This window comes from Mytilus californianus, unplaced genomic scaffold, assembly GCF_021869535.1.
Source record: "Mytilus californianus isolate M0D057914Y unplaced genomic scaffold, xbMytCali1.0.p SCAF_19, whole genome shotgun sequence".
In the NCBI taxonomy this organism is placed as follows: domain Eukaryota; kingdom Metazoa; phylum Mollusca; class Bivalvia; order Mytilida; family Mytilidae; genus Mytilus; species Mytilus californianus.
The window spans coordinates 2,852,737-3,133,077 of NW_026262667.1; the positions used below are offsets into that span (position 1 = coordinate 2,852,737).

General features: G+C 32.0%; 4 protein-coding genes and 2 long non-coding RNA genes across 10 annotated transcripts; 5 read left to right on the plus strand and 1 right to left on the minus strand.

The window, feature by feature from the left end:
- The first annotated feature begins 9,869 nt into the window (after positions 1 to 9,869).
- Positions 9,870 to 49,282, plus strand: LOC127727072 (neurocan core protein-like). Its single transcript, XM_052234488.1, has 7 exons — positions 9,870 to 10,261; positions 25,627 to 25,717; positions 27,096 to 27,200; positions 31,322 to 31,407; positions 37,591 to 37,684; positions 42,942 to 43,149; positions 48,763 to 49,282. Exons 1-7 carry the CDS (start codon positions 9,944 to 9,946, stop codon positions 48,779 to 48,781), a joined length of 921 nt encoding a protein of 306 aa, XP_052090448.1. The 5' UTR covers positions 9,870 to 9,943; the 3' UTR covers positions 48,782 to 49,282.
- Positions 49,283 to 57,563: 8,281 nt separating this feature from the next.
- Positions 57,564 to 206,564, minus strand: LOC127727074 (uncharacterized). Of its 4 annotated transcripts, none has more exons than XM_052234492.1 (7): positions 206,359 to 206,564; positions 199,534 to 199,575; positions 199,083 to 199,152; positions 196,395 to 196,529; positions 195,285 to 195,335; positions 59,066 to 59,201; positions 57,564 to 58,161 (listed from the first exon to the last, which is right to left on the minus strand). In XM_052234492.1, the coding sequence occupies exons 1-7, from the start codon at positions 206,481 to 206,483 to the stop codon at positions 58,040 to 58,042; spliced, it is 681 nt and encodes a 226-aa protein (XP_052090452.1). In that variant the 5' UTR covers positions 206,484 to 206,564; the 3' UTR covers positions 57,564 to 58,039. The 4 variants fall into 4 exon arrangements, with proteins under 4 accessions (XP_052090452.1, XP_052090451.1, XP_052090450.1 ...); XM_052234491.1 differs by lacking the exon at positions 59,066 to 59,201 and adding an exon at positions 194,148 to 194,283; XM_052234490.1 differs by lacking the exons at positions 57,564 to 58,161; positions 59,066 to 59,201 and adding exons at positions 143,116 to 143,724; positions 144,792 to 144,927 and having other exon boundaries at positions 206,359 to 206,498.
- On the plus strand, positions 70,639 to 100,075 carry LOC127727078 (uncharacterized). The gene is made up of 6 exons (XM_052234498.1): positions 70,639 to 70,699; positions 71,111 to 71,180; positions 71,640 to 71,774; positions 72,322 to 72,372; positions 98,107 to 98,242; positions 99,449 to 100,075. Exons 2-6 carry the CDS (start codon positions 71,118 to 71,120, stop codon positions 99,565 to 99,567), a joined length of 504 nt encoding a protein of 167 aa, XP_052090458.1. The 5' UTR covers positions 70,639 to 70,699; positions 71,111 to 71,117; the 3' UTR covers positions 99,568 to 100,075.
- On the plus strand, positions 172,602 to 178,137 carry LOC127727076 (uncharacterized). 2 transcript variants are annotated; one of them, XM_052234496.1, is made up of 5 exons: positions 172,603 to 172,755; positions 174,013 to 174,147; positions 174,706 to 174,756; positions 176,069 to 176,204; positions 177,531 to 178,137. In XM_052234496.1, exons 1-5 carry the CDS (start codon positions 172,693 to 172,695, stop codon positions 177,647 to 177,649), a joined length of 504 nt encoding a protein of 167 aa, XP_052090456.1. In that variant the 5' UTR covers positions 172,603 to 172,692; the 3' UTR covers positions 177,650 to 178,137. The 2 variants fall into 2 exon arrangements, with proteins under 2 accessions (XP_052090455.1, XP_052090456.1); XM_052234495.1 differs by lacking the exon at positions 176,069 to 176,204 and having other exon boundaries at positions 172,602 to 172,755.
- A 29,342-nt stretch (positions 206,565 to 235,906) lies between the features above and the next one.
- LOC127727089 (uncharacterized) lies at positions 235,907 to 239,916 on the plus strand. The gene is made up of 2 exons (XR_007993774.1): positions 235,907 to 238,044; positions 239,580 to 239,916. It is a non-coding gene; the product is annotated as an uncharacterized LOC127727089 (long non-coding RNA).
- A 1,104-nt stretch (positions 239,917 to 241,020) lies between these two features.
- On the plus strand, positions 241,021 to 251,831 carry LOC127727084 (uncharacterized). Its single transcript, XR_007993769.1, has 6 exons — positions 241,021 to 241,248; positions 241,832 to 241,915; positions 242,541 to 242,883; positions 247,414 to 247,508; positions 249,619 to 249,779; positions 251,716 to 251,831. It is a non-coding gene; the product is annotated as an uncharacterized LOC127727084 (long non-coding RNA).
- The last annotated feature ends 28,510 nt before the right edge of the window (positions 251,832 to 280,341 follow it).

Sequence of the window (280,341 nt, forward strand, 5' to 3'; positions counted from 1 at the left end):
TCGTATATTTGTAACACTCAGAAACGTGTCCATCCCCCCAAACGTGTCCGATTCCCCCAAACGTGTCCATATGACGTCACTGAACTCCAAAATATGTCTTGTTGTAAATGGGCGCAAAAGCGTGTCAATTTTATAAACGCCCAAACGTGTCCATATGAAGACTAAATGTTTCCTTTCTCTGAAAGCTAAATCGTGTCTATATTATAAAAAGTAAAATAACAAAATTACCGAACTCCAAAAGATGTCCCCCGTTATTTGGTTATTGCTCTTTCATTGACGTATACTCCTTTCACTATGTCATTTCAAATTGAAATATAGTCCTTTGGGTCTTTATCAAACTAACAGTATAACCCGTGGCGAAGTGGGCCTCCGTTCGGCTGAGCGGGATGTAAAAGTACGCAGCCATGTCATGTTATAATGTGGATATTAAATTAGATACCTCGTGTAGGGAGAATGCCTATTCTCTGCACATTAAAATCCTTGTAACAACACTTTCAGGATGCCGTCGGTGGTATGCTGCAAGGCAACATTTTTGTCCCTATCCATATACCCTTATTATCTAGTGGCAGTTAGAATTTCCCCAACTTTTATTCAAACGGCCTCTATTATATTGTTTGTGTGTCTTTAAGCATTGTTAAGTGATGCTCGAAACCCAAAATTTATAAAAAAAAAAAACCCGAATACCAGTTTATAATTTCAAGAGCTTTTAAAGAAACAGAACTGTTGAAAAAAATGGAAAACACCTCTGCAGGAAGCCGGCCGTGCAATATCCTCATACATGATTAATATAGTAAGGCATTACCGCAGTTCATTAGTACAAAATAATTTACTTCTTTCAACTGTGTTCCTTTTTTATTTCCGGTAATTGTGCCAAAATAACTTCAGGATTTATGTCTTTTGAATGCGGCTTTTATCTTATATCTTGTATCATGAAATTGCCGTAAACGTTATTGACGTCACTGAGAACATAATAGCGCTAAAAGTTGAGACGTTCAGGCGTTTTAAAGTGGACACGTTTTGGCGAATAACAATTATCGCACACGTTTGGGGGTTATGAAATCGGACACGTTTGGGCGATATCAACTTTTAAGGACACGTTTGGGGGTAATAGACACGTTTGGGGGAATCGGACACGTTTGGGGGGATAGACACGTTTTGGAGTGTTACATAAATAAGACAAAACTCTATTATAGGTTTGGTTGCTCGCAGTAACTTCGACAAAACAAAGGAGTAGATACGATAAGAATCAAGGCCAAGATATAGCTTAGTTAAAATTCTTGATACCCTAAAAAATATAAAAATAATCTTTCAAATAAAATTTAAGATTCTAAATTTGACACTATTTCCCGTTAAGTCCACCAATAAAAAAGCGAAACAATACTGAAAACCATTTGAAACACACCACACTCGAAATTTCTCATATTGCGGTCTTCCTATTAGTGCTGGCTTTGGTGATTCGATATTACACCGTCAACCATCAATCACATGAACTGGCAAATATTAGCTTTCCGTAGAGACTATAAAGGGAAAAATAAAAGAAATTAAAATCACAAACATTCATGTTCACATATTTATATATATATATATATATTAAACTATTAAATAACATTTCATGTAAGACTGGCCGACCAAATACATCGCACCCAGCGCTCATGTAAAATAATGTCTATATATAGAACATAACTTTTCGGTTCAAACTAACAAATTCAAGTCACCCTAAAGTTCACATGCACTAACTGTAACTCAAGTCACACTGCATGACATACATAACTACAGTTCACATGCACTAACTGTAACTCAGGTCACACTGCGTAACATACATAACTACAGTTCAAATGCACTAATTATAACTCAAGTCACCCTGCGTGACATACATAACTACTGTTCATATGCACTAACTGTAACTCAAGTTACACTGCGTGACATACATAACTACAGTTCAAATGCACTAATTATAACTCAAGTCACCCTGCGTGACATACATAACTACAGTTCATATGCACTCACTGTAACTCAAGTCACACTGCGTGACATACATAACTACAGTTCAAATGCACTAATTATAACTCAAGTCACCCTGCGTGACATACACAACTACAGTTCATATGCACTAACTGTAACTCAAGTTACACTGCGTGACATACATAACTACAGTTCACATGTAACTCAAGTCACACTGCGTGACATACATAACTACAGTTCACATGCACTTCCTATAACTCAAGTCATCCTGCGTGACATACATAACTACAGCCGTTGGATGGTGTAAACTTCCCACAAAAACGTGTATGGTGTAATGGTGTATGGCATATGGTGCAATGGTAGAAGGTGTATGGTGCTATGGTGTATGGTGTAAGGGGAATGGTGTAATGGTATAACGTCCGATCGGGAATGGTATGAATGAATGGTGTACGACATTTAAAACTATGCAAAATATTGATAAGAACTGATTTTTAATTTTATACATTAATTTACAATATTGTGATCGCACGCTTTCTTTGAAATTAAATTGCATTATGGTGTAATATGTAAGGTGTATGGTGCAAAGGTTTAACGTGTATAATGTAATGGCACAGGGTGTATGGTGGAATGGTGTATGGTGAATGGTGTAATGGTGTATGGTGTTAGTGGGAAGTTTACACCATCAAAGGACTGTACAATTCACATGCACTAACTGTTACTCAAGTCACACTGCGTGACATACATAACTATAGTTCACATGCACTAACTGTAACTCAAGTCACCCTGCGTGACTATAATCATCGCACTGCGCGAAGATTACTACATTATAACATTAAGTAAAGTTAACAACTGTACAAACACATATTTTGCACAATACTGTTATATGATCAATTTTAATTATCTTTTAAATATTAAGTGTAACAGATATGTTACTGAAGGAAGTTTTCTAATTGTCATCAGTTGTAATACTTATGATTTTATAATATTGAAAAATTACAATCTAATTGTATCTCAAGTCACCTTGCGTGACATACATAACTACAGTTCAAACTTACTGTATCCCAAGTTCAAACTAAATGGAAGTCGAACTCAAGTTAGCCTGCGTGACATACATAACTACAATTCACATGCACTAACTGTTACTCAAGTCATCCTGCTTGACAATAATCATAGCACTGTGCAAAGATTACTAAATTCATAATTTCACATAAATATTTTTAAAATGTACGAACACATATTTTGCAAAATATCGTCACTTAATTAAATATATTTCTCTAATTCTTCGTCAATTTAACCCTTTCTGCACCCATTGTATAAAAAAAATTTAATCAACGTGTGGTTCGTTTGATCTCAGTTCGTCATTGGTTAAAATCCGATTATGACGTCGAATTTTCTTGCTTTCCTCTGAATTTCCTATTGTGACGGCATGAAAAAAGGCGACCATGCCTGATGACGTCACATAGAAAGAACACATCATTTTGCAGATCATTCGAAAAGAAGGAATAAATTTGCCTGCGTATTGTTTTAAAATCATTAGAGAAACAGATTCCACCACCAAATCTCGTGTAATACGATATTTATCCACTCTCGACAGTTAAATTTTAAATATTTAAAACGCTCGGCGAGCCTCGCGTTTTAAATTTGAAAATTTAACTGTCTCGAGTGGATAAATATCGTATCACACTCGATGCAGTGGTAGAATCTATATGTATATATTATATATTCTCCAGAATTTTTAACAGAACTTTGATAATTATCTGTAAAACGATCAACAATTTTATGCCAAATATAAGATTAAAGATTGTATTAAAAAACTTTCTTAGACATTATTAAATGCAACAAGGTGCACGGAATCATAATAAATACATAACAATGGTGTACGAGATGGAGCGTAGCATAATACAGTCACATAATACATACATTTGGTTTTCTTATGTATGATAAATTAAGAGTACAATTGACCTTGCCTGGCCTTTAACGGACTTTAAATTGTAACGAATTAAATATAACAACGTGTGTTAACTGGAGCAATCCGTGAATAAAATATCTAAATGATATCAGAGATATTTAGCAATTTCTTAAGACAAATAGACAAACTATTCAGGATTCTCTGTAACAAATCTGGTTTTATATTTCTCTCAGAATTTGATATCATGTGTTAACACATATATAAATAGAGGAATTCATAGCCGACTGAACTGTTATTACATAACGTGGCCCATGTCTCTTCCCTTAGAGTTTTATCCATTTGCACGTTTTAATCGGAAATTCGATATTCGGACATCAGAATTTAATCAGAGACATATATACACATATCTGGTTTAGTAATATAAATTCTATTCTTTTTTAAAGAAGTCTTATATTTTTAAAACACAAATTTTCTTAGAAGAAGAAATAACACTGACTTTGAAAAAGAAGTGTCTATCACGCAAGGCACTGGTTGTTCCGTACTTATAAAACCTATATTATCCAAAATTGACTTTTAAAATACAACCATTTAGATTCAAATAAATTAGAATATGCATATTATACATATACATGCGTGACTTCCATGTTGATACTATTAAATAACTTTGGCCTAAAACATCTGTATCTGATTGATTATCAACAAGAATTACAAACATTAATATAAATTTTTCGATCATCAAAATCAATAATTTTACTAATATAGGAGATATGGTATGATTGTCAATGAAACAACTATCCACCAGAGTTTGAATGAAGTAAATGTAAGCTTGTCTGCACAAGTATAATCATTCATGGTTATTCATTTTTGGAAACATTATAATACTGCATCTTGCAAATATAAGAACATTTTTTATAATAGTATAATGGTGACATAATTATTTCTCCATTTTCCTTATTCTGTTTCCTAATTCTCAATAAAATCAAAATTATACTTAACTTCATTTTACTGAATAATGAACATAATGTTGTCCTTGGACTCTAGAAATTTCTTTGGCAGTAAGTAAATGAGCAGCATCATCTGTATTGTCGGCTTTAGGACTAGCCATGAACTCCTGCGATGTATCCAACTCGTGCTATAGTTAAATGCTTCCTTCCCGTCGGTAATCAAATACGAGACGGCCTCCAACGAAATTAACTTGCTGTCTTTGTCAATTTTTGTCAGCTTTTGGAACGTTGTAGATTACTATGTCGAATACGGTTGCCTTCGTGCTTGAAAGTGAATTCTGTAATATCAGCATCAGAAGCTTCCTCCGGCTTTCTGCAAACCGACTGACAAAATGGGAATAATATTATTTTTCTGTAAGTCTATTTTGTTGTTCAAAAGATCTGTAAAACATCGTATTCAGCGCCATCAGTTTCTTCCCCTGCCCTAACACCGTGGTCTTGATCTGCGTTGGACATTATGTACAAAGATAATAAACGGTAAACTGTACGTTATAGTTACTGTGAGCTCCTTCGATGAACTGACAAATCAACAATTTATTTATATAAAATAACGGAACCCCACCCTTTGAACCGCAAAAGGATTTCACGTGCATATATAACCAATATATCTAAATCCAAAATAACAATAACCCGTTTTACAACTACTCTAACCAGTTTAAATATATATAACTATATTTAATACAGGAAAATCCCTATAGTCAAACGAAAAGAAATATATAAAAGGTTTGTTATAAATCATGTCAATACTGCAGTACTGACTACTGAGCTGATGATACCTACGGAAACTGATAGTCCACCAGCAGTGGTTTGGAAAAAATTAAAATAGCAAAAAAAAATATCGAACTCCAAGGAAAATTCAAAACGGAAAGTTCTTTATCAAATGGCAAAATCAAAAGCTCAAACACATCAAACGAATGGAAAACAACTGTCATATTCCTGACTTGGTACAGGCATTTCGTAGTGATTAAGATTATAACACAATGATGACTGCTGCCCCCCTTTTTTGGACATTTTATCCTATTATGTCTGTTTGTTTTGTTCACACATTGTTGTCAATATAACAAGTGAGAGTTTAGCTAGCTATAAAACCAGGTTTTATCCACCATTTTCTACATAAGGAAATGCCTGTACCAAGTCAGGAATATGACAGTTGTTTTCCATTCGTTTGATGTGTTTGAGCTTTTGATTTTTCCATTTGATAAGAGACTTTCCATTTTGAATTTTCTTTGGATTTCGGTTTTTTTGTTGTTTTACTTTTTCCTTATTTAGAACATAACGGATTAAACCTGGTTTTACAGCTAGCTGAATATCTTACTTGTATGAAAGTCGCATAGAATTCCATTATATTGACAACAACGTGTGAGCAAAACAAACAGACATTATGGTGAAAATGCCAAAGATTGGGATACAGCAGTCAACATTGTTTTATAATCTCATAATCACTATAAAACAAACAAATATATCAACAAAGAAAACCAAAATGGCATATTGACACTCAATAGACAAAGCACATAGCAAAAATGAAAGATAAGAATACAAAAAATGACCAAGCACAATAACACAATGGCGGGATGTATAAATACCGAGCCACGCCAAAAGGGTATTACAAAAAATGGACTAAACAGTGAATGTTAAAAATATACAAAGACAAATAAAAAGAACACATAAACACGTAATTAAGAATACACAACGTCAATACCTAGAATCTATACTTCAAGACCATGATATATTTTTGTAAAGTTGATACGGAATATTTATCGAGAAGGTCTTGGTATCTTCCGATGAACTTTTTTTAGAAAAAAGGACGAGATGTTCTTTGACATTACCCTGTTTATCACTTTTTTGCTCAGACACTGGTGACGTTGTTTAAAGTCTGAGTAGCAGCTGCAAGCTTTTGCATACCGAATGAGTTTGGAAATGTATATCCGATATGCAGGTAAAGTTGGTGTATTGCTGCTAAGGTTGGGGAAATTCACAATTTCAAAATTAAAATTATCACGTTTGTCATAGATTCTGTATTATAGATACAATGAATAAGCGTTGATTCTTGAAAAAGAAACCATGAGCCCGGAGGGCAAATGTTTTCTTTTTCATGAATCGACCTTTATCATTGTATGTGTTGATGTCTTCTCAAAATTTAAGCCTTTTCTTAATTAGAAGGTATTGTAAGTGAGTTTAAATTATCAAGTTCAACGATGCATTAATAAATCTAAGTTCACAATTAATTGGTTAGAGAAATACAAATATAACATAACACGTCTGTTTTTAAATTATCAGTCATCTGAATATCATCCGTAATTCGCAAAATAAGACATATTCGAACTTATTTCTAAGTACATATAATAAGTATGCTACCGAAAATTCTATCAAGAAGCCTAATTCTAGACACATCAAGATTTACACGCTAGGGATTTGCGAATAAACATTTGTTAAGATATGTAGTAAAACAGATGAAAGCATATTATATTTATAAAACAAAAAATGGACAAATTGAATGTAATCATTTTCTTTTCAATTTTGTGAAATAGCCAATAGTAATCAATAAATAAACGGGAAACCCCGCTATTATTACAAAAATATCCACAGTTACATACAAAATAAGAAAAACGAAAAAAAAACCTAAAGAATATGGACAACAAAGGGAATACAGGGATTCGAACATAAACCAACAAATCTCTACCTTTAACTTGACTCTTTAATTCATTGATATTAACCATGATAACCTCGCGGCTACCAACTTATTCTATACGATTGTCTATTATGTATACATAAAGGTGTAAGCCCTGTGTGTCCGTTGTAAAGATGCGTATCATATGTTCATTTATATATATAAACTAGACATTCAAATTGCAACCTATTGGTAGCCGAGTGGTTTCGTCGATGTGTTGATGTCAGTCCCACATAACAGATTTCAAGGAGGGGTTCGATTCCCAGTGAAGGCATATAAAAATTACAAAAGTTATAGGTAAGTTTTTAAATTAATTACATTAGTGGACAGAAATCAGTAAATTGGCCAATTCAAACTTATTAAAATAAGGCACACAAAGGAAACAAGTGAATATAATTTGGTGAGTTCATTTAAGCGAAAGATTTAGGAATAGAAAAGTCCCGCGGCACGCAGTAAAACTGGAATTTGTTGTCTTCTCGGTAAGGTATTTCCGAGGTGTATGAATTTGTGGCGCCAAAAATTATAGTGGTAAATAGGTACATGTAGTTATACGAGCATTACTTCTAGCCTTGTTTACATCAAATCTTTCATCAGCATAAAGAATGTTTAATTTGGCAATTTTTTTATGTTTTTTTTATATACATATTTTGTATAAAAGGTATGGTTATATAACCGTAACCGGATTTGAATTATATAATTTGTGTCTTCAAATTTTTGTTTTATAGTCGTAGTCTTAGGACTTAAACTCTCTGTGTTCAAATTGTTAGTAAGATTGATTAATTCTTGTACATGCACATTTTTTAAGTGAGTTCCTACACTTAAGTTTCGCTTGACATTGACAAGGACGCAGGTTTCAAAATTTGGTTTTTCCTGATCGGCCACGAAACAGTATTTTGTGTGGTTTGGATATTGATATTTTGAGACAAGATAAGCAAATAGTAATTTGTATATATGTTATGTTGTTATTGCTGTATATTGTAATAAAAGCGGCAGGTCAGAAAAGATATAAGCAGCGAGATAGTCAACAAACTTAAGTTTGTAGTTTAATTATTTGTTTATATATTAAACTATAGAATAGTCTTAGGTGTAAAGGTACATAAGTGTAGAAAAGACGCGTTGATTGTAGAAAAAGAATCCACGGTAAATGAATAGGCTGACAATGGTTTAAGGTATTGAAATGACCGCTTATGCCAAATTCGAGGTATAAGTCTAAAAATTAGGCGGAGGGAGCCGTGTCTGTTGTCTCTTTAATGTCTAGTTCCGTCAGGAGTATATATTAATTAAACCCAGTGAGAATTGTTTGGATTGTTAATGGAAGGAACATCGTCAATATATATGAATGTGCAATTCAATGATCTGGCTTCTTTGATCTTCTTGTTTTGACAAGTGTCTAAAGGAACTCCGACTCATATGAAAATAAGAAGAGGTCGGCAAGAAGAGGCGCACAGTTCGTTGCCATATGAATCCCTACAATTTGTTGAAATAGTCTACCTCCAAATTCAACAAATATGTTGTCAATAAGAAACTCCAGCATACTGATCACTTGCTCTTAGGTGAAGCATGTGTTATCTTTTTGTTTACTATTAACAAAATATGCCGTATGGTATCCGAAAGCAATAAATTTATGCGTATGCTACCGTTTCTTTTGGACGATTTTTCAGTATCACACCGGGAATGGTGGTATGAATGGTTGAAAAATCAAAGGTTTTTATAGTATTAATTTCAGAGAAAGATAGAGATTTAGAATTATCAAGCAGTTTTTTTCGAATTTTTTAGAATCCACATATGGTTAATACCACTGCGCGAGTAAACAGTTTCACGTTTTTTCTGAAGATCTTCTTTCAGAGTTTTGTCTTTCTAATGGAAAATTCCTTTGTACAACATACAAATGAGCCGGCAATGTACCGTTGTTTGCACGGAATTTTGTTAAGCTTAGGTAACCAATACAAACAAGGTAATTCCTCAGATTTGCTGTTCAATGGACCAATTGATAATAAGACTGTTTTAAAATCAATTTTTGTAACGTGTTATGAAATTCGCTATTGTTGACTAGTTTTATAATTGACAACAGTCGTCAAATGCATTCAAATTTAAACTTAATCACTTAGTAAGACTTAACGCAAATTAATTTGCAAATTTCCCATATTTTGGTCTAGATCTTACTTTTAAAAGGAAAAATTAATAAAATTTTACGTATAATGTATTACTTATTCATTTTGATCCATTATAGAAATTTGTCATGCGTTTCTTTTTTATAATATGATTTTAAAAGATACCATGCAAATCTATTTGATAATTTATGAATGTTATTCCAGTAATATGCGACATTAGTATCAAGAATTCCGATTATGGTTACCGTACTGATTTAAATTGCTACGTGTTTATACATAAGCTAAAATAATGTTTAAAAAAGTGATAAACATAAGTACATTTGATTGGCTTATATTGCTTGGTTTCCAAATTCTACAATGTACATCAGAACTTATTTCTGGGGGAACGTTCCATATAAAAAAGAGAATGAATGGACATATCATTCAAATTCTCAGTAATATGGGGGCTAAAATGTGTTTACGTCATTGTCACCGCTACAAAGACTGTAACGCTGTGAACTATTTACCAGAATTACTTAAATGTCAGTTGCTGGCTCTTACTGCTGAAGATGACCATTTAATCTTGGATTCAGAGTATATGTTCTCTAATATGACGAATTGGGATATGGTAAGTAAACCGAAATTCTTTGGCCGTAATAAATCTGAACTATAATTTATACATATAGCTTGCTGCTCGGTGTGAGCCAAGGCTCCGTGTTGAAAGCCGTACTTTGATCTATAATTGTTTACTTTTTTCACATTGTGACTTGGATGGAGAGTTGTCTCATTGGCACTCATACCACATCTTCTTATTTCTAATTTACGTTTGACATTTGGTCTAGCTTTAATGTTAGATAAAAATGCAAAGTTATAACGGCAAACCTTTATCATTTTCTATTAATATTAGCATTAATGTTATTATTATTTTGATCATTATATATATTATCAATTGTTTATTTATTTTTGTTATCGGTGTATTTTTTTATTTATTTATTATAATTATTACTACTATCAAAAGCATTTGCTATTTTTGGCATCGTGTAAACGCCATTTTGTTGACCGATTGATAACCTATTATTGTAAAATAGAGTGCACATGTTTTAATGTTCATTGCTTTTTATTCTTAAGTTGTTTCAAAAAAGAATAAACGTATGGTTTTGCTTGATTTCATAATGAAAATAATTCTAATTCGATACAACTTTCCTCGATTACAATTTTGAAAGGCCTTTGTTAGTCTTGTATGTTTTTAAATTTTGGTTCATTAACATCTTAAGGAATTTAGTGTGACGTCCATTTTCGCTGAGCTAGTAAACATTTTTGTATTGGGGCCACTGAAGCCCGCCTCCGGGTGCTAGATTTTCTCGTCGTGTTGAAGACCCATTGGCGGCCTTGGGCTGTTTTCTCCTCTTTTAAAGGGTTGTTGTCTCTCTGACACATTCCCCGTGTACATTCTCAATTTTGTGTAATTGAAAATCAATTCCCTCCAAAATGACCGACCAACAACTATACAACAGTCTTTGTTTTCGGGCACAGTGATACAGTAAATTGTTTGTGCCATAAGCAGTATATTGCCTTTCTCTGATTATCAGCCAAATATCACCTTATTTTTAATATAAAATAGGTAGATTTAAAAAATAAGTCAATTTTCCCATTGATGATACGCTCAAAAACTATCAGATACAGTCTACCACATTGTATGTACAGCATGGGAAATTTTGTAGCTTTCCGGCATAAACGACTTTAGTAATGTTATTAATTAACCTGTTCTTGAATTGCTTCTGTTCATTGGAAGCAAATGTAAGATAATTGGTTTTTATTTTAGATCTAAGCCAGTATAAACATGACTAAGTAATGGTAAATACATATTTTACGAAATCATGCAGTTCCATTGTTTTGACATTTCGTGGCATAAGTGCAACTTTATATTACATAAATGAATAAAATATTAAAGGTTACAAATTCTCATTATTATTCGTACAACGAAAAAACATCACAACGGTCAGTAGACTTTGCCGAGGCGTGCCAGTGAGAGTAAACCCTAATTTCAAGACATGGGAGATACGAAACCTGAAGGCAGTATGATTTTCTATTTATTCGGTTCAACTATCCCCTGTGAAAGTAAAGAAGTAGTAACAGCTATTGAAGACGAGATTTTATTTGAAATTTGACTCTTAAAGTCCGAGTTTGATGACTACAATCACCCCCTCCATCCACAAGACATTCTGGCTAAGAGCATGGAACACTCTTTACAGAAAATCTTAAGACTAAAGTTATACTGAAATATCAATGACTTATGAGTGATTTTACTAGTAAGATTTTTTTGTGAAATGAGTCGCTGGACACTTATACTTTTTACCCGTGCAGGTGATTTCTGCGTTGTAAATAAAAGTTCGGTTTTCGTAAAAGCATTAACGACCGCTTTGATATTTAGCTCGTAAACGAAATATGCCTCTGTCCAGGTAATTTACAACCCAATTCGTAAAAAAAAATTTCGTTTCGTCCAGTTGAATTACAACAATTCATATATTAATAAGTGCAGAAGTTACGTTGATAAGTGAATCTGAAACCTTAAAATCAGTCCCATTGTCTGGCTAATTGCTTACCAGAATTTGAATACGTTTCTTCTCCTGCATCAGCAACAGATGTTTATATAACTGTTCAAAAAAATTAATTTATTTGCAATGAGGGGCAAGGCTTACTGACTGATTACATTACACAATCATCACAAAAGAGGAAGGACACGTAAATACAGGTTTTTTTTTAATACTTTGCCAACATCGACAATGACAGGACCAAATGAAAATGCTAATAACTTTTTTTTTATTTTTCAAAGGATTTATCTCAAATTTGAAATATTATAAGATTTCATCATTTAATACATAAATATAAAAAAAATATATTCAAAGCTTGCAAAAACGTGACTTGATCTACGTTGACAATGACCTAACCAACATCGACAATGACCTGGCCGATGAAAAGTCCTTATTTCTTTCTTATTTAATTTTTTAAAATAAATCAAATTGTTAAAATTTGATCCATAATTAATATGATTTTACTATAAAAATCTGATGAGTTAAGCCTTGTTCAACTGATTTTTATAGTTCGTTCTTATGTTGTACTGTTACACCACTGTCCCAGGTTAGTGGGAGGGTTGGGATCCCGCCAACATGTTTTACCCCGCCACATTCTGTTTGTATGTGCCTGTCCCAAGTCAGGAGCCTGTAATTCAGTGGTTTTTGTTTGTTGCTGTGTTACATGTACATATTTGTTTTTCGTTCATTTTTTGTACATAAATTAGGCCGTTAGTTTTCTCGTTTGAATTGTTTTACAATTGTCATTTCGGGACCTTTTATAGCTGACTATGCGGTATGGGCTTTGCTCGTTGTTGAAGGCCGTACGATGACCTATAGTTGTTAGTTTTTGTGTCATTTGGTCTTTTGTGAAGAGTTGTTTCATTGGCAATCATACCACATCTTCTTTTTTATGTAAAGTCATTGTTCCTGGTCACGATAACGGCCAGGAAACAGTTAACGTTGGTCAGGTTAAATATTTAGGTAAACGGGCAGAAAGTCACAGGACAAAAAGTCAGTGAACAGAGAGTCAAAAATTTGATAGGACAAAAAAAAACAGGACAAAGAGTCACAAATAATTTGTTGACAATTGTTTGAATATTTAAAGGAAGATATTGAAACTTATTACATTGGTAGCAATGAATTACATTGATTTCCCAGTCAAATAAAAACCGATAATTTCACATGTGAAATAAACGTGGTTATTTCACTCTCTGACGTCATACAACAATAGGCGTTGTCAAGACGTCGATAATGTCGGATCAAAACAAATTGTGAATGCGTAGAAAAAAGATATAGTTCCTTACATTTTCTACATTATTTCATTAAAAAAGCCATTTGCCAATGTAATAAAAAGAATAACTAATCAAAGAATTCAAATATCGAAAAATATTCAACTCGTAACCGAACAACACTGATAATTAACTCATGCGCTACGCGCATTCGTGAATTAATGTGTTGTTCGGTCACTCGTTGAATATTTTTCTCTATTTGAATTCTTCGATTAGTTATTCTATAAATATTCTTTTTGTTTCGTATATTCATTTTACAGTTAAATAAAATTGTTCATTAGCCTTGATAAATGAAACATTATTAAATTTTAGCGATCTTTAATCTTGCAAAGTATATATTTCTTGGCACAATGCAGCCATTTAAGTACCAACCCACTTTAGCATTTTGTTTACTTAACAATTATATGATCATTATTGAAATTTATTAAATTAACTTTAATTACAAAGTTGCTTTATATAACATAGTTCACGAAAAATACAAAACTGTTTTTTTGAAAATAAGATCGCCCAACTGAATTGTGACTTTTTGTCCTATGACTTTTTGTCCGTGACTTTTTGTCTGTAACATTTCGTTCTGTGACTTTCTGTCCTACACTTACCCATAAATATATTTTTCCCGATTTTTTTAGTAATATCTTATTGATAATGGATAAAAATTTAACAAGTTATTACTTTTCATCGGTCAGGTTATTCGATAATAGTCAGGTCATTGTCAACGTTGGTCAGGTCACGTTTTCGCAAGCTTTGAATTTTTATTTTTTTTTATTTTTTCTTCTTCCTATATTTATGTATTAAATGATGAAATCTTATTAATTTCAAATTTGAGATAAATCCTTTGAGAAATAAAATTTTCAGCATTTTCATTTGGTCCTGTCATTGTCGATGTCGGTCAGGTCATTGTCAACTTTGGTCAGGTCACGTTTTCGCAAGCTTTTAATATTTTTACGTGTTTTTTGGTTTTTTGTTTGTTTTGTTTTTCTCAAATGATGAAAGTTAATTCATTTCAAATTTGAGATAATTCCTTTGAGAAATAAAAACGTTTTATCATTTTCATTTGGTCCTGTCGGTCAGGTCATTGTTAACGTTGGACAGGTCACGTTTTCTCAAGCTCTTAATATTTTATACGTGTTTTTTTTCTTATATTTGTGTTTTAAATGATGAAATGTTATTTTATTTCAAATTTGAGATAATTCCTTTGAGAAATAAAAGAGTAATTAGCATTTTCATTTGGTCCTGTCATTGTCCTGACATCGGCTTAGTCATTCGTGTAACCCGTACAAATGATTGAGTAGATTGGAATAGTTGCAAGGCTGAAATCATGACCATATTTTATACAACGACCTTTTTTCCATATATTCAAAAGAAAGAAACCAACAAGCTTTAGAATTAGAGAATACTGATGTCCCGTTTTTAATCATAATTTAACAACGCACTTTGTATGTCAACAGTAAATTTAAACTTAGTGAATTGATAAATCATACATATTCCTGCTAATTTGCTCCATGTTTCAATTTCATTACACAATGTAATCTTAATTGGATAATTTTGTTACGCTTAATTTGGAATTGAAAAGGTTAGTCTTTGTGTATTACATAATTTGAGATCTTAATTATTCATAGAATTTATATATGGAGATCAATATCTTCAATTTCACTTTACGTAATCGTTTGAAAAATGGAATTAGACTTTCAAAAAACATGTTTTTTTATTAAACTTTACCTATTATTTAATTGAATTGATATAGTGATCAAACCGTATTATTTTCCTTAAGAGTTGTGTAATCTCTTGCACGTTCCCCACCCTTTTTGATTTAGAGATTGCAGATTTACGGGTATTTTCCTGTTTTATACATTAGAACTATCTCCTGAGTATAGACTTATCATTTGATCTATATATGTTTGAAATAAGATACAGGAGAGAAAAGTTCCTTTATTGAGCATGTTAAAGGTCTATTGTTTAGTATGTAAAGAACTGATGTTTACTTTGTAAATGTTACAAGTTTCTCAAAACACACTGTTTTGGGTAAAAATATAATGAGAATCTAACAAAAGAGAATGGCAATAGGAAAATAACAAAGTGTTATTCAAAACATATTTCATTGTATCATCAGGAAAAAATCGGGTTGTTAAAACAGTTCTCTTAAAAATTTCCAAAAAAAAAATTCCAGATATGAGAGACGATTTTTACACTGAAGTATGACCAGAGAACTGTAAAACATTTAAAAGGACGCATACATGTAGTGATTATATCCCGTGAACAAAAAATGATATGGAAAATAACGCATCTTGTCATAAAATCACAAATAAACTAATGTTGATGAAAAGAATACTAAGTATATCATAATCGGTCATTGATACCACTAAAACCTTTGTATTAATCAAAACTATGTTATCTCATGATAAACAGTGACCATACCAGTCTATACATCAAGAGAATATATATCAATAGACCACTTTCGAGTTATGTCCTTCACCGGAAAAGTTCGTCAATTTTGTGCGCCTTTGTGACGCCATTAACCAGTTAGAGGTCTTTGTGATCGTCATTATGCAGGATAAACTAGGAATAATATTTGTTCCGCAAGTACTTAATCACAATTCCCTAATGACAGCAGTGCTGAATATCAACTATAAAAATTTAATTTGCCGAATAATCCGTGTAATATAGCATTATCATTTTTTCAACCAATCGCTTAACATAGGAACGGAAGTGATGACGCCCCTAAAAGCACGAATAATGTTTACTAAAACCAAAGTTTTTGACGGAAATGCAACGAACTCGAAAGCTGTCTATTGCAAAGAACACTCTGATAGCTTCAAAATCACGTCAGTTAAAATTCTATAACGTTTCGTCTTTTCCAATAATGCTTAATTTGTTTTTTCATTCACTAAAATCACTAAAGCTACATTTGATTTTTTATAACATGACACACGCATATACAGTATAGCGATAAAAAACGGACATACTTTGGATTGATCTGATATATCAAGACTTTTCAACTGATTTGTAAGTTTTCTCTTATTTTGTGCACTCAAAACATGTTTAACACCTCTACATTATGTACGTAACCGTTCCAAGTTACAAGCCTGCTATTCAGTGGTTGTCGTTGGTTGCTGTATATCATATTTATTCTCGTTGCTTTTGGTATATAAATCAGGCCTTTTGTTTCATCGTATGATTTATTTTCCATTTTGTCATGTAGCGGCCTTTAATAGCTTGCTATGCTGTATAGGTTTTGCCTATTGATGAAGGTCGTATGGTGACCTAAATTTGTCTACATGGTATACTTGTACGTCATTTCGTTCTTGGTTGATAATTATCTCATTGGCAATCATACCACATCTCATAATTTTATACTTTCATATTTTATCATGTTTCATCAGAGACGATTTTTTAAAAAGAAAAGAACTTGTGTTTTTAATTTATCGTTGCTATTTCGGTTCTTTTACAACGTTGAATTCCAAATCATCAGCTCTGAGCGTTCCAGTTGAAGGTAAATCCAGAAAACGCTTCGGACGCATCAAATTTATAAAGTTTGGATTTTTAAATATTCTTTTATAGTTTAGCATGTCAGTTAAATGCTAGTAGTCTGTTGTTATTTATGTATTATTGTCATTTTATTTATTTTCTTTGGTTACATCTTCTGACATCAGACTCGGACTTCTCTTGAACTGAATTTTAATGTGCGTATTGTTATGCGTTTACTTTTCTACATTGGCTAGAGGTATAGGGGGAGGGTTGAGATCTCATAAACATGTTTAATCCCGCCGCATTTTTGCGCCTGTCCCAAGTCAGGAGCCTCTAGCCTTTGTTAGTCTTGTATCATTTTTAATTTTAGTTTCTTGTGTTCAATTTGGAGTTTAGTATGGCGTTCATTATCACTGAACTAGTATATATATTGGTTTAGGGGCCAGCTGAAGGACGCCTCCGGGTGCGGAAATTTCTCGCTGCATTGAAGACCTGTTGGTGACCTTCTGCTGTTGTCTATTCTATGGTCGGGTTGTTGTCTCTTTGACACATTCCCCATTTCCATTCTCAATTTTAGAATGCAAAATCAGCTTGCAGTTCTTAGAACAAAGTTATTCATTTCCATATTTTGTTAAAGAACAGTGATTGTACAATATTCTCTGTAAATGGCCTTGCTGATGTTTAATAAATATCACAACAAAATGTCATAGTTGTAGCGTATACATTTAAGTAGAAAGTAATCCTTTGGTCGGATCGAACCCAAGTTATGGACACACGGTTACTGAAAATCATTAGGTATATGATTATAAAAGAGAGGCGAGAGATACAAAAGGGATATTCATTTGTCGAAAACAAACTGAGAATGCCATGGCATGAAAAAAAAGACAAATAATAGTACACAAAACACAACGTAGAAAACTAAAGACTGGGCAACACAAAACCAACCAAACATCGGGCTGATCTCAGTCGATCTGGTAGGGTGAGCAGATCCTGTTCCACATATAAGTTATCTGTACTGTTTTGATCCTACAATTCTGTAACAAATGAATAATTTCACTATATTAAATTTACATTTAAATACAAAAATTAAGAATGTATCACATATACAAGACGTAAATCATTTGGTTTACATCGCTTGTATCTCATGTGATGTTGTAAAGCTTGTCCAGTTAGCAATATGATTTACAGAAGGTATAACAAAACAAATCGTTAAGGTGAAATCTTTTCAATATTGTTTTTCTACGACCTACAAGAAGTGTGATATATGTGTCAGCTTTCTCGGTCGTTTTTTTTTTAAATTTTATTTTCATTTATTTATTTGCAATATCAATTTCAATGTTAGGTCCAACATCACAAAATTGAAATACAGCTTAATATTGTTTCCATACGACCGTTTGGATAAGACATTTTTATTAGAACAACTAGTCCTGTTCCATTCGTTTAATGTGCTTGAGCTTTTGATTTTGCCATTTGATAAAGGACTTTCCGTTTTGAATTTTCAATGGAGTTCGGTATTATTGTTATTTTACTTTGTACTGTTTAATACTTTCCAGTTATTCATTTTTATAGCTATTTGACTGATACATTTGTCGTAACGAATAATTGTCTAATGTCCTGGGATGTCAGTCTTACTGTATTACTGTATCACACTTATACGAGCTGAGGATAGCAAATTTATTTGTTTTCAGTTTTGCTTTGTTTGGATGAAAAGTAAAATAACAAAAATACCGAACTCCGAGGAAAATTATAAACGGAAAGTCCCTAAGCAAATGGCAAAATCAAAATGAAAAATATCCTTCAAAAAGAATGGTTAAATATTTTAGCACTCCAAAAATCAATATCCTAAGAACTAATCGAAACTAATATTGAAAATCTTTGCAATGTTAGCTACACTTCGGCATGAGTGGTTTTATTAGTATGGTATTAAGTTGAATTCCTTTCGAACTTTACAAAGAATATTTTATTTTATAGTATCGATTTAATTGTATTTTGCTGTTTCTTTTTAATTTTTAATGTGCGCATTAAGGTAACAGGTACGTAAATGGTTTGTACAGTAATTAATTTTTGAGAAATTTTCCAACTTACCACTTTTGAAAATACAATGAAAAAGCGTAAAAGAATAAGTGGGTAAACTGATCTACTTTCGGAGGTACAGCTATCTGAAAATGTAAGGAAAACACTAAAATTCGCAGAAATATCGCTTAACTTTCCCAAAAAATTTGAAATTCTTCGGTGAATTGTTTTCTACCGTCAAACCAATCCTTCAATTTTTCAATTAAAATCATATGTTTCTATGATGAAAATTTCCTATTTTATATATAATTTTTATGGAGTTACAAATTTCTTTTTTTTATATCAGCCGTTGAAAAAGTGTTGCTGGCAAAATAAACATTGCCAACGTGTCAACATTGACTTTGCAAAGTCAAGTCTCCATAGTCAGAATAATCGTCAACCAAATTAGAAATAATGTCAAATAAAGACAATCAGTACAAATAAACGACTACTTCATAAAGGTGTATCTTTGATTATAATTTAAATTCAAATGTACGATAGAACAATATGAAGACATTATCCTGTCTAAAAAAGAGTATCACATCAATAAACGTAAATGTATAAATGAATTTATAATAATTGACCTATGACACTACATTTTGTGTTCACGTCGGATAACAACGATCTTATAAAACAAGCTACGCAAACATTTAATTGCCTCTGTTCAAAGGAAACTCGTCAGTGGTTTTCCATATTTCTTTACTGACTTTGGTGTCGATGTCGGACAGTTGGTCATCGCTGTTGCATTTAATCACTTGTCAGTATGAAGTCTTAACATACATCATGTGTTGTTGTATTGTTGTGTTGTTGATTACAACTTATTTGAAGTTTACACCGACTGAAATCGACTTTTCGTGAGTTTTATGGACACGATCACGGATTAATTGGTCAATACGATGTGTCGGTGTCTCAACTTACTAACGACATGTTTTCGCGGTTTGAAATCTTTAGGTACCAGTGAAGTCTTCATTTTCCCGATTGTGACATTTGACTGAGTTTGGGTTGGCATGGTGGGTGATGTATGTATAGGAGACGCTTACCCTGTTGACGCACCCGGTCTGGCTTCTTTTTGGAGTTCATGCGATTTCTCTAGTTTCTGTTTGTTACTTTTTTTATTTCCTTATATATTCAGTGATATATTGTTGTTAAGAAAACATTGCACATTTTGCATAGAAGGAAGACCTAATTAATTGATGGTGTATCTGACAGAAATTTATGTTATAACTTCCAATAAATTGTAGGTTTTGGTTAAGAAAGTCCTTCTTGCCAGTTTTGGATAACTTTCACGCGAAGTATTCGGAAATATGCAAAGATGTTAATCATACCGTACAGTAAACATATGATTCAAATAATGTTTGATTTAGTAAAACATTATAGGACTTTGAAAAATGTCCAGTTTTGATATGAATTCATGGAAAATGATCATATCACCTTTTTTAAGCTCACCTGACCCGATGGTCGAAATGAGCTTTTCACATCACTTGGCGTCCGTCGTCCGTCGTCGTCGTCGTCGTCGAAAATCTGAAACTACTGGACTAAATTTAACCAAACTTTGCTACAATCATCATTGGGGCATCTAGTTAAAAAATCTGTGTTCGGTGACCCTGCCAGCCAACCAAGATGGCGGACATGGCTAAAAATAGAACATAGGGGTAAAATGCAATTTTCGTCTATTATTTTGAAAACCGTTATAGATAGAGGAAATCTACAAAGGCAGAAATGTTCAAAATGTTGAGCTCTGCCAATTGTTCATATAGGTCAAAACTGTCAGACAACTTCTTTTAGGAGTCATCACCCTTAACTGACAAAGTGTACCATTGTTTTTAACTTTTACCTATTATCTTGAAAACTATAATAGAAAGAGAGATACTTAGTCGGCATGGTCGAAATCGTCAGTCGACTCCTTATTAGAGTAATTGCCCTTTGATGAAGATTTTTACCATTTTTTGCGTTTCTGCCTTATATTATAAATTATAATAGATAGATAGAAATTTAAATAATCAAAAATGATTAGCAAGACATGATCTACAATTACTACAAACGCAGGAACTCGCCCGACGACTCCTTATTGGAGTTATTACCATTGCTAATGTAGTAAGTAGACAATCACTCTTTATAATAGTGATTGCCCTTAAATGAGGATTTGTTTTACCCTCTTTTGTGTTTTGAGCAAAAACTAAAGAAGATACATCTTCAAAAATCCATCTCATTGTGAGTGCCGTACGGTTGCCTTTAATTGCTTACATCCACTTCATTTGACTTTTGGTGGATAGGTGTCTCATTGGCAATCATCCCATATCTCTTCATTCTTATAGAGAAAAGCTAAACAGACGATATGATTAGCAATACAAGATCAACAAAACAGAGATTTTTGTCATGAATTCTATTCTCGTTCTACAATGTTGGAGAGTGTCCTTTGTTTAATATGCACATTGACCAAGGTGAGCTACACGGGCTCTTTAGAACCTCGAGTTTTTGTTGTAAAAGGGAAGTGATAAAAAAGTTTATTTTAAATCGAAATGATAAAAAATCTTTATCTTGTATTGTCAGAGTTAAAAAATGTATTGTTATCTCTCGAACATAAACATATTGCCCTTCTATTCAGCATCACCCATGATCGATGAATGGTTGGTGCCTTATAGATGGAATAATCTGTTTTATAAGTATGATGACGTGGATTTATTTTTAAATTAAGATTCTACTAGCATATACCATTATTAAGGTGGATAGTTTGCTACAAGATAATGTTGAGATTTCTTTCAGAGACTCCTCGTGTGATTTAAGTTTTGTCTGCTATAAAGAATAAATTGCTAGTGCATAATTGGAATCTTTTGATATTTTACATTTATCACGCCATGCATAAGTTGTCCCTCTTCTTTTGGATCTCTCAAGAATATCTCCTCAAGGTATTTTTTCTACTTATGATATTGATATATATATATATATGTATTTTGTTCCACCCCCATAGAGCGAGTGGCGACAAGAAATACGGTAATATTGGTCTCTTTCCGACCGGCAGTAAAACCCTTGCCAAAGTCGGACGTTCGTTTGGCTGTGCGGGATGTATTAGTACACAACCACCACGACCGATCAGAATGTGGACGTTAAATCTGATTCCTCGTGTAGAGAGAGTTCCACACACTATGTACGTTAAGAACACCTGCAATAACTATTTGGGATCCATAGGTGAGCTGTTGCAAGGACGAATGTCTGTTCCTATACAATATACCTTCATTTTTCAGTGATAGTCCAAATTTTCATGACCTTTCTCCCGGAAAGCGTCTATTACAAGATCCACCAATTTCATCTATTGTTCATGTTGTTGCTTTGATCTCGTCCTGAACATGCATGACATAATTGCCACTGCACTTTAAGCAAACATCGATAAATCAATCTTTTTTCCTTTCAATCCCTTTCATTTCTCTTTTAGTAACAGTTGGGGGGAATTTTTGCATTTAAAATAATTTTTCCCCATGCTCGCCCATTAAAACAACATTTTCTCTTATGCGCCAGTTTGTTTGGTTATTTTAGTTGGTTACGTATTTGTTAATTGTTTTACACACCAACATCAATTAAACCCATGGGCTGCTACTTACGTAAAGATTTGTTCCGAACGGACTGATTTTTCTACATGTCCTACGATAAAGTAGTACTACGATTGAATATCTTAACGTAAGTGGTTTTATGCATATCAGCACTTTCTCACGGGTAGTAACGTCGTCATATCGATGAGCATTTAGTACAGTGATTTTGTCATAGTTTGGTTAAGTTGGTCATGGATAAGTTATATTACTTCCCAGAACCATTGCCTCAGTTCTTTTCAAATGAGCAAATAAAAAGCAAATAACATGTTTGAATCTTTATTGTGGGTCAAACGATTTAATTTGAAATTATTATCTTTTTAGAAATCAACGCAGGATAACAAAAATACCGAAATTGGTATGGTTTGGTTAAGCAACATGGATAGCAGTTTATAAACTTATTTTTTTAATAAACTTTAAGTGAAATTACTATGAAAATTACTCTTCCATCATACACGACAGGAATCACAAAACTGAACAATGTCGAACATGAACTAAACATGACACTACTGAACCAAACCATGACACCGAATTTTCGTAAATCTTAAATTGTGTGCAAATGTAGCTATGTTTCGGAATAATTGACGGCAGGTTTATATCATAACGAAATATGTGATGTAACAAACAGTAAACAAATCACTTTTCTTTATGCATAACAAACGAATAACATCTTTTAAATTTTGACATACGCAAGCATTATTATGGGTCAAATTATTAACTATATGATACAAATTTTAATGTACTAACATACTAGCTAAAAACAAAGATACTTACCAGCTTGGATTGATGTGCAGATGTTTTTTTTTAGCAAACAATCCGAATGTTTATATTCTCTCATTGTTTGTCTTTAAAAACACTGATCACAATCATGTCCAACTTAACCAAACTATGACAAAATCACTGTACTAAACGCTCATCGATATTGTGACCTTACTACCGTGTTTATACAATTATATATATTGTTCAATCAATGTTAATAATCAAATCAAACTTTTGCACCAATGAGTACCTGCGTTGATCTAACATATATCGTATGACAATTAGAGATAGTTTCCAATTTAAGTATTCCTCAGTAAAGTGATGACTTATTTAATTTTATGCATACGCCTATTGAATTTTACTTGACTAAGGGAATTCTAAATAAATTAAATTTAAGTTTCAGGAACACTTAAGTTAAGATGTTTTATGCATACGGCCCCTGATATATTGATGACATTTTGTCACTCAATATTCCACATTTAAGCAAGTTTTTATATCTCTTATACATAAACCAGTGTTTTTAACCGTTTATTTCCTTTTTCCTATCATGGCTTTGTCAGAATTCGCATAAAGAATTATGTATGCATAAAATGAGAGGTTTACCATGTCAACGACTCCAGTGTTTTTTTGTTTGGACCCATATTTCCTTATTTGCAGAATTCATATGCATTTACAAGATTTAAACATTGGTTTACTACTAATACTCAATGTTAAAGTTCATAGTCATTCGGAAAATAAATGTTATTAGTTTCGACAGTGAATCTAATTAAAATACGAAATCCAGTTTTCGTCAAATCAACGAATTTAACCCAAATTAACTGATTCTGATGTCAGGCGGCTATTGTTTTCCAAGAATCTATTGTGATCCGAAATTAACTTATATTATAACTGTTTAACTACAAAGTGTTTACTCCTCAAAAATCCGCCATAAATTCGGGATTCGAACTTATGAGTGTTTTAACCAATAATCATAAAAGTCTTCTGTCCGTGCATGATACCACTTGATTGCTATTGCTGATATATAATAACTAATGAAATATATTGGTAAAGTACTTCATTGATAACTCTTGTCGATATATATGCACACAAAGTATGTAGCTGTCTCATTGACAATGAAATTCTTCAATTATATCTAATATGTATAATGGCTATTTTATATAAATATATATGTATATTTTTGGAATGGGATTTATAGGGGAAGGTTTGTTAATCCGTGGAATAAAACGTTTATCATTCGACATTTCTAAATCAATTATCTATACAACATAATTCAATTTTAAAAATAAAGCGGTATAGTTATTAAGCAATACAAAATATAGAACGACAAAACTGTTTCGACGAGAAGAAAAAATGAAAAAAAAAAATCATTCGGGTACGAGGTTCCAACTCCGTATCATTGATAATTAGTAACCAACGAATATACGATCACGGCTCACGACTACACATTAATACATGAAATTGGCTTTTAGTGAAAAATATCATATACAATCAATTTTCCTGGAAAGGTTTAAACTAGAAAATGTATAAGAAGTTGTAGATTCGGAAACGGACGCACGTTGATAATCGTTTACAAATCCACTACTTGTAATAAATGCTGCTACACAGATGCGTCAACGTCATTGAAATAATCAATTTTCGGGTTTATGGAATAAATTTATGTTTGCAAGAACCATTGAAAAAATTTGATTTACTCGATCTTGTTTCCTCTATATCGCATATCAAAATTGTAATATGATACAATTTTATCAGGCCTTTCAGTCATGAAACTTTATTCGGTACCTGAAGTACAATATGTGTGCTCGAAACACCAAATCAAGTATTTTGATGGGTTGATTTCTAAATCTGAGTACTATAATCGTACTAAAAATATAACTGAAAGGCCAGATTACATAGAATATCAGTTGACATTATAACTCTTATTAATAGTTATTTTAAAGTTTGGTTCGGTTACAATATTTTCAGTCAAAAAATGAATAAAAAATCTGTTATATAATTCATAAAATTCTGAACAATTCACGATTTCAAGGATAATCTCATTAACAATCATATAACATCTTTTTGTTTTTAGATTAGTATGTCCGTCAAACACTAAACTTTTTTGAATAAACTGGACCCTTCGCATACACTGTATAATTTAAAGAGAATACATAGACATATATATGGGCTTGACATATTTGTATGTTTTTGTTTTTCCATGATGGTAAACACTTATTAAAATAACTAATACAATAAAAATAGAAGTAAAACATAATGATATCCTTGTTGTACATTCAGGATAAAGACAGCTGCTGGCCTACTAATCCGTGCCAAGAAGATACAAGATGCCTACCAACTCATTTAAACTGTCATGTCTGTCTAACATTTGGTATGTTTTATGAATTTTCAAGATGTTAAATGCACAAAACCACTTCCTGGTAAAATACGTATTCGTAATGAATAAACTCATGATAGATACCAAGTTTAAAATTTTGTATGCCAGACGCGTGTTTCGTCTACAAAAGACTAATCAGTCCTATGTTTGGTAGCATCCTTTATATAATGTTACCTAGGGAATATGACATGATATATTGAAAAAAGTAAAATCACAAAAATACCGAACTCCGAGGAAAATTCAAAACGGAAAGTCCGTAATCAAAAGGCAAAATCAAAAGCTCAAACACATCAAACGAATGAATGGATAGCAACTGTCATATTCCTGACTTGGTACAGGCATTGTCTTATGTTGAAAATTGTTGACCGCGCTTGTTGAATATACCTTACCACAATATTTCTGATGGACATCTTTTACGTGTGTAAAACGGTGGTAAAAAATTACTTAAGAAAGAGTCAAACATCTTGACAACTCGGCTATATATCGTTCTTTAAAACGATTTTTGTAATGTTCATGTATGGTATTGACACAGAAGAAGAAATGGACGGATTATAGATTTCCTTAAATCTCCTCTTTCGTGAATGATGTAAGGGTATGTGTGGGTTTCCAAGTAGTGTTGTGAATTGCGAGTTCTTTGTGAGGACTTTCCAAATAATGATTTTTGCTTATACATAATCACTGTTTGAGGCTTTGTCTGCTGACACTACATCATATTTAGCGCAAACAGAGGATGAGGCATCCACAGCCTCGGGATTCTTGAACGGGTCAGAAACCCAGGTGCTCATCGTAAATTGACTACGTTTTCTTCATCTTAAAGACAGTATCTTTCAATTTCTCAGCAGTTTGGATATAGTCATATTTATAAATTAACTGGTTACAAAACTTTGAATTTGTTGAAATACTCAGGATTTTCCTCCCAAGAAATAGATAATCTTAGCTGTATTTGACGAAACCTCTAGGTGTTGGGTCCTCAATGCTCTTCAACCTCGTACCCTATTTGTTCATTGTTGAAGATCGTAATGTGACTAGTAATTGCATTTTTGTCTTTGGTCTTTATTGGTGGTTGTCGCATTGGTATTCATATCACATCTCTTTATTTCTTTATAATTAATGTATATATTCAAAATCTGCAATGATATTTGTACATAGTCTGTCGATAGAAATTATGGTGATTTTGATCATTGATTCAAAAATGACATATGCATGGTTTTACTTTTCATTGAAAGCTGTTGTTATAAAAACAATTACATTCTTAATGTATCGGCCAATACCCTTGTATGGGCATTAGGAACTACTGCATAGTTATATATGATTTCCAAAGCCCATTTAAATTGAAAGAAAAAAAATCACAATTTGTATGTTTTACTTTCAGTCACACCATGTACAGCTAGTCCTTGTATACATGGATATTGTAATATAACTAATGCTGGTTATAAATGTACATGTGATGCGGGATACTTCGGTGTTAATTGTAAAGGTAAGTGAATATCTTTGTCTTTATCAAATATATTATCTTCCCTTTCATTATGATGTTGTTTTAACTCATCTCCCTAAATGGATCGAAAATGTATTCTAATTTTTGGCATCCTGCGTCTTTGGAAAACTTTTCTTCTTCAAAACAATTTTGCATAATAGAATAATCGTCTTTAGTATGTGTTGTTTTACAAAATTACCTAACGTGACGGGCATGCATTCAACCCTAAAATTAAACTTTTTGCCACGATAATTCAAAACAAAACAAGGAATTATATAACATCGTTCCTTGAAACGGATAATTAGTTATTAATTGTAGGTGGATCTAAACCGATTAGCAAATTACGCACATAGGAAATTTAATTTTTCCTGTTTGTTATTATCAACATCAAATAAATATATGGTTTGGACACACGAACATCTTACCAAATTTATCTTCAGAACCATATTCACACGATTTTAGCCTGCTTTCCATGGAAATACCTTACTAACTATGCTTACTTAGACAATATTTTAATTGAAATTATTAATTATCTCTTCTGCATTTTATACATTTTAGATATGCATTGTACATAAGGTAAACAGAATTCCTCCTATCAGTATTACATACTGTTTATATTGACTTACTTTATCAATAAGATCAACGAAAGAAAAAAGAATCAAGATAAATTTTCAATTATCAATGGTAAAAATATATTTAACAAATATACCGAACACCAAGGTACATTAACATAGATGGACGTCATAAAACCTGACAAAACCAAACTTTAGGCTATATCCAGAAACGAAAGGAATAGAAAACAACTGTCATACTCCTGACTTGGCTTTAGACATTTTCCGAAGAAAATTGTGATTTAAACCCGGTTTTGTAGCTAACTAAACCCCCAACTTGTTTCTTAATTGTTTATAGTTCTGTTTTATTCACAACATTTGGTTAGTAACCCAAACAGACATGACTAGTTATCCAGCAGCCGTATATGTCATCCCTTATCACTTTAAACCAGTAAAAGTCTGAAATGGCCTATATCTGTACTCGACTGTACTGATTTTTACTCGACAAGTCTGAATTGGTCTGAATTTTACTCGACATTACTCCACCCCAATCTTAACCATACTCGACTGTACTGATTTGTACTTGACCCTTATCTTTGCCATTTAAAATAGTCTGAACTGTTACTCGACTAGTCTGAAACAGTCTTAACCCATTCTTAACCTGAACTCGACCAATACTTGACCTATTTTTTCAGTCCGAACCATACTAGACCAAAGGTCTGAACAATACTCGACCAGTCTGAACCACACTGCACCAAATAACTTCTACTTTTTCTAATTTTAACTGTTTAAATAACTTTCTTTTTAACTGACATGACAACAGCCACAATAAAATAAAGATATATAAAAACAAATTTTTACATACTTACATGATTTTCAGAATTACCAAATCGAGATAGTCATATTATTTTATTTTAATGACTGATCGCGAGTCTTGTTAAAAAAAAAATCTTTTTTTCTGAAAAACACACCTGTACTGTTGGTAATAAAACCTAATTAAGATGCTTCTTGTTTGGCATGTGTTTTTTTTTTAACAAAACAAATTCACCTAAATTCGTAAATAAAAACAACATAGGTTTCATGGTTATATAACTATATTTTTAACTGAGGTAACAACAGCCAACAAAATCACTGAAATTGTTTACCCTGATATCAGAAATATATCTATTCTTATTATAATTTGGAATATATAAAAGGGATACAAAATTAAAGAAATGAATAAAATTTTTCGTTTAATTATGGGTAAACTATAAAGCAAGACCTCCTGCTTTAGACACACTCATTAAAAATATCACACCTGGTCAGATAGCTATATTTTAAAATAACATCCATTTAAAAAAAACAACACTCTATAAAACTTAAATCACAAGGCCTTTTGAATTCACTAGATAAGTAATACACGAGAATAAAAAAAATAGAGTTTCTTTTAACCAGTAAAACACACCTGTACTGAGGTAATTATACGTTATGAAAGTGCTTCTTGTATGCCATGTCTTTTAATTTTGACAAAACTTAATGAATCAACCTAAATTTTTACTGCAACTTTGGAACAAAATTCCTTTTTAAAAAGGTTATCAATGATTGCTATGAAAGTTCTATAATATTAAATTCTTGGTTTTACAAAATACAGGTGTCATTTTTGAAAGTTTATTAAGCTGATTTACGTACAATAAAAAAAAAGTTCACTGCGTGTTATTAAAAATGTAAAAAGTCATGGATAAAAAGTCACAATGTAAAAAAAAAATAAGTAAATGCAGTATATTAAATTTTTGAATTTACATTTTAATAGATTTTTATTTAGATGTAGGCAGAAACATATATGTATATGCATTTTATGTCTCTATTATAGGGAAAAAGTCAGAGCAAAAATTATTTGTAATTGCAAATCATATTAACTGAATAGTGTTTAATATTATTTCAGCATCTTTAAATGTTAGAATACAGGAGTATATGGTATTTAAATGTTTGTGTTTATTGCAATTGAATAAAATGTTGTCCATTAAAATGTCAAGTTAAAACAATTCAACAGCCGCACGGTTATTAACTAATTAACTGGCTTCAGTTTTATACTTACATTTCCTGTCAATCGTCTACTGTCTGAACAGATTAACACTTAAAACCTTAAATTTATCTAGTTTTTTAATAATTTGTCATTTATCTACTTCTGAATGTTTTGTATAACTTTAAAACAAGAGAAAAATTAGAAAAGCAATGAAATACAATTAAATATTACTACAAACATGGACATTATTCTTTATCAGATTTGTGACTTTTTTCCCTCCCAAATTTGTGACTTTTTTCCTGTGACCTTTATTCCTGTGCTTTTTTTTCCGCTTATCTTTATTAACTCAACTCGCCTGACACCATGAATTTATACCAGGCTTAAGTCAGTGTTGAAAATTTTACAGTAACACTAAAATATATCTGAAACATTCAAAAATATTTGAATACCATTCAAGATAATTGAATAATGGTCGAAAGTTCTAGTATTTTTCATGTACATAAATCAATGTGGACATGATATCATGTATATATAAAAATTCATTTAACCAAAAACTTAATTTATCACATGATAGTTTTTCAATCAGACCAGAAATACTTCCTTTGATCATCTTGTTTTATTTATATTTTAAAGGTGATATACATTGTCTATATATTTATATATTTAAGTATAAGTGTTGCTGAATATGATGTTGATGATTTTATGACTTTGAACACCGGTATACTACTGCTGCCTTTATTTATTATGTTTATTGTGAAATTTTGGTTTCAATGCTATATTAAATACATTTTGGATTTCAAACAGTTATTCAAATTTGTAGCCAAGGGCAAAATCTGTTGCCAAAAAAAATTCCTAAATTGATGAAATACAATAGGTATAGAAATAGTTCTAGGTTGGTTAAGACTTGATCGCGTATGGTTCATACTAGGTCGAGTATGGTTCAGACTTGGTCGAGTATGGTTCAGACTTGGACGAGAATGGTTAAGACTACGTCGAGTATGGTTCAGACATATATAAAATGGTTAAGTACTGGTCGGGTAAAGGTCAAATACAAGTTCAGACTGTTGAGTATGGTTCAGACTACAGTCGAGTAATATCAAGTAAATTTCAGACCAATTCAAACTGGTCGAGTAAAATTCAGTACAGTCGAGTACAGATATAGGCCATTTCAGACTTTTACTGGTTTGTAGTGTATGGTCTCAAAAACAATAAAGTTTGTATTTGATCGAATATGATTTATTATTTGAATGTCAATACAGGAATGAAACAAAACCACGATAAGTTGTAAAAAATAGGGTTCGTGTTGCTCAGTCTTTGGTTTTCTATGTTATGTTTTGTGTACTGTTGTTTGTCTGTTTATCTTTTTCTTATAAAAAATGCTGACTCTTTAAATTTGTTATTACTTTTATTTTTTCCGTCAATCCATGTATCCCTTATCCGTGTTAAAACGGTGGGTCCTGTTCCAATGTTTTTATGGTATTATTAATGTTCAGTATTGATCTACGGCCAAACTTGCTGAATGCATTTTATCAAACGATGCCATAATCTGACACTTTTTTTCCTATTTTTAGATTCTTGTACTGGATCGGGATGGATATTCTATGAAACAACGTGTTACTACTTCAGCAGCGGCACAGCTTCTTGGCAAAATGCACGGGTAATATCTATTCGAACAATAGTTTGCATTTACTTTTTCTGCTAGTTCTACAGTGCGCTTTCTATCCCCAAAGTTAAACATGGTCAGTAACAAGCAGTTAAAAGCAACAATATGTTACTCAGCATATTGTTTTGTTTTGTTTTGTTTTGGGTTGTTTCGGAGGGGTGGAGGATAGGGGTGGGGCAGTAAGTAAGTAAAATCAACGATTGACTTCGATAAATATAAAAATACTATACGGTTATAAGTAATTTGACAAATGTATGTCATTGAAACGTCTGACCCAAGGGGAAACAATCGAAACTTTAATACCATCTCTTCTTTTATCTTCATGTTACTGATCATAAATTTTTGTAAAGTAATTTATTCTAAAGAATTTTCATATTTGATTTATAACAATGTAAAACATTTATCCAAACTATTAAAAGTCTAAAATAAACAGTTAACAGGACGTGGACATGATAACACGTAGCTTCGTTTCGTGTGTATTTTAGTCTAGACGCCATCTAATTAACTATCGAGTAAAGTCATCCGATGACCATGTAAGCGATGTAAACACAAAAACAGATATAAATAGATTAAGCGAACTCGTGCTAATGGATTTTTCTAGGTCTGTTTAATTTCATATTATAGGTTAAAAATATATGTTTATCATCGTTTTTACCTGTATAAGAATGATTTTTTGTGGATCGGATCAGTCAATCAACTGATTTACCTTTGTTTCACTTTCAATGTTGACATTCTTTTCCTTTAAATAGCTTTACACATACAATTCACGTGCTATCCATCTCTAGCTTAGGGGTTAAATTGAAGTTCACATGAATACGGATTCAATGAGGTCGAATTATTCACTTGCAAGTGAATAATTCATCATCAATGTTTCTTAGCTTATTTTGACAAAATTGAACCATACTGGCGGCTAAAAGCGAATAATTATTTCACTGTTTCACTTTCATTTATGATGGAACAAAAACAAATCATATATTAGATTTTTTATATATCTCATAGCTAGTGTCCCTTTAAAGAACCTTTTAAAAACTCTCTGAAGGTCTAAATGATAAATTTGTATCCGTTTCTTGCATATTCAGATTTTTTCATTTTTTTATTCTCGACCCAGCCACCTTTTTTTTTTATGTTTTCTTGTGCTGACTATGCATGAAAAAGTAAAATCACAAAAAATGTGAAATGTCTATTATAGTCCGTCAGATCGATGAAAAAATTGTGGGTTTGATGATAAAAGCACCAAAAAGTAGTTCTTGGTGTTTCAAATACTATGACCTATGGACCCACCTTGAAATATCAAAATGGCGGCCTTTTCCAAGATGGCCACCATAAAATATCAAAATCAACATATACCACTTATACAAGGTCAAATTTATGGTCAAATTTGGCATGGCAGTAGTGGTGGTTGTTGTAAAGAATATTAGCTATGAACCCACCATGAGAATTCAATATGGCGGCTTTTTCCAAGATTGCCGCCATATAATATCAAAATCAACAAATACCTCTTATATAAGTTCAAAGTCATGTTATATTAATCGTTACTGGATGCTTCGAACAATATAAGCTATGGACCTAACTTGAAATTTAAATATGGCGGCTTTTTCCAAGATGGCCGCCAAAGGATATTAAAATCGACAAAGTTCTCTTAAAGCTAAGTTCTTTATAACACCAAGTGTATGACACATTCATTTACTAAAGCCAAACATAAAAAGATTTGTGAGGAAAATATCAAGAAAATCGTAACTACGGTTCCAATTTTTGCAGAGCAGAAGTCTAGAAAGAGTGATCAAGTATAGACACTGGTGTTATTCAAATATGCAAGCTCAACTTAACTAGAATGTATACTACTCGCGTTTTCTCTGTTATCAAGCGGCAGAGGACATAGTAATTAGTTACTGATCTAAAAAGTGCAGTAATATCAGGCTTGCCAGGCCATTAACAAGGCATGTGCTTGCTTCTCCTGTGTAGTGATTACTTCGGTTTTGCAATTAAACAAGCAGGCACAACAATATGTTTGTATGACAACGATACTTGAAAACGCTGAACATGCATGTAGTTCAAGAACACATAATGTAGGCAAAAGTCTTTTTAACAGTCACTAAAAACATTAGTTGATAATCGAATGGCCAAATATTCAGATTCAGTCGAGTTATTCCATTGTTGCAAATCTGACATTATCCATTTCAAAGTTACTTCTGTTTTACTTCTCTATTATTCTTTAACATTACATGCAACTGAATTAAAACCATCTCATTATGTATATAGGCCTTCTACCGAATGCTAGGACCAGGAAAAGATGAGGTACTAAATGAAAAAAATGTACAGTTTACGTTTGTCGTTTATGAATGATCCAATTGTCTGTTTATTTACAGTACTAGAAGATTCCAATTATGAAAAATTCAACATTAAATATGTGGTTCCTCCCGCGAAACCTATTGGTTTTAAAATAGCAGCCGTAGACAATATTGACAACAACAAGAGTTCAACTAGCTTATGAATCGTTCCGTAGTACGACAATTTAAAAATTTCAGCATTTTCTTTGTTTAATTTGGCAAATTCGTCATAACCTTTGCTTTTGCTTTGAAGTATATGCATGCGTTTCAGACTTACATCTAATAATAACCATAATATGGACATGCACTCTATCAATTGTCGTACCAGAAATACATGTATGTCAACCTGGTATAATTACCCAATTGTGCAACACTATCCTTGCATGGTATTAACGAGTTTACAAAATGATAACAAATGGCTTGAAGCAGATGATATTGAAAACATTAAATATGTCTGGACAGCATTCCACGCATGTAGAGCCAAGACAAATGGTCATCCACATTTATATATCAGTCTGCATTGACCAATGTTACAGGAAGGGATCAAACCTGTCACAACGATTCGACATTCTATGAATATAATCCAGCAATGTGTTAATTTTTTCTTAGACAAGTATCAATCGGCTTTTGCAAAATCGGAACAGTGGAACTGGCCAAACATATTTCGAGCAGAATAAAGAATAGTTTTGTTTATGGTCTTCATGTAGAAATGGCATCGTTCAGAACCTTGTGTGATTGGTTAGAAAATAGTGGTTGAAAAAGTGTTCGATTAAGGAAACCTAGTCCTTAATGAATAGCAGAGTCTTTTTAGAGGCTCTCATGCATCATGAACAAGACATTTCTATGAGGTTACGGTAGATATACATCTCATTCTTATGCAAAGATCATGAATTTTTACTGAGAAACGAGACCCTGGTGAGAACTTTGTAACACTCAAACAATGGAGTAATGATAGGGAAATTTAAAGCCCCCTTTACCACAACTGGTCTGTAACATTAAAGATTGAACTGGGCATTTTAATGTGAGATCATTAAGAGAACGTTCCTTCTAGGTGTACAAAGATTCCATTATACTGCTTATTCATTGTTTCTTTGCATTTTTCCATCAAACTTACGGCTTCCGGTACCCCTGCGCGATATTATGCCATTTAACTATTCAGTTTAAGTGTTGCAAACGTAATTTGAAAATTGTAAATGTAGATCAAGCCCAAAAGTACAATTGCACACTTTTAAAAGATGGGGCAATCAGATGGCTACCAATATCGCACAACTACAGCATTTAATGGTGTTTTGTCTAGAAATGGCCATAGTAATAAACAAGATTAAACCCACCTTTGAAATAATATAACGTGATCAGGTAATCCACATGATGTTCTAAACCAGAAACGTATAAAAGCAAAAACACAACATTCTCAAAGCATATGAAATCTTAAGACGGGATAATGTTTCGGCCTTTTTCCCCAGAGTGCTACTTCGAGTGAATGCAGATGGCATATGCCCTATTGGACATTTATGACAGAGGTATCAGCATTTTGTAATGATGTAATAAAATGTGGATGACAAATATAAAACATGAGTCACGTAAGATGAAAATGCTGAGGACAATGAGTTATGTACGGTTCTGTTCAAAATGTGGTGGTGAGTGAGGCCAACACTAAATGGGCGGTCCTTTAGAAACATTTGAAAACTGCTTTCAAAATATATGCTGTTATATGATAAAACGATAGAGAAGATACTTATGCATTCAAAAATCAATAGTAAAACAAAACCAGATAAGGACATGGATAAAAAAACACCAAAAAAAATGCTAACACAAATCACTACACAAAAATCTAAAAAATTGAGCAAAACCAAGCCAACTGAAAACCGGGGATGATCTCAGGTGCTTAGGAAGGGTACGCAGTTCTTGTTCTACAAGTGACACCTACCTATGTACTCTTGTTTAAATAGATTGATGAGTCTGTTATGATATTGTAACTATCATATTTATTTAGTTGGCCTAATTTGTTTTTTATGTGACCTAATAATATGTTTACATAATTTGTACTTGTTTACAAAATGATATTGTAACTGTGCAGTTAGATATCACTGGAACAATCATAGAGACTGATGGAATGATTAGAACTTTCTATTTTTCTTACATAACGTTTCCAGAATGATCATAACAAAAGATGCGTAATTTAAACATCAAAGTGTTCTAGAAGTTTCCGTTATAAAGTTTTCTAGTAGTTTCCTTTCTACAGTGTTCTTGAGATTTCCGTGACAACTATATATATACAGACACTAAAGTTAAACTTTCAGATATAGACATAGACTTAGACATAGACATAGACATAGACAAAGACATCGATAGACATTAATATTCTCAGCAGTTGGATTGACAATTTTATTTATAAACTACATCATACTAGATTGTGACCTATTGGACATAATAGTCTGCGTGGATTCCCGAGACGATTTCCGGATAAAGAAAAGACAAAAGATCAGACATATATTTTGACAGTCAAGTTGACATTTCTTTTTGTGTAATACTTCTTGTAAACTTGTGTATAATAAATCTTGTTAAATTTTGTTATTGATTTGTGTCTTTTGGTGGCTACAATTAAAAGGCGATTTTCTGGCCGTAAAAAGTCATATCCAGTAATTAGGCATATATCATATAATGGTGGATTTATAAATGTCTCTCTTCTAAGCCTTAGAATCACAAAATTTAAAACATGTGAAAACCATTGGTCCATGTAAATTATCTGAAGCTTGACCGAATTGTGAACGTTTGAACTGAAGTAAGGTTTTCCATTCCTTGAACGTTGAATAAACAAGAATTTCACTGGTTGACAACACAGACATTTTACTTTTTGGCGGCCATTTTTATATTTTCTGCCATTTCAAACAAAAATGAAAAGTGAAATGTAACGTCATGACTTACTAGAAACGTTGGATTACATTTTATATGTTTTTTAAAGATTTGGTTTGAATATTATTTGCTTTAATTTATACATGGTTGTGAAATTTGGACTGATTGGCAGACATCTTGAAAATGGCCGCCATATTGGATTTTTCAGAGTAAGTCTATAGTTTAAATTGACTACCATATATATTTACATTTGTGCAAAGTTTCATGCTTTTGTCATCAAACCCACTATTCTTCTAAAAATATGCACGAATCAGCTGGACTATAACCTAACATTTAACAAATACCGATCAATCATTAATGTTTTTGTAGATGTCATCTTACATCATGCATGGAGCTGGCATACCAGTAACTGCTAGTAGTCCTTTGTTAATTTATGTATCATTTTCATTTTGCTTAGTCTATTTTGTTACCTATTCTGACATCGGACTCGGACTTCTTTTAAACTGAGTTTTACTGTACGTATTGTTGTGTGTTTTTTTTTTATTCTACATTGGTTAAAGGTATAGGTGGAGGGTTGAGATTCCACAAAACATGTTTAACCCCGCCGCATTTTTGTGCCTGTCCCAAGTCAGGAGTCTCTGGCCTTTGTTAATCTTGTATGTTTTTTAATTTTAGTTCATTTATATGTTTTAGAGTTTAGTGTGACGTCTATTTTCACTGAACTAGTACACATTTTTGTTAAGGGGCCAGCTGGAGCCCGCCTCCGATGGTGCGGGATTTTCTTGCTGTGCTGAAGACCCATTAGTGGCCTTCTGCTATTTTCTGCTTTGGTCAGGTTGTTGTCTCTTTGACACATTCCCCATTTCCATTCTCAATGTAATTGTAAATGACCATGCACGAGAAAGAGTATTAAAAGAGTCAAACGGAGATTCGTTTTCTACAAAACGTATACAATTATATATTATGCAACCTATTTGACTGATGGTTTACTTTTTAGACGGACTGTAACAATAGAAATGGTAAGCTGGCTGAACCTGACACTAGTGTTGAGATATCATTTTTGAGAAACAAAGCAAATGAGTTCGGAGGTAGTAAGTACTTTTTTCTCCTTGTTCTATTGAGTTATTGTACAGAAAATGTATGCTATAACAATTGCCGTTTACTTCTCGGAACCAGAAAAAAATGACGTTTTAGGATTCTTATTGTTATATCATAATAATTTCCTATTGTCAAAATAATTGTGTGAATTTCTGCATTTTAGTCCTATGTCTATTTATATAGACTTGCAATAGCAGTAAAACATAGTCTGAAAGATAACTTTCACTCTGTTCAGTAGAAATATTAAAAAAAATAAGATAAGGGGCTTTAAGATCGATGTAAAAAGTACAATAACAAAACTACCGAACCCAAAGGAAAATTCAAATCGGAAAGTCCCTTATCAAATTGCAAAAATAAAAGCTCAAACCAATCAAGCGAATGGAAAACAACTGTCATATTCCTGACTTGGTACAGGCACTTATGTGGAAAATGGTTGATTAAACCTGGTTGTATAGCGATCTAAACCTCTCACTTGTATGCCAGTCGCATAAAATTTCATTATTTTGACAACAATGTGTGAACAGAACAAACTGGGGGTAGAATAAATCGCAATCAAAGAAAATTTCGTAATAACAATACAAATATTTCGGACCTAATTTCTATTTCAAAAAACAACGGTAGACATTATCTATTAACCAAGCTCTGTTCTTTACCTGTTAATAAACTACCTCAAATTTTGGAAGAATGCAACACAATTCCATATTGAAGTCCTAAGTTTGAAATCGTCCAAATTATAATTGCATATTGTTATCCTAAATTGTTTTCAAAAATTGATCGCCCTGAAGATCACAAAAAACATTTTATTAAAATTAAATATGTCAATAAAGGTTTTGATTTTGTAAATATTGCCGGTATTTTTAATGATCATTCTGTTATAGAACAAATTCCTGGCTATTTTGATAATACTGAACTCCCTCTTATTTGTTATGTTTACAAAAAAATCTACCCGGAAATATGTGTTTGATTAAAGCGACGTGTGTAAAGATGTTAATATCAGTGACAATACACCTACGTCATGAAATTGCAGTAATTCCGAATATATTTATGGCCCCAGTTTCCATATTATAACAGGAGACCTTATCATCGTTCGTGACCGAGAGTAGAAATCATTCCTCAGTAAAGGACCTAAATATCGTCCACCGTCAATTATTAATTGGAATGAGTGTCGTAACATCATCCACGAATCACTCCGTACTTACTGCTCTAAATGAATTAAACGAGAAAAAGCTGACAAGAAATCATTAGATTCTTTTTTTAATTCGATAATGAACATAGTTGATATACGTATTCAACATTTTAAAGAACATTTTACTCCTAACAACAACCATAATAGCCCAATTTCTCGTATCAAACATAAGCTAAAAGAACTCGCCAAGGAATATGTTTTTGTCCCGGCTAATAAGGCTGCTAACAATATCATTATTGTTTTACGTTAATTTTACATTGAGGGTTTTAAAAGGAAATCACGAATTCACCAACATTCCAACTGACTCCATTTTCGGAAAATGACATCTGTAACAAAAAAAAACTTTTGGCTTCATCTTTACAAGCAGAACCAAATACAATGAAAGTTCCAACTATGTACTGGCTTCCGAAGTTGCACAAAACTCCTTACAAATATAGATTTATTTCGTCTTCAAGCCATTGTTCCACTACTAAATTATCTATTCTACTTACTAGTACACTTGGTACAATCAAAAACCTGGAAATAAATTGTTCAAATAAGGCCTTTGAAAATAATGGAATTAATTACTTTTGGAGTGTCAACAATTTATTGGAAGTACTTGATAAAATGCATGCTTATATTGGTGATTTTGAATCTGTTCAAAGTGTTGATTTTTCTACCCTATATACCACTTTGCCTCGTTATCTTTTTAAGAAAAAATTCATACACCTGATTAAATGGGCATTTAAAAAGTCGGAATGCGAATATATATGTTCAAACTCTTTTCGGTCATTTTTAGTAACAACAAACAAAAGAACTATGTCAATTGGACCTGCTTTGATACTATAACTGCCCTTGAATTTTTACTATATAACATTTTTGTTCGCTATGGAGATTCCGTATATCGTCAGGTTATCGGAATTCCCATGGTAACTAACTGTGCACCACTTATTGCTGACCTGTTTCTGTATTGTTATGAGTTACAATTTATGACTAAAATCATCAAAGACCCATCGAAACAACATCTGATTCAAAAATTTAATAACACTTTTAGATATTTAGATGATATATTCATGATATTGGCTCTCAATAATGACGACTTCAGTATGTACACTAAAGAGATTTATCCTGCCGAACTGACTTTAAATAAAGTTAATACTAACAATGAACACTGCTCTTTCCTGGATCTTGATATCTATATCTTTAACGGGAAGCTTAATACCAAAATTTATGATAAAAGAGATGATTTATCATTTCCTATTGTTAACTATCCATTTTTAGATGGTGACGTTCCTTTGTCACCATCTTATGGTGTTTATATATCTCAACTTGTTCGATTCGCTCGTGTATGTAACAACGTATTTTATTTCAACGGAAGAAATATCTGTATTACTGAAAAATTATTACACCAGGGTATTCGATATCACAAACTAGTCAAAACATTTACTAAATTTTATCATCGGTACAAGGACATCATTTGTAAATATAAATCAACATGCAGACATCTTATACGTTCAGGTATTTCACATCTAATATTTTATGATAATATTCTTCACAGAGCACAAAAATGTCGGCATTGACATCAAAAGCTAACCAAACCTTTAAACAGACTTATTCGGAAGGGATATAGTTACGATACTGTTGTCAGGTCATTAAGGATTGCATATTTTGGTATTAATATTGATTCACTCATAGGGTCTATGCATCGGAAATAAACACATTTATTCTAAAACCAGTTGTTGGCATGATACGGGTTATGTTCTTCTCATACATTTTATGATGGTATGATACTAAACCCCTAACGGGAGGGATTGTACCTGATTTTCATATGATGAAGACATAATCTTTCAATCAGTTTAATTGAGGTCTGAAGCTGGCATGTCAGTAACTGCAAGTAGTCCTTTGTTAATTTATGTATCATTGTGATTTTGCTTAGTTTCTTTTGTTACCTATTCTGACATCGGACTCGGACTTCTTTTAAACTGAGTTTTACTGTGCGTATTGCTATGTGTTTCTTTATTCTACATTGGCTAGAGGTATAGGGGAGGGTTGAGATCTCCCAAAACATGTTTAACCCCGCCGCATTTGTGCGCCTGTCCCATGTCAGGAGCCTCTGGCCTTTGTTAGTCTTGTATGTTTTTTTAATTTTAGTTACTTTTTATATTTAAGAGTTTAGTGTGACGTCCATTTTCACTGAACCAGTACACACTTTTATTTAGGGGCCAGCTGAGGACCACCTCCGCGTGCGGGATTTTTCCGCTGTGTTGAAGACCCATTGGTGGCCTTCGGCTGTTATCTGCTCTTTGGTCGGGTTGTTGTCTCTTTGACATATTCCCCTTTTGCATTCTCAATTTTATGACATAATAGATCAAAATATCAAAAAAGGGGTATAGAAGTTAAAATTATGTTATAATCTTAATCACTATAAAAACAAACAAATATGTCAACAAAGAAAAACAAAAAGGCATATAGACAAAGCACATAAGCAAAAATGAAAGACGAGAATACAAAAAATTACCACAGCACAACAACATATTGGAAAGCCACGCCAAAAGCATATTACCAAAAATAGACTAAGCAGAAAAGTTAATAGTTTACAAAGACAAATAAAAAAAACCACTATAACCCGTAATTAAGATGATAACAACGTCAGTACCTAGAACCTATATTTCGAGATCATCATGTATTATGTGTGAAACTGATACGGAATATTAATCTACGTATCTTCCAATAAACTTTTTCAGAAAAAGGACGAGACGTTCTTTGACATAATCCTTGTTCATCAACTTTCTGCTCAGACACTGGTGACGTTTTATAAAGTCTGAGTAGCAGCTGCAAGCTCTTGAATACCAAATGAGTTGTGAAATGTATATCCCATATGCAGGTGGAGTTGGTATATTGCTACTAAGGTGGGAGGAATTGAAAATTTCAAAATTAAAATCGTCTCATTTGTCAAAGATTCTGGTACTGAGATGACAACTTATCTCAAATTCGAGGTATAAATCTAAAAATTAGCCGGAGGTAGCCATGTCTGTTGTTTCTATAATTTCTTATTTTGGATGATATCTTAATGGAACCCAATCAGAAAATTAGGAATTGTTAATGGAAAGAAAAATCATCATTATGAATGTAAAATTAAATAATCTGGCTTCTTTGATCTTTCGTTTTTGACAAGTGTCTGAAGGAACCCCGAATCATATGAAAATAAGAAGAGGTCGGCAAGGAGAGGCGCACATTACGTTCCCATAGGAATGCCGTCAATTTGTTGAAAAAGTCTACCTCCAAATTCAACAAATATGTTGTCAATAAGAGACTCCGTCATAATAATCACTTGTTCCACTGTGTAGCATATTTTACCTTTTTGTTCACTATTAACAAAATATGCCGTATGATATCCCAAAGTAATAAATTTATAGCGTATGTTACCATTTTTATATTGAAAAGCATTGTGGATTATTCCTTTTAGACGATTTTTCAATTTCACTTGGAGAATGGTGGCATACAGGGTTGAAAAATCAAAATGTTGAATGTTTACAAAGGCGTAAGGATTAGAAGTTTATCTATTCACCGAGGGTCACCAGAGAATGAAACAAATCTATTTTATCTGGAAACATTTTCTTGTCAACTACTAATGGGGACAGTCGGTTTTGCAACTTTGTAAATTACAGTCTTGCAGACGAAAATATTTGCTCTGACGGTACCGATGTGACGGAATGGCTAAGATATGTTTAGTTTAAAGTATTAGCGTAGGTATAGCCCACGTATTTTCGGAGGCATTTTAAATGTCAATCTAGCTCAAGCATTCGAAACAAATATCTTATTTACAAGTATGATAAATCAATGATGCCTATTTAATTTTCCAAAAGAGGTTCTCAAGAAGATCAATTTCATATTAAGAAGACAGCAGTATTCTAACAGGAAACCGATTAGTCGAGTATCATTTTTGTATTCGATACTCGGTACTACCGAGCGATACTCGAGTACTCGTTGCCATCACTACTATATATATTATTTTATTTTGATATAACATTATTTTTGCTTCTGTAATCAAATATTTATGTAATCCTTCAATTTGTTATTTATAGCGTTTTTTATTGGAGGCACAGATAGCCTTAGTGAAGGTTCATTTAAATGGGTCAGTAGCCAGACATCAATTACTATTACTGACTGGTATACGGGAGAACCTAACAATGGTGGAGGCGAACAGGATTGTGTGTGTATTGCATATTACCATAGCTATAGATGGGACGACATTGATTGTTCAAAAACTGAACGATATATTTGTGAAAAGCCGTACGTATAGTGATAAGATGTAGGATTGGGGACTATGTCACATGTATTGTACTACCTGTGACATTCTCTGATTAATGGTGGCCATACAAACTATGTCCACCATGATGGTCCCATATATCCATTATTATACCCCCTGTTGTTCAATTAATACACAAGGTATTACTCAAAAACTGGTCAAGGGTAAAGGGAAATCATGATTGCATTTAAATGGTAAAATTAAATAGCTTACAGGTAAAGTGTCTCATGTACATTGTAAATGTTTATGAATCTAAAGGATATGTCTCAGGTAAAATATATGTGTTTGTCAAATTTAATTACTGTGATAATGACAAGAAAATTAAAAAAATAAAATAAAATAATAAAACTAGCTGAACATATAGCTTAATATTACTTTTGCTGTTATGACCTTTTAAATAATTCTCTCAATTTAAGTTATTTCTTACATGTGTTTTTTGGCAAATGAAGAATAAATGAATCTCATCTTCTAATATATTGCAGACTTGCACAGTCAACCATTTCTATGGATCTTATAATGTCTGCCTTTTTCTATTGAAAAGGTATTTCTCAGTTTTTTTTCTAAAATCAAAATTGTAAAGATTTAGAGGTACTGATCTCCATTCAACATTGATTAACAAATCTTTAGGACTTTATTTAAATAAAATTCAGATAATTCATTCTTTTTCTTTTGACATTTTAAAATATTCATTAAAGCAACATGTAATAATATCTTTATTGTCATATAAACATTATTAGTATGTGACAAATACACAAAAAAAAACGGAAACAAACATGATAACTCGAAAAAATTGCAATTCTATAAAAAATGAACACATGATTATAATAGCGACCTTTTCCTATTTCTAAATTATAGTCAGTTATTCTGAACTTAGTAAATCATTTTCTTATAGAAAAGGCATTGGACGCTAAATAAAACTCTCTATCCAAGTTAAGTGTCAAATTTTTATAAAGTAACAGTTTACTATTTCATCATAACTTTTTATTCTATTTTCAAACATATTCTTATGTTTTCCTTTAAATTCATTTTTAATCAAGGGCTTTAAAGAGTTTACTTTATTCAAGTCCCTACAATAATTAACTCTATCTCAAAGGTCTGTTTTTTTTTTGTTTTTTTTTTAATATTCTTGGCATATGTATACCTAGAAAATGCACCATGCGAGTCCAGCAGTTTTGACAATATAGATGCTTCTTTAAATAAAGGAATTTTTTTTCAGAATTCAGAGTTCGGGTTCAAGATTTTTGTATTTTATAACTTGCACATGTACAAATGATGTATGTAGTATCAGAAAATATATCTATATATATAATATTTTATTTTTTTTTTGGAAATTGAAATTACTTGTTCAGGATAATCAAATAAATAATCTAATAATCCTTAATTGTATATTATCAATAGGACAAAAATCAGGAAATTATTGGGCAAGGGGGGAAAAAGCTGATGTTTAGTTTAGAATCGGAACACCATTTATAACAAATGAGGATAATTTATAGTCAATAAAATGTCAATAGATGTGTACTTTATTTTTCCCTGGAGAAAACTTTGCCTGTTATCCGACAGAATTTAGCCAAATTGAAGATGTTGTATTTGACTAGTTTAGAATTGTTTCAATAAACATGACAATTGTTTCTGATATAGTTTCTTTTCTATCTAAATTAAGACTGTAATAAATATACATACACTAAAATTTTCGTAAATACCATATAATTTCTAGATGGTGAAAAATGACAGAAATCATGTATTTTAATTATCACGTGTTTCTCAAGATTCCAGCTAAAATTTTCATTATCTTAAGATCACGTCTGCAGCCGTATCTCTTAAGAGTTATATTTTATGGTCTTGCTTATGACAACATATTTTTCAATGTACTTTACAGATGAATATTCTATTAAAATGGTCATTGAAAGAAACGTGAAAGAATATTAACAAAAAACAAATGTGTAAACCATTAAATAAAACACATAATGATTTTTTTTTATAGATGCAGACCTTGTTCTTCTCCAAGTTCAAAAGTATTATAGCTCGCCGTCAAGTTAGCCGACCTTTTTTGTAAATAATCGAAATTAAATAATTTATAATAAAAATGATTAAATAAATCGCATAGGCACCCCCTTTTACGCAGATCCGCGACACCAAAGCTAGTGCTAACAACAATATAAGATAACCGGAGATAACTATACGGCCTCAACGGATGACCAAGTGAGCACGCTTTATAGCAAGCTCTAAATTATACGACAGGTTATTTATAAATTCAACAAAAATGCATATCACTTAGTTCTTAATTGAGAATCGGGTCCTATAACACGAGCTTATAGTAGACATCTATATTATCTGAATAAAAATAGTATGTGTGTACGCAACAAAGCATCGTTACTGCGAGAACGAATACTCTTTTGTTTTTCTATTATTATAATCAAAGACATGAAATAAAGGATTTTTTAAAAACTTATTAAACAAATAAAAATGAGGAAATTAACTTGATTTAGATTTCATTATTTGTATTTTGTCATGCTAATTTTTGATTATGTAGTTTTAAAAATCCATCTTTTGAAAAAAAAAGAAAAAAAAATGGGTCAAGTCAAATGATCAAGTAATGATCAGTGAATATGATTACAAGCTACTGGATTTATTAATCCTTTAAAAGGATGTTATTATTGATATCATTCAACAGAGAACAACACTAGATGCAAAGATTTGAAATGCATCTGTCATGTTTCAATGCATTAAGTCAAGATACGTTCAGATAGATTGGGTAGGTTGTGTAAAGTCATTGAGTTCGAAATTTCTATTTATTTGTCAAATAGTAATATCTCATGCCAGTAGAACACTTTAAAAATTGAAATAACTTGATAAATTTGGTGCAGTCTAAATGCTTTTCTGGATTATCTTGACTAGGAACGCCCAAAACCAAACATTTAAAATTCACTGATGTAAATACTGGAAGAAATATATAACCTAGGAGACACAACAAGAATAGCCAAAACAAAGTTAGATGAACTTTACCTAGGGGAGTTGGACTGCAGAGCGGATGTTAAGAATACAAAGTACTAAATGTTTGCCCTATTGAGGACAATGCTATTTTTGTCAATTATGTTCTTAAATGGCGTTTTTAATAAACTATTTATGAAAAAACTGCTGTTGTCTTATATGAGCGCGATATCTATTTGTGATTTTACCGCACTTAAATTACATGGTCCCATGGCTTTTCTTGGTGAATTTTGGAGTTTTGTTTACCATACCTAACGATTTCGCAGAAAATGTCCCATAATTTTGATCAAAATAAAAAAAAATCTCCGGCCCTTAATGGTATACTTTTGAGGACAAGTTTGTGCTTGCATTAAACTTTATTCCTAATGCTTTCCAGGAGAAACATATATAACTGATATAACAACCAATCACAGATAGCCAGCTATTTTTATATCTATGTCATGTTTCTTTCACGAATGCCTGCGCCCATGTAAATTTATTTAGTACACTATAACCTTTACGGTAATAAACCAGTTCTGAAATCTGATATGTTATGCTGCATTAGATGCATGAACATTACTTGAATTCATACCACTAAGCTAAAGACCTCATTGAAAGCTCTAGAAAATACAGGAATTAATTTCTGGACCCTAACCCTGTTAAAAAATTACACTTTTTTTAATAGACAATACGGTACTGTTTCTTACAAGTGTAATATTTTGTCTCTTTATTAGTATTGCCTTTTCGAAGTTATCATGTGCTCCTGATATTGATCAACAAAGAATTTAATTTGAATGACGCTGTGCCGAAAACCAAATTAAAAATTCGGACGAGTTCAATATAACATGAAAACACTAATTTGAAACGGACTATAGTCTTAAAAACTCGGATACATACGCACATTTTAGTATCTTTGAATCAAATACAGCTTCTGATGTTCTATATTAGCCATATAAGAGTTCCGTTCATGTTTTGAATGAGCTGAAAATATTTCATTTATGAAAAGTACCATTTGGGCAATTTTTACAGAAAAGGGGAAGGGTAAAGTCCAAAGAAATCTGCAACACGTGATATGTCAAGATCTAACGAATACCACCAAAAGTTAGGCCAACATCTGTCGGACAAGCATTTAAAACAAACTTTGATAAAAACCGATAAGACACATCATGGCGAGTTTAATTCCGTACCTACCAGTGTTTTGAAAGCAAATAAGAAACATACTATAGCATGAAAAAGGAGCTATTTACAAATACCACAACACTTGTAAAATGTTTTTGAAGTCGAATTCTCTCTTTGAATACCATTTTTGACATATTCTAATACTACTTTAGAATACAAAGTACTAAATGGTTGCCCCATTGCGGACAATGCTATTTTTGTCAATTATGTCCTTAAATGGCGTTTTTAATAAGCTATTTATGAAAAAACTGCTGTTGTCTTTTATGAGCGCGATATCTATTTGTGATTTTACCGCACATAAATTTATACGGTCCCATGGCTTTTCTTGGTGAACTTTTGGATTTTTTACCATGCCTAACGATTTCATAATTTTGATAAAAAAAAAGAAATCTCCGGCCCATAATGGTATACTTTGAGGACAAGTTTGTGCTTGCATTAAACTTTACTTATAATGCTTTTAAGGAGAAAAATATATAACTGATATAACAACCAATCACAGATAGCCAGCTATTTTTATCTCTATGTCATGTTCCCTTCACGAATGGCTGCTCTCATGTAACTTTATTTAGTACATTGTAACCTTAAAGTCGTGGGCAAACAATCCCCCCCCCCCCCCCCCAACGTTGTTTTACAAAATGATGGTAAATAATAAAGAAAGTTTTATAAAATTGATGCGTTCGATGCGCTTTAATGGATTTATCTTTATTAGAATCTCACAGAACCAAACGTTAGTCAAAATTACAAGAACAATTATTTGACCAAAGGAAACGTCTTAACTGCATTATAAAGTTAATAAAGAGTTGAATCATACACTGTATTTGTATATTTTACTTTAATATTCAGGTATAATTTCTATATTTCTAATACGTCCCCTTTTTAGTTAGTGTCGTTTCTTTAATTCAAAGGTTAAAATGATGAATACTTGACTGTTATAATATTATAATGATTATAGTGAACAGCGGTATAATACAGTTGCCTTCATTTATAATATTAATCACGTAAAGTTTAGTCTTTGTGAGGACTGGTGCATTTAATTATCTCTAGTTCTCAATATCAAATTATCCTTCAAATATCTGATGACTGTCTTATTGAATATGTTTATGGTGTCTAAAAGGAGAGAGTAGTAAATACCAAGGGGGAGAGGGTAGGGTGAGAAAAAATCATATCTCGAAGAATAACTTGCAATTTCATGCGAAAAAGAAAGAAGACGAACAGACAAAAAACAATTCCACTAAAACACTGAAAACTAAAAACTTAGCAACATGCAAATATATGTAAGGGAGTTGGAATAAGATCTTCAACTAAGTACGACCCGATTTTTTAATCAGTTTTCACTGTTACAATTTTTGTGGAAGTTTTTCTTTATTTGGTCATGGTTTTGTTTGTTTTTCAGCAAGGTATGGCTTTTAATTGCCCCATTGACGTACCTAATCTTTTAATGATTTTTGCAGAGCAAATGTATCACCTTGACGACGGTAACAGATCAAGTTAAAGACGATCCTAGATTTTCAGTCGAATGAACTTTTCCTGTCATCGATCAAACTAAATAATAGTATACCAGTTAACATTTTATGGATGTCGTTTGATCTTAATTATAAATGGGACTTATTGGTTTCAAAAGGAGTGGCAATTGGACATCATCTTTGGTTATCTAAATTCAATAATATGATAATCGAGCCTTCGGCGAGTTTATTTTAACTATTCAAATTATATAACTAGAGCTGATATCAAGCGATATCCAATTCTCACGAGTTGTTAAACCTATTTCTCTTAGAGTAAAATTGTCTTTGTGTTAAATTAAAAGTCGATCTGGTCTCTTGTAAATATCAGTATCACGTCTAGTGTCCAGCTCCGGTGTCAAACTTGAATACCAGACATGTTAAAACTTTTGAATGTGATCAAATTCTACAAAAAATAAGATTTTCAGGAGAAAATTATGAGCGTTTTGTTTATTAAGAAAGAAATAACAGATTTCCGTTGCCATGAATAAAATGTATGTCAATTAGACAAATATTAAACTATTATGATGTTATTAGAATTAAACAAAATATTCTTCAATATATATATATTTTTAAAGAATTAACTGTGCTACATTTTTTTAAATTTGTAGACAAACTGTTCAATAAAATACTGACAGATAACAACGAGGAGCGTTCATTGTTGTTTGTTAGCTTGTTCTTCATGTAAGTTCTAGAACAACCAGACAAAGATATATGCCTTTTGTTCCAAAAACTAAAACTAAATACTTTAAAAGAGAGCCGAAAGATACCAAAGGGACATTCAAACTCATCAGTCGAAAAAAAACTGACAACGCCTTGGCTACAAAAGAAAAAGACCAACAGACAAACAGTAAATACAATGAGATAAACCGGAGTGACTTGGTCAGATACTTTAGAACTAAATTTGCCTTTCTATACACAGGAAAATATTGAAATGTCAATTGATCACAGCTCTCCAAAAAAAATGTTTGACGATATCATGTTATTACGCTTATTTAGATTAATTTTGTACTTCCCTTTTTGAAGCTTACAAATTTATTATAGGAATAACCATGTTACATGCTTTTTTACCTGACCAAATTGTACAACAATTATTGAAATGTGGAAAATATTTTAATTTCGGTTTCAGAATAATTTGGACCTCTTTTTTTACAAAGACTGATTCAATACATGCAATAAAATTGAGTGGACCTAAGGACAAAATTATAAAGCTTAAATTGCAATTCGATGGTAACCTCTAACAAAGTCTTGTTACAATTTAGTTTAGTAGTTGTATGAAATTTATTTATCAATTTTAATAGTATTTACTATTCGTATATATCTATTCGTATAACGTTAAAATATTATTTTTCGTTAATTTGTTTTCAATAAAAAATGCAACCGTCTGCCCTTTTTATTCTTCCTGAAATACATTTTAGTATATTTCATTTAATTCTCTACATATTTAAATATATGTGTTAGGATGTTCCTAGGACAATAATAGTTAGGACTGTCCAAATATAGCTTTGTTTAAAATCCTACGACATGTCTCAGATACGTTTTAAGACCATCCATTATGTCCTAAGACATATCTTTGGGCATATCCTAGAATACTTTTATTGACATGGCCCCTGGTTTAATGGAAAATGTCCTTTACATGTAGCAACTGTAATAGTGGTCAATTAATGAATGGTAGTATGAACGTTGTCTAATTCTTTATAATTATTTATTTGAAAAAGGTAACAATTAATGTTTGAATTAAAAATTCGTCGTGAGTATGATTTTAATTGGCTATAACATTTGATATATTTTTTTTTAAACAAACGCAATCAGATCCGCAATCTATCTTTTCGTTATAAAACCCAAACCAATAGACACACACTTACAAACACATTTTCAAATATATAACATAGTCAGCCATACATAAGTATCCTAAGAATCTTGAAATAAAAAGAAAAAGTTGAGATAAGGCAACAGTACTTAATGTCTGAAGCAGCACTCCTGTTTTCTAAACCAAAAGCATCTAAAGACAGTGTACCAACATATATAATATTGTACCTCCACCATCCCTTCTTTCTGCAACATCGACCAACGTATGAATAATAATAACAAGCCCTCTTTTGGATGCCGTGTTCTGCAAGTTCAAGCAAAATGGCTAAAAATAGATCATGAACTAGGTAGGCAATCGAAGTACCAAAGTCAGTCATAACGCACGAATACATTTTTTTAACTGTACAAAACTCCAGATTAAATAAGGTTGAGCGGTTTCTGATGTGAATATACGCAATTTATTTATAAATTTCATGCTGCGAAATAAACAACAAACAGATGCATGAATAATTTATCAAAATGTGTGCATATCTTATATATTTCAGTCTCTAAAAATTGGTCGTGGTATTAAAGCAGCTTAAATATTGATATTTGCATAAAGTAAATACAAATTAGATGCATGTAGATATTTTAATTATCATTTGCTTTACAGAATATTTTATAAAGTGTGTATGTTTTATACAAGTAGAAAAAATAACTGAAACTGCATTTTTAAACACTTGTTGAACCGAAAAAACTTTGGTTGCAAGGCAATTACATAAATGTCACAACTGTAAAATTAAAACAATTGTTCCTCACAGTTACTTAACCAACCAAAACAATAAGGAATTTAATCCTGTGATTAAAAAAAAAATCATATAACATGCCTCAATATTAATTATATTCATAGATATCTTTTTTTATCGTTGTCTTTTAATGTTGAATGCAGACAATGGTGTTTTGTCTTTTTTTTTCTGTTGTTTTGTCAGTTTCTTTTCCCCTTCAAAACTTTTGTTGACATTCACTTACATTTACATCATAAAACCGAACATTACAGGTTGCAATATACTTGATGATCGAACACTCCTAAAAGAAAGGAAAATGAATAAGAATGTTTGATATGAGTGGCCCTTTTTATCATAATTTTAAAAGATATAAAAGAAGGAAGATGTATGGCCTTTTAATAGCTATGCCGCCAGACAGACTCAGTTTCGTTGACAAATAAACAAAAATTGTACGTATATGTTACTACAAAGTTCACATATGTTAATTCATAAAATTGGAATGACGACTGATTATTGAGCATATGATAATTTGCAAATGTATCCTTAGTTTTAATATTACATTGCATGATGGTCAAGTAGTAGTGAACTATTAATCACTTTGATACATTAAGGTTAAGGTATGATAAGAGCTATAATTCTGAAATTTAAAAAAAAAAGTGAAATTATGCCAGACTTCTAAATTAGATTTATCTAATTTATAAAAGAACAGGATAACATAATCTGGACACGTAAGTGTACAATGTTTGCCTGTGATGTCACTATGGTGTGATAAGCATGTTACAATTGACATATTTGACACAAATTGCCATTTTACGAACAGCTTTTGCACAAAGGAGATATGAGCAACAACCTTACCAAAACAGATGTTTAACAAACAAATACATTTATGTAAAATACATATTGTAGCAAATTATCTTTTTGGGTAATTTAAAACACTTGCTTATATTAAAAAAGATAAATGACAATATTAATGACAAGATCTCAAAATGAAACTTTTTTTTGCGGTTTTGTTTGTTTGCACTTAATGTAAAAAATTTAAACCCTTATGTGCACGACAGAATTTAAAAAATATAAATACTTGTCCGACAGACCAGATCGTACATTTCGTACATTTATAATCGAACAATTCAAAACTAGATATGTTTTAAATTATGTTGGTACCAAATCACGACTTCCAACTTATAGTCCATTAGCAGCGATATCGATTCAGTGCTATCAAACAAGGAAACTTTAACACTTTATGAATTTAATGTGTCCAAAGTTGTGTCATAAATCTAAAGTGCTTAACAACATCAACAATATTTGAAAAAGATACCATCAATCAATAAATAATATAAACGTTAAAATGTGTGTGCAATAAAATAACATGAATGAGTTTTTGACATGCAAGTCTTATCAAAATCTGAATCAATATGATGACAGTGTATGTTCTCGAATAAAAAAAAGTAATAATAAAATATGGCCATGTATAATTTTATTCTCACAAATAAGTGTGTACACACAAGATAATATTTGTAAATGTATATGCTATTACTTTAAAATTACATTTAACTACAATACCCAAAATTCAATACATTGGTTGCTTTAAACATACTGGCACAATGTACGATAAAACTATTCATTGATACATGTTTTCACTACAAAAGACATTTGATCTTAAAATGGAAAAATCTGGTTTGCTAATTAAATTTTAAAAATTTAATTTGCTTAAAGAATGACACAATAGCTAGATTAATTTTTTCTTGTAGTATACGATCATTGCGTCTATTCAACCAACTATTCCTGACCCTTATTGTGCTGTAACTAAAAACAATATTTTGATCTGATTTAAGAATGCACATATTCCATTGAATTTAAGCCAATTTGTACGTCTGTTTAGCTATAAAAATGATCAACACATTATTTCTTAATCTTCTTTGCTCTACTGATGAAATTACCATTTAAAGAAAATGCTGTCAATTCTTTTCTTTCAAATCAAAATAATTAAGGTGTAATGGGAGTAAAAAAAAATTGTAAAAATATAGTATACATTGTAATAAGTTCAAAAATGAAATAAGTGTGCTAGGTCACCGAGCTTTTTTTCAAGCTACAAATTAAAAACTGAAAGTCCACTGCAGCTTTGTTTGCTTTTATAACTAATACAGCTGCGTCATTTACGAATACCATTGCTGCTACCAACACTTAATAAACGTTTTTTCAAGAAAAATGAAAGACTTGTTTGATTGAGAAAAAGGGAAACACTTGACAAATTACGGATGAATTAATCGAATAACATTTCTGACTTGGTAAAGATACTTCAGTCTGACTATAGCCAGTTTCACTGTCGAAGAAACGCACGTGTATAGTGAATGACAACTTTAGTCAGAGTGCAAATACTTTTCATTAAAACCAGTAAATAAATATAGCAAGAACCTGTAACTTGTACATATATGGAGTTGTTTAAAGACTGAAAGTTAAATAATTCTGCTACATTTTTTTAAGACTATGTGGCAGTTACGAAAAAGGTTCTTTAATAGATAATATCTACTAAACATAAGCTCACTAAAATTTCGATTAAAAAATAACTATCAATAGATTAAGCATGGAGCATACATTTAAATAGCCTAATCAATTTAAACATAATTCAAAAAACGAACTCAATTTTTAACAATCTCTTTAGTACTAAAAGTAAATATTTTAAAAGCTATAACATATCTTTTCTTGCTTTTGCTGGATTTCTGAAAATTTCTAAGCCTTATATTTTCATCTTCATATGTTCCTTGTTGTAGTACCAGCTAATTAGATCTTTCAAACTTTCAAACTTTAAAGACAAATCGGAATTAAGTTGTGTCCCAGATTCCATACTGAGAAAGGAACCTAGAACATGTCATATGTTTTCATTACTACATAAACGCATTTAATTTAAAAAAAAAACAACAGCAACATGGTTTAGGAAAATAAGTGTAATTTAAAACGTTATAAATGTCAACCTTTTATGCAATATTTGGCAATAAAAGTAAAATTACTTTTTCTTTATAATGAGACTAATCCTGGACAACTGACAGTGTAAGTATATCGCATACTACGAAGTTAGTGCCTCTCGTCTCTAACAAAATCTATAAATAAATAAAAAAAAAATCTGATATAACTCTTTATTTAATAGTAAAATTGTGTTCGAAAACAGATTTCTATAAAAAATTGTAGGTATTCATGAATTTTTTTTTTTTCTTATTACGTTGCCTGCTCTCGATCAGTGGGTCTTATGGTTTCTGGATACTTCCTAATTTTTTAAAATGACGTTCTATATATGAAAAGTAAAATAAAAAAACCGACCTCCAAGGAAAATTCAAATCGGAAATTTCCTTATCAAATGACATTATTTCTCCTATTCTTTCTGAATGGAAACGACAAAGTGTAATAAAACATATGCAGGAACGACTGATTGCTTTTTTTTTCTTTAATCTTTGTATGTACTGTTGCATGAAGGCGAATAAATGAATTCGATGATTGTAGACTGTCCATATATTTTGTTTTTATTATTTCATTATTTAGTTAGAGTATAACAAGACTGCAATACTATAACTTCAAACCAAATGTGTAATGTTATTGATGTTTCTACACCAAATACGCAGTATTGAGAAAAGGGGGCAACACCTGGCGACTCATAGTCAGAATCATTTGTCCAAGGGTGATATGGTTTTCTACACACTGTGACCTTGGGAACTCACACGTTCAATCCCATTCAACGTGGTGGTATTGTTATAGTTCAAAGCATACAAAGCATATTCTTATCTCATCAACATGTTATCGTCCGTAATATGTATGTACATATACTATCTATGACTAGGCGTTCAGCAACTAATAATCAATCAATCAGTTTATCAATCAATGAATCGAATCGCAGAAGACGTTGCTATATACGTCAATGAAAAAACTACCAAACTATTGCTGGCGTCAATCAATCATATATGAATAACATGAGATGTGGGGTATATGGCAATGAAACAGCAACCAGAATATGTAAGATCATATGCTTTGCACATTTGTTTTTTAACATTTTAAGTAGCCATTTGGGAAATCCTGGATTAATTATTTTCCTACACGTACACGACTTCGAAAATTTAGATCTTTACAATATGATACTTTTAATGACAATGCTATTATTGTAAAAACGAAAGCAAACTCATATATATCAGCAGGCGTAGTTCATCATATAATAACGTTGTTATCTTGTTGAACTGATAATATTAGGTATGTTATATAACTTGGTTTTACTAATTAAATTAATTTTTGCAAAGTAGATTCTCATTAAACATCAATCAGGTAAAATGAAATTATATTGTCACTTGGGTTCAGATACCCATTTGATTGCCTACAAATATTCAATGCAGTGGTAAGTAACAAAGTTTGTGAACAAGACAATATCAAGACAACTATGCATGAATCAACAGTTACAAAATTAATATTAAGCGTTATCGACCCGGATCAAATATGTTGTGAATTTCAGGTACATTTGTATTTGAAGAAAAAAAAGGTTTCGATAAAATTTTGTTAATAAACTGTTCTTGGTGATCGTGTGAATTGTACTTGTTTAGTAAATATTTAAGTGAAAAGGCCGTTTCATTCATTCGCACTGGGTGGAAAAGAAATCATATTACACCAAATTTGTATATATGCGTTTTAGAAATGATCACTATGTTACACAAACAACTTATATGTAGGGTGAGACTGGTGGGTGATGTCTTAACTCGAACTACTGAACAGAGTTACATGGAATGAACATGTCTTACTTGACTGCGATCAATCTGTCTGAACAGTACTGAATTTACCGCATTAGACGAATCTTTCAAATCAGTTTCGGATCAAAATTGGTTTACTAGTAGGGGACATTTACCTAGTCACGGATTATAAGCAAGAGATTTAATTGTGTGCTAGAATTTCATTTGTTTTTCATCATTTATCAAAACATCGGGTTTATTTGGCATTTTGTTGTACATACAGAACGTTGTATCCAGTGTGTGTGTTAAAAAAGAGGGACGAAAGATACCAGAGGGACAGTCAAACTCATAGATCGAAAAGAAACTGACAACGCCATGGCCAAAAATAAAAAGACAAACAGACAAATAATAGTACAGATGACACAACATAGAAAACTAAAGACTAAGCAACACGAACCCCACCAAAAACTAGGGGTGATCTCAGGTGCTCCGGAAGGGTAAGCAGATCCTGCTCCACATTAATTAAATTAGCCTTCATTTTGATTTTACAAAACGGGGGTCCAAATGTCCATGTTATATGTAATTGAATGGCTAATATACAACTTAAAAGAAATACAAACGTTAGATAATCTATATTTTGTTGTGGGAAACAAAAGGTGAACAAAAAACAATATATTGCAGTGATGTGTTTTAAATGTTTATTTAAGGAATACAAAGAAGATGTGTATTTCATTTGAAACGGGTTCACAAGGAGTATAGCATATTTTTTCGTAATACTATGTATATTCTATGCTATTAAGGATATTTTTGTGAAGTCAGGGCAGTTATGGAAATCTGCTTTTAAAATTTTTACTGTTGTGTTTCCTCCTTTGACTGTTTCACATTTTGTCATGTCAGGATCAATTAACGTTGAACATACGAAATGAGTTTTGATCATGATTGAAGGCCGTACGGTGACCTATGGTGTTTATACATCAACGTCATTTTTCCTGTAGTGGATAGTTGTTTCAGTGGCAATCATACCACTTGTTTCTTTTTCGTTGTTATTAAATGTCTATTGTCAACTGGTTGGCTATTCTCTTATATTTTGGGAGTTTGTGTATGAAAGGTGCAATGTGTATACCGGTGTAAGTAATAACAGATGCAATTATGAGATAATATGTTTGTTTCCTTCAAATGAATTGCTATCAGTTACATCATTGATGAATTCAATTCGTTGTGATTACCATGAAAATCCACTAAAAAAAAAACTAATATCTGCTTTATAGCTAGCTCAAAAATGTCATGTTTTATTTGTTTTTGGGGTGGGATGTTCTCTGTTCTGACCTTTTCGTGCTATATACAGTTTTAAAATTTTTTCAAAGTTTTCTTTTCGTTAATTTGCAAAAAGTACGTTCATAGAGATTTTCCATTTTCCGCACGTTCGAGTACACCTTCTACATGTTCTAACCAGTTGTATTTTGTAAATAAAATGAAGATAAGATTATGATTGTTTCATTTTTATTTGTAAAAGGTAACAATTATAGTTTGAATTAAACATTCGTCTTACAAATGAGAGGTAAAGCTATCTATGAAAGCAGGTTTAATGCGTCATTCAAGTGAGAGGTTTCGACAGATATAAAACCAGATTTAATCCTTTATTTTCTACATCATTTGATAAGATACTTTTTGTTTTGAAGTTTCCTCGGAGTTCGGTATTCTAGTTATTTTACTTTTCCCAAGTATGATTTAAACATTTGAGAAAAAAAACCTTATTTATTTTAAACAAACACAATCAGATCTGAAATTTGTCTTTTAGATATAACACAGAATCCGTGAGAGACGCACTGACAAACACATTTTCAAATATATAGCGTAGTAAGCCATACAGAAGTGTCTTAGGAATCTTGATATAGTAATAAAAAAGTTGCGAAAAGTCAAAAGTACTGAATCTATGAAGAAGCACTCACATTTTCCAAATCAATAGCATCTAAAGACTGTGTACCAGCAGATATAATATCTGTACACCCACCATCCTATCATTCTGTAACATCGACCAAGGTAGTTATAATAACAACATGACCTTTTTTGGATGCCGTGTTCTGCAAGTAAAAAGTGAAATGGCTAAAATAGATCCTGAATTAGGTAGTCATTTCGAAGTACCAAAGTCAGTCATTACGCACGGAGAAAACATCTTTTTACTGTAGAATATCCCGGACTAAATAAGGTTCGGATGAAATTAAGAAAAATAAAGTGAGGGCCAACTTTGTATGAATTATGGAATATGATTGGTTTACTAGTAGGGGCCATTCACCTTGTCACGGGTATCACCAGCCCAGTAGTCAGCACTTCTGTGTTGACATGAATTATCATTGATATGGTCATAATCATAAATTAACTGTTAACAAAACTTTACATTTTTGAAATACTAAGGCTTTTCTACCTCAGGAATAGATTACCTTTAGCTGTATCTTGGCAAAACTTTTAAGAAATTTTGGTCCTCAATGCTCTTCTGCTTCGTTTTTTGATTGGCCTTTTTTTACTTTTTTTCTATTCGAGCGTCACTGATTAGTCTTTTGTAGGCGAAACGTCCGTCAGGCGCAAATACAAAATTTCAATCCCGGTATCTATGATGAGTTTATTTGCAAAGTTTCAGATGGTGGGTCCCAAGAATTGTCACATTAACCTTAATTATATCTGTTTGGCTTGCTCACTAAATTTTATCAATATAACCGAACTATGAACAACCGTTTTACAAGTGGGAAGTTAGCTAGCTTTACAAACAGGTTAACTTATGAAAATGTGTGCTTGGTATTTTTTTTTTTTTTTCATATTTTTATTTTTTTTTGTTGTTTTGCAGGACTGCTAGATTAATTGGTAGTTTGTTGTTTGCAACACGTTTGTTGCAACTATTTTGAATACATTTAAGAGGAGCATCCAAGAACTTCATTTCTTCGGAAACTCTATCATAAAGTGGTCGATTGAATTGAAACAAAAAAAGCATACGTGTGTTACAATGAACAGCCTTAACATAAGCAATATCCAATTCTCCACATTCTTCTTTGATTTCTGTTTTGGTGTCATTCGGGATGCTTACGTCATCTTCAAAAGCTTCATAGCATGTTTTAGAATCTGAAGTGTCCTGTGAAGACAATGAACGAGTAACATAATATATATTTAGTATCGTCTCGCATGATATGAAATTGGCATTTCAATTTTCATTTCAGTTAACTAAAATAATTTTGAGTTTAGAGAGTGTTTAAATATGCATATCTATATTTGCATAAGAATGTATGTTCTCCATTCGTAGTCGATGATAATCGTTCAGGATATAGGTGCCAAAAACATGAAAAAGCGAAGTATTTTTACAAACTCTGAATAGTGATATCTTAAAAATCTTGTCTCCTTTAGCATTTATTGAAGCAATATTAAAATAACTTACATTTTTAACCTTTAAAATAAGTAAAATCACAAAAATACTGAACTCCAATGAATATTCAAAACGTAGAGTCCCTAATCAAAATACTTAAGAATGTCCTTTGAATAATCACAATGTATACATACATTGAATAATCACAATGTATACATACATTGAATAATCACAATGTATACATACATTGAATAATCACAATGTATACATACATTGAATAATCACAATGTATACTTTGGTGGCCTTCGGCTGTTGTCTACTCTTTGGTCGGGTTGTTGTCTCTTTGACATATTCCCCATTTCTATTCTCAATTTTATTTGATCAATAATGGTTTACTTTTATAAATTTTGGCTTAGATCGAGAGTTGTCTAATTGGCACTCATATCACATCTTCTTATTTCTTTAAAATAGTTACTTTAATACAATTTGACAAGCCTTTTTCAAATGCTTGTTATAGTTTTTCTTAAGTTGTATTGTTTCGCCTTTTTCCAAGGTTTGTAGAGGGCTGGTCGCTTCCTATCATGTTTTACCTCTCCATATTCTATAAATGCACTCCGTAGGCCAGAAGCAGTAAATCAGTGGTTATCAAAGGTTGATGTCTTTTCTATTTCTTTTTTCATTTGCAATCATACAACTTCTTCTTATATTATGTTATTATGTTTAATATCATTTTGAATTAACCGTCATTTAAAAAGTTCCCTTATCAAAGCATGAAAATCTTTATTATCACAAATTTAAACTACAAGAATTAACCTTTCGTACTTTTCTGCTTAAAATGTTTACAAACGTGTTTGTGAGTTAAAGGTATCATACAGTTACATTGAGTTGCCAAGTACTCAAAGACATAATGAATATGCTTATGAAATTTCGAAATATTAACAAACCTTGAAATCAATTTCAAAAAAAAAAATATGTATAATTGATTTGATTTTTGGTGTTTTAACGCCACTTTTAAGCACCGCTTTTGGACTATTTCGTGGTGGTCAGTTTTTATTGGTGGAGGAAGCTGGAGTGCCCGGAGAAAACCACCGACTTTCGATAGGAAAACTGACAATCCTAGTCAGTTATGATTGACACGCACGAGCGGGGTTCGAACTCACAACCTCAGTGTTGACTGGCTAGTGATTACAGTAGTAACTACTTAGACCACTCGGCCACCGAGGCCCTAAAAAAATATGTATAAAGAATACATTTAAATTTGCATATATATTGGTGATCACCGCCGTATACTTAATTCAACCGTTACTGTTTTAATATTACCCACTGTGAGCAGTCTTTAAAGATCGCGGTTAACCGTCAAATGTAAAAATGATATTCGCAAAATCTTTAACTTGGGCAGTTTCATATGTGAAGCTATACGTTATTCATTTATAAATGCCAAGCTGTCAAAGGAACAAAACACAGTCCTATGAATAATTAATCGAGATGTGTGCATGTGTTTCAGTCTATAAAAATTGACCATAGTATTAAAGAAGCTCAAATATTGATATTTGCATAGCATAAAGTAAATACAAATTAAATGCATGTAGATATTTTCAAAGATTTTTAAAAAGTTTGTTATGTTTTGTGTTAGTGGAAAAAGTAACTGAAAATGTAGTTTTTAACATTTGTTAGACCGACTTATATACCCATATGGAGTTATTTTCTTTCAGAACAAGGCATAACATAATTCTCTATTTTAGGTCTTTTTTTCGCTAATTAAAATGCAAACTATAATACACGTGAAAAATAAGTTGAGCTGCTAAAGTGATGTATAATTATTTTCATTTATATTGATCATGCCATCCAATTTGCTAATCCAATTTTTTAACATTTGTCAGACCGACTTTTATACCTATATGGAGTTATTTTCTTTCAAACAAGGCATAACGTAATTCTCTATTTTAGGTCTTTTTTTTCGCTGTTTAAAATGCAAACTATAATATACTTTAACATGTAATTCGGTTTATAGTTATTGTGTGTTGTAGTTTATTGTGGTTTATTTTTTATTTTCTGCGTTTGTTAGATTAAAGGCGGAAAAAATCTTTTATTTTTTCTGAGTTTATTTGACTGAAATAACAAAAATTGTCGTTGACGCACATTCTAACTTTCGAAGTAAATAATGTGATGTCTTCTTTACATTTTTGCTACAATAAAGGGACATTATGCGAGATGAATTAGATAATGCAAAGTTTTCATAGCACTTTAAAAAAAAACAGATTTGACACATTCGGGTGAAGGATTTTTAAAATCTTATTTATTCACGTTTAGTGGAAACCATACTTAAATTTCGTCTTCTTCTTCATCTTCCAGTTGAACAGCTGTAATCAACTGTCTGATTATTCTGCCGCTGTGTTACATGTACATGTATCTCAATTTTGTGCTCTTTTCGAGCCGTTCTTTACTTGTTACTTCTATCTATAATACCTTTTATTCCATCAAATGAATAAATGACAAAATAATCTTATATTCTATAGAAATGCAACCAAATACTTCAAAATTGGATTTGTGCGGGTATAAGATTTAATTATGATTCTCGGTTTAATCACATGTATTGTCAAACAAAGAGGGGAAAACAATTATTTGCAAAAGTTCGTTCGAAAATTGTTGAAAAATAATCTGCTTTCCGCTATAAAAAAGTATAAAAAATAAAAATAAGACCATACCCCTTTCATAAATTAAGTTATACGATAAATTACTAACAAAGTGACTTGTATTTTGCATACACCGTAAAAATTCATTTGTGTCTTGCTTCGTGCAGTTACAATAATATTTTTTTTGTAACTAGATAATGATTTCTAAAGTGTATATCCAAATTATAATCAGTGAGTTGTATTTCACATTTAATGTATAAATGAGTCGTAGTGCGTATTAAAACCTGAACGAATTATATTTAGACAATACTGGGTCATTTTTATGAATACGTAAAGTCTGAGGCGTATTCCAGGATTTTAAATGCTCAAAAAACATTACCAAGTATTGTCTGACCAATTAAGGACATATTCACGCTCTCGAGTGACATAACAAAATTAGAAACGCTTTTCTGACGCAAATACAAATTTTCCATCCTTGTTTCTATGATGAGTTTATTTAGCCTCTCATTGTCATAATCAAATTTTGATATTACCTTACTTTAAATGTTAACATGGTTAGTAAAAGGGATGTGTTTTAATGGTCGTTTCAATCAATGGAATGAAAGAGCAAAGAGATGGTGATAATGAAAAAGGATTTTTTTTTCAAAAATGGAGATGTCTTCTTTTTCAGGTACAATTTAATATTATACATATCGAAAATTCCTTTGTTTTAAAAAGCACACCATGTTATACATGTTATATAAATCATCTTTTCTAGAATTGTATAATTTTTTAATTATGAAAAAACTGCATCAATGAATTTTAATTTACAATCGTTTCCTCGTCAGATGCTTGTTTTCCTTTTAATGTTTTTTTTTTTGTTTTTTTTTTCATTATTAATATTTTTACTGATGAATATATTGGTTTTTTTTCTCAAAAACTTTCTTTTTTTATCAACAGTCATTGATTCTAAAATCATTTATTTTAAGGTCTCATATAAAATTAGATTCAATACTACATGTATTTTACCGACACCTTTGCCTCCTTTTCAATTTCATTTTTTTGTCTTTTTTTTTTATGCGGAAGGGTCTATCTATGTACCATTAAATATCATCTACAATGTTAAAATCGCAACTAAAAATGCTTTTATAGCTTTATAGTTCTATTCTCCTAATTTCATTTATAATAATTAGACAAACAACTGTACTCATTATTTTGTTTGGCTCTTTCCTTTTGAAATTGCCTTGAGGGATTGTACACATTGGGCAGTTTTAAAGAGTTCACTTTCATAATTAATCTACAATGAAAAGTCATTCATGTATAGCATTTTAAAGTGCATTTTAAGCCATGTTCTATGAAAAAAAAAAGGAAAAATACTGATTTTCCATTGGACGAGAATGGGTGCATATGTTCTAATCGAAAAAAGAATATCTCACTTTATAGTGGTCGGTAAAATAGGACGTGTTGAAGGCAGTACTTTAACCTGTAATGGTTAACTTTACGAATTGTGACTTGGATGGATAGTTGTCTCATTGGCACTCATACCACATATTCTTATATCTATTATTTATAACAAAAACTTTGGTTGCAAAGCAATTATACAAATGTTACAATTGAATAATTGGAGAATTGTCACGCACAGTTCCATAACAAATGGTTTGAAGAAAATAATAAGGCATTTAATCCTAGAATCCTTGTTTGCTCAGTTTCTTTTCCATTCAAAACGTATGCTGACATTCATTTACATTTACTTCATAAAACTGAACATTGCAGGTTCTGTTATACTTGATGATTGAATACTCCTAAAACAAAGAAAAATGAATAAGAATGTTTGATATAAGTGACCCTTTATAACATTATTTTAAAAGATATAAATGAAAAAAAATTATTAGCCATTTCGTCCAACAGACTCTGTTTTGTTGACAAATAAACAAAAATTGTACGTATATGTAACTACACTGTTCACATATGTTAATTGATAAAATTGAAATGACGACTGAATATTGAGGATATAATCATTTGCATGTGTATCCTTAGTTTTAATATTACATTGTTAGTACATGATGCTTAAATAGTAATTAACTATTTATCATTTGCCAATCAGTGGCAAAATCTATCTCATAAAGTATGTAAGATATCAGATATCTTATAAAAACTGGATTATTCACGATATTTTATATATTATATGAAATATCTTGTAGTTAGAATAAATGGTAAAACGGCTTGCCATAATTTATGAATTTAATGCGTTCTAAGTTGTGTCATAAATGTACAGTGCTTAACAACATCAACAATTTTTTTTTTTAAATAACTATAAATCAATAAATGAGTCTTAATTGTTATCTTACTTTGTCTTTACTGGTAATTTCGTCTGCCAGTATAACACCATCTTTCTGGATTATTGCAATATTTGTATTCCCAATTTGAACATCAATGACGTCATATTCCCCACCTTTATTGTCTTTCAACACGTTTTCTGATACCTTCAAAATTACATCTTAATCAGTTGCTGTTCATTTTTTTCAAACGTTCAAACGTAAAACTGTATGTCCAAATAAAATAAAAGAATAAGTTTTTGACATGCATGGCTTATCACATTCTGCATCTATATGATGACAGTTTATGTTCTAGAATTTGATGCATAAAGGCAACAGTAGTATACCAGATCAAAGAAAAATTTTGTAAAATAACGAAAAATGTGTTTATTTCCGAATCAAAGATCCTAGAGTGAATCAATGTTAACTCAAAAAAATGCCAGCTTTAATGACCTGACAACGGTATCGTTACTGAATCGCTCTGAATACGTCTGTTAAAAGGTTTGGTTAACTTTTGAGGTGATTGACGACATTTTGTGCTTTGTATAGAATATTACCATAAAAGATTGTTTATGTTATTCTAGTACTTTTAAATTAGATATAACTACAATAAAAAAAAATCACTACCTTGGATGTTTCAAACATACTGACACTCAACACAAAGTACGATAAAACTATCCATCCATACATGTTTTTACTACAAAAGACATTTGATAATAATATAATAAAACCTCTTATGATTATCAATATTGTCAAAATGTAATTCACTTGCAGAATGACACAATAGCTAAAAAAAAAATTTTGCTTGTAATGTATGATCATTGCGACTTTTGAACTATCTATTCCTGACCCTTATTGTGATGTGCTTAACAAAACATATTTTGATCCGATCTAAGAATGCACATATTGAATTAAGTTTAAGCCACTATAACCTTCTGTATATGCAATTTACAAATAATTTGTTGTACTTGAATGTAGGATTGATTGCTTTCAACTAAATAATGTATCTATTGATGTGTAGATAAATATATCATCGAGTTAAAAACAATCTGTTAATGAATAAATATACCTAAAACTGTTACAAAAAAGTAAAATATTACCAACTTACAATTTTGAATTAACAGTTGTTCATATTTATGGTTTAAATGACCTGTAAATGTGAGATACTATGTTAAAGATGAAACTGACGCAAAAATACATGGTATAGAAATTTTAGATACATATAGGATTTGATAAACAATATTCAGTTTACAATAGGATACTTTTAGTTTTATTGTATAACTTACTTTACACCAATTCCAAAAAATATGTCATTTGCAGATACTTTTGATTAAATTAGAGAGATAATTTGCTGATTCCAGTTTATAGAATGTCACTTCATGTGACAAAAAACATTGTTCTTTTATCGTGAAAAATACTTGATTTTGACCCGATACAATTTTGTTTAACCCTTTTTCAGGGTCACTTGCCTTACATGTATCCAAATTCAAACGACACCTTGACTTTATCATGTTACCTTATACAATTTATGAAGGTATGACATATTAATCAATAATTCAAACATTTTAAGATGCAATAACTCTATAACAAAAGTAATCGAACTTTTTTAAAATCAAATGTATAAAATTGTTGTTTAAAAGACCTCAACATTATGCGCCAATTGTTAGTCTTAATTGTTCAGTGTTAGAGTGGTAGTGGTAATATGCCAAGATCAAAGATGTAGAAATTCAATTTTCAGAATAAAATTTATAAGCCATTAATATAAAGGTAATGTTTCTGTTATTGAGTTTAGGGGCATCCGATACAGTTTCAAGGAAGTTAACATTTGGCGCAACGTTGAGCATTCGAATTCCCGCACAACCTCACTTTTTGCGGGACGTTATGCAGTTAATTTTCCGTAATAAGAACGATATTTTGTACAATCGATGATCCAATTTATGTTTCTTACACATGTTAACTTATACGCCCTTAAGATTAGTGCATTTGATTCTAACAGGATAAAAGTCTAATAAAATCATAAGAAATTAAACACATATTACTGTTTCTGATGTTCCTCATTTTGAGGATTCTGTGAAATCTTCAACAAAATATCAAATAGTTTGCAATTTCAAGACGACTGACCATTTTGGTTTTACTAATATAATGCATGTCAATTATCATTTTGTATTATCATTCATCATCCATGATCGAATGTTGATTTGGATCCGATTTTCTGGCATTTTATTACAGCACAGAAAGGCAAAGTCAATATCAATTTGTGTTAGTAATTTTTTAAATCTAATTTCCTTACGAAACATTTTATTCCATTTATTTATGTAAAATAAATAATGGTATGTCGCCAATATTAACGATTATACAACTTTTAATAAAAGAACAAAGTTCCAATGTCCTCAGCGTTGCACGTATTTTATCCAACAAAGGGCAATAACTAAAAAAAAGTTGTTTTTGTTCTTTAAAACTTTTTACAAATATCTTAGAGAAATGACGGATTGACAGCAAATACAATGCGATCTCCAAAATAATTAATATTTCCAAGTGGCATAACTCTTTAAAAAATAGTTGGTAGGCACTTTTTTCGAACGCGTCCATACAATATAAGATTTATAAAAAACTGGCAAGAATTTAACACGTTAAAAAATCTAATAAACAGGAAGGACAGACAGACAGACGGACGTGCGGTATATCGATGCCTCCGCAACTTGTCACGCGGGGGACAAACATATATATAGTTATTTACCTATGAAATTACGCTATAAGAGAAGTATTTGGATTTTAATCGCAACTTTACTTTAGAGGGATAGAAAGGATCAAAACCAACACCAAAGTTATGTTGGATGTAAAGGTAACATGTCCTGTCTTCCAGATATTATTCGATCGTTTTTGCCAAATCAAAAATAATGAAAAATTAAAAATTATTGTAAAGTTTCTCTGTCAGGTAAAAGCCTCCTTTAACAAATTGAATATTCTGCTATATTAGATGTTTTTTTCTGACAAGTTCGTTTTGCAAGAAAAGACCACAAAAAGCAACCTTATGCTGTGATCCAATGGAAATAAGTATTTACAAGTGAACTTTAAAAACTGGTTAAAAACAGTAGGAGCGTCGAAGTATTTTTCAACTGTAATCATTGACCCGGATTTTATGAATAAATGTGAAGTTCTTAAGAGATTAGAATGTGAATAAAGAATTTTAAGGGGTATGTTCATGAAACAACCGCCCTCCAACCAAAAACAAACAAAAACATCTAGAGTTCAACATATCGTCTAAAACAATACACGAGTACGGTACCCAATGTCAAGTTCTAAATTGACGCGAGTCTTTAAATTTAGCCGTAAAAAATATAAACAGTCCGTAATAATTATGCTTGAGATGTTTCCCACTTGGATCACAAACAGAGAGAGGTATTTATGATACACATGATTTTATTTCCGAAAATAATATTACCAATTTATAGGTAACTCTTTATAAACAATATTGATACATCTGAAAAGTGTCTCCGATAACTTGCAGTGAAAATTGGCGGGAGACGTCCAAATTGTCTGCCAGCGACGTTGTGCATTTTTGCGCTAACGTTACGCTTATCAAAAGGGGACGCAATTTTTAGGATAAATCGCGATTTATCTTCGAATCCAGCACGGTGACATCTATTTTTGTATTTGCTCTTGAGTAAGCATCACAAACAGCAGTTTATGTAGAAACATGACAATAGAAGAACCCCTCGATTTATACATTTTAAGGTAAAAAAAATATCCTACTTTGAGCATCTTATCCGTAATTATAAGCATAGCTTGAAAAAGTTAACTAGTCATTCTTGAAAGCATTTATTTTTTTCTTATTTTCACTAATCACAGCATCAGATTGAAACCAATCTTATCACATTTATGACGAAGAATATCTACACTAAAATTTTTATAACTTTGCTTCACTTTTATACAAAAGTGCTAAATACCCGAATTTCCAGCCTCAATTTTCTGGCAAACAAGCAGGGTGACATATGTTTTACTTGGTGATTTCTTTTATAACTCGCCCAGGCCTTCAACATATTTCAAAGTTATAAAAATGACATTATAACATGAAACTGTATCAGATGCCCTTAAGTTTATTTTTTAGAGTAAAATTAAGATTTTCTACATTTACAAAGCAATATTTAAGGACATGGTAAATTAATACAAATCTTTCATTTGATATAAAGTTTCAAAAAAAGTGTGTGTCTTTTTTTGATAATTTTACTAAAAAACTAAACTGATCATTTTCTGATTCTATAATGCTGAATACTAATGCGCTACCTTAACGAGTCGTATGTGTGTAAAGCCATAAAAAGTACCAATTTAGATCGATAAGTTATTCAAATGTATACTTCATGCTTAATTCATTTGAAAGTCATTCATTAGTCATTTTGTGTTATAAAACATTTTTTTGTAAATGGCATACAGCTTAAGAATAAATGCAGCAGAATAATCTAGCAAATGACAGGTTCTCGCCATATTTGTAAACAGGTTTCATATAAAAAATTGGTACTTTTTATGGCTTTACACACATACGACTCGTTAAGGTAGCGCATTAGTATTCAGCATTATAGAATCAGAAAATGATCAGTTTAGTTTTTTAGTAAAATTATCAAAAAAAAGACACACACTTTTTTTTGATTGGTTCTATCCCTCTAAAGTAAAGTTGCGATTAAAATCCAAATACTTCTCTTATAGCGTAATTTCATAGGTAAATAACTATATATATGTTTGTCCCCCGCGTGACAAGTTGCGGAGGCATCGATATACCGCACGTCCGTCTGTCTGTCTGTCCTTCCTGTTTATTAGATTTTTTAACGTGTTAAATTCTTGCCAGTTTTTTATAAATCTTATATTGTATGGACGCGTTCGAAGACAGTGCCTATCAACTATTTTTTAAAGAGTTATGCCACTTGGAAATATTAATTATTTTGGAAATCGCATTGTATTTGCTGTCAATCCGTCATTTCTCTAAGATATTTTTAAAAAGTTTTAAAGAAAAAAAACAACTTTTTTTTAGTTATTGCCCTTTGTTGGATAAAATACGTGCAACGCTGAGGACATTGGAACTTTGTTCTTTTATTAAAAGTTGTATAATCGTTAATATTGGCGACATACCATTATTTATTTTACATAAATAAATGGAATAAAATGTTTCGTAAGGAAATTAGATTTTAAAAATTACTAACACAAATTGATATTGACTTTGCCTTTCTGTGCTGTAATAAAATGCCAGAAAATCGGATCCAAACACAACATTCGATCATGGATGATGAATGATAATAAAAATGATAATTGACATGCATTATATTAGTAAAACCAAAATGGTCAGTCGTCTTGAAATTGCACATTATTTGATATTTTGTTGAAGATTTCACAGAATCCTCAAAATGAGGAACATCAGAAACAGTAATATGTGTTTAATTTCTTATGATTTTATTAGACTTTTATCCTGTTAGAATCAAATGCACTAATCTTAAGGGCGTATAAGTTAACATGTGTAAGAAACATAAATTGGATCATCGATTGTACAAAAAATCGTTCTTATTACGGAAAATTAACTGCATAACGTCCCGCAAAAAGTGAGGTTGTGCGGGAATTCGAATGCTCAACGTTGCGCCAAATGTTAACTTCCTTGAAACTGTATCGGATGCCCCTAAACTCAATAACAGAAACATTACCTTTATATTAATGGCTTATACATTTTATTCTGAAAATTGAATTTCTACATCTTTGATCTTGGCATATTACCACTACCACTCTAACACGGAACAATTAAGACTAACAATTGGCGCATAATGTTGAGGTCTTTTAAACAACAATTTTATACATTTGATTTTAAAATAGTTCGATTACTTTTGTTATAGAGTTATTGCATCTTAAAATGTTTGAATTATTGATTAATATGTCATACCTTCATAAATTGTATAAGGTAACATGATAAAGTCAAGGTGTCGTTTGAATTTGGATACATGTAAGGCAAGTGACCCTGAAAAAGGGTTAAACAAAATTGTATCGGATCAAAATCAAGTATTTTTCACGCTAAAAAAACAATGTTCTTTGTCACATGAAGTGACATTCTATAAACTGGAATCAGCAAATTATCTCTCTAATTTTATCAAAAGTATCTGCGAATGACATATTTTTTGGAATTGGTGTAAAGTAAGTTATACAATAAAACTAAAAGTATCCTATTGTAAACTGAATATTGTTTATCAAATCCTATATGTATCTAAAATTTCTATACCATGTATTTTTGCGTCAGTTTCATCTTTAACATAGTATCTCACATTTACAGGTCATTTAAACCATAAATATGAACAACTGTTAATTCAAAATTGTAAGTTGGTAATATTTTACTTTTTTGTAACAGTTTTAGGTATATTTATTCATTAACAGATTGTTTTTAACTCGATGATATATTTATCTACACACCAATAGATACATTATTTAGTTGAAAGCAATCAATCCTACATTCAAGTACAACAAATTATTTGTAAATTGCATATGCAGAAGGTTATAGTGGCTTAAACTTAATTCAATATGTGCATTCTTAGATCGGATCAAAATATGTTTTGTTAAGTACATCACAATAAGGGTCAGGAATAGATAGTTCAAAAGTCGCAATGATCATACATTACAAGCAAAATTTTTTTTTTTAGCTATTGTGTCATTCTGCAAGTGAATTACATTTGACAATATTGATAATCATAAGAGGTTTTATTATATTATTATCAAATGTCTTTTGTAGTAAAAACATGTATGGATGGATAGTTTTATCGTACTTTGTGTTGAGTGTCAGTATGTTTGAAACATCCAAGGTAGTGATTTTTTTTTATTGTAGTTATATTTAATTTAAAAGTACTAGAATAACATAAACAATCTTTTATGGTAATATTCTATACAAAGCACAACATGTCGTCATTCACCTCAAAAGTTAACCAAACCTTTTAACAGACGTATTCAGAGCGATTCAGTAACGATACCGTTGTCAGGTCATTAAAGCTGGCATTTTTTTGAGTTAACATTGATTCACTCTAGGATCTTTGATTCGGAAATAAATACATTTTTCGTTATTTTACAAATTTTTTCTTTGATCTGGTATACTACTGTTGCCTTTATTCATCAAATTCTAGAACATAAACTGTCATCATATAGATGCAGAATGTGATAAGCCATGCATGTCAAAAACTTATTCTTTTATTTTATTTGGACATACAGTTTTACGTTTGAACGTTTGAAAAAAATGAACAGCAACTGATTAAGATGTAATTTTGAAGGTATCAGAAAACGTGTTGAAAGACAATAAAGGTGGGGAATATGACGTCATTGATGTTCAAATTGGGAATACAGATATTGCAATAATCCAGAAAGATGGTGTTATACTGGCAGACGAAATTACCAGTAAAGACAAAGTAAGATAACAATTAAGACTCATTTATTGATTTATAGTTATTTAAAAAAAAAATATTGTTGATGTTGTTAAGCACTGTACATTTATGACACAACTTAGAACGCATTAAATTCATAAATTATGGCAAGCCGTTTTACCATTTATTCTAACTACAAGATATTTCATATAATATATAAGATATCGTGAATAATCTAGTTTTTATAAGATATCTGATATCTTACATACTTTATGAGATAGATTTTGCCACTGATTGGCAAATGATCAATAGTTAATTACTATTCAAGCATCATGTACTAATAATGTAATATTAAAACTAAGGATACACATGCAAATGATTATATCCTCAATATTCAGTCGTCATTTCAATTTTATCAATTAACATATGTGAACAGTGTAGTTACATATACATACAATTTTTGTTTATTTGTCAACAAAACAGAGTCTGTTGGACGAAATGGCTAATAATTTTTTTTCATTTATATCTTTTAAAATAATGTTAAAAAGGGTCACTTATATCAAACATTCTTATTCATTTTTCTTTGTTTTAGGAGTATTCAATCATCAAGTATAACAGAACCTGCAATGTTCAGTTTTATGAAGTAAATGTAAATGAATGTCAGCATACGTTTTGAATGGAAAAGAAACTGAGCAAACAAGGATTCTAGGATTAAATGCCTTATTATTTTCTTCAAACCATTTGTTATGGAACTGTGCGTGACAATTCTCTAATTATTCAATTGTAACATTTATATAATTGCTTTGCAACCAAAGGTTTTGTTATAAATAATAGATATAAGAATATGTGGTATGAGTGCCAATGAGACAACTATCCATCCAAGTCACAATTCGTAAAGTTAACCATTACAGGTTAAAGTACGGCCTTCAACACGTCCTATTTTACCGACCACTATAAAGTGAGATATTCTTTTTTCGATTAGAACATATGCACCCATTCTCGTCCAATGGAAAATCAGTATTTTTCCATCTATTTTTCATAGAACATGGCTTAAAATGCACTTTAAAATGCTATACATGAATGACTTTTCATTGTAGATTAATTATAAAAGTGAACTCTTTAAAACTGCCCAATGTGTACAATCCCTCAAGGCAATTTCAAAAGGAAAGAGCCAAACAAAATAATGAGTACAGTTGTTTGTCTAATTATTATAAATGAAATTAGGAGAATAGAACTATAAAGCTATAAAAGCATTTTTAGTTGCGATTTTAACATTGTAGATGATATTTAATGGTACATAGATAGACCCTTCCGCATAAAAAAAAAAAGACAAAAAAATGAAATTGAAAAGGAGGCAAAGGTGTCGGTAAAATACATGTAGTATTGAATCTAATTTTATATGAGACCTTAAAATAAATGATTTTAGAATCAATGACTGTTGATAAAAAAAGAAAGTTTTTGAGAAAAAAAACCAATATATTCATCAGTAATAAAATTAATAATGAAAAAAAAAACAAAAAAAAAAAAAACAAAAACAAAAAAACAAAAAAAACATTAAAAGGAAAACAAGCATCTGACGAGGAAACGATTGTAAATTAAAATTCATTGATGCAGTTTTTTCATAATTAAAAAATTATACAATTCTAGAAAAGATGATTTATATAACATGTATAACATGGTGTGCTTTTTAAAACAAAGGAATTTTTGATATGTATAAGATTAAATTGTACCTGAAAAAGAAGACATCTCCATTTTTGAAAAAAAAATCCTTTTTCGTTATCACCATCTCTTTGCTCTTTCATTCCATTGATTGAAACGACCATTAAAACACATCCCTTTTACTAACCATGTTAACATTTAAAGTAAGGTAATATCAAAATCTGATTATGACAATGAGAGGCTAAATAAACTCATCATAGAAACAAGGATGAAAACTTGTATTTGCGTCAGAAAAGCGTTTCTAATTTTGTTATGTCACTCGAGAGCGTGAATATGTCCTTAATTGGTCAGACAATACTTGGTAATGTTTTTTGAGCATTTAAAATCCTGGAATACGCCTCAGACTTTACGTATTCATAAAAATGACCCAGTATTGTCTAAATATAATTCGTTCAGGTTTTAATACGCACTACGACTCATTTATACATTAAATGTGAAATACAACTCACTGATTATAATTTGGATATACACTTTAGAAATCATTATCTAGTTACAAAAAAAATATTATTGTAACTGCACGAAGCAAGACACAAATGAATTTTTACGGTGTATGCAAAATACAAGTCACTTTGTTGGTAATTTATCGTATAACTTAATGTATGAAAGGGGTATGGTCTTATTTTTACTTTTTATACTTTTTTATTGCGGAAAGCAGATTATTTTTCAACAATTTTCGAACGAACTTTTGCAAATAATTGTTTTCCCCTCTTTGTTTGACAATACATGTGATTAAACCGAGAATCATAATTAAATCTTATACCCGCACAAATCCAATTTTGAAGTATTTGGTTGCATTTCTATAGAATATAAGATTATTTTGTCATTTATTCATTTGATGGAATAAAAGGTATTATAGATAGAAGTAACAAGTAAAGAACGGCTCGAAAAGAGCACAAAATTGAGATACATGTACATGTAACACAGCGGCAGAATAATCAGACAGTTGATTACAGCTGTTCAACTGGAAGATGAAGAAGAAGACGAAATTTAAGTATGGTTTCCACTAAACGTGAATAAATAAGATTTTAAAAATCCTTCACCCGAATGTGTCAAATCTGTTTTTTTTAAAGTGCTATGAAAACTTTGCATTATCTAATTCATCTCGCATAATGTCCCTTTATTGTAGCAAAAATGTAAAGAAGACATCACATTATTTACTTCGAAAGTTAGAATGTGCGTCAACGACAATTTTTGTTATTTCAGTCAAATAAACTCAGAAAAAATTAAAGATTTTTTCCGCCTTTAATCTAACAAACGCAGAAAATAAAAAATAAACCACAATAAACTACAACACAATAACTATAAACCGAATTACATGTTAAAGTATATTATAGTTTGCATTTTAATCAGCGAAAAAAAAAGACCTAAAATAGAGAATTACGTTATGCCTTGTTTGAAAGAAAATAACTCCATATAGGTATAAAAGTCGGTCTGACAAATGTTAAAAAATTGGATTAGCAAATTGAATGGCGTGATCAATATAAATGAAAATAATTATACATCACTTTAGCAGGTCAACCTATTTTTCACGTGTATTATAGTTTGCATTTTAATTAGCGAAAAAAAGACCTAAAATAGAGAATTATGTTATGCCTTGTTCTGAAAGAAAATAACTCCATATGGGTATATAAGTCGGTCTAACAAATGTTAAAAACTACATTTTCAGTTACTTTTTCCACTAACACAAAACATAACAAACTTTTTAAAAATCTTTTAAAATATCTACATGCATTTAATTTGTATTTACTTTATGCTATGCAAATATCAATATTTGAGCTTCTTTAATACTACGGTCAATTTTTATAGACTGAAACACATGCACACATCTCGATTAATTATTCATAGGACTGTGTTTTGTTCCTTTGACAGCTTGGCATTTATAAATGAATAACGTATAGCTTCACATATGAAACTGCCCAAGTTAAGGATTTTGCGAATATCATTTTTACATTTGACGGTTAACCGCGATCTTTAAAGACTGCTCACAGTGGGTAATATTAAAACAGTAACGGTTGAATTAAGTATACGGCGGTGATCACCAATATATATGCAAATTTAAATGTATTCTTTATACATATTTTTTTAGGGCCTCGGTGGCCGAGTGGTCTAAGTAGTTACTACTGTAATCACTAGCCAGTCAACACTGAGGTTGTGAGTTCGAACCTCGCTCGTGCGGGTCAATCATAACTGACTAGGATTGTCAGTTTTCCTATCGAAAGTCGGTGGTTTTCTCCGGGCACTCCAGCTTCCTCCACCAATAAAAACTGACCACCACGAAATAGCCCAAAAGCGGTGCTTTAAAGTGGCGTTAAAACACCAAAAATCAAATCAATTATACATATAATTTATTTTTAAATTGATTTCAAGGTTTGTTAATATTTCGAAACTTCATCAGCATATTCATTATGTCTTTGAGTACTTGGCAACTCAATGTAACTGTATGATACCTTTAACTCACAAACACGTTTGTAAACATTTTAAGAAGAAAAGTACGAAAGGTTAGTTCTTGCATAGTAGTTTAAATTTGTGATAATAAAGATTTTCATGCTTTGATAAGGGAACTTTTTAAGTTTACACAAGTTTACTATCCCATGTGTGAATAATATCCTTAAACAACCGCTTAATGAAACTATGCCCTAAAATCAACACTCTAGTAGTAGTAGACATATTACTCACTAAGACTGTTTTTTTGTAAATCTGTAAGAAATAACAAATTTCAATTCATTTCAGCTTTCTTGTAATTGAATTAATAATTTTAAAATATGTCGTACATTCCTCTCTGATCATCTAGATAAATATAAATCTGTTTCAATACTTTTCCTGTTAAAAAACAGTATTTTTATTATAATTGGGGAACAGATGGATGGACTATATAATTGCTTGTAAAATGTAGTTGTGTAAGCTCCTGACTGTTTGGGACTTTAAAAGAGGGGAGGGCATCATGTAAGTTTTTGAAAAAAAATGTATACATCAACCTGCTATTTGGTAACATGGTAAAAAATATACAGTTAAAAATTCTGTGTTCTGTCCAGATTTGCTTTGACCTGTTCAAGAAAAATTGAAGCTCATTTTAAATTTCCCTTTTTTTTATAAACCTGAAGTGCAATCAAAAGAAAACCAAGAAAAAAAGTGGGGCTCCCACAGAGTACCCCCTCAGGTCGCAAGGTCGCTTTTAATTTTTGTGAAATAAGGGAAAAGATGACATGTGTGCAATCAAAATCTATACAGAAGGTCTGATAAAAAGATATCACAATAAAAAAATTAATATGAACGACGAAAAGTTATTCCCCACCCCACCCCACCCCAGGGAAATGTACAGGTCGCAGGTTGTTTTTCCAACATAGAGGTCGGAAGTCGTTTTTATATTTAAAGGATTCATTAAAGTCATTGTTGTGTCGATTCTTGTGTTATTAAACCAGGGACATATTTGTTCCTGATTAAACCTTTTAGTTTTAGATATTTTATTTAGATATTTGGACATTTTGCTGTGCCCTTGGGTTCGGTTGTTCTTGTTTTGTTTGAGGCCATCCAGAGATGGCTGTCTGTAAGTGGGAAGTTCCTGCTCTATTAAAGTTTGTGTCGTCAGCTCTAGTTTTATTTTTGTGTGGCATTTAATGATCAATATGTGATGTCTTCGTGCCATTAACCCATATCCATTCTTTTCCATATTGAGACCAAAACAGGACTTGAACTTTTCGATTTTTCAGAACAGTAGTTCCAACCAAACATTCAGTATTTTACTGATCCAACACAATATTCATATTGAGCAAGTCCCCAGAACTGGGGATGCAGAGCTGGATTTACCTACTGAGATACTTTGAACACGATCTATAGACTAATGGCAACAAGGGAATGTCTTGAAGACAGGGGTGTCCCGCTCGGCGCTTATTTCCATTTTCGATGGAACTCCTCCATTTTTACACAATTGTTAGTCCATATCATGATAAATAAAGAGTACGGTACAAAATTTCATGAAGATTCGACTTGAAACTTTTTAGGAAATCATCTCAAACGCAAAGGTAAACCAAAGTGTAACTGACGAACGAATGGGTGGACGAACAGACCGAAAAACTATATTTACCGCAACAATGTTGTCGGGACATAAAATATGAAACTGATCATCAACCTTACTTGGATACATTTGTCTCTTTGGAGCACACACAGAGACGCTAGTAGCTAGTGCCCTATGCGCTAGTGATGACTGACCATCGCCCATGGTGTCCATAGTGTATTTGAAGCAATAACCCAGACCAACTTAAATCTTTTTTAAGAAACAAAAATAGTCCGAAAATGATGATAACTTGACAATTTGATAGCTTATCAGGCTCTAGAAACAAAGAAGCGAAGACTTCTAACCGACTATAGATACAAAAAGGGTCACAAATAGTTCAAAAATGAGAATTTGAAAACTGCATGTTGATTTAAGATGAAAATCGAACTTAACTTAACTGTACTTTATAGTGCTAAACAATTGGGAACAACTGAAGTAAATCTTTGATCCGTTCTCAAGTTTTCATTTGGGTATATACCACCATGGGACGGTCAGACAGATGGAAATACGGACGGATACCCAACCATGTAATACTTCTCGACTGTGTGAGATGGAGTATAATAAAGTAGACAAAAGTGTGACTGATGGGCGGAAAACAGTATGGTTGACCGTGGTTGGTGGGACCAACAGTCAGCAGTTTATGTTTAATAACAGAAATGTGATTTGGGCATTTTATTTTATCAGATCTATCATTAACCCAAATGGCGACAAAGGACCACAAAGGAAAACATCGCGCCAAAAAATGGCAAGGTCGTTTCTAGCGTGGGTGAAGTCGGAGGTCGTTTTTTTCAAATTTTAAAGGTCGCAGGTTGTTTTTAGAAGGCCCTCAGGTAGGAAGTCGCCTCTAAAAAGCCCGGAAGTGGGGGGGGGGGGGGGGGGGGGGGGGGGTCATTGTCAGTTCTTGAAAAAAATTATAACAACCTGCTACTTGATAACATGGTTGAAAAAAAAATACACAGTTAGGATGATTTTGTCCTGTCCAGTAGCAGCTTAGCCTTGACCTGTTCAAGACAACATTACAACTCATACTAAATTTCCCAATTTTTTTAACTTGAAAACATGTAAGTGCAATTAAAAGAATAGAACTAAATATTTGAATATAAGTTATCTTAAATTGAATCCATGCAAATTGTTTGAAATATTTCAATTAGCTTGAACTTTTCTATAAATTGCCCCAAAAAATTGTGTTCCAACTCAATCTTGTAAGAGTTGTCTTCCTTGGTGCACTTATATACCTATTTTACAGCTCTTTATTTAAGGCAACCAGAGTTACCTCCAATTTAACACTCCCTTTTGGCGAAGTTCACAAAACATTTTATACCGTGATTAAATAAACTTTTCAATGGCCATATTATGTAGCTTTCAGCTTCTCATTTATGTTTTGAAGAACCTGAAGTGTGAATAAAAAAAATAACAAATTAAGTGATCTGTTTCCTTACTGCTTCTGGTAAAAAAAGTAAATTTTTTCTGTCCAGCTTAGCTTTGACCTGTTCAAGAAAACATTGAAAGCTCATACCAAATTTCCATATTTTTTAGAATCTGAGGTGCAATTAAAAGAAAACGAACAAATTAAGTAATCTTTTTCCTTACTGCTTCTGGTTGAAAAAGGTACTTTTAATTTCTGTCCAGCTTAGATTTGACCTGTTCAAGCAAATTTTACATTGAAAGCTCATACTAAATTTCCATTTTTTTTTAAACCTTAAGTGCAATTAAAAGAAAAGCAACAAATTAAGTGATCTGTTTCCTTACTACTTCTGGTAAAAAATCAAAAAGCATTTTTATTATATTTGGGGAACAAATGTGACAATGGAATTGAGTAAATTATTGTTGGTAAATGTAGTTAGGTAAGCAATTAAATGTTTAGGACTGATATGGGAAAGGGAGGGGTGTGGGGTGTGGGAAGGGGGCATTGTCATTTCTTTAAAAAAAATAACAACCTAGTACTTGATAGCAGGTAGTTAAAAATACACAGTTAGGATGATTTTCTCCTGTCCAGCAGCAGCTTAGTTTTGACCTGTTCAAGAAAACATTAAAGGCTCATACTAAATTTCCCAATTTTTTTAACTTGAAAAATTGAAAGTGCTGTTAGAAGAAAAGATTTAATAAACTGTTATCACAGAGATATGTCTCGCTTTTTTGTAATTTCGATAATGCAAATGTTCAAATTAAAAAAGCAACACTTTAACGTGTAAGTTTTGCAAATATTCAAAGTCAATGAACCATGACTGAAGGTACATGTCTAAACAATCTCCATGGTAATGAGATGTGCCAATGCTAATACAACTGCAAACCAAATACCATTGACTTATCATACATAGTTTCCTTTAAACAAACCTAAACACAAACTAATACATGTAAACTAAGCAAAATTTCAAAGTCAATAAACCATAACTGAGGGGGCAAGGTCAAATAATCTCCATGGTAATGAGATGTGCCAATGCTAATACAACTGCATACCAAATATCATTGACCTACCACTAGTGGTTCCCCATAAACCGACCTAATCACAAACTTAAATACATGAAAACTAAGCAAAAGTTTCAAAGTCAATAGACCATGACTGAGGAGGTGGGGCCAAATAATCTCCATGGAAATGAGATATGCCAATGCTTATACAACTGCATACCAATTATCATTCACTTACCACTTGGCACTAGTGGTTCCCCATTAACTGACCTAATCACAAACTAATACATGAAAACTAAGCAAAAGTTCAAAGTCAATAGACCATAACTGAGGGGATGGGGCCAAATAATCTCCATGGTAATGAGATGTGCCAATACTAATACAACTGCATACCATATATCTTTGACCTACCACTAGTGGTTCACCATAAACTAGACCTAATCACAAACTAATACATTGTTGACGCCGTCACCGCCGACGCTGCCGACGCCGGAAACAGCATACCTATGTCTCGCTTTTTGACTCCGTCAAGCGAGACAAAAATTCAATATTTTAATTTAAGTTATGTTAAATTGAATCCATGCGAATTGTTTGAAATCCACAAAAAACTCTGTGTTCAAAATGAATCTAAAAAAAATGTAAGAGTTGTCCTCCTTAGTGCACTTATTTACTTAATTTACAGCTCTTTATTTAAGGCAACTAGAGTTACCTCCCATATAATTAATGAAAATCGTAGTGAAATTTAGACACCTCTTTTGGGCAGAGTTCACAGAAAATTTCACAATGAAATAAACATTTCAGTGGCCATATTATGAAGCTCTCAACTTCTTATTTATGTTTTAAAGAACCTGAAATTCATAACAAAAGGCGGACAATTACAGAATATTGTACATTGTATACAGTATACATGTATTGTACATCTTCAATTTCATATGAACCTGAGTAAATACATACAAATAGAATAAAAGTGAAATGTGAGAAACAGCATATATAGTATTAATTATTAAAATGGTTAACAAGTGTGGACACAGACCAGCATGGATAGTATCCAGCATTATGTGAGTATTGCCATCCGCTACCAGTTAAAATTCATTGTTCCCCAAAACAAATTTGAACTTGATATGTAAATTGTCATGTTAAAACTATAGATACCAAATATCAAATCAGTATAATGGTAGTCCTGCATGACTAAAAAAAAAGTGCAGAAAATTGATTAATTGTGTGATTTTTCTAGGTCTAAGGATCATATAACTCTGCAAAATATCATCAAATCAGAACACAATTCGAACTTGATCTGTAACTTGTAAAGGTAAAACTATATGGCAAATATGAAGTCAATATCTTTAAGCATGATGAATAAAAAGTGCAGAAAACAGATTACTTATGTGATTTTTCTAAGTCCAAGGGCCATAATTCTGCAAAAACTCATCAGACCGGAACAAAATTAGAACTTGATCTGTAACTTGTCATGGCTATACTATAATATACCAAATATCAAACCAATATCTTCAAGCATGACAAAAAAAAGTCTGCAAAGCTGATTTGCCGGACGGACGGATTGACTTACGGACGGACAGAGTGCAAACCTAAAGTCCTCTTCAACTTTGTTGGTAGGGTCTAAAAACATCAATTTAGAATCTACATGAACATTATAACATAAACGACCAAAAATGTAAATAGTTTCATGAAAAAACTTTGTGTTCGAGAACAATCTGTAGCATTTGCTGATATAAATGATCAATTTTATAAACACGGAGCTGTAATCAGAGCATTGTTTGATAAAAATGACAGTAGCGGTGTACACATCAGCACAGAAGGCGCACAAAGAATTAACAGTAAACTTTGTGAGTTTCTTCATAGCCCAAATACGAACTTAACCGTATCAAACACTCCGATTGATCGCAAACACAACAGGAGTGACAAAACTACTCCAACATCTGAAGACCGGACATCCAAAGTATCAAGAAAAGAAACAGGCATAGATCATGATTAAACCATGTAAATAAACACTCAGACTATTTTAATCTGATTTTACTGTTAAAAACAAAATATTTAAAAAAAAAAACAAAAAACAAAAACACAAATGTATCACTGTAAATATCATGTCCACTTTTTTAAACATATTTTTCGTATGTATATTTTATTTAGAAGTATTTCGTTTATATGCCTATATGTATATACTGCAAAAAGTGCAAAAATTGCTAAGATGTACCAAATTGTAATGTTATATATGGCGAACATGAATAAGTATCGGTTTTTTAGACCTATTACGGTTTTAAAACGACGTTTAATAATTAAAGTTTTACCTAATTTGTTTACACACAGGTATACACATGAACGATCCGTTAAGTTTATTTTACTGAATAGACATAACCAGGTTCAAAGCATTCAAGTGAAACATTTAAATGACGAAAGAAAGAAAAAAAAAACCTATTCGAACTTAATATGTCTTTGTCAATTGCTTCAATAAATGTAAATGGTTTACGAAACAATAAAAAACGAGATGTGATTTTTAATTGGTTGGTTTCAAAAATTTTTGATATCATTTGTCTACAAGAAACACACTGTACGAAATCTGATATTGATAACTAGGGTAATGACTGGAAAAAATTTGAGGGAGGTGAATCCGTTTGGAATTGTGGAACTTCTATTCAAGGGGAGTGGGATTCCTTTTGCAAAAGAAATTTTCCGAAAATGTAACTTTTATTAATCACGATGAAAACGGAAGATGTCAAATGTGTGACATAAAAAGAGATAATGCTGTATATCATATTGTTAATGTATAAACACCAAACAACGGTTCCGATAGAAAGACTTTTTACGAAAATTTGCGTAATTTAAATAAAATGTATGACGATGATAGCGTTGAACACTACACCGTATTATAAGGAGACTTTAATTGTACTTTAGACAAAAAACAGAATGCCATCACATCAAAATAATGACGTCGGTACAACAGAATTAAAAAATCTTTTGTTGAGATATGAATTGGATGATGATGTATGGAGATCTCGATTTCCAGATACAAAACGTTATACGTTTCAGAGAGGAAACTCGAAGTCTCGTATTGATTTTATTTTCTGCAGCTAATCTTTGAATAGTAAAATATTTAACACTCGTATATTACATTTCCCGTTTAGTGATCACGAAATAGTTACATCAAAAATTAAGCTAGATGATATAGAAAGAGGGCCGGGTATGTGGATTATGAATTTAAATACAATTAAATCTGAACAGTTTTCAAATGCCTTTAAAGTTTTTTGGGAAGGATGGAAAAATAGTAAAGACAAATATAATGATATACAAGAATGGTGGGATATAACCAAAAGTAAAATAAAATTTCTAACAATTGATGTTAGTAAAACACTAAATCGCTTATATAATAACAATCACATTAAACAACTAGAAAAACGACTTGAAGCATTAAAATTAGTAGAGGAAAAAACAAATATCATCAATTCTAGAATAACCGAAATTGAACGCGAAATTAAGGATATTTATACAAATTTGACAGAATCTGCGAAAATTAGAGCAAAAAATTAAATGGGCAGAGGAAGGTGAAAAGTCTACGAAGTATGTTTTTAATTTAGAAAAGAAAAATGGTCAACACAAATTGTGGAATCGTATAAAAACAAAAACGGGTGAGTATAAATATGATATTGATTCGATATTAAAAGAACAAGTACAATTTATTCCACACTTTTTACTTCTGAAGGGTGGGACAAACAGTGCGGTGAAAAGCTTTGCCAATTTATTGAATATAAGGTAAGTTCCGACGATAAGGAGATGCTTGAAAGTAAAATAAATATGGAAGAATTAGAAAAAGTGCTCAAAGATCTAAAGACTAACAAATCGCCAGGTGAGGATGGCATTATATCTGAATATTACATTTTTTATTGGGATATAATAAAATATGATTTTTTTAAACTCCTTCAAGAAATATTTGATAAAAATGCCTTAAGTAAATCACAACATAAAGGGGTTCTTACGTTATTACATAAGGGTGGTGAAAGAGAAAATATTAAAAACTGGAGACCTCTTACATTACTTAACACCGAATATAAAAGCATAGCAAAACTTCTTGCAATGAGATTGAAAAAAGTCTTACCAAAAATAATACATCCAGATCAAAAAGGATTTGTTAAAGGAAGAAACATAAGGGATGCTAACAGATTAATTCAAGATATAATAGACTATATTGACAACGAAGACGAAGATGTAATAATAATATTTCTCGATCAACAAAAAGCCTTTGATAGAGTTGAATGGGATTGGGTGGATTTTGTATTAGAAAAGTTTAATTTTGGGGAAAAATTTAGACAATGGATCAAAATGTTACTTTATGATGCTATAACTTGTATAAAAACAAATGGACATGTTTCAAAATATTTTTCGATAACTCGTTCGGCCAGACAGGGCTGCCCAATAGCACCCCTTATATACATTTTGCAAGCAGAACCAATGGCATGTGCAATACGAGGTAACAAGGAAATTGAAGGGATTCAGATACCTGGTGAGGGGGATAAAAGTATAGAAACTAAATTATGCATGTTTGCTGATGACACTCAGCTTTTTAACAAAAATGAGAAATCAGTAGAAAAATCTTTTGATGTCCTAACGCTATATGAAAAAGCTTCGGGATCTTAAAGTAATTATGATAAAACCAAAGGTTTACTTATAGGATCTCTTAGAAGGAAAAAACTAAAATTTAATAAAATTAAATGGATTACAGGTAATGTAAAAACCCTCGGAGTAAATCACGGATATGAAATTGATAATGATGCTATATGGCAAAGCATTATAGAAAAGATTAAAAACTGTGTCCACTTATGGAAAAGCAGGAAACTTTCATTTAGTGGTAAAACCTTAATAGTAAAAAATTTCATATTGCCCATGTGCAGTTATGAAATTGAAATGCGGGGAATTCTTGAAAAATATTCAAAAGAAATAAACAATATTATTTGGAATTTTATATGGGATGGGAAAGTTAACCAAATAGAAAGACAGGTTTGTTGTCTTGATATAACAAAGGGTGGAATGGGCATGATTAGTATAGAATTATTCATTAGAAGTAAGCAATTAAAGTTTCTTTATCGCATTCGTCATGAACCATTAGAAAGCTGGAATGCGATTGGCAAGTATTGGCTTCGACAATTTGACAATAAGTATAATGATCAATATTTTTTATGTAAATGTTCAAATATTAACTGACTAAATCTTAAAAATACTCCTTTATTTTATCAGAAAATGGTCTATACATGGTCTTATTTTCTAAAAATTGGAGATAATTCCAAAACAAAGCACGAGGTACTTAATATGAGACTATTTGGTAATTCAAAAATTTTATTCCAAAATAAGCCATTGTTGTTTTCTTCCTTTCTAAAAAGTAACATGAAATATATCAAAGACATATGGAATGAAGAAACCAACGAATTTTACAGTTGTTGTTCTATATTTGAAAAACTTGTGGATAAAAGAAACTGTATATCGGAATTTTCAAGAGTTCAAAGTTCAATACCAATCGACTTCTTACAAATTTTAGAAATTGATAATGAAATTAATGTAAAAACAAACATAGAATTGAAACTTTCTGATGAAATGTTCATATTAGATAGAAATGACAAAAAAATCAAACCTAAAGAATTGAAACTCAAATATATTCGAGACACGATTTATAAGAATATATATCCAAAATGTCAAAACAAATGGCAAGAAATTTTTGGGGACGAAATTAATTGGAAAATAGTATGGGACAATCTGAAAAAAGTTAATATCACCAATAAAATAAAAGAATTTCAATGGAAATGCATTCACAATATCATATATACGGAAAGTAGACTTAAAAAAATGCAATTGTCAAACGGAAAATGTCATATTTGCCAAACGGTCAATAAAACTGAAAATTTGCAACATTTATTTTTCGATTGCAATACAACCAAAATAATCATTAGTAAAATTAAAGATATTTTCACATTTTGGAATGTTCAATTAGATGATGAAAATGTAAAACATTTTATGCTTTTGGGAGATAGCAGTGGTCAATCGAACCACACTTTACTTGTAAATCTCTTTTTTATTTTAACAAAATGGTCCTTGTGGAAAATAAGAAACAAAATCAAATCTGATGGGATAAAAATGTCATCTACAGATATTTTAAATCTTTGGAAATCATACATGATAACCCATCTGAAATCTGTACCCTATTATTTATCTAATAATACAATAGACAAAGAAAAAATAAACACATTAATTAATTTTATATGATAATTACAAACCTTATAGGAGATAACAGTCACGATGTTATGTTGTCTGCCGTTTATGTCTCTTTAATTTGTATTAGGTAATCCATGGTTTAGAGGTGCACCCGCTTATGTTATAATGTTATATTATTTATTACTAGTATTACATTCTAGAAAGATGTTCTTTTTCGTTCATTGTCATGTAATAGAATAATAAGTATTAATATGCATGTACTACTTTTTCTGGTAATACAGTGCACTTTTTTCAGCCTCCTGCTTCCCGGACAGTTGGTTTTAAATGTAAACGGGAATCCCCAGTTTGCATCCTGGGCAACTGAGGAAAATGTAAACAGGAAATGTTTTGGAATAAACAAGTATCTATTTAAAAAAAAAAAAAAAAAAAAAAACATTATAACATTGAAACATTTACATGGAACATAACATACCAGCTTAAAATGCTGCATATAATTATCTGAGCTCATCATTTAGAGGAAAGGTAACAGTAAGAATTAATTGTCATGTCAATAAATTGCTTTAGAAGGGCCCCATAATGAGTATGCTGGACACCTATACAAATGTTATACATGTAGGTATATATCCATTTGTCTGTAAGTCTGTTGGTCAACACTTAATGTAAAAAAGAAGTAACCTTAAAATTGGAAAAAAATGAAATTATATCACCAGTCCTATACAAATATGTGCATATTTCATTTTTCTTGAAATAAGCAAAAAAGAATAAAAAAAGTTTATTGAAGTGGAACAGAATATGGTACATGTATGTATACATAATATACAGAATATTATAACTTTTTTTCAAATTACATGGTTAATACAACATGTACAAGTTAGATATTTTGATGCATATGCTGCCATTACTAAATAAAATATTTTAAATATCAATTCAAAAATATATGCCTATTTAATCTTATAGTGTTATTAACTGGATGCTTCTGTATTAGCCCTGTTAGAGATTCGAGGTTAGCTGTATTGGACTCGAGACTCGAAGAGTCGAGGGCCAATACACTGAGCTGATCGAGAATCTATTACAGGGTCAATACAGAAACAGCCAGTTCATAACACTTTTATTAAATGATTTTAATTCTTTTAATTAAAATAAACTAAGAAACTTACCGTGAAGAAGATACAGAATTTCATATCTGAACTTCGTCTTTTCGCCTTCACGTCCATTGATTGTTTGTCAACATTGCCAGATGTAATTTCTGATTTATCGTCAGAGTACTTAATATTATGCTTTTACAATTCATTTTATCTAGCAAATATAAAGTAGCTGCCCAGTGGGAAGAATAAATCAGACAGTTTAACTATTCTTACTCTTGGGTCGTAGACCTGCGTTCTGACAGGGGAATATAAGTAAGGGGGAGGAAAACCAATGATAATATGCTGGGAAGATCTTATTCGAACCTACTTGAATTTTACAATCTCAAACGACTAGATATCAGAGATTATCGAAAAATAAATCGTATCTTGCCATTGGTTTAAAAACTTTACGTCAATATGACAATCATTTATTACACGAATATTGATATATTTGAACTTTATTATTCTAAAATTAAAAGGTCAAAATACCGGTTTGTTTACTGGCTAAGGCGTATTAATCACAGCCATGAACATGTTTAACTTGGGATTTGATTATATATATATATATTATAAAGTGGTAACATTTAAAAAAAAGAAGACCTTAAATTTATTTGTTTCCGTTGTGCACATATGTTTTGTAAATTATTAACGAATTGGTGACAGGTAATTTGCATTCGACCTGCAATGCTCCCTTACCGGGTCGTTGTATTCAAACTGTTCTTTGTTCAATTACTCTGAGTCAGTGATGATTATTTCATTTTGTTCGTCTTTATCGTTTTATAAACATTTGTTCTATTAATATATGGATGCATAATTTAGCTACTTATAACTGGGACTATTATACTAACATAGCATAAAAGTCCCAGCTTATAACAAAAGCGGCTTGTTAATTAGTATGCATGGAAAACAGAATAATTGAATCTAGTTTTCTATATTTTTTAGGACCACTGTATTTGTCAATGTGAAATCATATAATATGCATATAAAAAAAACATTATTGTGTCTTTTTCTTTCCTTCTCATCTTATCAATAAAATTTATTAAAGAGTTTACAGGAAAAAAAATGTGGAATGATTGCCAATGATACAACTCCATAAAAGACCAAATGAAACAGAAATTAACAATTGTAGGTCACAGTACGGCCTTCAAAAATGAACAAAGCCTTATAAAAGGCCCGGAAATGACAAATGTAAAACAAATAAAACGAGAAAACAAGCGGTCTAATTTATGTACAAAATAATGAACGAAAATCAAATATGTAACACAGCAACTAACGACAACCACTGAATTACAGGCTCCTGACTTGGGACAGGCACATATAGTATGTGGCGGGGTTAAACATGATAGCAGGCGCCAACCCTCCCCTAACCTGTGCTATGGAGGAATAGTACAACATAAGAACAAACCATAAAAATCAGTTGAAAAAGGCTTAAATCATCAGATGGATACAAATAGAAATACATCTAGACCAAAAACACAGACTGACTCCTTGCATTTATTTAATAAACCATCTAGCTCCATCCTTTGACCACAACCTGTGATATATTCTAGGCGCGGATCCAGTCATTTTGAAAGTGGGTTTCATTGGGTTTAGTTTTTTTTTATTTGGGAAAATGAACAGTCTAATTGTTTGTATGTTTTCTTAGCGCGAATTTAAATTTTGAAATCTCATCAGGATAATGCATGTAATGAGCACTATTAACACTTAAAACACTAAGTCTGAAACTCAAACACAGACTGCATGTATGTACATAGTTTGTAAAACGGGATTCCCCACTATTTCCTGTCATTTCTAATCTACTTTTGTGTTCCAAGAACAGAATTCAAACCTTCAAAACAACCCGCTAACTACTTTTTCATGTAATATGTTTCTGCTGGGGCATAACATGTTGTGAGCAAGTACACTACCCAGGTTGTAAAGCATACCTTTAATGCTAAACATGAGGTTCTCCGGGGTGATAAGCGATGTCTTATCGGTCAACTCTGACATCCGCCCAAATACTCATGATAAAATTCCAATAGTAAGAAACCAGGACGGGTTCATATAGAAACTTTTAAAAGAAGAGAAAACTGCGCACCTTATGTTCGGCATGACTTTAACAGATGACCATAAAAAATACTCAAAATCAAGGATAACAATGAGGCTGAAGTAACTTGGTTCAGTCACGGGTGTGTTAATAGTTAATAAACTATTCCCAGGTTCTATTATTTAATCAACTGTTGACACAGGGATATACGTCTCGTTGTAAGCAATTAAAATGATAAAATGGAAAGGTTAAAATATTTGCAAATACTTTTACACATTTTAACTAAGAAAAAATATACCAAGTCATTCAATGCCCATGACCAGAGGCGCAAGGCTAACTTATAATTATGTCCATGGAAATGAGATATGCTAAGGTGCGGATCCAGAATTTAAAAAAAAGAGGCCTGAGGGGGTTCGATCCAAGTCTATGCTGTACCATACATGAAACCCATATATAAGGGTGTGGGTCCCTTGGCCCTCTAAATCCATCGATGATGCTGAAAATGCCAATAGTCAGTACAAGCGTGCATATCAATTAACTATCACTGATTTTATCACCAGATTCGACTAAGCATGACTTAGATGAAGGGGGCATATAATCTCACTGGGAATGATATGCTACTGCTTATACAACTGCATTACACATGTCATTGACTTGGCGTCAGTTTAATAGTGGTTCTGAACTTCACTTCAATTCAACTGAACCAATAGTTTCAAGTTCAATGGACAATGACTGAGGGGAAATGGAAAATGATCTCTATGGGAGGAATCATGAATATGTTTGCCCTGAAATTAAATTAATCAGAAACTTCAATTTTTAAACTAAGCAAAATCCATGGATATGAGATTTGCTAATATATGCATGCTTATACAACAGCATGCCAAATATAATCGAGTTGAAATGAGGTTTTCTTAAGTAACCTAAACACAGACTTGTTCAAACAGCGACACCAAGCTATAAAGCCCGCAAACATGTCTCACATTAATGAATTCTTAGAGGCAAAACAGAAACCATCAAGAATGTTCATAACAACTAGGTGTTTGTTGGCATGCACCTCTGTCTTAAACATTTCATGAAACCATATAATGAAAATCAGATTTACATTTTTATATTGTGTAACACATAAAGGATAATCACCCTGAAATGTAATTTAGAAAATACCGTAACAATATGTTTTCACTGTATTACCTAACAAAAAACCCAATATAATTGAAAGAGCTAAACGGTATCAGATTGGCCTTAGCTTTAAAAAGCCAGTGAACCAATACAATCAAACCTGTCAGATATCAGTGTTTGCGTTTGAAGTTCCCCATAAGTATTTTATTTTGGTTCCAATTGGAGACACACCATGGACTAATTGTCATCATAGGCGGTCAAACGTTCATATTTAAACCAAACAAGAACTTTTTCTTCTAATTTCCAAAAGACTTCATAGACATATTGGTACAGTGTATATGTCTCTGAACGCATGAACAGAAATGAAATCAAACCATGAAGGAATATTCTATAATAATAACTATTGTGAATATTGCTATAATGTTTAGTTTCAGTGAGTTGTCTGGTTTAAGAGGAGGCCTTGATAGTTGGTTATCTTGTTGGAATTATTTTACACTTTGTAATCTTTGTGTCTTCCATAGATAGCTACACAAGGCCATACATAACTGTGACCTGTATTTTCTAGCATTTACTTTGGTCTCTGCATGGTGGAAAGATGTCTCATTGGCGATCATACTACATCTCCCAATTTTATATTGATAATCATACAGATCCAAGAAAATAGAAGCTACAAGTTTCATTCTACTAAACATACAAAATTTCTGACAAAGACAATTCTGTACTTTTGGATATATGGTATTAATTATAGACAATTTCAGTCAACTTGAACTTTCACATAGACAGTTAATTTTTATGTGATTCTGTCTGTTTTATTTAAACGGTTGACAATATATCATTTATCCATTTCATATCCTTGTGACATTAAAATATTCTGAGCATACATGTAATATGACATGGGAAGAAAGATAGTCAGACATACCAAATAGTTCTTATATTTGGGATATTACATGTGACTGTAATATATATGTTAATATTTTCATGATAGCAGGTCTAATAACCACTTGACTTGGTTAAAAGATTTCTTGGATTCTATGAAAAGAAATGCTTTCATTTTTGATATGCAGCTTGAAAATGTTGAGTTGATGTCTATTAGCAATTTTAAGATCTGCCATGTCTGCTGTGCAGCTACATCTTGTTTCCTTGTATTTTAGAATTAATTGCATGCAGCCACAAAGGTCCAGACCGGGCATTGTTCTTTTTTTTCTATTATTTGATGCTTTTGTTAAAACAGTTTTCAAATTTTTAACATCTTTTCTGGTAGCTCATTTTTACCTGAAAAAGAGAAGTCATATAATATCAATCAAGAATTAACAAAATTGGCATGTAATTACACATCTATAAAGATCAGTGGCGGATCCAGAAATGTTCATAGGAGGGGGCCCACTCCAGTCATGCTTCGAAATTCCCTATATACTCCACCTAATTTTCCCACAAAAGGGTGGGACGGCCTGCTGCCACCCCCCTAAATCCACCTCTGAAAATAAAATTGTCTTATTGTTACTGCTGATTCGTTTTAATATCAATTGTGTATACAACAGAGGAAAACAGTCCAATAAAATTATATTTTCTAGAAGTATGTAAGATGAGTATACTATTAACAAACTAGTCCATTTGCCTTGCTTATATACATAAATGACAAAAAAAATGTTTTTTTAACTGAAATATAGAACTCTAATTTGTACATTCACTGATAAGCTGATACGTCATTTCTAATAATTATTTCATATAATTATGTACTTACACCTTAATATCAAAACAGTCTCTGTATGTACATGTATCTCTTTCTTTCCATTTCACATAACTCTACAATCAGAACAGCATCTGCAACAACCAAAGTTTAAGGTTTATGACCCCTTCTGTAGCCATGTGAATTATGAAATTTTCAAACTGCAATAGTATCAAAACAGCAAAAATAATGAATAATAGAGATGGGCCGTTTTGTACATATCCCAAGGGGAAACTTCGTGCAAAGCATTATTATTTATTGTTTCATTGCATTTGATAGAAAAAGGGGATTTTGTGGCAAATAAACCAAGATTTTTGTAGAAAATCCACAGACTTTAAAAAAGAGATTTTTGTTATAAAATTTTAAACATAGATTACTCACTTGTTTTTCTATTATGTGCTAGCATTTATTGTTTACAAAAAGTCCTAAACAACCTTTAGATTCAAAAAAACTCGTGCTGAGTCACTAATGTCGAATGCACCCTAGAAGGTGTACTTGAATTGGTCCATATTTATATTTGTTCTAACCAATATTTTGATTTATAAACTTTTCCTAAGGAAATCATTGCTAGCACTGCATGCAAAATTCCTCTATCTATCAAGCATAGGATGGTCCAATATTAGATTACAAGGGAAAGGCTAGATTTTATTTAAAATTTACATGTTTAGCATTGAAATAACAAAAGGATACATAATTGTACATTTTTAAAGTAAAATGAGATTTTATTAAATAAATACTTACCATCATAAATTCTGAGTCAATCCATCTGCGCAAGTCAGACAGGCGGAAAACCCCAAATAAAAATATCATCCAATGAGAAGAGGGATGACCAAGCAGTGCCCGTATAACCATGCCTTTATATCATCCATTTAATTTCCTAAAGTAAGCGAGAAGCCCTAGGAAAAAAAACAGGGGATGAAGGGGAGGTTGGGAGGGACCTTTAATTTATGATGGTAAGTATTTATTTAATAAAATCTCATTTTACTTTAAAAATGTACAATTTTATGTCAATAAATACGTTACCATCATAAATTCTGAGTAAAATATAGAATCTAACGCAAAGCTGAATCCCCTGAACCAGAAGATGCAGGGGGAAAAACAACTCTTTGTGCGGAAACTAAAGGTCCTAAGTAGTACAAACTCTGACCTTGAGTAGATAAAGACTGCAGATAGTGAGAAATGAAAGAATTTTCAGTTCTCCAGAAACCTGCAGATACGACTTCCTCTGAAGAAGCGTTATTAAAAAGGGCCCAGGAGGTAGAAATAGCTCTAACATCATGGGCTTTAACATGCATACTATTCAGAAGTTCTTCATTAGAAGAATTGTAAGCTAATTGAATAGTTTTACAGATCAAAGTTGAAATGGTTTTAGTAGACAAATCTTGTTTTCCTTTGTAAATAGGAATAAATAACCTAGAATTTGAGGAGGTGCGGAGACTCCGTGTTCTCTGAAGATATAAAAGTAAGACTCGGATAGGACAGAGTACTTTAGAACTTGAATCATCAGGAAGGGCTGGAATCACTATTGGTTCTGAACCTCTGCTCGGAATTTGATTTTTGGCTAAAAAAGCTGGATCCGTTAATAGAGTAACAGATGACTTATCCCTATTAAAACGAAGGCAGTAATCAGCAGTGGAAAACGCATGAATTTCACTTCTTCTTCTACCAGAGGCCAAGGCAAGAAGAAAACAACACTTATACGATACAAACTTGATTTCAACCTTTTCAGCAGGTTCAAAAGGATGGGTTTTTAAAGCTAATAAAACTACACTCAAATTCCAAGATGGGATTAAAACTCTCTGTCTAGGGCGTTCAAGAGTAAAATTCTTAACTAAAAGAGAAATGAATTCATTATTACCAAAGTCTGGACCTCCAGACAGTTGAATCGTCCTAGAAATAGCTGATCTATAGCCTTTAATTGTAGAGGGAGATAATCCTTTCTCTTCAAAAAGGTGGATCAGAAAGTCTGCTATTTGCTGTACAGAAATTTGGAAAGGATCAATTTCCTTCTCACTACACCAACTACTGAAGATAGTCCACTTGGCATCATATACGATGTTAGTGGAATCTCTAACTGCTCGGGAGAGATGTCTGGCTGCGCGTTCAGAAAAACTTCTCTCCTTGAAGCTATCCCTGAGAGAAGCCACGCGAACAGATGTAGCTTCTCTGGATTGGGATGAAGAATCTTGCCCTTGAACTGGGACAGAAGGTTGTGTCGTACTGGTAGAACCAGTGGACGAGCACAAGACAGATGAAGAAGATCTGGAAACCAGGCTTGTTTGGGCCAAACTGGGGCAATAAGAATGATCAGCCCTTGCTCTGCTGAGATCTTCCGAAGAACTTCTGACAGAAATCTGAACGGAGGGAAGGCGTAAGCGAACATTCCGTCCCAATGAACACTCATGCAGTCTACTGCGTAAGCTTTCCGATCTGGTACAGGAGACATGAACACTTGAACTTTGTAATTGAGGCTTGTTGCAAACAGGTCTACATGAGGAGACCCCCACTGAAGTGTTATTGCCTGAAATACTGATTGGAGAAGTTCCCACTTTATATTGACTGGGGTAAGTGTCCTGGACAGAGCATCTGCTAACACATTGAGTTTCCCTGGGACATGACGAACTACAATCTGTAGATGAAGGTGATTCCAAAGAAGGAGGATTTCTCTTGCTAAAAGGAACAGCTCGTAACAATGAGTTCTTCCTTGGTTTCGCAAATAAGCCACCACAGTGGTGGTGTCCGATGCTAGAACAAGAGATTTGTTCTGCAGTAGGGACTGAAAATGAGACAGTGCAAGAAGAACTGCCTTCATTTCTAGTATATTGATGTGTTCCTTCAAAATATCTGGAGTCCACACTCCTGAAACTGAAAGACCTTCCAGATAAGCTCCCCAACCGAGGTTGGAGGCATCTGTGAACAGAGTCTGATTTGGAACTTGAGAGGAAAGAAGTTGGCCTCTCAAAACGTTTGCTTGAGAAGTCCACCAAACCAAATGAGGATACAATTCCTGATGAATGATTGGAACTGGAAATTCCCAATCCTGTGAAGCTGGGAGCCAATGTTGATGTAGATAAAATTGAAGAGGTCGAATGTGAAGGCGACCAAGTGGAACAACATCCGCTAGTGAATTCAAGAGACCTAGCATTTGAGAAAACTGGCGAGCAGTAACTGTTTTTTGAGATAGAAACAGATGAAATTTTGAACAAAAATTCTGAAACTTTTCCTTAGGAGGTCGAACTATGCACTGACGAGTAAAGGTAATGTTCGCCTAGGAAAATAAAGTCCTGAGACGGAATAAGGTCTGACTTTTTCCAAGAGATGAGAAACCCCAGAGAGAGAAGCAATCTGATGACTACATCGGTATTGAGATAGAGTTTCTCGAGAGAAAGTTCCTTGATCAGTGAGTCGTACAGGTAAGAATGAATCTGAATAGCCTGTGAATGAAGGTGAGGTATTACTACCTGCATGAGTTTGGTAAAGGCTAGTGGTGCAGTTGACAGACCAAAAGGGAGAGCTCTGAATTGGTAAACCCTTTTGTTCCAAACAAACCGAAGGAATTTGCGGTATGAATGGCAAACTGGAACATGAAAATAAGCGTCCGTCAGATCCAGGGATGTTGTCCACATACCTGGAAGAATAGAAGCTCTGATTGAACGATTGGTCTTCATTTTGAAATGGGGAATAATCATGTAAGAATTGAGGATAGACAAATCGATGACTGGTCTCATTCCTCCTGTCTTCTTCGAAACAAGGAATAAGAGACGAGAATAGAAACCTGGATCTATTGAAGATACAGGGACTTCCTCTACTGCCCTCTTTGGCAAAAGATTCTCTACTTCTGTGTACGTCAAACATTTTACCGTTATTATACACGTAAAAGCACGGCGTTTTCCGCGGTGAATATACTTTTCCAGCAGCTGAATATGCTTTTTTATTCAAAATCCAATTCATATAGAAAATCCTAATAAAATTCTATCAATATGAAATAATAAATTAATATTCAGGACAATTACCTGTAAATATAATATGAGTATTAACCCTGCTTTGTACTAGATCGACATGCTGAGCCAGTTTTTTTTTACGCGTAAGTTCACATGAAGATATCATTTCGCAGGAAGAATAGTCACCCTACCCGGAAACATTTCTGGCTCCGAACCGACAAGTCTGTGCTCTTACTTTCAAATACCGCTAGTTTAGCGTTGAAACAGAAAATATATGTACCATTTTTTACGTCTTTGTTAGAACCGGTCGAGATTCAAACCACGACCTCCCGATCTCGAGGAGAACACACACACGAAACAAACAAGGAGAGCGATAGTACAGAATATCATACCAAAAAATAATGTACAGAGATAAATAAAATACAGTTTCACAAAAATTTCATAGTTACTAAAGTGGTGCTAAAAGTATCAAACAGAAATTAGGAATGTTAAATTATTTTAGAAAAACACGTAAATATGGATGGCCGACTTCTGAATAGATTTGATGGATCAACGCTCTCTGCAAATTCACTATTTTTGTACCAATTATTTAAGGGGTTCGGATGTGGCCAGCTGTTGCAAGGCTAATTTCTGTCTTTATTCAATATATCATCAGTTTCCAGTGATATTCCAATTTTCACGTCCTAACTTAATGTCTACATCCTATTGCAAGATCTACCTATTGTATCTAAAATTCATGTGATCTCGTCATGAACATGCATGAAATATTTGCCACTGGAGGTAAAGCAAACAACAATCAACCAACTCCATAAATTATTCAATGTACATAGTACACGAAGACAAGATCTGGTAAAATGTTTTAATGTAAAATTTCCATTTAAATTACTCAATGATAGTGCAAACTTTTTTTTATGGTTTTGCAATTTACTACATAACTAAACACCTATAATTTTTTAATGTTTTTACTATGGTTATTATCTACGATTTAATTGCGATTTATGATATAAGGTTTTATCAGGCGATTATAAAACTTAGAAAGGTAAAAGGCTGTTTTCAAGTTGTTTTTTTATGCTACATTTAGATGTGAAAAGGGAAAGACGGACGACTAAAATAAAAGTGTTTGTTTTCATATAATATATTGTATTTCAATTTGAGAATGATTATCAACCTTGCGAAAATATTCCATCTTTACACGTTTTAATGAAGCCAGGTATGATTGCTACTGAGATAACACTCCATAGAAGACCAAATGTCACAGAAATTAACAACTAAAGGCCACCGTACGTCCTTCAACAATGAACAAAGCCCATACTGCAAAATCAAACCTAAAAATACGATTTATTAATTAATTGGACTAAACAGACAACACTAACTATTTTGCATTTGCATGAAACGTAGTGTAGGAAAATTATAGAATCAAACCCAAAATGAGCATTTGTTATTCGTTCATTTTTTGTACATAAATTATGCCGTTAGTTTTCTCGTTTGAATTGTTTTACATTGTCATTTCGGGGCCTTTTATAGCTGTCTGTGCGGTATGGGCTTCGCTAATTTTTGAATTAATATTAATTTAATATGGTTTTCAGCGACCAGCACTCTACCAACCTTAGAAAAAAGTGTAACAGCACAACTTAAGAAAAATTATAACAATCATTTGAAAAACGCTTGTCAAATTGTATTAAAGTAACTACTTTATGTATACATTGTAATCATCCAAAAGACATTCTTAAGTATTTTAAAAGGTTAAAAATGTAAGTTATTTTAATGTTACTTAAAAAAATACTAAAAGATTTTTAAGATGTCACTATTCAGAGTTTGTAAAAATACCTCGCTTTTTGGCACCTATCTCTTGAACAATTATTATCGACTATGAGTGGAGAACATACATTCCTTTGCAAACATAGATATGCATATTTCTAGACTATCTAAATTCTACAAATTTAGTTTTCAAAATTATTTTAGTTAACTGAAATAAAAATAGAAATGCCAATTATTAAAATATCATGCGAGACGATACTAAATATATATTATTTAACTCGTTTATTGTCTGCTCAGGACACTTCAGATTCCAAAGCATGCTATGAAGCTTTTAAAGATAACGAAAGCATCCCGAATGACACCAAAGCAGAAATCAAAGAAGAATGTGGAGATTTAGATATTGCTTATGTTAAGGCTGTTCGTTGTGACACAGGTATGCTTTTTTAGTTTCAATTCTATCGTCAACTTTATGAAAGAAATGAAGTTGTTGGAATGCTCCCCTTAAATTTATACAAAATATTTGCAACAAAAGTGTTGCAAATAACAAACAACAAATCAATCGTGCAGTCCCGCAAAAAAATATACAAGACTCATTTAGGTTCGCCGAACCTGCTTTCGTCTACAACCGGCGTTACTGAATTCAAACTAAAGAGGTTCGCAGGATTCATTACATGACGTCTCATGTGGAAAGTTAACAAATACTTAATTATATTTATGATAAACACAGTATTTAGATACAATATATCAGCATAAGCTTAATAAAAGTTGCTCTTCAAAAAAGGATAACAAAAAAAATACCAAACTCCTAGGTAAACTCATATAGGGATAGTTCTTAAAACCTACAAGTCTAACTTTATACTTAATCAACCAACGACACGAATAGAAAACAACTGTCTTATTCCGAACTTGGTACAGGCATTTTCCGGAGAAGCTGATATCTTAAACTGTTTTTAAAGCTACCTAAACTTCCCACTTGTATAACAGTTGTTCATAGTTAAGTTATATTGATGAAATTAAGTGAGCAACCCAAACAGATATAATTAAGGTTAATGCGACAATTATTGGGATCCAGCAGCTAAAACTGTGCAAGCATATACCACAATTTATACAAAGTTGTCCCTCACTTTAATTTTTTTCCTAATTCGAACCTTATTTAGTCCGGGTTTTTCTACAGTTGAAGATTTTTTCTTCGTGCGTTTTGATTGACTACCTAAATAAAGGCAACAGTAGTATACCGCTGTTCAAAAGTCATACATCAATTGAGAGAAAACAAATGCGGGTTACAAAATAAAACCGAGGGAAAACCATCATTTTTAAGAGGAAAACAACGAAACAACAGAAACACTAAAGTGCAATAGAAAACAAACGACAATGCAACATAATTAGAAACGATTTATTAGATAACAACTGCCATATTCCTGACTTGGTACAGGACATTTTAAGAAAAATTGCTGGGTTGAACATGGTTTTGTTGCTAGCCAAACCTCGCACTTTATGGCAATGTTCAATATCCCGCTAAAGTGACGTTTTGTGACTAGCCAAACCTCGCACTTTATGGCAATGTTAAATATCCCGCTAAATTGACACCATAACATGAATGTTCAGGATCTATTTTTAGCCATTTTGCTTTTACTTGCAGAACACGGTATCCAAAAAAGGTCATGTTATTATTATTCCTACCTTTATCGATGTTGCAGAAGGATAGGATGGTGGTACAGATGTTATATCTGCCGGTACACTGTCTTAAGATGCTATTGATTCGGATGCTGCAGAAGGATATGATTGTGGTACAGATGTTATATCTGTTGGTACACTGTTTTAAGATGCTATTGATTTGAAATATAGGAGTGCTTCTTTATACATTCAGTACTTTTGTCTTATCGCAACATTTTCTCTTTTATATCAAGATTCTTAAGACACTTCTGTATGGCTTTCTATGTTATATATTCGAAAATATGTTTGTCAGTGCGTCTATCATGGCTTAAAATGAATAACTTTTTTTTATCACAAATGTTATAGCAAGTTTAAATCATACTCAGGAAAAGTAAAATAATAAAAAAACCGAACTCTGAGGAAAATTGAAAAAAAAAGTTGCTTATCAAATGATGTAGAAAATGATTGATTAAATTTGGTTTCATATCTATCGAAAACTCTCACTTGTATGACGCATTACACTTGCTTTTATAGCTAGCTAAATCTCTCACTCATAAGACGGATGTTTAATTCAAACTACAATTGTTACCTTTTACTAATAAATATTAAACAAATATAATCTTATTCTCATTTTATTTACAAAATACAACTGGTTAGGAGGTGTACTCAAAATTGCAGAAAATAGAAAATCTGTATGAACGTTATTTTTGCAAATTTCACGAAAACAAAACTGTTTGAAAATATTCTAGAACTGCATAAAGCACAAAAAGATCAGATCAGAGAACATCCCACCCCAAAAACAAATTTGAAATGCTTGCGCTCGCAAAAAATCAGACATTAGTTTTTTTAGTGGATTTTCATGTGACTCACAACAAATTGAATCCATCAATGATGTAACTGATAGCAATTTATCTGAAGGAAACAGACATATTATCTCATATTGGAATCTGTTTTACTATCACCTGTATTTACATTGCACCTTTCATGCACAAACTCCCAAAATATGACAGGATAGTCAACCAGCTGAAAGTAGCCACTTAACGGACGAAGAAGAAAACAGGTGGTATGCTTGGCACTGAAACAACTATCCACTAGAGGACACATGACGTTGATGTATGAACATCATAGGTCACCGGACGGCCTTCAAGGATGAACAAAACGCATATCGCATGTTCAACTTGAATTAGCCCTGACATTACAAAATGTGGAAAAGTCAAAGGAGGAAACCAAACAGTAAAAAAATGACAAACGGCAATCATTAAATTGCGGACTCCTGATTTTGAATGGGCACATAAAGCGGGTTATAATGGGGTTGAACGTGGTTGAGAGGCCTCAATCCTCCTCTCACTATAATGGGACAGTTAAGAACTCACAATTACTGAAGCTTAACTAAAGCATGTTTATTATATCTTTGTTCATACCAATAAGAACTTATATGAATCAATATTTTATCAGCCCTGACTTTACAACTATCCTTATAAACTGTAGAATATACATAGTATTAGGAAGAATTATGGTATACTCCTTGTTAACTTGTTTAAAGGAAATAAACATCTTCTTTGTATTCCTTAAATGAACATTTAAAACACATCACTGCAATATTTTGTTTTCTGCTCACCTTTTGTTTCCTACAACACAATATAGATTATCCAACATATGTATTTCTTTTAAAATGTATAATAGCCATTCAAATATATATAACATGGACATTTGGACACCCGTTTGGGCACCTTTTCAAGCTTAAAAATATGTGAATAGGTCGAGAGACCTATCCGAAATATATGATAAGGTCAATAAAGTTTCCATTATTTCTTCGTCTGTCGTCCTTGTTGGTGTTTCCGGCTGTGTTTTTATCAACTTTTTTTTTCTCTCTTTTGACACTTTTGTATTACACACTTACATTTCACAACACAAAACGAAACCAAAAAATATGAGACAAGGTAACGGTTTTACCTACGCAATGTATGAAAAGGTATTCATTTTCAACATCTAAATTATATGAAAAGGGTGGGGTAACAGAACCCCAGCGGTACCCTCTATCAATTAAGTATTGAAGTGCCAAGAGTTTTGTGATCAGTTGTCTTTATATTGTCTTGGTTACAACAAATGTTTATGTTTAGTCAACCAAGCGGTAATATGAAACCAAGTGACAATGTCATTTCATTTTACTTGAATGATATTAAATGAAAATCTACCTTCCAAAAATTAGTTTAATTTGAAAAACCAATTTATATAACATATCTTATATTATCAGTTCAACAAGATGACAACGTCATTATATGATGAACTATGCTTGCTGATAGATATGGATTTGCTTTCGTTTTGACAATAATCGCATTGTCATTAAAAGCATCACCTTGTGAAGATTTACTTTTTCGAAGTCGTGTATTAAATAACTTATCAATGATTTCCAATTGGCTACTAAAAAACTGTTAAGCAACTTATGTGCAGAGCATATGATCTTACATATTCTGGTTGCCTTTTCATTGCCATATGCATCACATCACATGTTATTGAATACATGATCGGTTGCAGCCAGCAATAGTTTGGATCTGTCATCACTGTATTGGATACCTAAACTACATCAATGTCCTTACAAACAACAGTATATTGCTGTATCTTCCAAGTGCTCCACGAAACCTCTTTCTAAGTTATTATCATCTATTTTATCAGCATCAAAGCTGGACTTCAAAGCTATTGTGAAACTGCCTTGTCTAGGGGTGGCGTGAATCAGATATAGATACTAAAAAATTCCAAAGATATTTAGAGTACATACAATCTAAGACTCTCTCATCTTGCAATAGTATTAAAACATTTGACTTTTCTACACTTTACCCAAGAATTCCCCATTCTAAACTAAAAGACAAATTGAAAGAGTTGGTATTGCTTTGTTTCACAAAAAGAATGGCGAATGTAGATACAAGTATCTTGTCTTAGGGAGGGATAAATCCTACTTTGTAAAGAATCACTATGATTTAAACAAAAACATTCCTGAAACTAACATTATCAAGATGTTTGATTTCTTGATTGACAACATATTAGAAGACGTGTTTTTCAACAGACTGTCGGCATTCCCATGGGATCCCATTGTGCCCCTCTTTTTGCCAACTTGTTCCTTTATCAATATGAGGCTGACTTCATACATAAACTTCTTAGGAAGAAAGATTAGTAGTTAGCAATATCATTTAACTTTACTTTCCGCTATATAGATGATGTTCTCTCAATAAATAATTTAAAATTTGGTGACTATGTTGAACGCATCTCTCCCATCGAAGTAGAGATAAATGATACAACAGATACAGTTAAGTCTGCCTCATATCTTGACTTACATCTAGAAATTGACAATAAGGGGCGGTTAAAACAAAACTGTACGACAAAAGAGTTGATTTCAGCTTCCCAATTGTGAACTGTCCATTTCTATGTAGCAACATTCCAGCAGCGCCTGCATACGGAGTATATATCTCCTAATTGATACGATATTCCCGGGCTCGTATTTACTATCATGATTTTCTTGATAGAGGGTTGCTGCTCACAAGGAAGCTATTAAACCAATAGTTCCAAATGGTGTAGTTGAAGTAGTCTTTTCGTAAATTTTACGGACGCCATCACGAGTTGGTTGACCTTTATGATTTAACCGTTTCACAGATGATATCGGATATGTTCTTTATGTCGTAACTACAATCTCCTTCCTTTTTCAAGAATGTGACCTACCGCATAAGACTATTTACCGGGTTTGTAATAACACGACGGGTGCCAAATGTTGAGCAGGTTCTGCTTACCCTTCCGTAGCACCTTACATCACCCCTAGTTTTTGGTGGGGTTCGTGTTGCTTAACCATTTGTTTTCTATGTTGTGTCTTGTGTACTATTATTTGTCAGTTTGTCTTTTTCGTGTTTAGCCATGGCGTTGTCAGTTTATTCTATGAGTTTGACTGTCCCTCTGGTATCTTTCGTACCTCTTTGCTAGTTTCTTTCATTTACGTCAATTTAAAAATCGGGAAGTATCTATGAACCATTAGATCCACTGTTCGAGAACAGGCAATATAATAAGAAATAAACAAATAGGTCGCGAATACTGACAATGGTTGATACAAATCTGTTTTCGAACATAATTTTATCATTAAATTAAGAGTTATATCATGTTTATTTTTAATCTATAGATTTTGTTAGAGACGAGAGTTAAAAGCTTCGTAGTACATTTGTAGTTTATGAAATACTTACACTTGCAGTTGTCTAACATTAGTCACATTATGAAAAAAAGTAATTTTACTTTTACTGCAAAATTTTGCATAATGGGTTGACATTTATAACATTTTAAATTATACTTATTTACCAAAACCATGTTGCTATTTGTTTTACAATTTAATGCGTTTATGTAGTAATGAAAACTTATGTTCAGTGTTTGTTTATTTGATTTGTTTATATGTCTTTTGACTAAGTCAGCCTTTTCAATAGATATTTTATGTATGTGTGTTTTTCTATGTTATAATGTTACATTCAGGTTGTGGGGAAGTTTGGCGCCTATAAAAACGTTTGAACCCGCTGCATTTGTTTGTTGTTTTTCCTGTTTGAATGGTTTTACACTAGTCATTGTAGGGCCCGTTATAGCTTACTGTTCGGTGTGAGACAAGGCTCCGTGTTGAAAGCCGTATTATGACCTATAATGGTTAAAACAGGTTGTTGGCATGACACGGGTTATGTTCTTCTCATTTTTTTTATGATGGCATGATTCTAAACCCCCTATGGCAGGGATTGTGCTTGAGATTCATATGATGAAGACATAATCTTTTAATCAGTTTAACTGAGATCTGGAGCTGGCTTGTCAGTCACTGCTATTAGTCTTTTGTTTATGTATGTATAATTGTCGTTTTTTTTTTTGTTTCTTTTTTTACCTATTCTGACATCGGAATTTGACTTCTTTACAACTGAGTTTTACTGTGCCTATTATTGTGTGTTTGGTTATTCTACATTGGCTAGAGGTATATGGGTAGTGTTGAGATCTAACAAAACATGTTAAACCCAGCCGCATTTTTGCGCCTGTCCCAAGTCAGGAACCTCTGGTCTTTTCAAGTCTAGTATGTTTCTTTTAAATTTTAAAATAGAGAATGGAAATAGGGAATGTGTCAAAGAAACAACAACCCGACCAATGATTAAATAAACACAGTTAGTTCATTTATATGTTTTGGAGTTTAGTATGACGTCAGTTTTCACTAGTACAAATTGTTATTAAGAGCCAGCTGAAGCCCGCCTTCATGTGCCTAATTTTTTTGCTGTGTTGATGACCTATTGGTGACCTTCGTCTGTTATCTGCTGTTTGGTCGGGTTGTTGTCTCCTTGACATATTCCCCATTCCCATTCTCAATTTAATACTTTATAAATAGGCATGGGCAAAATTAAGACAACGTTCATACTACCGTCCATGAATTGACCACTCTTAAAGTTGCTACATGTAAGGGACATTTTCCACTAAACCAAGGGACATGCCAATAAAAGTATCCTAGGATATTTCCTAAAATATGCCTTAGGACATTATTAAAGATAACGTTTTTGATCTGAGCGTCACTGATGAGTCTTATTTACACAAAACGCACGTCTACCGTATTAAATTAAAAGCCTAAGCTGGAAACTATTGATAACATTAAAATTTAAAGAAACACTTTAACGCAAAATAATGTTTTTACGTTATACCAATATATATTATATATTTTTCTAATTCTTAAACGATTTATGCCTTTCCTGACTTGTTGATTATTTTTATTGAATCAACGTGTAGTTCGTTTGATCTCAGTTGTTCATTGGTCAAAATTCGATTATGAAATTTTCTTCCTTTCCTCTGAATTTCCCATTGTGACGACATGAAAAAAGGCGACCACGCCCGATGACGTCACGTAGAAAGAACACCTGTTTTTGCAGGTCGTTCAAAAAGGAGGATTTAGATTGTCTGCATATCGTCTAAAATCATTAGAGAAACAGATTCCACCAACAAATCTCGTGCAATACGTTATTTATCCACTCTCGGCATTTAAATTTTATAAATATTTAAAACGCTCGGCGAGCCTCGCGTTTTAAATTTGAAAATTTAACTGTCTCGAGAGGATAAATATCATATCACACTCGGTACAGTGGTAGAATCTATATATATAAGAATAGTAATTACTATTAGAAATGATAAATAAATTTCATAGAACAATTAGATTAAATTTTAACAAGATTTGGTGAGAGGTTACTATCGAATAGCAATTTAAGCTTTATAGTTTTGTTCTTAAGTCCTCTTGATTTCATTCCATGTATTGAGTCACCCTTTGTGAAAAAAGTAGTCCAAATTGTTCTGAAACCGAAATTAAAATTTTTTCACATTTTAGTAATTTTTGTACCGTTTAGTCAGGTAAAAAAGCACGGTCAGATAAAAAAAAAAGCATGTATTTTTTCTATCTAAAATAGTTGAATTGATGAGCTACAAAAGATGATAGCACACAATTATATTAAGTAAGCGTAATAATATGACATCGTCAAACATACTCTTTGAAGAGTAGTGATGGATTCACCTTTCAATATTTTCTTGTATATAGAAAGGCAAACTAAATTCTAAAGTGTTTTACAAAATCACTCCGAGGTATCTTATTGTATTCAGCTTTTGATTCGTTTAAGTTATAGAACAACCAGACAAAGGTATATGCTTTTTGTTCCAAAGACTTAAACTAATACTTTAAAAGAGAAGAGAGGCGAAAGATACCAAAGGGGTATTCGAAATCATCAATCGAAAATAAACTGACAACGCCTTGGCTACAAAAGAAAAAGACTAACAGACACACAGACACACAACAGTGAACGCTCATATTTGTTATCTGGCAGTATTTTTTATGAAACAATTTGTCTATAAATTAAAAAAATGTAACCAATAAAATCTGTAAGAAAAGTACGTATTGAAGAATATTTGTTTAATTCTAATAACAGTATAATAGTTTGATACTTGTTTTATTTTACATATATTTTAGTTATGAAAACGAAAATATGCTATTTCTTGCTTAATATACAAAACACGCATACTTTTATCGTCGAAATTTTATTCTTGTAGAACTTTGATCACATTCAAAACGTTTTAAAATGTCTAATATTCAAGTTTGACACCGAAGCTGGACACTCGACGTCACACTGGTATCTACAAGAAACTATATCGACTTTTTATTTACCACAAAGAGAATGTTTGCTCTAAAGGAAATAGGTTTAACAACTCGTGAGAATTATCGCTTGATATCAGCTCTAGATATATAATTTGAAAAGTTAAAATAAACTCTCCACAGACTGGATTATCATATCTTTGAATTTAAATAACCAAAGTTGATGTCAAAATTACCACTCAATTATAATTAAGTCAAACGACATCCATAAAGTGTTAACTTGTATACTATCGTTACGTTTGATCGATGAAAAGTTCATTCGACTGAAAATCAAAAACCTTCTTTCACTTGATCTTTTATCTTCGTCAAGGTAATACATGTGCTCTGCAAAAAAAAGGTTAAAAGATAAGAAACACCAATGAGGTAATTAAAAGTTATATTTCGCTAAAAAAAAAAAAACAAACAAAACTATGACCAGATAAAGAAAAAAAAAAACGTTCACAAAAACTGTAACATTAAAAACTGAGCAAGAAATCGTGTCGAAATCTCGTTCCAACTCAATTATATTTTTTGCGTGTTGCTAATTTTTTTAGTGGACTGTTTTTTTTTGTCTGTTCCTCTTATTTCTTTTTGGCACGAGATTGCAAGTTAATCTTCGACATATGATTTTTTTCTCACCTACCCCTCTCCCTTGGTATTTACTACTCCCGCTTTTCAACACCAATAAACATATTTGATAAGACAGTCATCAGAAATTTGAAGGACGATTTGCTATTGAACTTTTGTGATCATTTCATGCATCAAGTATACCTACATAGACCAACAAAAAGCCTTTGATAGGATGGAATGGGGATAGCTAGACTTCGTTTTGAAGGAATTTTATTTTTTGGGACAATTTTCGTGGTTGGGTTCAAATGCTATTACAACGTGCAAAGACGTGTATTAAAACAAATGGCTACGTCTCAAAATATTTTTCAATTTCTAGATCAGCCAGGCAGGGGTGTCCTATAGCCCATTTTTTATGTATATTACAGGCAGAGCCCTTGGCCTGTGCAATAAGGGCAGAAAAAGATATTCAAGGCATTATATTGCATGGGGAAGAAAATGGGAAGCTACTAGAAACCAAATTGAATATGTTTGCAGACGACACACAATTATTTAATAAAAACGAAATTTCTAATAAAAAATCTTTTGAAATATTAGATAATTATGAAAAGGCCTCGAGTTCTGAAATTAATTACAAAAAAACTAAGGTAATAAATATTGGCGCAAATAAACGCAGACGACTTACTTTTAAAAAGATAAGCTGGACAACAGATAACATAAAAACACTATTTATACAATACAATAACAATTATTTAAGTGTGTGGTTATGAGTTAGAAATAAGAGGTATACCTGAAAAATACAAAAAAGAATTGAAAAAGATAATATGGAATTTTATTTGGGATGGGAAAGTGAATCAAGTAGCACGGAAGGTTTGTTGTTTAGATGTTAAAAAGGGCACATGGGGATGGTAAATTTGGATAGTTGGATAGAAAGTAAATATGTCAAATCGTTATATTCGATATTACATAAGCCATTATCTAGTTGGAATGCAATAGGTAAGTTTTGGTTAAAAAAATGTGATAAGAAATTTGCGGATGAACTTTTTCTGTGTAGATGTTCTGACCTTTCAGGTTTTGAGATCAAAAACATACCAGATTATTACAAAAGCGCTTTACAATCGTGGTCAAAATTGACAAAGATCGCACAGGGTATATTTAACGAAATGGAAGTAAAGACAAAGCGTTTATTTGGAAAATCAAATATTTTATTTCAGGGCAAATCTTTATTTTATTCTTCCTTTTCAAAAAGTCAGATAAAAACTATTGGTGATATATGGGACGATAATACCAAAGATTTTAAATCGTGCAATGAAATATATCGACAATTAAGGATTATGTTCCCTTGTGTTGATTCAATGCTTAACATATGGAAGTTTTATAGAACATCAACAGCCTTTCCCCTTGTACTCTCATATTTGGCAATTCGATGCTTGATAGAAAGAGGATTATTGCATGCAGTGCTAGCAATGATTTTCTTAAAACAAGTTTATAAATTTAGATATTGGTTAAAAGAAATATAAATATGGACCAATTCAAGTGCACCTTTTAGGGTGCGCTCGACTTTAGTGACTCAGCACAAGGTGTTTTGAAATTTAAAGGTTGTTTAGGATTTTTTGTAAACAATAAACGATAGCTGATCATAGAAAAACAAGTGGGTAATCTATTTTTTAAATTTTATAACAAAAATCTCTGTATTAAAGTCTGAGGATTTTCTACAAAAATCTTGGTTTTATTTTCTCTAAATTCTCTTTTTCTACTAAATGCAATTAAACTATAAATAATAATGCTTTGCACGAAGTTTCCACTTGATATATGTACAAAATGGTCCATCTCTAATATTCATTATCTTTGCTGTTTTGATACTATTGCAGTTTGAAAATTTTGTAATTGACAGGCCACAGAAGGGGTCATAAACCTTAATAGATAAACGTAATTGTCTTTCAGAATATTCACGAATTAAAAGTTCCATACCACAAACATTCATGCAGATTTTAAAAAATAACGATGATCAACCCGCTTTAGAAAGCCACAAAATCTAAATTTCTGAAAACCTTGAATTTCTAAATCCAGATAATAAAATCATTAAGATATATTCAATTAAACATTAACATAACTGAGACCCCTAAGTGTCAAATAAAATGAGAAAATGTGTATAGCGAAACTATAAATTGGGAAAAAAATTGGCTAAATCTTAGCAAAATGGATATTAATAAAAAAGTTAAAGAATTTCAATGGAAATGTATACAAGGATTATATATAAAGAAAACAGACTGCAAATAATGCATATATCAAACGGAAAATGTCACTTATGTGATGAAACAATAATATTGAAACTCTTGAGCATTTATTTTATCAATGTAACAATGTTATACGCGTCTGGCGTATTAAATTATAAGCATAATACATTTGATTACAATTTATACCACTGGGTCGATGCCACTTCTGGTGGACGTTTCGTCCTCGAGGGTATCACCAGCCCAGTAGTCAGCACTTCGGTGTTGACATGAATATCAGTTATTCATGTATGGTCATTTTTATAAATTTCCTGTTTACAAAAATATGAATTTTTCGAAATACTAAGAATTTTCTTATGTCATGCATAGCCAACCTTAGCCGTATTTGGCACAACTTTTTGTAACTTTGGGTCCTCAATGCTCTTCAACTTTGTACTTGTTTGGCTTAATAGCTATTTTGATCTGAGCGTCACTGATGAGTCTTATGTAGACAAAACGCGCGTCTGGCTTATTAAATTATGAACATGGTACCTTTGATAACTATTTACACCACTAGGTCGAGGCCACTGATGGTGGACGTTTCGTCCCCGAGGGTATCACCAACCCAGTAGTCAGCACTTTGGGGTTGACATGAATATCAATAGTACATGTATGGTCATTTTTATAAATTTCCTGTTTACAAAAATATTTTTTAGGATTTTCTTATGACATGCTCTTTGGTCGGGTTGTTGTCTCTTTGACATATTCCCCATTTTATTCTCAATTCTATAGATAACCTTAGCCGTATTTGGCACAACTTTTTGTAATTTTGGGTCCTCAATGCTCTTCAACTTTGTACTTGTTTGGCTTTATAACTATTTTGATCTGATCGTCACTGATGAGCCTTATGTAGACAGAACGCGCGTCTGGCGTATTAAATTATAAGCCTGGTACCTTTTGATAGCTATTATTTGTGTGTGTCTCTGTCCTGTACGTTCTCCCATTTATTTGTATTGTAGTCCTGTCATGTAATCTTGTTATTTCAATGTTATATTTAACATTGTCATAAAAGCGGGAGGTTTGGCTAGCCACAAAACCAGGTTCAACCCACTATTTTTTTTCTTTAAATGTCCTGTACCAATTCAGAAAAATTACCATTGTTATATTAAAGTTCGTTTCTGTGTGTGTTGCATTTTAGTGTTGAGTTTCTGTTGTGTAGTTGTTCTCCTCTTATATTTGATGTGTTTCCCTCAGTTTTAGTTTGTAACCCGGATTTGTTTTTTGCTCAATCGATTAATGAATTTCGAATAGCGGTATACTACTGTTGCCTTTATTTATATACCTATATAGACTTAACAAGTATTCATCATTTTAACCTTTGAATTAAAGAAACCACACTTAAAGGGACTTATTAGAGATATAGAACTCATACCCTGAATAGTAAAGTTAAATATTCCCCCACAGTATATGATTAAACTCTTTTTAATGCAAAGAAGGCGTTTGTTTGGTCAAATAACTCTTCTTGTAATTAAGTTGAAATGTTAGATTTGTGAGAATCTGATGAAGATAAATCCGTAAAAGCGCTTCGGACGCATAAATTTGATAAAATTTTATTTTTCATCTACTAGAATTGTTCGAAAACGTTGCAGGGGGACTATTGGTCGACGACTTTTTCCTTTGCTCTGCAGTTAGTGCATTTGTCACTGACAGGATTCATAACATACTTATACATCCCGTCATTGTGTTATTGTTCTATGATAATTTTTGGCTTTCATCTTTGCTAATATGCTTTGCCTATATGCCTTTTTATGTTTCTTTGATACATATGACGTGGCTCTGTACTTGTACATCCCGTCATTCCCATATTGTTCTATGATAATTTTTGTATTATTGTCTTTCATTTTTGCTAATGTGCTTCGTCTAAATGACTTTTTGTGTTTGTTTGATACATATAACGTGGCTCTGTACTTATATACGTCATTGTGTTGTTGTGCTATTGTTAATTTTTGTATTCTTGTATTTCATTTTTTTTTGCTATTGTGCTTCTTTGTATATTTATTTGTTTTTATAGTGATTAAGATTCTAACACAATGTTGTCTTCCGTACCCCTTTTTTGACATTTTTACCTATTATGTCTGTTTGTTTTGTTCACACATTGTTGTCAATATTATGGAATTTGAAGCAACTGTCATACAACTGAGAGGTTTAGCTATAAAGCCAGGGTTAATCCTCCATTTTCTACATAAGAAAATGCATGTACCAAGTTAAGAATATGACAGTTGTTATCAATACGTTTGATATGTTTGAGCTTTTGATTTTGCCATTTGGTTGGGGACTTTCCGTTTTGAATTTTCTTCGGAGTTCAGTATTTTTGTGATTTTACTTTCTACATTACTCTTCTTTGATAGATTTTCAATTTTTTTTATAAATTAAGATTCAAACTCCCTCGCGTAAAGTTGACCTGTTGGTTTTGGCTAATCTTGTTATGTCTCTTATAATTAGGTTATATATTTCTCCCAGTATATACATCAGTGACTTTCAAATGTTTAGTTTCCGGCGTTCCGAGTAATTTAGAAAAGCATTTTGACTGCACTTAATTTATAATTTTTTTTTAAATGTTCTACTGGCATAGAATATAATTATTTGACAATAAAATAGAGATTACCAATAAAATGACATTACGCAACTAACCCAACCTATCTGAACATATCATTACTTAATGCAATGAAACATGGCAAATGCATTTCACTTCTTTACATATATTGTTGTTAACTGTTGCATGGGTGATTTCATTAACAGCCTTTTAAGGGAATGATTAATCCATATGCTTGTAATCACATTCACTGATCATTACTTGGTCATTTGACTTGACCCATATATAGAAAACTACAAAAAATACACAACTCCGAGGAAAATTCAAAACTGAAAGTCTCTAATCAAATGTCAAAATCGAAAGCTCAAGTACATCAAATAATAGATAACAACTGTACATATTTATGGACACGATTATTTACAAAATTAGGCCTGACAAAATACAAATAATAAAAATCTTAATCGAGTTAATGTTTTTTTTTTTAATCTAAAACAAATTTCAAAATCACAAACATGTTGCATGCTTAAGGTGTAAATGACTACTCTATCATATTTGTATAATCTACATCAAGATATCTTTGTTTGTTGCAGATAGGCAGTTCATAATGCACCTATCAGGTAGGAATTTTTCATCTTCACATTAGTATTATATAAAATGCAATGTTTGAGAATGTATCTTAACAAAATTCAGTATAGTTGCACTGTACAAATACCCAAATAAGTTGTTACTATATTTCGTTGCTTTGATTATAATGAAAGAAAATCAAGAATATTCGTTTTTGCAGTAACGCTGCTTTGTTGCGTACTCAGGTAATATATATTTTCAGCGTTTAGCAGTATAGCGGAAAAATACTGTCTTATAAAGTTTCTATCATATTTTGTATGGGCCAATAATGCATGATTTGATAGGTCGTGTGATCTAACGTTTTGTTATGTTTATTTTTTTTCGCGGGAAAATGTTTAGCTGGAATCTTTAGGAACTCGTGATATTAAAATACATGATTTCTGTCATTCTTCACACCTAGAAATTATATGCTATTTACGAAAATAAATTAAGTGTATGAAGTTTTATTACAAATACTAGGTTTAAACTTTTGTGACTATCTAACAAATTTCCAAGGTTGACAATAACCGGTCCCTATAGAGATTTCCAATAAAATGACATACGTACCTAACTCGACGTACGCACGTAACGGGACCGGTTATTGCTAACCTATTAATTTTGTTAAATGCGTCATTCAAGTTTTAACTAAGTATTCCTAAACTATAAAACCCATTCAGGATAAATTTTATCAACATCAAGTATTTCTAAGATGATGAAAAACGAAAGAAATCATGATATTTATATGTCACGTGATTATTGAGATTCCCGCCAAAACTTCACTGTCATAAGACCACGTATATACACGTATCTTTACCTATCATACGATTGATTGGAGTTGTCTTTCATGGTTTTGACCATGACTTTGTTTTCGATATACTTTGCTTATGAACCTTTTATTATTTAATATTTGACATGCTTTTATTTGTCGTTATCAGATTGGTGTCCCTTTTTCCTTTCGTCTCTTAATGTTTTATAATATTTAATTTCCTAGGGTATTTATTATATGACAGAGATTTTTCAAGCAATTTCAGAAATATCGAATTCAAAGTGTTAGTCAGAATTTGTCTCTGTTAAAGTTGATAACTGGGATTGCATCATACTTTATTAAGCATCATTTTAAACAATATCTTCTTCTGCAGTTAATCTTGTTTATTTACAATCTCCGATTTTTTTCCCAAGGGAAAACGTTCGACAAAGGGATGTGTATATTTAAAAATAATTAATACATGTCCTGTACTTTTTTAAATTTTAATAGTTGACATACACTTTTCTTTCAAATAAAAGTCAACTAACATTAAAAAAGAAGAATTTTGTAATTAATAATATAATGATATATGTAAATAAATGTGTACACCAATTCGTTATATAGATTGTAATTTGGAAGGTGTGATTTATTAGCAATTGATGACTAATCTGCATATAAACATTGACCGCTGTGGATAGTAAAATATCAATTAATAGTTCATAGTAATTGGCTAAAAAAATGTCCTGTCCCAGGTATCTCTGATTAAAAGTGGACGAAAATGCCAATTTATATACTTGTTACACTTTTAAGACAACTATATTGCCACTTCAGTCTTTACAGTAATTTTCTTTTTAACACGTACTTTTAATAAGTAAGGCTTGATATTGTCATAGTTGTTTTTGGATTAAGACAACTCTTACTAATCCAACTAGAAGTGGATTCTAAAAGTATCACATATTGATTGAGTTAAGCAAAAATGTTTAGTTTCAATTTTTGTCTCGCATTAGAGGTATATATTTATATATAAAAGTTAAACTCTACGACATATCCATGCATAGGATCACCACTGAAGGTGATATACGGCTGAAAACACATTTTATATCAATAATTACTTTGAATATGTATATATGTGTAAACCAAGCTCTCTGAAGGAAGGTTTTTACAGGTTGTTCTTATGTCGTGCTGTTGCACCACTGTCCAAGGCTTAGGGGGTGGGGGTTGAGCACTCATTCTTTATGTGTCTGTCCCATGTCAGGAGCCTGTGGTTCACTTGTTGTCGTTGGTTCATATCTGTTATATTTCTTTTTTCGTAACTAGTTTTGTTTTAAATCAGGCCGGTAGTTTTCTCAATTGAATTGTTTCATATTTTTCAAGTTGGTTCCATTTATAGTCGACTATACGGTATGGATTTTTCTCATTAATGAAGGCCGTACGGTTGCCTTTCATTGCTTACATCAACTTCATTTCTTATTGGCAATTATGCCATATTTCCTTATTATTTTTTTTTAACTAAATACGTTTAATATTCTCAGGTAATTTTACATTTAAGAATAAGCTTTCAGTACCTGGGAGTACTTGAAGATCGGTATTCTGTGTCTTTCATCATAAAAATGTGATTGTTTTGGGCTTAATTCAATATTGATTAGTTGAGCTATTTCCAACTGAATTTTACAGGTTTTTTTTCTTATATTGTGCTGTTACACCAGAGTGTCGAGCGCTGGTAAACGCGTTTAATCAGGCCAAATTTTATATTGGCTTTCCCAAGTCAGATGCTTTCAATTCAGTGGATGTCGTTGGTTACTTTCTGTCATTTTTGTGTTAATTTTACTCTTGTAAAAATGTTTATTTTCGTTTGAAAAGTTTACATTTTTCAAAGTCAATGCCTTATATACTAGTATCTGATAATACGGTATGAGTATTTGCTTATTGTTGACGACAGCACGAGCCACTGTAGTCGTAATTCACACCATTTGGACTCTGTTTGATAGTTTAACCTCAGGAGTGTAAGGAATAAATCGACAAAAGAATGCATGCTAAGCATACTAATGGTTTTGAAGAGAAAATTAAAAATATTTGTTGAACGGACAGACTGGCGGACGGACAGACAGGATGATTGTAATATGAGTGCGGGTACAATATTTTGTCAGTGTATGTATCGTATATGCTAGTGGTAAGGAAGTCTGGATCAAAACGGGGTAATCTCTACTTGTTAAAAAATATTTTTTACTATTTAGAATATTAATTGCATGCCTACTGGATATCAGTACAATAGCAAGTCACAAGGATAATGGAAGCTGTGGAACACCATTTTACAATAAAAACTAAGCTTTTTGATACAAAGAAACAAGGAGAAAAATCAAACAAATTATGCAACAAAAAGTGATATCAAAACAAAACAAGTGTTGCTAGAATAATAGTATATGCACTTTATATGCACTTAAAGCATAAAATATATGAACAGGTTTTTATTAAATATGGAATTGACTGGTAGCAGGCCAGCCTCGATTATGGGTTCAATTATTTTGTTGGACAATTAGATCCAGCGAATCGCTATCATTTCATCATCCTTAATATATATGTAATATTTGTCGCTGGATATAAGACATACATCAGTATCATCATCATCATCATAAGTATTATAGTTTGAGGCTTAATCTTCGTCGCATTAATTATAGCTTGTAAGTTTTATAGCTTGAGGCTAAATTCTTATCTGATATTTTAGCCAATTTATGTCGAGAACTTATTTTATGCATGCATCTCTTTGCTACATAATTTTTATAAATGTCCAAGTTAAAGCCAATAGAGATCATAGAAGTATGTTTATCAAATGATCATGTCTACTCATGATTAAAACAGTAAGAAAGCGATTGACTCGTCCGACTAAAACGAAGCACAAAAACAGCAATTACTAGTATTTCAAAATAAACTCCATGTACCGATCTTAGAGTATTCACAGCTACTGAACACTATCTTAAAAACAACTACAACTAATAAATACAGAATAATTATGCAGTCTAGAATATTAATCAATTATTTCGTACTGTTACACCAGGCCCGTTAACATGTTTAACCCCGCCACATTATGTATGGATATGAGTGTCAAGTAAGGAGCCTGTAATTCAGTGGTTATCATTTGTTGCTGTGCTTTCGTTCATTTTTTTGTACATTAATTAGGCCGTTAGTTTTATCGTTTTTGTTGTTTTACATTTGTCATTTTGTGGCCTCTTATAGCTGACTATTCAGTATGGGCTTTGCTCATTGTTGAAGGTCGTACAGTGGCCTATAGTTGTTAATTTCTGTGTCATTTGGTCTCTTGTGAAGAGTTGTCTCATTGGTAATAATACTACATCTTCTTTTTTGTACATATCGCAAATTAAGTAAAAGAGTACATAAACACTCTAGAAAAGCAAGACCTTGTGTCATTTCAAAAGCACAGAGTGTCTGTAGGACCATTAGTGTTCATAACTGTATAGCAGATTATAATTATGTAGTTTCTATAAAATGTAATGATAATTTATCAGTAAAAGATACATAATTATTAGTTAGTGGGATCATATATAACTAAATAAATGAATATTTATATTAAAAGAAACATCAGAAACAAGAATATGTGTACATTAGATTACACGCCAGTATCACATTTCCGTGTTAAGTGAGCTCTAAATCCAGGAAAAAATCCAATTCAGTATGTAGTCTTAAACTTCTAAATCTCGTGTGAGATGTCTAATGTTCAAACATTGTTGTTTTTAAAACGTATTTATCAAAGTCAAACGACAATCATTTATTTTTTTTTTGGTGCTATACAATTTGTGGTTATGGCCGGATCCAAGATATTTGAAAGAGGGCGTAGTTCCCGATAATTTAATTTATACTGCCGAGCGAAGTTACGCGAAAAAATAGTGGACGATTTTATACTAAACATTTGTATATAGATAACGTGGAAAATGTGAGATGTTCAAAATTACTTGGCAATCGAAAGGGGGGAGTACGCCCTCTACCCCTGTATCTGCGAAAGCACGTTTAGGTATACATGATCAAAACCTCGTCCCATGCATTATTATAGTTAAAGACTAAAAAGCACTTTTTGATAAATGTATCAATGATATGAATTTCTGCCCACGTCAAATTATCTTGAATTAAATTATAGAAAATTTTTTTTTTTTAAAGTTAGTCGCGTACACCTTTTACATTCGGATGTGTTGGAATCCACTTTTTAAACGTTAAAACTTATAAAAACAAAAAAAGAGGTAACCTTCTCGCTTCGGATTTCATTATTTTAATATTTTCATGCTAAATATTTACTTGGTAGTTTTTTAAATTCATATGTTGTGAAGAACTGAAATATTGGTCAAGTGAAATGACAAGAAATGATGGGTGTATTTGATTACAAGTTGCTAGCTTACTTATTCCATTAAAAATTTGTTTGTCAATAAAATCATTAAAAATTTAAAAACAAAATATTTAAAGATTAAAAAAATTCGTTGGGGTTGATTTTTACATTAAGTCTATATCAGCAAAAAATGCGTGTTGAAAGAGCAAAATATGCATGCAGTGTATGCTCCCCTCCGTCATGCTTCAATGCAATAGGACGATATACGTTTGAGTTAGGTCGGTTGTGTCGAGTAAAGTCATTTTATTGGAAATCTCTATTAGGTCGTTAAGACGAGTTACGAACGTATGTCGTTTTATTGGAGATCTCTACTAAATATTTGAAAATATCCAATCCATATCCACAATCTCTGTAAAATATACAGATGTGGTACGATTGCCATTGCGACAACTATCCATCAGAGATCTCAAGGCGTAAATTTTAGCCTAAAATTCGCCTTTATCAATGACCTAAAACCATTCATCATATAAGCATAGAAAATGAAAAAAAATCTATTGAAAAATCAAAGAATACAAACATCAAAAAAATAAATCTGATATAGAATAACAACCACTGGATTACATTCTTCATAGGACTGACATATGTATACTGTGGCAGGGTGTCCATTAATTAAGTAACATGACACAGTTCTGTCCGCACACCATAATAATAAACTAAAAAACTCAGTAATAAGGGCTGTACTCGTAAGACTGATATAAAGCAAAACAAAGAAACCATTAAAGACAAAGAGTGTCAATCTAAGAAAAAAAAAAAGAACAACATACCTATGAGATAAAATTATAATTTTGGGTCCTCAATGCTCTTCAACTTTGTACTTGTTTGGCTTTATAACTATTTTGATCTGATCGTCACTGATGAGCCTTATGTAGACAAAACGCGCGTCTGGCGTATTAAATTATAAGCCTGGTACCTTTTGATAGCTATTATTTGTGTGTGTCTCTGTCCTGTACGTTCTCCCATTTATTTGTATTGTAGTCCTGTCATGTAATCTTGTTATTTCAATGTTATATTTAACATTGTCATAAAAGCGGAAGGTTTGGCTAGCTACAACACCAGGTTCAACCCACTATTTTTTTTTCTTTAAATGTCCTGTACCAATTCAGAAAAATTACCATTGTTATATTACAGTTCGTTTCTGTGTGTGTTGCATTTTAGTGTTGAGTTTCTGTTGTGTAGTTGTTCTCCTCTTATATTTGATGTGTTTCCCTCAGTTTTAGTTTGTAACCCGGATTTGTTTTTTGCTCAATCGATTAATGAATTTCGAATAGCGGTATACTACTGTTGCCTTTTTTATATACCTATATAGACTAAACAAGTATTCATCATTTTAACCTTTGAATTAAAGAAACCACACTTAAAGGGACTTATTAGAGATATAGAACTCATACCCTGAATAGTAAAGTTAAATATTCCCCCACAGTATATGATTAAACTCTTTTTAATGCAATGAAGGCGTTTCGTTTGGTCAAATAACTCCTCTTGTAATTAAGTTGAAATGTTAGATTTTTGAGAATCTGATGAAGATAAATCCGTAAAAGCGCTTCGGACGCATAAATTTGATAAAATTTTATTTTTCATCTACTAGAATTGTTCGAAAACGTTGCAGGGGGACTATTGGTCGACGACTTTTTCCTTTGCTCTGCAGTTAGTGCATTTGTCACTGACAGGATTCATAACATACTTATACATCCCGTCATTGTGTTATTGTTCTATGATAATTTTTGGCTTTCATCTTTGCTAATGTGCTTCGTCTATATGACTTTTTGTGTTTCTTTGATACATATAACGTGGCTCTGTACTTATTCACGTCATTGTGTTATTGTGCTATTGTTAATTTTTGTATTCTTGTATTTCATTCTTTTTTGCTATTGTGCTTCTTTGTAGATTTATTTGTTTTTTTAGTGATTATGATTATAACACAATGTTGTCTTCCGTACCCCTTTTTTGACATTTTTACCTATTATGTCTGTTTGTTTTGTTCACACATTGTTGTCAATATTATGGAATTTGAAGCAACTGTCATACAACTGAGAGGTTTAGCTATAAAGCCAGGGTTAATCCACCATTTTCTACATAAGAAAATGCATGTACCAAGTTAAGAATATGACAGTTGTTATCAATACGTCTGATATGTTTGAGCTTTTGATTTTGCCATTTGGTTGGGGACTTTCCGTTTTGAATTTTCTTCGGAGTTCAGTATTTTTGTGATTTTACTTTCTACATTACTCTTCGTTGATAGATTTTCAATTTTTTTTATAAATTAAGATTCAAACTCCCTCGCGTAAAGTTGACCTGTTGGTTTTGGCTAATCTTGTTATGTCTCTTATAATTAGGTTATATATTTCTCCCAGTATATACATCAGTGACTTTCAAATGTTTAGTTTCCGGCGTTCCGAGTAATTTAGAAAAGCATTTTGACTGCACTTAATTTATAATTTTTTTTTAAATGTTCTACTGGCATAGAACATAATTATTTGACAATAAAATAGAGATTACCAATAAAATGACATTACGCAACTAACCCAACCTATCTGAACATATCATTACTTAATGCAATGAAACATGGCAAATGCATTTCACTTCTTTACATATATTGTTGTTAACTGTTGCATGGGTGATTTCATTAACAGCCTTTTAAGGGAATGATTAATCCATATGCTTGTAATCACATTCACTGATCATTACTTGGTCATTTGACTTGACCCATATATAGAAAACTACCAAAAATACACAACTCCGAGGAAAATTCAAAACTGAAAGTCTCTAATCAAATGTCAAAATCGAAAGCTCAAGTACATCAAATAATAGATAACAACTGTACATATTTATGGACACGATTATTTACAAAATTAGGCCTGACAAAATACAAATAATAAAAATCTTAATCGAGTTAATGTTTTTTTTTTAATCTAAAACAAATTTCAAAATCACAAACATGTTGCATGCTTAAGGTGTAAATGACTACTCTATCATATTTGTATAATCTACATCAAGATATCTTTGTTTGTTGCAGATAGGCAGTTCATAATGCACCTATCAGGTAGGAATTTTTCATCTTCACATTAGTATTATATAAAATGCAATGTTTGAGAATGTATCTTAACAAAATTCAGTATAGTTGCACTGTACAAATACCCAAATAAGTTGTTACTATATTTCGTTGCTTTGATTATAATGAAAGAAATCAAGAGTATTCGTTTTCGCAGTAACGATGCTTTGTTGCGTACTCAGGTAATATATTTTTCAGCGTTTTGCAGTATAGCGGAAAAATACTGTCTTATAAAGTTTCTATCATATTTTGTATGGGTCAATAATGCATGATTTGATAGGTCGTGTGACCTAACGTTTTGTTATGTTTATTTTTTTTCGCGGGAAAATGTTTAGCTGGAATCTTTAGGAACTCGTGATATTAAAATACATGATTTCTGTCATTCTTCACACCTAGAAATTATATGCTATTTACGAAAATAAATTAAGTGTATGAAGTTTTATTACAAATACTAGGTTTAAACTTTTGTGACCATCTAACAAATTTCCAAGGTTGACAATAACCGGTCCCATTAGGTCGTTAAGACGAGTTACGAACGTATGTCGTTTTATTGGAGATCTCTACTAAATATTTGAAAATATCCAATACATATCCACAATCTCTGTAAAATATAGAGATGTGGTACGATTGCCATTGCGACAACTATTCATCAGAGATCTCAAGGCGTAAATTTTAGCCTAAATTTCGCCTTTATCAATGACCTAAAACCATTCATCATATAAGCATAGAAAATGAAAAAAAATCTATTGAAAAATCAAAGAATACAAACATGAAAAAAATAAATCTGATATAGAATAACAACCACTGGATTACATGCTTCATAGGACTGACATATGTATACTGTGGCAGGGTGTCCATTAATTAAGTAACATGACACAGTACTGTCCGCACACCATAATAATAAACTATAAAACTCAGTAATAAGGGCTGTACTCGTAAGACTGATATAAAGCAAAACAAAGAAACCATTAAAGACAAAAAGTGTCAATCTAAGAAAAAACAAAAGTACAACATACCTATGAGATAAAATTATAATTGTAAGGACTTGAAGTAAACTCTTTAACGCTCTTGATTTAAAATAATTCAAAGGAAAAAAACATAAGACAAAATTGAGAATGGAAATTGGGAATGTGTCAAAGCGACAACAACCCGACCAAAGAGGGGGTTGTCACAAACTGGTAATGTTTATTTGAAACTAATTATATAATTCAATTTTTCTTTAATGCATATATACTTTGAAATGTCAAAAGAGAAATGAATTTTCTAAATTTCATTTTGAATAAAGTCTTAAAGATAATCTGAAACATTTGTTAATCAATGTTGAATGAAGATTTCTAAATCTTTACAATTTGATTTTAGATTTTAGTCAGACTCCTGACTTAGGACAGGTTTAAACGTTTGAATAGGTACCAACATTCACCCTTATCTGAGGCAATAGTGTAACATCACAACATAAAAAGACACACTATAAAATATTAATTGAAATGGCTTAACTCTATCAAAAGAAATATTAACACAAGTGAACATACAATGAACGAATAAATTTGATCTATGATACAATATAAATACAAAATCAATAAAATTAGGGGTGAATAAATATAGGCAACAGTAGTATACCGCTGTGAGATGTTAACAAATTTCATAAAATCAACAATAACCTAGAACAAAAATCCGCCATTTACAATAATATACACAGTAAATGAAAATAATTTTGTTATTAGGTATACCGTTTAAATGGACAAAGGAAATATTTTTACAAAATACATAATTTTTTTGTTCATAGTAAGAAGATTTGAAAGTCATACCAAACAACTATTAAAGCTGCTATATAGACGAGATATAACCCTGAATAAGTAAACATTAAATAACAAATACATGTAAGCATTACAAATAGTATCAACAAGTCAAATTAAAAAGAAAGTACGATTCGATAGTACTGGCAGTTACTGACAGCTATTTAAAAGCAAAAAACAATTACTAAAAAAACATCATGCATCAGAGACTAAAATCAACTAAAACACTTCCCAGGGATTTAGTATGTTAACGTCATGGACAGTCAAAGAAGACATGACTTGTGCTTTGCCAAAAATAAATGTAACGACTGTCAGTAGGATAGTTAGGAGTTAACCTCATTATAGAAAAAAATGAACGTGGATGTGTCTTTATACATCCCGTTTGAAAACAATACAAATTTAGTTATGTTTTAATTTGCTGATGACAAAATCGATATTTGTGCCAATGTAAACTATATTCAAAGATCTAATGACAACATTGGTAAGATAACCTTTAATAATAAAAGAGGTCGAAAGATACTAGAGGGACAGTCAAACCCATAGATAAAAAATAAACCCACAACGCCATGGCTAAAAAAAAAAAAAAAACAAACGAATTATAGAACACAAGACACAACATAGAAAACTAAAGACTAAGCAACACGAACCCCACCAAAAGCTGGGGGTGATCTCAGGTGCTCCGGAAGGCTAATCAGATCTTGCTCCACATGTGGCACCCGTCGTGTTGCTCATGTTATTACAAACCTGGTAAATAGTCTAATTCGGTAGGTTACATTCGTGAAAAGGGAATGGGATTGTAGTTACGACATAAGAAACATATCCGATATCATCTGTGAAACGGATATTCCATAACGTTCAACCAACTCGTTATGGCGTCTGTAAAATTTACGAAGGAATTTACGATAATAAGTTTGTTTAAAGGTTTGATGAGTTTTCAAAGATCGCATAGTGATTCCGCGCTTTTAGTACAATATTACCGTAAAATTTAGGATGTGAAATACCGTTTTTAATAAGCTATCTACAGGTACAGCCAAATTTACTAATCAAATCTTTATATCTATGAAGGAATTTAGTAAAAGTTGTAAGTAATTTTTCGCAATTTAGCATTTGCAGGTGCAATACTGCTATCGGTAACAGGATAGACAAAAAGGTAACAGGATAGAACTTAATATAGTGATATATCATTAACGTACGTTCCTGTTACCAATGAAATAAAGACAAAAGTAAACCAACGTGCGAGGGATTAACTTGATGTCGGGTTTATTTGAAAGAGAGAACAAATGCTGATCATTATGAATTCCTATCTTAGAATTGCATTACTGGTGGTTATATTTATAACCTTTGAAAACCAATTTTTAGAGGCATTTTTCAGTACAACATGGAAAATTGGCAAATAATTTATTATTTCGCAGAATTAATATATACAGAAGTTTTTACTCTTGAAAACCATCTTATTGGCTACGAAAAACAAGCATAAAATTTTATCGAAACCTTTTCTAAATAACCCTAAATTTCGTTTGAACATGGTAACAGGACAGACAAAATTTTCACCACCTATCAAAAAATGTTTCAATATATTCTTGTATGACATTATCAAGATTGCATCTTTTTATATGTTGTTCTATAAGTACTGTTTGTTTTGATTTGCTTATGACGAGGGTTGTTTGGATAAGTAACTTTAAATCAATTCTGTAATTTCAAAATTCGGCATTTTTTTTAAAATGACCTATATGTTACATGCATGCATTTTATACCTGAATGATTTTTTATCTTTGATACGACCCTTCTATTTCTGATGTAAACTGTAGGTGTCAATAGTCGGTGTCGAGAGTTGTTGAAAAGGTCTAATAAGAAACAAGAATGTGTCCATAGTACACGGATACCACAATCGCACTATCATTTTCTATGTTCAGTGGACCGTGAAATTGGGACCAAAACTCTAATTTGGCATAAATAATTAGATTGATTGATTGTTGGTTGCTTAACGTCCAGTGGCTAAATAATTAGAAAGATCATATCATAGGAAACATGTGTACTAAGTTTCAAGTTGATTGAACTTCAACTTTATCAAAAACTATCTTGACCAAAAACTTTAACCAGAAGCGGGACAAACGGACGAACGAACGAACGAACGAACGGGCGGACGAACGAACGAACGAACAGACGGACGGACGAACAGACGCACAGACCAGAAAGAATAATGCCCATAAATGGGGCAAAAAAATCTTATTAATATGTTCAAAATGAGAAAAATTACCAATTTCGGAAACCAGGCGATAGTCAAATTATCTGTTTGTTTACCAGTGGCGATGCTCCTACAGGGGAATTCCCAATTTTGCCATGTGATCATTTCCTGAAAATGAAAATGAAAGTGAAAGTTGAAAGGCGATATAAAATATTATCGCTATTTTACGAAATTTCCTTTGATCTTGCTGACTGATAATTTCCTTTCTCAGCGGAGTCGAGCGATATGAAAAATTATCGCTAGAAACTAAGGGGGCACGTGGCGTTGTCAATGAAATTGACATGAAATTAACAACGTCGTCATTGATTGTTCGGTTGACAAGACCATATACCTACAGCTGAAAGATTCCACATTTAATCAGCAATTTGTAGATATGCACAGGTTTTCATTGCAAGTGTCAAATGATATGTGTTTAAAAGAGCTAGGACATTCAGAGAATTGCATACAGATATTGTACATAGTGGATGTGATTTTGTGTCCTTTTTTCATGGATATGGCAAAAAAACCTTTTTCGACATATTTCGTCAAAATGCCAACTTCATATCGAGTGATCTTTCAATTTGCAATAAGGATAACATCAAAGGATTATGTGCTTTTTCCGCCTCATTCACTGTGTATTTTGCAAAACACCGTGCAGCATTCCAGCCTGCCAATTCAGTGAAGGAAATGTATGACAACATTTTATGTAAGTGACTTGGATAAACACCTAGCACTAGTTAAGAAATTCCGTGAGAGCATGTGGGAACGTGTTGTATCAGAGGTTGAAATGATTCCAAATGCAGAGGCATTAAAATTGCATTGGTTAAGATGCAGCACTAATTTTATGTCACTTCCAGATATTAAATGTTTTGGATGGAATATAATAAATGGAGATGTTACAGTTGTTTGGGACTCTGAAGGGAATGTGCAAAAAGTGAATGATACCATACAGTGGTATACCAAAGATTGGTCATGTAAAAATGATTGTACAACATTGAGATGTAGTTGTAAAAAATCAGCCAACAAATACTGCTCACCAGGTTGCAAGTGTGTCAACTGTGTTAAATTACCAAATAATGTGCATCAGAATATTGCAGATAATCTAGATTCAGATTTAGAAGAAAGTGAACTTAAAGAGAACATTTCCTATGATTCTGATTCCCAAACCGACCATAATGAAATTGTAATGGATACATCTGGAAATACAACCACTAACTACATTAACTACTGGGACACTTTTGAGAATTACAGTTTTTGCCTTACCTACAGACTGATGTACTTTTTAATATTTCACACATATAATCTATTAATTTTGTGGTCTTTCATTCATATTATCAATAAGCTTGATTGTCAAGTAAGTGTAACATATTTTCCCCAATTAAAATCAATAGAATTGTAATGATTTTTTAAATTATGAAAAAGTGTTTTTTATTAACCCTAAAATTTATAGAATCGTTTAAAAACAAAAAAATCCATTGAGTCCCCTAAAATAATAAAAGTAGGCCTCTAGTAGCCCTAAAAAATTTGGAAATAATTCCAACTTGTCTTTAAATAACAGGGCCACCCACTTTTTGACTAAAAATCATTTGGCTCTTAATTTTTGATGAAATATTCATTTTTTGCTGAAAAAAATATAACACTTTTGATATATGGGAATTAATTTATTGGCTTGACAAACACTATTTTTGATCATTGAGATGTAATGATCCTTACCAGTTGATTTTTTGAAGAGTAAAGGCTGTCAGATAGATAATAAAAAATACATATCACTATAATTTTTAATGATCAAATATGTAAACCCCCTTTTTTGGATCATGTGAAGAATTGTACTAAAAAACTTGTATTTGTAAACTTTTAGAGAAAACTGTTTAAAATCAGAACAATAATTTTTTTTCCTAATAACATTCTTACATAAAATGAATTTCAGTTTTGAAGATATAGAAAAAGTTTTGCATCTCCCTTTTTAACCTCTTTTATTGTCCTTATCATTTCTTTGCATAATATATTTTTTATTATTAAATGAGCAAATCAGCCTTAAATACGGTTAAATAAGCATGTGCAATACTGATGACGTTGCCCTGTCAATATAAATCAAGAGTTAATACTGTAAATTCAGAAATTATTGCGTGCATTTATTATTGCGATTTTGTCATTTTAGACTAAAATGCGATTTTAATTTTTGCGTTATTGAGAAAAATCCTGTTTAATTCATATAAAAAATTTCAAAATGCGAGTTTATATTATTGCGATTATAACCATGTCGCATTTTTCGCAATAATAAAAACATCGCAATAATTTCTGAATTTACAGTATTGCTTTTCGGACAGGGCCGATACGGAAAAAAAGCCCATGGGCTAATACGGGGCGTTCACTTCCGGTTTCAATTTTCTTACGCCTTACGAATATATATACTTAACTTTGAACGTATCGTTATGCATAAAAAACATTGGCATTATACTGTTTTAACTTAAAATCATAAAATAAAAAGTTAAAATGATGTTCAGTGTTTTGTAACGTCTTGAAGTCTTGAAACGGAAATATTTCACAGCCTTTTCGAGTACGACTTTCGATTGTTGACACTGTTTCATTTCCGTTTATCAATCATCAGAACAAGTAAGGGGAAACAACTCCTTACTATAATGCAAACGCCATGTTTATGCGGGGAAGATAAAGTTTTGTGTTTACAAAAAGGTTGATTTAGCGGATCGTACATATCAGAATGACACGTAAGTCTGCCACATAGTATTTCATAACATGGTCTTTTGATCTATCTAAATGACAATAATAATCGTACTGTAAAAACTCTTTAAACCAGACGGCCAAAAAGTTGTGCTATTGAAAAATATCGAAAGAAAATCGCAAGGTACTTGCGAATTCAATTTTTTTCAAGAATATGACATAAAAAGATAAACTTTTCAAATATTTGACATAATATCCATTACAAATGATTGATAAAGTTATAATACACGATATTGAATGACAAAAAAAAATCAATCAACAAAATAACGAGTTTGCAGTTGCATGTGGGGGGGGGGGGGGGTCGGGGATCGGGTTCTTTAAATTAAATTAAAGTACAGTAAAGTAATCTTTATTTAAAGTCGGGTTGCATATATATAAATATTAATAGCAAGGAACATGAGCTCTTAATTAAAGCTCTTTAAGAATTGTATGTCAATAAATACGTTACCATCATAAATTCTGAGTACATCCATCTGCGCAAGTCTGACAGGTGGAAAACCCCAAATAAAAATATCATCCAATGAGAAGAGGGATGACCATTTAATTTCCGCCTGAGCATCGAGACACACGTGTTACAACTTACAGAGAAGACTTTTAAGTTTTTTGTTTTTTCGATAATGAATATTGTAAGTATCCCCATACCATTGTTTATTTATTATTGTTGTTATGATATTATATTTTATAAGTATTTCACTTCATACTTATTTAATTATGGAGTTTAATGCTTCCAGTCTTTTCGAGGCCATTACAGGTAATGATGTTTTCTTAGACGGTTCGTCAACCTTCTGTTCCTGTGTCTATCTCTTCTTCTGTAATTGGTCATTCTTCTACCAATTCCAGTAAGGATCCTGAGGCTGAAGATACTCCTTCTACTTTGAAGGATCTTAGAGATTCTGTTTATACCATTATGAGAGACGTCAACAAGGTACCATTTTAGTCTCCTGCCAGACCCAAGAGACTTACCTCTACTTTCGAGGTTTCATGTGATCTGTCTATAGACAACGCTAAGTCACATACTAGTTTTCCACAATCCAACCATATGTCTACTTCTCTGCAGATCATCAATGATGGGATTGTGGCTAATGAGTCCCAATTTTCTCAAGTGAGTGGTTTTGGGCTTGCTTCATTTACTAAGCAGTTCCGTTCTAAGGATTATAATATCTTTGATTCTACCTTGGGTAAATTGGTACCTAAATGTGACAAGGTTTTTTCATCTTCGATTGCTTCTAAACCTGCCGATGGACTGCGTCTTTCTCAGTCTGTTTGGTCCAAAACAGAGAACCTTCTCAGGAATGCCTCTCATGTTTTAGGCACTGCTGAACACTTTTTATCTGCAGTTGCTCCAGTACTGAAAGTCTCTTCTCTTCCACCAGAGGCCAAGCCTTTTCTATTACAGGTGGACAAGGCTTTGGGTGCCTCTCAGTTGTTGATTATGGGTTCTATATCCAACTGCACTTTATCCAAAAGAGCTAAAATTTTGGATAAAACAAAGGTTTCGGATAATTTTAAGGATGCTTTAATTAAGTCTCCTTTAGATGATAAGATTTTCGGGTTGTCACTTAATGAAGTACAAAAGCATCTCTATCAAACCCCAGCTCCAGTGAAGGTGAATGTATCTCTTTCTGGAAATAATTCTAAACGAGGTAGTTATTCTTCCGCTAGAGGCTCATCTTATAATTCTCAAGAGAAGAAAAGGAAAATGACTAATGATGGAGGCAATAAACCTAAGAAGTCTTCATTCCCTAAGTCTAAACCTAACAGTTTTAAGAGAGGTGGCAAGAGGGCCAATCCCTCTTCCTAGGAAAGTGCCCCCTCGTACGTTACTGTCTGAACCCAATCCATAGATGTACTACAAAACTCCTCTTTCTCAATTGCCAGTAGGGGGGAGGTTAACTCCTTTTCTAACAAAATGGACAAGTATTACCTCAGATTGTTGGGTTCTGTCAGTAATTCGAGGGGGATTGACTCTTCAATTCAAAGAACAACCTCCTCTTTACAATTGGTTTTAATAAATAACTGTTATTAAATACATATTTTTCTCTTTCGGAACATGGAATAAAACAATTACTGTCTTTTGTTTCGGTAAATATGTGGTTTAATTGACTTTTGAAAAACCTAATGACATTCACTTCGGACGTTGGCCTCAGTGAATATTCAGTTTTTCAAAAGTCAATAAAACCACATATTTACCTCATCAAAAGACAGTAATTGTATAATATTCCACTTGACGCCATTCATTATCATTATTTATTTTACCGTTATTCTATACAGTGAAGTGTTTTTCTTCTACTGGTTTATATTACACCTCCTTTAATTTCCCTCGATCGAAATTAGAAAAAAAATGGCAGGTGATGTTTTTCAACCAAACACTTGTGCTTGTCAGGATATCTTTAACGGTAAATAATATTAAATCAAATGTTCCTGTTGTGATAGATATTGTTAAATTAACTCCGTAATTGTTAGTCACGGGACAGTTTTGAGCTTATTCTGTATCTTTCTATAACAAAAGACAAGTTGATTTATAGTTGGTATAGAAATATTGACTTCTCTTGATCTCTCCAGTCCGACAGTATACCCTTGCTAAAGGGGTGTGTCAGTTTGTCTGTTCGGCTGCTTTTATAACAACTATTATACCAGATATAAATAAAAACTTGAAACAGCAAATTTTGTCCCTTAGACCCCGTTCACACTAGGACATTTAGATCAATTTAAATTAGATCGGTTCACTTAAGTGACTGCCGTCGTTGTACGCTTATGATTTATTGCCACTCAATGCAGATTTTTGTTTCTGTTCTTCTCCCCTCCTCCTAGTATGGTTGGATAGGATATAATGTAACCCCTAATGTGGACTACGTTATTTTATGTTCAAAAAGATTAAATGCAAAGAAAAAAATAAGGAAAGAAATGCTGAAATTTACGCTTGAAAATTAAATTTATAAATATTGGTAAACTACCTGAGATAATTATCAACTGAAGACTGTCATGCATATTTACGACGAGATGTAAAGTGGATCAAAAGCAAGCAAATCATAACAATTTTAGAGCATCACTTTAATAAGATGGAGCGTTGGCTAGAGGTAAAACGTATGCCGTAATAGAATAAAGTTGAACCACGATCAAAATCGTAAGTTTAGTTATTAGCCCCCCCCCCCCCCCCCCCCCTTTTTTTTCTCCGGTAGACAAATGCCAAAAACGAAACGATATGAATTCACAATCAATAACGGCCACTGTAAGTAAATGAGATATGGGCTTATTTTGAAAATAAATTCCTTTTGCAGCCTACATTTCCCGGTTTCGGACATGTTTGTATTTCCACTCAAATACCGTTTGATTATTGACAGGAGATATTAAATCAACCAAAAGCACTTTGATTCTCTGAAATTGTACATAATGGTATTTTATTTTTTTACCCAATCCTATGTTGGACCCCCTGGACCCCCCGATTTTAAGAGGGCGTGTCTTATTAGTCATGCCCGATTGACTTTTAGTAAAAAAAACCTGCAACTTAAAGATCTACACCGGGATAATAAGTTCGAGGTACAATAAGTAAACAAAAGAGATCTTTTGTGTAGTGAGAGCGTCCCAGGTATCTTAGATAATTATTTTGCTTTGAATAACAATGAAAAATGCACGAACAGGTTTGTAAGTTCTCGTATCAAATGAGATTAAATACTACATATATTTTACCGACAGCTTTGCCTCCTTTTCAATTTAATTTTTTTAGTGAGGGTCTATATATGTACCATTCAATATCATCTACAATGTTAAAATCACTACTTTAAATGCCTTAATAGTTTTATAGTTCTATTCTCCTGATTTCATTATAAAAATTAGACAAACAACTGTACTCATGATTTTGTTTGGCTCTTTTCCCTTTAAAATCGCCTTGGGGGATTGTACACCTCTTTAGGGCAGTTTTAAAGAGTTCAATTTTATATATTCTACAATATAAATTCATTCATGTATAGGATTTTATAGTGCATGGAAAGCCATGTACTTTGCAAAATAGAAGGGAAAATACTGATTTTCCATTGGACGAGAATTGATGCGTATGTTCTAACGAAAAAGGTATATCTCACTTTAATGTTGTCGGTAAAATAGGACGCGAATCTTTCAATACTTTGCGGAAAATAATATTTTTTGACGATATATTAGTTTGATAATCCATATTTTAAGGTTTTTCGTGTCGTATAACACACCTCAGTGGTGTCAGGATTGCCAAACAAATACCTCTCTCCGGTCGGTCTTTCATTCGATCAATCCTGACACCCCTCGGTCTTTTTTACAAGAAAAAAAAACTGGAAATATGCATTTTTTCTGTTTGAATGGCTTTACACTAGTCATTTTGGGGGCCCTCAATAGCTTGCTGTTCAGTGTGAGCCAAGACTTTACACATTGTGACTTGGGTGGAGAGTTGTCTCATTTGCACTCATACCACTTCTTATATATCTATACTATTAAATGAGAAGACCTCATTTTGTGTGTCGCTTCTCTTCCTTCCACAATAAATTAATCATCATGCCTCTGTGTCCTATAGGTACCATGCATAATCGCATTTGTCATCCATTCTTATGATTATTCAGATTGAGTTATTTTGGGAGAAAAACGAAAAAAAGGCGTCCGGATATTGTTTCCGTCATCAGACCGACTTTTAAGTCATAGATAAGACTTCCGGTTTTAAACTTGCACATGATTTTCATAAGTACTCGGAGAGAGGCCAATTATTTTCTCGTTTATCTACATGTTTACTATGATTATACTACTAATATATAGAGACTCTCTATATAATTATAGCAGTGATCACCGTAGAGAAGAAACTAGGAATTGGTTGTTAATAGCAAATACATTTTGTTTTATAATATACGTATGTTCATAGTATACAGAAGGCCTCAGACCACAATTAATTCCCTTTGTTCGTGGTCTTGGAATATAGTTCCCAATTATTATATGGGGTCATGCTTCCTAAGTATTCTGTCTACTGTTTCCTTTGAAATGTTTTCATATTTAAGGGGTCATATCAGTTGCATGTATATAATTGGAAATAAAATATGTTCTTCATCTTCTATATATTGAAATAAGTAAAACATGTGAAAAAATTTTATTGTTGAAAGTGAAAGTAGTGATTTGGCCAAAATAAAAGTAGTGTCGAAATTAGCCTTAGTCATTTATTCAAGATTCAACTCCTACCATTGGCATGTTAATAGGGCTCTCAAAAGAAAAGGCACTGATGAATTGTCCTTAAAGCATATTTTATTTGAATATTTATGGTCTATAAGCAGTTACATTTATTTCATGTTTGAAGCGGTGCAAATTTTCTAATTTAATTTGATTTTTACCAAAAAATGCATTGTAGAAAAGGGGAAGAATAATTGTGGTCTGAGGCCATAAACACGAAAATAATGGAATTTAACAGAAAGGAAACAAAAAAACGGACTTTGGAAAAAAGGGAGAGAGCTTTTGAAATCTTTTCTGAAATTCTCCAGACATAAAATCTTTTACAAAAATCCATCCTACAACAGTTTACAAGCTGTAAATGCCCGCGATTTCGCGAGTGTGTTCTAGTATTATTTATTTCAAAGACTTTGGTTGCAAAACAATTATATAAATGTCACAATTGAATAATTAGAGAGTTGTCACACACAGTTCTATAACCAACTGGTTTGAAGAAAATAAAAAGGCATTTGATCATGTGAATCCGTGTTTACTCAGTTTCGTTTACATTCAAAACGTTTGTTGACATTCACTTACATTTACCTCATAAAACTGAACATTGCAGGTTCTGTTATACTTGATGATTGAATACTCCTAAAACAAAGGAAAATGAATAAGAATGTTTGATATAAGTGACCCTTTTAAACATTATTTTAAAAGATATAAATGAAAGAAGATTATTAGCCATGTCTTCCAACAGACTCAGTGTCGTTGACAAATAAACAAAAATTGTACGTATATGTAATGACAGTATTCACATATATTAATTCATAAAATTGAAATGATGACTGAGTATTGAGAATATAATCATTTGCATGTGATACATTAAGGTCTAGGTATGACGAGGGCTATCATTTTGACAATCAGTCGGATACCCAGTTGAAATAAAACGAAAGAAATGGAACTCTTTGTTAGAGAAGGTAAAACAGCCAAATTCGTATAATTGAACTGTATACATCTGTTTCTATGGACTTTAAAAGTTTTATAAAGATGCATAATTCAGGATTTCATGCATATTGAATACGTGTTTTTACTTGAACAATAGTATGGAACTTCGAGATATTTGTAAATTTTTAAATTATAGACACATTTTTATAAAACAGTCGATTGTGGTAGTCGCAAATACAAATGGATTTATTTTGTGCATAAGCATTAATTCTGCAGACAAAAATCAACAGAAAGATGATAGATTTGTCTTTATAATCTGCATCTCTGCCCCCGACGACAGTTTTGTGTTTGAAGAAAAGCCCTAAAATTAGCAATGATTTCATCAAAAAGGAAATTTGAGTGCACCTTTTTATCTTCGGGCGTGTTTGAATTGATTTTTCTGTCCTTAAAACATATAAAGCAAAAAATATTTGATACATCATCACGCTTCAAATTCTGCCATTTTTATGTATTTAGGCATCAAATTGGTTTTAATAACAAGTGGAATACCTTTCTAATGAGTCATTACAACAGAGTTAATGTTAATCTAATTTATAAAAGAATTTGGACACACAAATATAAAGGGTACACTTGTGATGTCACCATGGTATAATAAACATGATACAATTGGCATATTTGACATACATGGCCATTTTACAAAGAGCTTTTGCACAAACGAGATATGACCAACAGTCTTACCAAAACAGATGTTTAACAAACATATACATTTATGTAAAATACATATTGTAGCAAATTATCTTTTGGGTTTATTTAAAAAAACTTGCTTATATAAAAAAAAACAATATTAATGACAAGATTTCGAAATGAAATTTTTTGCGGTGTTGCTGGTTTGCACCTAATGTACGAAATTTGAAACCCTTATGTGCACGATAAAATTTTATGAAAATATATGAATACTGAAGTCCGAAATACCAAATGGTACCAATCGCATATTTATAATCGAACAATTGTGAATTATATTTGTTGTTAATCAAGTCGGTACCGATTCATGAGTTACTACTTATAGTCAATCAGCAGAGGTATTGATCCAGTACTATCAAATAAGAAAAAATTAACACTCTATTACGGCAGGCAGTTTTACTATTTATTCTAACTTCAAGATATCTTATAAATCTTACGAGATATCGCATATAGTTTATAAAATAACTTGTATTGTTTATAAGATATCTTATATACTTAATAAGATATCTGATATATATTTTAAGATATCTCATAATATCTTTATACGATATCCTATAAACTATTAAAGATATCTTATAAACTATATGAGATATCTTATCAACTTTACACGATATCTTATAAACTACATGAGATATCTTACAAAGCATATAAGATATCTTCTTTAGTTTATGAGATATCTTCTAAAGTATATAAAACATCTTCTAAAATTTAAAAGATATCTCATTAAGTATGTAAGATATTTTATAAATTTTATAAAATATCTTATAAAACTAGATTATTTAAGATATCTTATAAAGTTAGTAAGAAATCTTATAAAAACTGGATCATTTAAGATATGAGATATGTTATATATTATGTGAGATCTCTTGAAGCTAGAATAGATAGGAAAACCACTTGCCATACTTTATGAATTTAATGCGTTCTAAGTTGTGTCATTAATCTTAAGTGCTTAACAACATCAACAATATTTTTAAAAAAGAGCCATAAATCAATAAATGTGTCTTAATTGTCATCTTACTTTGTCTTTACTGGTAATTTCGTCTGCCAGTATAACACCATCTTTCTTTATTATTGCAATATCCGTGTTCCCAATTTGAACATCAATGACGTCATATTCCCCACCTTTATTGTCTTTCAACACGCTTTCTGATACCTTCAAAATTACATCCTAATCAGTTGCTGTTCATTTTTTCACAGTGTTTCATTCGTGTTCAAACGAATAAATATATGTGCAATAAAATAAAATGAATGGGTTTTTGACATGCATGTCTTATCAAATTCGACATCAATATGACGAATAGAGAAAACAATACTATACCGGTTTCCAAATGTCATAAATCCATTGATTACAGTTTATGTTCTAGACTTTTTTCAAATATAACAATAAAAGATGTACATGTGCAATTTTATTTTCCCCAATTAGTTTGAATTTTCCTCGGAGTTCAGTATTTTTGCAATTTTATTTTTTTGTTTGTACACACAAGAATTCATATATATATATATATATATATAATTGGAAATGAAAATTGAGAATACGTCAAAGACACAACAATCTGACCAAAGAGCAGAAAACAGGCCAAGGCCACCAATGGTCTTGCACAGCGAGAAAATCCAACACTCGGAGGCGGCTTCAACTGGCCCCTAAACAAAAATTTACTCTAGTTCAGTGAAAATGGACGTCACACTTACTCCGAATCATATAAATGAAGTAAAATTAAAAACAATATATGAGACTAACAAAGGCAAGAGGCTCCTATGTAAAATAAACAAACACACAGCAATACACACATTAAAACTCAGTTTAAAGGTAGTCTGATGTCAGAATAGGAAACAAAAGAAAACAACAAAAGGACAATGATACACAAATTAAGGACTACTAGCAGTTACTGACATGCCAGCTCCAGACTTCTTTTAAACTGATTGTATGATAATGCATTCATCATATGAAAATGAAGCACAATCCATCCCGTTATAAAATCGTAAAATGTAAGAGATGAATATAACCCGTATCATACCAACAACTGATTTGAATAATAATAGATTATCGTTGATCATTTCAACGAGATTGATTTTCTTGCTTGAGCCGGTATGGTATCGCTATTTTTACCTCTGACAAAGTTGATGTTTTCATTGACAACGGTACGTGCGCCCTTAGTTTCTAGCGATAATTTTTCATAGCATTCGACTGTGCTGAGAAAAGAAATTATCAGTTAGTAAGATCAAAGGAAAATTTCGTTACATAGCGATATTTCCAATTGTGTGAATCAATGTTAATTCTAAAAAATGCCATCTAAAAGGACCTGACAACAGTATTGTAACTATATTCCTTCTGAATACGTCTGTTGAAAGGTTTGAGGTGAATAACGACATTTTGTGCTTTGTATAGAATATTACCATAAAAGATTGTATATGTTATCATGGTTATTGCTAGTACTTTTAAAATACATTTAACTACAATACCAAAAATCCACTACCTTGGATGCTTCAAACATACTGGTACTCAACACAATGAACGATAAAACTGTCCATCTATACATTTTCTCACTACAAAAGACATTTGATCATGAAATAATAAAACCTGTTATGCTTACGTTGCTCGTATGCATAAAACATCTTAACTTAAGTGTTCCTTAAATTTAGATTTCACTAAGAATTTCCTTTGTTAAGTAAAATTCATAAGTGGTATGCATAAAATTACTTAAGTCATCACTTAACATAGGAATACTTAAATCGGAACCTTTCTCTAATTACCGTATGATATATGTTAGCTCATCGCATGTACTCATCCGTGTAAAAGTTTGTTTTGATTATTTACATTGATTGAATAATACATACTTTTATTAACTTAGTTTAAATGGATGTTGGTGTGTAAAACAATTAAAAAATACGTAACCACTTTAAATGTCCACACAAATAAAATATTGACGCATAAGAGAAAAAATATTGTTTCAGAAATTCTAATCGAATAGTAAGTAAACTCTTCTCACAATTAGCTTTTTAAACAGCTTGTTTCAGAAATTCTAATCGAACAGACCTAGATGCAAAAGGTCCTTCACAATATTCATCCCGTAAATGTTCATTTTGCTTTTGATTCTGTAATTTTCCTACACTACGTAACATGTGAATGCAAAATAATTAGTGTTGTTTGTTCAGTCCAATTAATTAATAGATCTTGCTTCGTTTGTTTTGTTTTGTTTTGTTTTGTTTTGTTTTTTTTTTTAATTAAAACTATGCATGCAAACTTCAATGATTAAAATCGTATTAAAAAGCCTAAATACAACATCTATAGCATCAAATAGGTCCCACTGGCCCGATCAAAACGTGTTTAGATGAGATATTTTTGCAAGTTCAATGTATTGTATGAAAAAACCACGGTCGTCCGTTATTCCCTTAGAATGTCTAAACGAAGAAAAAGCACCTGAAAAAAACTTTTACCTTCCTTAGTTTTATCCTTTCATGACAAAAAAAATCATGTGTTATGAATTGTATTGAAACAGTAGATAAGAACCATAGTAAATAAATATTTAAAACCTTTTATATATTCACGACGAGATGCAAAGTGGATCAACTTGAAGCAAATTATTACAATTTTAGAGTGGCACTTTTTACAAAAAGGCAGAGCGTCCGCTAGAGGTAATAGTATGCCATAATAGAAAAAAATTGAACTATGATCAAAGTAGTAAGTTAAGCTATTAGCTTTCCTTTACTCTTTTTTCTCCACGGTAGACGAATGCCAAAATTAAAAGTCATTAATTTTCAATCAATAGCGGCCACTATACATGCATAAGTAAATGAGATATGGAATTTTTTGTAAATAAATTCCTATTGCAGCCAACATTTCCCGGTTTCGGGTCACGTAAGTATTTCCACTAAAATACCGTTTATTTATAGGAAGCAAAAAGTAAAATCACAAAAATACTGAACTACGAGGAAAATTCAATCGGAAAGTCCCTAATCACATGGCAAAATCAAATGACAGAAAACATCAAACGAATGGACAACAACTGTCATATTCCTGACTTGGTACAGGCATTTTCAAATGTAGAAAGTGGTGGATTGAACCTGGTTTTATAGCGCTAAATCTCTCACTTGTACGACAGTCGCATCAAATTTAATTATATTGATAATGATGCGTGAACAAAACAAACAAACACAATAGGTAAAAAGGCACAAATTAAGGTAAGAAGTCTAATTCGGTAGGTCACATTCGTGAAACGGGAATGGGATTGCAGTTACGACATAAGGAACATATCTAATATCATCTATATAACAGATATTCTATAACGGTCAACCAACTCGTGATGGCGTCCGTAAAATTTACGAAGTGATGATTTCAGCTTCCCAATGCTTCACTATTGGGAAGCTGAAAAAATCTCTTTTGTCGTAAAGTTTTGTTTTCAACCGACCCTCATAGTCAATTTCTATATATAAATCCTAATCAAGTGGCAAAGTCAAGACCTCAAACACATCAAACGAAGGGATTACAACTGTCATATTCCTGACTTGGTACAGGAATTTCCCATGTAGAAAATGGTGAATTGAACCTGGTATTATAGCGCTAAACCTCTAACTTGTACGACAGTCTCATCAAAAACCGTTATATTTACAACGATGCATGAACAAAACAGACATAATAAATAAAATAGTCAAAATATTGGTACAGCAGTCATCACTGTGTTACAATATCAAAACAAACAATCATTTACAAAAAAGCACAAAAGCATCTATAAAATTAAAAACCACATGCATTGCTTCGCGTGTTTGACGTCAGAAAATGTAAACGTCACATAAGAAGAAATTTTGTCGTTCAATGTTTATTCAAAACAATTTTATAATTTCACATGGGGAATGTTGGTATACAGGGTTAAAAAATCATAAGTTATGTTAGAATTAATTTCAGAAATAGACCGATATTTAAAATTATCCAGAAGTTCTTTAGAATTTTTAAGAATTCACATATGGTTAATACCACTACGCGAGTAAAATAAATGTGTCGTGTGTCGTTCAAAGTATTTTCAAATTTATAATAGAAGAACAATAACATAATGACATATAATAGAACAATAACATAATGACGGGATCTTTTAAAGTACAGAGTCACGTTATAAGAACCAAATACACAATACACAGTTAGGAAAAAAACTTAAAATTGACACTCATAAGTTCTAACCATCTTTTCCCCCTTCCTTTTTAACAAATAAAACTTTATATTTGTGTTATGCATGAGTATATTTATGGAAAGAGCATCTTCCATAGATTTTATTTCAAATAGTTATAATGGTGAAATATAATCTCTTTTTGGTGTAACCATGGCAACAATCTGCATTTATTTGATACAAAACATTGCAAAAAGGGGGTGAAAAAGCCACAAAAGTCTCAAAAATTTGGTCCAAAGGAGAATTTCCATCCATTAGTGTCATACCTTTCCTGAAACCATACACATTTATCTATCAAAAGGTTCCAAAAAAAATCATATGCATTTCTGATCGTTTTTCCATAAAATTGAATTGAAAAGATCGAGGTTCAAATCTTTGTTGAAAAACATTACACTAATTTCTGGACCTATGGACTGTACGGATGTGAAAATACGGACTGTCAAACAGACAAATTGCCTATAAAACATGTTAAAAACAATCTAAATGTTCATATAAACCCACTTGGAAGGCTATATTATTCTTCAACTATCTAAAAATCAATTTTATTGTACAAAAACTTTCATATTTAAAAAAATCACCATGGCCAAAATGCGAAACTAAACTTCTAACTGTGTATTGCTATCTATATGTTAAACATTGTTTTTTTCAATTTCCACTTTTAATAGATTTCTGTGTTTTGCTAGCAAAAACAAGCAAATTGGCCTGCTAGTTTTGAAAATTGGTTCAGAAATAAATATTTTATGAAGGTTAGCAGCTGCCACTGAAATGCAACAAAATAGTGATTTAGAGAAATATGCCATGTCAAAGTGTAAATTCTCATTTTTTAGTTAAATTTCTAAAACTATACCTTTTGTGTTTGTCTTTTCTTGTTTAACAACTTCAATTAACATTAACAGTAGAAAATTTTTACAAATTAAATCTATTTTAAAGCTCTGGAATGTCAGTTTTGTTGTGTATTAGCATACCAAAGCCTTAGTTAAAATTTGGCAAATCCTGAATATATTTCTAACGGCGGGGACAAATTTAGACTTAATTCATGCTAAATTGTAACAATACATGAAAAAATATAAAGCGTTCCATATTGAGGTTGCTACATAAAGCGCATTCTTTCTTTTCTGAGGGGTAGCCAATAAAGTATCAATTTATGACCGAACCAAGTCTTTGTGTCAAAATATCTCTATTGGTTGTTACGGACAATACACAACTAAATTAACATATATTGTCATACTTAAAGATGTTTCTCCCTCATAATTGTATCTATAATCTAAATATCAATAGATTTATGGTATGATCTGTCTTAAAATAAGCAATTATGTGATTTCTTTAATGCAATAAGGTAGCAATACACAGTTAGGAAAAAAACTTAAAATTGACACTCATAATTTCCAACCACCTTTTTTCCCTTCCTTTTTAACAAATAAAACTTTATAGTTGTGTTATGCATGTATATATTTATGGAAAGAACATCTTCGATAGATTTTATTTCAAATAGTTATAATGCTGAAATATAATCTCTTTTTGTTGTAACCATGGCAACAATCTGCATTTATTTGATACAACATATTGAAAAAAAGGGGGGTGAAAGAACCACAAAAGTCTCAAAAATTCGGTCCAAAGAAGAATTTCAATCCATTAGAGTGATAACTTTCCTGAAACCATACACATTTATCTATCAAAAGGTCCAAAATAAAATCATAAGCATTTCTGCTCGTTTTTCCATAAAATTGAATTGAAAAGATCGAGGTTTAAATCTTTGTTGAAAATCATTACACTTATTTCTGGACCTATGGACGGTACGGATGTGAAAATACGGACTGTCAAACAGACAAATGGCCTATAAAACATGCTAAAAACAATCTAAATGTTCATATAAACCCACTTGGAAGGCTAAATTGTTCTTCAACTATCAAAAAATCAATTTTATTGTACAAAAACTTTCATATTTAAAAAAATCACCATGGCCAAAATTCGAAACTAAACTTCTAACTGTGTATTGCTACCATAGACCGAAGATATTAAAGTGACCAAAAGCACTTTGAATCAAAGATTTTCTAAAATTGTAAATTATGGGATTTCGCTTGGTGTTTTTCCTGATCCTAATGTGGGCGCCCTGATTTTAAGAGGGCGTATCTAATTAGTCATGCCCGATTAAATTTTAGTAAATTGAACCTCGACTAAAAAAACAACACCATGTTAATAAATTCATTGTACAATAAGTAAACAAAAGAAATTCTCTTTGAAATGAGATAGTCCCAGGTATCTTAGATGATTATTTTGCAAGAATAACAATGGAAAATGTACGAAAAGGTTTGTAAAGGAATACAAAGAAAATGTTTATTTCCTTTAAAACGGGTTCACAAGGAGTACAGCGTATTTCTTCGTAATACTATGTATATTCTATGGTATCTAAGGATATTTGTAAAGTAAGGGCAGTTATTGAAGTCTGCTTTTTCTTTTTTAAATTCCGAAGCTATAAGTTGCTGAAAACAGGACGGCTGATATTAATAAAAGATCTTGTGTATTATGTGCATGGATAAAAAATAAATTCATATAATTTCTTATTGGTATTAGACATAAAAAGCATGCTTTAGTTTGAATTTTCTAGTTATTTCAGTCATGTATATGACTGTATGTATTTGTCTTGTTCATTTTTGTCTGGTGTAATCAGAAGAATTTTATGGTAAATTGCAAAATGTTGGTGTATAATTTTATAGAATGACCACGAATCTAAAAGATTGCACGCTGATTGATATTACAGTCTTGGAGGACATGATTTATTGATAAGGTGTAATTGGCTTAAGAGAAGCTTCAGTAATTAAAAGTTCTTCTCTGTCCCATGATAGTGAGAGGATTAAGAGCTTTCAACCACGTGTAACCCCTCTATTACCCGCTTTATGTGCCTATCCAAAATCAGGAGTCCGCAATTTAATGATTGCGGAATATAATTTTTTTTTACTGTTTGGTTTTCTCCTTTAACTGTTTCACATTTTGTCATGTCAGGGCCAATTAAAGTTGAACATACGATATGAGTTTTGTGCATGATTGAAGGTCTTACGATGACTTATGATGGTGAGACATCAACGTCATTTGTCCTCTGGTGGATAGTTGTTTCAGTGGCAATCATACCCCCTGTTTTCCTCATGGTCCATTAAGTGGCTACTGTCAACTGGTTGACTATCCGGTCATATTTTGGGAGTTTGTGCATGAAATGTGCAATGTGTATACAGGTGTAAGTAAAAACAGATGCAAGTATGAGATAATAAGTCTGTTTACTTCATAAAATTGCTATCAGTTACATCATCGATGAATTTAATTAGTTGTTATTCACATGAAAATCCACTAAACAGACTTATGTCTGTTTTTTTTCTTTTTGTTGTGAGTTCAAAAAAGTTTTATTTGGTTTTTTTTTAGGTGGGATGTTCTCTGATCTGACCTTTTTGTGCTTTATACAGTTCTAGAATCTTTTCATACAGTTTTGTTTTTTTTGAAATTTGCAAAAAGGACGTTCATACAGATTTTTCTTTTTCTGCAAGTGTGAGTACACCTTCTAACTAGTTGTATTTTGTAAATAAAATGAGGATAAGATTATGATTGTTTAATATTTATTTGTAGAAGGTAATAAGTATAGTTTGAATTAAACATTCGTCTTACAAGTGAATGGTCAATCTAGCTATAAAAGCAGGTTTAATGCGTCATACAAATGAGAGGTTTCGATAGATATAAAACCAGATTTAATCCATCATTTTCTTCATCATTTGATTAGAAACTTTTTCTTTTGAATTTTCCTCGGAGTTCGGTATTTTTGTTATTTTACTTTTCCTGAGTATGATTTAAACTTGCTATAACATTTGAGATAAAAAAAAACTTATTTATTCTTAACAAACGCAATCAGATCTGTAACTCGTCTTTTCGATATAACACTAAAACAATGAGAGACGCACTGACAAACACATTTTCAAATACATAACATAGTAAGCTATACAGAAGTATCTTAAGAATCTTGAAATAAAAAAGAAAAGTTGTGATCAGACAAAAGTACTGAATGTATGAATAAGCACTCCTATTTTCCAAATCAATAGCATCTAATGACTCTGTACCAGCAGATATAACAACTGTACCTCCACAATCCTATCCTTCTGCAACATCGGCCAAGGTAGTAATAATAATAACATGCCCTTTTTTGGATGCTGTGTTCTGCAAGTAGAAGCAAAAAGAATAAAAGTAGATCCTGAATAAGATAATCAGTTTGAAGTACCAAAGTCAGTCATAACGCACGAAGAAAAAATATTTTAACTGTAGAAAAACCCGGACTAAATAAAGTTCGGACGAAATTAAAAAAAAACAAATTTTTTGAGGGACAGCTTTGTATGAATTGTGGTATATACTTGGATTACTAGTAGGGGACATTCATCTAGTCACGAAATATAAGCAAGAGGTAACCTCTCCGAGGGTATCACCAGCCCAGTAGTCAGCACTTCTGTGTTGACATGAATTGTTATCATTGATATGGTCATAATTATAAATTTACTGTTTACAAAACTTTGAATTTTTGAAATACTAAGGCTTTTCTACCTCAGAAATAGATTACCTTAGTTGTATTTGCAATAATTTCACCAGTTTTAGCTGGCGGGTTCCAATAATTGTCACATTAATCTTAATTATATCTGTTTGGGTTGCTCAATCAATTTTATCAATATAACCGAACTATAAACAACCGTTATACAAGTGGGAAGTAAACTAGCTTTATACACAGGTTAACCTATCAGTTTCTCCGGAAAATTCCTGTACCAAGTAAGAATAAGACAGTTGTTTTCCTTTCGTTTCGTTGGTTGACAAAGTATAAAGTTTGATTTGTAGGTTTTGGGGACTTCCCCTATTTGAGTTTACCAAGGAGTTTGTTTTTTGTTGTTTTTTTTGTTGTTTTTTTTTTTTTTTATCCTTTTTTATAAAGCTACTTTTATTAAGTTTATGCTGATATATTGTGTCGTGAGACGTCATGTAATGAATCCAGCGAACCTCTTTTGTTTTATTCAGTAACGCCGACTCTAGACGGAAGCGAAACTGACGAATCTTAATATGAGTCTTGTATTTTTTTTTATTTTTTTTTTTGCAGGACTGCATGATTGATTGGTTGTTTGTTGTTTTGCAACACGTTTGTTCCAAATATTTTGTATACATTTAAGGGGAGCTTCCAACAAATTCATTTCTTAGGAAAATCTTTCATAAAGTTGTCGATTGAATTAAAATTAAAACAAACATACGTGTGTTACAATGAATGGCCTTAACATAAGCAATGTCCAAATCTCCACATTCTTCTTTGATTTCTGTTTTGGTGTCATTCGGAATGCTTTGGTCATCTTCAAAAGCTTCATAGCAGGTTTCGGAATCTGGAGTGTCCTGTAAGGATAATGAACGAGTTAAATAATATATATTTAGTATCGTCTCGCATGATATGAAATTGACATTTCTATTTTCATTTCAGTAAACTAAAATAATTTTGAAAACTAAATTTGTAGAGTTTAGAGAGTCTATAAATATGCTCATCTGTGTTTGAATAAGAATGTATGTTCTCTATTCAAAGTCGATTATAATTGTTCAAGATATGGGTGCCAAAAAATAAAAAAGCAAGGTATTTTTACAAACTCTGAATAGTGAAATCTTGTCTCCTTTAGTATCTTTTGAAGCAAAATTAAAATAAATTACATTTTTAACCTTTTAAAATACTTAAGAATGTCCTTTGAATAATTACAATGTATACATAAAATAGATACTTTAATACAATTTGACAAGCCTTTTTCAAATGATTGTTATAGTTTTTCTTAAGTCGTGCTGTTACGCCTTTTTCCAAGTTTGGTAGAGGGCTGGTCGCTTACTAACATTTTTTATTCCGCCATATCATATAAATGCACTCCATATAGGCAAGAAGCATGTACATCAGTGGGTATCAAAGGTTGCTGTCTTTTATACTTTTTTGTTGTTGTCATAAATCACTTTTTGTTTGAATTATTTTACGTTTTGTTATTTCAAGCCTTTTTATAGCTAATGAAAATGTATGGGTTTTGATCATTATTGAAGACCGTATGATGACCTATATTGTTAAAATCTAGCTCATCTGGACTCATTTGCAATCATACAACATCTCCTGATATTAAATTGATATGCTTATATCATTTTAAATTAACCGTCTTCTGAAAAGTTTCCTTATCACAGCATGCAAATCTTGATTATCACAAATTTTAACTAATATGCTAAGAATTTAACCTTTCGTACTTTTCTGCTTAAAATATTTCAATACGTGTTTGTGAGTTATCAAAGGTATCATACATTTACATTGAGTTGCCAAGTACTCAAAGACATAATGAGTATGCTTATGACATTTCGAAATATTAACAAACTTTAAAATCGATTTTGTAAAAAAAATATCCTAATATATAATAATGAAAAAAGAAATGTAAAAAGAAAACATTTAAATTTGCATATATATGGGTAAGCACCATCGTATACTGAATTCAACCGTTACTGTTTCATATAACCCACTATGGGCAGTCTTTAAAGATCGCGGTTTACCGTCAAATGTAAAAATGATATTCGCAAAATCTTTAACCTGAATAGCTTCATATGTGAATATACATTATTTATTGATAAATGTCAAGCTGTCAAAGGAACAAAATGCAGCCCTATGAATAATTAATCGAGATGTGTGCATGTGTTATACATTTCAGTCTATAAACATTAGCATTATGTCAGTGGAAAAAAGTAACTGAAAATGTAGTTTTTAACATTTGTTAGACCAACTTATATACCTATATGGAGTTATTTTCTTTAAAAACGATGGGTCTGTTTTTTTAAGAATCAACCTGAACGATACCAAGTTTCATCGAAATTTGCCCCAAGGCATAAAATAATTACCCTTATTTAAAGGTAAACTATTATATACTTTAACATGTAATTCGTTTTATGGTTATCATGTGTGGGTGTTTACTGGGGTTTACTTTTTATGTTCTAACTTTGTTAGATTTAAGGCGGAATCAATCCTTTATGTTTTCTGTGTTTATTTTACTGAAATTACCAAAATCACAAAAATTGTCGTTGACGCACATTTTAACTTTCGAAATAAATAATGTGATGTTGTTTTTTTTTTTTTTTTGCTACAATAAAGGGACATTATGCGAGATGGAAAAAAAAATAAACAAATTCGTGTAAAGGATTTTTAAAATCTTATTGATTCACGCTGTAGTGGAAACCATACTTTGACCTATGAATATTATAATTTCGTGTGTTTCTTACAGTTAAGCAGCCGCATTAACTGTCTGATTATTCTGTCACTGTGTTATATGTACATGTACCCCAATTTTGTGCTCTTTTCGAGCCAGTTCTTAATTTCCTAAATTCATAGCTTCGAGTGACATAACAAAATAAGCCTCTCATTGTCATAATCAAATTTTGATATAAGCTCACTTTATATGTTAACATGGTTAGTAAATTGGATGTAAATCATTTTAATGGTCATTTCAATTAATGAAATGAAAGAGCAATGAGATTGTGACAATGAAAAAGGATATTTTTTTTTTTTAAATGGAGAGAGGGTTTATATGTGTATAATTAAATAATTTACAATGTTAAAATCGCAACTTAAAATGCTTTTATAGTTTTATTGTTCTATTCTCCTGATTTCATTTATAATAAATAGACAAACAACTGTACTGATGATTTTGTTTGGCTCTTTTCCTTTTAAAATTGCCTTGGGGGGTTGTACACTTCTTTAGCACAGTTTTAAAGAGTTCACTTTCATAATAAATCCACATTGAAAAGTCATGTATATCATTTTATAGTGCATGGCAAGCCATTTACTATGAAAAATAGAAGGGATAATACTGATTTCCCATTGGACGAGAATGGGTGCGTATGTACTAATAGAAAAAAGAATATCTCACTTTATTGTGTCGGTAAAGTACGACGCGAATCCTGCAATACTTTGCAGAAAATAATATTTGTTGGCGATATGTTAGTCAGATAATACATATATTAAGGTTTTTCTTGTCGTATAATACATCTCGGAGTGTCAGGATTGCCGAAAGAAAGACCTCCCTCGATCAATCATGACACCCTTCGATCTGATATACGACAAGAAAATTGAAAATATCCATTTGTCCTGTTTGAATGGTTTTACACTAGTTATTTTTGGGGCCCTTTATAGCTTGCTGATCATTGTGAGCCGAGACTCCGTGTTGAAGGCCGCACTTTGACCAATAATGGTGTACTTTACAAATTGTGACTTGGATGGAGAGTTGTCTCATTTGCTTTCAATACCACATTTTCTTATATCTATTATTTATAACATCTTCTTATATCTATTATTTATAACAAAAACTTTGGTTGCAAAGCAATTATATAAATGTCACAATTGAATAATTGGAGAATTGTCACGCACAGTTCTATAACCAACTGTTTTAAAGAAAATAATCAGGCATTTAATCCTGTGAATCCATGTTTGTTCAGTTTCTTTTCCATTCAAAACGTTTGTTGACATTCACTTACATTTACATCATAAAACTGAACATTGCAGGTTCTGTTATACTTGATGATTGAATACTCCTAAAACAAAGGAAATAATAACGAATTACTACTTATAGTCTATCAACAGCGATATCGATCCAGTACTATCAAACAAGTAAAATTGAACACTCTATTATGGCAAGCCGTTTTTCTATTTATTCTAACTTTAAGATATCTAAGAAACTTTATGAGATATCTTCTAAAAATTTATTGTTAATAAGATATCTTATATACTTTTTAAGATATCTTATAAAGTTTATAAGATATAAGATCTTACTAAAAATGGATTATTTAAGATATCCTATATATTGTATGAGATATCTTATATATTACATGAGATATTTTATATATTATATAAGATATCTTGAAGTTAGAATAAGTAGTAAAACGGCTTGCCATACTTTATGAATTTAATGCGTTCTAAGTTTTGTCATAAATCTAAAGTGCGTAACAACATCAACAATATTTTTTTTTAAATAGCTATTAATCAATAAATGTGTCTTAATTGTCAACTTACTTTGTCTTTACTGGTAATTTCGTCTGCCAGTATAACACCATCTTTCTGGATTATTGCAATATCTGTGTTTCCAATTTGAACATCAATGACGTCATATTCCCCACCTTTATTGTCTTTCAACACGTTTTCTGATACCTTCAAAATTACATCTTAATCAGTTGCTGTTCATTTTTTTTCACAGTGCTCCATTCGAGTTCAAACGTAAAAATGTGTGTGAAATAAAATTACATGAATGAGTTTTTGATATGCATGGCTTATCACAATCTGCATCTATATAATGACAGTTTATGTTCTAGAATTTAATGAATAAAGACAACAGTAGCATACCGGTGTTCTAATATCATAAATCGAGTGATGACAGTTAATGTTATAGAACTTTGAAAAATATAACAATAAAAAATGCACATGTGCAATTTCATTTTCAGAAATCAGTTGGTACACAGAATAATTTATATATATATATATATATATATGAAATTGGAAATGAAAATTGGGAATGTGTCAAAGAGACAACATCCCACACAAGAAGCAGAAAACAGGCCAAGGTCACCAATGGGTCTTCAACACAGCGAGAAAATCTTGCACTCGGGGGCGGCTTCAACTGGCCTCTTAACAAACATATACTCTAGTTTCAGTGCAAATGGACGTCACACTAACTCCAAATCATATAAATGAAGTAAAATTTAAAAAAAAAAAAAACATACAAAACTTACAAAGGCCAGAGGCTCCTGACTTGGGACAGGCGCAAAAATGCGGCGGGGTTAAACATATTTTGTTAGATTCAAACATCCCCCTATACCTGTAGCCAATGTAGAATAAACAAACACACAGCAATACGCACAGTAAAACTCAGTTTAAAAGCAGTCCAAGTCCGATGTCAGAATAGGAAACAAAAGAAACAAAGCAAATGGACAATGATGCACAAATTAACAAAGGAATACTAGCAGTAACTTACATGCCAGCTCAATTAAACTGATTGTACAATGATGTCCTCATCATATGAAAATGAAGCACAATCGCTTCCGTTATAAAATCGTAAAATTCATGAGAAGAATATAACCCGTATCATGCCAACAACTGATTAGAATAGTTATAGATTATCGTTGATCATTTCAACGAGATTGATTTTCTCGCTTGAGCCGGTACGGCGTTGATGTTTTCATTGACAACGGCACATGCGCCCTAAGTTTCTAGCGATCATTTTTCATATCACTCTACTGTTCTGATAAAATGGAAATTAGCAGTCAGTAAGTTGAAATAAAATAGCGATAAATGTACTTATTTCCGATGCAAAGATCCTATGAGTGAATCAATCTTGATTCCAAAAAATGCCAGTTGTAATGACATGACAGCAGTATCGTAACTATATCCCTTTTGAATACGTCTGTTTAAAGGTTTGGTTAACTTTTTAGGTGAATGACGACTTTTGTGTGCCTTGTATAGAATATTACCATAAAAGATTGGATATATTATTACAAGTACTTTTAAATAACATTTAACTACAATACCATTAATTCACTACCTTGGATGCTTCAAACAAACTGGCACTCAACACAATGTACGATAAAACTATCCATCTATACATTTTTCCACTACAAAAGACATTTGATCATTAAATAATAAAATCTGTTATGATTATCAATATTTTCAAAATGTAATTCACTTAAAGAATGACACAATAGCTAAAAAAAATAACTTTTGCTTGTAATGTATGATCATTGCGACTTTTGGAAAATCTATTCCTGACCCTTATTGTGATGTACCTAACAAAAAAATTTTGATCCGACCTAAGAATGCACATATTGCATTGAATTTAAGCCACTATAACCTTCTGTATATGCAATTTACAAATACTCTTTGTATTTTCATGTAGGATTGATTGTTTTCAACTAAATAATGAATAGATTGATACATGCCGTTGATGTGTAGATAAATATATTATCGAGTTATAAACAAATTGTTAATAAATAAATATAGTTAAAACAAAACAAAAAGTTAAAAAAAAATACCAACTTACAATTTTGAATCAACTGCTGTTCTTAATTATGGTTTTAATGACCTGTAAATGTGAGAAACTATGTTAAAGGTTAAAGATTGAATCTGACGCTAAAATACATTGTATCAAAATTTTAGAAAAAGGATTTGATAAACAATATTCAGTTTACAAAAGGACACTTTAAGTTTCATTTAATAACTTACTTTACACCTATTCTAAAAATGGTATTTCGCAGATACTTTTGATAAAATTAGATAGGTAATTCACTGATTCCAGTTTATAGAATGTCACTTCAGGTGAAAAAAAGAAAACATTCCTTACATTGTTCTTTTTGTGTGGAAAAATGCTTAATTTTGACCCTATACAATTTGGTTTAACCCTTTTTCAGGGTCACTTGCCTTGCATCCTAATTCAAACGACACCTTGACCTTATCATGTTACCCTATGAAATTAATGTTGTTATGACAAATAAATCATTAATTCAAACATTTGAGGATGCAATAACTCTATTACAAAAGTAATCGGACTATTTTTAACCAAATGTATAAAATTTTTGTTTAAAAGACCTTAACATTTTGCGCCAATTTGTAGTCTTAATTGTGCCGTATTAGAGTGGTATTGGTAATATGCAATGATCAAAGATGTAGAAACTAAATTCCCAGGTTGTATAAGCCATTATAATAAAGGTAATGTTTCTATTATTAGGTTTAAGCGTTAAACCATGTACAGCTTTTTTTAAAGAAAAAGAACGAAAACTAATAAAATACGAGAAGCTAGATTTTATCAAATATTTTCAGCAAATAAAATACTCGGGCATTACTTTTTTATATAATAATATACATAAAAAAGCAACTTACTATATTATATATTGTGCTTCGAAAATGTCCGTGTAATTTCTTTTATTATATAAATTAAGTACATTTTTAGAGTAAAATTAAGATTTTCTACATTTACAAAGCAATATTTAAGGACATGGTAAATTAATACAAATATTTCATTTGAATTAAAGTTTCAAAAAAAAAAATGTGTGTCTCTTTTTTCTAATTTTACTAAAAAACTAAACTGATCATTTTGATTCTATATGACTATATACTAATGCGCTACTTTAACGTAGTACGTGTGAAAAGCCATAAAAAGTACCAACTTTTTATTGAAACCTGTATATTAATTTGGCGAGAGCCTGTCATTTGTTAGATTAATCTGCTGCATTTATTCTAAGGCTGCTTGGCATTTACAAATAATGTTCTATAACACAAATCTACCAAACACTACCTCACTAAAATGCCGACTAATGCATGATTTTCAAATAAATTAAGTATGAATTATACATTTCAATAACCTAATCGATATAAAACATCGCTGAAACAAGAAACTATTTTTATAATATATTCAATATTAATATAACATACCTTTTCTCGCCTTTGCTGATGTCTGAAGATTATATCTGCCGCCTCATATAGTCATCTTCATATGTTCCTTGTTGTTGTACCAGCCAATCAGACCATTCTGACTTTCAAACTTTGAAGACATGTCGCAAACAAGTTTTGTTCCTGATTCAATACTTAGAAACGAATTTAATACAAGTCATATTTTTTCTTTACCACAAAAATCATTAAATGGAAAAAGAAGAATGAAACACGGTTTAGGTAATTCACCAGTTTGAACGTAAAGTCATTAATATGCATGAAGTATTTCGCAATAAAATACAATTAATCTCTTTTTCATATTGAGACTAATATAACACTTCATTTAATAGTAAGATTATGTTTGAGATTAGATTTGTATCAACAATTAAAGTACTCATGATTTTTTTTTTCTTTCTTATTATCAAACAGTGGGTCTTTTGTTTTAGAATGAACATGTATATCAATTTGTATACCGATACTTTACCTATAAAGCCTTTATTGTTATCCTTATTTCTAACCTAAGATTCATACACTACAAACAATTAAAATTCTGAAATGGCCTTTATCTGTACTCGAATGTATTGAGTTTTACTCGACCAGTCTGAGTTGGTCTGAATTTTACTCGACATGACTCGACCCCAGTCTAAACCATACTTGACTGCACTGACTTGTACTTGATCCTAATATTTGCCATTGAAAAAAGTCTGAACTATTACTCGACAAGTCTGAAACAGTCTTAACCCATTCTCGACCTGTACACGACCTATTTTTTCAGTCTAAACCATACTCGACCAAAGGTCTGAACCATACTTGACCAAATAACCTCTACTTTTTTAAAATTTTATCTGTTAAAATAAATTTCTTCCTAACTGATATGACAACAGCCACAATAAAATAAAGATGTTTACATCCTTACATGATTCTCAGATTTATCAAATAGAGACATTTAAATCAAATTATTTTATATAATATAATTTAATTATATTGATTTTAAAATTTTAGAGTTTTGTTTAAAAAAATATATTACTTTCCCTAAAAACCACACCTATACTGAGGGTAACTAAACCTTATTAAGGTGCTTCTTGTTTGGCATGCGTTTTTTTTTTTCCTAAATTCCTTAGTAAAAACTACATAGGTTTTAAGGTTACATAATTTAGTTATATAATTATCCTTTATAAGGAGGCAACAACAGCGAACAAAATCGCTGAAATTGTTTAAAAGAGTGACGAAAGATACCAGAGGGACAGTCAAACTCATAGATCGAAAACAAACTGACAACGCCATGGCCAAAAATAAAAAGACAAACAGACACAAAATAGTACAGATGACACAACATAGAAAACTAAAGACTAAGCAACACGAACCCCACCAAAACCTGGGGGTGAACTCAGGTGCTCCGGAAGGGTAAGCAGATCCTGCTCCACATGTGGCACCCATTTTAACCTTATATTAGAAATATATCTGTTATTATAATTTGGGATATATTATATATAATATGTATCATAAAGGGATAAAAATTAAAGAAATTAATAAAATTATTCTTCTGATTAGTGGTGAAGTATAAAGTAGGGCAAACTCATTAAAAAGATCACACCTGGTCAGAGAGTATTTAATTCTAAATAACATTCATTCAAAATTGCAACATCCTGTTTAATTTAAATCGCAAGGCCTTTTGAATTCATTAGATAAGTAATACACGAGGTTAAGAAAAATAAGACTTTCTTTTTACCTGTAAAACACACATGTACTGAGGTTATTAATCCTTACTGAAGTGCTTCTTGTATGCCATGTCTTTAATTCTGACAAACATTTTTATTGAAATAAATTTATACTGTACCTTTGGAACACATTTCCTTTTTAAAAAGGTTATCAATGATTGCTACGGAAGTTTTATTATCATGATTATATTGAAATTATTGGTTTAACAAAACAAAGGTGTCATTTTTTTTAGTTGCTTTATATACATTTTTTATATATTTCAATGATTAATTTGTTTATTGCATTATCAACTTAACTCAACTGACACCATATCTATACTAGGCTTTAGTTAATGGTGAACATTGTCCAGTAACCATAATATATATCTGAAACATTCAAAAATTTTGAATGACATTAAAAATATAAATCACAATTCAGTTTTGAGATTATTTGATCAGCTTGTTTTATTTTTATTATAAAGGTGATATATATATGTGTAAGTGTTGTTGAATATGATGTTGAAGTTGTATTATGTTTATTGTGAAATTTTTGATTCAATGCTATATTGAATACATATTTAATTTCAAATTGTTCTTCAAATTTCTAACTATTTCTCACTAAATAATACAAAATTTGGTGACTATGTTGAACGAATCTATCCCATCGAACTAGAGATAAAGGATACTACAGATACAGTTAAGTCTGCCTCATATCTTGACTTACATCTAGAAATTGACAATAAGGGTCGGTTGAAAACAAAACTTTACGACAAAAGAGATGATTTAGCTTCCCAATTGTGAACATTCCATTTCTATGTAGAAACATTCCAGAAGCGCCTGCATACGGAGTATATATCTCCCAATTGATACGATATTCCCGGGCTTGTATTTCCTATCATGTTTCCTTGATAGAGAATTGCTGCTCACAAGGAAGCTATTAAACCAAGAGTTCCAAATGGTGAAGTTGAAATCATCCCTTCGTAAATTTTACGGACGCCATCACGAGTTAGTTGATCGTTATGGAATATCCGTTTCACAGATGATATCGGATATGTTCCTTATGTCGTAACAACAATACCCTTCCCTTTTCACGAATGTGACCTACCGAGTTAGACTATTTACCGGATTTGAAATAACATAAGCAACACGACGGGTGCCACATGTGGAGCAGGATCTGAAATACAATAAATAGATACAAAAAGTAGATCAAGGTTGGTGAAGACTTGGTTGAGAATGGTTCAGACTAGGTCGAGTATGGTCCAGACTAGGTCTAGCATGGTTCAGACTAGGTCGATCATGGTTCCGACGCGTATGAAATAGTTGAGTACTGGTCAAGTAAAGGTCGAGTACAAGTTCAGACTGTTAAGTAAGGTTAAGACTTCAGTCGAGTATTATCAAGTAAATTTCAGACTAATTCAGACTGGTCGAGTAAAAATCAATACAGTCGAGTACAGATATAGGCCATTTCAGACTTTTACTGGCTTGTAATGATATGTTTATTTCATGACAAGAAAATATTGGAAACCTTAACTAGCCTTTCCATTTATGTATATTTATATTTTAGGCTGCTCTTGTAACCAATTGATTGATTGATTACATAATAACCATGGTTTGGGCATTTTTATTCCGAGGGATAGCGAAGGTAAAAATACGACTATAAATGTCTAATTAATGGTTAAATGAAAACAAATCTACGGCTGCCATGAGTTAGTTTGATTACAATAGGACAAATACAGTAATTGAGTCAACAATACTGTTTTGCTGTTCCGTTTTACCCAAACGTATGATATTAAAATTATTATCTTATCAAACAAAAATTAAAAAAAAAAACTCTCAATTTTTTACCTACAAATGTTCTTTTTATCCGATTTTATTACATTCTGAGGCGTACACGAAGCATAAAAAACGGCCGGTGTTTACATTTTACACCGAAATCATACATATAAGCATGCTGGTGATTCAGTGGTCATTTTGGGGCCTTTTAAAGCTGACTATGCGGTATTGTTTTTACTCATTAAAATTTGGTAAATACCGTACCCTTAGTTGTTAACTGTTATGTCATTTGGTCTCTGGTGGAGAGTTGTCTCATTGGCAATGCTACTACATCTTCTTAATTTTATAAATATGACGTCACCTTGATCGTAGAAATAAGGTAGGCGTAACTCAAAAACGCCAATGGGTGAATTACTGCGTTTGCGATATATAGGTCGTCATATTAGAATTGGTGTTTAATGCCAGTTTCAGCACTATTATGATATTAAGTAGTGGTCAGTTAATATAGATTGAGGAAGCCTGAGTGCGAGGAGAGAACCACCGGTCTACGGTAAGAAGACTAACCATCCTAGTTAATATCTTTTGGAGTAGAACACGCTTAGCACGTTCGACATTCGAACTCAAAACCAAAGTGTTGACAGGTTAGATACAGTAGTTCAATTACTCAGACCACTCGGCCACTGAGGTCCCTACTGCAACAGAAATTTGACAACTTGGTAACTTGAAAGCTGTTGTTTGTTGAATGAGATTGAAAACATACAAATTATGAAGCTAATATGTTAAGTCCACAATTGTCCATAATATCTTTATTTATTTAATCATTATTTAGTAAGAGTATAACAAAATTCCAATTATATTACCGCAAACCAAACTTGTAAAGGTTTTGATGTTTCTACACCAAATAAATTTTTATGACGGATCGGTTGGAGAAGGATTATGAAACATTCAAATTGAAAAAAGTGAGGTTTAACACGCCCTGGAATGATTTATACTCCGTATGCAGACGCTGCTGGAATGTTGCTATATAAAAATTGAAAGTTCACAATTGGGAAGCTGAAATCATCACTGTTGTCGTATTTTATTTTTTTTCAAACGACCCTCATTGTCAATTTTCATATGTTTGTCAAGATATGAGACAGACTTTACTGTTTCTGTTGTATTCTTTTTCTCAAGTTCGATGGGATAGATGCGTTCAACATAGTCACCAAATTTTGAATTATTTATTGAGAGAATATCATCTATATACCGGAAAGTAAAGTTAAAGGATAAATGTCTTTTCGTTCTTCTTTAGGAATTCCTGTATGAAGTCAGCTTCATATGATTTAAGGCACAAGCCGGCAAAAAGCGGAATACAGATGGTTCCTATGGGAATACCGATTGTGTGTTAAAAACACGTTCTCCAAACGTAACAAATATGTTGTCAATCAAGAAATCAAGCATCTTGATAATGTCAGTTTCAGATACTTTTTTTTTCTTTTTAATCAGATTGATTTTTTTTTAAAGTACGATTTATCCTTCCCTAAGACAAGATACTTGTATCTACGTTGGCTATTCTTTTTTATGAAACAAAACAGGACCAACTCTTTCATATTGTCTTTTAGTTTGAAATGAGGAATACTTGTTTAAAGTGTAAAAAAGTCAAATGTTTTTATAATATTGCAAGATGAAAGAGTCTTAGATTGAATGTGCTCTAAAAAATCTTTGGTATTTTTTAAGTACCCACATCTGATTCACGCCACGTCTAGAATAGGTAGTCTCACCATAGCTTTGAAGCCCGGCTTTAATTGCTGAAAAAAAATGATGTAAATAATATAGAGAGAGCTTTCGTAGAGAAAGACATGTTACGTCAATCTTTAAAGACCCAAATGTTGCAAAACACTTGTCCTACCTCCGTGAAAAATATGTTGTTGTCCCCGCAGATAAAGCCCCAAATAACATCGTTTATGTGTGTAAATCTGATTACATAAACTGTTCGATAAATGAATTAGGTATCGACAATTCACTTGGAAACTCAACATATACCCTCACGACACTCACCAAAGAGGAAATCCTGGATAATTGTATTTTCACGCGGTTCGTATAGTAAAGCGGGAAAATTTTGTATTGTCGTTACGTTTTCATAAATATTCATAAGGCATAACAAAATTGACCAATCAGGAAGTCGAATTTTGTATTACTATGGGGGCTAAAATGTGTGTACGTCATTTTCACCGCTAAAAAGACTGTAACGCTGTTAACTATTTACCACAACTTCTAAAATGTCAGTTGCTGACTCTAACTGCTCAAAATGATCATTTGATCTCGGATACAAAGTATATGTTTGCTAATATGACAAATTGGGATATGGTAAGTAAACGTTGTTTTTTACACTTGATGAGTATTTTGTAGAATATAGATTAAATATTTCAAATAAAGTTTTGTGCAAACGCAATACCTTGACCGTAATAAATCTGAATTTTTTTCTGTTTGAATGGTTTTACACTCGTCATTTTTGGGGCCCTTTACAGCTTGATGTCCGGTAGTCAAGACTTCTCGTTGAAGGCCGTACTTTGACCTATAACAGTTTACTTTTGATTAATTGTGACTAAGATGGAGAGTTGTCGCATTGGCACTCATATCAAATCTTCTGATATCTATATAATGTAATGGCACATATTTTCATTTTACATTGGAAATTTTGTCTAATTTTAATATTGAGATAAAAATAAACAATTTCAATGGCAAACCTTTATCATTGTCTATCAATATTAGCATTAATATTATAATCATTAAACATATATATAATCAATTGTTTATTAATGTTTATTGGTGTATATTTTGATTTACCGGTATTTATTACAATTATTACAATTATCAGAAGCATTTGCTTTTTTTTTTGGCATCATGTAATCGCCATTTTGTTGACCGATTGATAAACTATCAGGCTATTACTGTAACATAAGTTTACAAGTGTACAAGTTTGGATGTTCATTGCTTTCTATTCTTTATTTGTTTCAAAAAAGAATAAACGTATGGTTTTGGTTGATTCTATTACGAAAATAGTTCAAATTCGATTCAACAATCCTGAAATACGATTTTTACTGGCTTTTGCAAGTCTTGTATGGTTTGTAAATTTTAGATCATGAATATCTTAAGGAATCGAGTGTGACGTCCATTTTATCTGAACTAGTAAACATTTTTGTTTAGGGATAAGCTGAAGCCTGAGTACGGTTGCCATATTTTCTCGCTGTTTTGAAGACCCTTTGACGACCTTTGACTTTTTCTCCCCTCTTTAATATGGTTGTTGTCTTTTTGACACATTCCCCGTGTCTAATCTCAATTCTATGTAATTTAAAATCAATTCCGTCTCCAATGACCGACCAACAGTTACACAACAATATTTGATATCAGGAACAGTGATAAATAGTTTGTGTCATAAGCAGTGTATTGCCTTCCTCTGATTAACATCCAAATATCAGACCTATTCCCAATACCAGACAGGTAAATTCAAAAAAAGGAGGTCCATTTTCCCATTGATGATACGCCCAAAAACTGGTCGTCTATAACATTGTATGCACAGCTACAGCTACAGTTTGAGCCGAAGATTATACAGTGTAACCTGCCGAATCCGACACCTGAGTATTCCAACATCCCGTTATAACCGACACATTTTCATGGTCCCAAAATATGTTTGAATATATGACTCTCTGTCCTACATCAAAATTTTTACCCCAAAAAATATGATTTATCCCGTTTTTTTAGTAATATCTTATAAATGTTGGATCAAAATTTAACAACTTAATACTTTTCATCGGCCAGGCTCGTTGATGTTAGTCGGATCATTGTCAATGTTGGTCGGATCACTTTTTTTGCAAGCTTTGAATATATATTATTTTCTTTTTTTTCTTCCTATATTTAAGTAACAAATGCTGAAATTTATTATATTTCAAATTAAAAAGGTTTAGCATTTTCATTTGGTCCTGTAATTGTCGATATCGGTCAGGTCATTGATAACGTTGGTCTGTCAGGCTACTTTTTTTGCAAGCTTTTAATATTTGTATACGTGGTTTTTCTTCTTCTTACCTTTATGTTTTAAATGATAACTGTTACTGTATTTCAAATGTTAGATAATTCCTTCGAGAAATAAAAAAGTTACTAGCATTTTTTATTTGGTCTTGTTATTGTCATGCCATTGGTTCAGTCATTAGTAATACTCGTTTAAACGCTTGAGTAGATTGGAATAGTTGCAAATCTGAAATCATGACCATAGTTTATATGACAATTTTTTTTTATGTTTTCATTATAAAGAAACTAACAAGTTTTATGATTAGTCAGAGTGATGTATGAAGCAACTTATGTCCCGTTTTGAACCATAATTCAACCACACACTACCCATATTCTCAGTGATTGATATAATCTTGAATCTAGTTAATGTTAAGTTATAGGCATAGAAAACTCTAGAGGGGAGAACCGAATACAAGATAATATCTATACGTTTCAGAAACCAAAATTAGGACTACTATGCACAATGGTATGCATAAGAGCTCATTGGATATAGTGCAGAGTTGATTTCTATATAACTACGCTGGAGATAAAAAATGACGAATTATAATCAACATTATTATCATCTGAGATCTATAATCCTTTTTACCATTGTATTGAAATAACAAGCACAAACATACTAATCCACTTGCCCTAATTTACCTTTCCCTTGTAAATAGCTTAAGGTGTGTTCCGTCAACATGATCCCATGGTAATTCTTGTTGGTTCGTGCTCAACAACCCAAAACTGCATACATGGGATACCAATATCAAAATCTAAATATGAAAACCTATCCACATTTTGGTACTTATGGGTGGGAGAGGGGGAAATTATCAAGAACTTCATCAACCCAAACAGTCAATATGTATTGCCTGACCAAATATAGCCCTTAAACCAACCACCACTTGGATATTGAAAGAATGAGGATGTATCACCTTCCGCCAAAGATATCAACCAATGAGGTTATACCCATATCCTCAGTGATTGATATGATCCTGCATCCAGTTCATGTTAAGTTATGGGCATAGAAAACTCTATTGTCCATACCGCATATTTGCATGCCAATCTCAAATTACACCACTAGCAAGGCTTTCCAGGCTTTCCCTTAAGGAATAGTATTCCCAAAACACAAAACAAAAAACACTTTTAAATGATCAAATATTATTCCTTTATTATGTTTACAATACTAATAACCATTTCAAGATACGTGTACACAATTCTTTATAAATAGTTTTATATTTCAATAAATTCTCATGAATTTGACCACATACAAACTTATAAAAGTTTCGTTAAAGCAATGAACTCATATCAAAAGGAACATTATTTGATTAACATCTTCAACATGTGGAAAGCTTGTTGTAAGCAAAGGGACTTCATTTCCAAGTGTCAACTATGCTGGCTTGTCTCTAACTTTACGTTTGTTGAATCAAACCCACTCTTTACTTCCAAACAGGAACATCGACAATTGTATTTCCACTTGATTCTTCTGCTGAAAAAATATTAACCAATTACAACTTGTTAATTTGTACTAAGACAACATTAATCACACTTTGAAAAGGAAAAATCCCTCCGCCTATAATCCAAGTGGAAAACCACTAGGGAATCAGTGTCCCTCGAGCTGTAGACAAAGAAATTTGAATTAAAATATTAAACCATACATAATATTGTAGTATACATCGGTACTAGTATACAAATTCATTCAACATAATATTTATCAAATAAAACAAACAACAATTATTTAATCCCCCAAGACAAACAGATTTTTGTGACATATTTAAAACACATCAATGAAATTATATATACACATCCAATAGTAAACATCATAAAATTACGGACAAACTATTAGAATTACTTTTAATAGGTTCATCTGAACATAAAGCTGTTTCCATCACAGATTTTTTTTTATATTATAGGTACCGTGCCATATTGGCATCTTCTGCCTTTCTCAATACAGACAAACATCATATAGTGTGATTTCCATATTTACACCTATTGTTTTTTATTGTTGTTATTATATATTTTCTGAAATCAAAACATTACTTAAACTTGCAATTTGTTCTCAAAAGATTCTGATCAGAAAAATCATTGCCTTTAAGGTTGATCGAACTCATTAACATGACTTATCGTGCAATGTCATATTGCTTTCCCTTCATTCATCAGCTTGTCAAAACTGTAGGTAACACCATCTGAAAACAAAAACTTTGTTTTCAATTCTATATACAATCAAATAGACCACTGAACGCGGACCTCGACGAAGACACCTTGTAATTCAATAAACATCACTCCGGCAAACACTAATATCAAGTTACATGTAAATCATTCCACTTTCTCAATCTTTTTATTCTTTTCTAACAAAGTCTTTGAAGAGCATTTTCTATCAGTATGTACGGTGTAATAATAAATAAAAAATCCACTACACTCAAAAGTTACAAAAGAAACATTTACCGTATAAACAATGTATTAATCTCTTTTCAAATACAGGTCTCCAAAATGGCCAGAGCCCTTTCTTCTACATAAAATATATTAACGTTATAGCACTTTGCCCTGCGTTTAACCGGCGCACGGCATAACAAATATCGGACCACCTGAGTTGATAACTACCCAAGGTCTAAATCCCAAAACATTTTGCCAGCTCATAAATTACCACCTAACTCTATCATGAAGCCACCAAGGTGAATGTAAATGACCATCAAGGTCTTAAAGCCACCAAGGCTAGTATTTTTGATTTAATGTTGCCACCTAGGTCTATTGCCATTAAGGCATATATAAATGACCACCTAGGTCTATTGCACAAAGGCATATATAAATTACCAACTAGGTCTATTGCCACCAAGGCATATATAAATGACCACCAAGGTCTTAAAGCCACCAAGGCTAATGTAATAAAAATTATAAGAATATAATTACTTTGCCGACAACACGTGGAGCACGACAATCCCACAGCTTGGATATTGAAAGAATGAGGATGTATTTCCGCCAAAGATATCAACCAATGACGTTATGTGTATGTCAACAGTAAAATCTAAACTTAATTGAACTGATAAATAATACATATTCCTATTCTGTGGATCCATGGTTTAATTTCATAACAGAATGTAATTTTAATCAGATATTAAATTTTGTTACGCTTAATTTGAAATTGAAAGGTGATTCCTTTTGTATTACCTATTCTGAAATCTTAATTATTTTTAGAATTTATATATGGAGGTCAATATCTTTAATTTCACTTTACGTAATCAACTGAAAATGCAATTATACTTGTCTGTTATTTAATTTTATATAGTTATCAAACCGTATTATTTTGCTCTAGAGTTGTATAATTTCTTGCACGTGCCCCCCCTTTTCTTCATTTAGAGATTTGAAATTAACGAAAATTTTCCTGTTTCATACATAAAGTATTGACTTTTCATTATACTATATATTTTTGAAAGAAGACACAAAATTTCTGTGTCATTTTGTTCTCTTGTGGAGAGTTGTCTCATTGGCAATCATACCACATCTTCTATTTTACATAAGAGACAATTTCCGTTGTTAAGCATGTGAAAGGTCCATTGTGCAATTATTTGTTGTTGTGTTATTTTTAATCGTGAACAACGTTGAATTCCAAATCATCAGCTTTATCGATTCTGTTGAAGGTAAATCAATAAAAACGCCTCGAATTGTTAAAGTTTCGATTTGAAATTTTTTAATTTGTTATAGTTAAGAATGCAGAATCAGCCTCGCATTTCGTAGAACACAGTTATTATTTCATTTTTTCCCAAAGAACAGTGATTGTACAAATTTTCTGAAAAAAAACATATGTTCTTTAACTGGGCATGTGGAGCTTTATCGATTCTGTTGAAGGTTAATCCAGAAAAACGCCTCGAACACTTCAAATTATTAAAGTTTCGATTTCAAATTTTTTAATTTATTATAGTTTAGAATGTAAAATCAGCCTTGCAGTTCGTAGAACACAGTTATTATTTCCATTTTTCCCAAAGAACAGTGATTGTACACATTTTCTGAAAAAAAAACATATTCTCTTTAATTGGACATGTGGATCTTCACATGATTAATAATTATCACTACAAAATTTTATAGTTGTATTATGAAAATGTAAGTGAAATAATCCATTGATCGGAATGTTTCAAGTTATGGACACACGGTTACTGAAAATCATTAGGTATATAATCATAAAAATGGAGCGAGAGATACAAAATGGTATTAAGTGGATTTCCTTACGAACTTACCAGGAATGTTTCATTTTATATTATCGATTTAATAGTTTTTGTCTGTTTCTTTTTAATTTTTAATGTGCGCATTAAGGTAGCCGGTACGTAAACGGTTTGTACAGTAATTATTTTTTGTAGACGTTTTACACTCTTTCGGTACAGATATCTGAAAATGTCAGGAAAAAGTAATACTAGTATAACAAAAATACCGAACTCAGAGGAAAATTCAAAACGGAAATTCTAAAATCAAATGACAAAAAAAAAAAACTGAAACAAATCAAACGAATGGATAATAACTGTCATATTCCCGACTTGATACAGGCATTTTCTTATTTAGAAAATGGTAGCTTAAACCTGGTCTTATAGTTAGTTAAACCTCTCACTTGGATTACAGTCGCAAAAAAACGACGTGTGATCAAATCAAAAATTAATTTAATCCTCTGTGCAAAGGAAAATTGTTAGTAATCATGGATTAATTTATCACTACGATTTGTCGGTGTTTCAACTTACTAACGACATAATTTCGCGGTTTGAAATCATTAGTACTAGTGAATCTTCCCATTTTCGATTGTGACATTCGAGTGTTGGTTGGTGTGGTGTGTGCTAATACATAGCAAGAGACAATTACCCTGTAAAGGAAGCACGTAGTCCTGCTTATTTTTATGCATAGAAGAAAGACTTTAAATATATTAATTTATACGGGATATCTGTATAAAATTTCTGTCATAACTTTCAATTAGTTGATGGTTTTGGTTACATAAGCCCTTCTTGACAGTTTTTGGATAATTGTTCAATTTTCTATCAAATCTAGCATGAAGGCATGCAGTTTTGAGTCATTTTTAGACGTGATAACTTTCAAAATAAATATTCGGAAATATGCCAAGACACTAATAATACCTTAGAGTAATCATTTGATTCAAATAATGTGTGATCACTTGGCGTCCGTCGTCCGCCGTTGTCATCGTCTTCGAAATTATTCTCCACCGAAACTACTGGGCAAAAGTTAATCAAGAAAATCATCATTTGGATTTATATTTAAACATTTGTGTTTGATGAACACGCTCGCCAGCCAAGATGACAGAAATAGCTACAAAAAAAAGCATAAGGGTAAAATGCAAGTGTGTCTATTATTTTAGCTGTCATAAATAAAGGAGATCTTTAGTTGCAGAAATGTTCAGAATGTTGAGCTGTATAAGTCATTCACATAGTTTAAAACTGTCAGGCGACTTCCTATAGGAGTTATTGCCCTTAAATGACAAATATTACCATTTTTTTTTTCATTTTTAGCTATTATCATTTTTTTTTTATTCAACAAAAGTATTGCACACGCTGTTAACAATTACTCTACTATTATCTTAAAAACAACAATAGAGAGATACTTTAAACGCCAAAATTATGAACTAGACAAGTTCTACAAATAAGTTGGCATGGTCGAAATCGTCAGTGGAATCCTTATTAGAGTTATTGCCCTTAGATGACGATTTTTAAAAAATGATATTGCTTATCTGCATAATATCGTGACAATCATAAAAGATAGATAAAAATTTAAATAAGAAATATGATCAGCAAGTCAAGATCTGCTATTTAGTTGAATTGTGCTAATGAAGTTAGTAGACAATCACTCTTTATAATAGAGAGAAATCTTAAAGCATCTATCTGATTATTGATTGCTGCACAGTTGCCTATAATTGCTTACATCCATTTCATTTGAACTTAGGTGGATAGTTGTTTCATTATCTAATATTATAGAGAGAAGATAAACAGACCAAACAGTAAATGACTAGCAATACAAAATCAACAAAACAGAGATTTTTGTCATGAATTCTAGTCTCGTCTACAATGTTGGAGAGTAGTGTTGAATATGCACATAGACTACGGTGAACTACACAGGCTCTAATGAACTTCATATTATTGTTGCCTCTAAAAAAATAAATATATTGCCTTCCATCCAGCATCAACCATAATCGATAAATGAATGGTGCCTTGAAGATGGAACATATCTGTTTATAAATATATGATAACGTAGATTTATTTTTTAATTTAGATTTTACTAGCATATAGCATTATTAAGGTTGATTTTTGCTACAAGATAATGTTGATATTCCTTTCAGAGACTCCTCATTTGATTTAAGTTTTGACTGCAATACAAAAATAAATTCCTATTTGATAACTTGAATCTTTGATATTTTATATTCATCATGCAATGCATAAGTTGTTCAAATTCCTTTGGATCTCTTTGGAATATGCCCTCAGTGAAGTCTATTTATTATATTGTTATATATTTGATATTTTTGTTCCACTGCTAAGACTGAGTAACAACTAAAGATACGGTAATTTTAGTTTATTTCCGACCGGCAGTGAAACCCTAGCCAAAGCGGGACATTTTTTTTTACTGTACGAAAGTACAAGTACGCAACCAAGATTAATCAGAATATGGACGTTAAGGTAGTATGGATGTCTCTCACCATCTGGGGTAGTAAATAAAAGAGAACCTAAGGTAAAGATTTTCAATCAAATTAGCAAAATTTGATAAGGAATGCAGATAACTAACGTGAATTTTCATTTATAAAAATACATTTATAACTAAACATTTGCGCCAATTTGTAGTCCTTTTTTTCCGTGTTAGAGTTGCAGTGGTAATATGCAAAGATCAAAGATGAAGACACTTAATTCACAGGTTAAAATGTATAAGCAATTAATATAAAGGTAATGGTACGTTTAGGAGTTATATCATGTACAGTTTATTTTAAAGAAAAAGAACGAAAACTAATAAAATACGAGAAGCTAGATTTGATCAAATAGTTTCAGCAAAAAAAAACTCGGGCATTATTTTGGTATATATACATGATAAAGCAACTTAATATTTTATATATTGTGCTTAGAAAAAGTCCGTGTAATTTCTTTTATTATACAAATTAAGTACATTTTTTAGAGTTAAATTAAGATTTTCTGCATTTATAAATCAATATTTGAGGACATGGCAAATTAATACTTATCTTTCATTTGATAAAAGTTCCAAAAAATAATTGAATGTCTATTTTTCTAATTTTACGAAAAAATTAAACTTATCATTTGTGATTCTATATGGCTGAATACTAATGCGCTACTTCAACGAGTCGTATGTGTGTAAAGACATGAACAGTACGAACTTTTGTTTGAAACCTGTATATATAAATATGGTGAAAACCTGTCATTTGTTAGATTATTCTGCTAAATTTATTATGAAGCTATTTGGCATTGACAAAAATAGTTTTATAACACAAAATCTACCAAACATTACCTCACTGAAATGTCGGTTAATGATTAACTTTCAAATAAATTAAGCATAAAGTATACATTTGAATATTATAAACGATCTAAATGAAATATGGTTTAGATAAATAACCAGATTAAACTCATTAATATGCAGTATTTTGCAATAAAATTACATGGTCAATTACATAATAGTAATGCTCGACAAGTGACCATGTAAATACATCACACACAAGGAAGTTAACGCCTCTCGTCTTGAACGATATCTTTAAGATTATAAATCAAATGACTTTTTAATTTAATGCTTCATTTAATAGTTAAATTATGTTTGAAAATAGATTTGTATCAACACTTTTAAGAACTTACGATTTATTTCTTCTATTTCTTATTATGTTGCCCTTCTCTCAAACAGTTGGTCGAATGTTTGAGAATGAACATGTTTAGCAATTTATATACCAATACTTTAATTATAAAGCAATTTTTTTATCTTTATTTCTAACCTAACTTTCATATGTTTATGTCATGACGTAGAAGATATTGTAAACCAAAACTGGCCTTTCGATCTATGTACATTTATGTATTTCAGGCTGTTCTTGTAACCAATTGATTGCTTGATTCAATCATTCATTCATTGAATACGAAATAACAATGGGTTGGGCATTTTTATCTTGAGGGTTAAAATACGACTATAAATGTCTTAATAATTGTTAAATGAAAACAAATCTACGGCTACCATGAGTTATTTGGTCCTATAGTAGGACAAATACAATAATTTAGTCAACAGTACGCACGATACTATTTTGATGTTTCGTTTTAATAAAACGTTAGATATTTAAAATATTATCTCATTTTTTTTAAATCACAATGTTTCACCCACAAATGTTCTTTTTGTCCAATTTTATTATATTCTGAGTCGGACAAGGAGATTGAAATCGGCCGGTGTTTACATTATACACCTAATGCATATTATATATATAAGCATAAAAAGTAAAATCACAAAAATACTGAACTGCGAAGAAAATTCAAAACGGAAAGTCTCTAATCAAATGGCAAAAATCAAATGATAAAACACATCAAACGAATGGACAACAACTGTCATATTCCTGACCATACCCGTGATTCAATGGTCATTTTGGGGTCTTTTATAGCTGACTATGCAGTATAGGATTTCTCATTGTCGAATACCGTATGGTGTTCCTTAGTTGTTAACTGTTATGTCGTTTGCTCTCTGGTGGAGAGTTGTCTCATTGGCATTTCTACCACATTTTCTTTAAGTTTTTATATGACATCAACTTGTTTAGTTGTCAAAGACGATTACATCATTTCACAGAATTTTCGTTTAAAAGAAAATTTACACCGAAATAATAGCTGAAATCGGCTGATTTCTTATTAATATGTTATCAGTGGAAAGTAGAGTTAAGGAATACTGTTTGAAGTCAGACTCATATTAACCTGGTTCCCGGAACCACGTTCCATGTATTAGCTGATAGTTATATTGGTATTTGTGTAACATATTGAATATTGCGATCGGAACCAGTCTACCCTCATATGATTAAGGAACAAGTCGGCAAAAAGCTGAATACACTTGGTTCCCATAGAAATACTGATCATGTGTTGAAAGCAAATCCTCCAAACGTAACAAATATGTTGTCAATCAAGAAATCAAGTCAGTTTCAGATTGATTTTTTTACTATGTACGATTTATCGCTTCGTGTAGACAAGATACTTGTATCTACGTTGGCTATTCTTCTCATGAAACAAAAAAGGACCAACTCTTTCAATTTGTCCTTTAGTTTGAAATTGGGAATACTTGTTTAAATTGTAGAAAAGTCAAATGTTTTAAAACTATTGCAAGATGAAAAAGTCTTAGATTGAATGTTCTCCAAACGATCTTTGGTATTTTTTGTATAACAGACAAATGATAGTACACAAGAAACAACATAGAAAACTAAACACACAGCAACACGAACCCCACCAGGTGTTCCGGAAGGGTAAGCAGATCCTGCTCCACAGGCACCCGTCATGTTACTCATGTTATTACAAACCCGGTAAATAGTCTAATTAGATAGCTCGTGAAAAGGGAAGGGTAGTCACTACATAAGGAACATATCCGATATCATCTGTGAAACGGTTATTCCATAACGGTCAACCAACGATGGTGTCGGTAAAATTTTCGAAGGGATGATTTCAACTTTACCATTTGAAACTCTTGGTTTAATAGCTTCCTTGTGAGCAGCAACCCTCTATCAAGGGAATCATGATAGGAAATACAAGCCCGGGAATATCGTATCAATTGGGAGATATATACTCTGTATGCAGTGGATGAGTGTCTTGGTGATATAAGTTGAGTTTCCAACAAAATTGTCAATACCCAATTCATTTATCAAGCAGTTAATGTAATGTGCTTTACACACAAAAACGATGTTGTTTTGGGCTTTAACTACGGGGACATCAACATATTTGTCATGGAGGTAGGACACATGTTTTGCAACATTTGGGTCTTTAAAGATTGACGTAGCATGGGTATTAATAGATAAACCCATTTAGTTTTTTAAGACTGTATCAACGATCTTACACCCCTAATTAATCAATTTGGAAAGAGTATCTACGTCTACTTTCTCACGTTTTGAACCATTAGCCTGTCATTAATCTCGACTGCATCCATCAGTATTTTGAAGTTGTGTTCTCAGTTAATGATGGATTGAGGCTCACGATATTTAAAAGCAAAATACATTTCCCCTGTGTTCAGGTAATTTCAAACTTTCAAATTTGGTCAAATTCTTTTAATCATATGCGTTTGCGTTGTAAATGAATGTTTTTCATTGGATAATTTAACAGTTTTTCCTGTTCATTATATTTTATGATAGATTGAAGTTCAAGCCTGTGTATCGTTTCTTTTGTTGACTAGTATATAATCCGTTTGGCCACGCTATTACCGGTGACCTAAACATAGTCAATAACACTTCTCTGCGAAAAGTGTTATCCAAAGACCCGAAATATCGTGAGCCTAAATCCATCAATTAAAAACTCAACTTCAAAATACTAATGGATGCAGTCGAGATTCATTTCAGGCTAATTAATTTAACGACAGAAAGAAGACGTGGATACTTTTTCCGACAAAAAATACCAAAGATCTGTTGGAGCACTTTCTATATAGCAGACTCTTTGTATCTTGCAATAGTATTAAAACATTTGACTTTTCTACACTTTACACAGGTATTCACCATTTCAAACTAAAAGAGAAATTGAAAGAGTTGGTCCTGTTTTATTTCGATCTTTAAAAAGAAAAGCCAACGTAGAATTTTTTGTTCCATCTGATAAGCTAAAACTTTTTCAACTGATTTGTATAGTTCGTTCTTATGTTGTACTGTTATACCACTGTCCCAGGTTAGGAGGAGGGTTGGAATCCCGCTAACATGTTTAACCCCGCCACATTATGTATGTATGTGCCTGTCCCAAGTCAGGAGCCTGTAATTCAGAGGTTGTCGTTTGTTTATGTGTTACATATTTGTTTATCGATCATTTATTGTACATAAATAAGGCCGTTAGTTTTCTCGTTTGAAATGTTTTACATTGTCATTTAGGGGCCTTTTATAGCTGACTATGCGGTATGGGCTTTGCTCATTGTTGAAGGCCGTATGGTGACCTATAGTTGTTAATTTCTGTGTCATTTTGGTCCCTTGTGGAGAGTTGTTTCATTGTCAATCATACCACATCTTCTTTTTGATATAACGTCTTTGAGAAGGATAAATCGTACTTTGTAAAACCATCAATATGATTAAAACAGTTTTTAATCTGAAACTGACTTGTTTCTTGATTCACAACATATTTGTTACGTTTGGAGGACGTATTTTCCCATGGGAACTGATTGCAATATTCAGAATGTTACACATAAAACTAATATCTGGAACGCAGTATCGGAAACCAGGATAATATGAGTCTGACTTCATATAGAAACTTTTTTAGAATAAAGAAAATAAATTAATAGTATCCCTTAACTATACTTTCCGGTATAGAGAGGACATATTAATAAAAAAGATCAGCCAATTTCAGCTATTATTTTAGTATAAGTTTATATTACTCCTACGAAATGATGTTATCGTCTTTGACAACTAAACAAGGTGACGTCATTTATAAAAGTAAGAAGATGTGGTAAAAATGTCAATGAGACATTTTTCCACCAGAGACCTAATGACATAACAGTTTACAATTAAGGGACACCGTACGATATTCAACAATGAGTAAAAACCCATACTGCATAGTCTGCTATAAAAGACCCCGAAATGACCACAAAATCACAGGCATTCTTATGTGTATGCATTCGGTGTATGATGTAAACACCAGCCGTTTTCATTCTCCTTGTTCGACTCAGAATGTAATAAAATTAGATACAAAGAACATTTGGGAGTGAAAAATTGTTAGGTTTTTTTTAATCTATTATTCAATAAGTTTGGGTAAAACGGAACAGCAAAACAGTATCGGGCGTACTATTAACTCAATTACTATATGTATTTGTCTATTATAATCAAAATAACTCATGATAACCGTATATTTGTTTTCATTTAACAATGAATTAGACATTTATAGTCGTATTTTAACCTTCGCTATCCCTTGGGATAAAAATTCAAATCAATTGGTTACAAGAACAGGCTTAAATATAAATCCACATAGATAGAAAGGCCAGTTAAGGTTTACAATATCTTCTACGTCATGACATAAACATATGAATCTTAGGTTAGAAATAAGTATAAAAATAAATGGCTACATTATTAAAGTATCGGATTTTGTCGAATGTCTTAACGTTTGTAGTTGTAAATCTTATTTTTTTCTGTTGTATTCGTGTGTTATGGTAAAGATAATTAATCACCCAGTTCATTTATTAGATTTTAGTTTGGGTAAACGAAATTTAAAAGATATATTTGGTTTACAGTTTGATTCAGAAGAAACACCGACATAGCTAGATAATACAATAAATTGTCTAATTACTACCACAATTTGATATTAATTAGTGATGTAATTTTCATTGTTATTAATAAATGTTATATCAGTATTACAAATCTAATCTTGAATTCTATCCTAATTCTATCTTATTTTTGGGAATTTCTTTTAGAAATTCAAATGTGACGTCACTTTGTGCGTTCATGGCTTTGGCTAACTCGGCTGTGTATTTTTATGTGCTGGTTTAGGTTTTTTTATGTAATGTATCCGTTTTTATTCTATTGTTAGTCACCACTTCGGTTTTATCATGTATATCTATTATATAGTCATTTTATGAAATTTACTGTTTGCAAAAGTATGAATTATTCTAAATAATAAGGATGTTCTTATCCCAGGCAGAAAACCCTAGCCGTATTGGGCACAACTTTTTGGAACGTTTGGACCCCAGTGCGCCTCAACTTTGTACTCGTTTTGGCTTTCGAACTTTTTTCATCTGAGCGTCACAGCTGGTTAGTCATGTGCGAACGAAATTTGTAAAATGCATATACAGAAGGTTAAAATGGCTTACATTCAATTCAATATGTGCGTTCTTAGATCGGATCAAAACATATTTTGTTAGGTACATCACAATAATGGTCAGGAATAGATAGTTCAAAAGTCGCAATGATCATACATTACAAGCAAAAGTTAATTGTTAAGCTATTGTGTCATTCTGTAAGTGATTTACATTTTGAAAATACTGATAAGCATAATAGGTTTTATTATTGTATTATCAAATGTCTTTTGTAGTGAGAAAATGTATAGATGGATAGTTTTATCGTTCATTGTGTTGAATGCCAGTATGTTTGAAGCATCCAAGGTAATGAGTTTTTGGTATTGTAATTAACGTGTAATTCAAAAGTATAATCCAAACAATAACCATAAGCAAAATAGCGATATCGTACCGGCTCAAGCGAGAAAATCAGTCTCGTTGAAATGATCAACGATATTTTATAATTATTCTAATCAGTTGTTGGCATGATACGGGGTATACATTCTTCTAATATATTTTACGAGTTTATAACGGGAGGAAATGTGCTTCATTTTTATTTGATGAAGACATTATCATACAATTAGTTTAATTGATGTCCTGAGCTGGCATGTCAGTAAGTGCTAGTAGTTCTTTTTCTTTGGTTATTCTGTTTCCTAGTCTGACATCAGACTCGGACTACTTTTAGACTGGGTTTAACTGTGCATATTGCTGTGTTTTTGTTTCACATTGGCTACAGATATAGGGGGAGGGTTAAAATCTAACTAAGTATTTAAAACCCGTCGCATTTTTGCACCTATTCGAAGTCAGGGTCCTCTTGCCTTTGTTAGTTTTGTAAGTTTTTGGGGTTTTTTGGGTTTTTTTTTTTTTAATTTTACTTCATTTATATGATTCGGAGTTAGTGTGATGTCCATTCTTACTGAACTAAAGTATATTCTGTTTAGGGGCCAGCTGAAGCCCCCCTCTGAGTGCGGGATTTTCTCGCTGTGTTGAAGATCAATTGGTGGCATTTGCCTGTTTTCTGATCTTCGATTGGGTTGTTGTCTCTTTGACATATTTCCAATTTATATATATATAAATTCTTGTGTCTACAAACTGATTTGCACATGTACATCTTTTATTGTTATATTTTTAAAGATTCTAAAACATAAACTGTCATCAATCGATGGATGACTTTTGAACACATCCATACTACTGCTTTCAAGACTATGAATTTTCAAATACTAAGGCTTCTCTATCTAGGAATAGATTACCTGTATTCGGCAAAACCTTTAGAAATTTGTGGTCCTCAATGCTCTTCAAATTCGTACTTTAATTATTTGGCCATTTTAATATTTTTTTTTATTCGAGCGTCATTGATGAGTCTTTTGTAGACGAAACGCACGTCTGGCGTTAATATAGAATTTCAATCCTGGTATCCATGATGAGTTTATTTGCCTTTATACCTCATATTGATGCAGAACTTGATAAGCCATGCATGTCAAAAACTTATTCATTTTATTTTATTGCACATACATTCATACGATTGAAAACGAATGGAGCACCGTGAAAAAATGAACAGTAACTAATTAAGATGTAATTTTTTAGGTATCAGAAAACGTGTTGAAAGACAATAAAGGTGGGGATTATGACGTAATTGATGTTGAAATTGGGAACACTGATATTGCAATAATAAAGAAAGATGGTGTTATACTGGCAGACGAAATTACAAGTAAAGACAAAGTAAGATGACAAGTAAGACTCATTTATTGATTTATTGTTAATTTTTTAAAATATTGTTGATGTTGTTAAAGGAGCTATAGCTGTCAAATTTATGTTCACCGATTTGACTCAAATTGTCATATTTGATTTATAATCATGTAAAACATTGATCCAAATTTATAAAAGTCTAAAATAAACAATTTGCAGGGTATAGGCTTGATAATATTTAACTTCATTTCGTGTGTAATTAAGTCAAGACGCCATCTAATTAACTATCAAGTTGACCTCTGAAGACCTTCGATGGTCATATAAGCTGTATAAACATAAATATAGATTTAAATACAAATCGAATATACATGCAAATGATTATAGTCTCAATACTCAGTCGTCATCTTTTTTTATGAATTAACATATGTGAACACTGTAGTTATATATACGTACAATATTTGTTAATTCGTCAAGGAAACTGAATCTGTAAGACGACATGACTCACAATCTTCTTTCATTTATATCTTTTGAAATAATGTTAAACAAGGGTCACTTATATCAAACATTCTTATTCATTTTCCTTTGTTTTAGGAGTATTCAATCATCAAGTATAACAGAACCTGCAATGTTCAGTTTTATGAGGTAAATGTAAGAGAATGTCAACAAACGTTTTGAATGGAAAAGAAACTGGGCAAACAAGGTTTCACATGATTAAATGTCTTCAAACCAGTTGGTTATAGAATTGTGTGTGATATTTTTCTAATTATTCAATTGTGACATTTATATAATTGCTTTGCAACCAGAGTTTTTGTTACAAATAATATATATATAAGAAGATGTGGTATGAGTGCAAATGAGACAACTCTCCATCCAAGTCACAATTTGTAAAGTAAATCAGATTAGGCAAATTAACGGCACTCAACTCGGTGTCTTGGCTCGCTCGGAACAGGAAGCTATTTAGGGGCCCTAGAATGACTAGTGTAAAACTATTCTGATACCCCGAGGAGAGACAAGAAAAACCTTAAAATATGCATTATCTAACTGATATATCGTCATAAAATTCATTTCTGCAAAGTTTTGTAGAACACGGGTCATATTTTACCGACCACAATAAAGTGAGATATTTTTTTTTTCGATTTAAACATACGCACCTATTCTCGTCTAATGGAAAATCAGTATTTTCCCGTATATTTTTCAAAGTACATGGCTTTTCATGTATTATAAAATGCTATACATGAATGGCCGTTCATTGTGGACTAATAATTAAAGTGAACGCTTTACAACTGCCCTATAGAAGTGTAGAATCCAACAAGACAATTTCAAAAGGAAAAGAGCTAAACATAATCATTAGTACAGTTGTTTGTCAAATTATTATAAATGAAATCAGGAGGATAGCACTATAAAACTATAAAAGCATTTAAAGTTGCGATTTTAACATTATAAATTATATTCAATGGTGCATTTATAGACCCTCCCTCCTTCCAAAAAAATGAAGTTGAAAAGGAGGCAAAGGTGTCGGTAAATACATGTAGTAACTTATCTAATTGTATACGAGACCCTAAAATCAATGACTGCTGATTAAAAAAAGTTTTTGAAAAAAAATCCAATATATTCATCAATTTAAAAACAAACAGGCATCTGGTGTGGAAACGATTGTAAATTTAAATTCATCAAAAATACTAAAGGACTTTTAAGATGTCACTATGTCGGAGATTGTAAAAATATCTCACTTTTTGGCAATCATATCTTGAACAATTATTATCGACTATGATTGGAGAACATACATTTTAATGCAAACATAGATATGCATATTTCTAGACTATCTAAACTCTACAAATTTAGTTTTCAAAATTATCTTAGTTAACTGAAATGAAAATAGAAATTCCAATTGCATATCATGCGAGACGATACTAAATATATATTATTTAACTCGTTCATTGATTTGTCTTCACAGGACCCTTCAGATTCCAAAACATGCTATGAAGCTTTTGAAGATAACGAAAGCATTACGAATGACACCAAAACAGAAATCAAAGAAGAATGTGGAGACTTAGATATTGCTTATGTTAAGGCGGTTCATTGTAACACAGGTACGCTTTTTAGTTTCAATTTAATCAACAACTTTATGAAAGTGTTTCCCAAGAAATAAAGTTGTTGGATGTTATCCTTAAATGTATAAAAAATTTGCAACAAATGTGTGGGAAACCACAAAAAAGTATTCAATCGTGCAGTCCCGCAAAAAAAAAATGTTAAATTAAAAAAAATACAAGACTCATTTAGGTTCGCCGGACTTGCAGTATTTAGATACAATACATCAGCATAAGCTTAATAAAAGTTGACTATAAAAAAGGATAACAAAAAAACAACTCCTAGATAAACTCAAATAGGAGAATTCCCTAAAACCTACAAATCAAACTTTATACTTTATCAACCAACGACACGAATTCAAAACAACTGTCTTATTCCCAACTTGGTACAGGCATTTTCCGAAAAAAATGATAGGTTAATCTGTTTTATATGCTAGCTAAACTTCTAACTTGTATAAAGTTGTTCATAGTTCAATTATATTGATGAAAATGAGTGAGCAACCCAAACAGATACAATTAAGGTTAATGCGACAATTATTGGGATCAAGCAGCGTAAATAGTTATCAAAGGTACCAGGATTATAATTTAATACGCCAGACGCGCGTTTCGTCTTCAAAAGAAGAGCATTGAGGACCCAAAATTCCAAAAAATTCTGCCAAATACGGCTTAGGTAATCTATTCCTGGGATAAGAAAATCCTTAGTTTTTCGAAAAATTCAAAGTTTTGTAACAGGAAATTTATAAAAATGACCATATAATTGATATTCATATCAACACATAAGTGCTGACTACTGGGCTGGTGATACCCTCGGGGACGAAACGTCCACCAGCAGTGGAATCGACCCAGTGGTGTTAATAGTTATAACTACGCAAGAATACATGTGTACCACAATTTATACAAAGTTGTTCCTCACTTTATTTTTTTCTTAATTTCGATTTTTTCTTCGTGTGTTATTATTGACTACCTAAATAAAGGCAACAGTATTATACCGCTGTTCAAAAGTCATAAATCAATTGAGAGAAAACAAATGCGGGTTACAAAAACGAGGGAAACACATCAACTTTAAGAGGAAAACAACGAAACTACAGAAACACTGAAGTGCAGCAGAAAAAAAAACGACAATGCAACATACATAGAAACGATTTATTAGATAACAACTGTCATTTTCCTGACTTGGTACAGGACAATTAAGAAAAAATAGTGGGTTGAACCTGATCTTGTGGCTAGCAAAATCTAGCACTTTATTGCAATGTTAAAAATACTGCTAAATTGACAATATTACATGAATGTTCAGGATCTATTTTTTAGCCATTTTTCTTATACTTGCAGAACACGGCATCCAAAAAAGAGCATGTTATTATTATTACTACCTTGGTCGATATTGCAGAAAGAGATGGTGGAGATACACATGTTACATCTGTTGGTACAGAGTCTTTAGATGCTATTGATTTGGAAAATAGGAGTGCTTCTTCATATTTTAGTACTTTTGTATTATCGCAACTTTTTCTTTTTTTTTCTTTTTTATATCCAGATTCTCTAAGACACTTCTGTATGGTTTATTATGTAATATATTTGAAAGTGTGTTTGTCGGTGCGTCTCTCATGGCTTCAGTGTTAGTTATATCAAAAAGATTTTTTTTAGATTTGATTGCGTTTGTTTGAAATGAATAAGTTTTTTTTCTCAAAAGTTTAAACCATACTCAGGAAAAGTGGAATAACAAAAATACCAAACTCCGAGGAATATTCAAAACAAAAGTGTTTAATCAAATGATGTAGAAAATGATTGATTAAATTTGGTTTCATATCTATCGAAACCTCTCATTTGTATGACGCATTAAACCTGCTTTTATAGCTAGCTTAACCTCTCATTTGTAAAACGAATGTTTGATTCAAACTATAATTGTTACCTTTAACAAATAAATACTAAACAATGATAATCGTATGCTCATTTTTATTTAACAAATACAACGGGTTAGAAGGAGTACTCAAACTTGCAGAAAATGGAAAATCTGTATGAACGTTCTTTTTGCAAATTTCACGATAAACAAAACTGTTTGATAGATTCTACAGCTGTATAAAGTACAAAAAGTTCAGATCAGAGTACATCCCACCCAAAAAAAAACAAATTAAACTTGACATTTTTGAGCTCGCAAAAAGCAGACATTCGTGTTTTTTTTTGTTGATTTTCATGTGAATCACAACTTATTGAATTCATCAATGATGTAACTAAAGACAAGTTATATGACGAAAACTGGCATATTATCTCATATTGGCATCTGTTTTTACTCATACCTGTATATACATTGCACCTTTTATGCTTAAAATCCTAAACCCAGTTGACAGTGACCACTTAATTGACGAAGAAAAAAACAGGTTGTATGATTGACAATGAAACAACTTTCCACCAGAGGACAAATGACGTTAATGCAAGGAATACCATAGGTCCCCGTATGGCCTTCAATGATGAACAACACTCATATCGTATGTTCAATGTTAGTTGGCCCTGACATGACAAAATATTAAACAGTCAAACTAGGAAACCAACGGTCTGATTTACTTGACAGTATATAGAAAAACAAATATGACAGACAGCAATCATTAAATGGCCGGGTTAAGTGTGGTTGAGAGCTCCCTATCACCTCACTACCATGGAGCAGTAAAGAACTCACATTAACTGACAGTTTCGTCAAAGCCAATTACAACTTACTAATACATCATGTTCTCCAAGCTAGACTGTTATATCAATCAGCGTGCAATACTTTATACTCGTTGTATTCTATAACACTATACACCAACATTTTGCAATTTACCATAAAATTCTTTTAATTACACCAGACAAAAAGATGAAGACAAAACATACAGCAATTAACATGACTGAAATTACAATAAAATTCAAACCAGAGGCATGTTTATTATGTATTCGTTCATACCACCAAATACTTTAAAGGAATTTATATTTTATCCATGCACAGTAGATCTTTTATTAATATCAGCCGTCCTGTTTCCAGCAACTAATAACTTCGAATTTAAAAAGCATGTGTCAATACCTGCCCTGACTTCATAGATATCCTAACGTAGCATAAAATGTACATAGTTTTATGTAGAAATATGTATTACTGCTTTTGAACTTGTTTTAAAGGAAATATACATCTACTTTGTATTCCTTAGATGAACATTTAAATCAAATCCCTGCAATAAATTGTTTCTGGTAACCATTTGTTTCTTATTACAAATTACAAAATAGAAATTATCTAATTTATGTTTTTCTCTTAAACTATAATATAGCTCACACACTGGATTAACCAAAGGGGTATATGTTCAATAACATGTCAAAATAAACGATATATTGAAAAAGAGAAATAAAACAATGAAATTCTAAAACTGAATCATATCTCTTACTTATAATTTGCGACAAGGTGAATGTCCCCTACAAGTCAACCAATTCTAAACTGAAACTGTCATTTTGATCTGATTTCTTTTTCAGTCTTTAAGTAAATTGTAAGATTCATCCAATGCGGTTTATTCAGTATTTTTTCAGTCAGATTGATTACAGATAAATAAGATATGCTCAGTTTATATTCAGACTCTTCAGTTAGAATTTTCTGAAAAGAAAATGAACAGTTGTGATTGCAAGCAAAGTTTCTGAATAGTACAACATGCATTCAGTGAATGCCTTTGTAGATAATGTTAGGATCAAAATGACCGTTTAAGACTACTAGTAAATTGAATTGTTCCCTCTAAAAACACACAAAAGAAAAAAAAAGAATAAAAGAAACAGTAATGTAACTGTCAGTTGTTTCCAAGGTAACTTCTGAAATTTTCAAGGTTTCATGAGAAAATTTCATTTTCCTGTAAACATATATATGTATCCTTTCGTCTCAATCCGTTATAAAACTTTTCCAATGAACCAAGTTCGAGTCAAGGAATGACCAAACAGTCTAGCCCAACATATGAGTTATTTGTGTATCATAGTGATCATTTCTAAAACGCATAATTAGATAAAAGAAGATATGGTACGAGTGCCAATGAGACATCTCTCCATCCAAGTAACAATTCGTAAAAGTTAACCATTATAAGTCAAAGTACGGTCTTCAACACAGAGCCTAGGTTCATATCGAACAGAAACCTATAAAGGGCCCAGAAATGACTAGCGGAAACCATTCAAACAGGATAACCAACAAACAAATGCAGCGCGTTTAGAGCTTTTTTACAGGCGCCAACCTTCACCCTTATCTGAATGTAGCATCCCAACATAGAAAGACACACATACACAAAATATCAATTAAAATAGATTAACTCAATCAAAAGACATATTAACAAAATCAAGTAAACATACACTTTACATATGTTTTCATTACTATATAGATGCATTAAATTGTTAAAAAAAATAGCAACATGGATAAGGTAAATAAGTCTAATTTAAAACGTTATAAATGTCAACCCATTATGCAATATTTGGCAATAAAAGTAAAATTACTTTTTCTTCATAATTTGAGTATTGTGAAAACTGCCAGTGTAAGTATTTCATATACTACGAAGTTATTACATCTCGTCGTCTCTAACAAAATCTATAGATTAAAATTAATCCTGATATAACTCTGTATTTAATACATGTAGTAAAATTATGTTCGAAAGCAGAGTTTGTTTTAAACTAGACCCACTGTTCGAGAAAAAAATCAGGAAGTGTCCATAAACAACTAGACCTACTGTTCGAGAAAAAAATCAGGAAGCATCCATAAACAATTAGACCCGACCCACTGTTCGAGAAAAAAAATCAGGAAGCATCCATCAACAGTTAGACACACTGTTCGAGAACAAAATCCGGTTTTTTTATTGTTTGATCTCGACCAATGTGAGGTGAACTTTCTAGTCAACTTAGAATTTCGAATATAGGGATACTTCCTGATTTTTTTCTCGAACTGTGTGTGTAATTGTTTATGGATACTTCCTGATTTTTTTCTCGAACAGTGGGTCTAGTTGTTTATGGATGTTTCCTGATTTATTTTCTCGAACAGTGGGTCTAGTTGTTCATGGATGCTTCCTGATTTTTTCTCTCGAAAAGTGTGTCTAACTGTTTATGGATACTTCCTGATTTTTTTCTCGAACAGTGGGTCTAATTGTTTATGGATGCTTCCTGATTTTTTTTCTCGAACAGTGTGTCTAATTGTTTATGGATACTTTTGATTTTTTTCTCGAATAGTGTGTCTAATTGTTTATGGATACTTCTTGATTTTTTTTCTCGAACAGTGTGTCGAATTGTTGATGCATGCTTCCTGATTTTTTTCTCGAACTGTGTGTTTAATTGTTTATGGAGACTTCCTGATTTTTTTCTCGAACAGTGAGTATAGTTGTTTATGGATGCTTCCTGGTTTTTTTTTCTCGAACAGTGTGTCTAATTATTTATGAAGACTTCCTGATTTTTTTCTCGAACAGTGTGTCTAATTGTTTATGGATACTACCGATTTTTTTTTCTCCAACAGAGTGTCTAATTATTTATATATACTTCCTGATTTTTTTCTCGAACAGTGTGTCTAATTGTTTATGGATACTACCTGATTTTTTTTCTCCAACAGTGTGTCTAATTGTTTATGGATACTTCCTTATTTTTTTCTCGAACAGGGTGTCTAGTAGTTTATGAATGTTTGCTGATTTTTTTTCTCGAACAGTGGGTCTAGTTGTTTATTGATGCTTCCTGATTTTTTTTTCTCGAACAGTGTGTCTAATTGTTTATGGATACTTCCTTATTATTTTCTCGAACAGTGTGTCTAACTATTTATGGATACTACCTGATTTTTTTTCTCCAACAGTGTGTCTAGTTGTTTATGGATACCACTTATTTATTTCTCGAAAAGGGTGTCCAGTTGTTTATGGATATTTCCTGATTTTTTTCTCGAACAGGGTGTCTAGTAGTTTATGGATGCTTCCTATCTTTTTTTATCGAACAGTCGGTCTAATTATTTATGGATACTTCCAAATTTTTTTCTCGAACAGTTGGTCTAGTTGTTAATGGATGCTTTCTGATTTTTTTTCTCGAACAGTGTGTCTAATTGTTTATGGATACTTCCTAAGTTATTTCTCGAACAGGGTGTCTAACTGTTGATGGATACTTCCTGATTTTTTTCTCGAACAGTGTGTCCAGTTGTTTATGGATATTTCCTGATTTTTTTTCTCGAACAGGGTGTCTAATTGTTTATGGATACTACTTATTTATTTCTCGAACAGGGTGTCTAACTGTTGATGGATACTTCCTGATTTTTTTCTCGAACAGTGTGTCCAGTTGTTTATGGATATTTCCTGATTTTTTTTCTCGAACAGGGTGTCTAGTAGTTTATGGATGCTTCCTATCTTTTTTTATCGAACAGTGTGTCTAATTGTTTATGGATACTATTTGTTTCTCGAACAGTGGGTATAGTTGTTTATGGATGCTTCCTTATTTTTTTTTCTCGAACAGTGTGTCTATTCATGTATGGATACTACCTGATTTTTTTTCTCCAACAGTGTGTCTAATTGTTTATGGGTACTTCCTGATTTTTTTACTCGAACAGTGGGTCTAGTTGTTTATGGATGCTTCCTGATTTTCCTTATCGAACAGTGTGTTTAATTGTTTATGGATACTTCTGATTTTTTTCTCGAACAGTGGGTCTAGTTGTTTATGGATGCTCCCTGATTTTTTTTCTCGAACAGTGTCTAATTGTTTATGGATACTTCCTAATTTTTTTCTCGAACAGTGTGTTTAATTATTTATGGATACTACCTGATTTTTTATCTCCAACAGTGTGTCTAATTGTTGATGGATACTACTTATTTTTTTCTCCAACAGTGTGTCTAATTGTTTATGGATACTTCCTGATTTTTTTTTCTCGAACAGTGGGTCTAGTTGTTTATGGATGCTTCCTGATTTTCTTTCTCGAACAGTTTGTTTAATTGTTTATGGATAGTTCTGATTTTTTTTCTCGAACAGTGGGCCTAGTTGTTTATGGATGCTTCCTGATTTTTTTTCTCGAACAGTGTGTCTAGTTGTTTATGGATACTTCTGATTTTTTTTCTCGAACAGTGTGTCTACTTGTTTATGGATACTTCCTGATTTTTTTTCTCGAACAGTTTGTCTTATTTTTCATGCATGCTTCCTGATTTTGTTTCTCAAACAGTGTGTCTAATTGTTTATGTATACTTCCTGATTTTTTTCTCGAACAGTGTGTCTTATTTTTCATGCATGCTTCCTGATTTTGTTTCTCAAACAGTGTGTCTAATTGTTTATGTATACTTCCTGATTTTTTTCTCGAACAGTGGGTCTAGTTGTTTATGGATGCTTCCTGATTTTTTTCTCGAACAGTGTCTAATTGTTTATGGATACTTCCTAATTTTTTTCTCGAACAGTGTGTTTAATTATTTATGGATACTACCTGATTTTTTATCTCCAACAGTGTGTCTAATTGTTGATGGATACTACTTATTTTTTCTCGAACAGGGTGTCTAACTGTTTATGGATACTTCCTGATTTTTTTTCTCGAACAGTGTGTCTAGTTGTTTATGGATATTTCCTGATTTTTTATCGAACAGTGTGTCTAGTTGTTTATGGATATTTCCTGATTTTTTATCGAACAGTGTGTCTAGTTGTTTATGGATGCTTCCTGAATTTTTTATCGAACAGTCGGTCTAATTATTTATGGATACTTCCTGATTTTTTTCTCGAACAGTGGGTCTAGTTGTTTATGGATGCTTCCTGATTTTTTTTCTCGAACAGTGTCTTATTGTTCATGGACACTTCCTAATTTTTTTCTCGAACAGTGTGTTTAATTATTTATGAATACTACCTGATTTTTTTTTCTCCAACAGTGTGTCTAATTATTTATGGATTCTTCCTGATTTTTTTCTCTAACAGTGTGTCTAACTGTTTATGGATGCTTCTCGATTTTTTTCTCGAACAGTGTGTCTAATTTTTTATGGATACTTTCTGATTTTTTTCTCGAACAATGTGTCTAATTTTTTATACATACTTCCTGATTTTTTTCTCGAACAGTGACTCTAGTTGTTTATGGATGCTTCCTGATTTTTTTTCTCGAACAGCGTCTAATTGTTTAAGGATACTTCCTAATTTTTTTCGTGAACAGTGTGCCTAATTATTTATGGATACTACCTGATTTTTTTTCTCTAACAGTGTGTCTTATTGTTTATGGATACTACTTATTTTTTTCTCGAACAGGGTGTCTAACTGTTTATGGATACTTCCTGATTTTTTTACTTGAACAGTGTGTCTAGTTGTTTATGGATATTTCTTGATTTTTTCTCAAACAGTGTGGCTAGTTGTTTATGGATGCTTCCTGATTTTTTTATCGAACAGTCGGTCTAATTATTTATGGATACTTCCTGATTTTTTGCTCGAACAGTGGGTCTAGTTGTTAATGGATGCTTCCTGATTTTTTTTCTCGAACAGTGTGTCTAATTGTTTATGGATACTTCCTTATTTTTGCTCGAACAGTGTGTCTAATTATGTATGGATACTATTTATTTTTTTCGCGAACAGGGCGTCTAACTGTTTATGGATACTTCCTGATTTTTTTCTCGAACAGTGTGTATTTTTGTTTATGGATATTTCCTGATTTTTTCTCGAACAGTGTGTCTAGTTGTATATGGATGCTTCCTGATTTTTTTTATCGAACAAACGGTCTAATCATTTATGGATACTTTCTGAATGTAAAGGACAACATGTGATAAAACATATACAGGAACGCCTGATTGGGTTTTTTATTTTATCATTGTATGTACTGTTGCAGGAAAGCTAATAAATGAATTCGATGATTGTCCATATGTCTATTTTTTTTTACATTACTTCATTATTTAGTAAGAGTATAACAAAACTGCAATCCTATAACCACACACCAAATTTATAATATTGTTGATGTTTCTACACCAAATACGATGTATTGAAGAAAAAAGTGGCAACACCTGGCGACTCATAGTTAGAATTATGTGTCCAAAGGTGGTACGGTTTTCTACACACTGTGTCCTTGTGCACTTACATGTTCAGTCCCATTCAAAGTGGTGGTATTGTTATAGTACAAAGCATACAAAGTATATTTTTATCTAATTAACACTATTCGTCCTAAATATGCAAGTACATATGATATCTTTGACTAGGCGTTCATCAACTAGTAATCAATCAATCAGTTTATCAATCAATCAATAAATCGTAGAAGACTTTGATTATACGTCAATGAAAAAACTACCAATTAAACTATTACTGGTGTCAATCAATCATATTTTCAATAACATGAGATGTTTGTAATATGGCAATAAAACAGCAACCAGAATATGTCAGACCATATATGCTTTTATGGAGTTTAGTATGACGTCCATTTTTACTGAACTAGCACACATTTTTATTTAATATATATGGTTCATTGAATAGGTATCAACATTTTTGTTATCAGGTTTCGATAGAAGTATATATAGATATACAGGAAAATGATAGTTTCCCTTAAAACCTTGAAAATTGTAAAAAAGTTACGTTGGAAACAACTGTCAGTTACATTATTATTTCTTTTTGGGGGTTTGTGTCTTTTGTGTGTATTTGGGGGGAACAATTCAATTTACTAGTACAAAAAAGTAGATGAATTGAAGTCTTAAACGGTCATTTTGATCCTAATGTAATCTACAAAGGCATTCACGTCGGTAAATGCTGTACTGTTAAGAAACTTTGCTTGCAGTCAATTCACAACAGTTCATTATCTTTTCAGACAATGCAGTATGATTTTGATTTGTACATATAAATAACAATTACTACTGAACAGTCTGAATATAGACTAAGCAGATCTTAATTATCTGTAATCAATTTTTCTGAACAATACTGAATTTATTGCATTGGATGAATCTTTCAATTTACTAAAAGACTGGAAACAAATTTAGCTAAAAATAACAGTTTCAGACCACAATGAGCTGACTAGTATGGAGCATTCACCTAGTCACAAATTATAAACCAAATATAATTTTTAGTAAGAATTTCTTTTTTTATAACTAGTTTTATTTATTAAAACATCGGTTAATTTTTACATTTTGTTGTACATACATAACGTTGGTTTATCCAGTGTGTGTGTGTGTGTTAAATGAGCCTTCAATATGATTTTACAAAAGGAAGGTCCATATTTCTATGTTACATGTATCTAAGTGGCTAATAGATATAGGAAGATGTGGTATGAGTGCCAATGATACAACTCTCCATCCAAGTCACAATTTTGGAACAGTAAACCAATATAGGTCAAGGTACGGTCTTCAACACGGAGCCTAGGCTCACACCGAACAGCAAGCTATAAAGGCCCCCAAAAATTACTAGAGTAAAACCAATCAAACGGAAAAACCAACGGTATAATTTATATAAAAAAACGAGAAACGAGAAACACGTATGAACCACATATACAGACGACAACCACTGAACATCAGATTCCTGACTTAGAACAGGTGCAAACAATTGCAGCGGGATGAAACGTTTTAATAGACATGTTAGAAAAAAACTATGTTTGGCTACTGAAAGTCGAGAGTCTGGGATTGAGACATTTAAATTAGGGACAATCTCAAAAGAAGAACTTATTATTGATTTACTCGGTTCAATAATAATGTTTTAACAATGCTACACAGGCGCGGATGCAACAATTTTGAAAGGTGGTTCCAAATTACGGAACACCATGAAACGTTCACATAATTTAAAACAAATCTGAAGGCAATGGGGAGTCCCAACCCCCGGAACACGCCTCTAGATCCGCCAATGCTACCTCACTCTACGATAGTGTTTTGCAGTTCAGAAAACAGAGTCAAAATAAATGTCATAATCTAGAAATTCTGTATTTATATTTATATTTTTTAATGAAATAGCGATATATTAACACAGATAAATGACTCATTTACTATATTTTGTAAATTTAAATAAGAATCAGAATAAGATTTGGAGTCACAACCAAAAGCCAAGTCAAGTGCAACCGGTCTTCCAGAAATCGCCTTTTGATGGTAATTTTGTAGTACAGAACTGAATTTTATTCGTGTTATTCGATTTTCCCTTTGTTGTTTAGTGTTTCTCTATTCACTATGTCACATACGATAGAGGTATACATGCAGTCCAACTCTTGTGGGGGATAATTTCTCCATCGGATTTGCCGTCGTATGACGAGTGATGGTCCTTTCAAGGCTGATGTCCTTGACTGCCAAACGTAGTGTATCTTTTGCAATTAATCGCTCGCAAAAGGAGCCACCAGAAAAGTTATAATTCTGTACACATACATATGGACTATTTACACTTTTTCGTACTATGAACATCAAAATTATCTCATTTCTCCTTAAATACTGTTCCGGCACCTGTACATGAAGAACACGAAGTTTTATCGAGCACCAATTGTATAGTTTTATTGTTGATATTCACCCCATATGTACCAAGTTTTAGATTAGTTTTATTGATATACAAGAAATTTCTTTGTATTACTAAACGGAAGATTATACACACAAAAAGAAGTATACTTAACAAACCAAAAACAAAATTGTTTTCATTTACCTGTGTATAATATGACTTTTTTTTTTTTAAAGTTGATGATTTTTTCTAAAAATTGTTTAACATTTCACAGCGGTTTTATACTTTTACCTTAGTTTAAACCTATTTATTTACTGTTTACCCTAATTATTCATCCCTTATTTTTATTAACTATGTATTTGCATTGTATTACAGATCAAATTTATTCGTTCATTGTGTGTTTATTTGTGTTACTACGTTTTTTGATTGAGTTAAGCCTTCCAACTGATATTTTATAGTGTGTCTTTCTATGTTGTGATGTTATACTATTGTTTCAGAGAAATGTAGAAGGTTTGGTACCATTTAAACGTTTAATCCCGCTGCAATTGTTAGCACCTGTCCTAATTCAGGAATCTGATGTTCAGTGGTTGTCGTTTGTTTATGTGGTTCATAAGTGTTTCTCGTTTCTCGTGTTTATATAGATTAGACCGTTGGTTTTCCCGTTTGAATGGTTTTACACTAGTAATTTTTGGGCCCTTTATAGCTAGCTGTTCGGTGTGAGCCAAGGCTCCGTGTTGAAGGCCGTACCTTGATCTATAATGGCTTACTTTTATAAATTGTTACTTGGATGGAGAGTTGTCTCATTGGCACTCATACCACATCTTCCTATATCTATATATTCACATATATTATAAAAACACGATGTAAGGTAAGATGTCAATAAGACAACCATCCACCAAAGTTCAAATAAAGTGAATGACAGCAATTCTAGGCAACCTTTCGGCCTTCAACAATTAGTTAACGCCATACCATATAGTCGTCTATAATAGATCCCGACACTGGTACAGTGGTAACAACACAACATATGAACAAACTATAAAAATAAGCTGAAAATGGCTGAACTCATCAGATCGATACCGAACAAGTTTCAATTGACAAACAAAACCGCTTACGACTTGTATATACAGCAGTTTCCTTCGCCACCAAAATGATGCACAACAATTCAAATCGATGCCACAAATACAACACGGACTTCAACTTGATTTCATAGAGAACTTTTTTATATTTGCAGATACAATAAATGCATACTCGCAGTCTTGAATGTTAAATAAATCAATGTGTTAACTTTGCGCTGTTTTGGTAGAAAAAGTGCACAATTTAATTGACTGCAAATACAGTGCAAATACTAAATTTGAACTTTATCATGCTTTATTTGACTGTACATAATACATTATATTAACGATAGAAAAAAATCAAAACGTATTTTGAGACGACCCCTTTAAAAAGTCTATCGTCTATCGACTCTCGTTTGTTGTTTTTCAAAAGTATTTATTTATCTGACACGTCTACAGTAATATTCTGACCGACTTTAGAAACGCAACACTAGACTATTCGTTTTAATTCCCATTTTCAAAAATGCAATTTTTGTTAAAAAAAATGTATGAACATAATTTTTGTTCATTACCTCATTGTTTAAAAAAAATGGCATTCGAAAGTTGAATTGATTACGTCATTTTAAATGTTCAAATCATGTGGTATGCACTGAAACGCTGGTTTTCCCCTTATCAGTGGATGTGTCAAAGTCAGAAGCAATGACTGCCTGTGACCAACGCCAAAATGATTGTCAGAAAGGACAACCAATTCTGTTGGACATGTTTTGGGTTCTGTTTTGCACCCTCTAATTTTGCCATTGTCCAACCCACTACAGTGTGTTTTGACGATTATGCAGTTGAAACTTTATGGCTTTAAACGTTCTTCTGAAGTCGATTCTTTTGCATTTAAGTTTCGGAAACATTTATAGCACGAATCTGTGTGCCATGGCATTCAAAAATTTGATTATCAGTTGACGTTTCGGCCGTAAAAATGTCTCGCAAATGACGTTGCGTAATCAAATTCTATTGACGTGGCGTTATAACTACATGTATATCTGGTCATTGATAGTCATCAACCAATCCCGTGTGCCTGTATCGTTGTTTAAAGAACAGTAAGACAGGTATCTGACGTCAAATTGTCCAATTATAGCACGTTCACGTTTTCCTGTCTGCAATATTCTTATGCGCTGATTCAGTTTTTCATTGTTCAGGCATGGCAATATAGCAATATGGAGATGCAACATTGTTTTACTAATTTAAGTGTGTGTAAGGATTGAAAGAATTGTTTCACGAAGAAAAAAAATGAAAACAAATTATTTATGTGCTCCAAATTTCGCTTCAAGAAATTCGTGCGACTTCAATAATTCAGTTTGTTCAATAACCAAAGTTAAGTCACATGTTGATTTTTATCTAACCAGAAAGAAGAATGGTAAACATGAATAGTTTTGGAATGAGAATCAAACATGACTTGGTTAAAAACTCAACAAAATGGGTGTTACGTTTTTAAAGTCAGTCAGTATATAAGTTTAAATGAAATACATACGTTAGTTAATCTATATTTTGCTGTACGAAAAAATTGGTGATCATTAAACAATAAATTGCAGAAGATGTAATTCCTTTTAAACGGGTTATTGGTTTACTGTTCCAAAGGAGTATAGCATATTTCTACGTAATACTATGTATATTCTATGATACTTTAGAATATTTGTGAAGAAATCTACTTTTAAAATCAATAAGCTCTTAGCTGCTAGACAGGACGACTGATATTAATCAAAGTTTACGGTGTATTATGGTGCATGGATAAAAATATACATATTATACATCTATTGACTGGTTATGAGGGTAATATTGTGTTGTCCTTGAGATACCAACTATTTCTCGAGGCGTTAACGATATTATACCGTTAACAATATTAGAGTTTGATGTTGCCAAGAGCACAAATCCAAGCATAAAAGTTTGTGACGTCATTACTGTCCAATGAAAAATAAGTATGAAAAATTACGGGAAATATGATTGTAAAACTATTAACCGGGGTAACAGTCTTTGACTGTCGTACAAGTGAGAGGTTTAGCGCTATAAAACCAAGTTCAATCTACCATTTTTTACATTTGAAAATGCCTGTACCAAGTCAGGAATATGACAGTTGTTGTCCATTCGTTTGATGTGTTTTATCATTTGATTTTGCCATTTGATTAGGGACTTTCCGTTTTGAATTTTCCTCGGAGTTCAGTATTTTTGTGATTTTACTATTGACTGGCAATAATTCATCTATTTCATTAGTTTTATATAGAAAAACATCATATTGATTAATGATAAAAATCCTTATTGGTACAAGTATTTGATGGAAAATTTCAAAATGTTTGTGTAAAATTTTATAGAATACCACGACTCTAAAATATTGCACGCTTCTTCATAAAATATAGATGACTGTATATGTTAAAGGCGAACTGAGACAGAGTTTAATTCTTAAGTTGCATCGAATATACAATACTGAAATCTGCTTTTTAAATTTATAAGTTATTAGTTGCTGGAAACGATACGACTGATATTGATAAAAGTATATTATGGTGTTTGGATAAAATATAGATTCATATAGGTCTTTAGTGGTATTGTGTACATAATAAACATGCCTCTGGTTTGAATTTTATTGTAATTTCAGTCATGTTTATGGATGTATGTGTTGTCTTGATTATTTATGTCTGGTGTAATTATTATTAGAAGAATTTATGGTAAATTGCAAAATGTTGGAGTATAATTTTATAGAATACCACGAGTCTAAAGTACTGTACAGTTTTAAAGAACTTTATTTATTAATTCAAACTGGCTTTTAAAACGCTTTCAGTAACTGTGAGTTTTTAAGAAAGGGGGGATACAAGAGGGAGATTCAAACTCATAGATCGGAAATAAACTGACAACGCCATGACTAAAAAATAAAAAAAACAAACCGACAAATAATAGTACACACGACACAACATAGAAAACTAAAGAGTAAGCAACACGAACCCCATCCAAATCTGGTGGTGATCTCAGGTGCTCCAGAAGGGTATGCAGATCCTGCTCCACATGTGGCACCCATCGTGTTGCTCATGGTATTACAAACCCGGTAAATAGTATAATTCGGTAGGTCACATTCGTGAAAAGGGATTGGATTGTAGTTATAACATAAGAAACATAAGAAATCATCTGTGAAACGGATATTCCATAATAGTCAACCAGCTCGTTATGGCGTCCGTAAAATTTACAAAGGACTGATTTCAACTTCACCATTTGAAACTCTTGATTATATAGCTTCCTTGTGAGCAGCAATCATCTATCAAGAAAATCATAATAGAAAATACAACCCCGGGAATATCGTATCAATTGGGAGATATATACTACGTATGCAGGGGTTGCTGGAATGTTGTTACATTAAAAGGGAAAGTTCACAATCGGAAAGCTGAAATTATGTCCTATGACAGTGAGAGGTTTGGGTGGTATATACTCTGATCTGACCTTTTTGTGGTATATACAGTTCTAGAATCTTTTCATACAATTTTGTTTTTCGTGACATTTGCAAAAAGGACATTGATACAGATTTTGCATTTTCTGCAAGTTTTAGTACACCTTCTTACCAGTTTTATTTTGTAAATAAAATAAGAATAAGATTATGACTTTTTAATATTTATTTGTTAAAGGTAACAATTACAGTTTGAATTAAACATTCGTCCTACAAATGAGCGGTTTGGCATGCTTAACAACGAGATTTAATCCATTATACAAATGAGAGGTCTAGCTTGTTATGAAACCAGGTTTAATCCACCATTCTTTAAATTTTCCTGGAATTTCAATACTTTTGTTATTTTACTTTTCCTGAGTATGATTTAAGCTTGCTATAGGATTTGAGATGAAAAAACATATCTATTTTAAACAAATGCAATCAGATCCGTAATTTGTCTTCTTTTCTTTTGAACACTTAAGCTATGAGAGACGCACTGATAAATACATTTTCAAACTTATAACATAGTGAGCCATACAGAAATGTCTTACGAATCTTGATATGAAAAGAAAAAGTAGCAATAAGGCAAAAGTACTGAATGTTTGAAGCAGTATTCCTATTTTCCAAAACAATAGCAGCAAAAGACATGGTACCAACAGATATAACATCTTTTCCTCCACCATCCCATCCTTATGAAACATCGACCAAGGTAGGAATAATAGTAACAGGCCCTTTTTTGGATGCCGTGTTCTGCAAGTAAAAGTAGAATGGCTAAAAATAGATTTTGAATAAGTTATGCAATTCGAAATAGTAAAGTGAGTCATAACGCACAAAGAAAAAATATTTTATCCAGAAGAAAATCCGAGCTAAATAAGATTTGGACGAAATTAAGAAAAATAAAGTGAGGGACGTCTTTGAATGAATTGTGATAAATGCTTACACAGTTTTAGGTGCCGGGTGCCAGATATTGTCACAATAACCTTTATTATATCTGCTTAGTTTGCTCGGTGAATTTAGTCAATATAACAAAACTATGAACAACTGTTATACAGATGCGAGGTAACCTACTAGTTTCTCCGGAAAATGCCTGTACTAAGTTAAGAAAAAGACAGCTGGTTTCCATTTATTTCAATGGTTGATAATGTAAAAAGCTTAATCGTGTAGGTTTTATTTGCTTTCCTTTTTTGTTTTACGCGTTCCTTTTTATTCTGTGATGAGTCACCAATTCGGTGTTGACATAAACATCAATTATATGGTCATTTTCATAAATTTACTGTTTGTTAAAGTAAGAATTATTCTAAATACTAAGGATTTTCTTATCCAAGGCATAGATAACCTTAGCCGTATTTGGCACAACTTTTTAGAATTTTTGGGTCATCAATGCGCTTCAACTTTGTACTTGTTTGGCTTTCTTTACTCTTTCGATATGAGCGTCATTGGTGAGTCTTCTATAGACGAAAGGCACGTATGGAGTATTAAATTATAAGCCTGGTACTTTTGATAACTATTAGCATGTCGAAGTGTCCTATTGTAATGTTTATTTGTGTATTTCTCTGTCCTGGATGTTCTTGCATTTATTTGTACTGTTGTCCTGTCATGTAATGTTGTCATTTTAGTGTTATATTTTACATTGCCACAAAAGCGCGAGGTTTGGATTGCCGCAAAACCAGCTTCAGCCCGACATTTTTTCTTAAAATGTCCTGTACCAAGTCAAGAAAATGGAAGTTGTTATCTTATAGTTCGTTTCTGTGTGTGTTGCATTATCTTTTATTAAGCTTATTCTGATATATTGGATTTAAATACTGTGTTGATCATAAAGATTATCAAGTACTTGTTAACTTTCCAAATTAGACGTCATTTTATGAATCCTGTTGAAAATCTTTAGTTTTAAATCGATATCGACGGTTGTAGACAAAAGCGAGTCCGGCGAACCTAGATATGAGTTTTGCTTGTCTTGTTTTTTTTTTGCGGGACTGCAAGATTGGTTGATTGTTTGATGTTTGCGACACGTTTTGTAGCAAATATTTCGTATACATTAAGGGGAGCATACAACAGTATCATTGTTTTAGAAACCATTTTATAAAGTTGTAGGTGGGATTGAAAGCATACGTGTTTTACAATCAACTGCCTTAACATAAGCAATATCTAAATCTCCACATTCTTCTTTGATTTCTGCTTTGGTGTCATTCGGGATGCTTTGGTCATCTTCAAAAGCTTCATAGCATGTTTTTGTATCTGGAGTGTCCTGTGAAGACAATGTACGAGGTAATTGATATATATTTGGTAACGTCTGATATTATTTAGAATTGACATTTGTATTTTCATTTCTGTTTACTAAAATAATTTTGGCAAAATGAAAACTAATTTTGTATTGTTTAGACAGTGTAGAGTTTCGCAAATTTATGTTTAGATAAGTATTTATGTTCTTTATTCATAGTCGATAATAATAACTCAAGATATGGGTGCCAAAAAGCGAGGTACAATTACAAAATCTGAATAGGCACATCATAAAAATCTTGTCTCGTTCAGTATTGTTGAAGCAAACTTAAAATAACTTACATTTTTAATCTTTTGAAATACTTCAGAATATGTTTTAATTAATCACAATATATAGTCTGTAACAAATGATTGTTTTTTTTTTTTTTGTTTTTTGGTTTTTTTTTTTTGTGTGTTCTGTTACACCTCTTTCCAAGGTTGCAAGAGGGCTAGTCGTTTACTAACATGATTTACCCCCAGCAGATCCTATAAATGCACTCCATAAGCCATACCATTATTTAGACCGTACGACGAATTATATTAAATCTACATCATTTAAACTAATTGGCAGTAATACAAAATCTCCTTGTATTATAATATCATTTTGAATTAACCGTCTTCTAAAAAGTTCCCTTATTACTGCATAGAAAATATCTTGATTTTCACAAGTTTGAACTAATAAGCTTAGAATTGATAATTTGTCGTACTTTTCTGCTTAAAATATTACATACGTGTGTTATCTAAGGTATCATATTAAGAGAATTGTCACGTGCAATCCTATAACCAACTGGTTTGAAGAAAATAATTATGAATTTAATCCTGCGATTTAAAAAAATAAAGCATTTAGCATGCCTCCATATTAATATATTATATTATTATATTCATATCTTTTGATGCTAAATTCAAGAAAAGGAGTTTTGTCTTCCTTTTTTTTTTTTTGCTCAGTTTCTTTTCCCTTCATAACGTTTGTTGACATTCGCTCACATTTACCTCATAAAACTGAACATTGCAGGTTCCGTTATACTTGATGATTGAATACTCCTAAAACAAAGGAATTGAATATGAATTTTCGATATCAGTAACCTTTTTTCAAATTATTTTAAAAGAAATAAATGAAAGAAGATAAATAGCCATGCCATCTAACAGACTCAGTTTTGCTTACAAATAAACAACAACAAAAAATACGCATATGTTAATTTATACAATTAAAATGGCAACTGAGTATTAAACATATACTTATTTGCATGTGTATCCTTATCGAAAAATTCAAAATTAGATTTGTTTTTAATAAATATGTCGGTACCGAATCACGACGACGTTCTACATATAGTCCAATTGCAGCTATATCGATCCAGTGCTATCAAACAAGGAATATCAAACACTTTTTGAATTTAATCCGTTCTAAGTTGTGTCTTCAATCTATAAATGCTTAAGGTTCATCATAACAAATGGACAAAAATGGCTGTGTTTAGACCTCAAAAACTACTCTGAGTGCAGACTAACATGTACAGTTGGAAAAGTTTTAAGGCCTGGCATCCACTAGATATATAAAAGTTAAATGCTTGTTTTGTTTCAGAAAAATAAAATCTTTTTTGGATTTTGATGGGCATTTTTTTTCGTTCCTGCAGAAGGTGTAAAAATAAACTAAGTTGGGATACAACTTTGAGATGCTCCCTCTCAGGTAAAACCTGTATTGTATTGTATTGATTGTCCTTGATTGGCATGGACAATAGACAGACAATAGATATCTACACAACTATAGGTGAGTTTAAGGGTGTAACTGAGTGGACAGTATCAAAAGAAATTCAGGTGTTTGTTTATTTTTACACCTTCTGCAGAAACGAAAAAAAATGCCCATCAAAATCTTAAAAAGATTTTATCTTTCTGAAACACAAAATGCATTTAACTTTTATATATCTAGTGAATGCCAGGCCTTAAAACTTTTCCAACTGCACAGGTGAGTATGTACTTAGAGTAGTTTTTGAGGTGTAAATACAGCCATTTTTGTCCATTTGTTATGATGAACCTTAACCACATCAACAATATTTAAAAAAAGAACTATAAATCAAGGAAATAAATTTGTACTAATAGTCATCTTACTTTGTCTACACTGGTTATTTCGTCTGCCAGTATAACACCATCTTTCTGGATAATTGCAATATCTGTGTTCCCAATTTGAACATCAATGACGTCGTATTCCTCACCTTTATTATCTTTCAACACGTTTTCTGATACCTTCAAAATTACATCTTAATCAGTTGCTTTTCTTTTCACAATGCTTCATTCGTGTTCAAAAGTTAAAATGTGTGTGCAATAAAATAAAACGAATGAGTTTTTGACAAGCATGTCTTATCAAATACTGCAACAATATGATGGTATTGTGTGTTCTAGAATTTAAAAACAAATATAACAATAAAAGATGTACATGTGCATTGTCATTCTCTAAAATAAGTTTTTACACACAAGAATTTATATATAAAATTAAAAATGAAAATCAGGAATGTTTCAAAGGGACAACAACCCGACTAACGAGCAGAAAACAGCACAAGGCCACCGATTTGTCTTTAGCACTGCGAGAAAATTCTGCACTCGAGGCAGCTTCAGCTGGCATTTAAACAAAAATGTTCACTAGTTCAGTGAAAATAGACGTCACACTTAACTCCAACACATATAAATAAACTAAAAAAGACACAAGACTAACAATTAAAGGCCAGAGGCTACTGACTTGGACAGGCACAAAAATGTTTTGTGAGATCTCAACACACAGCATCACGCACAGTAAAACTCAGTTACAAGATGTCTGAGTCCGATGTCAAAGTCGGATACAGAAAAAAAACACGCAAACTTATGACAGTGATACATAAATTTACAAAGGACAACTAGCAGTTATACAGACATGCCAGCTCCAGGCCTCATGTTTACTGATTGAATTATTATGTCTTTATGATATGAAAATCAAGCCCAATCCCTCTCATTTAGTATCATACCACCATAAAATATATGAGAAGAACATAACCATTATCATGCTCACAAAGCGGTTTTAGAATAAATATGTTTATTTCCGATACCCTGTGAGAGAATCAATATTAATGACCTGACAACAGTATTGTTACTATATATAAAAAAGAAGATGTGGTATGATTTCCAATGAGACAAATACCCACAAGAGACCAAATGACACAGAAATTAACAACTATAGGTCACCGTACGGCCTTCAACAATGAGCAAAACCCATACCGCATAGTCAGCTATAAAAGGCCTCGATATGACAATGTAACACAATTCAAACGAGAAAACTAACGGCCTAATTTATATACAAAAAATGAACGAAAAACCAATATGTAACACATAAACAAACGACAACCACTGAATTACAGGCTCCTAACTTGGGACAGGCACATACATACAGAATGTGGCGGGGTTAAACTTGTTAGCGGAATCCCAACCCTCCCCATAACCTGGGACAGTGGTGTAACAGTACAACATTAGAATATAGCAAGTGCTCTCGACCAATGAAATTGTAGAATTTGGTGTCTCTTAATTGTGAAGAATGAATGTAAATCATGTTCTTAGTAAGGGATTATCCTATTGTGCAGACCTACTTACAATTCAAAACGAAGAGTTTTTATAAATGAGTTACAACTACCCTGAAGCACATTTACCAGATTGAAAGGATTTATCACAGTAATTGAATTTGACTTAAAGTTGCAAAAAATAAAAAAATTAAATAAGTTAAAGTTTACTGCTGAAGTACAATTTGTGATCATGATGTTATGAAAATAAATAACTTTAATTAATTTACCTAAAAAATAAACAATAGAGAATAATTATTTCCAACATTCCGATAAAAAAACCAACAGAAATTTGATTAAAGTTTAAAATTTTTAAAGGCATTTTATTAGAACATTTTCCAGACATTATAAAATCGTTTTAAAAATCCGGACTGAAGTATTGGATGAGGAATAAAATTTATTGTAACTGAAATTTATTTATTGATTGAAACTGTTATTAGAAAAGGATGATTCCTCGCTCAAATATTATAAGATTTGCATTCATACTCACAGTCAAGAAACATATACTTTGTACTGCTGTGTCACCTTACATCTTGTCTATAACACATTATTTTTAATATTTCCCAAATTAAAAGAAATTCCTTACATCACTAAAACTAGCCAATAAATGAAATACTGCAAAATGAAGTCTTGCATCAATTATAAACATTTAATTTACACCAACAATGCAACAAATTTTTAAATACAACCAATCAAGAGATCATTTGCGCCTTGAGCACTTTGCAATATTCTAAATTTGTAAGAGAATGATAATCCCTTACTTCATGATAAGTACTCGCTATCTCTCGTACTTAACCATGAAGAAAGGGATTATCATTCTCTTACATATACTAAGAATGAACTATAGAAATCAATTGAAAAAGGCTTAACTCATCGGATGGATAAAAATACAAATACTTTAAATACAAGTTGACGTGGCCGGGTTCTTATACATCCCAACAACAAAAAGACACTAAGTACAGATCTGAGAGTACTCGCAGTTACTGATAGCTAGTTCAAAACGACTAACAACTAATTAAAAAAATCATGCATATAAGACTAAATTATCAATCAGTACACATCCAAACTATGTCTATTCTGAAAACGTATGTTTCAAGGTTTGGTTAGCTTTTGAGGTGAATGATATTTTTGTACTTTGTATAGAATATTACCATAAAAGATTGTATATGCTATTACTTTTGAATTGCATTTAACTACAATATAAAAAATTCAATACCTTAGATGCTTCAAACATACTGGCACTCAACACAATGAACGATAAAACTATCCATAGATACATTTTTCCACTACAAAAGACATTTTTTAAAATGATAAAAACTATTATGCTTATCAATATTTTCAAAATGTTATTCCCTTAAAGAATGACACAATAGCTAAACAATAACTTTTGGTTGTAATGAATGATTATTGTGGCTTTTTAGCTATTTATTCCTGACCGTTATTGAGATGTACCTAAAACAAATATTTTGATCCAATCAAAGAATGCACCTATTGAATTGAATTTAATCCAATTTAACCTTCTGTATTATGTGATTATTTTAAACTAAATTGTTTATCTGTTGACATACGTCGTTGATATGTAGATTAATATAGAATCGATGTAAAACAAGCTGTCAATAAATAATGTACTGAAATAAAAAAACATAAGTAAACAATTACGAACTTACAATTTCAAAGTAACAGCTCTTTTTGTTTTTGGTATAAACGACCTGTAAATGTGAAAAGGTATGTTGAAGATGAAACTGGCACTTATATAAAATCACCTACAGTTTTTGGTGGGGTTCGTGTTGCTTAGTCTTTATTTTTCTATGTTATCTTTTTTTGTACTATTGTTTGCCTGTTTGTCTTTTTTTTTCCAGCTATGGCATTGTCAGTTTGTTTTCTATTTATGAGTTTGAACGTCCCTCTAGCATCTTTCGTCCCTCTTTTAGATAATTGATATTATAATTTTCGATAATATAAGTCGAAATACAACATTCAGTTAATAAAAGGACACTTAAACTAATTCCCTACATATATATGATTTGCATATACTGTTACTTAAGATTATACAGAGATACTTCGCTGGTTAATCAATTAATGGATGCAACAAAAGAACAGCTAATTCCTAATAGTTATCAAAGGTACCAGGATTATAATTTAATACGCCAGACGCGCGTTTCGTCTACATAAGACTCATCAGTGACGCTCAAATCAAAATATTTATAAAGCCAAACAAGTACAAAGTTGAAGAGCATTGAGTACCCAAACTTCCAAAAAGTTGTGCCAAATACGGCTAAGGTAATCTATTCCTGGGATAAGAAAATCCTTAGTTTTTCGAATAATTCAAAGTTTTGTAACAGGAAATTTTATAAAAATGACTATATAATTGATATTCATGTCACCACCGAAGTGCTGACTACTGGGCTGGTGATACCCTCGGGGACGAAACGTCCACCAGCAGTGGCATCGACCAAGTGGTGTAAATAGTTATCAAAGGTACCAGGATTATAATTTAATACGCCAGACGCGCGTTTCGTCTACATAAGACTCATCAGTGACGCTCAAATCAAAATAATTAGAAAGCCAAACAAGTACAAAGTTGAAGAGCATTGAGTACCCAAACTTCCAAAAAGTTGTGTCAAATACGGCTAAGGTAATCTATTCCTGGGATAAGAAAATCCTTAGTTTTTCGAAAAATGCAAAGTTTTGTAACAGGAAATTTTATAAAAATGACCATATAATTGATATTCATGTCAACACAGAAGTGCTGACTACTGGGCTAAAATTGTTCTTTTGTGCGAAATAAATGAGACAATGGGTCTTTAATATAGCGAGACAATCCCGCACCCGGAGCTGTGCTTCAGCCGTGCTTCAGCTGGCCCCCAAACAAATCTGTGTCAGGTTATCCTATGAAATTAATGAAATAATGACAAATAAATCATTTATTTGCACATTCAATGATGTTAATATGTATTCAGACTGCTTTTAAACAAATGTATAATTAGTTATCAAAGATACCAGGCTTATAATTTGATACGTCAGTCGCGCGTTTCGTCTTCATAAGACTCATCAGTAACGCTCAGATCAAAATAATTAGAAAGCCCAAAACATGTATAAAGTTGAAGAGCATTGGGGACCCAAAATTCAAAAAAGTTGCGCAAAATACGGCTACAGTAATCTTTGCCTGGGATAAGAAACTCATTAGTATTCCGAATAATTCATACTTTTGCAAACAGTAAATTTATAAAAATGACCATGTAATTGATATTCATGTCAACACCGAAGTGCTGACTACTGGGCTAAAATTGTTCTTTTGTGCGAAATAAATGAGGCAATGGGTCTTTAATATAGCGAGACAATCCCGCACCCGGAGCTGTGCTTCAGCCGGGTTTCAGCTGGCCCCCAAACAAATCTGTGTCAGGTTATCCTATGAAATTAATGAAATAATGACAAATAAATCATTTATTTGCACATTCAATGATGTTAATATGTATTCAGACTGCTTTTAACCAAATGTATAATTAGTTATCAAAGGTACCAGGCTTATAATTTGATACGTCAGTCGCGCGTTTCGTCTTCATAAGACTCATCAGTAACGCTCAGATCAAAATAATTAGAAAGCCCAAAACATGTATAAAGTTGAAGAGCATTGAGGACCCAAAATTCAAAAAAGTTGCGCAAAATACGGCTAAAGTAATCTTTGCCTGGGATAAGAAAAGCATTAGTATTCCTAATAATTCATACTTTTGCAAACAGTAAATTTATAAAAATGACCATGTAATTGATATTCATGTCAACACCGAAGTGCTGACTACTGGGCTAAAATTGTTCTTTTGTGCGAAATAAATGAGGCAATGGGTCTTTAATATAGCGAGACAATCCCGCACCCGGAGCTGTGCTTCAGCCGTGCTTCAGCTGGCCCCCAAACAAATCTGTGTCAGGTTATCCTATGAAATTAATGAAATAATGACAATTAAATCATTTATTTGCACATTCAATGATGTTAATATGCATTCAGACTGCTTTTAACCAAATGTATAATTAGTTATCAAAGGTACCAGGCTTATAATTTGATACGTCAATCGTGCGTTTCGTCTTCATAAGACTCATCAGTAACGCTCAGATCAAAATAATTAGAAAGCCCAAAACATGTATAAAGTTGAAGAGCATTGAGGACCCAAAATTCAAAAAAGTTGCGCAAAATACGGCTAAAGTTATCTTTGCCTGGGATAAGAAAAGCATTAGTATTCCGAATAATTCATACTTTTGCAAACAGTAAATTTATAAAAATGACCATATAATTGATATTCATGTCAACACCGAAGTGCTGACTACTGGGCTAAAATTGTTCTTTTGTGCGAAATAAATGAGGCAATGGGTCTTTAATATAGCGACAATCCCGCACCCGGAGCTGTGCTTCAGCCGTGCTTCAGCTGGCCCCCAAACAAATCTGTGTCAGGTTATCCTATGACATTAATAAAATAATGACAAATAAATCATTTATTTGCACATTCAATGATGTAAATATGTATTCAGACTGCTTTTAACCAAATGTATAATTAGTTAGCAAAGGTACCAGGCTTATAATTTATACGTCAGTCGCGCGTTTTGTCTTCATAAGACTCATCATTAACGCTCAGATCAAAATAATTAGAAAGCCCAAAACATGTAAAAAGTTGAAGAGCATTGGGGACCCAAAATTCAAAAAAGTTGCGCAAAATACGGCTAAAGTAATCTTTTCCTGGGATAAGAAAATCATTAGTATTCCGAATAATTCATACTAATGCAAACAGTAAATTTATAAAAATGACCAAATGATTGATATTCATGTCAACACCGAAGTGCTGACTACTGGGCTTGAGATACCCTCGGGAACAAAACGTCCAAGTCTTTGTTTTTAAGACCTACACATTTTGCGCAAGTAATGTTTCTTTATCAGAGTGGAAGTGGTAAGATTCAAAGATCAAAGACCTAGAACCTCATTTCCAAGGTCATACAACATTTATATAAAGGTAAGGTTTTATTTTTTGTTAATGAATAAAAATGTTTCATATGAATGGCCTTTTTCAAAATTATTTTCAAAGATATAAATGAAGAAGATTTATAGCCATGCCATCCAACAGACTCAGTTTCGTTGACGCTTAAATACATGGTATAAAAGTTTTAGATAAAGGATTTGATAAACAATATTCAGTTTACAATAGGATACTTTTAGTGTCATTGTATAACTTACTTTACACCAATTCTAAAAAATATGTCATTCGCAGATACTTTTGATAAAATTAGAGCGAAAATTCGCTGCTCCAATTTATAGAATGTCAATTCATGTGACAAAAAAACATTGTTCTTTTAGCGTGAAAAATACTTGATTTTGACCCGATACAATTTTGTTTAACCCTTTTTCAGAGTCACTTGCCTTACATGTTTCCTAATTCAAACGACACCTTGACTTTATCATGTTACCTTATGAAATTAATGAAGTTATGACAAATTAATCAATAATTCAAATATTTAAGGATGCAATAACTCTATAACAAAAGTAATCGAACTATTTTAAACCAAATGTATAAAATTGTTGTTTAAAAGACCTTAACATTTTGCGCCAATTTTTGGTCTTAATTGTTCCGTGTTAGAGTGGTAGTGGTAATATGCCAAGATCAAAGATGTTGAAACTCAATTTTCAGGTTAAAATGTATAAGCCATTAATATAAAGGTAATGTTTCTGTTATTGAGTTTAGGGGTATCCGATACAGTTTCAATGGAGTTAACATTTGGCGCGACGTTGAGCGTTCGAATTCCCGCAAAACGTCACTCTTTGCGGGACGTTATGCATGTACTTTTCCGTATAACGAACGATATTTTGTACAATCGATGCTCCAATTTATGTTTCTTACACATGTTAACTTCTACGCCCTTAAGATTAGGGGATTGGATTCTAACAGGATAAAAGTCTAATAAAATCATAAGAAATTAAACACATATTACTGTTTCTGATGTTCCTCATTTTGAGGATTCTGTGAGATCTTCAACAAAATATCGAATAGTGAGCAATCTCAAGACGACTGACCCTTTTGGTTTTACTAATATAATGCATGTCAATTATCATTTTTATTATCATTCATCATCCATGATCGAATGTTGATTTGGATCCGATTTTCTGACATTTTATTACTGCACAGAAAGGCAAAGTCAATATCAATTTGTGTTATAATTTTTATCCCATTTATTTAGGTAAAATAAATAATGGTATATCGCCAATATTAACGATTATACAACTTTTATTAAAAGAACAAACTTCCAATGTCCTCAGCGTTGCACGTATTTTATCCAACGAAGGGCAATAACTAAAAAAAAGGTTTTTTTTTGTTCTTTAAAACTTTTTACAAATATCTTTCTTTGAGAAATGACGGATTGACAGCAAATACAATGCAATTTCCAATATAATTAATATTTCCAAGTGGCATAAAAAAAATTTAAAAATAGTTGATAGGCACTGTTTTCGAACATGTCCATACGATATAAGATTTACAAAAATCTGGCAAGAATTTAACACGTTAAAGAATCTAATAAACAGGAAGGACAGACAGACAGACGGACGTGCAGTATATCTATGACCCTGCAACTTATCGCGCGGGGGACAAACATATATATAGTTATTTACCTATGAAATTACGCTATAAGAGAAGTATTTGGATTTTAATCGCAACTTTACTTTAGAGGAATAAAAAGGATCAAAACCAACACCAAAGTTATGTTATGTAAAGGTAACATGTCCTGTCTTTCAGATATTATTCGATCGTTTTTGCCAAATCAACAATAATGAAAAATTAAAAAATTATTGTATAGTTTCTCTGTCAGGTAAAAGCCTCCTTTAACAAATTGAAGATTCTGCTATATAAGATTTTATTTTCTGACAAGTTCGGTTTGCAAGAAAAGACCTCTTATAAGTAACCTTATGCTGTGATCCAATGGACATAAGCATATACAAGTGAACTTTAAAAACTGGTTAAAAACAGTAGGGGCGTCGAAGTTTTTTTCAACTGTAATCATTGACCCGGATTTTATGAATAAATGTGAAATTCTTAAAAAGAGATTAGAATGTGAATAAAGGATTTTAAGGGGTTTGTTCATGAAACAACCGCCCACCAACCAAAAAACAAACAAAACCATCTAGAGGTCAACATATGGTCTAAAACAATACACGAGTACGGTACCCGATGTCAAGTTCTAAATTGACGCGAGTCTTTAAATTTATCCGTAAAAAATATAAACAGTCCGCAATAACTATGCTTGAGATGTTTCCCACTTGGATCACAAACAGAAAGAGGTATTTATGATACACATCCGAAAATAATATTACCAATTTGTAGGTTACTCTTTATAAGCAATATTTATACATCTGAAAAATGTCCCCGATAACTTGCAATGAAAATTGGCAGGAGACGTCCAAATTGTCTGCCAGCGACGTCGTGCATTTTCGCGCTAGCGTTGAGGTTATCAAAGGGGACGCAATTTTTAGGATAAATCGCGATTTATCTTCGAATCCAACACGGTGATGTCTATTTTTTATTTGCTATTTTGAGTAAGCATCGCAAACAGCAGTTTATGTAGAAAAATGAGAAAAATTACAATATAAGAACCCCTCCATTAACACATTTTAAGGTAAAAATATTATCCTACTTTGAGCATCTTATCCGTATTTATAAGCATGGCTTGATAAAGTTAACTAGTCATTCTTGTAAGGATTTATTTTTCACTTATTTTCACTAATCACAGCATCAGATTGAATCCAATCTTATCAATTTATGACGAAGAATATCTACTCTAAATTTTTTATAACTTTACTTCACTGCAAAATAACAGAATTTTCAGCCTCAATTTTCTCGAAAACAAGCACGGTGACATATATTTTACTTAGTGATTTCTTTTATAACTCGCCCAGGCTTACAACATATTTCAAAGTTATAAAAATGGCATAATAACATGAAATTGTATCGGATGCCCTTAAGTACATTTTTTAGAGAAAAATTAAGATTTTCTACATTTACAAAGCAATACTTAAGGACATGGTAAATTAATACAAATCTTTCATTTGAATTAAAGTTTCAAAACAATATTGTATGTCTCTTTTTTCTAATGTTACTAAAAACCTAAACTGATCATTTGTGATTCTATATGGCTGAATACTAATGCGCTACTTTAACGAGTAGTACGTGTGTAAAGCCATAAAAAGTACCAACTTTTTATTGAAACCTGTATATAAATTTGGCGAGAACCTGTCATCTGTTAGATTATTCTGCTACATTTATTCTAAAGCTGCTTTGCATTTACAAATAAAGTTCTATAACACAAAATCTACCAAACACTGCCTCACTAAAATGCCGACTAATATATGATTTTCAAATAAATTAAGCATGAAGTATACATTTGAATAACTTAATCGATCTTAAACATCGCTGAAACAAGAAACTATTTTTTTTAATAATCTATCTATTATTAATATAACATACCTTTTCTTGCCTTTGCTGGATGTCTGAAGATTATATCTGTCGCCTAATATAGTCACCTTCATATGTTCCTTGTTGTAGTACCTGTAGCCAATCAGAACTTTCTGTCTTTCATACTTTGAAGACATGTCGCAAAAAAGTTTTGTTCCTGATTCTATACTTAAGAAAGAACTTAATACATGTCATATTTTTCTTTACTACAAAAATCATTAAATGGAAAAAAAATGAAAAATGGTTTAGGTAAATAACCAGTTTAAACGTAAACTCATTAATTTGCAGTATTTCGCAATAAAAATACAATTACTCCTTCTTCTTCATATTGAGACTAATGCTCGACAACCGACAGTGTAAATATATCACAGACTATGACGTTAACGCTTCTCGTCTCTAAAGGTATCTATAAATCAAATGAATTTCTAATAACACGCTTCATTTAAAAGTAAACCTTTGTTTGAAAATAGATTTGTATCTTCTCTCAAACAGTGGGTCTTTTCTTTTAGAATGAACATGTTTATCAATTTGTGTACCGATACTTTAATTATAAAGCAATTTATTTTTATCCTATTTTTAACCTAAGATTCATTTGTTTATGTCATGACGAGAAGATATCGCAAACCTAAACTGGCCTTTCCATCTATGTACATTTATATTTTAGGCTAAACTTGTAACCAATTGATTGATTGATTGATTGATTGATTGATTAATTGATTAAATGATTGATTGATTGATTGATTTATTGATTGATTGATTGCGAAATGACTATGGGTTGGGCAATTTTATCCCGAGGGATAGCGAAAGTTAAACTACGACTATAAATGTCTAATTAATGGTTGAATGATAAAAAATCTACGGCTGTCATGAGATATTTTGATTATAATACGACAAATACAGTAATTACGTCAACAGTACGCACGAAACTGTTTTGCTGTTCCGTTTTACCCAAACGTAAAGTATTAAAAATATTATCTTATTCATTAAAATTTTTTTTTTAAAAAGTCACAATTTTTTACCAACAAATGTTCTTTTTATCCAATTTTATTACATTCTGAGGCGTTCAAGAAGCATAGAAACGACAGGTGTTTACATTATACACCGAAAGCATACATATAAGCATGCCGGTGATTCAGTTGTCATTTCGGTGCCTTTTATAGCTGACTATGCGGTATTGGTTTTACTCATTGTTGAATACCGTACGGTGTCCCTTAGTTGTTAATTGTTATATCATTTGGTCTCTGGTGGGGAGTTGTCTCAATCGCAATTCTACCCCATCTTCTTAATTTTATATATGACGTCACCTTGTTTAGTTGACAAAGACGATAATATCATTTCGCGGAATTTTCCTTTAATAGAAAATTTACACCGAAATAATAGCTGAAATTAGCTGATTTTTTTATTTACATGTACATTAGAATAGACATAATAGTTTTGCAATTGAAGCTTGGCCTACCTACAACATGAGTTTTTACTGTCACAAATTGAGTTTACCTGGTAGTATAAATAAAATAGGCGTAACTCAAAAAAGCCAATGTGTGAATTATTGCGTTTGCGATATATAGGTCGTCATATTAGAATTGTTGTTTAATGCCAATTGTAGCACTATAGAGATATTAAATAGTGGTCAGTTTTTTATAGGTTGAGGAAGCCTAAATGCATGAGAGAACCACCGACCTACGACAGGAAGACTAACAATCCTATTTAATATCTTTTGGTGTAGAATACACCTAGCACGTGCAACATTCGAACTCACAACCCAAGTGTTGACAGACTATTGATACAGTAGTTCAACTACGTAGACCACTCGGCCACTGAGGCCCCTCTTGCAACAGAAATTTGACAACTTGGTAACTAAAAGGCTGTTGTTTGTTGAATGAAATTGAGAACATACAAATAATAGAGCTTATATGTGAATTCGATAATTGTCCATATATCTTTATTCATTTATTCATTATTAAGTAAGAGTATAACAAAACTCCAATTCTATTACCGCAAACCAAACTTGTAAAGGTTTTGGTGTTTCTACACCAAATAAATTTTTATGACGGATCGAATCGAGAAGGATTATGAATCCTTCAAATTGAAAAAAAATGAGGTTGACTTCGCCCTGGAATGTTATATACTCCGTATGCAGACGATGCTGGAATGTTGCTACATAAATATTGAAAGTTCACAAGTAGGAAGCTGAAATCATCACTTCTGTCGTTTTTTTAGTTTTTTGTTTTTTTTTGTTTTTTTTTCAAACGACCCTCATTGTCAATTACTATATGTTAGTCAAGATATGATGCAGACTTTACTGTATATTTTGTATTCTTTATCCCAAGTTCGATGGGATAGCTGCGTTCAACAAAGTCACCAAATTTTGAATTATTTAGGTAGAGAATATCCTCTACATAGCGGAAAGTAAAGATAAAAGTAAAATCACAAAAATACTGACCTCAGAGGAAACTTCAAAAACGGAGAGTCCATAATCAAATGGCAAAATCAAAAGCTCAAATACATCAAACGAATGGACAACAGTCATATTCCTGACTTGGTACAGACAGTTTCTCATGTAGAAAATAGTGGATTAAACCTGGTTTTAAAGCTAGCTAAACCTCTCACTTGTATGACAGTCGCACAAAATTCCATTATATTGACAACGATGTGTGAATAAAGGATACTGCTAATTTCTTTTCTTTCTTCTTAAGAAGTTCCTGCATGAAGTCAGCCTCATATGAATTAAGGAAAAAGTCTGCAAAAACGGAATACAGTTGGTTTCCATGGGAATTTCGATTGTGTGTTGAAATCACGTCATAAAAAAGTAACAAATTTGTTGTCAATCAAGAAATCAAGCATCTTGATAATGTCAATTTCAGAGATTATTTTTTTTCTTTTTAATCAAATTGATTTGTTTACAAAGTACGATTTATCCCTCCCTAAGGCAATATACTTGTATCTACGTTAACTATTTTTTCTAATGAAACAAAACAAGACCAACTCTTTCAATTTGTCTTTTTGTTTGAAATAGGGAATAATTGTGTAAAGTGTAAAAAAGTCAAATGTTTTCACACTATTGCAAGATTAAAGAGTTTTAGATTGAAAAAAAGTAAAATCACAGAAATACTGAATTCAGAAGAAAATTAAAAAAGGAAAGTTTTTATCAAATGGCAAAATCAAAAGCTCAAACACATCAAACGAATGGATAACAACTGTCATTTTCCTGACTTGATACAGGCATTTTCTTATGTAGAAAATGGTGGATTGAACCTGGTTTTATAGATAGCTAAACCACTCACTTATATGACAGTCGCATCAAATTCCATTATATTGACACAGTGCGTGAACAAAACAAACAGATACAATAGGTGAAAATGTCAAAAATAGGGGTACAGCAGAATGTGCTCTAAAAGATCTTTGGTATTTTTTTAGTACCCACATCTGATTCACGCCAAGTCTCACAATAGTTTTGAAGCCCCGCTTTGATTGATGAAAAAATGGTGTTAATAAATTAGAAAGAGGTTTCGTAGAGCACTTGGAAGACGCAGCAATATAACGTTGGTCGTAAGGACATTTGTGTAGTTTAGGTATCCAATACAGTGACGAAAGATCCAGTTCTTCATCTTTTATTTTGTCTTTGGTTGAAATTCCAAAGAAACCTAGAACAGATCTATGATTATCCAGAATTCCCTCCTTGGTAAGTGTCGTGGGGCATACTAGTAAGTTAAGTTTCCAACAGAATTGTCAATTTCCAATCCATTTATCAAGCAGTTAATGTGCTGTACACACAAAATCGATGTTGTTTGGGGCTTTATCTACAGGGAGAACAACATATTTGTCATGGAGGTAGGACAGGCGTTTTGCAACATAAGGGTCTTTAAAGTTTGATGTAGCATAGGAATTAATAGACCCATTCAGTTTTTAAGACTGATTTGTAGCAACGCATTTGCGGCCTTAATTGATCAATTCGGAAAGAGTATCTACGTTTTCTTTCTCACGTTTAATCCATAGCCTGGCATAGATCTCGACTGAATCCATCAGTATTTTGAAGTTGTGTTTCCAATTGATGGATTAAGGCTCACGATATTTCGGGCCTTTTGATAACACATTTCGCAGAGAAGTGTTATTGACAATGTTTAGGTCACCGGTAATAACGTGGTCAGCGGATTATATATGAATGGGGGACTAGCACAGGTGCAATCAGGAGGTTCAGACTTGTGTCGTCAATACTGAGATCCAGCAACACATGTTTGTAATTGAAAATGTTAGTTGCAATTGGTTTGGAATAGGTATAAGAAATGATAGGTATAGGCAGATCTTTAAATAAAGGGAGCTATTTTCAAGTGAACTAATTTATGATGAAGAATATTGCCCAAGTTGATGGCATCGAGACCTTTGTTGGCAAAGGGAAGTTTTAGAAAGGATCTCTTCTCCTTTTCATCTTTTCCAATGCAAACTGGTTTGAAAAGTCTGTGATGAGAGTTATAAGTTTGTATTGGATTGAATTGGGGTTTGTAACAGTGGTTTCCAAACATAAACTGCACAGAGAATGAAGTTTTGAAAGGAGTAATGAATAAAGGTTCGTGCGAATGTGATGAATACCTAACGGCTTTTGTATAAATGGCAGCAGGTCATAAATAGAGGGTAGACATTATGCAGAGTAGGTGATTTATAATGATGAGGATCGTTAGTCATGTGGTATATTGTTTTGATGATGCGAACTTGCATAGACAGGATTGAATGATCAGGCTGGTTAAAATGCTTGCAAGCAATGTCGCTTACATTGTCGTTGGTGTCTGATCTTTGGCAAAACATACGTTTATTTGGCCTTCTTCTCGTTTCACCGACATATACCAATCCGCAGAGGTTACACTCTAATCCGTAGACGACATTTGTTGATTTACAATTCAGATCATCGAAGCTTCTGGTAAAAAAACTTTAAATTAAATTGCTAGTTAATTAAGCATCTGTTATTGAAATTTTGCAGGTTTTGCAGGTTTTTGGTTTTACATTTCGAAATGAGACAGTGTTGTTCAGAGCCATTAAAATCCAAAATGTCTTGTAGGATAACTGAACACGGCTGAGGACCCAGATATTTGTTGTTGTCATTATCATGATGATCTGAATGTGTCATATAAGGGATATTTGTCATGTCTAGTGATGAGGGGACATCTGCCATATCAAACGACACCGTGTCCATGGTGACGTCTGTTTCGGACCTTTTTATACTGGGTGACGTCCGAGCCAGTATTCTGTTTGATCTTTGTAAATTCGAGCATACTATGCTAATGGGCGGATGATGTCCTCAGGGACAAAATGTCAACCAGCAGAAAAAGATGGTTTGACAAAGATGGCTTATCAATATATGATATCAAAGACTTCTCTCGTTTATACATAATATTCCTTTTCTAGTGTTGTCAATGATGGTAAAACTATATTGATTTAGATACTCCGAATTAAAATTGCTTAGAATGTAAACATATGCTCCCCTTTTTTGAATTTTGTCAGAATACTATGTGTATACTGGAATCCATCACATGTATAGCGAGCAGCTTTGCGTGGGTCATCTTATTAAATACAAGTACTTCGATGGCCGAGTAGTCTTACTCTAAGTAGTTCATCTTATCACTAGCCTGTCACCACTGAGGTTGTAAGTTAAAACCACGCACGACGTGACAGGTGCGTTCGACTTCAATCTTTATTAACTTGATTGTCAGTTTTCCTTCCGAAGGTTCTCTCCCTCTCCCTCAAATCCTCATATTTGATTTATGACACACTTAACGTAAATCCAAATTACAAAAAGTCTAAAATAAACAATTAACAATATAGAAATAAGGAGATGTGGTATGATTGCCAATGAGACAAATATACACCCAAGTTCAAATGAAGTGGATATAAGCAATAATAGACAATCGTACGGTCTTCAACAATGAGGAGAAACCAATCTGAATAGTCGGCTATAAAGGCCCCGACATGAAAAATATGACACATTTTAATTGAGAAAACAAACGGCCTAATTTGCAACAAAACAATTTACCAAAAACAAATATGACAGACATGAAGCAACAACGACCACTGAACTACAGGTTCCTGACTTGGGACAGGCACATAAAGAACCTGGCGGGGTTAAAAATGATTGTGAGCGCTCAACCCTCCCCCTACTTTGGGAAAGTGGTGTTTCAGCACAACATAAGAACAAACTATAAAAATCAGTTGAAAATGGCTTAACTCATCAGATCGATACAAAGCAGAAAAACATCCAACAAAAACACAGACCGGGTGTGACAGGGTTACATATATTTATACATCTCTAACAACAAAAGATACAAAGTACAGATCTGAGAGTACTCGGAGTTACTGACAGCTAGTTCAAAGCCAATAACTAATAAAAGAAATCGTGAATGGTCTCGATAATACGTATCAGGATTTTGTGTGCATTTTAGTCTAGACGCCATTTAATTACTAGTAATCATCGAGATGACCTCGGCAGACTGTCGATAGTCATAAAAAGCGATATAAACATAAATACTAATAGATATCGAGTACGTGCAATTGAATTTTTTTAAATCTGTTTGATTTTATGAAGGTCATATGAATGCGGCTTCAAAGAGGTTAAATTATTGACTTGCAAGTGAATAATACATCAGTCATGTTTGTGAGTTTATTTCGACAAATCTGGGCCAAACTGATTGCTTGGAACGAAATATTATTTCAACTTGAATTCTGCTTTTATTAATACTTGCAACAAAAAGAATCCTATGATACGGTGATTTTTGTCCGACAGTTTTGCTTTTTGTCAGCTTTTGCTTTTTGTCCGATAATTTTGCTTTTTGTCCGACACTTTTGCTTTTTGTCCGTTGCTTTCGGTCCGTTTTGCTTTTTGTCCGATAATTTTGCTTTTCGTCCGACTCTTTTGCTATTTGTCCGCTGCTTTCGGTCAGTTTTTCTTTTTGTCCGATAATTTTGCTTTTCGTCCGACACTTTTGCTTCTTGTCCGTTGCTTTCGGTCCGTTTTGCTTTTTGTCCGATATTTTTACTTTTAGTCCGACACTTTTGCTTTTTGTCCGTTGCTTTCGGTCTGTTTTGCTTTTTGTCCGAAACTTTTGCTTTTTGTCCGTTGCTTTTTGGCCGTTGCTTTTGTCCGATTTGCTGTTCGTCCGATGATTCTGCTTTATAAAATTGAGAATGGAAATGGGAAATGTGTCAAAGAGACAACAACCCGACCATAGAGCAGACAACAGCCGAAGGCCTCCATATTAAAATGTGCTTATTTTTGTAGGTTCCGTTTGAACTTCGAAACTCAATGACATATTTGAAATAAATACAAACCTTATTCCTCTCTTTAAATGAGTGGTATATGGAGTATGTGTTTTTTACTAATCTGATCAATTTGTTCTGAATTTACCGCTGGTAAAGCCAAGCATGCTTTAATTAACCGTACGCTTCGGTTAAAAAGAAGTATTCGTAAATATTTAGACGATCGTTATAATGATCATTATTAATATATCTTTATATCTGAAAAAAACTCGCCTGAGAAGAAAGCTACAGAATGCGAAACATGAGGATGCAAATACGGCGTCACTATCGTTCGATATGGTTTTTGTCTCGCCTGCGAAGAAAGTAGCTGAAAGCTCTTCCGGTGACGACAATTGTTAAGATTTCTGCTTAAATTAGTTTGATATGATCTACTTGTGATAGATTATTGTTATTTAATATAAAGTTGCATAAATATCTGTACATATCAGTTTGGCGACTATTTTAAAGCCTTGCCTCCTAAGTCATGGTCTAGCCACTTTTAATTGATAATCAATTTTTGATGACAGAAAATTCATTCGATTTCAATTATAACTTTTTTCCTGGTAAATGAGTAATGTTCAAATAAATAACATAAAAAAATTAAAATAAAATAAAATAAATAAATGCATGTAAATAAACTTAATTAATTAAATATGTCTGGGCTGTAAATATATATATGTAATTAGGATTATTTCAAAATTTACACCTGTCCTTCATTTCTGCCAAAATTTCTCTTGTCATATCAGTATCTTCATCTGCAAGGGATTCTATGGATTTTTTCCTCATTCAAACACTCTGTTCACCTTGACGCTTGGTTGAAACCTGCATACACTCATTACTGATAACCTTTAAAAAGTTCTTATTAACGTTTATAGGATTCATACTCTGGTCTGGTACATCTGAAAAGTTGGATTAATTTATGTTTAATTTGATAGAAACAGAAATGGAAATTATTTATTTAACCTATCATGGACCCTTTGGGGTTTTATAAATTTCATATGATGAATACACTGATTTTTGTATGACTGTAAAACAATTATTACAAAAAGCATATTGAATAGTGGATAATCAGTGCATGCACGTGAAATAAATAAATGATAAAGGGGGAGACAATCAATTAATTTTTTAAGGATTATTTCCCTTTGAACAGTACTGATATTAAGCTATGTTGATATTATGGTGTCCAGCTGGAAGAGAATCCTTCATTTATCTGATATAGGGATAATTTTCTCCCAAGTACATGCAGCAACCAATTACAAAGTATCAAGGTTACATTCCAAACTGATTTAGATCAGATGTAATTACTTTCTTACTTACTTATCTTAGAAATAATAATCTTCACATGTATCATGAAGTATAAATTGCATTTTCATTGATGATAAGACATGCAGATACCAAATTCTTAAGCAGACCTGATCATTTATATTTTTAAAAACCTGTACTGAGTTTAATAAAATTAATCAAACAGTACAATCATGATTTCATATAACTGTTAACCTTTGAAAGAAGTAATTGTCCTAGGTTTATTATAACTATCAAGGAACTGCTTCATTTAACTACTTAGAAAAAATTAAAAATGAAAGGTAGTGTGATGAATAAATAGAGTTAAACACACTGAAAGTATCAAGTTAATCCAAGTTTACTTTCATGAAGGTAAAGTAACCAATATGTTTAAATAAGACATTACTCACTGTAATTCAATAGGTATATTGAAATGACCTGAATTTTCTGAACCTGCAGTAAACTATAAACATGATATTGAATCACTTATCAAATGTATAACATGTAATGAAACTTTTTTTTAACATAGAACCCCATCGCTGTTGGAATTGCTGGAAGCAACTTTTGTAAAAGACCACTACAAAACTGCTGATGAAAAGATAAAGGAGGCAATAGCATTAGTCTATGGAGTGATCATGTTTACCAGGAATCCAGAACTAAATCCGGATTTCGACAATTAATGTCTCTTTAGTGATGTTAGGAATCGAAACGGTATTTGGAAAGCCATACAATTTACCTCAATTTAGGATAGACTCTTGAATTTTGAGGAGTCGAAATCCAGATATGGTGTACAAAAACCTTTGCACCTTTTGTTTGGGAGCAGTTAGCTTGGCATTCCATGCAGACTGGTTGGTCCATCTTTCCTATTTTGTATATGCATTGTATTAGTACGTATTAGAAATCTTTTCCGCAAGTTTATTGTTTTCTGTTTAGTATCAAATTTATAATTAAGATCCATTTATTACATCAGTGATCCGTTTATTTGGCAATCGCCAATGGCAGTCAGCAGGGTTTAAGAACATTTGTTGTTCGACCTGTTAGTCAAATACGTTTTGTTAAAATATACTTTTTCACTTTTTTTGGTCTTTTGGAAAATGTTGTTTGTGCTGTAAAATATATATCTTACATATGGAATAAATAAATGATATATATTGAAAAATCGAGGATTTATTATAATAAAGGGGAGGGACTATGGAGGGGGACTCATAACAGGATACTGTCCTCAAGCACCTAAGGCTTTGACACCTTCCTGCCATGTGTATGAGAAATCTATCAAAATTAACAATTCAATTTACAAACAACACACAACATTTATCATATCTAAATACGGAATAAGGCCTTGGTGAACTAGGTGCGCGACTTGTCAAAGTAGTTTGCTATTTGACCATAAGCCTATCAACACTGAGGTATTGACTTTGAACTGAGCTCGTGACAAGGTGTGTTTGACTCTGATTTAAAATGATATTCTGATATATTAGCACTGGTTCATTTTATTTCCCTAAAGATTATTTGGCTTCATCCCCTCCGTCATGGTATATTGACTTTGAATGTTTTATATAGTTTACATGCTCAAGTATGTGATGAGATCAGTTTAAGATGAACCATTAATTTAAGTCAGCAATGTTTAATATGTAAGTTCGTAACACTCAGTATCCAATTTCTCCTTTTCAGAAATAAATAGCAGCAGAAATCTTACACGTTTTCTTAGGGACTAAACAATTTGTATTTTTATGATTTGACGTTATGCACGTCTTCCAACATAGTTAAATATATTTAGATATACACAAAACTGTCACATTTTGTATCAATAGATGAAGCAATCAGTGAAAAAGTAATATCTATGGAAACATCGCCATTCGATATCCACAAAAAGTCAACTTTTATAAATGAGCAATTAAAATATATCACAGACATTTATTTCTTAAAAAATTAATAGTAAGCATGTACTAATGTCAAATTGTTCTAATTATTCGGAAAAATAAAACAAAACATTAGTTATTCGAATTTTTACGGATGTGAATTTCAGCATGGATGCAATTTGGGTACTCCTCATTATGGAATCATGGGTCCTTTGGAGGTCGGTTCATACCCATTTTTCTAGGATTCAATATGGATTAAAAAATAAAAAGGTGGAACTGCATAGTAAATATTGATACATCTACAAAATAAACACAGAACGGAAATTTTTGTCTTGATCATAAATAAACCTAGGTGAAAAACCTGTCAAATTAGGTGCAATTTGGGTACCCTCACTTTAGTTGTATTAGCATTTGCGAGTATCATTTCCATGGAGATTATATGACCCAGCTCCCTCATCATGGTTCATTGACTTGAAAATTTTGCATAGTTTACAAGTTCAAGATTGTGTTTAATTGAATTTTAAGGGAGTCGACAATATGTCAACAGTATTTGGGATTGAGTTTTATGAGCATTGGTATTTCCCATTTCCATAGAGATAATTTGACGCTGTACATTCAGTCATGGTTCTTTGACTTTGAATGTTTTGTATAGCTTACATGTTTAGACATGTTAGACATGTTTGATATTGTCACAATTTTAATTTCACGATTTACATTATACTATCAAAATTACAAAACAGTGAGACATATCTCTGTGTCAAAACAGTGAGACATATCTCTGTGTCAAAACAGTAAGACATATCTCTGTGTCAAAAAAGTGAGACATATCTCTGTGTCAAAACAGTGATACATATCTCTGTGTCAAAACAGTGAGACATATCTCTGTGTCAAAACAGTTTATTAGAAAAACTACCAAATTGTTCCCTCAATTTAAAAAAAAAGGGGGAAAATAATGTTATTCCCTTCCCTCATCTTCGAATATCATCAATCCTGAGTAAGTACTTGGTTGTAATACTACCTTTGATAATGGTGTGGACTGGTTACATTTATCAGTAGATTACATGTAAAAATATCAGTTCATAACACATATGTTTGACAGTAACTTAGAACTTAACAGAAAACTTTAGTTTCACTATTATTTGTTGGATACCAGTTTTTGTGCGTTTGGTGTGTACAGGTGAACCATTAATTAAGTGTGTACAGGTGAACCATTAATTTGGTGTGTACAGGTGAACCATTAATTTGGTGTGTAAAGGTGAACCATAAATTTGGTGTGTACAGGTGAACCATTAATTTGGTGTGTACAGGTGCACCATTAATTTGGTGTATACAGGTGAACCATTAATTTGGTGTGTACAGGTGAACCTCCAATTTCAATGTTCAACAAAGTACAAATTTTCTATAGCCTTGTATGCAGACTTTTGTAAAACCACGAAATCAAATATCAACGAAAATTGGTACCCACTAAAATAATGAATCCACAGTATCTCAATCTCACCTTTTTTAGTTATTAAGATGTTTATTTCAAAATACAGCTCAGCTGTTGCAATTGCTTTACAGGAGTGAAAATACATATATGTTTATTTTGCTCTTTGGTCGGGTCGTTGTCTCTTTGACACATTCCCCATTTCCATTCTCAATTTTATTAAACATATAGTAAACAAGGCGAATCGAGTAGAATTGTTTATGTATTTTTTCTTAATTAGATAAATGACATTTTCAACATGTAAGAAATATCCTTAAAACATTTTAAGACTACATTGTCCTAATATGAATATATTTGACGTATGTGGTCTATAAACATGATAAATATCATGCAAAATATTGCAAAAGCTATAGGTTGAAATTGTACTGGAAGAGTTGCGATCAGAAACTTTGTAAACAAATAAATAACTAATATATAATCTTGTTTTAAGCGTAATTCATATAGAAATATGAAAAAATTCTTAGTTCAACAACTTAGCTGTATGACAATTGTATCTAATTTGTACAAGTAATAAATCAATGTCAAAGGTTGAGTCAGGTAGAGTTATATGCTCATCCCTGAAAGTCTCCTATTCCGACAGGATCACCCTTGCTAAAGCCGGGTACAAAGAAAGAGGAAGAAAGCTGTTTTACACAATTAAGAAATATGATGACATGGACATTATTTGATGTTTGGAAACAGATTGCTGAAGTTAGTATATATTTCAAATAACTTATAGATTTGCAATCTCAACCCCATTTTAAAGAATGGGGGGGGGGGGGGGGTTGTACTTGAAAAAAAAATATTATGGTGTAAAATTGTAACCATTTTTTAAAATACAGCACTTTCTACGTATGAAAAAAAAATGACAAATCATAAAAAAGTTTCTGTCCATCAATTCAGAGAAAGGTAATACATTTCATCACAAAAACAATACTATCTTTACATCATTAACGTGAACATGGTACCATAACACGTGGATCACTTGGTATACATCCTGTAATTTAACCACTGCTATCACTTCAAATCAAGCAAAAATGAATGTACAATTCCAAACTCATTCATGAAGAGCATGCAGTTGTTTATAGTAGTACTTATTAAAATTGAATGAAAAAGTAAAAATCACTGCAAGTATTGTAATGACCCCACAGTAGCGGAGGAGTCATTAAGGTTTACCCCTGTCCGTCCGTACGTTCACAATTAGTTTTCGTCCCTAACTTTAGTTTTCCTCAACGAAACGTTATGAAACTTATACACAATACTTATTACCACAAAACTCAGATCAAGTTCGAATTTGGGTGGCGTCACTTTTACCGTTCTGGAGTTATGTCCCTTTATTACATTTAATGAAAGCGGGGGCATCATCTGTGTCCCATGGACACACGCTCCATTTATTTATTTCTAATGTCATCGTTTTTTATTTCCACTGATTCCAATTTTCCCTTCAGGCTTTATCATTCTGACTGTTTAAGCTAAATGAATACAATAAACCAATTAAAAAAAAGAGAATTTAATAGTTTTAATTTTAACTCTAAATTTAAGATGACGATGAATTTCTACCGCTAGGTGGTTTGGAAAGAAAAGTTTGTGAAAATGATACATTTGAGAGATCCTTTGCAGCATTGGATATTCAACATTCTAATATGACGTGCTTCTTTCGCTTTGTAAACAACAGCGTGATAAAATTCTCGATATATCTATACTTAGCGCAGACTCAGAGATGTGCATATTGATGGCTGTTACTATTAAACTCCCACGTAAATCCACATGTATCGTAACCTATGTGCAAACACAATGTCGATTTCGTTGTGTTCAAAATGAAATTGGAAAAGAAACTACTGAACCGTATGTTATTCCTATTCTAATGCATAACAAAAAGAATTAATGCACAAGAGCTTGAAAAACGTATAAAATCAAAATGAAATAAAATTCCGCGAAATTTCATGAATGATCTTTGCGCATTAACGTCATGTTTTAACATGACGTCATACGAATGAAATCTCTCAAGCTGCAGGTTTTCCGTTACGTATACGCCCTAAGTTCGGATAATAACGCATTAAAATTGAGTTTTGAGGTAAGTGTTGTTTCATTTTTTGTTCTATTGCATTATTCGCACATTTGTGGATTTCAGCAAGTCAACATGGTGGCTCACTCCTTAGTTACGACATGTCAACTGTGGTTTTGAAGTAAATAGTAGCCAACGAAAAAAAAATGTTTGGGTTAAGAATTATAAGGATTGAACAGGCTTTTTTCTAGTGGTTATTTAAGAAATAATTCATGACTTTTGAAATTTGTAGCTTTTATCTTACCGAGGGTAAATTAGCACAGCCATACCCACGACAATCTTACCTTCGCTTCAGTTACCTAAATTGTCCTTTTAGAATCGAAATAATTCATGGAAGCCATAGATTTGTTGGACATTTACAACGCTAACGCTCAGAATAAAATTCGAATATCACGGCCCAGGCCATGTGTAAATGTCCAACAAATCATGGCTTCCGTGAATAACTTCTTAAGGAGGATATGGGTGATAGTGAGGTCATTTTATGCTACATCAAAAAAACTTTGGGGAATAAACTGCCTTCAAGACGATTGTATCATATCTTTGAAAAATATCTTTGGGCAACAATATGTTAGTTTGTTGAATGCATTTCATCTGCAGGATATTTTTGTAATACACACATCTACAACTGGTGACATGTCATTTCTATATTAAAGAAAACGCATACGCAACAATGATTTTTAACAGATTAAAGTGAGAGAGAAAATACCTTAAGTACAATGTTACAATATTGTTTAAAAATTGTTAAAACGATTTATTAATTGCTGTTTCTTAGGAAGATTTGAAAGAGGCTTTGGAATGGTGAAGTGGTAGTTTCCTACAAACAATCATAAGACAACAGTTGTAAAAAGAAAGTTACATTTTAAACAGTCAACAAATTGTTTAAGATTCACGAAGAATTAGTGCAAAAAAACAGATTCTAAAGGTAGTGACTGTTCATCATCTGAAAATAACGAAGAAAAAACAATTGATTATGAAGTATGTTTAAGCAAAGATGAAAATAGTGAAGAAGCATTAACAGCAGAAGACATAGATATTGAAGAAGAAATCTACTTGCAGAACAGTTTTGAAGATGATGAGATCAAAATAACATCTGACACAGAATTAGACAATTTGGACCCTCATTTTGAACCTTTGGATCAATCCACTAATGTTCTTACACAGGAGTCTGTCGAGTCAAAAAATGAAGATGAAAATGTATAAAATACAGCTGAAGTGATAACAAGCCAAAGTTCAAAAATTAATCATGACATGGTTGCAGGGAAATTTGGATTAAGGCAACATCAATCACTTCCGATGTTGACAAGACATTCACCCCCTGCAACAGGCAGAGATGATTATCTACAGAAACTTAGGGGTACTTGATGACATAATGATGAAGGTTAATTCCAATGATGCTGCACAACGTCAAGGTAGTTTGAAAGTATTATTTGCTCCTGACAACAAAATAGGCAGTAATTTGCTAAAACTCTTGTCTTCATCCAAAAAATAAAAAAAAAATCTTCCGAATTTCCAATACTACATTTGCGTAAATCAAAGATAACACTTTTTGTACCGCTTACGGGAATGCAGGTATTATAGAAATATCAAAATATATGAGAGATGAGGAATTCAATGATTGGAAAATCAACCGAGCACATCAACATGGCATCCAAATACATAAGACGCTTATCCATTGCTCTGAGGGTTGCTTTTCTTACTAAATATTTGCAAACCTTACAACTTGAAGTACAAAATGCCATGAATGATGATTTGCAAGATGAGAATGTAAACTGTATGAAATGGAATGATCGATTTGAGAATTTTTTTAGAATACGGAAAGTCACAAATTAAGATTCCACATTTATGCTACATACTGAAATGTTGAATCTCAGTGAAGAGATAAGTGCATTATCATTTGCTGAACGACTTGGTGGTACAAAAGGATATTCACTAAGGTTAGCAGCAGTTAAGATGTATTTACCTTTTGCATTTCTTAACGTTTCTACGCCATATGCAGCCTATGCAGTAAATCTATTACACGAACATTACAAATCTGGTAAATTTTATCAAAATGTGAATGCTGCATTGTTTAAAACAACACATCAGAAAAGTCCGTACAATTCTGGTTTGGACAGCCAGAGAGGATTAGACCACAAAGATGTTCTAAAGAGTTTTAGATCATGAGCAACAATGTCATCTATTGTGCCAACAATGGCTTTAATAGACTCTTTGAATGAAGCACATGATGCAATAAAGGCAACAGTAGTATACCGCTGTTCGAAACTCATAAATCGATAGAGATAAAAACAAATCCGGGTTTCAAACTAAAACTGAGGGAAACGCATCAAATATAAGAGGAGAACAGCGACACAACAAAAACACAACATTAAAATGTAGCACACACAGAAACGAACTATAATATAACAATGGCCATTTTCCTGACTTGGTACAGGACATTTTAAGACAAAAATGGTGGGTTGAACCTTGTTTTGTGGCATGCCAAACCTCCCGCTTTGATGGCAACGTCAAACACACCAAAACGACAACATACCTTAAGTACAATGTTACAATATTGTTTTTGTTTAAAAATTGTTAAAACGATTTATTAATTGCTGTTTCTTAGGAAGATTTGAAAGAGGCTTTGGAATGGTGAAGTGGTAGTTTCCTACAAACAATCATAAGACAACAGTTGTAAAAAGAAAGTTACATTTTAAACAGTCAACAAATTGTTTAAGATTCACGAAGAATTAGTGCAAAAAAACAGATTCTAAAGGTAGTGACTGTTCATCATCTGAAAATAACGAAGAAAAAACAATTGATTATGAAGTATGTTTGGTGGGTTGAACCTTGTTTTGTGGCATGCCAAACCTCCCGCTTTGATGGCAACGTCAAACACACCAAAACGACAACATCACATGACAGGACCACAATACAAATAAATGGGAGAACATATAGGACAAAGAAACACAACAATAATAGCTAACAAAAGGTACTAGGCTTAAAATTCAATACGCCGGACGTGCGTCTCGTCCACACAAGACCAACCAGTGACGCTCAGATGAAAAAAAGTTTGAAAGCCAAAACAAGTACAAAGCTGAAGAGCACCGAGGACCAAAACTTCCAAAAAGTTGCGCCTAACACGGCCAGGGTTTTCTGTCTTGGACAAGAACATCCTTATTATTTAGAATAATTTTGCAAACAGTAAATTTTATAAGATGACTATATAATAGATATACATGATAAAACCAAAGTGGGCACTAACTACAGAATAAAAGCGGATATATTACATAAAACAACTTAATCCAACACATAAAAATATTTAGATCATGAGCAACAATGTCATCCATTGTGCAAAGAATGGCTTTAATAGACTCTTTGAATGAAGCACATGATCAACAGACGAGGACATTAAAGCAATAGTACAAAAAGTTTTAATGAGACTAGCGATGAAATAAGTAGTCCTCATAAGCGGAAAAATTTACTTGGTCTTTCATTAACCCAAACTGATATCATCTATATCCTTAAAATTGCACTTTTGATCCTACGACAGAATGCCCTATCAACAGACGAGGACATTAAAGTGGTAAAAAGTAAAATAACAAAAATACTGAACTCCAATGAAAATCCAAACGATGGTAAATGTTTATTCAATGCCAACAAATATTTTGCCCGAAACAATGCTTGATTCGGCAACATATGAAGCAGGAAAGTACTTGATAACAAAATATGTTGTATCCTTAGCATGGGGAAGTTGAAGTCATCCCTTCGTAAATTTTACGGACGCCATTACGAGTTGGTTGACCGTTATGGAATAACCGTTTCACAGATGATATCGGATATGTTCCTTATGTCGTAACTACAATACCCTCCCTTTTCACGAATGTGACTTACCGAACTAGACTATTTACCAGATTTGTAATAGCATAAGCAACACGACGGGTGCCACATGTGGAGCAGGATCTGCTTACCCTACCGGAGCACCTGAGATCACCCCCAGTTTTTGGTGGGGTTCGTGTTGCTTAGTCTTTGGTTTTCTATGTTGTGTCATCTGTACTATTATTTGTCTGTTTGTTATTTTTTTTTTGGGCCATGGCGTTGTCAGTTTGTTTTCGATCTATGAGTTTGACTGTCCCTCTGGTATCTTTCGTCCCCTCTTGAATTGTTTGGATACCAGTAGTGTGACATCCCAGATGTTGGGACAATTGAAGGTCCTAAAGAACTGTTGAAAAAATGACGGTTACGAAAGTTGTTTCTGGTACAAAGCAAGAATCACTGATGAAAAGTGAAAAAGATGTCAAAGAAAGAAAACGCAAAAAGACAGTAACCCGACAAAATAAAATAGTGAATAGTTTAAGTTCAGAAATGAATGCGTGCCAGGCATTCGTGAATTCTGATAGCTAAAAACCGAGAATTCAGAAGTCAACTGGAATTCAAAAAGCCGTACTTGATGAAATAAAACACAGCTTATCTATAATTAAAAAGATCTCCAGTGCTTAATGATGACCTGAATGATTTTATATTACTTGTACAAACTGCTTTACCTGGTTCATTGTTTTCAGCAGCAACTCATGCAACCGTCGAGTTTGCTGGTGTGAAGTTTAAGACGCGCTCTGTAGATGGGGATCTCTACTTAGAATATGTTGAAAAATCTATTATAAACAAAATCTAAAATATGGCTCCTTCACTCCAACGTTTAGTAGTGTGTGAGAAAAAATATACCTTTACACCAGATGAGTTTTAAGCTGCAACAAGATCCAAAAGGCAGAAGACACAAACATATCTAATTTCACATTTGAAAACGAAAGAAAACATTCTAGGCGCAACAAAATTTGACAAGACAACAATTATAACAACAATTGAGGGTACACATTTGATAGGTACATAGTTGGCAAGTAATGCAGCAGACCTGAAGTGCCAGAGAAATATAGTAGTTGATTTTATTGGTGAGTTCAATTTGTCACAGTGTAACTGTATTTCTGAACAATGTCAATGCAAAATATATAGTAGCCTCATTCAGTATAACTTTAGTCTTTTGGGAGAATCTTCAATACAGACATTAGAAGATATAAAACAGTGCAAAGGGGAAGCATAGATGGCGCAAGTATATTGGCTACTCCAATACCTTCCAGATTTAAAACCTGGAAAGTCTTATATAAGATGTTTGTCATCAGGTGACATTCGTGCTATCGCAATTCACATGTTAACACTTTCATATATGTAATCCCGATCAGTTGATGGAAAATATCTTCATCCTGTGCATATTGTTTTACAAAAAACCTGGATCTGTAGTGGATGTATACAATATGACAGAAATCCTTCAGATTCTTGAACAGGCTTGGAATGACCATTACATTGGAATCAAAATGTCAATTTTTTTTGTCACTTGGTGGAAATGACTTTCGCCCAACATTTTATGGGATATCCCATTCAACTGTTTTGCAGACTATTATGAAAAAACCAGAATGTGCAGGAAAACTTAGTCAAAGTACAGCAAAACAACAATGAAATTGAAGTTGAATTTAACTCTTACAACATCAGTTTCTGGTGAAATTCGATTTAGGAAAAGAAGCTCATGTTGAAGATGTAAATAGTGTGATATTAGTTTCATCAAACGTTTTGTTGAAAAATATTTGGCCAAACAAACAAGAAAGAAAAAGCATCAAAACGGAAGCAAAATGAAACAACCACAGAAAGGAAGAGGCAAAATAGTTCAAAACAGGACATCAACTCCCAAAAAGAATTGAGATATTAAACTATGCATTATCAAGAGTGTTTCCTTTATATAATAACAACTTTTTTGCTCATCTGACATGCTAATTTTACTTCACTTAAATTGTACTTTTTGACAAACTTGTTTATTGTACTTTCTCTTACATTTTATATATAAACACTGAAATCTTAATTATGGGATGTAATGTCTGTACATTGTAATTCAAATAATGGGAGGTGGTTGGTTCCCAGTTTTAATCAAGAAAAAAATATTAGTATTTGCGGCTCCTACTCCAAGCACAAAGCATTTACCATTTACTGCAAAGACTGGTCAGCTCGAAATTCTTATAAGACTTTAAACATGGGTTGCAAATTGGCATGTAGAAAGGTGATACATGTACAATTCAGGATATACCTGGTTTCTATGAAGTTAAATTTTTAAGAAAGCTGTGAAAATTGAAAAAAATTGGTTGGGGGATTTTGAATTGGTGGTCTGACACCTTATAAAGTAACAATTGCATTTGTCTTGATTTGTAGGAGGGGGATTTTGCTATAGCCTTAGTGTACTTTTTAAATGGAATAACAGGTAATTGTGAATCCTTGTATTCAAACGGATATTCTAATCATTAATTTTGTACAATTAAAGTGAAATTTTATTTTTTCATTTTTCATCCCCCTTTTTTGGTTTTACAGTAGTTTGAAATGTGTGATGAGTATCAAATAACTGAAAAGATGAACATTGAAAATGCCACAAATAAAATCACAAAAATACTGAACTCCGAGGAAAATTCAAAAAGGAAAGTCCCTAATCAAGTGGCAAAATCAAAGATCAAACACATCGAACGAATGGATAACAACTGTCATATTCCTGACTTGATACAGGCATTTTTTTATGTAGAAAATGGTGGATTGAACCTGGTTTCATAGCTAGCTAAACCTCTCACTTGTATGACATTCGCATCAAATTCCATTATATTGACAACGATGCGTGAACAATCAAACAGACACAATAGGTAAAAATGTCAAAAATAGGGGTACAGCAGTCAACATTGTGTTATCATCTTAATCACTATAAAACAAACAAATGTAACGAAGAAGCACAAAAAGACATACATCAAATTTAACATCCTCATTTTGCTTTATTATTATACGATTATATTCATCTATGTAAAATCCACCCATGAAGGATGGAAGGTTTTAAGTACTGGCGTAAAATCGCGCGTGTGAAATTCGCACAGCTAGACATAAAATAATTTTGTCGTTCAAAGTATGACGGGATACATAAGTACAGAGTCTCGTAAAATGGATATCACAAAAAGCAGACTTATCAGTAAAAGTAATATTAATGAATAAAATAATATTGTGGTTCAAAGTATGACGGGATACATAAGTACAGAGTCATGTCAAATGTATATCACAAAAAACACACTTAACAGTAAAAGTAATATTAATAAATAAAATAATTTTGTCGTTCAAAGTATGATGGGATACATATCTACAGAGTCACGTCAAATAGATATCTAAAAAAAACAGACTTAACAGTAAAAGTAATATTAATAAAGACAAATAAAAGAATACTATAGCATGTTATTAAGATGATAAACAACGTCAGTACGCAGAATCTATACATCATGACCATCGTGTATTTTTTGTGAAGTTGATACGGAATATTTATCAACAAGGTCTTGGTACCTTCCGATGAACTTTTTGAAAAAAAGGACGAGACGTTCTTTGACATAACCCTGGTTCATCAACTTTCTGCTCAGACACTGGTGACGTTTTACAAAGTCTGAGTAGGAGCTGCAGGCTCTTGAATACCGAATAAGTTTGGAAATGTATATCCTATGCAGGTGAAGTTGGTATATTGTTACTAAGGTGGGGGAAATTGATAATTTCAAAATTAAAATCGTTTCGTTTGTCATAGATTCTGGTACTGGATCACTGTGAATGTCAAATTCGAGGTATAAGTCTAAAAATCAGGCGGATGAAGCCGTGTCTGTTGTTTCCTTAATTTCTAGTTCTGGTGGATATATTAATGGAACCCAATCAGAAAAGTTCGGATTGTTAATGGAAAGAACATCATCAATATATCTGAAAGTGAAATTAAATAACCTGGCTTCTTTGATCTTCTTGTTTTTGACAAGTGTCTGAAGGAACTCCGATTCATATGAAAATAAGAAAAGGTCGGCAAGGAGAGGCGTACAGTTCGTTCCGATATGGAATGTCATACAGATATGAAAAATATGCATGTTCAATTATAAAATTCCATTTTGCTTTTAAACTTTGCATATTTATTATACACAACTGCCCAGCTAACACAAAATATTTTCGTGATATTATTGACTGGTTATATATATGTTTATCAGAAATATTTTCAAAAAAATATTTTAAAGACATTTTGTTTACATCAGAAATTAGATGTGAATGATATTTTACCAATAACATTTCATCCCAATGTTTGATTGCTAATATAAAAACATTTGTTGTAAATATTTTTTTATAATAAATAAATAAATATTTTTTGCTGATGTTTTTTAAACGTTTAATGGACAGTTTTATAAATGAGAACAGCTATATGTCGAGGAGATATTTCTTTACAATATTCAAACAATATCGGATGGACATTTTTATATTATAATTATAATATATATTTGTAAGATGTGTAAAAGAAATGTTTATAAAACATTTTTGATTAATATCTGCGTAAAGCATAGGTTTGATGTATAATAAAATATCCTTTTGATGTAACATCTAAATAATTTTCTTGTCCTAATTAAAAATATAAGCTGGTAATATCTAATAAATATTTTAATAACGTCATAACAATATATTTTTCAATTTTATTTAGAAAATATTAGTTGAAGGCTATTTTATAAACATTTTAACATAATATGTCTTATAAATGTTTGTAAGATGTATGACAGAAATGTTTATCAAATGTTTGCTAGTAATATTTGAGTGAAGCATGTGTTTGATATGAAAAAGAAATATTTTTTAAATATCACATTAACATGAATGTCTCCTCATTTTTATAGAAAAGCTTTAATAGTTCCAAAGAGGTTATATGAGATAACCTCCTTGATAATTTTAACCTTTGATGAACATTTCAATCATGTATTATTATAACTTTTTTCGTTCAACTTTATTTTATGAAACATAATAGCAATTGTATACACAGTGATATTTGACACATCCATGCTGTTAATCAAGCACATTCTGATAAGGTTACCCAGATGTTGGACACATTTCAAAGCTAGTTGCTATGGTAATTAAGTTTATAGAAAATCTAAATGTAATGAGATGGTCACTTTTGAGGTTATTTCCTGTCGTCTATTTGTAACTTCCGAAAGCAGTGATAACAAAGAAAACCAAAAGAGAAAATCACAGTTCAAAACGAAAGAAACATGTAAGTTGTAATTTAAAAAATTCCTTATTGATATAACATGTATACCGACTCGACTGAATCTTGTTTTTTGTCCTCTGCAAAACTTTAGCAAAATAAAATCTGTATTTGAATAGTCTGTGCATGTTGTAGGAGTAAATATCACAAAAAAGCTGAAGACGCTACTTCTTTAAATTATATGTATGCTGTTTTATAATTAAACGTTACGAAATCATGAAAAAGTGAACTGCATCAAAAGTTATATATAAAACAAAATGAAACGGCATGTATATGTGAAAAAAAGGGGGGAAATGTGAAAAAAAATATCCCGCTTTAGGATATTTCTAAACGGAAAAGTCTATACAAATTTGCAGACAGATTCGTGTATGAATTACTTGAAGTAGATTTTCTTTTTTTAAATATACAATTTTACATTCTCATATAACTTTATAGGTCAGGCATTTGAGTACTACAGAAGACAAATTAAATCAGAGTGCAAAAGGAATAGTAGTAATCATTGAAAATATTCTGGCTACACAATGCATGGAAATGGAGATGGGACAAAATGCATTCTACCATTTGATAGCCCAGAATGAATTACTTTAAGTAAGTAACATAATAGCCATCCTTTGTGCTACATCGGATTTGAAATTCGCAGATATATATGCATAAAATGTTTAATATTACCGTTAATGCTAAGTGTCACTTTGATTTAGATTTGACTTTGTATTTTTTCACTTGAATTATTTATTTAGTTAGAACGTTTTTTGACATAGTTCTGTTTCCTGAATCCATATCAAAATCAAAATAACGGCATACCTGTAATCTAATTATTATAATAAAATGTTTGTCATAATGATTGAAAAATAAATCAAGTATGACTTAATATCGGCTTTAAAGCTTAAATCTCAATTACGTTTAAACATTTATGTATTTTTTTCTTCTTCAGAAAGCAAACAAGAGGAGGAGGCTTGCAGTAGAAAATACAGATTCTGACTAATTAATAAAATGTTAAAATGCTATTCAGGAAAATTCAATATTCATTGATAGTCATGATTAAGTCCTGTCATATGAATAAGCTATTCTATCAATGCTTTTGTGTTGGCAGTATACACATGTCATCATTGACAGTCCTGATTAAGTCCTGTCATATGAATAAGCTATTCTATCAATGCGTTTGTGTTGGCAGTATGCACATGTCATGCTTTGACTGCTCTTAATTGTTTGAAAGAGTTTGAAAAATATCAAACGAAAATTCAAATATCCACTAGTAAGTCAGAGAAAAACAATCGCATTGCAAAAAAAACAGTCTACATTACATTACATATAATGATAGAACAAGAAACAGGTTCCCTGGAGGAGAGCTGATAAATGTTGGTCTAAATATGCACGATATATTTGCAAGCTGAGAGTTGGCCGGAACATAAAACATTTTTTGAATATTTATATAATGTTTTTAACAAATATACTACCAAGATATTTTAAGAATATTGGGAAGACATCCATAAAACATTGTTGAAATATTTAATTTACATTTTCAAGAAATATTTCTACCTTAACTTGCCTCTGATATTTTAAAAACATTTTGTAGATATCCATAAAACATATTATAAACATGAAAAGGATATTTTTGGATAACGTTTGATATATATGTTGTCTGGATATTTTCAATTGACACTGAATGATATCAAAATTATGTTATTTAAATATAAAATCAAAATATTTAAAAATAATGTTCTTTATACATTCAGAACAAATATCTGCAGAAAATATGCTATTCACATGAGTACAGCCATACATTTCACGTCAAAAAAATATTTTTGAATGATATTTTTGTGACATTTTGCAATATATTTTAAAAATATCAATAAAATGTTTTTGTGCTACCGGGGTGTATAAACAGTTATTTTCTGTTGATTTTTTTCATCTCTTTAAGATAAAGGGTCATGTATTGATTTAATGTTTTACGTATTATATTATGTGTATTATAATTACATCTGAAATTCTATTTCGTGTTTTAGAAACAATGCCATCCATGTGTACACACTATAATCACAAAGAATGCAGAAACTATCACTCTAGCACATGTGTTATGTTAATTTTACTGATAACATTACAAATTTGATAAATGTCATTACTAAATGAATGCTGACAGCCACTTAAGTTTTATGTTGTTTTTATCTCAACAGTAGTGATCAGTAGTTGTACAAAAATTTTCAAATTGAGGTATGACTGTTTTATTAATACTTACTAAAAAAGAATTGTATTTTATGTTTTTGTCTTATGCCTTTTAATACACGAGGGTATGGATGGGGTTTACAAAATACAGAATAATGGCCAAAATAAATAATGAATAGAGAAAAATGAGAAAAAAATATAAAAAATAGAGAATAATGGTTAATAAAAGAATAAAGAATAGCAGTGGAAAATACAAGAATTAAAGGGCACTAGCTACGAGATATATAGAAAATTTAAAATATGATTTTTTTTGTTCAATCATTAATGAAAGTAAAATAATGAAATAATAATTCGCTTTTAGCAGCAAATATGGTTCAATTTTGTCAAAATAAGCTAAGAAACATCAATGATGAATTATTCACTTGTAAGTGAAAAATTCGACCTCATTGAATCCGTATTCATGTTAACTTCAATTTAACCCCTTAGCTAGAGATGGATAACGCATAAATCGTGCGTGATCAGTTATTTAAAGGAAAAGAATGTCAACATTGAAAGTGAAACAAAGGTACATAATTTGATTGACTGATTCGATCCACAAAAAATCATTCTTTTTTAATTAACATATATTTTTAATCTATAATATGAAATTAAATAGACCTAGAAAAATCTAATTGCACGAGTAACTTAATCTATAATGGTTTACTTTTATAAATTTTGACTTGGATGGAGAGTTGTCTCATTGACACTCATACCACATCTTCTTTATTTGTGTGTATATCCCTTATATGGCCATCGGAGGTTTTCCGAGGTCAACTCGATAGTTAATTAGATGGCGTCTAGACTAAAATACGAAACGAAGCTACATATTTTCGAGTCCATGTCCTGTAAATTGTTTATTTTAGACTTTTGATAGTTTGGATAAATGTTTTACATTGTTATAAATCAAATATGAGAATTTGAGTCGAATCGGTGAACATGAACTTGACAGCTAGTGCCCCTCCTGTACGAAATGGGACGCCCGTAAATGACACGGAAACCAGGCGTAGAAATCATACTCTATCAGGGCGTCATTGTAGTGTTTATTGAATGCATGTCCAGGCGTCAACCAGACGTAAAACAGGCGGAAACCAAGCGTAACTGAGGCGGAAACCAGGCGTAAAATTAGGCGTAATATTTAAATGAGTACGCCTGGTCCACAGAAAAACCAGGCGTTATATGCAAATGAGTACGCCTGGTCAATAAAAAAAACAGGCGTAATATCCTTACATAATACTACACTTATTTTAAATCAGTGTATTACCCTAGCTGTGTACTTTTGTGTATTTGATACAAACTTCTGTACTATTGCTTAAATTTCTCATTGTTTGACATGAAACTTGAAGTATTAACCATTAATTGAAGAAGCTATATAAATAAATACATATTAGACAGACACTGGCTCAAATATGTTTAAGTTTAAATTAGAATTATGACTATTAATTCTTCCCGAAATAAAAAAAGCACTTTAACTAAGTTTTTTTGAAAATTAATGACATTTGAACCAAAATATCAATGATAATGCTGCAATTTAACTTAATGTGAAAGATTGTAATGTTATCATCCAAGGATGAAGGTTTTCAGAATTCAAAATTACTGTTACAAAAACTTAGTTACTCACATAATTATCTTTTACCATGCATATTACTTTCCTTTTATTTCACAATTTTCATTAATCAATTTGATTCCATAATTCCAATTTCAAATTTTTCCAAAAAGCACAAACCAAGCTTAATTATCCCTGAATATATAAAGCTGCCATAAGTCTAGACTGGTTCCCGATCGCAATATTCAGTATGTTACACATATACCAATATAACGACCGGGACGGACTTTACGTTACCTTGAACTTGTTTACAACGTTCTTCAAAATCGGAGGTATTTCTAAACCAAACGCCGTCTTTGGCTAACTTTTTAATGATGGCGTCCCTGGAGACGCCCCTTCACAGGATGAATTCAGATATCAATCTCTCGGAGATGTCATTTAAATATTATAATATAAAGATAAACAGGAACAAATAAGAATAAATAAAAAAAAAAAGTTTGAAATAAAAAACAATTGTTTGATGCCAAAACTAGGACCTGAACAGAGAAATGAAAAGACACTATTTAAAAATTTTAAAAATTACGCACTTCAAAATTATTTCCAATTATTTATGTGTTTTTGTAAATATATATATAGGCCACGCTGCGCAAAACAGTAAATAATCTTCAGATCAATGAAGGACTACTGAAAACCTAAAGAAGAAGAAGGCCTTCATCTGACACTGGTTCTCCGTTAAAGCGCCCATTTTATGACGTTGATTTGTCCCACCGTAATAAAGCAAAACTAACGACTTCGAATTATATACCCGTAGCTTGTTATACTTATTTCTGAGATTTTTATATTTCTTTTTTATCTATATTTTAAATTTTTACCAAGTTTAGTACATATTGCAACACGATAGTGATTGTACCGGCCGTCGAAATGTTTTTTTCGTAAACCTGTAATTTCCGTTAACGGATAAAAGATCAAGCAGGACAAAATATTCAGCACAACATAGAGTGTGATATGAGTTAAATTTGATTATAAGGTTACCATAAATAATTTTGTTTATAACAATGGACATTTATTCCAAATCATATCAGTCTGAAAAACTAAAAAAAGTTGAAACTGCAGAGATTTGTTAAGCATGTAATCTCCGTGGAATGGTCTATTCTAAACAAACACCAATTTTGAAAATAAATTCTACATCCAACAGATCGATATCGGTGTCAACATTAAATTTAAGTACAACTTCTATCTTCAGATACACATATTATGCTATATAAATGATGAAATCATCGAAATGTAACCTCCGTGGAATGTAATCTCCGTTGACGTTTTGGTAAAGAGTGCTTTCTATCACGTCCGCATTTTTATCGAGTATGGCATGCCAAATAAACATATTAGATAATTATCACGGATGGCGAATATATAAATTACAGACCAATAGCATACATTGTAATTCAGGCGACATAAGAAGACACCATGTAACAATTCGTATTAATCAATTCTTTACGTGTAACAGAGTTGCTTTTATCTCAGATCTAGAAAAAAAAAAAACCGAACCGGATTTATATCAATATTAATATATGCAAGTAAATAATTTTAACCCGTTTTCAATATTCAAGATATGAAACTTTTATTATTAATATAAGTTTGATACCGAATTAAATACGATGTAACAATTATGCAAGTAGCCATAAAAATTGCTCTGCCTAATGAGTTTTATATCATGTTGCACAGGGAGAGAAGCTTTTAATTACTTTCTTTCATTAAAATGAAATTACGTCGGCTGAGAGGGCGTGGTATATATTGTCCGTTACATTCGTATAAAAACACCATGTACAAATATTCTTTTCGAAAATAAATACAGTTAAATAGATCAAACAAAGCTATCCGTCACAATGATATATGCCGGTCTGGATTAGGGGAGGGGGTCTAAATTTCTGTATTTTGTAATTCTTTTGGCCATTTTTCTCTATTCAGTAAGAAATATGCTTATTCTGTAAAATTCTTGTGTTCAGTTCCTGCATATGAAATTAACTTTCCTGTTGTATCACAATTTTGACATGACAGATCTTCTTGTTCGTATCAACGACATACGTATGACGACATTACCCCGTACACCCCTTTTTTGGAATCTGTCACTGAACTGCACAAATGATACCAGTAGTAGTAGAATATGGATAAGAAAACAGTAGAGCAGGTAGAGCAGGTAGAGCAGCTTATGTAAATATTGTGCTAGTGATGGTGGAATGTTTGTGTCCACGTGTCATACTTTTGACCAAGGTAGAGCAACATTGGTTGGTAACCAGGTTATGTTTGTCGTCCATTTTGTTTCCACGTTGCAAGGTAGATCAACATTGGTCGGTAACCAGGGGTATGTTTGTTGTCCATTTTTGTTTCCACGTTGCTGACTTTTTCAAGGTAGAGCAACATTGGTTGGTAACCATGGGTACGTTTGAGATGACGTCCATGTTGTCCACGTTGTAGAATTTTGTGTTGTTTTTTGCTTGTCTAAATTGTTATTTGCTTGGAGTTAGTCAATATGTGAGAGAGATGGTTGTTGGCAAGGGGTGGCATTCATTTTCTTTCCACAACACACAAACTACAGAAACTTGAGAAGAGATAAAACAAAGATTGAAGAAAATAAATTATTTTTATTATCAAAAACTTACATACATTATGTATACATACATTTGTGTAGATCACCATTATTGCAAAAACTGATTGAGTATTTTTAGCATAAAAAATAAATATTACAATATATGTATAGTATATAAAAAAACTTGTATTAAAACCGATATTTGAGCATACAACCCTGAGTTTGTTTCTAATATATATAAAATTTTATAAAGCTTCTAAAACAAATGGTTTTTTTTTAACAAGAATGGATTTCTAAAAAGAGACATGTAAAAGATTACATATAGTAATATGATTAACTAGATGATTCTAGTTTTTAAAAATGACTACAATATAAAAAGCAACTTGATGGAATGTGATAGAAGATAAATTATGTTATAAAATAAAAATATAACCCACATGGTTTCCATGTTTAAAATGAAAACACGCATGAAGCAAAAATTAAGTGAATGGAATGTTGCACTAAAGTAACAAAATATAGATAAAATATATACAGGTATCATGGTTTGATTAACAACCGTACATGCTTAATTTTTCAATGTAAGAATACACAGCACCAAAACTATAGTAAAAATGCAGTGTACTACTTTCTTTATAAAACTTGTGTCTTTATAGGGGAATCTGATGGAATGCATAGCACCATATAACAGTTAGCACCAAAACTATAGTAAAAATGTAGTGTACTACTCTCTTTATAAAACTTGTCTTTAAAGGGGAATCTGGCGGAATGCATAGCACCATAAAACAGTTAGCACCAAAACTATAGTATAAGCACTACTTTTTTTTTTATAAAACTTGTCTTTATAGAGTATATTTTCCTCTCTTAAACTATCATTGTAAATGAATATAGTAAATATATATAACAGCATGTTATCAGGAGTACAACTATCATGATTTGAAATATGAACTTTAATGATTATCACAATTATTTAGCACCAACTTTAAAACAATTAACATTTAATAAATTATCACAACTATATTGCTTAATAACAAGAAAAACAAAGACTATATACATGTTTTATATTACAGTATAAACATTTCATATACTACTAAGGTCTGTCTAATGTTCCCCATCAACCTCTATAGCATTTTTGATATTTTTACATTATTTTTAAGACCAAATAAACGTTATCTTTTAATCTGATAGATCATATCAGATAATTCCTCTGATGTAAAGCTTCATAAATATTTTGATTTTCTTCCTTTAGAAGTTATCATACTGTGTAATTACTAAACATTTTTAATTACAATCAAGCCTCAAGCTAAATAACTGTTGATAGATAAACATGTATAACAATCTTTAAATGTAGAGTATAGGAAATTGTCTTAATTGCAATCAAGTTTCAAAACTGATTAACTGTTAATGGAGAACATCAGACAGATAAACATATATTACTTCTAATTTGAGTTAAACTTCTTCTTAACATAACAAAACAGACTTGTGTAAACATATACAAAACTTCTAGATATGTATAATATAAACAACACCCTTTGAAGTAACATCATTTCAAAAATCTGACTTATTCCCTATTTTCATCATAAAAAAAAAAAAAAAATTTAAAAAGAGAAATTAAGCGAAAAATGTATCAATTTATCTATAATTTATAATCATGTCAAACACAGGATGTTGAGTCTTTCTTATGTATAGAAAATTATCACTCTCCTTTGTTAAAACCTTCAATAATAAAAAAAAAAAAGCCCCCTCAATAAACTTCTTAAGATAATATAGCATAGAAATGCTAATATCTCCTTTGTCATCACAATGGATGCTTAGTCATATATAAATTAATCCTAAAATGGCATCTCAGTTAAGTCTAAATGAATTAAATTTATCAACCCAACTTTATTTAATGAATCTTATCATAACCAAGAGAGAAGAATAAGTCCTTTAATATTTAGGAAAAATGTTATACTTTCATTCTATTTAGAAAACTTTATGATGGATCATCGTGCTTCAATCAGTAACTTTCTTTCTCAATTGACTAATTTTGTATCTCAACATATACCAGTAGTGGGAAGTCATTTTTTCCCATGTTATAAGTGTTCAATACAACCTGAGTTGTTTGAAGAAATAAAGAATTGGTATTGTCACCAACCCATCAACACATTCAGTAGCATGCAATTTAATGTTTCTGCACTATATCATGCTTTGTTGCATGAAAGCAGGGAAACTAGGATAGGATGTCTCATACGAATGAGCGAGACATTTTTGGGAGAACTGATGCAGCAGTGCAATACAGCTAATAGTGTGCAAAGCCGAGACATGCTGCAGATAGGATTAGATATCTTAAAGGACAGGTAAGAAATACTTTAAACATTTTTGTATATAATGTTACTTAATGAAGCAATATGATTCATAAAGCTAGTCTTACAATGGTATTATTCATAGTTTTATAATTAAGGTGGTATCCAACACCTTAACTAAAATTAATTTGGTTCGTTGAGTTTTCATAAAATTTTAACAAAGTATTTATTTTGAACCTTTGATAAAAGTTTCAAAATATTTGAACCAACCATTTCATCATAAAAATTACACTGGGTATATAACAGTTTAACAAACACTAATTTCAACCATTGAGAAGCTTATTACAATGCCCTTAAATACATATCATAATTAAAACGTTTAGCTGATTTTACAGAGTTATCCCCCTGTAGTGTTAGGTACATCTTAATTACACAAACAGTTATATAGAAGTTTGGTTTGAAAACAAACAAAAAACATAATACACAAATTAATCACAAATTAAGTCTGTTGGGTGGTATGGACTGTCTGGTGCTTCTTCTTAAAATGAGTGGAGGTGCTGGTAAGGGTAGGATGACTTCCTGGTGTACTGCAGGTGGTATAGGTTGGACTGCTGCTTGGTGTAGTGGTTGATGTTGAGGAGGGTTAATAAGCTGTCTTACAGGGGGGATGAAGTTTCTAATAGCTGGTATAGCATTTAACAAAAGTCTATGGATACGGTTTAAAACCACTAATAAACTAATCATGGTAAAGATTAGAACTTGAAATTACTCTACAAGAAGAAAATAAAAAAAAAAATACAAATTTTATAAATTGTCACTACTTAAATTGTACCAGGCTTTATTATAGAGTTCATCTTCCGAGTTTGAAATATTTTGAGAATGTCTTTTCCTCCAAACAATAAATCCACCTATTAGAAAGAATATCACTGTAAGTAAAAAAGAAAAAGAGTTAAAAGCAGTGATATTGAAATTACAATTTAAATTAATAATTATTTCTTTTATCCTAATAGTACTTATATTTAGGGGCAGTAGGAATCTCTTGTAGAGGAAGACCATGCTCAATTAACCCTCCCCTACTATTCCTCAAACATTTCTTCCCCAAACAAATGAGAGCTATCACCAGAAGTACTACAAGAAAAGAAATAATTTAACTAGTTATGGTATCCATTTCAACATATAAAGAATCATCGTTCTTAACTGGAATGTAGTCTGATTGATAGTAATACTTTTTTAATAAGAACACCAAAATTAAGGCAATTTAAAGAAACAAAATTACTCCAAGAAAAATTATATAAACTTTTAAGCTACCTGTTAAAGTGGTGACGGTTGCTACTATCCATGGTGTTGCTGAGTTCGTCTCATTTTCTGTAGTAGTCTAAAATAAAAAATTAGATAATAAACTACATGTACACTAATAAAATAACATAACCTAATCCACACCCTACTACATGTTACAATCAATACACATTTAGCTTTAGCTGAATTTAAAGCATGAGAAATTTATAAGTATAAATGTCTAAAATAGTGAAAATAAGTACTTTCAAAATTGTTTACGTTAATTTTAACAGCAGTGTTTTCATGTTTTTTAGAATACATCACCACAATGCAATGGTTATGTTTAAGTAGGGATTCTCTTTGCCCTATAGGTGAAAACCCACCTGTTGATGGTCAGGGAGAGTGCTGGACATTTGGCTGTGCTCGTACACTACTGATGTTGGAGCGCTTTGAGACCGTTCTGTCGAGGAGTCAGGAGAACCCCCCCTCCGTATGAGGAGAGGTCTCAACCGCACCAGTAGTGGAAACAAGGTCTTCCAGTGACTGTAAACAAAAACAATAATATTTATAGACAGTTATCAAATTTAATATTTATAGTTTTTAACACAAATCTGTTTAATAGAAATACAATTAAAATTATGCTAACAAATATTTCTTTTCTTATATTGTTATACTTTCAAAAGAAAATAAAGGGAATTTGTCTTTCATAAAGTAGGTGTCAATTTTTTGTAAACAATAAAAATGGCGGATGTTGAAAACAAGTTACGTTATAGCATCTTACACAAACTTTATCCGCTATCTGCACTTCCGTGCTAGGGGTTGCTGAAATGGCCTGGCAACAATTGTCGATGGTACATGTTTTGATGGCTACTTTTTCTAACTGCTGGCCAAAAGTCATTAACGTACTGGAACCCGCCAGTCTGTCCAGGGTGATCTTCTTCACTGAAGTCGGCCCATTGAAAATGTAGCTGCCTTTCCCCTCATACAGGCACTGCAGCTCCACTACCTCATAGCTTTCATCAACCACACTTCTGCATTTCCTTATATTAAGGTCATGCACTTGGCCATTACTTACAACTATTCTCAACAACAACAAACACTTAGCGGGCACCATTTTTGATTTTTCAGTTTTTTCTCTGTGAATCGTCTGCGCATGTGCACATAATCAACAGTTTAATTAAAAATAAAAAGGCGGGAGATTATGATTGTGTCAACAAAAAAAAAAAAAAAGAACAATACGAAAAAGAATAAATATGAAAGAATTGAGATGTTGCTATATGATCTTCAACAATAGTATAACTCGAAAAAAGGGGGAACGGAAACACATATAATAAGAAAATGTTAGGTACGAGACAATGACACTAAAAAAAAAAATTTCAGAAAAAAATCGAACGTTTTGGGGTTTTTTTTACAATGTAGCTGCTTTAGATAAAGATTTTAAGTTAAGAAACCCACAAATAAAGCAGATGACATATTATCACAGTATAGTTTCTAGAGATTCATCAACACGTTGTTTTGTTGTTAAGCGCATTTTTGTTTGCGCACCACATAAACAATTTGGTATAGAGTTGTTATGCGAAACCTAAGAATGGGGTGTTTATCCCTCCATTAGTCCCACCCCATACTTCAAAGTGTAATATTATTGGTTTAGATAATATTAGCTAGAAAAATGAAATAAGTATAATAGTGCGTATTTTTCGTTTTCAAGTCAGTACTTCTAACCTTTGTCTAGAAATCTATTTACGATTAAGTGTCGAAAATGTTCAATTTAGTCAAATTGTTACTTCCACTGGTAGAACGGAATACAAAACTCAATTCGGGAGAGGGAAAGTGCTTACCTATCAAAAGTCCACTAGAGGACTCTTTTATTTAGACTTGGCTGCGTCAAATGGATCTATGAAGCTGAATTTAGGGCTGGACGAGCTGGATGATCTGTTTACACTGAGGGGGCACCTAGAGTCCCTAACGGCATACTTTCCACAGGTAAGACTATTTTCTTTCTTTTTGTTTTTACACGAGGTTCACATGTAGGAGTTTTCTTTAAAAACCGAGGAAATTAAAGATTATACCCTTTGAGGTGTTTTTTTTTTTTCTCTGTTTGTATGCGCTTACCGTAAACAACAGGAAGGTTTTAAGTATTGTCTATTACCGTTTATCTTTCTGTTTATCTATCTACCTCGCTTATGTTAGGGGATATATCGGTGTTCACATTTGCCTTTTATTTTAACTAATTTAATGCAACAATTGAATAACATAAAACGAAGATGTGGTATGATTGTTAATAAGATAACTCTTCACAAGAGACCAAATGATACAGAAATTGTCAACTTTTGGTCACCTTGCGACCATCAATAATAAGCAAAACCCATACCTCATAGTCAGCTATAAATAGCTTCAAAATGATGAATGTAAAACAAACATCCGAGGGGAGAAAAAAGATAACAACCTAATTTATGTACAAAATAATGAACGAAAAACAATATGCACACCACCAACACCTCTCGCAAGTATAAAACTTTCTTCATAACATTTGAGTTTGAGTTTTATTTTATTGTTCATGTTTTAGCCGCTCTCCCAGCCACATGAGCAGGTTGTGCCTAAAGAAAATGTAGCGCCGGTTTATGCACCGCCACCACCACCAACACCTTCCGTAAGTATACATTTATTAATGTAGAGTTTAAATATGTTCAAGAATCATGATTGATTGTTAGTTGCTTAACGTCCAGTGGCAAATATTTCATACATGTTCAGGGTGAGAACAAGTTAACAATACATACAATAGGTAAGACTTGCAATAGAGGGTGGGTTTTTTTTTTTTCTTCTCAAGAATCACCATGTATTCTTAACTTGTTCTCACCCTGAACATGTATGAAATATTTGCCACTGGACGTTAAGCAACCACCACCAACACCTTCCGTAAGTATACATTTATTAATGTAGAGTTTAAATATGTTCAAGAATCATGATTGATTGTTGGTTGCTTAACGTCCAGTGGCAAATATTTCATACATGTTCAGGGTGAGAACAAGTTAACAATACATACAATAGGTAAGTCTTGCAATAGAGGGTGGGTTTTTTTTTTTGTTCTTCTCAAGAATCACCATGTATTCTTAACTTGATACACTTAAATGCGAACAAAGCAATACTTGTTTTTTTAAGTATAGAATTGAACTTGCAAACAACCTTTTGTTCTTAAAAAAAAAGATAAGCAACACTGAAAGTATTTCATTTCTCTCTTGTTTATTTATTTAAATATTTCATTTTTATTATTGCAGGCACCTCTAACAATAATATATGAAAACGAGACGTCAACTACCACTCCACTTCAAACTATAACAGACCCGATGTGGAGCAAAGGAAATATGATTCCGGTGAGGGTGGCCGCAAAGAGACCGATACGTGAAGAATTACACCCACAGTGGTCTGGGAAGAATACAAAATATGAACAGATTTCCCCTGTGAAAAACAATTTATATGATCTCTCTGAGGAGGAAATGGGAGCCTTTTTCCAATCGATGTGATGATGCTCAATGTGGTGTGACTTTCATTCAATGTGGTGTTTATAGGAATAACATTTATAAATTTCATTACGGACATATATGCAAACAGACTGACACGGTTAGTTTTTTTTTTAAATATTTAATAAATACTATCACTAATATGTGTCTATCTTATAATGTCCATAGGCATAGCTTTTAATTGGGTTCTTCCAGTAACGTTTATCATCAAAACTACACAGTCCTTTTTTCGCAACGGTATCCATGAAAAGTTCATGATTTTTACTTCTAATGCACGTCATTGAATTGGTGGTCGTAGTTTCTTCATTCAAACATTTCTTATACATTTCATGTCGGAGAGTCTGTTTTATTTCAGTTTTTGAAATGCCTTTCGCCACTTTTTTTTCCTTTTCGCATGTGATACCTTCTGTAGAGGTCTGGTTATACAAAAGGCTTTACATTTTAGGTCTCAAGCCAACGAATTCTTTTAAAGGAACACCTGAAAAGATTTTTTGAGGCACATGAGAAAGACAATATTTAATAATAATTTAACAGAAAATTCAAAGAAAAAAGGAAAATTTAAAAGAAAATTCAAAAGAAAAAGGAAAATTTAACAGAAAATTCACATGAAAAAGGAAAATTTAACAGAAATTTCACAAGAAAAAGGAAAATTTAACAGAAAATTCAAAGAAAAAGGAAAATTTAAAAGAAAATTCAAAAGAAAAAGGAAAATTTAAAAGAAAATTCAAAAGAAAAAGGAAAATTTTACAGAAAATTCAAAAGAAAAAGGAAAATTTAAAAGAAAATTCACATGAAAAAGGAAAATTTGAAAGAAAATTTATGTTAAACTTTAGAGAGAGAGAAAAAAAAATGTTTGTTTGAAAGAACTCACCACCAAGCTCATCTTTAAATTTCCCAACGACTTTCTTATATTTGCTGGAAAAGAGATGTTTCGTTTTGTTGAATGAGCCGTAGTTGAAGGTATCGAATAGGTCTTTGATAGGTTTCATGTCCTCATATACATCATCAGTCAGAATCTCATAACACAACGAATCTAAAATGAATTCAGAAATGTTAGCATAATACCAAAGAGGAATCTCTTCCTTTATTCTACTTATACAAAGGAGAAAACAATGAGAAATATTAGAAATTTAAAGAAACAATGGCTTTTATTTTAACAAAAAAAAAAAAAAAATATCATACCTGTATCTGTAAACAGCAAGTTGATCTTGTCACCGTACTGAGGCTTCATCACCTTGTAATGAAATTCATACATCAGTCTCTTTGAAAGGTCTAAAATAGCTTGTCCGGCATAGATGGGTTTATTGAGAGTTAGGTTGATCTGTTGGTTGTGTACTCCAACGAGGTCTTCATTGAAAATTTGGCAGCATAGAAACGACGGCTGAGCTACTAACTTTTTAAGTTTTTCTTCCAAGGCTGAATTGATTAGTCTTAGATTCATCCTAGCACGCAAATTTTCCATACATTTACCAAAAACACTGAAAAAGTAGGAATACTTTTAGATAAGTACTAGAAGCTGACACAAAAACCACAAAACATAATTAAATCAATGTGGGTAATGCGACAATGAGGCAACAAGCAAACTCGAGATCCTGACAACACTTTAAAATCTTACACATTTAAAAATAACATAGATATAGGAAGATGTGGTGTGAGTGCCAATGAGACAACTCTCCATTCAAATAACAATTTAAATAAAAAGTAAACCATAATAGGTCAATGTACGGCCTTCAACACGGAGCCTTGGCTCACACCGAACAACAAGCTATAAAGAGCCCCAAAAGTGTAAAACCATTCAAACGGGAAAACCAACGGTCTAATCTATATAAAAAAAAAAAACGAGAAACATACCTATTACACATCAGTTTGAAAAAGTCCTTCTCAAAGTCGTTGTTTGCCTGTTTTCTCATGTTGGTGTTGAATTCTATGTAGGTTTTAAGCCATGCCTTTTGTTGAAATCCTAATACTCTATGTATTTTAGTTATTTTCATTCCAAGTTCTGTATAAAGTTGTAAATTTTGATAATGCACCACATAGTTTGTCTTTTTCTTCAGAGTTGGAATTAATTTTCGGGTTTTAATCCTAGGTTTCACTTTTTCCACACCATTTGCATTCTTCACAGAATTTAACTTTCCCCATAAATCAGTACTGTATTTCGATAGATCTTTGTCTTCAATGAGTAGATGTTCGGGTGCCAGAGGATAATCGTTATGTTTGTTGTGGAGATGTTCAGGATATTCTATGTCTACTTCTAAAATGTAGCCTTCTTTTGCGTCTGACTGGACTTTCTGTAACTCAAAATGACTAATTTCATCTTCATTTAAAAAATGGAAAAAACCATAAGGCAATGGTTGAGACATTGCCCAACCGTACAAATTGTTAGCATCTAGATACATGATGTGTTTTTTCACATCTGATTCATTAAAGTCGTCAACATATTGATGATTAGCTCGACTGTATTTTTTGGTAACCATACTGACCCCACCTCGTGTTCCAAGCTCTATCATGTTGTACATGAGGGGATCAGTAATTTAATCCAGGCTGACACCGCTCATTTTCAATGCTGCTTGCCATGCTAAACCTGGACTCGTGAAAAAGTGACTAGCATCCAACTTGTAATATTCAAGAGTCATGTCACGGAATCGTTCGAAAACATCTGCTAAGAGTAGCGTATCTGTTAATACATACAAATTGTGAAAATCCCCTAAGGTTTTCATATTGAACGTGTTCCAGACCTTTTGAGCGTGTTCATACTTTTCATCAGAAATAGCTTCTTTGGTTAAGGAATTATAAAAAGCTGCTTTTGAAGGGAGAGCTGTCCCTTCAAATCTTTCAGAACAATTCACATAATCATAACAGTATTCGTTTTTCTGTAGCAAAAGTTTAGCGTGTTCGTCATTGGGGAAAGCTTTTCGAAATTGTTTGAAATTTTAAAAACCGTCTGCCGCTAAATTAGCAATTAACGTCTCCAAAGAGCTACTCATGCACTGGTATGTGTCTAAAAACCTCAGTTGTCCAACAGAAAAGGACACATATTTCTCCATATTGTTTGGTATACATGTTAATTTTTTGTCCTTGAATTTACCAGCTTCCGACAGCAAAAGGTGTGCATCAAAGTTCCGCAAATTATGAAAATAGACCGGAATGAAATTTGGATTTTTCAACATCGAGTTGCATCTCTGACAGGCTGCCCCTCTGTAATTGCTATACTTTGGTGATTCGTTATCTTCGTTTATACCTAAATGGTCGTGGTCACGAACTTTGATTATTTTGCCTGAAAATGGTTGATTGCATACATAACAGTTTGTAGCATTTTGAAATTGCGTTTCGGTTTCCACACTCATAATTAACTCCTCATAAATGTTCCTCAATATATCATCTATGTATTCTTCCTCTGTAAATATATTTTCAAAAAAGTGTTCGACTGCGTTCTCTCCTCTGTACACAACGGCTGGCTTGGAATATCTATCATTTGAACTGACCACAACGTAGGAGTAACCACATGGAACAAATTTTGTTTTATGTGTTGTTGACGATTGATTTGGGTCTGGTTGACAAGTATCCATCTTTTTTGCAAAGCATTCAAAGTCTGCATAGATGACAAAAGGAACACGCATTTGTTTATGAAAGTCTCTAAATTCTAAAATGGCTTCTCCTTCTTTTGGATAAGTCACTTTTTGAAAATCAAACTTATTACAATATAGTCTGTGTTCATTTAATAAGTCTTGTCTTATGAATCCGTAAAGTCATCTTCTACAGTAAAACCGTTTGGTGTGAAATTTAGTCATTGATCCAAGGAAACTATCTAAATTTTTGATCCAACAGTAGTGAGTTTCCCCGTTCTGTGATAAATACAATAAATCGATCTCCCTATCTACATTTTCTAACTTTGTTAAATATAGTGGAAACACTTCTTCGTTTTCAAAGCCAAAAACATTGATTGAAATATTGTTTTGTTTCTCAAATTTCTCCATTTTTGTTAAAGACACAGGATATTCAATATCGTTCATGTTCAATTCATTTTCGTGTGCCGTATAATGTGACTTCCGATATGGATTATATTCCATCGGATGTAGGGCTGCCAGTACAGACCATAGGAAACACTTTTGGTCATCATTTCTAATGTTGATAATTCCACCAGTGGCCTTTATTTTGTATGGTAATTCCATATAATTTGAACCAGCTATGGGTGAGTATGGTAAAGTATGTACTTCGAGGCATATAACTTTATTCAATATCCAGTTAGATCCCTTGTTGATAAATTTTTCCATTACTCTGTTAATCGTTTGGAAAGCTTCATTTAAATTATGATCATTACTCTCATTCTGAAGAGATATGTAACTTTTGCTGCGGAAATGTGGGTGAGCCTTTTCTTGTTGTCCATCATCAATATCTCGAACCATCTCCACTCGAGCATTTACATACCATTTGACATTTTTTTGTTTCTTTTGCTGAGATACTATTATTTCTTCAACATCAGTTTTCGTATTAGCCAAAAAACGTAATAAATCATATTTTTCACTACTAATAGGCAAAAGGTCTACACGATTCACTGATTTGTTAATGGCGCTTTTCTTAAAACGAAACCGTTTACGTTTTATCTGACTGACAACTGGCTCCTCCGTTTTAGGCATTCTACCTCCTGTTTGGTTTAACGGATGATGGTTGGCAACATGGGTGAATAAAGAATCAACATCATCAAAGGAGACATCACAGCGTCTACATGTACGTTGCTTAGATAATTGTTTATCTCGTTTGTTTATTGTGCGCTGTCCAGAACACTTATTACCATGTTTGACTAAATTATGTTTTTGCGTAAACGATTTCCCACACGCTAAACACTGAATTCTGTTAAAATGTGAATTCATATGTCTGTTCAAATTTCTGTTGTATTTGAAAGTTTTATCACAAATATCACAATTTTACTTTGGTCTTTTGACATCAACATTTTCAGCACATGATTTCTTACGTTTGAGTTTATTCTCAACCTCTATGGCTGCCTTCACCAACATACCATCATCAGATTCGTCAAAATGTAAATCATTGGTATGAACACCGCGGTGAGCCATGCTTTTCACTTTACACAAAATGATAACAACTACCTAATTTCCTCAATTTAAATACACGTGACGATGTCACATGACATCTAAATTCGAAACGATAACCATTTCATCTTTGGTTTTTGTTTACTTTTCTCTTGCAGCATTGTTTTAAGGGGCATAGCGATATATGGTTTACTTTCCTCGTGTTGTGTAATTTTTCTCTTTTTGTTTGACTTCTTCAATTTTTCAGGTTGAAAGTCCTCTACTAACTGTTTACTTTCCAAGTCATCGATATTTTCTGGTTTATCTTTCGGCTGATCTTGATCTCGATTTTCTCTTTTTTCCGGCAATGTCTCTGGAATTTTTAATTGTTCATACCTCAGTTTAGGAATCAGAATCAGTTCGCGAGACATAACGGAGATAAGTCTTTAGGAAAATAGGAAGCAGTCCTCTTATTTTTAATAAATATAATTTTCTCTGTTTATATGTTGCCCCTTTGGAAACAATTTTACGTATGAGCTTCTTTTTCTTGGCCAGCAAAGTTTTATCAACACTTGAAATGGAGCAAACTCCTTGCATCACATTGTATATTATTTCAACCAACCATTCCAACTGTTCCTTGCTTAGTGATTTAATCGCTTGAGAAATTTGTTTTGCAGTAGCATTCAAAAGAAAATGTGCTAAATAGTCCTTCATTCTGCAGAGTGATATACGATAGGTGTCTGTCCAACTCCACGATCTGTTGTCAACCGATATGTTTTGTCTGTATGTGGATTTAAATCAATAATTAATGGGCGATAGGCTACAGATGTCGCCTTCTTGTATGCATCTAAAAAGTATTCAGACTGTCCGGGAAAAATCTGCCTACCAAGAGTTTGAATTTGTAACTGATCTCTATAATTCCGAAATAAAACAAAGTAATGGCAATTGAGGGAGGCTGTTCTCATGGCTTTGCCTTTACAATACAAGTTATGTAGAATCTGAATCAAAGTGATTGAATTATGGTGAATTCCTACAGTTAAGAGATGAACTAGTTCTTTACTATCTGCAGATTCCACCATCAGGTCATCTAAAACAAGAACCTTATGCCCTTGTAAAGTCCCCCATTCTGATAAAACATCTGGGGGAAACCTTGAAAAAATTCAATGTTTGGTATTGCTGATTTCATTTCATCGAAAACTGACTGCCAAATACTGTAACAGTAAAATATCTTCGACGGTGGTACTTGAAACATACCATCTGCATTTTCAAGAAGGTTTTTGGTGTACATTGTTTTTCCTGAATTTGACGGACCAACAATGAATATTGATGTTGGACTCTGAAATTTGAGCAAACTTTCCTTCTCCCACCAGTCAACCATACTGTTCAAGTGAAATAATAAAAATAGCTGAGAGACAAACTGTTTTATATGTAAAATAAAAAAGGCAACAACAAAAACAATAACATATAAGCATTAATTCTTTATTTTGATACAAGATTGATTCACAACATTACACACATTGTTCACACAGCAATGAAACCGATTGTCTATAAAACTGTACACAAAATTGTCATTCAATTGATATTCTTCTGAAAACACATCTGTTATCTGTTGCATGGTAAATCCTTCCACACGACACATTAAATAAAAGAAACAATATTGCCCACACACAACTGTGTCATCACCTTGTAGTCTTTTCTCGTTTGATTGTATGTATGCATTATTCCGCATGAATTTGTTAAAATAAACAGTGAGTTCTTTTTCTGAATACCCAAAAGAGTCAAATACTTCAAGACTGTTCTTTCTATTACAGAAAAATGCTACCCAATGTCTTCCTGGTAAGCCTGCGACATCTGTATTGGCTATCACACCCATTCCTGGTAGTAGGTGAACTTGAGACAGTTCATCAGATGAGAATACACCAAGAACAGATCGTTGTAAGTCAACGTCTGAAACAATGGCACACTTGAGCTGGTAAGTATTCATTCTAAAATGATGTTTCTTTCTAAATTTATTTCAAAATAAGCTGGAAACTCCGCATACACAACAGACGTGGACGCTTTCGGCAGTGGTGCATTGAAATTGACTTCTAGAGAACAAGTTCCTTGTTTCACTAAGTTTAAGTACTGTTCCTCGTCGCTGAAATTTGGTTCTATTTCAAAACAATATAAAGCATTTCCTCCTGCTATATCATTTCTACTCAACTGATTTCCACTGTCTCTCGTCCACTTGTTAGTCACTTCAAACATACTATTAAAAGCAGGTAGTATAGTTCGACTCGTGGCTCCATAGTTTAACTGCATAATATTCCCACCTACAGGAACTTGGTTCAGTTTGAGCGTTATTTGACTAAGGTTGAAATGTTGAAAGTTAAATGGATTTAACGTATATGAACCACTAGAACTAGCGGACTCTGTAAAAGCTATAACGCAACGAGTCGGTCGGAGTCCGTTGAACAAATTATTGTAATTGAAACTAAGCTCCCAGCAGGTATAGAAATAAGGCGCACTTCTGTTCTGGTATAGGGATATCTAGCATTTGTTGTTTGTAGTTTCTGCGCATGTGCCATAATGACAGCAGGGTTTAAACGTATTTTGCACACTTTTAACACTATGTCATCGATGATGACTTGAAAATTTGGATCTTTTTCACTTGTCATCAAAGCAAACTCAGGTCTTGAACGGTAAAGTTTAACATTAATAGCTACTTGATTCAGCATGTATCTGTCCAGACTACATAAATCATGAAATAACGGACCTTCTAAATCACACACTTGACTTTGAGTAAAATACTGTGCGCGATCGAATAAGGAAGAATTGCCACCATTTTCTACATTACTATCATCAAAATGTCCTGGTTGATCTTTTTTCCATAACTGGCTAGTCAGCTGAGATTTTTTTGCTTCAGATCCAAAAGATAAAAGAGTTTGTATCATTGCCTTGTATGGATAATGTGTGGTAGTTGATGTCACCAACTTATTTTGTAATGTTATATCAATCTGTGAGAACATAGAATGTAGAAAATTGTTAACTGGACCAACATACTCAGTAGGTTTTAGTCTGTCTCCATTGATATGTTTTATTCTCGCTTTTACATATCATTTTGTTTTTCTCAAATCTATATACTCCAGTAAATTTTGGGCTGCAATGTTAAATTCTACTGGTGCAGTTCCAGTTAGCTGTGCTGTTGACCTATGCTCATCATAATACACTGAATCAATCGCTGTCTGTGTTGTTGGTAATGAAAACAGATCCAAACCACTTGGTTGAGCTTCTTGGAACCCATCTAACGATAAAGCAGCCATTTACTTGAATATGTCTTTGAAGGTTTTCACAGAGCTTTGCAGTTTTTTCTTGTTGGTTTTTTTCTTCGTGTGTCTCTTCTTGTTTGATGCTTTGGTTGTCTTTCTTGACTATTTGTGCTTAGTCAACTTTTTGGTGGTTTTACTGGGCTTTTTGGAGGTCTCGTTCGTTCGACGTCTTTTGGAAGAACTTGCATCATAACTAGATGGCTTTCTTTTTAATGTCTTTTTCTCTCTTTCAACCATGTCCTTGGCCATTTCATCCGTTTGATGGACGGGGGAGACAAGTTGAATTCTTACTTTCTCATCAGAAGGGGTTTTGGTTGGTATGCCGATTGGTGTAATGGATGACCTTGAGGTTCCAGTTAGAGACCCACCTCCGATTTGTTTTTGACCTTTGTTAGTATTGTGATGACCTTTTCTGTCTAGCTTCTCATAATAATTAATCCAGCTTCCTACATTTTGACATACATCTTGTTCATTTTTAAAAGAATGGAAACGATTTGAAGCGTAGTGTTACCGTTGCAGGAATATCTAAAAATGAAGCAAGATTGTTGTCACCATCAGTTATATAGATATCAATATTATAGAGGTCATTTATTTTTACAGGAACATAATGCGGAACTTCGAAAATGTTTGACCAGTTTCCCATAGAGGCTGCACTTAACCTTCGAAGAAGTGGCTTTTGTTCTCCATCGACAATAGATTCACCACAAATATTAGAATACAGATAAATGGATTCTGATTTAGATATGCTACTTGAAATTTCTGCTTCAACTAAGGCAACTCTCCAATTTCCATTTAAAAACACAGGTGAATTCAGTTGAGAAGAAAAAGTATATGCTTTGTTGTTTGGAAAATAGTTCAGAGATTTTTCACTATTGAATGTTATGTAGATGCTCATCTTCAGGAGTCATTTGGATCTGTGATATCCTCTTCATTCAACCACTGATTATATTTATTTTGCCACCCTTCAAACTTAACTAACCACTGAACCCGTCCATTTCTCTTACGTTTTCGAATTTTTTTTTCTACATACCACATAACATCTTCATCCTTGTTCACTTTAACCATCTCTGATTCATAAAATAATCCTTTTATGGAAGTTCCATCATACTCCTTTATTCTATAAACCGGTATAGCCTGCATTCGAAATCTTTGGCTAACTTTAAAAAAAAATTTTGTGAATTGTTCATCATATGAACGGTCAAATAGCTTAGAAATGTAAGAAATACGAACGAAGTCATTAGCCTTAAAGTGGTATGATCGAGGCTTTTTTTATGTTATTTTCTTTGGTTTTAAATACATATATGCCCATATATCTGCTTCGTTTGTTTTGCTGACGTCTTTTGGTTGGATATTGTTCAAGCTTCTATGTGGAGTAGAATTGTATACTTTAACAATATCTTGAAGTACATCCAAGTACCTATGATTTCTCCTCTCTGTGAAGTATCGATACATCATATTTTTCACAGTCTTGATAACTCTTTCAGCGTAGTTAGCCTTTGTTTCTGAATTCTGTGTGGTGAAATATTGTATACCTTCATTTTTCAGATATGATTTCATTATGTTGTTGTTAAATTCTTTTCCTTTATCAGTTCGAATCTTTTTACATTTTCTGTTACCAGCTAAAATTTTCTTCATTGCCTCGACTACAACTTTTGCTGATTTATTTTTCAGAACCTGAATCCACAGATACTTTGAAAAGATATCCACGACGACTAATAGGTATCGAAACTGACCGTTTTCACTTGCAATGTTTGACATATCAGCGAGGTCCATGTCCCACTGATCATCAATTCCAGATACAATTACACGTGCACGACGAAAAGAATGACGGAGTTCCTTTCTTAAAGTGTAACTGTCTTGACTTCGTAATAGTCTTTTTATCCTGGATCGTCCAACATTAGTGATTCCTTTGGATTTTAATATTCTGTATATTTTTTCGGGACCTACATGTGTGTTTTTATATGTGTTTGATATTAAATCATTTATTCTATCTTGTGTGTTCATCTTGGATTTTTTTTTCATTCTATGAAAGGTAAGACCTGTTCCCTTTGTATTTAAGGCTGATAGTCTTGGTTTGGTATCTCTACTGAAGTAAAGTTTTGAAAGCGAGAAGGAATTTAAATTTTACTGATACTTTCTTCAATTGAGATACCTAACCAATATGCACTTTGTGAAAATATAATAAAGAGACAAAAAACAAAATACAAGGAACTAACTTTTATTGAAATATCATTAGAAACAGTTCAAGCATCTCATTGTTCGTCTAGTAAATGCAACAGAGGCTTAATCAGGAGTGGTATTAATTTGTGATACACTAACAGTACTCGTCTTTTCCTGCTTACACTAATTCTCCCACTGGCTAAAAACTGAATAGTTTTCCGAAACTCTCGAAGTTTTCGTCTATGTACTATACTAATCATAAGTGTTGCATGATAAATTTTATACGCAATGTGTGAAATGGTTCGAATTTGATCATCGGAACTCTCCTCAATCAATTCTTTTCTTCTTCGGGGTCTATCATAGTAAAGTTCTTTCAGGAAGGTTGAGTTTTCAAAAATACGTCTGTTCATGATGAGTGTTTCACATCAAATGATAACCAATGTTAATGATCGGTGTGTTTTAAATTAATTTAATTCGTTTGTGAATCTTTCTTCCAACAACACCAATCGTTTGCACCAGTGTGACACAGTTTTGGTACTTGGTTTATGTAGAATGCACCAATCCTTTAATGTAGATAAAACGTCATTTTTATAGTCATCTGGTACATCCATGAGCTTCACTTGATTGGACATCTTCCTAACCATGTCCTTCTCCGCTATCTGTTTATAAGCAATATCGAAATAAGTTTCTAAATGTTCCATTTTTGTCCACATTAAACAAGTGTGTTGAATCTGACTCGGGTGGTTTACTTCACACCCATAACAATGTTCTTTCACAATATCCGGTAAACAGTCTAAGACCATCCTAGCATACAAATATTTAAGTGTGTGATGCATAAGTTTCTCGGCTTTTTCAAATGTTGCATCCATAGTGTCTTCTCTCTACAACAATCAATCTGTAAATGAACGGAATTCGAGGATCTTCTTATAGTGTATCTCAGTCATTACGTAACATTCTTATTTCATAAGTATGTTGGACAAGGTTTTACTAGATACCATCTTTGCAAACAAACAATTTGGATCCCATTTTATATGTTCTGTTTCGATATCGTCTTCTTTAGTCCACTTTTTTAGAGTAATGTCACAATAAAAACATGTCACTCTATCTCCTATATTGGTGTAAAAAAACCATTATGAGCTAGATCTTCTGGCTTTTGTTTAATCTGATCCGGCCAATTTGTATATGTTTGCATTCTATTTGTGAAATACATCATATTCAGATGGGCTGGTTTGAAACGGAGGATGTCTGAAAAGTAACATCCCGAGTCTGTTTCTAAATCCATGATTAATCAGTAAAGACTAACATTTACTTATATACCACCACCACCTGAAGTCTCTACAATTTGTATAATTACATCGTACTTCCAGTCTTCAACCTTTAATTCAACTATGTCATAAAGCTGCTTTAATTCTATGAATCTACTCAAACCATACTTAAATAATAAGATATATATCTGCTCCTTTTTTGTTGATAACAAAACCTGGTAATGTAACCTCAGAATTTTCATTTTAAAATTATTAACAACATATATCGTCAAAAATAAATATAGTAACGTAAAAAAAAAAATGGATGCCGCTCACTTAAATAACAATTTAGACAAGCAAGGCAACCCAAAATTCTACAACGTGGACAACATGGACGTCATCTCAAACGTACCCTGGTTACCAACCAATGTTGCTCTACCTTGAAAAAGTCAGCAACGTGGAAACAAAAATGGACGACAAACATACCCCTGGTTACCGACCAATGTTGCTCTACCTTGCAACGTGGAAACAAAATGGACGACAAACATAACCTGGTTACCTACCAATGTTGCTCTACCTTGGTCAAAAGTATGACACGTGGACACAAACATTCCACCATCACTAGCACAATATTTACATAAGCTGCTCTACCTGCCCTACCTGCTCTACTGTTTTCTTATCCCTATTCTACTACTACTGATACCATTTATCAATTTTGATTGATATCTGATTAAAATCAAAGGGGGAGAAAAAAAAACTATTTTAATTTCTTCGTAATAATTTGGATATCTGGGATAATAAACAGAGGTTAAGATGACATGAGGTATATTTGATCATAGTATATTTGGTTTGTGATTCTTTATTACCCAAATGTCCAACAAAATATAAAAACATTTCCTATCAATCAATTGTTTTGGAGAATATTCAAATATAATTACATTACATGTATGTATGTTTCATTATAATACGTTATTTTGATTGGCTAACAGCAATCTCGCGTCAGTCTGAAATTAACCTTCATTTCAAAATGAAATGTAACATTCATGATAACACGAGCTTCCAAAATAAAGTGCACAGGTAAATAAAAGAAAAATTTGATAGAAATCGTGTTTTGATGATCCAAGCAAAAAAATGTAATTATAAGTATTGATTGCTTCTTTTAGTAGTTTTTATAGGGGTGTAAAAGTGTTGACCGTACGCACATCTTTAAAACGAAGCGCTTACGCGCTTTATACAAAATGTACTTCGGTCAACGCTTTTACACCCAAATAAATTTACAAAAAGAAGCATTCAATTCTTAAATATTTAACACTTATTGGTACTAAAAAAAAATATTATACCCCCAAAAAATCTAAGACAATGTCATCCGTCCTCAAGCATCAATCTTCCAGCCCTAACCAATAAATTGTTGTTTGAATTATAAAGTTATTGAGTTATGGATCTTACAAACATGAAACTGAAGACGTAGGAATTATGACAGCGTTCTGATTCTGCAATTCCTTTCAATTCCCTTCAATTGTCCATTTATAAATTTTGAAATTATAAAGAAACAAAGGTTTCAGCTCTATCGGGCAAAGTTCATCTTCGACTGATTTGTTTTGGTTTTTTTTATGTCCTTTTGGTCAGATAGCTCATCAACTCTTTCTGTTCTTTTACATCACTGGCTTTAAAATATTCGGCGCTGGGCGTAAATGATGAAGATAAATTCAAAACACTATTGCAGAGCTTTTTGTTGTCAATGGTTATCCTGGTCTGACCTCTGTCACGAACTGTTTTATCAGTGGTGTAAAATGTAATCATTGTGACACAATGCAGGAAAAGGATGTAAGGTTAACTTTGTCTGCAATAGGATAGGAGACGAAATGATACGTTAACTCGTGCAAGATCGTGATTTTGAAGAAAAACACCGAGATTATGAATGTATAGTATTTGCATCGATAATTTCAATTACCAGTTCCGATTACGACCAGTTCAACATTTTATTCCAAATAATCTACTATTCTATTGTCAATTATCAACAATAAATTTGATATGCAGAAAACGCAAAATTTCATTATTCTGTAAATCGTTTATTTCTGAAAACAGAAAACCTTATCCATGTTATCCTTAATTTTTATACAATTATTTTTAAAAATACATTTTACCACCCCATTATTTTCTATTCCTTATTTGATTGCCTTTTTTTTTTTTTTTTGGGGGGGGGGGGGGGGGGGGGTCGGGGGAAATATTTCTATTCTATAAACCACCTCATATATCTTGGGTTATTTCAAATAAATATCTGATATTTAAGTGGAATAGGATGCATAATACTACTAGAATAAGAGTATCAACAAGGAGAAGCTGTTTAATTGGTCTTTTTTGGTGGTCTCTTTTTAAAATTTAAGTCGGTGAGAGTAATATGCTACAACCAACCATCAAAGAGGGTTGCCTACTATGAATCAAAAATCTATGGAAAATGTTTTTATATTTTATATTTTGCTGATTGCTTTTTTTTCGTGTGTCTCTCGTCATGGTTTTGTTTATATATATTTTTATCGGTCATAAATCTGCATGAAATATTTGCCATTTTACGTTCAGAAAACAACAATCAATAAATCATATCTCCTCAAAAATTGCAGTATTATAATAACTTTAAACATTATCAAATAAGTGATTCGTTTAATCCTTTGGTCAGATATAAACACGTCTCGTTACTCTTTTATTATTTCAAAATTTCCGATACAAAGAAAAAAATATTATTGAATATCAAAGGAAGTAACCCATCAAAGATACAAGAATTGTGTTTCGTCTACATAGAAAATTCTTAGTTATTCAAACTATTAAAATCAAGGGATGAATGTATTATACGCCATTTTAGTGCAATTTCGAAACAGTTGATTTTATATATATAAATATGACCACATCGATGATAATTCATGGTAACACAGACTGGCAAACTAGATGATGATGATGATGAGAAGGAGGAGGAAGAGGAGGAGGATTCAGCGGTGAATTATATGCATATTCGGGTCGAAAGCATGTTACGATATTAATATTAATCCTGCCTTGTACAAGACCGACATGCTGAGTCGATTTTTTAGCGTACTAGTTCACAAGGAAACAGTCCACAGGAAGATGTAATACCGAAATTTATGCTGAAGAGATAAAGAAAAAAGACTGACATAATATAAAGCAGACATGGCTGAATATTCCTTAATTTCAACTCACAAGAAAAACGCACATTAAAGTTTATGTGAATAAATACAGATAACAAAACACCGTAAAAGAAATTATTTAAAGTTTTTAGCATTTTTGGTATTGAAAATCACGACGTCAAAGGAAATAAAATGACGTTAAATGTATTTTTTTGACATTTTGTCATCTAAACTGTCTCGATCATTACAAATTAACGGTAGCATATTACATGCTGAAATTTGTATGGTGGATAGAATATACTATGAGGATGTTCCATGTTCTTTATTTACAAGTTTTGCTGCAATTTATATTTTATCATTTTTTACTCTGACGTTGGGCGCTTTACCGGAGAACCAGTGCTGAACGGACCTGAGATTCTACGATCATACTTATACAAACTTCAATCACTGTTTTATTTTTCAATGGATTTCCTTCAACTCTAGATTTTGTGAAACGAAAAAATTCTATATATAAATAATGTTCAAAAAGAAATTATGAAATATATTGTTGGGGTGTCAAAACTCGGACCTTAACGGGAAATTAAATTACCCGCTGAATTGACCAGATAATCTCCGATCAGATTTTTTTTCAAGTTCTATACCTGTTGTAGTTTAAAATCAATCTTCTTGAAATTAGATTTTTGTTATAGAAAAGGTATAATATTTCACTGAAATGATGAAGAATATTAAAAAAAAATATTTGTCTAGTTCTAAAAATCGGACAGGGAAATATAGACCTGAACGAACAAGACCTGAATCAAAGATATATAATACATATTATATATATGTCTCTGAATGGACCTGTTAAATACGGGTAGATGTATTTAGACTGACAGAAATGGTTTAAATTGTCTTTATATAAAGAGGTCTTAAACTGTTTTATTTGTATATTGAAAATAAAAGTATCATTTCCACATAGACCATGTAATCGTCGATTGAAATGTTTAAATTACACGAACGTGTGGCGGCTGTAGTTCACATGTAATTAGGGAATTGTTTCTCTGGAATTATTATTTTTTAATATTTATTTAATAAAAGTGACAACCTTTATGATTTCAAAAGTTGTGAAATCAGAAAAAATCTACAACAAAAATATTAGTCAGTAAGAAAGTTGCTTCTGTTATGTTTTATTTAATAAAAGTTGCAATTTTATGCAATTAGAAAACTCTAAATAATTCAATTATCCTTACCATTATGAAACACAAAAAGTTAAAAAGAACAAAAAAAAACAAAAAAACACGCAGACTTGTTAACATATATAACAGAAACTTTAATAACAAAGTAAAATAATAAAAAAAATCTTTAAAATTGTGTTAATTATATATATAATAAGGATAATCCATGGTATACTACATGTATGACTTGACTTCCTCAAGCTTGGTCCAAATTACCAATGACTAGTTCTTTATAGTTAGCTTTGTCTACATAACTACTGAATCAAACTCCTCAACTGGCTTGGAATAACTCACATTTGTCGCATCACAATTACCAGTTATGGCTTGTACAATTCTTATCCGTCGTGCAGCAGCCTTACCACTACTGCCCTTAGATCGTTTGGAAGACTACTGGTTACACGCCTTGGAAAACGCACCACAGACAGATGCTTGCACCAAATTAACCGACTATGTAATTCTGACATGGATAGAGGGCAGATACCCACAACCAACCTGGAACCACAACCAAACAGAAGGACCCGGGACAAATAATCATTTAGAGGGCTGGCATAACAAGCTGAAAAAGAGGGTCAAAACGGCACATCCAAAAACTTGAACGCCGCCCCAGATGATGAAGAAAATACAAATATTCCAACTCTAAACCCGAATGATGTTAACAGGCTTAATGAAAATTTAAACACGATAATTTCACAAGACGAAATTCTTAAGGGCATAAAAAACCTTAAGAATGGTAAAGCATTTGGGGATGATCATATAATAAATGAAGTCGACATCTGGCTTATTCATTGAATTATACGAAAAATTATTTAACGTTATATTTCGCACTGGTATTATTCCTGACATATAGTTGGTGAATTGGTTACAATAAGTCTGTTTAAAAAAATAAAGGTTACAAGTTGGACCCCAACATTTTTAGACCTATTACCATTTTGACTTGTATGGGGAAACTTTTTACTGCAATTTTATTCGAGCGACTAAATCTTTTCTCTGAAGAATTTATGATTTTAAACGAAAACCAATGTGGTTTTAGAAAGGGTTATTCAACAATTGATAATATATTTGTAATTCATTCATTGTTTGAAATTTTAAAATTAAAAAAGAAAAAATTCTTTTGTGCATTTGTCGACTTTGAAAAAGCGTTTGACACGATTTGGCGAGACGCACTGTGGTATAAAATGCTTTTGAATAATATGAATGGATGTATTTATAATGTTATTGTAAATATGCATCAAGGTGTTAAGCCACAGTCATGAATTTCATATAACAATTCCATGTCTGATTTTTTCCCATGTAATAACGGGGTTAGACAAGGCTAAAATTTATCGCCTTTTCTTTTTTCTCTATTTTTGAATGATCTTGATTCATTTTTGCAAACCTGTAATATAGAGGGCCTAAAATCAGTCTCAACAGAGCTTGAAGAAAAATTTGACATATTTTTAAAACTTTTTATTATTCTGTATGCTGATGATACTGTGTTGATGGCCGAATCCGCAACTGACTCCCAAAAACTATAAGATTGTTTTCTAGATTACACAGATGTATGGAGGCTAAAAGTAAATGTTGATAAAACAAAGGTCGTGGTTTTTTCAAGGATCGAGACGACCATCATGTAATTTTCAATTTTTCTTTAATGAAAAAAAACTGGATATCGTTGATGAATTTAACTATTTGGGCATAATTTTATCAAGAACAGGTAATTTTAATAAAAACGAAGCAATTTGATGTAGAAAAGGCTACTAAGGCTCTTTACGAAGTGTTAAGACTAGGTCGTCTACATAATCTTTCTATATGTAGTCAGTTGGACTTATTTGATAAAATGGTGAAACCAATATAACTCTGGGGTTGTGAAGTATGGAGTATTGGAAATAATGAGATAATTGAAAGGTTACACCTAAAATATTGTAAATTATTATTATGTCTGAAAACATCAACACCCTCTTACATGATTTATGGGGAGCTTGGAAGATATCCTATAGACTTTGACATAAAAACTAGATTGATCTCATTTTGGGGGAAATTAAATTCTGGTAAAGAGACAAAACTATCATATACTTTATATAAATTGTGTTATCACATGTCTTTGAATGACTTGTATGTTTTGGCATCCTTTAGAATATTCCGTTTTTTGACATGTGAGTTTAAATTATCCTTTGGTATCTCCCGTCAGTTTTGATATTTGTTTTTCTTTTGATGAAATATTATAAAAAAATAAGATGTTGTTTGATCCCAATGAGACAAATCTCCACAAGAGACCAAATGACATAGAACCTTAAAGAAGTAGCAACTATAGGTCACCGTACGTCCTTCAAACATGTTTTTTCAGGTTTATTCCGGTCCATGTAGGATTTTAATTCTCCGTTCAGCTCCAAGTTTTAGCTCCCAAAACATTTTTCATTATTTAATTTTTAATTTTAACAAAATGTTTTATTTTTCAGTTTTCAAAATCTAAAGTTGAAGAAAATACATTGAATACTTAAAGCTATTGAAGTTTGAATAAGTCCGACCATATATAGATTTTCATATCCGTTCAGGTCTATTCATTATTTCATTTCTCTGTTCAGGTCCAGGTTTTGGCATCAAATATTTGTTTTTTATTTGAAAAAAAAATATTTTTGATAAAGTGTGGTTCTTTACATTTAATAAAATTCTAACTTGACAAAAATTCATTCAACAAAGAATGTGTCCATAGTACCTGACTGCCCCACTCTCACTATCATTTTATATGTTCAGTGGACCGTGAAATTGGGGCATAAAATAAAGAAGTAATTGTAATTTGAATAATTAATTTGAGTGTTTGCGTTCAGGTCTATTCAGGTTTTTCATGTCCACGTTCATGTCTTTAGTGAAACCCCAAAACTGTAATAATTGAGGTTTAATATGAGGAAGGCGCTACCTTAAATGCCAGCTAACCAAGCCAATTGACTATGTCCCTACATATATATATAGTTTTTGTCAAAAATAAAATAAAAAGTTCAGATGGAATATTTAAGTACATGAAGTACAGCTATTTATTAGAACCAGGCAGAGTGCCATATACATGTGATATATGAGGGTTTCAGATTTTATCTATAAATAGCCTGGTAGAAGTAGTAATTGAATACTGCTCAAAAAATAAATTTGAGTGGGAAAATATGAGTGGTTGCCATGGTAACAGACACTCCATTTTTTTGGTATTTAAGCGTGGTAAAATCTTTCAAAAATCAGCTTATTCACTACAATTCAGAGACAATATGTATTTTCTTATCGGTTATGAAGCAATTAAGGACATTTAAGTTCTTAAACTGCAATATTCTGCAAATAACTCAGTTTCCAAGGGAAAAAATGGGTTGCTATGGTGATTAATTAAAGAGAGTCCCACGCATTTTTCTATTTAAATTGGTAAAGAAGTATTCAAACTGTATAACTACAATGCTAACTATGCTGTACACGTTTGCACTTTTCTTAAAAAAACACGACAAAATTTGATAATTTCACAAAAATCCACAATTCAGAAAAGTTGAAAATATGTATTTTTTGGTAAATTTTTACAAAAAAATCATAAATTTGGTTGACATGTAATCTTAACTGAAATGAAGCTTAAATCAAGTTATATCAATGTTATATATGAAAATTTATGAAAAAAGTTTGATTCATTTCGTAATCAGGCTCTGAATTGTAGTGATTTAGCGGATTTTTGAAAGATTTTACCACGCTTAACTACCAAAAAATAGAGTGTCTGTTACCATGGCAACCACTCATATCTTCCCACTCAAATTTAATTTTTGAGCATTATTCATTTACTGCTTCTGCCAGGCAATTTGTAGAAAAAATCTGAAACCCTCATATATCACACTCTGCCTGGTTCTTATAAATAGCTGTACTTTAGGATCCATATATATTGTTTTCTGCTGAAAATAATTTTATTGGTGATTTATCTAAATGATGCTTACATGCATTATCTTGTGCCATTTTCATATCAATTTTTCTTTCTGTGCAAATGTTACATAATTTAAAACAATAACTTCAAGACATTTGTTTAGTTTAAAAACTATGATTACAATCCATAACTTTATTAAATTGTTGATTTTCATGAAGAGGTGGAGGATTTGGGATGTCTTTTTCATTAATGTTTAAAAGCTGTAGCTGTTTTTTTAATTTTGTATTGCAAAGTGAAACAATGCTTTCTGTTGGTTAAATTGTTTAATCTCTCTAAATTAGTTTGGTATTCATATTGTATCCTGCATCTCATATATGTATTTGACCAGCAAGAACATCATACTGATTGTTAATAGAAGAGTTGAATTTACAGTGAGCATGTTTTGAAATATTGTTAGATCAGGTTTTTCATTTTCATCTAAGCCCAAGGAACCATAAATAGGATTGTTTAGTTGATGATATAAAGATTTTGCTATTCTCTGGGATGCTATTTGAAATGTGTGGGAATGACACTGTTCAGTAGTATAAATGTATTCTTATTTCATGATTATCTTCTGTTTGTGTTTTTTTACATCAATTTCATGTAACTTTTTTTTCTTTTGGTCATGAAAATTAATTTGCAGTGGTAAAGTTGGTATAGCCATAGGTGTTGATTTACATTTATGTATTTAAAGGGTTGAAATGTGCACCTGATAAAAGTATATCATTGAAAAGGTTTTGATCAGGTTTAAACTGATGCATAAAATATACAGGGTCCTGTGGGAGCCAAATATTTATATCGCATCCAAATAATGTGGCAGCAGCTTGAATTTCACTGGATTTAGCCCACATACTCCCAAGTAACATGCCTTGTATATCATGTAAATACCTATCAACAAAAGTCAATTGTATTTTCATGGGTTATCATCATGATCATAACTTCCTATAGCTGTATAATGGAACCTATGGGAATGCAACCCGAGTATAAACCTCACTAACCTAAAATTATACCATAGCTATCTTTGATATAATTTTCACAGTTATACCATGGTTTTGTTGTCTTCGAAAAAAAAAATAGCGAGACCTGGTTGCCTGTTTTTTTTTTTTACATTGAAACAACAGAGTCAGTGTGGGGCCACTAAGCTAAACTGCCCGCTTTGCACCAGCTGATATAAATGAATGCCTAGGGTGGGAATCGAACCCACGTACACCAACTCTGTTGTCCTATATTTTTAAATGAACAAAAATTTGCTCCTAGAACAAACAACCAAACATATAAAGTATAAAAAGATATATAAATGTGATTATTAAGAATTATATTCTTATAAATATGCCGTATTTTAGTGGAAAATATAGGTTGATTTTCAGTTATTGAGATGTATATAACTTGGATTGTATTACAATGTACATAAGCTCAACCGTACAGCTACATAGATAGATTTAAATTTGCCGAAGCAGATTTTTTTTGTGGGGAGGAGTCACGCCCCTTTTAAGAAGCTCCATATATTGAAAATGCATAGTCTTTCATTGTATTATACTATAAATGTTGGTTTGCTAGATCTGGCTTTTACTATCCTGGATCCACACCGGATTTGAAATACACTGCTGACATCTAGACTTTAACCAGGTTGCTTAAGTAATAATTGGATTGTAAAATTAGAAAGCTTCTGGTTACTCTACATGAAGCTTAATTCTTTGTTTAAATTATCATAGTCAACATGTGAATTTAATCGTTAACATTTTGAAATTCATTTTAATTATTAAATGTACGATTAAAGCTTCTGGTACAAATTAAAATGTGGAATGATTTCCTTCAAACTCCCAGAAAGATTCTTGTGAAATTAATTTCTTCAGAATTTTAAATCAATATTAAGAAATTAAAAAAATTTTATAAAAGAAAAAAAGAAATAACCCTTTGCAGTTCAACTTTTAATCTGGGATTGTGTCTATATCCAGATACAAGATATTTTATTGTGCAAATCACGGCGCCAATTACTGAGCAGAATAATCATTGTAATTACAAAACAATGTCTACATACAATACAACATAATATTTGAACTAAATAAAATAACAAAATAATTGGTTATTAATGATAAGTATGATTGTTATAAAATAAGGTTTAATACAAATTGAATGTAGTAAAATATAATCCATGGATAGTAATGTAATGATAAAATTGTCAAAATTTTGTAACACACTTCAACCTACACCAAATTAGTCATGAATCCCTGTGTTCTGGATTATAATATTATTATTATTATTGTATTATTGAATATTATTAATCGGTTCTTGTTTTGTTTTAAATAGTTCTCAGGGCTCACACTACTTCAGAATCATAGGGAGAAGTGACTTCTCTTTTTGAAACTGATAGGGAGAAGTGGTGAGATTTGAAAGAGAAGTGCTCCTTCGCACGCTGCGCTATAATGTTTTTTTTTACTTCCTATAGTACAAAGGGTCATATGTAAATAATGTTCTTTTTATATTCTTCAATTCATATCTGAGTATACAATTAAAGTAACAGTTCAAATTCAAAGTTGTTTAAGTTTAGGTTCTTGTGCATGTTGTGAGAAACTAACCAACTAAATATCTACCACTAAAAAGATTTTTTTTTATGTCAAAAAGAAGAAATTATAATATATCAATTACAATTCAATAAAAAAACTACATGTATCTTGTTTATCATGTTTATGAAATTCAGTGTTTCTCATCAAACTTCTGTACGCAGCTGCTGAAGGATCTCAATGGCATCAGATGACCAGATGAATTTGTTTTCATCATTCAAAATAATTGGGATCAGATAAAAATAAAATATTAACTGTTCACTACATGTGCATTTAACTCATTAATGAAGACTGCAAACACAATTATCTGGGAACATATAACATGATATAGAGTGGACCATATCAAATGAAACTCATGTGTTTGTTTATTTTGTATTCTTCTGTGCATATTGTGGGGGGGGGGGGGGGGGGAAACACATCAAATGTCAAGTTTTTTTTACATTATTTAACCTAACTGATTTACAACTTTTTCCTATATGGGGCATGTCATGCCTTAAAACTTTCAATTTCAGGTATGCACTAGTTTGTCTACACCCCTAGTAAATTTTCAGGTAAAAAGGTGACCATATGTGTAAATTCCCTCTGATGAACAGCTTGTCCTCATGTTTTTCATTTGTATATGTATAATATGGACATTTCCCCACATATAATTTTGCTTCAAAACTTCAACACTTACATTATAGCCGTCAAGGCGTCATACAGTTATTATCAGACTATTTCGATGATTCAGCAAAAAAAAATGAATTTGTTCTGCATTATATCTTGTCCAATACTTATTTATGAAGTCTACAGGCATAATTTGTAGGATAGTGGTTAGCGTTGACAGTTAAACCTAGTCTGACCCACATAACAAGCCCTTTTTGTAAGACAAGTTGGATGTGCTTTGATTAAATCGTTTGCACATTTTTCGTCTGTTTCCCAATTTGAATCATTAATACCTTAAATTAAAGAAAATACTTTTTTGCAGAAATGTGCAAAGTCATTTTCTTATTTTCTGTCTTCTAAGTCCAAAATTTAGAGTTTTGTTTACCTGAGGCGGACTCCCATATGCCGACTTCCAGTCCATTTTGAAATTTTAAAAATAACCCCGTACCTAACCCGAATAATCCAGTCGTTATATTACGCTCCCTATCGATCACTCCACGACAATGACCGTAAGGGGGCGCTGTAATTATTCAAGTTAGTAGCGGGACCTCGTGACAGCGTATGGCTATTAGCTAATACCTGGAACGTAGTACCGGGAACCAGGATACAATAAGTCCAACTCTTGCAAAATAATACCAAAGAGCCAAATTTTTAAAAATAAATCCCATGATCCTTTATCAACAAAGCATTATTGGTATTATGATTTACGCCATACCAACAGTTTTACGCCCGTAGGAAAATTTACGACTTGCTTATTTCAATTTACGCCAGGTTTTCCATATTTTCTACGCCCGTAAGGACTACAAATTTACGTTTCCTGTTCCACTACGCCTGGATCTGGACACGTAACTACCACTTACGCCTGGTTTACGCCAGATTTCCAGGCGTAATACGCCTTATAATTTCGTACGGGTAATTTAAGTAATAAAATGGGTGCAGGTCGTTTCGTAACCTGGTCGTTTCGTACCTAGTCGATTCGTAACTAACTAGTTCGTTTTGTAACTGAGACCTTTCGTAACCTTATAACAATATATCATGATATGAGTTGTAGGTTATGGAAAAAATGTTTCGATTAAAAATAATAAAAAGACTTATTGGCACTCATACCAAATCTTCTTAAAACTTCTTATTGATGTATACAAGAATTTGTATAGTAAGACTATACAAATCCTTGATGTATACATATCTATATTTATTTATTAAATAATTGATTGCACATAATTTTACACTTTACAAGTACAGTTTTGCACACATACGAATAGAACAGAAGAATTTAAAATGTCTATCATTATTTAGATGTACCCCGTCTTTATCAAAGTATCATTATATATAATCACACCAGGTACGAAACGTCTCAGTTACAAATCAACGTAGTTACGAATCGACCAGGTACGAAACGACCAGGTTACGAAACGACTAGCATTCAAAAAAATACTGATTACAGAATTGAACAATGTACAGAATAAAAAAATATAATTACAGAAAATTTAATTGTATAATCATTAGCATGAAAATTTTACAAAATAAGCATTACTTTAAAACTTTAAAGATAAAGAAAAATGCCCTTAAATTTTAAAGAAAACAGAAATTAAGCACCCCATCCACACCCTCATACATGTTTTGTTTTTCTTTTGTACATTTACAAAAATACATAATATCAAAGGTAACATATCGACTCGCGATATTTTCCGGGTTCAATGGTTGAACTAACTTTGAAATCGTTATAATAATCCAAATCCATAGGTGCGTGACTAAATAAGCCGACATCATATGTAGTCTCCTGAAATTTGTACGTATTTTTAACCATCGATTTTTCACTGTTCCTATTTCCAGCCTATTTTACCAAATCATTACATCGTTTTCTAATACGTGATTTATCAATGTACGGATGTGTGGAGACTATTATCAGATACCTGCCGGGACATAATAATTAATGTAATTAAAGTGCACTATTGGTAAAAACTGGAAACAAGAAAAAAGAAATTAATAATATTTATGCACATAGATACCATTTATATCGCCTTTCAACCTCGCGTGCTCGAGTCGGTTGCATCATTAGGGTTCACGACTTTCACTTTCATTTTCATTTTCAGGAAATGATCACATGGCAAAATTGGGAATTCCCCCATAGGAGCATCGCCATAGTCCTTCTACCACCGGTAAACAAACAGTTTATTTGATTATCATCTGGTTTTCGAAATTTTAAACATAATAAGATTTTTTCACAAAATATAAGAAATAATTGCATTAAATTTACCTTTCAAAAGAAATATCAGTAATGAATGGAAGGCGTAACAGCAAAAAAATGAAATAGACTCAGGAAATAGCCTTTCAAGACAAAATTTACTCTGAGAAACCCCTACATCTGGAAACGACTGTATTGCAGGTAGGGGCCTAAGTCCTGCCGTCTTTGAAGGCTTGAGGACAGGATCCTGTTATGAGCCCCCATAGTTCCTTCCCCTTATTATTATAAATCCTCGATATTTATGCCCCTCCTAGGTGTATTATCAGGTCAGGAATAACCATTAGTTGGTGGATTATACCTCAATTCAGGTATAATCCACACCATTTGACATATAATGAGATACACCAATTGAGGTTTAATGCAGTTTTTATCCCCCAAAAAAATTAAGAGATTATTGGAGCATCTTTTTGCATTTACCATAACAAGCTTTGATGACCACTTAGTGATGACATGTAATTGATACTAACACTTTGTGTTTTAGTTTGTTAGAGAACCCTAAAAACTAATATGACCCTCCTTTTCCGACTTCTTAATTCTGAGTTTTCATCTAATAAATCTCATTTTTGTTCTGTAGTCTCTTCCTATCCATTTTGACTAACAAATTATATAGTTGGAACTGATGCAGACTTAAGGAAACCAGTCATGAATATCCAACAATTAGTGGATTATACCTCAATTGAGGTATAATCCACATTTTCACAAAAGGCAGGAAAGGAAGTTGGAAACAATTACATGTCATGAATTAGAACTCATCAAAGCTGAAGATGGTATATGCAAAAAGATGCTCGAATATCTATTTAAAAATATTTGTGATGAAAACTGCATTATACCTCAATTGGTCTATCTCACTATATGTCAAATGGTGGATTGTACCTGAATTGTGAATTTCTGCATGGATGCAATACTCCTTATTATGGAATAATGGATAGTTTGGAAGTCAGTTCATACCCATTTTTCTATAATTGAATATGAATTCAAAATAAAAAGGTGGGACTGTATAGTAAATAATGATATATCTACAAAATAAACACAGAATGGAAACTTTTGTCTGGATCATAAATAAACGTAGGTGACAAAAACTGTCAAAATAGGTGCAATTTTGGTACCCTCACTTTAGTTGTATTAGCATTTGCGAGTATCATTTCCATGGAGATTATATGACTCAGCCCCCTCATTATGGTTCATTGAATTGAACATTTTGAATAGTTAACAAGTTCAAGATTGTGTTTAATTGAGTTTAAAGGGAGTCGACGATATGTCAACAGTATTTGGGATGGAGTTTTATGAGCATTGGTGATTTCCCATTTCCATTGAGATTATTTGATGCCATACATTCAGTCATGGTTCTTTGACTTTGAATGTTTTGTATAGCTTACATGTTTAGACATGTTAGACATGTTAGCTAAGATATTGCCATAATTTTAATTTCACGATTTGCATTATACTATAAAAATTACAAAACAGTGAGACATATCTCTGTGTCAAAACAGTGAGACATATCTCTGTGTCAAAACAGTGAGACATATCTCTGTGTCAAAACAGTGATACATATCTCTGTGTCAAAACAGTGAGACATATCTCTGTGTCAAAACAGTTTATTAGAAAAACTACCAAATTGTTCCCTCAATTTAAAAAAGAGGGGAAAAATAATGTTATTCCCTTCCCTCATCTTCGAATATCATCAATCCTGAGTAAGAACTTGGTTTTAATACTACCTTTGATAATGGTGTGGACTGACAAAGAATATCGTTTTAGTCAGATATTGTTACATTTATCAGTTAGATTACATGTAAACATATCAGTTCATAACACATATGTTTGACATAAACTTAGAACTTCACAGAATACTTAAGTTTCACTATTATTTGTGGGATACCTGTTTTTGTGCGTTTGGTGTGTTCAGGTGAACCTCAAATTTGGTGTGTGCAGGTGAACCTCAAATTTGGTGTGTGCAGGTGAACCATTAATTTGGTGTGTACAGGTGAACCATTAAGTTGGTGTGTACAGGTGAACCATTAATTTGGTGTGAACACTGTACAGGTGAACCTCAAATTTTAATTTGAATGTTCAACAAAGTACAAATTTTCTATAGCCTTGTATGCAGAATTTTGTAAAATCACGAAATCAAATATCCACGAAAATTGGTACCAACTAAAATAATGAATCCACAGTATCTCCATCTCACCTTTTTAGTTAAAGATGTGTATTTCAAAATACAGCTCAGCTGTTGCAATTGCTTTACAGGAGTAAAAATACATATATGTTTATACATATAGCAAACCAGGTGAATCGAGTAGAATTGTTTTTGTATTTTTTGTAATTAGATAAATGGCATTTACAACATGTAAGAATAGCCTAAAAACATTCTAAGACTGTACTGTACGTCATAATATGAATATATCTGACGTATGTTGTCTATAAGCAAAAGCTAAAGGTTGAAATTGTACCGGAAGAGTTGCGATCACGAACTTGGTAAACAATTTAATCTGTAATGCCATGCACTTTACATGTAAAATGACCCTTTAGTGCAACAATTCTTTGAAGGTCCAGCAAGGTGTCATAGTTATTTAGGCTAGGTGAAAGGGTGACATTTATAATTTTATTATGCAATTAACCTTTATGACAACAAAATTGTGATTTCAAATAGGTCCCACTCAAAAATATTTTGCAATTTACTACTGGTAAAAATATATATATATGTTAATGATTCTGTCCACAGTTGCCAATGTTATAGCTGTTTTGGCATTTAGGATACAAACTTATTTCTTTTTGATTTTTGTTCCCTATGGTTACTTAGAGCAGGCGATATAGAAGTACATGTACCAAGCATCTGTCAGTTTGTGCATCTGTCAACCCTTTGAGTCCTGTACGCACTTTATAAACTCTTTCATTTTTTTATTGGATTTCTATGATCAGCTATGTCATTGAGGTGTTCGAAAAATCAGCGTCCCTCAACTATTTTGATAGGATTTTTACGCCTTTGGAAATGTCAAGATGCTTGATTTCTTGATTGACAACATGTTTGTTTCATTTGGAGGACATGTTTTCCAACAAACAATCGGCATTCCCATGGGAACCAACTGTGCCCCTCTACTTGCCGACTTGTTCCTTTATTCATGTTATTCATATGAGGCTGACTTCATTCAGGAACTTCTTAGGAAGAAAGAAAAGAAGTTAGCAATATCCTTTAACTTTACTTATCGCTAAATAGATGATGTTCTCTCACTAAATAATTCAAAATTTGGTGACTATGTTGAACGCATCTATCCCATTGAACTTGAGATAAAGGATACAACAGATACAGTTAAGTCTACCACATATCTTGACTTACATCTAGAAATAGACAATGAGGGTCAGTTGAAAACAAAACTTTATGACAAAAGCAATGATTTCAGCTTCCCAATTGTGAACTTTCCATTTTTATGTAGCAACATTCTGGCAGTGCCTGCATACGGAGTATATATCTCCCAGTTGATACGACACTCCAGGGCTTGTATTTCCTATCATGATTTCCTTGATAGAGGGTTGCTGCTCACAAGGAAGCTATTAAACCAAGAGTTCCAAGTGGTGAAGTTGAAATCATCCCTTCGTAAATTTTACGGACGCCATCACGAGTTGGTTGACCGTTAGGGAACATCTGTTTCACAGATGTTAGCGGATATGTTCCTAATGTCGTAACTACAATCATGTCCCCTTTTCCCGAATGTGACATATTGAATTAGACTTATTACCGGGTTTGTACTAACATGAGCAACACGACGGGTGTCACATGTGGAGCAGGACCTGCTTACCATTCCGGAGCACCTCAGACCACCCCCAATTTTTTGGTGGGCTTTGTGTTGCTCAGTCTTTAGTTTTCTATGTTGTGTTTTGTGTACTATTGTTTGTTTGTCTGTTTGACTTTTTCTTTTTTAACCATGGCGTTGCCAGTTTGTTTTTTACGACTTATGAGTTTGAATGTCCCTTTGGTTTCTTTCGCCCCTCTTTTTTAAGTATATATATGGAAAATTGTAAGTGCTCTAATGCCTATATATCTTGTATATTACAGTAAAGGAAGTAGTTTATAAAGGTGCTTTATAGTGGTGTACCTTACACATGTAAGGAGTTTTATCATTATTCTAAGGTCTATTACTAGTAAGAGATATGATGTAATTGAAAAGCACAGACCTCCCAAGAAACCCTCCCCCAATAACAGCAATACATAAATAAACAAGAGGCTCTCAAGAGCTTGAATCGCTCACCTGTAATTTTTTGCTTAAAAATTTCATCAATGATTATTTTTGCTTTTCAATATATATATTAATGAGTAGTTTAAAAATGCAAGTAAATGAATGGGTTGTTAGATTCATCTGAAAATTTCAGGACTGATAGAAATTGACCTAATGAACAGTTTTACCCAATGTCAGATTTGCTCTAAATGCTTTAGTTTTTGAGATATAAGCCAAAAACTGCATTTTGCCCCTGTGTTCTATTTTTGTCGAGCCTTCGACTTTAGTCGAAAAAGCGAGACATAGCAATCCTACATTCCGTCAGCGTCGTCGGCGGCGGCGTCCACAAATATTCACTTTGTGGTTAAAGTTTTTGAAATTTTAATAACTTTCTTAAACTATCCTGGGTTTGTACCAAACTTGGACAGAAGCTTGTTTAGATCATAAGATAGTATCTAGAAGTAAATTTTGTAAAAAAATAATTCCATTTTTTCCTTATTTTACTTTTAAATGGACTTAGATTTTTTGCCAGGAAACAACAAATTCACTCTGTGGTTAAAGTTTTTAAAATTTTAATAACTTTCTTATACTATTCTGGATTTGTACCAAACTTGGACAGAAGCTTGTTTATGATCAAATGCTAGTATCTAGAAGGAAATTTTGTTTTCTTCCAGTTAACATTATATTCAGTCTGCAGTTAAAGTTTTTAAACATTTATTATATTCATAAACTATCCTGGATTTTTACCAAACTTGGACAGAAGCTTCTTACAATCAAAAGATAGTATCAAGAGGAATATTTTTATTGATTTACTTTCTCATTTTTGTTGAACCTGCGATTAACAGAAAAAGTAGGCGAGACAGTGGGTTCCGCGGAACCCTTACAAATTTTTAGCCATGGCAGCCATGTTTTTTGACGAAACAGAAAATAAAATACAAACTTTATTCTAGATACCCTAAGGATCATTCAGCTTAAGTTTGGTTGGAATTGGTTAGTAGTTTCAGAGGAGAAAATGTTTGAAATAGTTTACACTGGACATACGACGACGGACGCAAAGTGATGGCAAAAGCTCAAATATCCTTTGGAAAGGGGAGCTAAAAATATAAATAGAATAATGGTGATATTGCTCTTGGACAGATTAAAAATGTGTTGTAGCTGTCCTTGCTCTGTTCTTTTATTTTTTATTCTCAGCAAAAAGTATGGTACCCATTATTTGTCAGCTCTTTAATGACATGGGACCAATAACATACCCATTTTAAAGGTTATAACTACATGAACTAGTTAACAGAAAGCATGCCTGCATTGTTGGACATCAAAATACTACATATTCATCATGCAATATGACTTCTATAAATCACCGTCAGTCAGCATCTTATATTGTATATTTATTCATAGACATGGATAAAATGAAAAAGGAAGATGTTTTGAGATCTAAAGATTGAGTAGAAGATATCAAAGGAGAGGAGGGGTGTAGGGGTAAAAACCATAAGTTGAATAAGATCTGACATACCATGGCTAAAAGTAATAAAACGAACACAGACAAACTTCAATCCAAGAAACACTATTACAGAAAACAAACTGATTTAATCAAACACATCTAGAATTGATGGACTTGCCATATTCTAGATTTCAAATTTTTATCTAGTTGGAAATACATGTAGTTCCTTATTAGTCCCCTACTGACGAAGTGGAAGGGGACTTTAGGTTTGCACTCTGTCTGTCTGTCTGTCTGTCTGTCTGTCTGTCCGGCAAATCAGTTTTCCACACTTTTTTTCTTCATGCTTGAAGATATTGATTTGATATTTGGTATATAGTTTTATCATGACAAGTTACAGATCAAGTTCAAATATTGTTCCGGTCTGATGATTTTGTGCAGAGTTATGGTCCTTGGACTAAGAAAATTCACTCAAATAATCAGTTTTCAACACTTTTTTTGTCATGCTTGAAGATATTGACTTTATATTTGTTATGTTTATTTACACCATGACAAGTTATAAATCAAGTTAGCATTTTGTTCCAGTACAATGAATTATTAACTGGTAGGGGATTATGTATTGCTGTGCAATACTCTCAGAATGCTTGTTAAACCAGTTGTTGATAGATTAGTGAATAGTTGCATAATTTTGGCTGTAATATATGTGTATCTTTGGTTTCCAATTGTCAGAGTTTTAAAATTATCCTGAAGTACATCAGTCTCATGTTTGCTTAATATCAAACTTTTGTCACATTACAGATTTGAGGTATTTGCCAATGAGACATCAAACTAACAACAAAGACAACCTTAAATCATCTAAAGGTCACAAAATATTGAACAGTGCTTACAATTGCTGTAATTTTTATATAATTTAAGCAAGACATTTACTTTAGGAGCTTGTATTTTCATTTTTGATGTTGCTGGTAAGGGACTATGTATTGCCATGTAATACTCACAGAATGCTTGTTATACATGTTTTTGTATTTTTTCAGATTTATTGATTAAAGAGTATAAAGAACAAGCCAGACTAACAAATGGAAACAGAAGATAAGGTGGCCTAGATTCTAGACTGAGCAAATATGGTGTTTGTAAACAGTAAAATCCATTTTTGTCTTGCTTGTATATGTGACTCTTTGAATCTGACATCTTGCCTGCATGAATTTAGCCAAAAGAGTATAACATGGGAAATAATGTATCTCTTAGCTACAGTACTTGCAACCTTAGGCGTTACTATTTTAGCGATCAATCAGCGGTCATCGATCAGTCACCGATCAGTCAAGTTCGCGTCAAACTCGCGTCACCAATCCATCAGATTTATGGTAAAAATATTTGACTGATCGGACGAATCGGACGGATAGGACCGATCGACCTTTCTGACGGATTGAACTCTACTACGTCACATGATAAACTAATACAAATTACGGAATCTTAGTTTCGTTTCATTTAATTAATGGCGCCACGGAAAATACGAAACGTTCAAGAACAAAAGATCAACATTTTTTAGTGATTATTCAGCAAAGTTTTAAGAATAAAAAGAAAGAAATATGCAGATAAAACTGATTTTAAATATCATTATAACTGAATGGCGATTTTTGTTTTTATTTAGGTTATATATTTTCATACCCGAACAGTGCTAAAACGATTTAAATCGCGATTGGGATTTTTTTTCCGGAATTCCAGCATAATTTATGAAAAACAACCAATCCTGATGTACAAAAAGTACTGAAATCAAATGGCGGTTCATAATTTCCTTCAAAATAAAGAAATTATTGCATTCCTATTCAATACAAGCAAAAGTTTAAACCTTATTTATTCAAAAATTTGAAAGTGACGTTGCAATATTTTTGAAATAAAAGAAGAAATATTTGCATTTTTAAGCAACATGAACAAAAATTTAGTATCTTTTCCCTGAAATTCACCATAATTTATGAAAAACAACTAATCCGGATGTACAAAAATTACTGAAATCAAATGGCGGTTGAAAATAAAGCGATCAGCCATCATACAGAGTTGGCAAAAAGTACCCCTGATTCAGCTACATTGTCAACTTTGGTACTACTACTGAACATGCTTGTAACAGAAGGTGTTAATTGATAGAGTTGTAGGCTTGCTGGTGGGTAGCTGTCCCCATAAGTTTGGTCAAATCATTAGGGCCACCACAGTCAGCTTTGCATGAAGTGTAGTAAGCATGGTCTTGACCCTTGGTACTGGATCTGCATCATTTGAAATCAGATCTCCAGGCAGAGTTGAATTTGGCTAGATACTTGGTCTTCTTTTATTTGCTGCTGGGGTATTTGGTGATATAAAAATACGGTTTGCATTTTGTCAAATTCTAAAATTTTAGAATAGTCCAAGACAACTGTACTTATATAGGTATTCCATTGGCTTGGATAGAAAACAAGCCATAAATATCATATTTGAGTTGATTTCATTTGTCTTTGAGGTTCAGTAAACGTTCCATGTTTTCAACAGCATCAAATTAAATTGTTGTTTATACAACTTGTACAATTTAATCCTTTGTCAGTATTTCACTTTTAATCAACCTTGCTTGTGTCTTAAACTAGCTAGTTGATCACTAGGTAATTGCCTATTATCTTTTATTTATTGTTGTATATACAGTTTAATCCTAAACGCCTCAGGCTAATTTTACCTATTTTAACTTTTGACACAAAATCCATTACAGGAAACTTCCGTTTTTCTCGGACTTTTCCCATATCAACTTCGAGTTTCTCGGACTTTTTCTCTGTCCGTATCGATTTTGTAAACAAAAATGTCTAATGAAAATTTTACGAGGTTGACATTTTCAAAAAGCGGAAGATTTCAAATTTTAACGGGAGGGACGGAAGAGGGTCTGAAATGCGGGAGATTTTGACTCCCGCCGGAAGAATCACATGTATGCCGGTTCATAATCATATCCAACTATCGCGGTCATCACGTGACTTTTACAATTCAGTTGTATATCATTAATGGCCGATTGATTATCAATGAAAATGAACGGGCTACATAGATTAAACGATCATAACTTTTTAGTTACATTGTGTATTTTACCTTCCAACCCCGCGTTTTATAGTATTTTCATTTTTACAATTCAAAATATTTTAAGTTTCAGTTCAGAAATATGTTTTCTTGCTTCAAATTAAGTTTGAAAATGAAGGTGACATAACCACACAGCCTCCGTTGACTTCTTCGTTAAAACTCAATAAAATTGCAATGGGACCTTCTTATATGATCAATTTTCTCAACTTATTATTTGTTAATAATATCCTTCCAACCCCTAAAAAGATCGACAACACATTCATTTAAATGAAATCGAAACCCAAATCACTTTAGGTAACAAACTTTTTGCTTCAAAATTTGATTGAAAAGTTTACATTTTGGCATTCGTTAACAATATTTTGAAAATGGCGGCCGATGTCGGAAGTAAACAAAGACACAACATGTATTCATTTAGCAATTAATTAAAAAGTAATTTGTGAAATATTTATTAAAGTGTGTCTTATTGTTTTTAGAAATTTCTTATTTCACCTTTAATTTAATATATTTATTAGAAACAGTCTCTCGCACTCAAAACAAAGATTTATATGCATCAACCATGCATTGTTTACATTGACCATGTTGACAGCGTAAGTCGACTATTGTAATATTTTTACGATGAAAATAAAAAAAAACTGTTGGATGCATGCGTTTTCAGTTTTTGTCTTACCTTCAAGCAGCATAGAATCAAATATTTTGTCTTTTTAATAAAGTGGATACATGCTTTTTGTTTTGATAAAATTTCGAAGTTACGTAAAAAAATGGCGACCAAACAATTTTCAAACGTAGACGATGTTCGACACTAATTTTGCCCATGCAAATAACACAATTTAATTTCACTGTTTATATTGCAATTAAATATGACAAGTTATTGTCACTCTAATAATACCCAAGGACATAGCTTGATTAAGGAGATATTAAGTCATCAACGCGATCAAAGAAAACAAACACGGCACCTATTCACGATGTAAGATCATGTAAGTTTTGACAAGACTTATGTAGATTAGTATGGTCCGATTCTTATAGAAATTATTTTGTGGTATTATTTTATATTAATAAAAAAAAACTCGAAACTCCGAGGTGAAATATCTATATTTTTGAATTTTCTAAATCATTCATAGCACGGGTTACCAGTAAATTTTTCATAATCATAATTAAACCAGTAACATGCAGAGTTATCGAACGTAATTATGACTGGTATAGTTGCATATGTTCTATCAAAATAAAGAAATTATTGTGTATGTATTCAACACAGGCAAAAGCTTAAGTATTATTCTCCTTCCATTATTAAATTTCTTATAAAAAAACTGATCTTAAGGCCTTTGAAATAACTAGTTACAAATAACATTCATTATTTTTTTATCAAAAGAAGAAAAATTAGTAATTTATACATTGCGAACAACATTTTAGTATATTTTCTCTGATATTCTTTTAGTTTCATGGAAAAAAAAATCAATCCTGAACTACAAAAAGTACAAAAATCCAATGGCAGTCAATAGTTTCAATTAGAATAAAAAAATTATTGCATGCTTATTCAACAAAAACAAAATTTTATGCATATATATCCTTAAATTATTCACACCTTATACAAAAGTATTTTGTTCTAAATGCATTTACAATGTCTTATTGCACTTGACAATGCATTATTTCTGATATAAAAGAAGAAATATTTGCATTTTTATGCAACACGAATACAAAATTAGTATCTTTTCCCTTAAATTAAGCTTATTTTATGAAAAACAATCAATCCTGATGTACAAAAAATACAGAAATCTAATGGCAGTTCATAATTTCTATCAAAATAAAGAAATTATTACATTCATATTCAACAAAAATAAGAGTTTATGCATATTTATCCTTAAATTTTCACATTTTATACAAAATGACTTATCTAAAGGCATTTATAATGTCTGATTGCAAGTGATATTGCATTATTCCTCATATATCAGAAGAAATATATGCATTTTAAAGCAACGCAAACAAAAATCTTGTATTTGTTCCCTGAATTTCAGCATAATTAATGAAAAACAACCAATCCTGATGTACAAAAAGTACTGAAATCAAATGGTGGTTCATAATTTCCTTCCAAATAAAGAAATTATTGTATATGTATTCAACACAAGCAAACGCTTAAGTATTATTCTCCTTCCATTATTAAATTTCTTATAAAAAACTGATCTTGAGGCCTTTGAAATAACTAGTTGCAAATAACATTCATTATTTTTTATCAAAAGAAGAAAAATTAGTAATTTATACATTGCGAACAACATTTTACTATATTTTCTCTGATATTCTTTTATTTAATGAAGAAAAAAAACAATCCTGAACTACAAAAAGTACAAAATCTAATGGGGGTCATGGTTTTAATTAAAATAAAAAAATTATTGCATTCTTATTCAACAAAAACAAAAGTTTATGCATATATATCCTTAAATTATTCACACCTTATACAAAAGTACTGATTTAAATGCATTTATAATGTCTGATTGCACTTGACAATGCATTATTTCTGATACAAAAGAAGAAATATTTGCATTTTTATGCAACACGAATAAAAAATAAGTATCTTTTCCCTGGAATTAAGCATATTTTATGAAAAACAATCAATCTTGATGTACAAAAAATACAGAAATCTAATGGCGTTTCATAATTTCTATCAAAATAAAGAAATTATTACATTCATATTTAACAAAAATAAGAGTTTATGCATATTTATCCTTAAATTTTTCTCATTTTATACAAAATTACTTATTTAAAGGCATATATAATGACTGATTGCAAGTGACGTTGCATTATTCCTCATATATAAGAAGAAATATATGCATTTTTAAGCAACAGAAACAAAAATTTTGTATTTTTTCCCTGAATTTCAGCATAATGGATGGAAAACAACCTATCCTGATGTACAAAAAGTACTGAAATCAAATGGCGGTTCATAATATCTATCAAAATAAAGAAATTATTACATTCATATTCAACAAAAATAAGAGTTTATGCATATTTATCCTTAAATGTTTCTCATTTTATACAAAATTACTTATTTAAAGGCATATATAATGACTGATTGCAAGTGACGTTGCATTATTCCTCATATATAAGAAGAAATATATGCATTTTTAAGCAACAGAAACAAAAATTTTGTATTTTTTCCCTGAATTTCAGCATAATGGATGGAAAACAACCTATCCTGATGTACAAAAAGTACTGAAATCAAATGGCGGTTCATAATATCTATCAAAATAAAGAAATTATTGCATTCTTATTCAGCACAAACAAAAGTTTAAACTTTATTTATTAAAAATTCTCATAAAAATCTTACATGTATCTTGAGGCCTTTGAAAGAACTAGTTACAAAATCATTGCATTTTTATTTATCAAAAAAAGAAAAATTGGTAATTTTAAACAATGCAAAC

Excerpts from the sequence above, each read along its gene's own strand:
- LOC127727076 (XM_052234495.1), top strand. The coding sequence starts at position 172,693 with ATGTATAGATGGATAGTTTTATCGTTCATTGTGTTGAATGCCAGTATG. Across the intron at positions 172,756-174,012 it reads GTATGTTTGAAGCATCCAAG|GTATCAGAAAACGTGTTGAA; the intron begins GTAATGAGTTTT and ends GTAATTTTTTAG. Across the intron at positions 174,757-177,530 it reads GCAATGTTCAGTTTTATGAG|AACACGGCATCCAAAAAAGA; the intron begins GTAAATGTAAGA and ends TTATACTTGCAG.
- LOC127727078 (XM_052234498.1), top strand. The coding sequence starts at position 71,118 with ATGTATGGATGGATAGTTTTATCGTACTTTGTGTTGAGTGTCAGTATG. Across the intron at positions 71,181-71,639 it reads GTATGTTTGAAACATCCAAG|GTATCAGAAAACGTGTTGAA; the intron begins GTAGTGATTTTT and ends GTAATTTTGAAG. Across the intron at positions 71,775-72,321 it reads AAATTACCAGTAAAGACAAA|GAGTATTCAATCATCAAGTA; the intron begins GTAAGATAACAA and ends TCTTTGTTTTAG.
- LOC127727072 (XM_052234488.1), top strand. The coding sequence starts at position 9,944 with ATGTTTAAAAAAGTGATAAACATAAGTACATTTGATTGGCTTATATTG. Across the intron at positions 25,718-27,095 it reads TCATGTCTGTCTAACATTTG|TCACACCATGTACAGCTAGT; the intron begins GTATGTTTTATG and ends TTTTACTTTCAG. Across the intron at positions 37,685-42,941 it reads AGCAAATGAGTTCGGAGGTA|CGTTTTTTATTGGAGGCACA; the intron begins GTAAGTACTTTT and ends TGTTATTTATAG.
- LOC127727074 (XM_052234489.1), bottom strand. The coding sequence starts at position 206,483 with ATGTCTTCAAAGTATGAAAGACAGAAAGTTCTGATTGGCTACAGGTAC. Across the intron at positions 199,576-206,358 it reads TCCAGCAAAGGCAAGAAAAG|GTCGTTTATACCAAAAACAA; the intron begins GTATGTTATATT and ends TCACATTTACAG. Across the intron at positions 196,530-199,082 it reads GTATGTTTGAAGCATCTAAG|GTATCAGAAAACGTGTTGAA; the intron begins GTATTGAATTTT and ends GTAATTTTGAAG.